The sequence below is a fragment of the Peromyscus maniculatus genome, chromosome 15 (assembly GCF_049852395.1).
Source record: "Peromyscus maniculatus bairdii isolate BWxNUB_F1_BW_parent chromosome 15, HU_Pman_BW_mat_3.1, whole genome shotgun sequence".
Lineage (NCBI taxonomy): Eukaryota > Metazoa > Chordata > Mammalia > Rodentia > Cricetidae > Peromyscus > Peromyscus maniculatus.
The window spans coordinates 40,513,163-40,751,037 of NC_134866.1; the positions used below are offsets into that span (position 1 = coordinate 40,513,163).

Consider the following 237,875-nt stretch of genomic DNA (forward strand, 5'->3'; position numbering starts at 1 on the left):
CCATGTGACTCGTGGGAAAGCAAGACAGCGTGAATTGGGAGAATTCAGTATCCGGATGCAGGAGACCTGGTGACCATGTCACCATCTGTCAGTCGCATGAACTTGGCTCCTCTCTTCAGGTCTCTTGTCTAACTCTTACGTGGAGATGTGTGTTCCTGGACATTCTCTCTCAGATTAGTTCTGTAATGTTTCTGGCATGGATTGCATTTCTAACATGTCTTAAAATCAAACAGAAACATATAAATTGGTGTCTTAAGCTGGTGGGGCTTTCCCAGGACATGCTTTGTACTTCTTCCCACGCCTTCCCCATGCCTCCTTACTGTAACAAAATGGGAAGGTCCTTGCTGGTTTCTGTTGCTTGGGTCTCAGAGTCTGATCTTATTGTGATATCAGTGCCTTCTAATTACAAAATATGTTACTCCTAAGTTTTTTTCATTCTTTGACATATCAGTTCAGATTATGATAATTCATCTAAATTCAGAGGGTAATTTAAAATACATTGAGTATTTTATAAGCTTTCTTGACAAATATTGTCAAATGTTAAATGTTGAATATTAGTTGTTTGATATTCAGCATATAAAAAGTCATAAAATATTTACAATGCACAAATCCTTCCCCACTGAGTAGAATGACTGATAGATTTCTTCTTTTAAAATAGCTATTTTAAAAGTAACATGAGGTCCCACATCCTAGAAAATTGAGAGACCTATGAATCACTCTGTGTTGGCCTTTTTGTCCTACCATCTAAGTCTTTTTTTCTTAAAAATACATGACAAATAAAGAGTTGTCTGATGTGGGTGTAGTGGGCCCATGTTTTGAATCCCAGCACTCCCGAAGCAGAGGCAGGAAGATCACTGAGTGCAAGGATAACCTGGTCTACTGAATGAGTTTCAGGACAGCCAAGACTACACAGAGAAACTCTGTCTTGACCAGGAACAAAAGGATGGATAGCCCAGAGACTTATGATAGAAAGACAAATCAATAAAATGACTTATAATAGTGTTCTGTTTTCTGACTATACGCCTAGATTGTTGCCTAGCCAAATCATCATCAGAGAAGCTTCCCCTGACAGCAGATACAGAGACCCATAGCCAAATAAATGTCAGGCTGAGAAAGTGCCCAAATTGGAAATCTCCACTGGGTCCCTCCCCTCACAGCTGGCAGAACCCCACAGAAGAGGGAGAGGAAGAACTAACTGTAGGGGCCAGAGGGCTGGAGGACACCAGGAGAACATGACCTATAGACACCAGCTAAATAGGGCTTATAGGGACTCACAGACTGAAGTAACAATCACGGGGCCAGCATGGATCTGATCTAGGGCATAGGCAAATATGTTATGGTTGCTAGCTTGGTATTTTTGTGGGACTCTTAAGAGTTACAGTGGGGGTGTCTGACTCTTTCATCTGACCTTAGGACTCTTTTCCTCCTACTGGGTTGCCTTGCCAAGTCCTGATATGAGGGTTTGTGCCCAGTCTTGTTGTAACATGTTATATTGTGTTTGGTTGATATCTCTATGAGGCCTGCTCTTTTCTGAAGAGAACTGGAGGAAGAGTGAATCTGTGAGAGAGGAGAGGTTGGGGGGGGCGGAGCTATGAGGTGTGGAGGGTGGGGAAACTGTGATTAGGATGTATTATATGACAGCAGAATAAAAGAAAGAAAGAAATGATATTTGAGGAACTATATACTCACACCCTAATTTAAACATTACATATTGTATATGTGTATTGAAATATTATACCCCATTGACATGAATTTTTATGTACTGATTAATATAAAGGCTGAAATTTTTCATACAAAAAAAAAGACAGTTACTAAGACTGACATATCATTTCCCCAAAGCATTTATTCTAGGATTTAAAAAGAGAAGGAAGTTATTTTGCTCCCATTAAATAAGATATATAAAATACTTCTCGACTTTCCTACACAATCCTCATCAACCTACTGCCAAAACCCATTTCCGTTCCCATTTTTCTACTGTGTGGGGAAATTTGAGGGGTCTAGAGCTAGGGACACTTGCGTGGGTCTCTGATACATGAGAAGACTTGCAAAACAGAGACTACACAAATCCAGGTCACTCAGGAACGTGGGTAAGCTGGCACTACCAGTTGGCCCCTGAGTGTGCATCTTTAAGTCTATGAAGCTCTTCCTACCATTAACTTCACCCTTCCGGCTTGATCACGCCGGTCTCACCCTTCGGCTCTTTTCCTGATATAATATGTCATAATGTAACACCAGTCTTTTACAGTCTTAACAAGATGCTGAGTGTTTCTTGTCTAGTATTTGTCATCTTTGCTAAGTCAATTATTATTTTATATAAAACGCTACCCACATTATCTCATGAACTATCAGCAATATGAACACTATTTTTTTAATGTATTTGAAAGACATGGCTAAACGTTTTCCAATTTAACAAAAAGTTTGTAAACCTTTTCTAATGGTAATGATAAAATAGAAAATTGTATATCTTTATACACACAATGTTGCATGTACAAAATTACTTTTTATGTTTTGTTTTTGTTTTTGTTTTTTTCTAGATAGGGTTTCTCTCTATAACAGCCTAAAAGTCCTGACTGTCCTGGAATTCACTTTGTAGACCAGGCTGGCCTCGAACTCACAGAGATCCACCTACCTCTGCCTATCCAGTGCTGGGAGCCACCATACCCAGCTAAAATAGTTTTTAGGAGAAACAAAAACAGTAAAGTTATTCTAAGATAAAATAGTTACCGAAAGATATGGGGTAAGGAGATAAATGCCTCTGGGAATTTACCTCACTGCCTTCTGCCATGTAGGAATTTTTTCTACAAATAGCATGCAAGCTTTCTTTATTTTTTTTTTGAATGTTCAAAAAATATTTATTCATAAAAAATACAATGGGATAAGTTTATGCTGAGAAATGCAGCAATAAATACAGTTGAAGGGAACAGAGAGACTGCAGTGATACATTGGCACAAATGAAGTCTGCAGGCATACCACCTGAACCTACATGTCTGTGGCCATGTTTGTATACACGCCTTCAGGAGGAGCGCCACTCGGAAAAGACCTTGTCAGCTTTAGGAAGAGAATAAGTACACATGTAATCACAGATGCACACTGATCATGACTTTATTTAAAACTTAGCAAGCAGTACTGCAGAAAAAAACATCGATGTGTCAGATTCTAAATGCCGCATCCTTGATTTAGTTGGCAAAGACCACATTTAGCAAATCAACATTTTAATCTTCCATGTACAAGCCAGATACACACTACACTGTAAAAAAAAGAAAAAGAAAAAACAGTTTCCTATTGTTTGAAAACACCAGTTTAAGTGTCAGACTGTTAAAAAATGCATAGATCTTCAATAAAAGAATTGGTTGCCCTCCCACGGCATTCCTTTTTACTTCATACACAAGTTATTGGTTATGCTGTAGGATTTAACTCTGACAGCACTAAAAGGTGACTATTTAGGGAGGCAGAAAAGGAAAAGGGAATGTATGTAAGGCATTTTTTAAGGTATAACAAATACTGCACTCCCATGTGTGACTCTAGTAATCAATGCCCTGGTCATCGCCATACTGGTATTCTCGGGGATAGTCATCAGTGTACTCGCCATGGTATTCATCGGGGTATTCTGCCTGGTAGTCGCTATCACTGATTTCTGACCCATTTGTTCCTGTGCCCTGGCTTCTGTTGTCAATAACAGGTTCTGTAGGGGGCAGCACAGTACTTGGGGTCATACACTTGCTGCCCAAGCCCATACATGCTCATTCATTTCTGGGAAGCGACTTAGTTGGTACCCATCTGAAAAGAGATAGTCGAGTTGTCCACTGGCTGTAATGTTAGCTTCTGGTCGTAGATGTCTCTTCTGGTACCCGGTGCTAACATCCCAGCCTGGCTGGCTCTGTTGTTGGTGCCCGTCTGCAGATGAATTGTGGTCTGGTCAAAAGGTTTGTCAGTCTGCATTTTGGGATCATAAAGATGCCTCCTGGTCCCATAGGCTGTCATACCTGCCTGACTGGCACATTTGTTGGTTCCCATCTGTAAGCCAATTACACTTTGACCAGCCTTTAACTTGCCTTCATCAAAACATCTTGTTTGTTTTTCTGCACTCTTAACCCCTGTTGCTAGAGTTTTCCTGCCTTGCCCACAGTCAGGACAAATCTCTGTCACCCGCCAGTCCCACAGCCTATCAGACCCAACCAAGTAAACACAGAGACTTATTTTGCTTACAAACTGCATGGCCGTGGCAGGCTTCCTGCTAACTGTCCTTATCTTGCTAACTGTGCTTTTATCTTAAATTGATCCATTTCCATACATCTATACCTTGCCATGTGGCTGGTGGCTTACTGGCATCTTCACATGCTGCTGGTCATGGCAGCGGCTGCAGCGTCTCCTTCTGCCTTTCTGTCCTTTTATTTCTCCTTTCTGTTAGTCCCGCCTATCTTTCCTGCCTAGCCACGGCCGATCAGGTTTTATTTATTAACCAATCAGAGCAACTTGACATACAGACCATCCCCCAGCACAGCCAAGTGCAGACCATCTCAAACACCTGCACTCAGGCCCATGGTCCTAATCATCCTCTATACGGACCTGCTGGGTAACGCCACAAAGAACCCAAGAAGGGCTCCCACAGGACATACAGAACATCCCACAGCAAACCCCAATGTCAATGGCTGTATGGGACCCTTTTGTTTTCGCCAGGCCTGCTAGAGCCACCAGCATAGTCTGAACCTGGGTCATGTTGCCATTCTCAAAAAGATCATTTGCTTCAAATATGTCATGGGGCTTCATGCCATAAGCCTGAGTGGCTTTAATAAAGTTGCCGATATTCTCCAACTGAGGACAGTTTAATGAAGATTCATTGACTTTCTTCACAGAGCCTGGCTGTAGCTTGTTTATGAGTTTGCAGAGGATGATGCCGTCCATCCTTCAGTTGGGCCATTGCCCATGCCCATCACCTCTTCTATCCAGTTGCGCAGATCTTCTGGTTATACTTGGATGGTCATACTTGAATGCAATCTTGTTCTTGACCTCGCCGGAGAGCCCGTAGGAAGGGCCTTTGTTGAAGTGGGTCATGGTGTTTTCCAGGATGGGAAAGGACTGCACTCGGGCTGGGGGGTGGAGGGTGGTCTGTGGCCCTTTTTGTCCCAACTCCTAGCCCCAGCACCGGCCACACGGGAGATGCTGGAGCTTGCTCCTCTGAGCATGTGCGAGAGAATCCGGAGCACGGCTGGGGGACGTGGATGATGCTTCGAGGGTCCAGTCGGACTCGGGTTCCGCCGAGACTCAGGGTCACTCTGGAGTGAGGCTGGCTGCCCGGCTGGCTGCCCGCTCCCACAAGCTTTCTTTAAATACATTCTGTTTACCCAATACCAGGGAGGTCTCACTCATCTTTCCTCTCTCAGTAAAGCTTGGGCCACCAAGTTCCCCTGGTCTGTTACTTTTCTCCAGAGTAGCTGGCGAGCACTAGGTAAGAACATGACGAGAGACTGAAAAACAGAGCTGAGTCGGACACCATTAGAAAGAGAGCTAGCCCGGAGGTCTTCCTGCTGATCACCCTTGCAAGCTGCCCCTTTATCCTACAGGAAAAAGAGGGTTGAGCCTTGTCAGGACCAGAGATCAGTCAGGACCCCATTTGACCACATACAAGAGTAATCTGCCAAAGACTCAGAATGCATTCCAAAGGGATAGATATGGCAAATCTCCAAGAAATCAATCCACGTGTTATTTTTTTACAGTGAAAATAAATTCTTAATTTTTTATTGAAAAGCTACTATATGTTGATTATTCAGAATAATCAGTTCAGAACAAACAATTATTCAGACCCCGCATTGGTATCCAGGCAGCCAGGCTTCAGAGTGCAAAATCTACACTCTGTAGAAAATCACACTACCCCTGGCATCTCCCCCAAATTTAATACTTCAAATAATCATTATTTGAATTACAATCCAGTTAAAGACAAGGTGAGTGTGGTGATTTGATTAGAAATGGCCCTCATTTGGCTCATAGATTTGATTGCTTGGTCACCAGGAAATGGCACTATTCAGAAGTGTGGCCTTGTTGGAGGAAGGGTGTCTCTGGGGGTGGGCTTTGAGGTTTCAAATGCACTAGCCAGGATCAGTGTCTCTCTCTTCCTGCTGCCTGCAGATCCAAACATAGAACTCTTAGCTCCTCTAGGACCATATCTGCCTGTACACTGCCATGCTTCCCACCATGATCATCATGGACTAAACCTCTGGACCTGTAAGCCAGCCCCAGTTAAATATTTTGCTTTATAATAGTTGCTGTGGTCATGGTGTCTCTTCAAAGAATTAGAAACCCTAAGATAGGAAATGATTGCTAGATCCTAGGGATCCGGCACCAAAGAAGAGACTTGGTGTATTATAAAATAAATATTAACAATAAGACTTAACATGCATATAGTAAAATACATTATACCAAATAATGTTTGTACACACTCATGAAAGTACTTAATTCTCAAAATATCCTCTCAGTTACACCTTATACTCATCATTTTATAAATGTAGTGACTGGAACTCAGAGGTTTGCACAATCTTCTAGAGTCACAAAACTAATGTGCTCTATTTACTATTGACATCTTTCTGACCAAATTCCCAACTCTCAGTATGAACCTTTTGAGTTTCATAGTAGGTGAAGTACTGTGAAAACCAGAATAAGTATAAAACAGGAAATAAGGGTCATAGAGCATGTTCTTCAATGCATTCAGTGGTTACTGGGCACCAAGTACATCTAAGTGCTGATACTGATTCAGCCAATTATGTGTTCCATAGTGTGAGATCAGTCTCTGTCTATACTTTGGTTTTTCCATCTGCCAAGTAATCAGGGTGTCTTAAGATGATGATTCTGAATCGTCTAGTGATGATAAACTACTCTCAAGTAAATGTGCATATGAAAATAAGATATAAACCAGTTCTCAGTTTCATAGTAGAATCATATTAGGACTTCCTATTGAAGAGACTTTTGTCTGCAGCCTTGGTTACTAGGACAGTAGTTGGTATGTCATCATGTCATGGGTTCCCAAAAGACATCCGTTGAAGTGTGACATTGATGAGACCTCCTTTTTCTCTTTGAAGTCACAACTCATTTACCCTGGCCTATGAGTATCCAGATCTATTTATTGCCACTGTCCTTTGTGGATCAGAGAGATCTAAAGTTGAGCTAAATGCAAAGGTCCAATGCTGCTGTTGTAGCAATAGCCTTGGAAATTCCATGTACCATGACACAGGGTGTTGATTTACAATTTACCAACTTATCTAACAGTAAGTATTCACATGTGTGCTATCACACGGGGTGCTAATCTTCTAGTATTAATGCTGCTTATCTTTGACAGCTGTTACTTACCTTGAGTTTACCACATGACAAAACCCAGGCAAGCAGATAAATGCACAGTATTTCCTGCATCTTGTAAATTGCCTACTAACACAAACAGAGCCCATTTCTGTTTAATGTACAGCTCAGTTGTATTTCTCCTCAAATTACAGGATTCAGAATTTATCAGGGCTTACATAATTCCAAATGCTTCTTTAATGATGTAGCAACAAAACAGGTTAAGGCTGAATTTAATATAAATGAGTCAGACTTCCCAAATAATTGCTAAAACAAGAAAGCAGTGTGCTCAACTAGAAGCAAAAGCCTTTTAAAAACGCATGCCAAGTTTAAACTTAGGGCTGGTCAAAGTATGGAACAGTTATTCCATTGTGGGGCTTCTGCATTTTATCACAAAACACCATGGTTCACTTTATTCTGCATTCTAGGTATCTTATGACATCCAGTATCCATTATTCAGGCACTGCATGATGAATGTCTAAAAGCCTCTAGAGAAAGCTACTGTACAAGACCCTAGGTATTAGAAAAATGTAAATCATAGAAACAAATAGAATTGTCTTTTGTGAATTGTTTTATTTCATGAAGTAAAACTACTGCATCATTAAAAAAAAAATACTCTATGGAACATATTTCCTAATCCTCATCTAGTGCTTACCCATGACAATGGCAGTTCATTGTGAGGGGTGGGGAAAACAATTAGCACTGGTGGTGGGTAGCAGTCTTGCATGCTAAGAATACTCGGATCCCTCCCTCACCACTCAGCGTAAAGGGGCTATTTAAGATCTCCACCAGAGTCTGACTTTTTATTCTCTAAAGGTAAGTTTCCAGCAAGATGAGTCTATGTAGCAAGTATCTTAATAGTTCCTATTAATAAAAAAACAAACCTGGTGCCAGTTATTGGGGTGAATGCTGGAAGATCAGAGAAGCAGAACCAGCCACACCCACCTCACCTTGCCAGTTCCTCAGCTGATCCTGTTTCCTCAGACTGGAAGCCTCAGAGTCTTTATCCAAATGAATCTCAGCTGAACTGCTGCTCAGAAGCCTAAAAGCTTAACCAGCTAGTACCTGGTCTTCACGCCTTACTTTTCTGCCATCACTTCCTGGGATTAAAGGCGTGAGTCACCAGGCCTGGCTGTTTCTAGGGTGGCCTTGAACTCTGCCTCTTGAATGCTAGGATTAAAGGTGTGTGTGCTACCATTTTCTGGCCTCTGTATCTAGTGGCTGTTCTGTTCTCTGACCCCAGATAACTTTATTAGCATGCACAATGTTTTGGGGAACACAATATCACCACAGGTCTAGGTAGAAGTATTTTGAAATAATAAAACCAAAGAAGCTCCCTACAGAATGAATGAAAGCTAGGAGAAGTATAGCACAGGCCACCTGCCAAACAGAGGAAAAGAATATTGTGGTGTTCTTATATAATGTTTAGCCCAGATTCTCTTAAAGCACTCAGCAGTACTGTCTGCTACATTCATTATGAAGTCAAGTTTTTTTTGGGGGGGGGCGGGGGAGTGAATGGTATTTTGTCTTGTTTTATGAAGTCCAAAATCAGGGATGGGGGGAAATAAAAAGGGTTTTGCCTTGCTTTATGGTGTAGATGTTTTAAATTGGCTTCTACAAAGGTGGGAAGTATGCAGAATATGAAACAAAATATAGACTAAATAAATCTTAATACTAAACCTATTCCAATTCCTAAGTGGTGTGTGTGTGTGTGTGTGTGTGTGTGTGTGTGTGTGTGTGTGTGTGTGTTTGTGTGTTATGTTTGCCTTCTCTTCCCATAAAAGGTGGTTGTGTGCCACAAATCATAGTGACTCAAATCTCACATGAAGAATTTAATTATATTTATCCTGAAGAAATGCCAGTACTAAGTAGAGTTGAGATTGTAAAATCAGTAATTACCTATGTAGAAAATATATTAACAAGTTAAGGTTTGGAAAGCCAGTGATTTAGGATCCTTCCCTGACAACATCTATGCCAACTTTCTCTATCCTCAAATTGTTGAACATTCCGGAAGAATATAGTATAATTGTTTTCTTCTTGAGGATATTAATATTAGAACCATGAAAGATTAAAAAGAGAAGAAAAAACAAAAGTAGGAAATCAGAAAAAGCAGACTCATGAAATTCTGCTTTTCAAAGGTCAGGTGGACAATGGGAGAGCCAGGAGGAGAAAGCACAATAATTGCAGAGTCAAAAGCCAGCACCACAGTCATCTAGGACAGTGACATCCTTCATGTCATCTTATCTCCTAGCATGAAAGGAAGCAGAAACAAAGGCCAGGGTCTCTCCTCAATTAGGAGCCAAAAAACCCAGTTAGGAAAGAGAAAAGATCCACTGCTTATAAGAACATGTTTAAAATGATGGCAATTCAGATAGGAAGGTCACTGATTAACAAACTTGTAACTTAAATTTAAAAAATAGAGGTTGGAGGGAGAAAGGGGAAAGTAATGTGGTCATATTCAATTTAAATATATAAAAATTAATAAAATCAGTAGAAAAATTTTAAAAATTACATAATTTTTTTCAATCTCCAAAGTATCAAAGAGAGAAAAAATGAACAAGTCTAAACACAGAAGGAACAGCAAACAGCAAAATTTATCCCTCAGCTGAACAGAGTTGAAATCATTGCTAACAAAAGGGAAGAGCAGAAATTAAAAAATTATATCTATCACAGTAAAGTGAAAAAAACTGTCAAAAGGAAAACCATGTCTCCAGGCAATGAGACACAAATAATCATCACTTGGAACCTCAGATTCCCAAAACGTGAGCAAAGAGGCAGCTTAACACAGAAGAACGCTGTCTTAGCATTACTATTGTTGTGAAGAAACACCAAAACCAAAAGCAACTTGAGGAAAGGGTTTGTATCACTCACAATTCCATGTAACAGCTCCTCTTCAAAAGCAGTGGGGACAGGAACCCAGTTAGGACAGGAACCTGAAGCCAGAGGTGATACAGAGGCCATGGAGAAGTACTGTTACTGGTTTGTTCCTCGTGGCTTGCTTAGTCTGCTTTTCTATAAAACCTAGCCCAGGAATGATACCAGTGGTCTGGGCCCTCCCACATCAATCACTAATTAAAAAAAAAAAAAAGGAGCTGGGGAGTCAAGGTCATCACAAGGGAACCCATTGAAGCAACTAACCTGGACTCATAAGAGCTCAGGGACTCTGGATCTACAGCTAGGGACCCTGCATGGGACTGACCTGGGCACTCTACATATGTGTGACAGTTGTATAGCTTGGTCTTTTGTGGGACTCCTAAACAGTGGGAGCAGGGCCTGTCCCTAATGCTTTGGCTGGCTTTTGGGAACCTATTCCTCATAATGTGTTGCCACACCCAGCCTTAATACAAGGGGAGGAGCTTAGTCCTGCCTCAATTTGATATGCCATGCTTTGTTGACACCCATGGAAGGCCTGCCCCTTTCTGAACAAAAACAGAAGAGGAGTGGATGGGAGGAGGAAAAGGGGAGGCAGAGGAAGGGAATGGGAGGAGAGGAGTGAGGGAAACTGTGGTCAGGATGTAAAATAAATGAATAAATTTAATTAATAAGAAAATACCCTACAAGCCCATTCAGTCTGGGGATTCATAGAGACAGGACACTCCCATTAGGTCTGAGATTTCATAGAGAAAACAAACAAGTGAGTTGCAGGTCAAAAGGCAAGACTCCTGTAGGCAGACCTGTCTACCACTACCATCCATCAGGCCCTGTAATCTACAAGCCCACTCTGTCCCCCAAACCCACCCATCCCCTGGGAACCACAGCTGCTCCCTAAGACACAGATTCAACCGGCTCTGATTTGGCCAGGAGCAGCTCTCTAAGACACAGACACCATTTGCACCAATTGGAGGATGAGATGAGTAGATGCCAGTGCAAGAACACATTCAACAACATAACAAGAACCTAACAGTTCTACTATAGCAAGACCTGAACATCCCAATGTAGAAGAAGCAGAAGAAAATGACCTTAAAAATGACTTTATGAAGATGATAGAGGCCTTTAAAAGGAAATGAAAAATTCCCTTAAATAAATCAAGGAAAAGACAAACAAAAAACTGGAAGAAATCTATAAATCCTTAAAGAAAATCAAGAAAAAGCAATCAAAAGCTGAAGGGTTCAAGACTTAAAAATTGAAATAGAGGCAATCAAGAAGACACAGACCAAGGGAAAACTGGTAATGGAAAATCCGAGTAAACAAACAGCAACTACACATGCAAGAATAACCAACAGGATGCAAGATTGGAAGAGAGAGTCTCTGGCATGGAGGATACAGTAGAGGAAATAGATTCACCACTCAAAGAAAACATTAAAGCCAACAAAGTCATTGACACAAAATGACTAGGAAATCTGGGACACCATGAAAAGACCAAACCTATGAATAGTAGGGATAGAAGAAAGAGAAGAATGCCAGCTCAAAGGCACAGAAAATATATTCAGAAAAAAATCATAGATGAAAACATTCCCAACCTAATGAAGGAAATTCCTATGAAGATACAAGAAGCTTACAGAACATCAAATATATTGGACCCAAAAAATGTCCCCTTACCACATGATAATCAAACCACTAAATATACACAATAAAGAAAGAATATTAAGATCTGCAAAGGAAAAAACCAAGTAACATATAAAGGCAGACCCATCAGAATAACATCCAACTTTTTGATGGAGACTTTGAAAGCCAGAAGGTCCTGGGCAGACATTATGCAGACACTAAGAGACCATGGTTGCCAGCCCAGATTATTATACCCAGCAAAATTCTCAGTCACCATAGACAGAGTAAACAAAATATTTCATGACAAAACCAGATTTAAAAAAAAATGCTTATGCACAAATCCAGCCCTACAGAAAGCACTAGAAGGAAAACTCCAACCGAAGGAAGTTAGATGCACCCATGAAAACACAGGCGATAGATAATCCCACACCAACAAATCCCAAAGGAAACACACACTACCACCAAAAAATAACAGGAATTAACAATCATGGGTCATTAATATCCCTTTATATCAATGGACTCAATTCACCTATAAAAAGACACAGGCTAACAGAATGGATTTAAAAACAGGATCCATCCTGCTGCATACATGAAACACACCTCAACTTCAAAGACAGACACTATATCAGAATAAAGGGTTGGGAAGGTTCAAATGAACCTAAGAAGCAAGCTGGTGTAGCTATCCTAATATCTAACAAAAAGACTACAAACTAAAATTAATCAAAAGAGGGCATTACATATTCATCACAGAAAAAGTTCATCAAGATGAAGTCTCAATTCTGAACATTAATGCCCCAAATACAAGAGCACACACATATGTAAAAGAAACATTACTAAAGCTTAAATTGCACATCAAACCCCACATACTAATAGTGGGAGACTTTATCACCCCACTCTCAACACTGAACATATCTGCCAGACAGAAACTTAACAGAGAAATAAAGTAGCAAATGTTATAACTCAAATGGACTTAATAGACATCTACAAGAACATTCGATACAAACTCAAAAGAATATACATTCTTCTCAGTATCCCATGGAACCTTCTCTAAAATTGACCATATACTTGGTCACAAAGCAAATCTCAACAGATACAAAAAAAATTGGAATAACCTCTTGTATTTTATCAGACCACCATAGCTTAAAGTTAGAAATCAACAACACAAATTACAGAAAGCCTACAAACCCATGGAAACTGAGTAATGTTCAACTGAATCACTACTGGGTCAAGGAAGAAATAAAGAAAGAAATTAAAGACTTCCTAGAATTCAGTAAAAATGAATGTACAAACATACCCAAACTTATGAGATACCATGAAAGCAGTACTAAGAGGAAAATTCATAGCTCTAAATGCCTACATAATGAAGTTGGAGAAATCTCACACTAGTGACTTAATAGCACACCTGAAAGCTCTAGAACAAAAAGAAGCAAACTTACTCAGGAAGAGTAGATGCCAGGAAATAATCAAATTGAGGGCTGAAATCAATAAAACAGAAACAAAGAGAACAAAGAATCAATGAAACAACGAATTGGTTCTTTGAGAAAATAAAAAAGATAGGTATACACTTATCCAAACTAAACAAAAGGCAGGGAGATAATATCCAAATTAATGAAATCAGAAACAAGAAGGGAGACATAATAACAAAGACAAAGACAAAGAGGAAAATTCAGAGAATCATCAGGTCATACTTCAAAAATCTATACTCCACAAAATTGGAAAATCTAGAAGACATGGTCAATTTTCTGGACAGGTACCACATATCAAAATTAAATCAAGAAAGACCAGATAAATAATTTAAATAGACGTATGGAAATATGTCTATGGAAATACAAGCAGTCATTAAAAGTCTCCCAAACAAAAACACTCCAGGGACAGTTTGGTTACTGTGCAGAATTCTACCAAAATTTCAAAGAAGAGCCAACACCAATACTCTTCAAATTATTTTACACAATAGAAACAGAAAGAACATTACCAAACTCTTTCTATGAGGCTACAGTTACCCTGATACCCAAATGACACAAAGATGCAACAAAGAAAGAGAATTACAGACCAATCTCCCTCATGAACATTGATTCAAAAATACTCAATAAAATACTGGCAAACCGAATGCAAGAACACATAAAAAAAATCATTCACCATGATCAAGTATAGGCTTCATCCCAGTGATGCAGAGATGGTTCAACATATGAAAATCTGTCAATGTAATCCATCATATAAAAAACCTGAAAGAAAAAAACCACATGATCATCTCATTAGACACTGAAAAAGACTTGGACAAAATCCAACACCCCTTCGTGATAAAGGTCTTAGAGAGATCAGGGATACAATGAACATACCTAAACATAGTAAAGACAATGTACAGCAAGCTAACATCCAACATCAAACTAAATAGAGAAATTCAAACTGATTCCACTAAAATCAGGAACAAGACAAGGCTGTCTACTCTCCCCATATCTATTCAATATAGTACTCAAAGTTCTAGCTAGAGCAGTAAGACAACAAAAAGGGATAAAAATTGGAAAGAAAGAAGTCAAACTACATATATGATCCCACAAATTCTACCAGAGAACTCCTACAGCTGATAAACACCTTCATTAATGTGGCAGGATACAAGATTAACTCAAAAACATCAGCAGTCCTCCTATATACAAATGATAAATGAGCCAAGAAAGAAATCAGAGAAACATCACCCTTTACAATAGCCACAAATACTATAAGATACCTTGGGGTAACTCTAACCAAACAAGTGAAGGATCTGGATGACAAGAACTTTAAGTCCTTGAAGAAAGAAATTGAAGAAGATATCAGAAAATGGAAAGATCCCCCATGCTCATGGACAGGCAGAACCAACATAATAAAAATGGCAGTCTTACCAAAGGCAATCTATAGATTTAAAGCAATGTCCATTATAATACAAACACAACTCTTCACAGACCTTGAAAGAACAATTTTCAACTTCATATGGAAAAGCAGAAAACCTAGGCTATCTAAAGCAATTATTTACAATAAAGAAACTTCTGGAGGTGTCACCATCCTTGACTTCAACCTTTGCTATAGAACTATACTAATAAAAACAACTTGGTATTGGCATAAAAACTGACGTGTGGACTGATGGAATCAAATTGAAGACCCTGACATTAATCCAAACATCTATTTTTGACATGTGATTTTTGACAAAGAAGTCAATGTACAACGGGAAAAACTGTACAATGGAAAAAAGAAAGCATCTTCAACAAATGGTGCTGGCATAACTGGATGTCAACATGTAGAAGATTGCAAATATATCCATATCTGTCACCATGCACAAAACTCAAATCCAAGTGGATCAAAGACTTCAACATAAACCTAGCTACACTGAACCTGATAGAAAAAAAAGTAGGAAATACCCTAGAATGCATCAGCACAGGAGACCACCTCCTAAATATAACACCAGTAGCACAAACATTGAGAACAACAATTAATAAATGGGACCTCCTAAAACTGAGAAGCTTCTGTAAGACAAAGAACACAGTAAATAAAACAAAATAACAGCCTACAGAATGGGAAAAGATCTTCACCAACTCTATATCTGACAGAGGGCTGATCTCCAAAATATATAAAGAACTCAAGAAACTAAACATCAAAATACCAAACAATCCAGTTTAAAAATGGGCTACAGATCTAAACAGAGAATTCTCAACAGAAGAATTTCAAATGGCCTAAAGACATTTAAGGAATTGCTCAGCATCCTTAGTCATCAGGAAAATGCAAATCAAAATGACTCTGAGGTATCATCTTACAGCTCTCAGAATGGCTAAGGTTAAAAACACTGATGACAGCTTACGTTGGAGAAGATGTGGAGCAAGGGGAACACTCCTCCACTGTTGGTGGGAGTGCAAACTTTTACAGCCACCTTGGAAATCAGTATGGCAAGTTCTCAGAAAATTGGGAATTAATCTATGTCAAGACCCAGCTATACCACTCTTGGACATGTACCCCAGGGATGCGCAATCATACCACAAGGACAGTTGCTCAACTATTTTCATAACAGCACTATTCATAATAGCCAGAACCTAAAAACAACCTAGATGCCCCTCAACCAAAGAATGGATAAAGAAAATGTGGTACATACACACAATGGAGTACTATTCAGTAGTATAAAACAATGACATCATGAAATTTGCAGGCAAATGGATAGAACTAGAAAATATCATCCTCAGTGAGGGAACCCAGACTCAGAAAGACAAACATGGTATGTACTCACTAATAAGTGGATACTAGATGTAAAGCAAAGGATGATCAGACTACAACCCACAGCTCCAGAGATGCTAGGAAACAAAGAGGACCCTAAAAGGGACACATGGATTGCCTTGGGAAGTGGAAATAGATGACATCTCTGTGAGTGAATTAGGGATGGGGGCACTATAGGGGAGGGGAGGGGGAATGAGAACATGAGGGAATGGGATGGTCAAGCTGGAGGAGGGACAGTGTGGGAGAGCAATGAAAGAATTGATAGAGGGAAACATTATGGGGTTAAGGAAAAAACCTGGTGCTAGTGAAATTCCCAGGAATCCATAAGGATGACCCCAGCTTAGACTACTAGCAATAGTATAGATGGTGCCTGAACTTGTCTACTCCAGTAATCAGAGTGGTGAATACCCTAACTGTCATCACAGAGGCTTCATCCAGCAATTGATGAAAGCAGATGCAGAGATTCACAACTAAGCCCAGGCTGAGCTCCGGGAGTCTAGTCAAAGAAAGGGAAGAGGGATTTTATGAGCAAGGGGGTCAAGATCACCATGGGGAAATAAATCTTCAAAGATAACTGAAGCAAGCATGTAGGAACTCATGAACTTTAGACCAATAGTTGTGGAACCTGCATGGGACCAGACTAGGCTCTCTGCTTATGGGAGACAGTTTTGTAGATTGGTCGGTTTGAGTAGCCTCTGGCAGTGGGATCAGGATCTATCTCTGGTGCACGAGCTGGCTTTCTAGAGCCCATTACCTATGGTGGGATGCCTTGTTCAGCCTTGATGAAGCGGGGAGGGGCTTGGTCTTGTCTCAATTGAATGTACCAGGCTTTGCTGACTCCCCATGGAAGGCCTTGCCCTTTTGGAGGAGGGGCTGGGGATGGATATGGGGAGGAGTTTGTGGTGGAGCAGGAGGAGGGATAAGAGGGGAATCTGTGGTTGGTGTGTAAAATGAATTTTAAAAATTTTAATAAAAGAAATGCTCTACAGGGTTTCCTGCAGCCAGATCTTCTGGAGACTTTTCGTCAGTTGAGGTTCCCTCCTCTCCAATGACCTTGCCTGTGTCAATCTGACCAAAAAACTAGCCAGCACAGATGCCTCCACAAGAAACCTGCATTGTCCCTGTTTGCAGTACCTTGAAGAGTGACAGAAGTTCTCCATCATCAGTCAAGGCCACACAGTTCCTCTGAGTAAAAAGAATGAGCCAGGAGTCCTAATCACTGCAGCCATCAAACTCAGAAAGTATTAAAAATCAGTGGAGGCAGTTGCTGGGTGTTATGATTTCAGGATCCCTCACAAGGAGAGCCATCTGAGAAGAGGCTCAGAAAAGCACATCCTTGATTCTAGAATATACAGCCTCTGTGACACCTCATGAATCATTTAAAGCTGCTCTCCCAACTCTAACGCCAGAGGTGTGGGTGAGCGAGCTGGCCTTGAGATCATAAGGGTAGAAGAGTTGCCCCTGTCTCCCCCAGCTGCAACACTCAGGAGAGGAGACCCTGTACCTCACCTGAGCAGCACAATAGAGCCAATCCTACTGGCAAGTGTATGGGTGAGCCAGCCCCAAATTTGTCACCATGGGAGAGCTGCCCCCATTACTCATTTGTCATAGGTGGAATGGGCTGGGGAGGGGAGGCGGCAGGGGGGTGGGATATGGCTTCCTTTCCCCAACTATTCCTGAGGCAGGTGAGAGAGCTAGCCCTGAGGTCATAAGAGCAGGAGAGGTAGCCCTGTCCCACATCTGCTGCAGCACTTGGGAAAGTGGACTCTATGCCATGCCTAAGCAACACAGTAGAGCTGGCCATGAAGGTGTGGGTGTGAGACATCCAACCCTGAGGACATGAGAGCAGGAGATCTGGTCCTGCCCCTTGCTCATAGCCCCAAGGGGTGAACTCACCAAGGCAATGCTGGAGAGCTCACCCTGGTGGTGAGGACAACGGGGACCTGGCAGGCTGACCAACCCTGCAACTACCCAGGCCCAGAACCAAGGTTATGTGTTGGCGGGCCCCAACATCCACCCCATCTGTGGTCTCCTGGAGCATGTGAAGGGACCCGTCCTGCAGATCCAAATCTTCAGAGTTTCTTCAACACAGGGCAACAGCAGGATAACCAAGAGGAGTTCTAGTGAGGACCCAGCATTTAGTGTAGCAGAAACCAGAGGCCTCAAACAGACCGATGACTCTTTGTAATGAACACCTGCAAGTAACGATGTATAGACAAAAGGGTTGACTCACTGTGTCACACTACAGCTTCCATAATGAGATTTGTTTTCTTCTTTTCCTTTTTTTTTCTTTTTTCTCTTCAATTTTATTTGGGGGAAGGAGTACAAGGGCAGAGGGAGGATACAAAGGAACAGGAAATGAATGGGATTGAGATGCATGATGTGAAAGACACCAAGAATAAATAGAAAGAAAGTTTAAAAAAAAAAAAGCTGCTCTTGCCACTGTAAGCAGGAGCTATTCTACCTTAGGTGGGTGCTAGCCCACCTTAGGCAGATGCTATTCTAGTTGATCATGGTGAATACCACACATTTTCCTCTGTTCCCTACAGATCAGGAGTGAGCACAAGCCAACCTGCTTGCATGTTTGGGTAAAGGAGACTGTTTAGAGGATTTTCCACCATGCTAAACCCACAAAGGTTCAGCGGTTCACCAGACTGCTAGACACCTGGGTATAAAGGAATATTTCTTTGAAACCCATTTTCTTTTATTTCTCTTTTATAGTCTATGAACACGGTATACACAAGTGTGTATTTATTCATAATGTTTTAACAGAAGAATACATGCTGCTTGTCTCAGTTACCAGAGGGATTTTTTAGATGCATTTACTGGCTTGATTTCAATGACTTCTCTTTTTAGAGACAGCATTTAAAAATTATCTCCAAACAATTAAGACCACAAATGGTAAAATTGGGCAGCCTTACATCTGCTTGGCATTTACATTCCTGATAACACCCCTCTGTAGCAGGAATCTTAACAGGTCTTATTAATAAAAACAAACCTGGAACCAGGTATTGGGGTGAACACTGGAAGATCAGAGAAACAAAACAAGCCACAGCTTCCTCACCTTGCCAGTTCCTCAGCTGATCCTGTTTCCTCAGACTGGAAGCTTCTCAGTCCTCATCCAGAATAAATCTCAGATGAACTGTCCTGCTCAAAGCCTAAAAGCTTAACCAGCCAAATGCTTCTAGTTTCTGGTCTTCATGCCTTATATATCTTTCTACCTTCTGCCATCACTCCCTGAGATTAAAGTCTCACTTCTTGGGATTAAAGGCTTGTGTCACCATGCCTGGCTGTTTCCAATGTGGCCTTGAACTCACAGAGATCCAGAGGGATTTTTGCCTCTGGAATGCTGGGATTAAAGGCGTGTGCTACCACTGCCTATCCTCTGTTTAATATTGTGGCTGTCCTGGTCTCTGACCCCAGAAAAGTTTATTAGCATGCACAATATTTTTGGGAACACGATACCACCACACCCCTCTTTCTACATTTCCATACTGCTCTACACCCTAGACTTTCTAATAAACTCTGCTAGAGCACAGTGAGTTTTTTTACAAGTATTCCCCTTTTTAGAAACCTCTTTACACTATTGGCTGCTGATCAAACTCCACCCTAAAGAAGCCTTGTTTTGTTGACTTATTGGAACTTGAAACTGAAAGGACTTTTTCAAAATACACCCATGGAAGTTACTTGGCACAATTCAATACTGATAAGCCATATTGTTTAGCCTCAGATTAAGCTACTTTTTTAGGGAACAAAAATCAGTGTGTGAGTGTCTGTGAAACAGCTTAATAGGTACACTGCTTCCCTACAGTTAAAAAAAAAAAAAGCCAGACATCAGACATGATAGCACGTAGTGCAATCCCAGCATAAGACAGGCAGAGATGAGTGGATTCCTAGGGTTCTCTGGCCAGGGAGTCAAACTTACTTAGTGATCTCTGGACAATGAAAGACCCTGCTGAAAAGGGGTAGGACAACACCTGAAGTTGTCCTATAGCCTCTCTTCATACCTTTGCACATGCACACACACACACACACACACACACACACACACACACACACATACACACACACATGCTCACACACATGAGCACATGCACCCATATATAAGTGACTTTGTTTTTACTCTATATCTTTTCAATCGTAGACTCTTAACACATTGTTTTAATACTCAATGTTCAAATGGAAGATCTGTTCTGTAAATAAAAAAGCTTTCTTAATTTAATAAGATTTTTTTGTTTTTATGGCCATGATGACATACCCAAGCAATTCTGTCCTAATTTGAGACTTACTTTTAAAAAAATTATTATGCTGTTGTTGAAGCCATGGATGACATTAATTACTTCTGGGGAAGTCTAGAGTTATTATTTGTAAGATAAGTATTCATGTTGTGTCAAAATAAATAAACAAACAAAAAAACACTGTTCACATTTGTGTGTCCAATTCATGGCAACCACAGCAATTCTTTAGCTTGGAATTCAATATTTCTCTCTTGTGATCAGACACCACGCCATAACTACAAGCTACCCCCCCCCAAAACCTTTTTCATTGGAAAATGGAATTATACACCTTGAAAATGACTGGCTAGACTTGAGTGTCTGAGAGGCATCCTCTTCCGGGTGTCCCACTGTCCTCTACAGGGACTGATTAGGGTGGTGACATTGATCTTCACTCTCCAGGCCTTGGGAAGCTCTTTTCTACAAAATACATCATCTGTTTCCTCTTTCAGCCAGAAATCTCATTTCCAGCTGAGTGAGCTGCTCCAGGGTTCATGGCTTTCTTATCTCTTCAACATGTGTCTGCAGCTGCACTCCTGCTAGTTCTGTAACTGTAACCTGATGTCAGCCTTTGCATTCTGCCAATTTTATTGTTTCCCTTGCTCAGCTATAACCTCCTGTTTTTTGTCATCTAGTTTTCTTGTATTCTTATTGTTTTGTCTCGGCTGGTCAGAGTGTTTAGCCTTAAATACCAGCTCCCCACTCCGTAGGTCAGCACAGCCGCCATCTCAGCTTCCAGATTCTCTCCACGTGAACTCTACCTTTTTTCTGTGTTCTCTTTCCAGCTAACATCTTCATCCTTCTTTCTACATCCCCCTCTAAACTTTGCCGTTCTCCCCCTTCCACTGTCCAAAAATTCCAAACGGATTTCTTATCACTTACTTATGCTACAGATAGCAAAAACCAGAATCCACAGTGAAATCAGTCTTTCAGGTGAAATACAGGTAAAGTTTGCGAAAATGTTAGCATTGAATTTGAGAATTAAACTAAAAAAAAAGAGGATTTCTACAAGTTAATACAATTGGCATCTAAGTGCTTGTCCTGTGAGCATGAGGACCCAAGAGTAGATTCCCGGCATGCATGTCTGTGGCTGAGTGTGGTGATGTGCACACGTAGTCCTAGCACTCAGGAGGTGGAAACAGGAAGATCACTGGGGTTTACTGACCAAACAATCCAGCCAAATGGTTTGCTATGGGTTCAGTGAGAGATCATGGCTTAAAAACTGAGATAGAGATACAATTGAGAAAGATATCTAAGGAAGACCTCTGGCCTCCCAATGCATACATGTATGAGCACACACGAACACATATCACACACACACACACACACACACATACACACAGAGAGAGAAGAAAATATCAGGCTAGGGATACAGGTCAGTGATAGAGTACATGCCTAGAACACATGGCTGGCCCTGGCCTTGAGCTCCAGCAATGAGAAATAATAGTGATAATAATGAGATAAATATCAAGTTAACAAAAAAAAACTAGTAAGTTCAATGCTTTTCCTAACTAACATTTTGCAGGCAGTTTGGTCAGATTAGTATACTTGCTTTTACATTCTTCCCAGTCTTAGAAATACATATGTATTATGATCAAGATCTGGTAGCAATGCTTTTAAGTTATTAAATATTACATAAAATTATTAGGCAGCAGTAGCAAGGCAGGTACTTTCCAGTTTCTCTCACTCTAATACATTCCTCTGTGTACACGATGCTTCTTTTATTGCTTTACATTCTCCAGTAATGTCTAGTCTAACCTGTACTTCACTCCCAAAATGCTGATGTCAAACCCTATTCCTTTACTTACCTCCATGATTTTCAATGAATCATCTGCCAAAACACAAGGTGATTGTGGAATGAAGACCTTACTTCCAGTGAGATAAATCACTCATAACAATTAGAAAGCACAATGCTTTCAAAGCTAATAAAGAAAAGAAATCCACCACCTTGCCTTGGTCTAGAGTACATTGGTTTCATTTGAATGTTGTTTTTACTAAAGATCTCTGTGAAGTACTGGGAGATATAAAAGCTAGACATTACTAATATGTAAGTCATAGCTGAAGCCATGTGCCACATAGTATTTACAAGAGATACTCACAGCCAGGCAGTGGTGGTACGTGCCTTTAATCCTAGCACTTAGGAGGCAGAGCCAGGCAGATCTCTATGAGGCCAGCCTGGTCTACAGAGCAAGATGCAGGACAGGCACAAAAACTACACAGAGAAACCTTGTCTCAAAAAAAAAAAAAGAAAGAAAAGAAAAGGAAAGGAAAGAGAGAGAGAGAGAGAGAGAGAGAGAGAGAGAGAGAGAGAGAGAGATATGCTCACTACACCTCATCAAAGGTAAAAGGTAAAGGCCAATATTGAGTTGGCAAGATAAGTGTGGCTTTTCATAGTCTTCTTAAAATCACTTTCTTCTAATCAAGGTGAATTGTTGAAGTCAATGGTCTTTTTGTAAAACAGAGGGGGCAGAGGGAGAGGAAGGGGGGTTATATGTACCCCAAATGTATGACAAATGTGTGCAAGACTATTGAGGACAGAAGCCAAGCCTCATAAATATGGACAGCATTAAGTGGAAGCTTTTGTTATCCTTCGACTGGTCATGATAGAATTTTTAAGTGTAAGAATAAAGACTAAATACACTTGGGCTTCACGCATCTTACCAAGCATTCTGTGCAACTCACATAACTATAACAGTGTTCTTAGCTGAACATGGATATTTAACGTCCTCAACTCTTACTAAAATTGGAATATGACTAAATGGTGCCCTGGCACTTTAAACATATGGCTGTGAAAGAACACAGAAGCCACACAATCTAAATACTAATTTTACAGATCGAAAAAACCTAAAAACCAGTAAAATGAAGCAATATCTCCGATCTTACACAGACCATTGCTTCTCAGCCCCTTTGACATTTTCTATTTCATAAGAGGAAGCAGCTATGTTTTGTGATTTGCCTCCACAGTGTGGAGGCCACATCTGAATGTGATTTGCATGTGTTCCTCTAGCCTGGAGAGTGGGCTGACTTTACATTGTTTCCAGAACGGCAAGATGCCAAGACTTTACATTTTCCTTATGAGTAGAACATCTGCCATTTATTCAGCCACCGAATGTGCCAGACCTTGTACTATACCCTTGATTCACAGCTTTGCACTTTGTTTTTGCAATGACCTTGTGTGGATCCTGTTATCCCCATTCTGCAAAGGAGAATAATAGCATTGTCAAAATATGTGTTATATCCTAGATAATATAAGAAATAGGTGATAAAATGCAGCATTTAAACCCAGGGCAGTCTGATGACTATGGCTTTTATGTGCTTCTTCCATCATTGAATGTATCCTAGTGTGTGGATGAAAGACAGAAGACAGTCAAAGACTAGCCAAAGTGTGGAAATAATCATGGAACAGTCAAAGTGGTACCTACACACTTGCTTGGAAGAACTAATGTAGAGTCAATCTGACATCCCTCCTGGATATGCTCAGAAGTATTGTTGCTGTATTAATAAACAAGTTTGTCTAGGGGAAAATATAAAAATATATTACCATAGGCTCTCATTGTATAATCTCCAAGATCAACTGTAGAAAGTTCTGGTGATCTTGAAATCAATCTGGGTGTCAATTTGCGATATTGCCTTATTGAAATGACATATCCTAGTTTGCATGTTAAATCTAGTCTACTAGCATAGTCTGCTTTAATTAAAAAATTAAAATTTTATGTGTATGGATATTTTGCTTCCTCACATGTCTGTGCACCATGTGCATGCAATGCCCAAGGAGGCCAGAAAAGGGATTCAGACTCTGTGGGACTGGGGTGACAAAAGGTTGTGAACTGCCCTGTAGGTGCTTGCGTTCGCTGGGATCTTCTGGAAGAGCAGCCAGCGCTCTTCCCCACTGAACCAACTCTCCAGCCCCTTGCCAGCATTGATTTTTTTTTTAATAGCAAATCCTAAAACACCATAAGGTTGGGCAATATTACCTGCAAATTATTGGGAACCCTGGAAAGCAATACTATTTTGAGCTTCAGAAACTCCTTTGATGTGCCCAGATATCCCGAAGCCTCAAAGAATGGTTTCCACTTTTATAATATTGGGTTTCTACTTTACACAGAATCTGGGATGTAGTAGAGACTGGGCAGGACAGGACCCAAGCAGTCATTTTGATTTGGGTAGTAGGAATGGATTTCAGTTTACTAATATTCAAGCTGTACCCAACAATACACCCAAGGAAGAAGACAGCATTTGTCCCTCAACCTTCGCACTTCGAGAGTCCAAGTCCCCATGAGAAGCCATGCTATCTGACAGGCTAGCTCCATCATTCCTTGCCCTGAGACTCTTCAGAAGTTCCCCCATAAAACTCCCCATTTTACAGTTTGATTGTTGTTGTTGTTCTAAAATTCATGGCAACTCTTGGCATAAAACTATTATGGGAATTCCACTGATCTTTTCCTGCCATGCATGTATATGAAGCAGGGAAATGTCTAAATAATGGAATTGTGTTCCCCTAGGAGGGGAAATCAGACTATTTAGAGGTCATCAATTAGAGGCAAACTTCTGCCTGGGCTAGATTAGTTAGTACCAATTGTCAAATGTTTTAGTGGGTCTTTTGATATTATATTCCAATTCCATCAGAGAGAGAGAGAGAGAGAGAGAGAGAGAGAGAGAGAGAGAGAGAGAGAGACCTTCACCTCCTGAAGTCAACATTTTTCAGAATATAAAACTGAACATAAATACCAACAGTCTTGTTTTGTTTTTTGTTTTGTTTCTTTGAGATAAAGTATCATTATGTGGCCCTGTCTAGCCTAGAACTTGATATGTAGACCAGGCTGAACTGGAACTCACAGAGCTTCCCCCTTCTCTATTTCACAAGTGCTAGAATTGATAGTTTGTACCATCATACTCAGTGCTAGAATTGATAGTATGTGCCATCATACTCAGTGCTAGAATTGGTAGTATGTGCCATCATACCCAGCTAACACTGGTGATCTTAATGATACTTCTTTTGATTTTTCAAGACAGGTTTCTTTACATAGCCTTGGCTGTCCTGGAACTCACACTATAGAGCAAGCTGGCCTCGAACTCAGAGATTTGCCTGCCTCTGCCTCCCAAGTGCAGGGATTAAAGGTGTGAACCACTACTGCCTGGCCCTTAATGGTACTCTTATTCTGTAAACAGTAGCACCTTTTGCCAGCAATGACTTGTCGCTAGAGTTCTTTCCTGTGTGCTAGCATAACTTCTGAGATGACAGATATGCCAAGCAAGAAATAAGAAATATGGTAGTCTATGGATGTCAACTGCAAGATGCTGCCATTGCTACCCCAACAGTTTAAATTGTGCTGAGTGGTCATTCTATAGACTCCATCTCTGACATAACAGCACCTTACTAAAGTAACCATATCATTTAATTAACTAGATATGTTAGCATGCAAATCCAGGCCATTGTTAACTATGAAGTGAGGATAAATGAATCCCTCAGAAGCCTGAAATGTGAGTGCCTCATCTCTTTCTGGAAAAATTCGTGCTACTTTCTCACTTCAGAATACTCCATTCTCCTGAAGGAACTGTGGTTAAAGGAAGTTACTGGCATCTGGGTGGACTTCTTCTCATGCAAAATAAGTGCATATATGTATATATGCAATGTATGTGCATATATTACAATATGTAAGAATTTTTACTCTGTGAGCATATTATATCATTTGATACCTTTCCCTCAACTTCAGGACCACTAGGAAAATAATTGGGAGAAAGGGAGACCCAGATCCTCCAGAAAAGCAGCAAGAACTCTTAATCACTGAGCTGTCTCTCCAACCCCATAAATAAGTTTTATAAGAAAAATATTTGGACTGCTGAACACATCTGTTAACTTTCTTTTTCCCAAGTGTCTTTAAAAATTATAGTATAGAAAGTAGATGGAGAAGTAGTCACCAATTGGATAGAGCAAAGGAAGTAACCACCTACCTCCCAGCAAAGGAAAAACACCAAAGAAAATGATTCATGGACTGTACATAGCCTATGAAGAGTGTGGGAATGCATCAAGAAAAGCAAGAATACACACAGACACATAAAAACTGTAATTGTCCAAAGCCTACACTCTTAATGGGGGCTGTTTTAAGAGGGTAGTTATTAACTATATGAAAGCTAAATGTTGTCTAAGAACTTAGGACAGAGGTGGTTATTATTTGTCAAAGAGTAGTCATGTTAACATGCCTGTGTGGTAGAAATACACAGGGAGGAAGAAGAGAAGGTATGTGGACATGGTGATGGTAGGGGAATCTGTAGAGCATAGAGTTTTAGCTACTACAATAAGATGCTAAAACTGCACAGTATTGGCCTGCTAGAAATATAAAAATTAATCAAATACATTAATGTAATACGTGAAAATATGACCCTGAAAGATGAATGCATGGGGGAAACACTTTAAGATAGGGTCCAAAACACAGGAAATAAAAGAAAAAAAAGTTACAGCGTCAAGAAAAAGCTTCTGCTAAACTAAGATGTGCTAATTATATTGTAGTGATGATTGGATTACATTAGTGATGCACAAAGATGTGCTAATTGATCGTGTAGAGATGATTGGATTATACTAGTGAGGCACATGTCTAGGTATGTCTGTGAGTGTTTCAAGAGATATTTTGATCACAAGGGCTCTGATCTAATCAATGGTTCAACACACTGATTGATTCAAACTTTGAATAGGCTCTTGGAAAGATAGAACTTGATTGGAAGAAGTTGATATCTGGCATGTGTCTTTGGTGGGTATTCCTTGGCCATTTTTCTCTTTGCCTTCTGGTTACCATGAAGTAAATGGCTCCCCACTCCCACCCCCACCCCCATATCCTTCTTCCATATTTTTTTCTATCTGCCACAAATATAATTGCAGTAGAGTCAACTGACCATGGAGTGAGACTAGGAACCAAAGTAACTCTTTTCTCCTTTAAATGTTCCCCTTGATGTTGGTCATAGCAACAAAAACACCAGCCTATAGACTAAGAAAATATATTTGCCAAAAACTCTTCTGATGACAGGCTAGTACCAAGAATATATACAGAACTAAGTAAGTTTAGAAATCAAACAATGATGGTGATCTGAATAGATAGTTCTCAAAAGAGGAAATACAAGTTGCCAGTAAATATATGATGAAAAAGCTAGATATTATTGGCAATAGGGGAAATGCAAAGCAGAACTATGCCATGCTTTGGTTTTTAGAATGACAACTGTAGAACAAAATTACTGTTGACAAAGTGAAGAAGGGGAACTCTAGATACTGTGAGCAGTAATGTGAATTAGCAGAACCATTAAGAACATAATTGTAGCAGGAATCTTAAAGGTACTTATTAATAAAATCAAACCTGAGGCCAGTTACTGGGGTGAATGCTGGAAGATCAGAGAAGTAGAACAAGCCACAGCTTTCTCACCTTGCCAGTTCCTCAGCTGATCCTGTTTCCTCAGACTGGAAGTCTCTGAGTCCTCATATCCGAATGGCTCTCAGCTGAACTGTTTTGTTCTAAAGCCTGAAAGCTTAACCAGCCAAATGTTTAACTGGACAAATACTTCTAGTTTCTGGTCTTCACAACTTATATATCTTTCCTTTCTACCATCACTCCCTAGGATTAAAGGCTCGCTTTCTGGAATTAAAGGCATGTGTCACCATGCTTGGCTGTACCCTTGAACAGGTGGATTTCTGCCTCTGGAATGCTAGGATTAAAGGCATGTGCTACTGCTGCCTATCCTCTATGTTTAATATTGTGGCTGTCCTGTTCTCTGACCCCAGATAAGTTTATTAGCGTGCACAATATTTTGGGGAACACAATACCACCACATTTCCCCTTTCTTGTCTAAAATTAAAAAAAGCTTATAACTAATACAAGAAAAATTATATCCAATAAGTATATAAAATATACACAGTCAAGATTACATTAACAATGTCTAGTCCATTAACATTTGACAGATTTAGACAAAAAACTCCATTAATATATAAAAAGTCCAGTCCAGTAACATTTGATAAACTCAAAAACAGTTTCATTACTTATCCTATTTAAAACAAGTAGTTACTTTTTAAAAGTATTTTTTTCATAATAGATTCAGTAATCTACCTTTTGTCATGGAGGGTCCTCAAAATACTACATGTAAACCTAGCATTATGGTCTTAGAGAACCTACTTCCAGGCATATCTCCAAAGGAAATTAAATAAACATACCAGTGAGCTATCTGTTTGTTCTAGAACTACTTAAATAGCTAATCAAGTCATAAAATCAGCTTAGGTGACCATCAACAGATGAACAAATAAAGATAATTTGATATCTGTTCATAAAGAAGAATGAAATCCAGCTGTGTGGCAGAAGAGGCGGGACTGTGAACACTACATTAGATGAAATAAGTTAGACACACAAGGTCAAGCACCACCTGTTTGCTCTAGTGAGTAGAAGCCTAAAAATAAATGTCAGACTGAAAGTTGGATAGTGATTAATAAAGGGTGAGAACAGGATGAGATTTGGCAATAACGATTTGGCTGGATTACATCGGTGCATATTGTACTACATGTTTGATAATATCACACTGAATTCCATAAATAGATACAATTTAAATATTAATAATAAATAGTTATGCAATCGAAATGCCATTTAGAAACTATTATTTAGAAATAGTAAGGGACTATTTGGGGGAAAACTGCAGAAGTTGAACATCATTCCCTCAGATATGAAACAGGAACTGGGCTACATAGGGAAGAAGAGACCAAGTCGTAACAGGAAGCTTCCAGCCCTTCTAACTTTTAAATGTCTCACTTGATTCAAAACAAGAGAAATTCTGGAGAGAGTTGGCTTTGTGGGTAAAACCACTTGCTACATGAGCCTGACATCCTGAGTCAGATATCCAGAATCTGTAGAAAAGCCCAGCATCTAAAGTCCCAGTGCCACTCTCTAAGAGGTGTCAGGCTGCCTTAGAAGACTCAATGGAAGCTCTTGGTCCAGCTAGCCTGACCTATGTGGCTGCGAAGAGACAGACCCTGTCTCAAGTAGAAAGTTGAAGACCAACAGGAGAAGTTTGTCCTCTGACCTTCACAAGCATACCCCCATACCAGCACACACACTCCTACATTCATACATCACATGTCACACACACACACACACACACACACACACACACACACACACACACATCAACAACAGCAAAAAATAAATATAAAAAGAAGAGAAGTGTACATCTTGGATTGTTGTAATAGTTGAGATATTATCGTGGAAGAAACTGATATATAAGTCTGCCACTAAAGGCTGAAGTTTGACCTTCTATAGACCTCCACAAATCACCAGAAGGTTCTTTAAAAAAATATTTCGATCTCCATTCACTTCTGTAATTTCTAGGGAAAAGCACGGTGCCTGACTAACATAGATGCCTTAAAAGTAGCTGTTAGACAACACATAGAGAGATTACAGACATATTATTTAGTAAAGTATTGCTGGATTAATTGGCATGGGTGGGGAGAGAGGAAGTTCTAAGGAACACTCAACTTGCAAAAGGCCAAATATAACTGGGAGCTATGCCAAATATTCACATGCTTAAGAAACCAAAACCAGAGCAAAGCCATATCAGACCACTAAAAAAGGGACACAGGATAAAATATAATCGAGGTGATGTATTTTTTTTCATACACTTAGTACACTTGGAGTGGAGCTTATGAACTCAGAATGTTGTAGTGGCTGATATTTTAATATTTTAACATATATGAAGGCCAGTGATTGATGCATGGATATGTCTGATTCTCATTATTAGGCTTGGTCCAGCCCAGAAAATGATATGACTCCTTGAGTGTGCATGTGTATAGGTGGGGGTAAAATATATGCGTGTGCACGTCTGTGTGTGTGAATATATGTGTACAAAGGTTCATGTGTTTATATAAGTATGTTTGTGTGGCCATCCAGCGTTGATGCCGGGTGTCTTCTCAGCTACTCTCTGCCTCATTTTTTTAAAACAATAGAGCTTTTCATAGAACATGGACCTCATTGACTCAGCTAACATGGCTAGCCAGTGACTTCTAAGGACCTACCTGTCTGTGTCTTCCCAGTGCTGGTTTACAGATGTGTACCACTGAACCTGGCATTTATGTGGGTGCAAATGAGCTGAATGTTATGAAAATATCCTAAGAGAAGCAATTATTTTAAACACTAAATAAAAGATAAATTTAGAAAGTCAAAAGAAGAAATAGTATATCCAGTGATTGCCATTTTAATGTGAAATATCTCCCATAAACTCATGTTCTGGACACTTGGTCCCAAGCTAGACATGGGCCTTGAAGTGAAGCTTTGTGAGAGGAGGGGGTCGTTGTGATGGAGGTTTCTTAGTGTGGCCCCACTTTCTTGTGCTTTCTTTGATTTCGTAACTGTGGGTTCAATGTCACCAGCCACCTCACATTCTGGTGGCCATGCCTCCCCTACCATGACAGATTCAATCCTTGCTTAAATTGTAAGACAAAACAAACCACCTCCCAACTTGTTGTTTCTTGTCAAGTATTTGATCACAGCAATTAGAAAAGTAATCATTATAGAAAACCAGTACCAAGGGGTGGGACTATTGCTATGATAAATCAGACTGTGTGGTTCACAAGCCTTTGGAACCATTTTGTGAAAGGACTGTGAAGGAGTTTGGAATCACAGACCAGAAGAGCCCCAGATGGCATAAGCAGAGTTTGATAGGCTGTTCTGGAGTTCTAGAAATCAGAATGCCAAGGAAAAAATATGAACAGTAAAGGCACTGTTTATGGCATTTCAGAGGGAACAAAGATTCAAATGGGAAGTAGTCTAGAGTTGGTCTGTATTATATTCTGGCAAAGGACACAGCTATATTCTGCCCATGGCTGAAGAACTTGAATGAAGATAAATTCAAATCAATGGACTAACTTCTTTGGCAGAGGAAATCACAAGACATCTGGGCTGTGTCACAGTTTTGTACACTGTTGTCACCTGAGTGTGCAGTGAGAAACAGAAACAAGCCAAGAAAAAAAAGAGACAAAAAGTGTGCATGATAGGGTCAGCTTTGCTGCCAAAACAGCTGCAATAGGCACAGAGCATCACTGTGAAAGCAGACCTGGGCTTCCTCACTGGAATCATAGCAAAGGTGCATGAAGGGCAAGACCTCTCAAAAGCTTCATCAAATGTGGCTGAAAGGACAGAGTCAAAAAATAGAGAATATTGTCACAGGAATTATCTGCTAAAATAAAAGTAAACAAGAAAAACGCAGGGAACTTAGACAGAAGTGGAGGCAACTGTAATCCAAGGGGGCTGGGCTCTATCTTCAGACAGCAATAGAATTTGGTAGCACCATAAATGTGGTATTGGTTTTACAGGTATGACAGTCCAGGAGAAATGGATCAGAGAACACAGAGTCTTGCACAGAGATTACTGGGAGCCTTGAAGCCACTTAATGTATTCTTGTATCAGATATCCTATAAAACCCTGAGATATCACTATGTGAAGCTGTGAAGGTGAAGCCTAATTATGATGGAGACCCCCCTATTATGCAGCCATTTTTATCTGCATTGAAAAATTCCATTCTAGGGAGAAGAGGGAGGCTCTTAAGACTCGGGAACTAAGTAAAATTCGTAAGGTTCGGGAAGTACACAAACCTCACAATTATCAGGAACCCCTTGAAACTTACAAGACCCACAATTTCTATGGTATAGACTCTCCAGCCACCCATCCTGCAACCTATGACTAGTACAGGGAGTTCCAAGAATGGAACTTTCCTAAGTTATCATCCATACTGGAGTGGGATTGTCAGTAGTCCAACTGACGTTGAGTCATCTGCAACGTTGTACAGCAATTTACTCTGGGTTGGTTGAACCACTTCCTCCTTGAGGAAGCTCATATAAGACTTATGACATAAATGAAACCTAGAAGGCTCAGGAAACAAACAAAACTGAAAAGTCTTAGGAAGCTCCTGAAGTTTACAAGACTTAGAAAGCCTCTCCCCCAAGGTTATATAAGCAGTAACAGTTGCAGAGGAGAGAAAACTTTCTGACTGGCTGAGCTTAAAGTCATGTCCGGAACTTCAGGAATGCAGTTTTGTGATCAGCTCCCATTCAAGAATAGGTTTTGTGGTGATACAGCTGTCACTGAGTCATCTGGGCTGAACTAAAGATTGTGTATGTCCCCCATGATAAAGTCCGCTAACACAATTGATACCTGACCAAGGACTGGTTGAACCAAAATAAGTTGGAGAGGAGTGGCTACCTGGTTCCTTCAAAGGGTGTTTAGATATACAACTGAGGCTAATCTTCATGAAGGTGGAATGTCCATGGATACAATCTCAATATGGCTACCATTCCCTATGGAATGGTTCCTACTGAATTAAATTATTTCTTAATGCTCCTGTGAGCACAGTTCTGGTTGGCCCAGTGAACTTAGTATCAAACATTGCTTCTTTCATACCCAATGCCCTCAGGAGTGCCTATCCTTTCTCTATTGCCTGCCAGTCACTGATTTTCGTGGGACCTCATCTGGTAATAACCATGTGTCCCTAATGATTTATATGGACAAGTCCCTCAGAGGCTGATTTCCATTTTAGTTTCCTCCTTTTCATCCAAGGATTTGTGTAGATGTTCTATTTTAAGGAGAATCTACCTCAACTTAAGCAAACAAAAATGATTCCATCTGTTAGCTTTCAATTTAAGGTAAGAACAGTACTACAAGTTTGTCTCTCTGCCAAGTATCAAAAAACATACACAGCAGAGCTGGATTGTTTGCCAACACAGTTATGGACAAATTTGGGCAGTGTTATGGAGGCTTTGGAAAACAAAAGCTTTGATGTCATGGTTTTCAAAGTGCTGACTCTCCCCATTCTTCTCCTTTATCTCTTTCTTTCCTGTTTGTTCATAAAATTTAAGAATCATTTAAGGGCATTTTAGGCATGATTCCCAGCCAACCTGTGAGATGAAAACTTGTAGGAAGTTTATTGATAAATGTCCCTCCCTCAACTGATCTCAATGGAGGAGAAGGGAGAGACCAAGAGATTAGCTAAAATGCTGCTTAACCTAGACTTCACAAAATCTCATGTCTGGATTGCCTAGAAGCAAGAATGTCTACATCAACCTGTCATTATTCATGAGTTGAGGGGTGGTTAGAGGACAACTCAACTAAGGCATAACTATTAAAATTAGCAGCATTGGGGTAATGGGCTCTGCTATCCTGGGGGAACCTGCATAATGATGCATAGCATTCTTATAAGGGTGCCTATCTACTGGGAATATGCTATCCCATTTTCAGGTTGAGTTTTGAAAAGTAATGCTGCAGAACACAGCATATACTTAATTATGTTTAGTGGAATGTGTGTATTGGAGTCCTTCCTATGTGTTCTTGACCAAATATTGACATTATGAAGAGACCTAGTTTCCCCAAGAACTGATAGGGTACTCTTAGTGGGAGGTCAAGAGATTAGGGTGTGTCCATCCTCTTTATAACCTTCAGAGCTGGCCTAGCTGAACGCCCAAAACACATCAAAGAAGTCAAGTGGCATAACCGGTACAGATCTCTAGAGGGCAAGGGCAGCATTTGGCAGAGCAAAATGAGAATAAAATGAAGGCTGCATGCACAGCCCCACATTTTCTCTGATCTTCCCCTGGCATCCCTCAAGATAGCACCATTTGCTCCCCGAGCTGTCCTTACCAGGCAAGGCCTGTGGTTCTTTATTATTATTATTATTATTATTATTATTACTAAGAAATTTTCTATTCATTTTACATACCAACCATGGATTCCCCTGTCCTCCCTCTTCCAACCCACCCCCCATTCCTACCTCCTCCAAGACAAGGTCTCCCATGGGGAGTCAGCAGAGCCTGGTACATTCATTTGAGGCAGGTCCAAGCCCCTCCACCTTGCACCAAGGCTGCACAAGGTGTCACACTTCAGGCACTGGGCTCCAAAAAGCCCGCTCATGCACCAGAGAGGGTGTCTGAACTGGTTGCACTCCAGTAACCAGATTAGTGAATACCCTCACTGTCTTCATAGAGCCTTCATCCAGTTACTGGTGGAAGCAGATGCAGAGATCCAGGAGTCCAATCAATGAGAGAGAGGAGGAATTCTATAAGCAAGGGACATCGAGATCATGATGGGAAAACATATACAGATGGTCAGCCACACTAGTGGAAACCCATGAATTGTGGACCAATAGCTGTGGAGCCCCCATGGTACTGGACTAGACCCTTTGGATATGTGAGACAGCTGTTTCGCTTGAACTGTTTTGGGGGTCCCTGGGCAGGGGGATCAGGATCCAGCCTGTGGTTCTTTATGCCAGATGGAAAAAAAATGCAACAAAGATGCAGACATTATTGAGGTAAACAATACAATTAATAATGGAATTTTACTGAATATTTACCCATGAGCAGCTAGTTTCAAGCATAATGGGTGAAAAGCTACTGGATTAGCTTGTTTCCATACCAGCATCAATTTGGCTTTCCCACTGCCAAGGATGAGGTATTTTCCCAGTAAGAACACAAGTGTTTCCCAATAAGAACACAACAATATGCGCCTATGTCCTACTATAGAGGGTGTGTGTGTGTGTGTGTGTGTGTGTGTGTGTGTATGTGTGTGTGTGTCAGAGTTTCTCTGTATAGCTTGGCTATCCTGGAACTCACTTTGTAAACCAGGCTGGCCTTGAATTCAGAGATCTGCCTACCTCTACCTCCCAAATGCTGGAATTAAAGGCAAGCCCCACTACCACCCAGCTAGAGTTCTATATCTAATGAATATGTGTTGTGTACCTGACCAGTTAAGTGCATTTTGTCAAACACAGTCCTTACATTTTTTTTTTCAGAAAGAGGCATGAAGACTTTACAAAACTTGCCATATGCCAACCTTGCAAGTGAGTGACAGTGCTATGCTTCAAACCTAAACTAATCTCAGTGTATTTCAACTATTTAACATATTCTTTGGGAGTTTATCTTATCCTTGCTGTGAAGTCTAGATAACTTAGAAATAATGGAATTTATTTATTTATCTCCACTCTGAAAATTGAAAAGTCCACAGTGAAAGTGCCAGCAGGTCTAATGTCTGATGAAGACGTCTCTCTCGACTTCCAAGATACCCCTGGCTGCGTTCTCATATAGAGCAAGACAGAAGGCAAACAGGGAGAGCTATTTCCATAAAAACACCTAATACAATTCATGAGGACAAAGCCCTTGAAACTCTGAGCTCCTCAAGCTACACCCATTCCTGGTGTTGCGTGGGAGATTAAGCTTTCTCATGAATTCAGGAAAAGGTACCACCATCCAAGCCACAGCACTAAAGTTCAAATGTGTTGAAGGAGTTCTCATCCATCTTTAGCTTATGGAGACCGCTTGGGATAGCCCCAAATCAGAAGTTCATGTCCAGACATAAAATGTAGGTCACATAGTCTGTTAGTTCTCTGTAGCTGCTGTGGGTCCCAGCTCTGTGCTATGCAAGGGTGTGAAGCTCCTGCCTGGAGAACCCTCCACAGATCTCAAGGAAGGAAGCGTGAATCCCAAGCCAGAGTGCTATTTCTATCGCTGACCTAGTTAGAAAAGGAAAAGGGTGGAGTGGAAATGGATGGAAATAATTTTGGTTCTGCCTAAGCTGTCTTTAATTTACCTAATTCCGTGTGAAGAAGTAACTAGCATCTAGCCAGGGCCCATTCTCTGATTTAACCGTTGGTATATTTAGAAGATATTATCAGAAATCACAAATTTATTGAACACCGCCTAATCATTCTCAAGTTTACTTTAGAAATGCTTGCTGTAGTTGCTTGGTTATTTTTGCCTTCCTCGTTACAATGTTGTGTTCATCCAACAGGCAATCACGGCTTTCCATTCTCTGAAGGGCTCTTGTCTAGTTTGTGCTCTTGTGCACTGACCTTTAAAATGATTCATAATTAAACTACTGAATGCTGCTCGCTTATTTTCCAACCTCTGAGTTAACAAGTAACTGCTCGAGTAGTCTGTGACCTATAAGAAAGAATGCTAGCAAGCTCATAATCATTAGAGAATAGCGTTCTTTTCTACAAAGGCACCAAACGTTGTGTCCTGTTCTAAGAGAAAGCAAATAACATGGATAAGACATGATTTTTCTATATATTTCTATATAGTCTGTCTTAAATTATATGATAAACTGAATGCCTTATTGATTATATTTAACCTGTGTCCACCAAGTACGAACATTCTTCTTGGCATAGAGATTCAGAATGGGATGAGAACCGCATAGCTAAGTGACAGAATCAGACATAAATAAATGAACTTAAATTAACTTTGGGAATTGTAACAACAAAACAGAAACACACAATCCTGGAGAAAGGGCTGTTTCCTTCTGTGGTAATGTCAAAGCAATGTCCAGAAGGCAAAATTTCCTTATTATAGGCTCAAATGATAGCATGATAGTATTGGGCACATAAACAACTCTCTATTTATCTGTTACTCACTTGATTGGTGTCTGTGTTCCCCAAAAGAATCATTCACATGAAGGCCTTATTCTGACTCAGAGCATTCCTGTTCATTTTAAAATTTTCCACGCTCAACATACTGTGTACAAAGGCTTTCAGTAACTTTTATTATTGAGTATTTATAGGCTCTCTCTGCTCCCATGAGGTCACCTCTGCACTTCCATTCTCTCTCATTTCCCATTTTTTTCTCTTCCTCTATTCTTCTTCCTCTTCTCTTCTCAGCTCCCTTCTCTCATTTCCCCTCAATAAAACTCTCCACATGAAAAAAATAATATTTATAGAAAAGTTATTCCTAAAATGGCACTTTGAGATACCTGCATTGTCACTGGAGGAAGATTAGAAAATTTCTAAAACAAGTCAATGGGAAGATATTTCAAGAAAAGGATGGAGGTGATGTGTGTGAAAGGATGGAAGCATTTGTGCTTGGTGCTGGGGTGTAAAAACAACAGAATAGCTTTGGGTAGACTGTAGCATGAATCTTAACAGGTCTTATTAATAAAAACAAACCTGAGTCCAGTTATTGGGGTAAATGCTAGAAGATCAGAGAAGCAGAACAAGCCACAGCTACCTCACCTCGACAGTTCTTCAGCTGATCCTGTTTTCTCAGACTGGAAGCTTTTGTGTCCTCATCCCAATGGCTTTCAGCTGAACAGCTGCTGGAAAGCCTGAATGCTTAACCAGTCAAAAGCTTCTAGTTTCTGGTCCTCACGCCTTATATATCTTTCTGCCTTCTACTCCCTGGGATTCAAGTCTCGCTTTCTGGGATTAAAGGCAAGTGTCACCATGCCTGGCTGTTTCCAATGTGGCCTTGAACTCATAGAGATCCAGAGGGATTTCTGCCTCTGGAATGCTAGAATTAAAGGCGTGTGCTACCACTGCCTATCATCTATGTTTAATATTGTGGCTGTCCTCTTCTCTGACCTCAGATGCGTTTATTAGGGTGCACAATATTTTGGGGAACACAATATCACCACAGTAGACTGTACTGAAAACAGAAGAGAAAAGAGTACAAGCCATGAGTGATGTCATTTTAATCAATTTCAGCTTTTGCCCCATAGTCATGTGATAGGAAGTCACAAAATTCAATTAGCCAAAATTAGCATAATACAATTAAAATTTTCTTTAAATCTTCAAAACCTCCCATTTTCACATTGGGATTTTTAGTTTGCAAGGAATGAAAGCTCATTCGAGTTGTTTAAGAGAGTTATATTCCAACAACAAACAGAAAAAGAAAGTAATATCAACAACCAATGAAATAACGTGGAGACTGGTTAGATGTCACTCATGACTTTGGCAAGTTTCGAGAATTCAATAACAGAAAACTTATGATTAATGGAAATGGAGTTATTTGCTGGCAAAGAGATAGAAGTACTGATAATGGGCTGCATTTTCCAAAAACTAGATAAGAAAAAGAAGCATCCATGCCAATGGGATGTTCAAGCTCTATGACTTCAAGAAATGAAGTAAATAACCCTCGTGGGCAGACTATTACACACATACATGCCACATCCGAGCTCAAACATAAAAATGGGTATCTGATACCCTTTTGGATGAGAAGCAAAACAGGAAGAGGGGGTGAATGAAAGCACAGTTTTCAGGGGTGTGCAGTTGCGGCAAAGCATTCAGTAATTGTGAATGAGAAGTCAGAAAAAGCAGTCCTACCACAGGGAGGCCCTAAGTTCACTTGCTGTATGTAGCTATGGGTGTGGTGATCCCCTTTCACATGTAAAAGGAACTGGGGGAACACACGGGCTATTGACTTGCTGCATAGTGCTGAGGGTCCCATAGCATTACATTCTACATTCAACCTGAATCTCACAAGTTCCCCAACATGCCACAGGTGCAGTAACTTCAAATTGTGATTAAAAAAAACCTAGTCCCGCCGGGCAGTGGTGGCACATGCCTTTAATCCCAGCACATGGGAGGCAGAGGCAGGTGGATCTCTGTGAGTTCGAGGTCAGCCTGGGCTACAGAGTGAGTTCCAGGAAAGGCCCAAAGCTACACAAGAGAAACCCTGTCTCGAAACAACAACAACAACAAAAAAAAAAAAAAAAAAAAAAAAAAAAAAAAAAAAAAAAAAAACCTAGTCCCATCTTGGGAACCAACTTGTGTGCAGAGGCAGCATTGAATTCTCTAGACATGGACAGGTAAGTTCTGTGTATGTGCATGAAGCAGGTTTCATTTGTCTGTGTCTATTTGTGTGCCAGTGTGAGAGAGACAGATGAACAGACGGAATAAGGTATGTATGATATGTGCTCAAGTGTGACAAAGCCTGAAGATGACTGATGTTACCAAGGAATTGGTGAAAGCATATTTTTACTGAAATATAATGGAAAATATATATGTTGAGTAAAACAAACACAAACATACCAACATCATATGTGATTACATAGGTAGACAGTCGAGAGATAGGTAGTAATAGATAGACAGGTCAATGACAAATATTTAGACATATAGGCACATAGAAATATAGAAATTTATAAAAACAATATCAAAAATTAGAAAAAAAAACAAAGAATGAAATGCTTTCTAGACTAAAACAGAGTGTGAGAATAAGTTACCTGAAGTATAGAGCTGGCAAATTCCAGCACGACTAAACTTTCTTTTAAATCTTCAAAACATCACATTTTCACAGCCTGGTGTTTACTGGGATTTCTAGTTTGCAAGGAACAGAAGCTCACAAGTTATTTTAGAGTTCTATGGAAAGACACAAAATGAAACTAAAAGGCTCCAACATTTCAATGTTCTTGAATGAAAAAGAGAAAGCATGTGGATCTAAAGTGTTAGATAAGGCACTGTTCTCATTTTATATTACCATGAGATGTCTATTATTTCTATAGGCATACCCAAGAATCTACTGATCATAAAACAATTTCTAGCCGGGCGGTGGTGGCGCAGGCCTTTAATCCCAGCACTCAGGAGGCAGAGGCAGGAGGATCTTTGTGAGTTCGAGGCCAGCCTGGTCTACAGAGCGAGATCCAGGAAAGGTGCAAAGCTACACAGAGAAACCCTGTCTCAAAAAACAAAAAACAAAAAACAAACAAAAAAATCTACCCTATCAATGTTCTTATTCAGTTGGTTTGCACCCCAAACAATTTACAGAAAGACCTAGTTAAAAAGGGAGGTTTGACAGGGCAGTATGTTTCTGCAAAGCTGCAGCATGCTACCAATGGCATCCTAAGTTCAAATGCCAATGGTTTTATCCTCAAATGAACTACAATAACTTTCCTGAACTCACTCCCTGAAATTTGCAATTGTTAGGAAATGGAATTTTAATTAAAGGAAGAATCTAGTCCTGAATGCTACACTAGAATGGAAATCTCAAAACTTCAACTTACTCTTAGGTTTAAATAAATACCAAAAAAAAAAAAAAAACAGTAAAGAAAACTACCATTTCTGAGAGCTTACTATATATCAGAGAGTGTAGCAGACAATTTTACTTTAGCATGAAGATTAAGACTCAGAATATTCCAATAATGAAGGGTTTTTAAATAGACAGATTTCATATTTAAAGGCTTTGAAGCAATGTTCCCAGTGAATGAGTTTCCCAAAAGGCTTGGTAGGGATACAGAACAGCACATACTTCTAACAGCCTGATGGCCCCACACAGTAAACAAGTGTGGTATCATTCCAAACATGGCTGCAAATGCACAGTCCTGTCTCAAGGTCCATTTTACCTTCCTCAGTAACCCAGATGCTTGCCCACTCTCTCTACATACAAAATAAGATTTATTCTCATCAACATAATATTGATGACTCAGGGAGACATTGTCTCTGTTTATGCATCTAACTTGCTACAATTCAAATAACATTTTTGACAGGTTTTAAGTTCAATTTAAAGGGAGAAAGTATGATTCCATGTAATTATTAAGAGACCTGGTCAGAAGATTATGTGTGATTCTGCATTTAGGCATCAATTACTTAACTACAAATGAGTATGCTGATCCATACAGACAAGAGTAATTACACACAAGCATAACATTTTAGGGTGCTTACAAATTAATTGGTGTAAGGTGAGTTCATAATGTATCCTATCAACTATTTTTATTGCAATTTTCATGTGTATGCTGTTATTGTTTGTGTAGGTGTGCATGTGTATATATGTGTGCAAGCATGTGTGTACACATGCATGTGGAGGACATAAGACAGTCTTGGAGTCTTTGCTTCCACAGCGCTGAGATTGCAAGTGTGTGTCACCATATCTGGATTTAAAAAAAAAAAAACATAGGTGATTAAACATAGGTCTTAATGGTTGCCAACCAAGCATGCTATCTTCTCCAGTCTTTTATTACAAATTTTGATCTGATATTCTTGGACAAACATCATTAGTATAGGTGGTGAGTGGTAGGATTTTGGATGCCACAGATTACTGAACAAACTTTGGGCCAACATAGGCCCATCAGTGATAACCAGACTATGGAGGTCATGGGATACACTAATATATATATATATATATATATATATATATATATATATATATATATATATATATATATATATATATTAATATATGTGTGTGTGTGTGTGTGTGTGTGTGTGTGTGTGTGTGTGTGTGTGTGTATTAGCAATGGCTATCAGTTGTGTTACCTAACAGTTCTAGGTGCCTTTTACTATTTATTTATTTGTGTATTATGTGTGTACTTATTTATTTTATGTACATGGGTGTTTTACTTGCATGTGTCTCTGTACACCAAAGGGCATGGGGGCTCCCACAGAGATTAGACAATCAGGAAACAAGAGCTACAAATGGTTGTAAACTGCCATGTGAGTGTTCAGAATTGAACCTGGATCCTCTGGAAAAGAATCCAGTCCTCTTAACTGGACAGAAGGCCATCTGTTCAGGCCTTCTAGGTAATTTTTTAGATGTTTCCTTAAAGTTGTCTGGTACCAACTATAAAACTGTACCACGAGTTCACTGCATCATTGTCAAAGGAACAATTTGTGGTATATTTGCCACGCTCCAGCTATACTTTTTTTTTTTAATTTTCATGAACATGACAATCTGTAATTAAACATTTTATTGCAAATCAGGCCATATTGTCTTTTGTCAAACAAAACAAAACTTCGTTTGTTGGGCCTCATGAATCAAAGACTATTTCTTGCCAAACTTGACACCCACTCTAAATAAATCCAAGCTTTGATGGCAAGATAAAAAACATTTGGAATTTTGTGATCACTTACCCATAAGCAAACTTATCTTCCTCTTCAGGAGGGTAAAACTAACATTAAACCTCATTTGAAAATCCCAGAAGCTTTTGTTCAGACACCACCCAGCTTCTTCAGATGCAAAGCTGGAAGAGTAAGAATAAATATATCAAAACATCTGGTTTTCATTTCCTTGAAAAATGTACATTAACTTTTTCTAAGTTCAGGCAAAGGTCTTTTTGAAAAGGGCTGAGAGTTATATGAAGCCAAAATGTGTCCCTTGTGGGATTGTGACAAGAGGTTCTGATTTCCCGTGTGCACATATGTACACAATATTGCGATTGTACCTCACTTCCTAGAAGTGATGTATTAAGAAAGAGAGGGACTTGGAAGTCTTGAGAGGGTTGGGGTATGGCCCTTAGCATTTTTCAAATCCTCCAATATCAATGAGTAATGTAGATGGGATAGTTCCCCTAAGGTGATAATCAGTGTGTGTGACAATGGCACAGTGAGGCCTTAACCTCAGCTCCTTCCTCTGCAGTCAATACCAGACCCCTCCAGCAGGACTGAGTACAATCTCAAAGGGTTCCCCTAATCTGCAGTGTCAAATCGGGTAGACCCTAGTCACATACAGCTACTGAGTAACTGAAATATGTCTACGACCAAGGCTATGAATTTTCATTTCATTTCATTTTAATTATCTTTAATGGAAACTAAATCACTTCATAGCTACTATAATAGACACCTCAGTGACACGGAGAATAATTAAACCCACGCATGAGTAGATGGTAAGTATTTCTTAAGTATGTCTCTATAGTAGTAACAATCATGGCTAATTCTTAACATTTGTTAATCACTGAGTACTCAATCTTCTTATTTCTCATATAACCAGTCTCTACCAACTTTCATGCCCCCAGTTTGAGGAAACCGTTCTAATGACCAGAAGGAAGGACTCATTGATGAGCACAAGGATGAACACTGGACACAGGACCAACAAGCACATGAGATGATGGAATTATGGATGAAAGAGCTTCATGTATCACATGAGCACCCACATGAAAGCATGAGGCAAAGCATCATATGGGTTCGGTGAGGACAGTAGGAGCCTAAGCATCAGAAGGCTCTTGGACAACACCAGGTTGTAGGTGACCTTGATGGACCCCTACATCTGACTCATGAACTTGGTGAGTCTTCTGAGGTAGAACAAAAAAGAGTATGAGTTTAGCAAGCTATTTGGGTTAGGACAGAAATATTTACAAGTTAGGAATAGTTTGCCTTTGAAACACACTTGACAATTCTAGTTCTCTTCTCTCACAACCTACATCTGACCTGTTCAACGACAGTGCTCAGCTCTACCCCTAAAGATACACCCAGCACCTAACTACCTTCCATCACCTTCCCATCAATCAAACTACTGTCATGCTGTACTGTGAGTCTAGCCATTGTTTTCTCTGCTTGTTTTGTTTCAGTTTTTGCCGTGTTGTCGTCTATTTGAAAGGCCACAGAATGATTCTGTAAAATTAAGTCAAATGATTCCATGCCTTTGCTAAAAATTCTCCACTGGCCTCCATCTCTGAATGAAATACAGGTCCTGTGCATGGACTGTCTACAAAATCTGGCCACATTTCCTACATGCTCTGCTACTGTCAACTTCACTTCACATGGGCTAGTTTCCTGCACACACCAGGGATGGTTTTTGCTCCAAAGTCCTTCTGCTATAACCAGTTTACTCTTGTTTCCTACAACACAGGATTGTCAAAGACTACACTGTTGTGGAATATTAGTTTAAGATGTGTTACATTCGTTTATGCTGTGGAATATTTGTTTAATGATGCAAAGATGTGTTGCATTCTTTTATGTTGCATTTGTTTAACTCTATACAGCTGTGTTACTTTGCCTGTCTAAAACACCTGATTTGGTGTAATAAAGAGCTGGACAGCCAATAGCCATGCAGGAGAGAGAAATAGGCCAGGTTGGAGGGCAGAAAGCATAAACAGGAGGAGAAATCTATGGAACAGAGTGAGAAGCAAGAAAAGGAGGAGAGGAAGAGGCTGGGGACCCAACCACACAACCAGCCACAGAATAAGAAAGCAATCAAGGAAAAAAGAAAGAAAGAAAGAAAGAAAGAAAGAAAGAAAGAAAGAAAGAAAGAAAGAAAGAAAGAAAGAAAGAAAGAAAGAAAGAAAGAAAGAAAGAAGGAAGGAAGGAAGGAAGGAAGGAAGGAAGGAAGGAAGGAAGGAAGGAAGGGAAGGAAGGAAGGAAGGAAGGAAGGAAGGAAGGAAGGAAGGAAGGAGGATTGATAGATGATAGATAGATAGATAGATAGATAGATAGATAGATAGATAGATAGATAGATAGATAGATAGATAGATAGAATAAAGAAAGGTAAAAAGCCCAGAGGCAAAATGTAGTTAAAGAGAAACAAGATAATTTAAATTAGAAAAACTGGCTAGAAACAAGCCGAACTGAGGCCATTCATGAGTAAAAATAAGATTCCATGTATTTATTTGGGAGCTGGGTGGCAGGCCCCCAAAGAGTTAAAAAAATACACTTACAAAGTAAGTTCTCACAAACCCTACCTGCTCACATCATCCCCATACTTCCAGGCCTAGTTCTAGTCATGCAGCTACTTCACTGGCCCAAGCTGAAGCAGGCTAGACTCTCACATCAGACATATAACAAATGAAGTAAGTCCTCACTCCAAGGTTCCATCACAAGAACACAAGCACAGGTAAAAGCCAAAACAGTATGGATGCCAAGAAACTCACTACACCTATAAAAAATGTTCTCTAATGAGAACCACCTACACAAACCTCAGGACACAGAATCTAAAAAGAACAACCATAAAAAAATTATCTGGGAATTCAAAGATTTTAAAGAAGATGTGAATAAAACCTCAATAAACTTAAAGAAGGTAGGAATAAACTCCCATGTGATGTCTAATAAAACATAAACATACAACTGAATTGAATGATGAACACAATACAGGATTTCAAAGCTGAAATTGGTAGAGGTAGAATTATTGACAAGAACTTAAGCTGAAATGAAGATGGAATTGAAAAACTCAATAACCCAATTAGGTAACTCAAGAGAAATCCTTATTAGGAGAATGGGTCAAATAGAATACAAATTATCAGGACCTGAAGATAACATATAGAAATTGTACCACTCAAGTAAAGAATATTTTTAAAAATAATCATTTTTACTTTTTCACTTTGTGTGTATGGTGCTTTACCTGCATGTGTGTCTGCATCATGTGCATGCCTGGAGATCACAGAAGCCAGAAGAGGGCATCAGATTCCCTGAAACTCCCTAGAGACTGTTGTGAGCTGCCATGTGGGTTCTGAGAATCAACCCTGGATCTTCTGGAGGAGTAACAAGCACTCTTAGCCACTGAGTCATCTCTCCAAGCATGAAAAAAAAAGTTGTTTTTTTGTTTGTTTGTTTGTTTTTTAACATACAAAAGGAATATGCAGGAACATTAGGGAAACCATTGAATTTTTCGAAAGGAATCTTTGAATCACAGGCATAGAAGGAGAAGAAGAATTTCAGGTCGGGGTATTGACCACACCTACAACAAGATCATGGGAGAAAATTGCTTCAAACTAAGGAAAGACACACCCACACAGATATGAGCAGTACACATAACACCAAACAGATAAGACCAGAAAAGAAGCTCTACACAGCGTACTATCGTCAAAACATTAATATGCACAATAAAGAGTACTGGAAGCTGAGGGGAGGGCATAAGTCACATAAAAGGGAAACCCATCAGAATAATAGCTGATTTCTCAATGAAAACTTTGAAAGCCAGAAGAGCCTGAGGCCACATACTCTAAATCCTAAAAGACTACAGATGCCATCTTATACTACTGTACTCAGCAAAACAATCTACCATACTTGAAAGAGAAAGAAAAACTTTCCATGATACAAACAGACTAAAGTAATTGATGTCCACCAAACCAGCCCTGCAGAGAATACTGGCAGCAATAGTCTAGACTGAAAATAGGAAATAAACAGAGCCAGGAGACTGCAGAAAGGAAATAAAACCACAGTTCTTGAATCACAAAACAGAACTGAGAGCCCAATCAGAATTAAAAAAAGACAGTGATCAACTATATATATCATTAATAACTTTAAATATCTATAACCTCAAATCCCAGTCGAAAGGTACAGGTTAGACAAATAGATTTTAAAAAAAAAGTCCCTGGCTGCTTTCTACAAGAAACCCATCCTGCTTTCAAGGATAGGTACCACTTTAGTGTGAAATGATGGGGAAAATGTATTCCAAGCAAATGGGACCAGAACTGAAGCAGGTGTCACTGTCTTAATATCTGATTTAAAAAAAAAAAAGTTTTTCGGGGCTGGAGAGATAGCTTAGTGGTTAAGAGCACTGGCTATTCTTCCTGAGAACCCAGGTTCAATTCCCAGCACCCACATGGCAGTTCAGAACTGTCTGTAACTCCTGTCTGAGGGGGTGCTCATGCAAACATACATGCAGGCAAAACACCAATGTATATAAAATATAAATAAATAAATTATTTTTTAAAAAATAGATTTTCATTTTTCTTAAAACGAGACAATGTTATGGAGTGCTAGGGAGATGGCTCAGTCATTAAAGGACTTGCCTTGCAAGGATGAAGACGTGGCTTTAGATTCTCAGTACCCAGGAAACACTGGTGGGGCTGTGTGCCTCGAATACCAGCACTGGAGAGGAGACAGGACAATCCCCGAGGCTTGCTGCCTAGCCCATCTAACCGTTGAGCTCCAGATACAGTGGCAGACTCTCATTACCAATTGGTTCAGAAACACTAAATGATGATCCCTGAACATGCAAACACACAAGTGACACTGTACAGACTGAGCAGGTGTAATATATATTTACACACACGCATGTGTGTGTGTGCATGTGCGTGTGCGTGTGTGTGTGTGTGTGTGTGTGTGTGTGTGTGTGTGTGTATGCAATAACAATTATGAGAAAAGAGCCCATGAATTTGAAAGAGAGCAAGAAGGGTTTTATGGGAGGGTTTGGAGGGAAGATATAAAAGTGAGAAATGTAATTATATTTTCAAAAATAAAAAAATTAAAATTAAAAAAACTGTAATATTTTGTAAATAGACACATCTGATCTTATGAAGGTGGCACTTGCGTGGCTTACAATAGTGCTGAGAAGCCCCACCTCAATAAAAGAAAGCTGGGAAGAAACTACATACATAAGTTAATACATTAATATTACCTGGGTGCATACTGTTGAACTATGGGGCTTTAAAGATTCCCTGGTAAACCTATAGAAAATAGAAGGTAGTCTTCTATGGTACATGGAGTAACCGCCATGCTTGGGCTTTGAGTGAGTGTTTGTAGCAGGTACATAGCAGCAAACAACAGCGAAACATCGTCAAATTGATGTTTATAACATCAAGGAAAATTCCAGAGGAATCCCCGTTAAAATGAACAAACAGTTTACCTCTTCCCTCTTGCAGTTTCTTACTCCAATATAGGACAGAAGAAGAGTCAACATCTTGATGAGTTTAAAGAAAAGAATGTTTAAACATTAGTCTTTTCCATCAGATACTATAAAACATTGTTATATGTCAAAGAAACTCAAATCTTTTTATCTCCCCCACCTTGCAAGACTTTTATGTAAATGGTTTAACTGCCCCCCCACCCACACACACGGCGGCGGGGGGGGGGGGGGAGACAGACAGACAGACAGAACAGACAGACAGACAAATATCTCAACCGCAGTTCAGTAATTTGATGGCATGGAGCAGTGGCCCTCTTCCCTTTGGAACAGTGGCCCCTTCGTCCTTCATTTCTTGTGCTTCAATTATTTAAGAGTGACCAGTTTCAACTACCTATGAGGTGGGACTCCAGCCAATGGGGAAAAGACATTATCAGCACCTGAGAATAAAATCCAATTAGATTTCATGTCTTTGTGTTCACTCTCCTGAGTATGTATATATATATATATATTGTCTTGGGGAAATCCCTCTGAACCCATTTTGGTTAGGAACTTAGAAATATAAATTAGATAGTTTCCAAACATTACAAAGTTGTGATTTATTTTTAAAACATTAGTGACCTTTATAACAGTAACCCCGCCGGGCGGTGGTGGCGCACGCCTTTAATCCCAGCACTCAGGAGGCAGAGCCAGGAGGATCTCTGTGAGTTCGAGGCCATCCTGGTCTACAGAGTGAGTTCCAGGAAAGGCGCAAAGCTACACAGAGAAACCTTTCTCGAAAAACCAAAAAAAATAAAAAATAAAAAAATAACAGTAACCCCATACCCTGAAAGGCCACCATCAGCTGGATTCACTATTGGCTACTTCCCTTACAGGAGGCCTAGTTTTCTGTTCACCAAGTTCTCTTCACCTTTTTTTTTTTCATGAGCAAATGTTACGTTTTAATTGGCATCCAATTGTATAAGCATTTTTACTTTACTACACTAAAAGGCTTTTCTGGCCCTGTGTTACAGTCAAAAGTGCTGGGGATGAGAAGGAGACGAAAGAAAAGATGCAACCGAATTGCAAGAAAATGAGAAAAATCATATTTTTTAATTGAAAAATAGCATGTTTGAACATGCACTATATATATATATGTATGTATGTATATGTATATGTGTGTGTATATATATATGGGTAGCAACAATTCAGATGGGTTTTCAGCCTTGAGTTTTGCTCTGTCCAGACATGATGAGTGGTTCACTTTACAGATAGCAACTGAAAGCCACTGGCTTCCTGTTTGCCTCGTCTATCATCCAGAGATATGTGTCACTAAGGCTCCTAACCCACAGCACGCACACATCTGAGCTTAATGTCTCCAAAGCGGGTGTAGTCCACACTTCCTCATCTCATAAATGCACAGAAACCCCATAAACCACATGTTTGGTGAAGCAGCATTGAGCTCTTCCTAGCAGATAACTTAACCCAGGGGAGCTGAAGCTCAGGGTGTAGCCTGACTTTCCTTTAAAAACAACCAGATTTTTTTCCTCATACAGTTTTCAGCAATAATTGTGCGACCAGATATCCACAAGTGTAGGCACTATGAATATTTCATTTATAACGTTCATAAAATCGAACCCAACAAAGGTGAAAAATATGTCAAAGTGAAGTGTTATTATTCAATTTCTTAAATATGAAAGTTTCTTAAATGGACTATTTTGATCAATAAGGAAACTTCAGTATTTTTAATAATAAATAAATAAATAAATAAATACTTGCAGACATTTTTCAAACTTTCATCCCAATTATAAATCTTAGTTAACAAGAACAAATGTAACGTTTGGTTTTATTATGTTAGCTTTTTCTAGGCCTTTCATGCAGGGTATTTCATTCATTTCAGAATGATACAGAGCTCCAAAATTCCAGTATAACTAGATTGCAGGTGTGCCACATTCTTCTATCTAGAAAGATCCTGAGGTTTATTTTCCAACGGTTTCTACAAAAACTTAAAATGGGTTTCACACGTCTTGCTGCTTGAGGATATCTTCGGAAACTGGACCTTACTCCAGGGCAATCTGGCCAGTGCACATACCTTCTGCAGTAGAAGTCACAAACAGGAACTGAATGTGCAGACTCCATGCACAGTCATATTGAAGTCTGAGTATTGAGTTCCTTAAAGAAAGGAGTTCTGTCTTTGTCTAGGTTTAGTTCCTGACATTTGAAGTTTAATCGATACCAGTATTTTCTTGTATTTTCCAACCTTCTTCTGGAAACTGTAATATCTCTCTACCCTTTTTAAACATTGTTAAAATCTTTTGACCCCCTTGCTCATATATTCCTCCTCCCTCTCTTCGACTTGACTCCTGGAGCTCGGCCTGGTGCTTGGCTGTGGATATCTCTACATCTGCTTCTGGGGCTACGGACAAACCTGGTGCTATGGAAATTCCCAGGAATCCACAAGGATGAGGCCAGCTAAGACAACTAGCAGTAGTGGAGAAGGTGCCTGAATTGGCTTTCCCCTATAATCAGATTGGTGAGTACCCTAACTGTCATCATAGAGCCTTCAGCCAGTGACCCATTGAAATCTACTTCTTTTGTGTCTGCAGCTTAACTTGTGTTATTTCATTCTGTTCTGTTCCACTGTATTTTTTTTTTACTTTTCTGCTCTTGTTTTTAAAGTTCTCTGGATTCTAAGTACAGGGCCATGTGCAAGGGCCACAGTTTACACTTCTTGTGCTTTGTGATCACTTCTTGAGTGGCTTTGGAGAGGACATTGGAACTTTGTTTTAATGGATAGTCATGATTTTAAGGAAGAACAATGAGTCAGTAGACTTTCATTCTTCACAACCTTCCAGACATGTAGGGAGGACTGCCAGAAAGTGGCATTATTTAACATCTTTCGATTCATTTTGTGAACACAGGACAAATATTTGACCACTTTCCTGGCAGGGTTTGTAGCCGTCACTCCTACACAAAGCTTGTTTGCTAATGGTAGATTAATTGGAGTTGATCAAATCAAACTGTTATCAAACATTTTATTATAATTTAGTTGCATAATCAGTGTACTGGTTAAGTCTGGAAACAAAGGAGGAATACATTTTTACTGTGATCATACAAATGACAGTTTTATCAGCAAGACAGAAAGAGGAAAAGAAAAGGGAAAGAGTCAAATAGTTATTTTTGAGTTTTGAGGGTCAGTGAGAGCAAGGGACCATTTTAAAACTGTTCTGTTCAATTAATGATCAAAGAGAGATTAAGAATAAAGATAGATGATGCTCAGCTTGGGTCTTCTCATCTTTCTTATCATTTGCAGATGGGTTTCTCAAACCTCATCTTCTAAGTCGCAAGTTTGAGGTTTCAGCTTCTGAGAAACCTGACTGAGAAACCCGAGAAACTTAGACTAGACTGGACTGAGTGTCTATATCATATGCTTTTATTACGCTCTTCTTAGCCCTGGTTAGGTACATAAATATGTCATTATTCATTATAACAAAAATTGGAAAGATCTGAACTGACCAGCAGAAGTCAGCATGAGAAATACATACAGTGAAATGTAGTAATGAAAAGTTACAGTGCTAATGTATACTAATATATAAATGACCATGTATTGTGATTCATATCTGTTCTCCCAGCACTTGGTAAGTGAAGGCAGTTGGATCAGAAGTCAAGGTCATCCTCGGCCCTGTGTAAAGACAGAAAAAGATTATAGTAATAAACTTCTATAATGAAAAAGGCAGATGCAAAGAGTTATAGTACACATAGTGTGACCACATGTTTATAATTATACATTTGTGCACTAAATAAGATTTAAGGATTATAATTGTTACTAATATGTGTTATCATTTGATGTTAAGACTACACATTTGATGTTAAGACTACACATAAGTTTCAGAAGATAATTTTTGTATTATATTGAACATAAATTTCTTTTCTCAGAGAGAAAAATGTCTTTCCTTAATCTGAACTGTTTTACAGAAGCCCCAGCTTACAGCACTTAAAAGACAATAGTCCACATAGTCACAAAGTTAAGTATCTCAATACTTAATACTTTTCTGCTTCTGGTAACAATGCCATTCTTTTCTTTTTTCTTCAAGGAAGGACTAGATTGGAAATAATTCTCATTAAAAAAAAATAAAAATGAAACCCAGTGGTCCTCAAAATTCTAATGAATTCTACATTCCATTTCTAAATGCCAAGTGTAAGCTCTCTGGATTCTTCTGGAACAGTGCCAATCTCTGAATGCACACCAGACTCACCTGTTGGCTTCTTTAGTTATGTCAGTTTGTACAGCACCAGGTAGAAACTGGAAAACAGTTGGCTCATACATTTTCTTGCTTGAGTTAATTAGGTCAAATTTGTTGCTGTTAAGTTTTTTCTCCAATTAGGAAGAGCTATTTACTAATGACTCTGAAATGGAGAATGTCTCCTAAGGGGCTCCACATTTAGATTTAGTCAAAAGATAGAGAAACCACAGCCTGAAAGAGGAATTAGCACTCTCATACCAGTCCACTAATTAAGAAATAAAGAAAGGAGGGAGAAGGAGGGAGAGGAAGAGGGAGTAAGAGAGGGAGGAAAGCCATGGTGGAAAGAGAGTCTAGAAACATGTAACTGGACTGTTACTAACCTGCTCTTGATAGTTGACAAATAATTAACCCTTAGAAACAAACACTTCATTTGCTATTTCACTGAAGCTAGAGTAAATCACAAATCCTACTTACCATGGATAAAATGACATGATGTCTTACCAATCCCCTTCATTTCCCACACCAATTGTTTACTGTTGTTTTGAGTCCTGCCTTTGATGATACTTTCCTTTCCCAGGTCCAGCTGAGAGAAAAAGAAGAACTGGGAAGGGATGACTGTTTCATCTTCATATTCTCCCTTCTCATAGAACTTCAACATATTCATGTCCAGATTGAGTTTTACTTTATATTTGCCTCCACAAATAGCTCCTCTTCAACAAGTTACTTCTTTTTTAAAAAATATATTTTTTATTTATGTTTATATGTGTCTGTTGGCCACATGTGTATAGATACCTGTGAAGACCAAGAAAAAGTATCAGATCCCCTAGAGTGAAGTTATAGGTGGATTCCACCTCCTCTATGTACATGCCAGGAATTGAACCTGGATCCCCTATAAGAAGAGCAGCTTGTGCTCCTAAATACTTGGTCATCTTTCCAACCCCAATGAGTGCTGTGGATATTGCTCTGTATAAATAAAATGCTGATTGGCCAGTAGCCAGACAAGAAGTATAGGTGGGACAAGCAGAGAAGAGAATTCTGGGAAGTGGAGGCTGAGGCATGGAGACACTGCCAGCCACCGTGAGGAAAAGCAACATGTTAAGATACCGGTAAGCCACAAGCCATGTGGCAACTTATAGATTAATAGAAATGGGTTAATTTAAGGTATAAGAACAGTTAGCAAGAAGCCTGTTATGGCCATACAGTTTGTAAGCAATATAAGCGTCTGTGTGTTTATTTTAAAAGTGGGCTGTCGGACTGCCGGGGCTTGGGGGGACCCGGAGAGAAAACTCTAGCTACAAATGAGTTATTTTTTTCCTTATGAAACTTTTACCTATTATCTGTAGATGTCCACCAGTCTTCTTGGGCAAGTCATCCAGAGTCTTACAGGATGAGTGATGGGCAATGTATGGCACAAAGAGACTGTCAGTGTGCTTTTGTTTATACTTTTCATATAAGCTTGGATGATGTTTATGATATTCACAGGGCCTATCATTCAAACAGTATATTATGTATATGTGTGTGTGTGTGTGTGTGTGTTTGTGTGTGTGTGTGTTTATATTTATTCCTGTGTAACCTGATTTTTTTTCTTCACTTATCATTTATTGTTTATTCTCTCCCACCCACCCCCAGCCCCAAAAATAGGTTCACGAGGACAGTGCCTTGCCTAATTCATTTAAGTTGCTGAAGACAACTTGGGCTACACAGCAAGTACTGAAGAGTGAATATGTACACCAACTTCCTATCTGAAAAGAAGAGACACTAGACCACCTGGATAGTCTTCAAACACCAGTGTGAATAATCGTTTTGTCTACTCAACCCTACTATTTCCTTGTTGACCAGTGGTTTTCAACCTTCCTAATGTTGAGACCCTTTTATACAGTTCCTCATGTTGTGGTGACCCCCAAGCATAAAATTATTACATTATTACTTCATAACTGTAATTTTGCTAATGTACATAATATCTGATATGCAAGACTCTGATACATGACCCCTGTGAAAAGATCCTTCAACCCCCAGAAGGGTTTCAACCCACAGATTGAGAACCATTGTTGTAGACATAGTCAATGTCAACAGGAAATTAGATATGATGGATAAGTTTTGTTAACCAACAGTATAAAGTCCATAACTTCATTACATGTGGACAACAGTAGACAAACTAATGAACAGCATGTTAAATATCGATCTTAAACAAATATCCCAAAAAGGACAATATGACTTCATAAATTTTTGAAGCATGATTACATGCTTATGAAGTTAGCAACATTTCTAAAATGTTACATTGCTCCTTGATGGTTCAAACCTAGCAGATGTTATGTTAGAAAACATGAAGTAAATGAAGAAAGCTCATGAATCTTGATTATTAAAAGTGCACCTAAATAAACTGTGAACATGAGTATTTAAAGAACAAAGCTTGTCTGGGCATGTATAAAACTCAGCCTCTGTGCCTGAAAAAATGTCACAACAAAGTCTTAAATTGTCTTTTTTATTTGGCATCAGTAATTCTGAAAGGTCATTTGATTTCCTGTAAACGAAGCTCTATGGAGTGATCCCGATAATAAGCAATGCATTCAGTGTTAGCCAGCTATTTAGTATCATGCTATTTCAACAAAAGCCACTGCATCCTGTGTGACAGGAAAATGGGTGGAGGACCTTGTGTATCGAACTTCCAGAAACCCTTGTTTGTAAGGCTGAGTTTTTGTGTCACCGTGTGGCCATCCAAAAGTTTTTGAACAGGTCATGACTTTTTTTTCTAGGAATGTTATCTTTATAGAACACATTAATATTTCTTTCCTTCCACAAATATATAATGAAGTAGTTGGTGGTAGTTACATCAGCATGAAAAAAAATTAAATAGAAGGAAATGTTTGATATTGAGTAATAAATATTTATGACATCTATATAGTAAGACTGTTTATAGTCATTACTCCATAAGTATGTATTGTTCCAGTGGATCAAGAAATTGAAGTACAAGTTTTCCTTGTGTCTCCAACACTCTTTTCTAAAGACTTCCGAAGTCCCTAAATAACAGAAATGGCAGACCCTAATGATGAGCAGATTTAAAGAGCTTATTGAATATTAATATCAACACATGCATGCTTGGTAGTTTTAAGTCAGAAACAACAATAAAGCCAGGACGTTCTGTGCCTCACATCGCTCTCTGTCATGACAAGGCCTGGCCATCTGCCCCGCTGTCAATTGTCCCTGTTCTTGTAGTCTAGTTTTTTATCAGCTCACTCCAAAGAAATGGAAATACTGATTGATAGTCCCCTTGACCTGAGATGTTTCAGAAACAAAACTGAAACAAAAACTGAAGAGTTCTAGATTCTACTAGTGTGGGTGAGCATCTCAGAACCCTTCTGGTTCAGCTACACTAAAAACTTGCCAACACCCTTTTCTTTTCTTTATCTTAACAGAATAGAATGCCTCCAAGTAGAACTAATCCCACCCACCTTAGTTGACTTGTCTCTCAAAGCAGTTAGAGCTCCCTTGATAGGCTAGTGCACTATTGGTCTTTATGCAACACCCTAGGCTTTCCCCAGCAATTGAGAAGGGGCTTCAGAGTAGGTGCTATTAAAAGGACTATTAGAACCTTACAGGCAAAGGTATTCCATCTGCAATTTTGTCTAGGAGTCCAACTCTTGCCTTTCAAAAGGTTCCTGGGGGGGGGAGGAGAAAGCAATGAGGAAGAATTGATAGAAATATAGGCAGAGACAACAGGAAAGACAGAGACACAGGATAGCTTGGGGAGGGCCCTGGGTCAATACTCAGTAGTCTCTAGGTTTATTCCAAAAGGCACTTTTTATACAATGCTAAGGGGCAAGGCAAAGGACCTCCCCCTTTCAAGGTTAAAGCACAACCGACAGCCATGTGTAGATCCTTCAAAACACCTGGTAAACACACCGGTGGGCCAAATCATCCCATTATGCAGCCCTGCTGGGTAAAGCAAGCTCAGATTCTCAGACCTTGAGTAAGGTCTTACTAGGGAGCCTCTGTGGGCCCCCACAATTTTGTGATCCTGAATAGTTTTTGGCAAACATAATAATGTTGGAGGTACTGTGCCATGATGGAGCCAAAGCCATGCCACTGCCCTTTCTAGAGCAGAGAGTTCCAGTGCCTTTATTTCCTCTGTAAGTTTCAAAACTTTTAAAGAATGGTTTTGTGATTTTTTTTTTTCTTCTTCAGTTTTACTGATATAGTTTTGCCAAGGGAGAAAAATGCCACAGAGTGCTGTGGGATGTTCTGCATGTCCTGTGGGAGCCCTTCTTGGGTTCTTTGTGGCGTTACCCAGCAGGTCCGCATAGAGGATGATTAGGACCATGGGCCTGAGTGCAGGTGTCTGAGATGGTCTGCACTTGGCTGTACTGGGGGATGGTCTGTATGTCAAGTTGTTCTGATTGATCAATAAATAAAACCTGATCGGCTGTGGCTAGGCAGGAAGGATAGGCGGGACTAACAGAGAGGAGAAATAAAAGGACAGGAAGGCAGAAGGACTGACTGCCAGCCGCCGCCATGACCAGCAGCATGTGAAGATGCCGGTAAGCCACCAGCCACGTGGCAAGATATAGATTTATGGAAATGGACTAATTTAAGCTATAAGCACAGTTAGCAAGAAGCCTGCCACGGCCATACAGTTTGTAAGCAATATAAGTCTCTGTGTTTACTTGGTTGGGTCTGAGCGGCTGTGGGACTGGCGGGTGACAAAGATTTGTCCTGACTGTGGGCAAGGCAGAAAACTCTAGCTACAACAGAGGGACATAGTCTAGTAATAATGGTTATTCACTGCGTCTGGATTTTGTCTATCATCTGAAAGCATTCTGAGAGCTGCTCAGGGGAGTAACATTGGATCAACAGCATTGTTCGGTGGAATATAGAGCTAATTCCCTCTGTGGGTCACAAGGTGTCCCTTGACTTTCAAGGAAGGTAAATTTAAACAACTCTAAACCGGGGAAAAACCAAATTTACAGGTGTTTAATAGTAGTGAACTATTTTCATGCTATCCCATCTTCGTATGATGCTAAACAAATGTGTTTTTAGAGATAATGTCAGTGCCCTTTTGAACAGATGTTCTTTCTTAACATGAGAACAAGAGCTTTACACAAATGTAACTAAGAAAAGCTCATTTTCAGGGCATCTTGGAGAGGATGGGGTAAATTCATCAGGTCTTAACCAAATTCCAAGACTGAATTTGATTCTAAAACATGTTCATTTTTCTAGAATCATTTTTATTGAAACATTCTCAGAGTTTTGAACCCGTGAGCTACTCGGTGAAGGGGATGTGCAGCCAACCCTCTGGTGCTCTCCATCTCAGGATGTGAGCCAACATGACAACCAAATCCTGACCTCCCTGAAGTTCACAGAGAGGGCTGTGGCTCACCGGAGTTAAGGGTCATGCTGGGGGACTACATGATTTTAGGGATGTGAATCATTGCTAGCCTTCAGGAAATCTACCTCTAAGATGACTTCAGTCCTGACTGACTCATGCTGCTCCATGAACTCTGGGTCATGAAGACCTGGAGTTCAGAGGGGACTATGAGGAAGACTCATCATTACAAGCACCATTGCCAATATCCTAAGGTGTAGACAAAGAACAGGGCCAATAGGAAGCCTTGCCCACTTTAATCGCATGGCCCCATGGGTAGTTATCTCAGTCTTGTAGGAAGGAATCCTTAAATATGTAAACAAATACCAGAACCAGAGCAGGAAAAGGAAGTCCCAATGAGGGAATTTCTTGTCCTCCACAGGCTGCCTCGTCTCTGCAGACCCATTCTCTGCCCTTTCCTATGCTGTTGTGTGTGATGGGGGAAAATAGGTCCTATGAATGGAATTATGGAGGGCCCTTCAACCTCTGCAAAGTTAAGACACTTAGGGCCACTGCTGGGGTAATGGAGACCGGGAAGGGGCAGAAGACAATGCGCCCTTGTTGAGTTGCTCTCACCGTAGGCTTTCTTCCCCTTCTCACACCATGGGCTGCTTGCTGCTACAAAACCAGCCTCAGCTGAACAGGAATCCTCTCCTGAGGCTTCAGCTTACACTGCTGTGACTAGGTAACTAGTTAGGCATTAGCAGACCTGAAGGACATTAGGGCTGGACCTCTCCCATGTAGCTTATAAAACCAGGGACTGAAACTCAAATAGACTAATTACTGGTTACAGGAATGGGATGTGAGTCCTATCTCTGAGCGTCCTGGTAGGAAATAAGGCACCCTAAACTTGGCAGAAGCTCGTTAATTGATAGACACCTAAATCTGGTTGCAGACACCCCAAACCTAATACCTATCTAGCTTTACATACCTCCTGTAGCAGTCATTCCACATGGGCCTGCCACTCACTTAGACAGGAAAATTCTACTTAGGAAAACTGTCTGTTCTAGAGAGTTTAGCAAAGGCCTGTGTGAAATGTAAACCAGCACACAAGTCTGTCTGGTCATTGTCTACTCTCACCCTTTGAGGGTGTCTTACTTTATTCTGCAATAAACTCTTCCTGTTTTCTACACTAGACTGTGTCTCGGCTGAATTCCTTCAGCAGAGATAACAAGGGATGCAAGGCGCCAAGGGAGATACCAGGAGGTCCCAATGACATCATTATAGAGGGAAATGTCCTTAGTTCTTCCAAGGGAAGCCACATGATCAAAGAGACTCTGATCCATCCCAGTGGATGACACTAGAAGGAAAAAATCTGAAGGAGCAACAGAGGTTCCTTGGTAAGAAGCCCCTGAAGTAACTCATAAGGAGTCTCAACTGACTTTAATATTTATAAAGGAAAGCTGGATTTGTAGCCATCTACTTGGTCACAAGAACTCAGCAGAAAAGTCTATGCAAACAGTTAAGTCATAGATAATAAGACAAAACAAAAAAGAGCTAGAATAAATTGTAAAAGGAATACTAAGCCGGCTATTGAACAATGTACTCAAATACTGAACACCAGTAGGTCAAATGTTGAAACTAAAAGATAATGAACACCAACAGTCTTAAACAACAACCACAAGAACTCCACACCACGAGTCCCACCAACTATTCCAAGTTATATCCAGAAGGAACTTCACTGATCTTGCTGAGTACTTCCCTGGTTGTCAAATGCTGGGAAATTACCAGCCGGCTTCACCTGTCCACATTAAGACTTTATTTTCCAGAACACTGAAGGTAAAGTATAAGGGGTTCCTCTGTGGAGCTATGAACTGATTGAGGGTTAATATCTCTCTTCAGTAGTGGCCCTAAAAGCCAAGTCTCAGAATCCAAACAATCTACCCTCCCGTGATTACACACCCAGAGTTCCAGTGCCTACCACCAGCACAATAGAAGCCAAGCCTTCTAGATCTAGACGTGACTGTTCTTCACTCCCCTGATCCAGTGCCCACTCTCCTCAGTTAACAAGGAATAATGGATCTGAGGCATCTGGACACAAAGTTGTTACCACTACTAGACAACAAATAAATACAGAAAAATAAAGTATTACTCCTCTCCCCTTATACGGTAATAAGGACCCATATTCCTTGGGGTGAGAAAATAGTAAGGGGTACTAGTCTGGGAAAAAGACTATCAGCAGCTACCTTTTTCCCAAGCACCATTGGAGGGGTGCTGTTCATTTATGTCAGCTTCCTCTAGCAAGAATAGCATGATTCATTTCTGGCCCTTTCAAAATGACGCAGACAGCAAACGTCACCCATGTGTGGAGACCTCTTTGAGACATTCAGGTACCACAAAGAGCATGATTAATGGCTTGGTTGGTGGTTGGTAAAACACTTGATTGTAGAGGAGAGTAGCTTCCTTTGCCTAAGCAAGGACCCAACCTCCCCTGTGATCAAGGGAAAGCTTCGTTTTACAACCTCAAGAGGACAGGCTGAAGCCAGAAGTGGAAAAGAAACACGATGACTCCCTGAGGAGATGATAAGATGAGAGGAATAACTATTCCTCAGAGCAGTTACATACAGACCCTTGCTGTGAAATCTGTTGTTCCCACTCTTTCCATGTGACCTTTCCAGACACAGAGCAAGCTCCTAAGCCTACTTGCCCTGACACCCTGGTCATTGTTACACTGTCTCTGAAGAAACTCTCCCTCCATCCCACCCCATGCTACTGTTCACAGACTTCCACTGCTAAGCCTTTTAGGGGTGCTTCTACCTTTCAACCTCCAACTCAGAGAGGATAATGGTCTCCCCTTCTACTTCCTTCACCTCCCCTCAGCAGCTGCCTAGAGCTTGTCTGTCTGTGGAGTTTTCTCCAGTTAGACTGTCCTTGAGTTTCCTTCTAAGCCCATTTCTTAAGTTAGTTTATCTATGAAACTAACGGCCTACAAAAGGGACACTGTGTCCTGAGGCTTAGGAGTGGAAAAAGGTTTTGGCCCAGCAGGCCTAGCCAATTGCTCCCCACTCCCACCTACCTCCATAAATGTCTGTTTGAAGAATGTGCAAAGTCACTATTGTCTGTAACTTCCCACATCCATCTGTAACTGCAATCCCAGGTGATCTGATGCTCTCTTCTGACCTCTCTGGGTTATGAGACACATGTGTGGTGCAAATACATACATGCAAGAAACACAGTCATACACAGTAAATAAAGAAGTAAATAAAAAAAAAATGTTTAAAAAAAAGATGGAATTCTAACCTAGAACAAGCTCAGCCTGAGATATGTAAAAGGACCCCATGTAAGAGAAAAGAAAACAAACAAGTAAAAACACAAAAAGAAGGGGAAAGTTTTATTTTGACTAATTTAGACCAAAAGACAAACTGTCACAAGCTTGCTTCTAGATCAAAAGTTAGTAACCTGCCTATGATATGCTACAATTTAAAAACTTGTCCACCTGTTCAGAGTCAATTGTGCTCCCTAAAAGGGAGAATAATATGTAGGACCACAACACAGCATCAATAATGAAAGCAGAATAATCAGAGTTCTTTCCTGAAGTTCCTACTTAGCGCTATTGGAAGGCATAGCATTTCAAAGTTTATTTTCTAAACAAATATATCCCAAAGCTGGCTTGATTTCTTAAGGGCTGTGAGATCATTAGTTCCCACATTACCAATGAACGATGCAAAACATCACCACGACTGCTATTGTCATTTCTTGAGGCTTTCAACTGCCACTTTTCATCCAAAAGCTTCTAACACGTTTGTACACAATGAACAGGAAACAGATGCGTCCTAGAGATTTATTTAAATATTTTGTGTGTATTTACTCCAAACAGAGAATTAAAATACCAGCTCCCTGCAATGCAAATTCTGTATAAAAATTCTCTTAAAAGTGTCCCCAGCTTGTGGGTTCATAGACTAAAAAGCAAACCATAAAATCTCCAAAGTCAAGTTGTAATCACATTTCCACTGATTGGTTATATATTGCTTTCTTAAAGCTAAAGTAAGTTAGAGACATTTATTGCCAATGAGGAACCTATGAAACAAAAATTTTAAAAATGATAGAATAAATTCGAAGTTAATCATGAAATATCACACAGTAGTACTGCAGGCTTTTTTTTTTCCCTCTGAGGCTTTATGAAATGTCATAATTGTTCTTTGATTTCAAAATAATCTTAAATCTTTGCAGAGTCGAAAAAGATAAAATCACTTCAAAGTCTATGAAGAGGAGACAGAAAGAAAGAAAAGGAGAGAGAGAGAGAGAGAGAGAGAGAGAGAGAGAGAGAGAGAGAGAGAGAGAGAGAGCAAAGGGAAGCTATATTCTCAGATGATCACATCATGTTCCTCCACAAACCTCCTGTGCTGAGGAAGATTGGAGTGTGTGTGTGTGTGTGTGTGTGTGTGTGTGTGTGTGTGTGTGTGTGTGTGTGTGTGTATGTACACGTGTGTGTGTACACGTGTGTGTGTACATATGTGTGTGTACGTGTGTGTGTGTACGTGTGTGTGTGTATATGTGTGTAAACGGGTATATAAATGGGCATGACAGGTGTAGGTCAGATATCAACACCCACTGCCTTCCTCACTTGCTCTCTCCCTCATCGGTTTTGCTGTTCTGTTGTTTACTGAGACAGGGTTTCCCACTGAACCTGTAGCTCACTGATTTGTCTAGACAAGGACCTTCCTGTTCTACCTCCCCAGTGCTGGGATTATAGGTATGTACCACTGTGTTTGGCTTTTACAGGGGGGCTTGGGATCCAACCTCATATCCTTATGCCTGAGCAGCAAGCGTTTCACCAACTGAGCTGTCTCCTGAATCTTCTTATATTACCTGTTCATGTACATGGAATGACGAAATACGTGGTCTGTTGTGTATGTGGGCCTTTTTTCCATAATGTTTTTAACAGTTCTCTCATGGTGAAGCATGTGTTAGAATATTATTTCTTTTCGTGGTTGATAACACTACATTATATAGATATACCGTATTTTACCCATTCATCTGCTGATGAACATTGGGATTGTTTGCAATGTTGAATGTTTGCTGATATTTGTATATGAGGCTTTGTATGGCAAAATATCCTTAGTTCTTCTGAGTGTATGCTAGGAGCAGAATTAGTTGGTCCTCTGAAAGCTCATTGAGAACTTTATGTAGAACTTTGAGAAACTAGGATTTTTCTAAACTGGTTGTACTATTTAGAGTCTATGGGGCTAGGGAGATAGCTCAGTGGTTAAAAGCACTCATTGCTCTTCCGAAGGTTGTGAGTTCAATTCCCAGCACTGACATGGCAGTTCACAACTGTCTGAGGCTGTGTTCTGGTGTGCAGATGTACATGTAGACAAAGTAACCATATACATAAAATACATAAATAAATAAACCCCCAAAATAAGAATCTATATGTGTGTCAATTTTTCTACATCCTTGCCAATTCTTCTCACAAGCATGTCTGATACATATAAAATGGTAGTTGTTCACAATAAATAATGATGTTGACATAGTTTCATATGCTTTTTGATAATTGTTATTGATTTCTCTTTGTAGAAATTCATATTTATAGCTTTGATAACATTTAAACTAGATTATTGTTTAAATTACTGAGCTATGAATTATATATTAGTACTAGACACCTTTAGATTAATGGATTGCAAATTATTTTCTAAACTAGTATAGAATACATTTGCTTGCTTGTTTTTCTTACATTTTGATTATGGGTGTTGAAGCATACTTTCAAATTGTATTAAAGTGCATTATATATTGTTCTTTTATCACTTGTGTTATTGGCCCTGTATCCAAGAAACCATTAACTAATCCAAAGCTGTGAAGATTAATTACTATGTTTCTGGTAAGTATCTTATAGTGTTGTTTTTATATTTATGCTTATGTTCATTTGAGTAAATATTTGTGGATGACTAAAGAAAATTTTCTCTGTTCCTACATTATTTCCTCATTCTGTTAAGTAGATAGTTTATAATATACTATAGCATTTCCTTTGTTGATCCTTTTATAGACTTTTAAATCTATTTTCTTCATATTTGTCCTGAAAATTATATTTAACATTTTAATTTAAGATGATGTAGTGGGGCTAATTTTAGTAATATATAACATCTTTGCTCACATAAAACTCATTTCTATCCCCTTTCACTGTTTCCCATTCCCTCTTTCATACCATTATTATCATATAAATTATACTAATTTATGCACATTGATAGCTTATCATTATTGTCCTATATAATTGCTTTTTATATTTTTGGTCTTTGTTTTGTTTGTTTTGAGACCTGGCATCAGTAAATAGCTCAGGACTTGCTAAGTAGAGCATTCTGGTCTCCATCATGCAATTATTTTTCTCAGTTTTCACAAGTGCTGGGATTACAGATATGTGCCTTCACGCCTGTGGTATCAGTTGTCTTTTGAATATGATAGACTTGTGTGGTGGTTTGTTGTTGGGGGGTTTTACTCTTTTATGGGGGGGGCACCCAGCTACCAAATAAATGACACAGAAAGGCTTATTCTTAATTATGAATGCCTGGCCTTAGCTTGGCTTCTTTCTTGCCAGCTTTCTTTAAGTTAACTTATCCCGGCTACCTTTTGCCTCTGGGCTTTTCTGTTCTCTTCCTTCTGTAATTCTTACTTTTCCTCCGTGGCTTGCTGGTTGTGTGGCTGGGTGACTGGACCCTGGAGTTCTCTTTCTCTGGTTGCTAGATCTCTCCTCACAGTTTTCTTCCTATCTAGCTAGCCCTGCCTATCCTTTCTCCTGCCTTGCTATTGGCCAGTTCTTTGTTAGACCATCAGGTGTTTTACACAGGCACAGTAACACAGCTTCACAGAGTTAAACAAGCGCAACATAAACAAAAGTAGCACACTTTAAAATATTCTACTACAGTGGTTTGAATGAAAATGGCCCCCATAGGCCCATAGGGAGTGAAACTATCAGGAGGTGTGATCTTGTTGGAGTAGGTGTGACTTTGTTGGAGGAAATGTGTCACCGGAGGTGGGCTTTGAGGTCTCAGGTGCTCAAGTCAGGCCCAGTGTCACTCTCTCTTCCTACTGCCTGCAGATCTGGATGTAGAACTCTCAGCTACTTGTCCAGCATCATGTCTGCCTGCTTGCCACCATACTTCCTACCATGATAATAATGGAAAAAAACCCTAAATTGTAAGACATCCCCAGTTAAATGTTTTCTTATAAGAGTTGCAGTGGTCATGGTGTCTCTTCACAGCAATAGAAATTCTAAGAAAACTTGTACATAAAAATAGGTTTTGTTATCTTTTACAGTTATGTATGTAAATATCTTTAGTGGTGTACTTTATTTCTTCATGTGAATTTGAGTTACTACCCATTGTCTTTCCAGAATGGAGGGTTTCTTTAGCATTCTTTATAGAACAAGGTCACTAGCAATAAATTCCCCCCAGAATTTACAGACCTAAGAACATCTGGATAATTTTGTTGCATTTGGTTAAAATTTGATTTCTTTTAGCTGTTTGGCTATTCTATTCTGACTGTAATGATGTCTCATGAGAAATGATTTGTCAGTCTTAGAAACTCTGCATATAGAAGGAGTATGTTTGCTATTTTATTATGCCTCTTTTCTTTGACTTTTGATAGTTGACTGTGAGTCAAGATGTGAATCTCTTTGGCTTTCACATAGTTGGAGTTCATTGTCCTTTTTAAATATGAATTTTTAAAACTTTTCATCTTATTTAGAAAGTTTTCAGATAGTATTTCAAGTCTGTTTTCCTTGTTCTGATTTCTTCTTTTCTGTGATTCTCATCATGAATATATGAATAGTGTCTCTTTTTCTTCTTTCCTTCCTTCTTTCTTTCATCCCTTTATTCATTCATTCATTTTCTTCTCTCTTTTTTCTTCTACCCACTGTATAATCTCAGTTGGTCTATTTGCAACTGACTAATTCTTCTTTCCGCCACTTCAAATCTGTTGTTCAGTTCCTCTTGTACTTTTTTTATTTTTACATATTGTACCTTTTACCTTCTATTTTTTGAAGATTATTTTTAATTATGTGTAGGTATGGGTGTCTGCACACACGTACAGTTGTTCTATGAGCCAAAGGTGGTGTCCAATCCTATAGAGCTGGAGTTACAGAAGACTGGGAGCTATCCAACACAGGGGCTGAGAACAGAATTATTAACCACTGAGCCATGTCTCTACCCCCAACCTTTCAAATCCTTAATTTCTATTGTAATATCTCATTTTTGATATATTCTATATTTAGTAATACGTCATTCACCTATGTTTATTTTATTCATTGCACCTTTGTTCCTATTTTAAAACTTAACATTTTTTTTCTTTGTTGTGTGTGGCATATACCTTTAACCCTAGCACTAGGGAGACAGAAGCAGATGAATCTCTGTGAGTTAGAGACCAGCTCAGTTTACATAGAGAGTTCCAGGCCAGCCAGGGCTACATTATGAGACTTATCTGTAAATAAGTAAATAAATAAATAATAAAATTTCTTTGTGAATAGTTTTATTTGTGAAACCTACTTTAAAGTTTTGCTTTGTTTCCTAACAAGCCCAAAGGTAGCAAGGGTTCCCAATTGTTGGTCCAGAGAATGGGAGCTGAGTTGTATCTCAAGCTTAGGGTGGAGACATAACTTTCTGAATGGCCAGGAAGATTGTAAGATTACTATCTAGCAGGAGCCTTTCTGATAATGAACAAGGACATACCATTGTCCCCTCCCTTAAGAGTTCATCCAAATGGGCCTGTCAATTGCCTGGGCAGGAAAGCAGGCTGCAGGAAGCTATCTCTCTGTTCCAGAGACTTTATAGAAAACAGTATAGGGCCTCTGGGTGTGGTGGTACATAACTGCAGTCCCAGCCCTCAGGGGGCAGACAGGAGTATCAGGAATCCAACGCCTACACTGAAAGTACGTTTGCTAATAATACAACTATGGAAACATGTAGATCAGCATTTTGGAGTGTTTCATGTTACCTTATAACAAATCTTACCTATCTTCTACACTACATGCTGTAGTTTTCACCTGATCTGCTTCAAAAATGATCACAAGGACCAGGGAGCCTGGCCAGGTGAGGCTGAAGAGAGATCCTGGTAACATCTCAATTTAGATGGAGGAGTGGATAATAAAAAAAAAAAAAATGCGTTAGAAGATTTTTAAGAAAAATTAACCTAACTATCTAGTTATTGAACAAGGGCTTAGACACTGATTCAGCTAACTCCATTGATTTTCCTTTACTTCCCCACCCTCTCCGAGTCAGCCCTTTTCTGTAATTCATTTGAATTCTAGGTGTCAGGATCTGGTGCCTGCTAGCACACCAAAGGGCATGCTGGCATCCAGGCTCCTTGGATACCTGTGGCTCTTCTCACCCCACCCCCAACTCTAAGTCTCTGCAGCTCCTGGGCTTCGTTCTTCTAGCTTTACTTTCTCATACAACCCTGCGGCCTGGGCCATGGGCTTTCTTTACACTCTCTCTCTCTCTCTCTCTCTCTCTCTCTCTCTCTCTCTCTCTCTCTCCCTTCTCTCTTCCTCTCTTTGTGTCCTCTCTTTTGTCTTCCTCTTCCGGCCACTTCTCTCTTGGTCATCCCTTTCTCTTCCTCTCTAGATTCTCCCATCCCCCTCATGGCCCAGTCCAGACTGATAGTCATGTTCAACTTGCTACTTTCTCTCCCTATTCTGGACTCTTCCAGATGCCTCTGGCTGTTCTCTCCCTCATGTCTTTAATAAAAACTTTCCCTTCAACTGTACCTTGGACTGGTCACATCCTCAATTTATACACTAGGAGTAGTAGGTTTGGTTAATAAGCATGTTTAGGACAAGAGACTGAACATACCCCTAGCAAAAAGAGCCCCATGATGAGATTGTCCAAAGCAGATCAGTTACCCTAGGAGGGGACTAAAGAGACCCTGACGCAGTGAGGAGCTCTCTTTCCTGGAATTTTGCAGAACCAGTCTTGAGATAATGATCAACCAGGTCAAGCTTGATCAAGATTGCCTTCAGTGGCAGCTGTACAAATCCTCCAGTTTATACAAATCTCCAAACTTTTATCTCTGCTCCCTTCTATGGAACCTCAACATCCTCAAATCAGGTCTGGATAACTGAATCTCTTCATCCCCATCATCATGCTGATTAAAACCTCATTCAGTATGTCACCACTGCTCATTTCTTTGATTGACAGGTTGGATAGGAGGCCACAGCTAGTCTGTTGGGATCTTTGGGCTTTCCCTCTGAGATTCCAGTAGCATTATGATGCAGCCAAGTGCCCAACATCACATCGCTTCTAGCTTTTCAGGCTTTGTTTCTCAACACTTAAACGTCCATGTTTGCAAAATACAAAAATAATCATTTCCAGTCTAGCTAATACAATTTGGCTCTTAGTAAATATATGGTGGCTACTTTTACTCAGTTGCAACTCAAGGTGGAGACCTCAATAAGGTTTGTTAGTCAGAGAAAAACATACAGAGGTGGAAGAAAATAATTGTTTTCCTCTTGACTCCACCAACACTCATTCACATATTCAAGTCTTTAGGCTGCTTCAGGCAGCAGCCTACAATATTAAACCCTGGGCTATTGTCATTGGTAGTCCTGTATATTACTGACGTCATAACTGGGTCGACATAAAAAGCTAGCTATATTGGATCCTGATACAAATGATGTTTTCTGTTTATTCACATAGCAAAGGGTGAATGACAGCTTGAAGAGGATTCTTTGATATTGCCATTGTCCTGATCTTGTTTATAGAGTATTTCTAGGAGAGACTGACAACAGACTTCCTGGTATTCTGGCTCTTACAAATTTTTCTCCCTCTCTTTCTGAGACGTTCCCTGAGCAATAAATGGAGGAGCTATGATGCAGATACAGCCTTTGTGGCTGGACTCCCAATGATCTCTTGATCTCAACAGATGTGCCTCTTGTGGTTCTCTGTAATGGTCTCCAGGTGCTCTAAAGAGAGGCTTCTTTGATCAGGGTGGGTAGCTACACATTTAGGTATACGGATAAAATTTAGAATGTAGCAAGACATTAGGATGTGGGAAACAGATTAGTGGGGAGGAGGGTTTAGTTGGGGAGGAGGAAAGGAAGTCAATACTGAAAGAGGAGGGAAAAGCCAATGTTGCTTAATTTTTTTTTCTTTTTTTTTTTTGATTGAAAGGGTTCAACTACTTTATGTATCTCTTTTTACAAGAACTTACTATTTTAGTCACAAACTCTCCCTTTATTGATTTATGGCTTCCTTTCGTATCTCAGTAGAACTTGAATAAAAGAAAAACTCAATTACAGGGATCAGGAGAGGACAACACTAAATTACACTTTAAGATTGGAGCCTGTGATGGTTTATATTGATTGGCAACATGTCAGCATCTTCTTGAAGTCAAACACACCTGTCTAGAGAGATTTCATGAACTAGATTGACTGTGAGTGGTACTGTTCCATGGGCAGAGGTCCCTGACTGCCTGAAAAGGAGAAAGTGAGCTGAGCAGTAACACTGATAGCTCTCTGCTCTTCCACTGTGGAGACAATGTGACAAATTGTCCTCCAACTCCTGCCACCCTGTTGTCCCTGCCACAATGGATCATGTCTCCTCCAACAGCAATCAAGCCTTTCCTCCTTCAGGTTGCTGCTTGTTAAGAATTTTGTCATAATGATGGAAAAAGTAAATACAGAAACTTGGTCCTAAGCAATGGAGCCATTAAGGTCATAAGGAAGATCACGTGGTTCTTAAGCCTTTGGAACTGGCTTGGGTGAAGATTGTGGAAGAGTTTGAAACTTTGGGCTTTCTGGAAAAGTCTAAGAATGCTGTAAAGAGAGCTTAAAGAGCCATGCTGGTGTGAGTTTAGATAATAAGAATGTTGAGAGAAATGTGGACAGGAGAAACCTGGTCCCTAAGGGAAGGAAGTGAGCACTCTACCAAGAACTGGGCTGGGGTCAATTCCAATGGTATTCTGACAAAGAATGCATCCACCTGTGTTCTGAAAACCTGAGTGAGAATGAAGTTTAAAATTATGGATGAATTAATTTTTCTGTGGGATGTCTTTCTGTATGCTGTGAATATTTGTGGCTCCCATTGGATAATAAATAAAGCTGTTTTGGTCTATGGCAAGAAAGCTTACAGCCAGGTGGGAAATCCAAGCAGAGATACAGAGAGAAGAAGGGTAGAGTTGTGAGAGATGCCAGCCTTCCATCAAAGGAGCAACAAGATGTCAGTAGACCACCGGTAATGCCATGACCACATGGCAACATATAGATTTATAGAAATGGGTTAATTTAAGTTGAAAGAGCTGGCTAATATAAGCTGGAGCCATAGGCCATACTGTTTGTAATTAATATAAGCCTCTGAGTGATCATTTTATAAGCGGCTGTGAGTGCTCAGGTGGAGAGATTCATCCAGACTGTGGGGCTAGGCGGGACCGAGAAACTTCTGACTGCGTAATTTGGCAGAGGAAATTTCAAGACAGGATGTCATTCAGGTTGTGTCATAGTTACTGCTCACTGCTATTCCCCCAGGTCTTTAGTGTGAGACAGCAAAGAGTAGAACAGAAGGATTAGAAAAGTTAGAAAAGTTTGGCAAGGAAAGACATATATTTTCAAGTTTGGGACAATGAAAATTTAAATGGCCAAGTATCTGTCATTGTAGATTAGTGCCATTACAGAAAAATGAGTCACTCTGCACTGAGACAAGAAGGGGGAAAGTGTCTTGAGGGCAAGACTTCACCAACTGAAGTCTCCATCCTGTGAAAATCCCATCATTCAAAAGGAGAGACCTCAGACTGAGGATGCTACTGCAGGGATTCCCTGCTCAAGAACAACTGTCCAGGAAGTGTTTTCCCAGGCTTGGCCTGGAAAGCACACAGAGACCAATGCTACTGTGTCCCAAGGGTGCCAGGATACATCTTGAGCTGGCAGCATCATTCACGTGGTGCTTGTTTGGCAGGCATGAAAGATGCAAGAGTAAGAGGGTCATGGGGTCCTTCTCTGAAGTGCCCAATGCTCTTTTTGTCTGAAAAATTCCCCACTCACTTCCCCCAATTCTAAACTTCTTTTTTTTAAATCTTCATTTATTATCTTTAAGGGATAGCATCTCATTTTTTCCTGTTGATTTTACTTATCCTCTATTCTTTATCCTTGGGTCTGATACAATTAGAAAGCCTATCCCATGCACGTATTTCTAGATAGCTTCTGAGTTTACGTGATAGGGCCTAACACTTCAATGTCGGTGAATCCTTCAGAGATGGAGTCAGAAGAGGCTCCGTAGTGTGTCAAAGTAACTTGATGTATGTTGGAATGAATTACACAAGGTCAAATGCTGGAGGAAAAAGGTCAGTGGTGGACGATCTTGATATATATTTTAGAATAGTACAGACTTGTAAAACAAGCTACTTAACTGTTATTTCAGGACCAAGCAATAAGCTTCTCTTCCCTTGGTATACTTTTTTTTTTTTAAGATCGAGACAAAGGATATTACCCTACAAATGTGTTTAATGACCCAATCCTGCTATAAGGAATACTGATGCTTTTATTTTCTTGTTATTATAGTATTCTAGCAAAACAAACAAACAAACAAACAAAAACTTGCTTTATTCAACTTTTTAGAAGTTGGTAAAGGGGAACCTGGTCAAACAACCCCAGAACTGCCTAAATGCATAATGTAATACAAGAGCACAGACTAGTCTTTCAAGTTAAGGGACCCAGCAGGGCAGCCCAACTCTTTCTGGCCATCATCACTTTTTCTTCTGAGTCAGAGAGTGCCACGAATGGAATATTCCTGCCAGGGTACCACCCTGGCCCAGCCTCTCTGCTGCAGCGTGGTGTGTCACTCACGTTGAAGCCTGCCAATAAGTCAGGGGAAGTTACATACATCGTTAAGAGCTCAACTAACCTCATCAGGATTCTAACGTCAAGGATTATTTTTCCCCCTTTTGTACCAGTTGCCCAAATGCCTTTGGACAAGGTTTCTGGCACAGACATGTTCAGGAAATAGGGCGGGAGGAACACCTATTTAAGTGAAAAAACACTCTGGCAAGAAAGTTACGCAATAACAGAAACCAAATGGTTGGCCAGTGGTGAAGTTTGAGCTCCACATCCCTTGCACTTGATTTGGTCGTAGAAGAACAACCATGAATTTTTCAAGGTGTAACAGCATTAATGAATCTAGGCTGCGTAACTCAATAGGCTTAAAACGAAGCAAGCTGATGGTAGACTTGAGGGCCGGCCACTTCTTTTCTGTTTCCAGTTACAAGTGAAAGAAGTTAATGGACAGCAGATTTGCAGCGGAACAACAACTGGGCTGCTCATTTTCACCTCAGAGGAAAACGGTGCTGGAGCTCAGTCCCCAGCAGAACTTTTTTAAAGACTGAGTTGGCTGCACACTTTACCTGTGTGGGTTCTCCGTATCAGCAAGCATCACTGCACTTGCCCTGGGGACTACTTCCCTGGTTGCTTACATATTGAAATGATAAAAATCTAAAGCTTTATGGAATCATTGTAAAAGGAAAAGCAGATCTGGACAATTCTGCCACTAAATCCTTCGAGTGAGCAATGAGTGAGATGAAGGTACATTTTGATGGTACCTTAAAATTTTGCAGTGAAGGGTACTGGGGGAAGTGGTATAGGTTTTGTTCAGTGGTATAGCCATTGATAAGTTGCCATTTTTCCAGTAATTACCCACCCCCACACACATACATTCATGCAGCTACCATAATTGAACTCCGTGTGTCGCATATACAAAAACATATGAAAGTGGGTGGGCAGGGAGGACTTGGTGGATTCAACGGTTTCAGCAGGAGTTGGAGGGAAATGAGAGGAAAAGTAGGGGGTAGAAAGTGATCAGAATTCATTATTTACATGTACAAAATTTTCAGAGAATTTTTTTAAAATAAAAAAAGCATAAAGCAAAAACAAAGTATTTGAAAGCTCAGCATGGATTTTTCTTTAAAGAACATCATTTTTTATTTTTCTTAGATTTTCTTTAATATGGAACAAACTTTAAATTATTTATTATTGAGTACAAGTTGCAACACCTTCTTGGTGGGATCACTTCCTTACCCTGTGGCATTAGGCTTTGCTGTTTGAACCCTCCTACTTCCCAAATCTTGGTGACACTTGCTATTTTTGTTTTCAAAAAATCCATTTGACAGCTAGCTGGTTTGAAAAGCAAATTCATGCCAATGTTATAATGGTTTTGGTATCTTAATCTACACTCATCTCGTAGGCAAATCTTCTGGATAATTCCATAATTTCCAGCAAATATGACCAAGTAATTTAAGAAATAGTAAGAGTAGATGGAGATTTTTTGAGGTTAAAGTACTAAAGTTCCGCTTCTGATGGCCATCACACTGCAATTTTTTCCTTCAGGGCCCATCACACACAGGGACTGCCTAACTTTCCACTGCTGAACTAGTGACAGTTCTTCTGCCATGGGGAAGAAGACTGTTTAGTAGCTCGTGAGCACTGAACGCAATCCAAGCCTTTCACTGACTGCTTGGACGTTGCCTCATTTAATCCCCAACCAGTCTTCAGGGAAAGGAATTATTCCCATCATTAGAAAACTGTGGTGGTGCACGCCTTTAGCCCCATTACTCAGGGGGCAGAGGCAGGCAGATCTTTGTGAGTTCAAGGCTAGCCTGGTGTACAGAATGAGTTCCAGGACAGGCAGGGCTGTTACACAGAGGAACACTATCTGGGAAAAAAAGAAGAAGAAGAAGAAGAAGAAGAAGAAGAAGAAGAAGAAGAAGAAGAAGAAGAAGAAGAAGAAGAAGAAAAGAAAAAAAAAGAAAAAGAAAAACTAGGCTATTCCTCAGTGTTATACAGCTATGGTACTCAATCTCAATTGCTCCAGAACTTTAGTAATTTCATACTAAATGTATCATACTAAATATTTATTTAATGGGAATTTATTTGTTTTAAAATTATATACTAGTTAGTTTATAAATAACTGAATATACATTTATACTATGAATATATGTATTTATACTAAATGGCACTAGTGGATTAGACTAAGTCCAATATAAACTTTAGGGTAAAATCTGTGTTTGCTTTTTAAGACTATGCACCAGTAGTAGCAACTGTCTTAGTTACTTAGTTACCAAAGCAACTTACAGGAGAAAGGGTTTGGGTGGGCGTTTGCAGTTTCAGAGGGTGAGCGCCCATGACAGTCCTTATGGGGAGTAGGGCAGTAGGCAGGCAGGCACGATGCTAGAGCAGTAGCTGAAAGTTTTCAACTTGATCCACAATCACAATGCAGAGAAAGCTAGCTGGGAAGGGCATGGGAGGGGCTTTTGAAACCTCAAAACCCACTACTAGTGACACACTTTATCCAACAAGGTGACACCTTCCAATCCTTCCCAAACAGTTCCACGGACTGGGGACCAAGTACTGAAACATATGAGTCTATGGAGGCCATTCTTGTTCAAACCACTAAACCAACTATCTGGCCTCACTCCAAAGACTCAGCTTTAAAAATTCTGCATCACTTTGGTCCTCAGATTTTTACTCATTCATTTCTAAACACCAGAAGGGATCTGATCAGACCAGGTCTTGTTTAAAATAGCTAAGTATAGAGCTGGACATTTCCTGCCCAGGCTTCTCATAGAATTACTTTCTCGTAAGACTTGGCATTTCTTTTTGCTAAACTCCAGTTCACTCAGTGGCCTGTCTTCTTCCTAGTCAGAATAAACAAAGGAAAGCAGTGGGTGTGTTTGACAGCAATTTGTCTTTAAGTTTATGGTAGTTCAGAGAATGAGAACGGATTCCAATGCAATTCTCCAGCAATAGCTACTTTCCAATCTCCACATTGATTTGATGAGAAGATCAATTAAAAATAAGAGTCATACCATACATAGCAATTCTACTGGTAGTGGTCTTATTACTATTAAGAGTTTTTAACTCCTGGAGGAGATACAAATATTTAAATTGAAAGGACAAGTCAGCACCCAGCAAAGAGAGGAAAAGCTCTCATGACTTACAACCTTGATCATATTACAAGAATATCTTAATATTATGTTATAATAAGATATGTATAATTTTTGTTGTGTCTAATAAAATGCATTGTCATACACATATGTCTGTATTTACATGCATGTGTATACATATAAACACATATATACATACACAGATTATATTTTGAAAACCAAATGTTTGGGGGAAATACTATCGGGAAATTATTTATTATGAGTTTTAAGTGCCCAAGCATTAATCAATACTTATTGATTACTTTGCGAAGTCCATTGGATCATACCAAGAGGGAGAAGACACAACAGACTGATCAGGAGATATGGAATGTACACCAGAAAGGCATTCTTTGGAAAGATTTTGAATGCAGGCAAGTAAGCCCAAGTAATGTCTAGTGGGAACGAATTCTGATCCCACAGAATACCATTTTTCTAGATATTTGGGTAATTCTGAAATTGGAACCGAGAGAAGACATGAAAGCCAAAACCAGTAAGAATGTGATATTTCATGTTTGCCACGTCATCACTTGAAATGTATGTGGAAAAGGGAATTCCTTGCCAATGGTCTAATGGGTCACGGTAATGACGTTAGATAGCCTTCAGCCTTTGAATTCTGCTGTTTTTGAGAGAGGGTCTCACTCTGGGGCCCAGGCTGCCTCTTGAATCTGGAGTCCTCCTGCCTCAGGTTTTTGAGAGGTGGGATAACAGGCATGTGCCGCCATACCTGACTAGCTCACCCTATTCTTTATCATTAAACTTCCTTGACGTTAGTCCTTCCCCCGTGGAGCTGCCTGCCATATTTCCCTATTTGGCATTTACCCGGTGATGTCTGTGGGCTTCTCCAGGCCCCTCCAGCCGTGTGCTACCCCCACCCCCTGTGCTAGCTGCCTGGTCGTCTAGACAGAGGGCCCTCCTTCGGGTGGCACGTCTGCCTGGTCCTCCCTCTTCTTGCTAGACAGAGATGTTCCAGTATTTGCTGACTTGGACTGATTTCTGCAAAGGGCTCCAACCACAAACCCACCCCATCCATTCTTTGAAAATTCTCGGAAGTGTGAAGGTACTTGAAAACGGCATGTATTTGTTGAAGCTAATACGAACTTTGAGTGACCAGCCAAGAGAAGCCGATGAACTCCGGGCCACCTCTCTTGGACAGGAGTAACATGAACGCATTTACTATGCATTCATATAAGAAGGAAACAAAACAAAAACAAAAACTAAAACAGTACCTTGAGTTCTCTATTAGAGTCAGTCCCCAGTGTTCAAACATCCTAATTTAGCTTAGACAAAATAGCCCACATTCCATTTCCTCCCCACCTCCGTTTCCCTAACCCTTCCTTGCCCACCCAGTCTAGTTTCTCCTTTTTCCTTTTGTCACAGTCCTATTCTTGCCCCTCCTCAACCCCCCCCCCCCAAAAAAAAGCCTTATTTACAGCTTCCTTTAATCAGGAGCCTTCTTAAAAGAGTCAAGCTCTCCCCAACTGAAAGCAAAGCCCTCTGCGAAGCTTGTCTGTGGTGAGGACGCCCCCGGGGGGCGGGGGGGAAGGGGAAGAGAAGGCTCCAAAGCCAAGTCCAGGCGTCCTCTGGCAAGAAAGGGGTTTAGCCGACACGCTGACTTCCTTGAGAGTCTGATCCCTTCTGCGCAGCTGGTCACAAGAAAGCAGCCTCCCTTGGTGGAGTAAAAGCCCGGGCACTTTCAAAGTGCCCTTCCTACCCAGATCCGGGAGAAGTCCGGGCACGAAGGCGGGGCCATTAGGCTGGCTGGCGACACCCTCCTGAAAGTCCAGCCCCGCCTTCCCACCACCTTAGGGATTTGGTACATGAAGCAAGATCGCCCTCTCAGTGAAAGGCAGATGTCCCTTTAAGGTTTGCTTTGCCGCCGTTGCCCGTGTGGACTTTAGCCTAAACACGGTCCCGCGAAGTTGGCTTTATTTGTCCATGTCTCGGATCGAGCCTGGGACGCTGCCAGGGAGATTTCAGAGACCCAGCGCTCGAAGGGGCGGGAGATGTGGCAATCGGTCTGGGATGTGAAAAGCGTGGAGCGAGCTTAGAGGCAAAACACAGGAAATCACTCCTCCGCGGCTCTTGGGCGCTGCAGCCGCTGGGGCCACTGCTGGACACCCGCGGAGACCGCCCGAGTGACCCAGAGCGCAAGGCACCGGCGCGCAGCTCCTGCCAGCTCCTGCCAGCTCCTGCCCAGGAACCCGCACGTCAAGGGAGCTTGCAGCCACTCCAGCCATGGTCCCCAGGCGCCCTGCCAGCCTAGAGGTCACTGTAGCCTGCTGCTGGCTCCTCACTGGTGAGCGACCCTGCTTTCCTGATCATCTCTGGTGGGGCTTGGTTGGGACTCCGGTGAGGGGTGGCACACCATAGCAGAGGGTCAGACCAGAGAGACCCTCAGGTAGACCAGCCAGGTTGGAGGACTGAAGGGAGCGCCTGTGACCAGCCCAGGAGTGAGGGAGGCAGTGCCTAGAACTTTCCAAGTACAAGAGGCTTTTCAAAATTAAAGCTGTTTTTACGTTGTAAGCTGTGTTTTAGGTATTTAAATTTTTTGGAAAGGAGAGTAACCGGGGACGCCTGGTTAGTGTGCAAAGTTCCTGCCTTAGGGTTGCTCAGAAGTGGACTTTATAGCATTTTCTTCCTGTTTAATATTCAGGACCTTTTCTGCTACAGAACAAGGAAAGGCAGGCATGCCAGGCAAAACTTGTCTCAATGTGACATTTCTACATTAGCTCGGAACGTTTAGTATACAAAGATCACAATGCAGTCTTTCAAATACAAAATGTAGTTTTAAGAAGACTTAGTGCCCGAGAAATGCAGTGTTATACCCAGCAGAGAGAAATTGGGAGCATTTTGGATTTTCCAAATGGTAGCGGTAGCTAGGGTCACAGCCTTTGTAGTAGTTACCAGTTGGGGAGGTGAAACTTAGCCGGTGGGGGAGTGAAATGGTAGAAGCATTAAGCAACAGTTTATCACCTCATCAGTCCTTTCATTAGTGGTTGTCTTTAACATGCCACGATATCCTATGTCTGATGTTTTCACTGTTGGCATGCTTAACTAGTTAATTTCACGGTTGACTATTAACAGTTAACCCAGCAGTGGATGGCTAAACACTGAGAACCCTTAAGTTTACTTAAGAATGGATTATCGGCAATCCTATCTCTTCTCCTATTGAAGTGGGTGTGGGGAGTTAATAATGAGCTAATCTTTTCTCCGACTGAAGTGGTGTGGGGAGTGAATAATGAGCTATGGGCTTTTTGTCCACACATTTCCCACTCCTCAGGAAATGTCCAATAATCCGAACAGTGGTAACTTCGGAACAGCAATCCAGGCCATGGAGTGGTTTAGCCTACTATTTATTGCCTTGATGGAACCCATGACCTGTGGTTCCTTTCCAACGGGAACTTTCAGAGATTGTATCTTGTTGTTTTGCCAAATTTGAATTATTTACTAATTACTCAAGCTATATCTTTTCTTTTCTTTGTCACATTTTACCAAACATTGAGTCAGTGCAGAAATGAAGGTTGTGTACTCTCTAAAAGAATGAGTTTTCCAAGAGGGGCGGGGATGATGGAGTAACAATGTCAAGAATACACTGGTGTAGCGTGCCTTGCCGAATCCAAGATGAGAATTAGAGGAGAAAAATCGGTAGATGTTTCTAAAGTAAGTTCATATTTTCTTTTCGTATAATATTCAGAGCATTATTGACCCAGGGAGAGCAGGTTTCTTATGCGTAGTGTATTTATGTCCATTTCACAAGATGGCATTAAGGATCTCGGGTCTGACTTTTAACAATTGCTCATACTTGGAAACCTCTCACCAATGGAACCTGCAGTTAATCTGGAGTCTTAGACAGACCCACTTGTGGATGATGTTAGAGCGCTTATGTTGTTTACCAACCTTTAACCCTTTGTATATATTTAAGTAGACCGTCTGTGGTAGTTCATGCTTGCCTCTCAGATAAAAATCCAAAATTCTCAACTAATTGCCCAAATCCAGGACCCTGTGTCCATTTCCTATTACTGCTGTAACAAGTTGCTATGGAGTTATTGGCTTAAAAGGAGATATTTACTATTTCACAGTTCTGTAGGTTTTAAGTCACACTGTGATAAAATCAAGGTCCCCCCAGAGCATTTCCTGTGGAGGCCCTAGAGGAAAATGGGCTTCCTTGCTACTTTCCACTTTATGTGGCTACCTGCACGTCTTCAGCACTAGGAGCACAGTTTTTCAGTCTTCCTCCCCGAATCTGTTTCATGGTGACATCTTCTTCAAGTCTACCTGCCCAGGGTCCCTGCATGTATTGGGTATGTCTCTCCAGACCCCTGTTCAATTACATCTGGCAAATCTGTTTTCTTATCTAAGGTAACATACTCCGCATTCATGGACTAGAGCAGGGGCACCTTTGATGGGTCTCTATTATTCTGCCTATCACAACCCTCAGACAGGGCACCCATCTCATCCAGGCACATTTCCTTACTTTGCTCACAATCCTCTTGCTCTTCTTGCCCCTGTGGATACAATCTTGTTGTTTGATGCATCTACAAAAGAACCCCACCCTTCCTTCCCACTACCCCCTGCCTTCTAAACAAACTCTCGCCGGCTTTCAAAGCTATGCATAGAGCATAACAAACGACTACCATTCCAACAAACTTCCCAAGGGTTTACAACTTCTTACGTTAGTTTCTTCCAACATACATTAAACAATTTGCCAAGAAAAAAAAGTTCTCATTTATATCCAATGATATAAATAAATATATATAAAGTCCTTTTCATTGTTTTATACATGTCAGAGTCCTAGTGTAATATATGGCAAACACAAAGGATTTAACTGAAGGAAGTCTCATAAGCCGACAGCCTGGAGGAGGCCTCAAGGGAGCCAATAAAGGTAGAGCACCTGGGATATGATGAGGTAGATAGACATCACAGGAAGCAGCAGAGGGGAAAGAAGCCTGGAAGAACCTGGATACCGGAAGGAGGCTGCTTTATCAGATCCAGTGACAGGTAGACTGCAACTGGACCAAAAATAAAGTTCAGCCTAGAAGGAATAGAGGAAATAGAGACATTCACCCTCTCCCTGTTATATCTTGCCCATTGCTATCATTGAAAATATTCAAATGGTTAGATCCAGCCTTCCAGACAGCTGATGATTACAGTAAGTAGCACAGACTAGCACTGGAGCTTACTACATGAAAGGCCCTGGGCCAAGAACTTTGTAATGTTTTATCCTCATCTAAAAAAGTTAAGGTTTACATGAACATCTTTCAGATTTTGAAGATGGAACCCAACAAAAAAAGTACTAAGATTAATTGCACTTGGCCAGAGTCTCACAGCTGATAAGTGACAAATTACTTCAATTTGCACCTCTGACCTCAAGTTTCCGGCTGTGAAAAGAGCCTAAATACAAGTTCATGTTCCTCTTGTTCTCAATTAAGTGAGTAAAACACAAACACAAATGGCTAAAATACTTTGGTAAGGAGCTATCCAGTTAGTGAAGAAAGTGTCATTTCCATGATGTTTAGATGTACAATGAAATTAGATGATAGCAAATTCTACCTTAAATGGAATCTAAACAAGATTACTTCTACCTAAACTGGGGGTAAATTGTCTTACTCATTATGATGTCTATAAATATAATAATGAATCCACTGGGACTTGTTCATTTGTTTAGTTACAAGGCAATGAGAATAACACACACACATACACACAAAATCAGTTTATTTTGTTTTAGGTGGTCTTGATGCTAATATTGATGGTTAATATTAAGTAAAACCTAACTCTCGACTGTCTCTGAGGGCTACATTTTCAAGAGATGATTAGATCATGTAGGTTCTCACTTAATGGTTTAATCAACTGACGGATGTAAAATCTGAACAAATTCCTGAGAGGGGGTGGGACTTGCTGTGTGGTGGCAGGAAGGAGGTCCCTGGAGAGGTGTCCTTGGGGACTGTAGCTTGTCCCCAGTGTCACTGCTTTATATTCACCACGATGGGAACTGCTGTTCTACCATGGCCTGCTGGCCGTGGCCTGATACCTTTGTGACCCTGGTCCAAGATAAATAATTCCTTCAGTTGTCTCTGTTAGGTGTTTAGTCACAGTAAACAGGAAAGTAACTAATGCAGTAAATCTAGCTGTGTAATGCCTGAGCTCTGGAGGCAGGTCTTGTCGCTGCTGATGTTTTATCTATGTAGATAGATGCTCCTCCGCCATCCTTCCTCTGTCCCCAACCCCTAAAACTGCCCATTGAGATTAATAACTGGCCGAATTGTCTTTTACCCCATAAAACATTTTAATAGAATAAATTGGTCTTTTGATACATTTTTCTCAGAGTTAGGATCCAAACACTAGTCTTCATAACTGCCCTTCTGACACAGGAAACACAAAATCGTGTATTTGAGTGCGTGTTAAGCAACTGGGATAAAAGATATTTTGGAATTGTTGCCACAGTGCTAAAGTCAGAATAGATTGCCTATTCAGGGCTGTCTGTGACTGGAGAATTGTATTCATTCCCCAAACGAGCACAGCGAAGTATCAAGAGATGCAAATGAGATGGATATATTCCTTTCCTCAACATTTCTGAACTTCTTTCAGACTTCTTTCCTGTGCCAACCCTTCTGAAGTTGCCTCTGGGCCTTTATGTAAGCAGTCACTCCCTCTGCTATGGACCATTAATTCCCACACAAATGTGATTCCCGAGCTTATCAGGGAGTTGGACTATCTCTCCTTCCTCAGAAACAAGTGTGTCCCAGCACCTTGTTTCTATAAAAACACCCCACCATACAACATAAGGAAATATGTAGCTGTCTGTCTTCCAGCTTGTTGTATGCTCTGTGAGTGCTGTGTATCTTTTCTATTAACCTTAGTGCCTAAGAATAATTGACACTTTTACTCAATAAATCATAAAATAACAGACTATAGACAAACTTATAAACTACTTAAAAGATGAGCCTGTCCCTTTAAGTATATTCTTGCCCATATTTAACCAGATTTCTATTTGACTAAGTGGATAATACCACTGTTAGGTCTCAAACTTGGGACAAATGGCTAACTGAGGTGCCTATTTAATATATCAGAGCTGACCTGGCCTCCAGATTCTCCCATCATCTCTCAATTCCTTACCTGTTATAGGGTATGTCTGGCATACCCCGAAGTCTACCCTCAACTTCTCCAGCCCAGGGGCTGGGCTGTCTTCTCCTAGCTCCCCTTCCCGATATAATCCAGCCATTCTGGTTACCTGGCCCTCTTGTCTACCCTTTACCCCCCTGGCCTCTTGGTCTCCTGGCTCTCCCTCCTCTTCTCCTCACACGGCCTTCCTTTCTCCTCCAACATACTTAGGAGAGGTCATGTCCTTCTTTGTTTTTAAATTTTATTTTTCATTTACCCACCAACTGAAAGATGCACCATTTTATGTAGCACTAGACAATATGAGCACCGAAGACAATCGGTTTGTAATTTGCTAAGTTGTAAGCGGCATCCTATTAGGAAAATGCTAAAGGGAAGAAAATCAGACACATCTGAAGATTACAGTCAACACATAGTTATTGCCAGGGCAATTTGTCACATTTCTTTGCAAACTGCATCTTGTCGGGACATGGTAGTTCATGCCTTTTATTCTATCACTCAGAAGGCAGTAGCAGGGCGATTTCTAGGATCCTAGGCCAGGCTAGTTTATATGGTACGTTCCAAGCCAGCTAGGGCTACATAGTGAGACCCTCTCTCAAAACAAAACAATCCCCCAAAACAAAAACATCAAAGAAAGACTAACCACGAAAAGGGCGTTTTAAGATTTCGAAGCGGCTAATACAGCATCCCTTCTAGACACAGATCTGGGCACCGCCCCTCTTCTTGGTTGTTTCCTCAGCCAAGGCTGTATCTGATGGAAGGCAGAACTGCCCCTCTGGCATTGGCAGCCTCACCATTCTCCCCAAACAGAACTTCCCGGGCACAGCTACTTTGGGAGGAAGGGGAGAAAGTGCCGGGGATCAGTGGCACCAGTGGTGGCAGACTATGATCGTTCTGGCATGCCCGTGAGTGATGGCACTGGGTGTGCATGAAGGGCCTATTTGTAATCCGATCTTTTCTGTGGCTTGAAAGGAAACTTTAAAAAGTCAGTTATGTGTTATTTAATTTTTTTTATGTCAGTATAGTTTTAAGAAAAACAGAAATGGGTACACTCGTATGTCCAAAACATGCTTTCTCCAAACACTTGGCATCTGTAAACAACTAAGATACTTGGGTAAATAGAAAATGATAATTTAAATATCAGGAATAAAACCACATATTCCTGTGTGGATTATTGGAGAGCTGATGAAATAAATGCCAACTCTTAATGTTTAATAAAGCATCTAAATTGCAGGTCAAATGACTAAGATGATTTTCATATTTTATTATAAATTACATTCTGTGTGTGCAAGCTCTCACGTAGATCAGATGGGTCTCAAACTTACTATGTAGCTGAGGATGACAGAGCTCCTGACCCTCTTGCCTCTCTGTCCCAAGTACTCACCTTGCCTTAATACTAAGTGTATTTTGAAAATTATTCCACTAACTAGACTTTTAGCCCCTAAAATATTCGTTAAACATTTTATTATACTATATTTTGACAAAATCTTCCCATACTATATAGGCACATGCAAACAGACAGATACACGTTCACATGGGTATGGCATGTACACACACTAACACACAGAGGTGGCTGGGGTTGGGGGGATGGTGGGTGGGTGGTGGGTAGTCATTAGACTGTTGACTTTGCCACATTAGCATTTGTAGTTAAAAGGAAATTTTAATAGTGAGTATAAGACGTCTCTTTAAAAAGTCTTCCTTCTTTCCCCTTTCCCCTACAATTAGCTGAATAGCCCTGCCTGTCACACACTGAACTTTGCTTGTAGAGGTCACCCAGGAGCCTTTGTACAGCCTAAAATTGGCATATGTTCTTTTTAAAAACAGCATTTGTCCCCAGATATTCATAACCAGAGCTCTCACTGCTTATATGTGCTGTAAAGATCACAATTCAAACCATGTATAATAAATTTAAGTTATTTATTATTTTAAAATATTATAATACTTTGTCTTAGGAAGATGTGTTTGAAATCACTTTTTTCCTATGTAAGTACTGATACCTTTAAAACTGAAAGAGGTTTATAGATGTTTGCCCTAAGTGTAATCTTATGTATGTTTTTAGTAACAGCATAAAATGCAAAGCACTTTCTTACGTTTAAGAGTTCAGTGTCAGTTAGGTTAAAAACTCTCAATTAGGGGAGAATCGCTGTTCAGTCTTTCATGTAGGCCATGTTAGTGTCCATGGATTGTGTTGGGGAATATAAAAGGTGGTCTGTGCCCTTCAGGGGCTTGTGGTCTGGAGGAGACAATAGACACAGAGAAGAAATGTTGGGATGGACTCCCAGGGGTGCTTTAGCGAAGTTAAGTCTTGCCAGAAAGGGAAACAAAACCACAAACAATGTCCCCCTCCCCCGCCAAACCTAAGAGAACAACAAGAAGAAGATGAAGTGTTCAGCAGCATGAAGTAGTCAAGTATGATATCCATCTTTCAAGAGCCCGGAATCCTTGTTGCCGTCATACAAATCATTCCTGACATATTATTTTAATAGGAACTATCCCAACTCGGTAAAACAATGAGGTACCAGGCACCATTTCATTCCCTAGTACAGCTAGGAAATGTGCTACAATAAAGAATCGCACGCACCCTACTTTCCTTCAGAGAACTCTCCCAGGACGGTTATTTCCAATGTGATCCTGTTCAGATTCATTCTTACACTTCCTTTTGTGGGATTCTGACGTCTAGCTTCAAGCTGGGCCTTCTTAGAGATTTGCCCGAGTGCCTCGTTCACACAACTCTACAAATCCACCAGCTAGTATATTCCTGCTAGAACTTCATGAAGACTGTCAGTGTGAGAAGAGGAACAATCTGTTTGTGATACAAAGGGAAAACAAAACAAAAAGAAATGTGTAGAGACTAACACGGACGGACTCCAGCTAAAAAAGGCCACCTAAGTCCTACCAGTTCCTGGTTTTATTGAAACCTTCTTTACATCTATTTATTCTGTGCGTACATGTGTAGGGGTTCGAGTGTGCCACACAGGAGGTGTGGAGGTGAGAGGACAGCTTGCCATAGTCATTTCTGTCCTTCTAGCTGGGCATCCAACTCAGGTTTGGTAGCGGGTACCTTCAGACCCCCTGTGTTGTCCTGTGGGCCCAATTTATACCATTTCCTGATGCACAGTCATTCAATCCCTGATCACTCGGAAAGAGTCGGACTTAGATGAGTGTACAAGACCGAACACACATATCACAGGGGATGGTTTCCTTGAGTCGGCCCGGCACCACTTTCCCAGCTGTAGTATAAGCGGCCGACTTCGGTTCCCTCGGTTGTCAAGTAGGAGAGATTGAGTTTCAAACAGACCGAGGGCGCCAAAAGTGAGAGTGAAACCGGACGGTGGGAGCCACTGTCCTCTTGTTTTCCAGCCCAGTTCTTCGCCAGCGGTGTCCAGAAAGAGCAGACTCGGGTTGTTGGACGGTAACAACCGTGGCTTTTTCCTTCTTCTGGAAAGATTGACAGGAACATGGGAGGAAAATGAGATACAATTAGAAATAGTCATGTGAAGGTTTCTATTGTCAAAAGCCAATAAGTACACATGACAATTTCAAGCAGCAAGACTAAATTGTGGGTGTTTTTCTTGAGATTTTTGATTATTTGGGGAAAAAAGAAAAAGAAAACCATCTGTAACTATAGTAGTTTTTAATGGTCATTTTTAAATGAAATGAACTACATGCGATAATGATATCAGAGTGTTACGAAGCATCTGTAAAGTTAATACCACTGTCACATTAATTAATTAAAGGTAACATAAAATATGGGAGGGGGGGTAAATCTGGTCATTCAACACTCTACCCCTGACTAGATTACAATTACATATGACACTCCAGGCAAAGGCCTTGGCGGGGACCGTGGAAGGATACAAGAAAGAAAACACCCAGAGTTCAGAGTTCAAAAAGGTCAGCCAGTGATTCAAATTGACATGGATGTGGTTTTAGGATGAGACATTTCAGCTGCCCCTTCCAGATAGGCATGAGGAACCAAATGGACTATGAAGGACTGAGGACAGGATGAGTAGGCACAGGATAAAGATTCCTCTATCAAACAACATTGGTGGTGTTGTCTCAAATTTATAATAATATATAGTGAGATCCAGGACAGGTACCAACACTACACAGAGAAACCCTGTCTTGAAAAAGAAAAAAGAAGAAGTTCAAGGTCATCCTTTATTATATATCCAGTTAGAGGCCATCTTGGGCTACTTGAGACCGTACCTCCAAAAATAATAAATAAATAAATAAATAAATAAATAAATAAATAAATAAATAAATAAATAAAATCAGTTCAAAGATGTTTGCCTTACAACTTAAAAGAATCATGAAATATAAAATAGAGTCATTGTGAACTTTCTACATATCAAATTAGAAATAAATGCATGCATATTTTTTAAAGTAAAGTCTTTCTCAAAAATAACAGTGACTACCTAGACTGGGTACAAACAGAACTGTGTGCAAAAAACAATATGTTTTCAAGATATAACAAATGCAGAGGAGGGGGCTCAATGCATTTCAAATTGTCTAGGCTGGTTCCCGGACCGTGGATAGTGAACTAAAGGTGTTGGCTAAAGGAGGTGGCAGAGGATAACAGCATAACTTACATTGCAGAGATGATTTCATACATAAGACAGATCGGTGGTTGGTGGAACAAGGTGTGTGTGTGTGTGTGTGTGTGTGTGTGTGTGTGTGTGTGTGTGTGTGTGTGTGTGTGTATACTCAATCAGGCCCGAATCTGAATGCCACTTACATGCTCAACTTCCTCAGAATTTCATTTTACCTCCCTACAAATTAGGGTAGCATTTTCCTTATAAGAAAGTGTAGGAAAGTGCTTGAGAATTTTTCAAAAGTTGATTGTACTCCAGTGAAAACCTTTCATTCATTAAGAGCCCATGAAGCCACCTTCTTGATTGGTGAGACCAGTGCCTTGTTTAGGGAAGGCTGCTGGCTTTGAAGGAGGAGGAAGGCAATGCAAGATGGGGACTCTGTGTGATAGGAAGGTGGGAAGGGGGAAATGGGAATGAGAGAGAGAGAGACAGAGACAGACAGAGAGACAGAGGATATAAAGCAAGTAAGGGTTCTAATTTATACTGAAGTCTTGGAAGGGCCACTCCACCCCCACCTTCCTGGCAACCCCTAAGAAAGATAGCTGACATCAATTAACATGATTCATCCTCCCTTTAACCTTGCCTCTTCAATTAAGGCTGGAGAGCTCTGCTTTAAGATCCTCACACAAAACGCAGTGCGAGTATGTGTTCAGGACTTCTCTGCTTCCCACTGTCTTCAGTCTCAAGAAAGAGGCATTCCCATCGCCACTGTGGGGGAAGAAAAAAGGAATGTAAGGGTTTTCTTTTTCTGTGGCTCTTCCTTAGGGGCGGTCATAATTAGTAGATCAGTTTATCTTTACTTCCCATATCCTCAGCTTTTGGCCCGCCATTGGCAGGGAAGATCCAGCACTAATCTATTGCAGCCCAGCTCCCACACTAAGCGCCTCAGAGACTCCTGCGCGGTGGAGAGCTGGCTGCCAATTTTGGATTCTGGGATTCCCAGGACATCAGGTCAAGCCACACAGAGGTCCACCAGGGGTACATTCCACGCATAGTTTCTGCTCTCTCTGGGCTCTGTCCTTTCACATCTGGGTTAACTGGATCGTGCAAACCGGGTAAACTAGGTGCAGAAAGCAGCTGGGCATGTTGCTGAGCTCAGGCCGAACGTGACTAGTTCTTAGAAACTGCTTCTGGATATCCCAGTGCCAAGAAGCGCGCGTCACGTCTGAGCGCGGGTAAGGAATGAGCTAGACCAGGCAGAGTTTGGACTTCGGAGGACTAAGTCTGCACTTTCCAGGGCGCTTTTCATTTTTACATAAGTTTGGAAGCTGGCTTCATACCAAGGAAGGAGGTGCAAAATGACAAGTTTAAATGCATATGTTAGCACTCACATACTCCGCAATACCTTGGGCACAGGGCTGTGTGGGAAAACTTAGCAAACCCGAGCTCAGCTCTAAGTTCAGCGCGGCGGCCGGCCGGGAGCCGCTTTTAGCGCCTCCCTTGACTTTTACCTAGGGCGCGCCTTTCCTTTGACTGCGCCTGCGTGCGCGCGCAAACGACAGGCCCCGCCTCTCCGGTAGGGACGACAGACGTGCGCCGGGAGGCGGGCTGCGCACGCGCGATCGCCCGCGTCAGCCACTTGCGCGGGGCCGGTGACTTGAAAGTACCGGGTCGTCCTGTGTTCGGCGCGGGGTCTGCCGCCGCGCAGCGTGGATCGGCGCGCGCGGAGACCGAGAAAAGCGTGGGGACGGGGAAGGCTCTGCCCCGGGGGCTGCAGGAGTCAGAGGTAGTGTTTCTTTCCTGTCCCCCTCCCCAGCCTAGAACTCGCTCCCCCCCCCCCCCCGCCTCCAACCCTGCCTCTCTCTCCTGGGGACCCCTTCCGCGCCTCCTGTTTCCGAAAGTGAGCCCCTGGCAAGGTCATGAAGCTTGTGAGGAAGGACATCGAGAAGGACAATGCGGGCCAGGTCACCCTCGTCCCCGAGGAGCCCGAGGACATGTGGCACACCTACAATCTAGTGCAGGTGGGCGACAGCCTGCGCGCCTCCACCATCCGCAAGGTCCAGACCGAGTCCTCCACGGGCAGCGTGGGGAGCAACCGTGTCCGCACCACCCTCACCCTCTGCGTGGAGGCCATCGACTTTGACTCTCAAGCCTGCCAGCTGCGGGTGAAGGGGACCAATATCCAAGAGAATGAGTACGTCAAGATGGGGGCTTACCACACCATCGAACTGGAGCCCAACCGCCAGTTCACCCTGGCCAAGAAACAGTGGGACAGTGTGGTTCTGGAACGCATCGAGCAGGCTTGTGACCCAGCTTGGAGCGCTGATGTGGCAGCCGTGGTCATGCAGGAGGGCCTCGCCCACGTCTGCTTAGTCACGCCCAGTATGACCCTCACCCGTGCCAAGGTGGAGGTGAACATCCCCAGGAAACGGAAAGGCAACTGCGCCCAGCATGACCGGGCCCTGGAGAGGTTCTATGAACAGGTGGTCCAGGCCATCCAGCGCCACATAAACTTTGATGTTGTCAAGTGCGTCCTCGTGGCCAGCCCAGGATTTGTGAGAGAGCAGTTCTGCGACTACATGTTTCAGCAAGCGGTCAAGACGGACAACAAAGTGCTCCTGGAAAACCGGTCCAAATTCCTGCAGGTAAAACTCTTACCCCAGAGGTAGTGAAGAGTGGGCAGAGGGATTGGTATGAACGGTTCCTAATGTTTTAGAACTGGGAGGAGCAGAGGGCTTAAAAACCCACCTTACCTGGGATTGTAAATGAATTAGTAAAGAGAACGGTGTAGTGTCTAGGCACATTCATAAGGTACCCTTTGCTGAAGTCCTTAAGTGGGTAAGGCCTTACTGATGCTTTTGTCTTCTGCCATTGTGGGCTGATTCATGGATATTTTCAAAGAGTCTTTTGTCTTTTATAATTGTGATTCTAGGTACACGCCTCCTCTGGACACAAGTACTCCCTGAAAGAGGCCCTTTGTGACCCTACTGTAGCTAGCCGCCTTTCAGACACGAAAGCTGCCGGGGAAGTGAAAGCCTTGGACGACTTCTATAAAATGTTACAGCATGAACCTGACCGAGCTTTCTACGGACTCAAGCAGGTGGAGAGGGCCAACGAAGCCTTGGCGATTGACACGTTGCTCATCAGTGATGAGCTCTTCCGGCATCAGGATGTGGCCACCCGGAGCCGGTATGTCAGGCTGGTGGACAGTGTGAAGGATAACGCAGGCACCGTCCGGATATTCTCTAGCCTCCACGTGTCTGGGGAACAGCTTGGCCAGTTGACTGGAGTAGCTGCCATTCTCCGCTTCCCAGTGCCGGAACTTTCTGACCAAGAGGATGATTCAAGTTCTGAAGAGGATTAAGACTGACCTTTAATAGTTGCTTCTTCTCTCTTACTTTTTTTCTTCTTCTCGGCATCCCTTGACAGGTGCAAGACAGGCACTTGTTGATCGTGCTGAGATTTCTTGTGTGTTGGTCACACTAGGTGTTTTCTGGTTGGCAGGACATGTATTTAAATGAAATAAACCAAAAGAAAAGAATGTCCAAGCATTATGTTTTCTGATTAGGGTTATTTTTTTTTTCTAAATACCTGATAACAGCAATTTGCATATCTAAGGGGGAAGAAGTCTATTATTTGGGTTTGATCATGAACCTCCACGTACCCATTTTAACTGGTTCTCCTTGGAAAAGGCTTTAATCTCTCAGGAAGTTTATTTTCATTCTGCATGGTGTTTTTGCATTTCATTTAATGATCCATTTTCTCACCTCTTTCTAGTTTTTTTCCAAGATTTGACTACATTTATTACTTAATGGTAATTAAGTAATTAATTACATGGTAGCCAAACGTAAATAAAGCCAAGCCTAAAATGTTATTTTCTCTTAGAGATTTGTTAAACTAGTCATTTTAAAAATACTCTTGTTGCTCTTGTTGTTCTAATCATATTTTCTGTAGACGAACAGTTATTTTCAGGCAACAGAGGTCTGATCTACTAGGGATTCTCAGCATAGTCTCAGGACCTTAAAAACGAGATGAAAGTGTGTGGTTTGCGTACTGTGTAGCTGAGGAGTGGCAGATCTGGGCATGTCTCCAATCTGGACTTCAGTTCTTTGCACTGAAACCCTGGCACATTCTTTGGTTTGCTGTGTTTTATTTACTGTGACTTGGCCAGTGTTACACTTTCACTCTGAGCCTGTGGTGGTAGTCTGTGCTCTCACGTTCTTACTGGAACATATTGTGTGTGGGAAAAAAGTGTGTTAGGGGAGTTGAATAACCCAGATGACTATGTGGAAGTTGGAGTCTAGTACTCCTAATTGTAGATAAGGAATTTGTACAAATTTCCACTTGGGATATTTTTACTGTATATTTTGGATGTGCATTTCTTAGATCAGGAACTTGGGAGACATGGAATTGCAACTTGATCTTTTACAAAGCTCAGTTTAGCACATGGTTAGGGATTCTGTCTGCAGGCTGGATCAGTGATGCCTACATCCTATAAACTAATCTACAGGCCTCTTTGTGGTATGACCCATTTGGGGTTATCACAAGTTCGATAAACTTGTTAAGTTGCTTAGATTTTTCTTATGATTCTAAAAACTGATACATTCATGATTTATCTTTATCTACTTTCTAAAAATAGCTCTGGTTGTCATTTCATATTAATAGTTAGCTTTAATATTAAAACTACTTTATTTGATAACTTTATAGGAATACAGAGAGGAGGTCCTTATAGCTCTTAAGTTTAGGGCCTGGTTGGTAATGAATCCTCATCTCAGGACATAGATTACTGCTATAATATCTCTAGCAGGAAAATGGAGTCTTAATAAACCAGTGAATACATTTTAGAGCAAAGGTTCCCTGTCGAACGGTCAGAGCTTTCGTTGGGAGCTCTAGGTGACTAAGCTGAAGCCCAGACTAATTAACAGTCTTTCACCCCTGGAAGTGCTAGTGGTTCATTTCTACCAATTACTGAGACAAGCTGGGCATGGCAGCCTATGCTTTTAATCTCAGCGCTGGGGTGGCAGAGGCAGGTAGATCTCTGAGTTCAAGGCGGGCTGGGGCTGCATAGGGAGATCTAGTCTTAAAGAAAAATTACTGAGACATTTGCAGTAGGCTTCAGGGCTGAGAATTTGATTCAGGACTTACTATTTGCATGTGAGCTGATGAGACCAGCAGCACCTGTGCAGACTTGCTAGAACCTTGAATCCAGTGCTCCGAGCCAGCGTCGGCTTGTTCCATCGACTTCAGGTGATTGCTGCGTGGAACAAAATCTGATACAAATGTTGGTGATGGTCTTTCCAAGCAGTTAGGGAATCAGGCTAGGTTTCAAGACTTAAGGTCAACAGGCTATTCTGATGTGGTTATAAGACCTCTAAGTAAATGCCAGTTTTTATATAAAGTATATAGGAAATCTTCCACTGTTCTTTTTTTAATTAATCTATTTATTTTGGGTTTTTTTGAGATGGTTTCTCTGTGTAGCCCTGGATGTCCTGGATCTTACTCTATAGACCAGGCCGGCCTTGAACTCAAGAGACCCCCCTGTCTCTGCCTTCTGAGTGCTAGAATCAAAGGTATATACCACCACCTCCTGCAAACGCTTTTTTTTTAGACTCACATTTTATATTGCTGTCCAAAGTATAACTCATACTATACCATAGGCACAGATACAAAAATACTGATAAAAGCAAATTAAATTTAAAACTCAATTATTGTTGGCTTTTCCAAATATCAGAGTGAACCTCAAGTCTTTGGGGATCATAAGTTCGTCTGCTCATCATTAGGAAGAACAGCATCGTCTTAACCTTAGGTGAGAGGGGACTGGAGATGTGGGTTAGCTGGGGGGCAGGTATACTCAGCACAGACGGGTCACTGGAAGGAGTCTGCACTCACCAGAAGGGGAAACAAGCGGATGGATGGACGTGGACTGTTTTTATAAACAATCACTGTTGAGCTGCATCTGGATGGACAGGAAGAGGCAAGAGTGTAAACAGGAAGACTGCTCAGAAGGGTGTCTAGTGAAGTGAGGGGAATGAAAAGCAGGAACACGGCAGATCTGCTTACAGTTGGAGTGAAAGGATGCCACGGGAAAACGTAAAGGGGGCAAAGTGACTTGGGCTGCAGATGTTTCAGTTCCAGAAGTGGAATCTAAAGATAAACTTCCGATGTTTTGAGTGTTAGGATGAAGCAACAATTGCAAATGGGAGATGAGAGAAGCTGACTTGGAAGTCGAAATAGTTTAGCTCAGTTTGAAATGTCCGGGACACCTGGAGTGTTCTCTTCTGTTTGAGGTGGGGGCCTCTCGGGGAGGTCTTCCCACATGAACCTTGAAGAGCTGTTACTGAAAAAAAAAAATATTGGGGTGTTCTGATTTAATTTACTGAAAGCTGTTTTCATTGTTCTTAGTGCAAGCAAGCATTAACAAGCCATAAGCCAGTGGCCCTCAACTTGTGGGTCACGACCCCTTTGTGTTGAGTGACCCTTTCACAGGGGTCACCTAAGACTTTCAGAAAACACAGGTATTTACGTTATGATTCATAACAGCAGCAAAATTACAGTTATGAAATAGTCATGAAAATGATTTTATGGTCGGGGGTCAACACATCTTGAGGAACTGTATTAAAGGGTCACAGCGTTAGGAAGGCTGAGAACCACTACTATAAGCTCGAATTCAGGCCAACAGATTGGTTGCTGCCCGTGGCTTCATGCTTTCTGACACCATAGGCATCTTGATTTCTCTCATAATTGTCACTTTTTTTGCACTTTAGACCTTTGGGAAAAATTTTGCCAAGTTTTATTTTTATCGCAAGAGTGAAAAGTGCTTGTTTTGACATTATATTTGAATTGGCCTGCAGTTTTATTGACATATTTGCCACTAAATGGGTTCTTCAGCAATGAAAAACACCTAAAGTGAAAAGCTAAAAAACATGACTGAAAAGAACCACTAAGCCAGGGTGGCACATTCCTTCCTATAACCTAGCATTCAGGAGGCCAAGGCAGGAGGGTGATGAGTTCTAGGCTAGCCTCAGCAACATAGCAAGATCTTCTCTCGAAAATAAGCTCCATTTCAAATTAGGTTAAAAAATCCTCAGCAAAAATAGTTTCCTCGGTATTGATTCAGCACTTTAATTAGTGTTTTGTGAACAAGATTCTTTACTTTAATTCTCTGTGCTCTGAAACATTCCCAGACTGCTTTCTAAGTGTGTTTTCTATACATATAGAAATTAGAATGTAAATCAGTTAGTGATAATTTTATTTTTAAACAATTTTTGGTATATATATAATTTATAGATGAAAGCAAGTTTACTGATAATGAAGTAGATGTGTTAAATTTTACATAAGGGATTAAATCTTTGTGGAAGAGCTGAACTACGAAGTGTTAATCTTCAACATTTTTAGAGTTGAACCATTTTTTTCTTATATGCTCCATGCTGAGACTGTCAGTTGTCATGAATGCATAGTAGGAAATGACAGAGGTGTGTTTAGGAACATTTCATAAGTTCTTGGAAATTCTGACCCTAATCTGTCAAAATCCATTTTACTTAACACCGAATATACTGCCTTGCCACCCCAGTTTGAGTGAGCCCTACCTGAGACACCTGAAATACCTGAGACACTTGTATGTTAGGAATCCCTGTTTTCTACCCTTAGAGAGACGGTGATTTCATTAGGAGGCAAAGACTATAATCATAGCCTCATTCTTATCAAATTAGCATATCTTTGCATTGTGTTAGAATGTTTAATTTAAAAATTCGTTGAGTTGTCTACTTGCTCTTCCATGACCCATTAATATTGACTACCCACATCAAAACCTTATTTTTAGGATGCTGATTTAATGAAAGTGCCTGTTTTCTATAATGTCAGAACTAGAGGACCTGTGGTCTATTTTGATTGGGGTGACATCCTTGGTTTTGGAACAGCCAGTATTGAGGCAGGTGCAACATCCAGCAGGCGGCAAATATAACAGGAATGTGAGTCAGAGGCCCCATGCCTGCTGGGCACAAATTGATATCACTGTCCCCATTCCAGGAATGGAGTAACTCTCTTCAAATGTCTGGTCCTGTGATGAGGGCTTTAAAGTGCCTTAGTTCGCCAAGAACCTTCTTAAACAGATGTTATCATTTTCATATGAGAAAAATTAAATTAAAAGAAGATAACTAACGACCTAACTCACAGCTAGTGAATGTAAAAAAGTGCCCTATATAGTTACTCCACTAAAGTGCATAAGAATGTTGATTCTTTTTCCTACTTGTCCTTTTGGTATTGGTAATATCTGTGTCTAGAACAAAACTAACTTGATAACTCTATGATGTAATGATGTTAAGTTTATTTAAGCATTTTATGTTTTTATTTTCCACTATGTAATCTACTGAAAAAAAAAAAAAAACCCAGCAGCTCAATCCTATGATTTTTCTGCCTAAAACACAACTGAGCATTAGAAAGTGTAAAGGAAACGTGCCAGGAAGTTAGCAAGCTTGTTTCAATTCCCCCCCCACTCCGCCCCTGAGACAGGGTTTCTCTGTGTAGCTTAGGGCCTTTCCTGGGACTCACTTGGTAGTCCAGGCTGGCCTCGAACTCACAGAGATCCACCTGGCTCTGCCTCCCGAATGCTGGGATTAAAGGCGTGCGCCACCACCGCCCAGCTTTTGTTTCAATTTGTAAACCTACCATCTCTGTATACCTGTGCGTACATACAGGTGCACATATGGGGCACCTGTGCCTGTGAGGGCCGGACAACCTTTGGTGGAGTTTCTTATGTACCAGTACTCTTTGGATTTTTGTTTGTTTGTGTGCTTTTAATTTTAGAAAAGATCTCTTTGGACCTGGAACTTGCCCAAGAGGCGAGGCTTGGTTGTTCAAGGAATCCCAGGACTCTCTCTGTCTCTACCTCTCCGGTGCTCAGATATAAGGTGTCACCACACTGGGCTTTTATGACTTGACATCTGGGGGATCAAAGTCAGGTCCTGCTGCTTGCCAAGCAATCACTCCACCTCCCGAACTAGCTTTCCAGCCCCTAAAGCCATCTCCCTAAAATGTGATTACTCCAACACCTATTCATTTACTAAGCATCTTCATAGCTGCAGTTGTGATACATGGATATGCAAATTAGTTACTGGACAACAATAACCACAGATGGCCAGTAGGCTTGCAGAGAAGTCCTAATAGCTGTTAGAAGTGACCACTACAGCCCAGAAATGCAAAAGGTTAATTAGTCTTTTTCTAGGGCCTGCAGACACTACTATGGAATAGCAGCTAGTGATCCCAGTAAGGAAAAGACTGACCTACATTAGCATATTCTGTTAAGGAAGTCAAGGAAAAACAATGCCTTTCTAAATGGTTTGTCTAGAAAATGATGATGATTGCAGTGCCAGGGAGCAAACCCAGGGCCTACTTGCTAAGCAAGTACTCTATCACTGAGCTACCCCACCCCCATTCCTCCGTCTGACACTTATTAAATGATATCAGTACATAAATCCTTCACTGCCAGCCATGGACAGGATGACAGTCTCAAATAGCTGGGGTGTTTCAATACCACAATAGTCTCAATTAGAAAACTCCACTGTATATTGGAAGCTGGATTGTCATTAAGGAAAAGGATTGCAGTAGAATCCTAGTTGTGAAATGTATCCAGAGGTGGAAGGTCCTTCTGAGTTCAAGTCTCAGTTGCAGAAGTTTTATGTCTGGAATTTTTCATCAGGCCCTCATGTAAACACTGACTAGAACTTTCTGCTTGACACCATTGTGAAAGATTGCTCTGTGGCTATAAAACATTTTAATCTTGCTTCAGCTCATTTGATCTTGCCACTGTAATTTGTAGCTTATTTTTCCTCTGCAAGTATGTGTAAGAGTGTTTTTAATGAGGTCAAAGGGAGAAAGACTAAAATATGCTTCAGGAGACTGCACCCAGCCTTTTAGTATCAAAACAGGTTAGATCTGAAAGGACTGCTCTACAGCAGGTATAATCTGAGGTCCAGCAGGCTAGTCACATGCTCAAAGTCACACAAACAGAAGCTTTTCAGTGTCTACAATCCTGTTTGATTTATCCCATTCCCATTTCAAAAGTATTTTTTTGTCACCAGCATGTATTGGGAGTTTACTGGATGGGATAAGGGAGCAAGACAGAATTCAGGATTTTATTGTGCCTTAAACTCTCCTGTATACCAATTATTCTTCATCTTATAGGAGGATAATGTCTCCCTGAGCGTCATCACTGACACTCAAAGGCATGCTTTCCATTCCATTTCCACACCCTTTTTCTAAGCTACTTACCAAGTGCCTACTGTGTGTTAGTACACTGTTTGCCCCCCAAGAATCCAAAGTGAAGAGAGACTTCCTTCCAGAGCAAAATGAAGACACATCAGCCAGGAATATGAGGGCCCAGAGGGGCTCCTAACCCTGTCTGACTTTGTGAGGACCTGCTGCCAGACATGCAACTACAAAGTTATGACAGCCCACAATCACCTCGAATTGCTCTCCAGGCAAAGAGGAGCTGAGAGTATTCTCCTTTTACATCCCCTTGGCATTTCTTTACAAATTTGTTTGAGTTGTGGTCCATTAGTCTTTAACTTCTCTGGATATAAAGTTTTTATAGTGTAATTAACTTAGAAGAGGAGACATGGGAAAAGGGAATATCTCAATTCTTACTCCCAAAGATAAAAGGAAATTGTTGAAGTCAGGTGAGAAGTATAGACTAGGGCTTATTACTGAGAGGACTTTGGGCAATGCTAGGACCTTTTGTGACATGAATGATATTACTGTCCTCTCCATTGCGCTTTTGTGAGTCACAGAAAACTGCTAAATTGGAGCAATGAGTTTGGCTCATTTGCAGCACAGCAAAGAAGGGATGGTGACTGCCAAGTCTACGATACTGTTCTTGACAGCTACTCTTGTTAGAAAAGAAAAAAGAGAAAACATACCAAGAATAAAGTGGGTGACAGCTGGGACCTTGGGCTACTCTGGAAACAGACTGAGGGGGGACAACCAGGAAGCAAGAAAAGACAGACAGCCATTGCAGACCTGGAGGAAGATCTCAGGGTGTACGAAAGGAAGATCCACTGGGGCCTTTCTTATCTCCTCATTTATCACTTGGTCCCTAGTTGTAAAAATTCAGTAAAACATCTTTAACAAACTAAGGTCTGCTTACATCACATATTTCATTAAATAGTCAACGTGGGATGAGTGTGGTAGACGAAAGTGATATTTTCTACAGAAGGTAGATTATCTCAGAAAAGATGAGCTGTAGGAATAGGTCTCTGGCACCTGTTTCTCAAAGGTATTCATTCCCTGCCTGAAGTGAAAAGGAAGAGATTCCTGGGAAGAAATGTGGAAGTATGAGGCATCAAGATAAAAAATAAATACCTGACCAGGGCCTTCGTGGTACATACCTTTAATCCCAGTGCTTGGGAGGTGGAGCCTAGGGGTCGTTTGAGTTTGAAGCCAAGCTGGTCTACACAATGAGTTCCAGAGCAGTCAGAAGTACAGAGTAATCCAATTTGAACAAGAGGAGGAGAGGGAGGAGGGGGGGGGAAGAGGAGGAAGACTAACTGTCTCATTGAAAGTAGACATATATTTTCACAAAAAGGAATAAAATATGCATGGTTTCCTCCCAGCCTAACTCCTTTCCTACAACTTAATAGGATTTAGTGGATGTAATATTTTCCCTATATTTCTGACAATTTTCAGCCTTATGTATGTCCCTATGTCACAGAAAATATAGTGGGTGAGCTGGAAAAGGACTTCTTATAATGCTTGTAAAGTTAAAGCGCTTGGATTTGCATTTCATGGTCAAGTTCACACATTTTTGTGGGTGAATCAGAAACTACAAAGTAATGAACCTCAGTTTTATGTTTGGGACTTTGGAAAAGATGTTGCTGACCAAAAGTTACAAAATAATACTATTTGCTACAGTTACCAAAGATGGGTATTAGCATTTGCAACAACATTGCATTTGTGATTAATCCAGTTGATACAAGGCTATCACCCATGCTGTTCTCAGAGGATGTTTGAGAACTAATCTGTGAGTGTAAGATCAGAAGGTGCCCAGGTCCAGCTTTTAGGTTCTGATTTCAGGAAATCATTTCTTTGTTTGTGGCTTATTTTTCTCTCTTCTGCTACAGAGTAAATAAGAGGGTGAGGGTTGGAGAGATGGTTCAGCCTTTAAGAGGCTTGATACTTTTTCAGAAGGCTAGAGTTATGTTCCCAGCACCCACATCAGGCAGCTCACAATCACTTGTAACTCCAGCTTCAGGGGAATTGACTCCTTCGTCTGGTGTCTGGAGACACTTGCATGCAAATACACACACACACACACACACACACACACACACACACACACACACACACACCTTTTTAAAAATGAATAGGGACTAGCCAAATGGCAGCTGTGGTGACCTCCTGCCAGTTGGTGACTTTCCCCTGGGTTGGGCATGGTTTCGGGGTACAAGTGTCACAGAACAGGGAGAAGGCCATAAAGAGGATGGTGCCTTAGGCTGCCTCAAGGTTGTATAGAAGCCTGGACAAAGAAACAAAAATAGGAACACTTGGTTACTGTGGCCTCAGTTCAGCACTATCACTGGTGTGGACTGAGCCCTGGTCCTCTGAATAGAATATCTCTACCTTAGGTGTGCTGCTGTGGGGTCACTGGTCCATGACTGGTGTCCATCATTATGAGTAAATGATGCTACCACCACGGGGGTAGGGGGTGGGGAGAGGGTGTGGGTGGGATGAATACAGAAAGGGGACTCTTAGTTTCATAGTCTTGCAGGCTTCACTGACTCTGCTTGGAGTAGTAACAATAATTATCGGTTATTTTTTTACAAGCTCTGTAAAATAAAATTTTACTGACTTAGGCTTAAAAAACAATCTGTTTTGTACCATATTTCAAAAGCTGCCAAAACTTTGGGTTTGGCTGGCTGCTCAAGAGCAGCCTGTTAGGAACAAATTCCAGGGCTGGGGGGGGGGGTGTCACTGACTTGGAATGTTTTGCCAAACACTCCCATATTTCCAAACTTGTTGGGGGGCATTTGAACTTGAATATTATGGGGAAAGTTGATTAAACCAGTTGTCAGCAGACACGCTAAAATCTTGAGGTTTGCAGCTATTTTTTAAATAGTTTGCCACATTCCAATGACTTGCCAAGTGACAGGGCCCTGCCACTGTTCTCCTTGTTATTTTCCTCCCTGTCATTTCTGCCTGCTCCCCCAAAGAAACGGGCAGTGGAGAAACACACGTCTTTGTTTTGATTGCAATGTTCTTTGCAGTGGGCCAGTGATTTCTCAAAGTGGACCGTACCAATTACCTACAGAATTTTCCCATCATGCTGATGCCTACTAAACCTTACCCTCAAACGAAGCAGAATATCTGGGCAAAGGAACCCAGGCATCTGCACAGTTTGAAGGCTCTGCAATTGCTTCCTATCTGCATCCAAATCGAACCTGTGAAGTGTCATCACCGAGTAGGTCATTTGCTTTTAATGTGTGCTGTATGGCCGCGGTGTGAATTAGCTTTCTGGCTAGGGAAGGAAATGGACATAAACACTGCAGAGAAAACAGCTTTAAACAGTCGGGGAGAGGAAAGTATTTTAATACCCTTTATAGGATTTGTCTGCTTCTATGTATTATTGAATTTGCTATAGAATCTGCATAAGAGTGATACTGAAAAGTTTGTAAATAATGATGACTTTTTACTGTATATGTGAGTTACAGTAAGGGGATTGCAAAAAAAATTAGAAAAACAAGCTTCTATTCCTCAGAAGAGAGAATTTACAATATATTGAGGATGCGATAAATCTGTCACATAGAACAAGAGTATGTATAACACTCTTTCACAGTATAGAATGGTTACCAGCATTGTTGAGAACAGGACGATATCAGAACTGGTTGGAATCATAGTAAAAGATGGTTATTGGCACTGATCCCGCTTTTGAATGTTTCTCTACTAATCTGGTGTGGTGAGAACATTGGCTGTGGGCTCTATAAATGTTTGGCGAGTCATGTGGCCATCACAATCCTCAAGTTCAGTGTCACGAGCTTTTATTTATAAAGAGAGAAACAATAGAAGTTTCCTCAGATTTGCAAGGAATGTGTAAACAATTTCATAAAAAAAATACCTGGAAACTTATATAAGAGCTCAATTAACTTAGTTTTTTTTTTTCTTCTATTGCATGTTTAAAATCACATAAATAATCTAGATATCACAGTAGCCATGGGAATGTGACCCAAGAAGTAAATCATGTCCCTTCTGTCATAGATCCTTACTAAAGTCCCCATCAAAGGTGGTGATCAGATGAGAGCCATAGGAGGCCTCCCTGAGAGTTCTACTGAGATGAAGATGGTCTGACTCCCTAGGTCTCAGTATTCATGTTTTTATACCTTTATAGTGGGTACCTAAGCATGTATCACCTCCTAGCACAAAGGATTGAAGCAAGAAATCTCAAGTTGGTGACTCTATTAGCTGATATGGAGGAACATGGCAGAACACCTCTGAGTTGTGATATTCTTGTTGGGAATAATAGCCCATCAGATGCCACTGAGAATAGAGATGTTGATCACCACCTCCTAAGAGTTGGTTGTGACCCTCAGGAACCACAGAAGGGAGCAGTAGAAACTTGAGTAGCACCATGGCATAGAGGTGAATTCTTTGTCAGCCTTGATCCACTGTTCAACTCTGTCAAGTAATACTGATGTTAATTCTTACATTCGATTAATTCTTACATTTCTCTTCATGCAAACAACTTCATTCCTATGGTATCTGTTTATTATCTGAGTATTGTTCTATTGCTCAGTGTCTTTCTTTGGATATTTCAGCCATGCATAAGTCAGAAACAAACCACAATTTCTCTCCCATTTTTTAGTTATGTGTAGAAATCTACTCTGGTAATGTAAATATTAAAGGAATATTTAGAGGAAGAGGAAGCCGCAGTGGGAAAAAAAAGAGAAGAAAACATGGAACTCTGCTGACATTGTCTGTGTGGGAATCACCACCTTCAGTCAGTCACCCATCACCTATCTTTCGGGCTTAGAACTAAACCAGAGCCACTGAGAGCAATCTTTCATGGCTGCAAACATCAGACTGGCCTCCCAGAGGCCACACACCCATGTTCTGTGGTCCAGGCGGGAGATTGAAAGCTGGCTCCATACTGCTGCTCTGGATCTCCTTCTGCTCCACAGCTTGACATTTTGTCTCTGACCCTCACCAGAAAGTGTGAGGATGCTGAGGCTACAAATCCAAATTAAACAGTCACTGACCAATTTAAAACAGTAAAACACAGAGAACAACCATTTACTAAGTGCCTTGCCAAGGTGTCTTATCTGCGTCCAAGGTGAACCTGTGAAGTGTCATCACCGAGTAGGTCATTTGCTTTAATATGTGCTGTATGGCCACGGTGTGAATTAGCTTTCTGGCTAGGGAAGGAAATGGACATAAACACTGCAGAGAAAGCAGCTTTAAACAGTTGGGGAAAGGGAAGTGTTCTAATACCCTTTATAGGATGTGGCTGCTTCTATGTATTATTGAATTTGCTATAGTATCTTCACAGAGTCCTGTGTTGGGGACATTCATCATACATTGTCCTGATGTCTGAACCCTGTAGACAGACCAGCATGTTCAGATCCAGCTCAGCCAGCTGCTAGAGAAAATGGTAATGCTGTTGAGTTAGGAGTTTAGGCCAGTCTGAACACAGGTTTCAGACCTGCTTAGAAAATAGAAATTATCCAACCGTGTAAATTAACCTCATGGTTAATATAAAGTTACTTTTCCTTTAATATGATTTTTTTCTGAATACTTGCATTAAATCTGACTCATCTTATCACAAGATGCTCATGTTGGAATGAGTGTCTGACCCACCAACAATAGCTGCTCCCACTGGTAGATTTTAAGTGGTGGCTCATTTAAATACTCAGAGTCAATTGCTCTCTTAGTTTTTCAGCATGGGGACATCTGGGCAAGGAATGTGACTTTAGTCTGAAGCATCAGGAAGGAAGTGCAGGAAGCTCAGGAAATGCCTTGCTCCATGGTCTCAGCTCTTCTTGGGGTCAGACAAGGCCACATGCATCTCTCAGCATTGCTTCTGTCCAGCTGACTTCTGAGCCCAAAGGACATGGAAGGCAGGGAAAGGGGAGGTAGTTTTGAGCCTCCTGCCTCCCAACACACACACACACACACACACACACACACACACACACACACACACACACACATGTTCTTCACCTGAATATTGTCTTCCAATCCAGCTGTCTAAATTTAATTACACTTTGGAGAGGAATCAGCCAGCACATGTGTCCACATTTCCTGTTGGATATCAAATGTTAATCACGGTAGCACACAAATATTTATCCTAAAAGAACAAGGCCTATTGAAATTTTTACTCTCCTAAAATAAACTATGAAATTAGAGAGCCAGCAGGATGATACTAAGACTAAGCTAAGGTGTTTGTCACCAAGTCTGACCACATGCTTGAAGGAAACACACACACACACACACACACACACACACACACACACACACACACACAAAACACATGCTTGAAGGAAAGAACTGATTCCCAAAAGCTGACCTCAGACCTCCATATTTTGCTGTGATGAGTACTCATGTACATGCGCGCACGTAAATAAATGTTAAATCATTAGAGATGAACCTAACTTAACAATACAAAACCTGTAGCAAATGTTTTTCTTCTACCTTCCTGTACTTGCTAGATTTAGGGCCAGCATTGGAGAAACAGTGAATAAGACATATAATTCTAAAAAAAAAAAAAATCATTTGTTTATCTGAAATTAAAATGTACCTGGATAGATTTTTTTACCCAGGTAGCACCCCCCACACCCACTTACCCATCTCCCGATTCAGTTAGCCACTATTGCCATGGGCAGGAGAGACTTCTGCCGAGGAGAATGTTAGAAGAAATTCTGGCGAGTGTATTCCTGAATTACACTTGGCTCTAGTTTCAGAGGCTTTGCTGAAAGAAAAGAGAAGAGATGCTCTCCCCCTCCCCATGGTTGGAAAACAAAGCTAAGCCTTCAAAAATAGCTTTGAATGTAAATGACTGCCTAGTTAACAATCACTGATTCTTTTTTTTTTTTTTTTTTTTTTTTGGTTTTTCGAGACAGGGTTTCTCTGTGTAGCTTTGTGCCTTTCCTGGAGCTCACTTGGTAGCCCAGGCTGGCCTCGAACTCACAGAGATCCGCCTGCCTCTGCCTCCCGAGTGCTGGGATTAAAGGCGTGCGCCACCAACGCCCGGCATGATTCTTAAAATAGTGTTACTCAAAGGACATCCCAGCCCTTAGGAGACAGAGTCAGGCAGATCTGTGTGAGTCTACATAGTAAGTTCCAGGCCAATCGGACAGACATACAGATACATAATAAGACCTTGTCTTAAAAATAAAATAAAAGATGCTCCAAGGAGATGCTTAACTGTAATACCTATCTGCTAGCATTAGTTGTGTTTATATGGAACTTAATAATATGGAACTTTCTTCCGTAATGAAGTTAGTAACTCCAAGTGGATCATGATCTTGACAAATTGAGGATGCTTAATTGAAACTATATCATGAACAAACACTAACCACCCCCCCAAACTTCTTAAGTTGGAGAACAACATCTAGGAAGATAAAGGCTAAGGAGGAAGGCTCTGGAGTAAGAGTATCTGGGTTTGATGCCTCTAATATTGTTTGGAGGCTAACCTCAGTTTCTTCATCTAGATTTTAACGCCATTGATTTCTGTGTTAATACTGCTCCTGCTGTTGTTAATTTCCAGGGTTAGTGAAACTAGTTAAGAGCTTGGTCCAGAATAAATGCTCAAAGTACTTTACCTGAAGGTCTAAAATCTCCCTAGATCTCAATACATCTCCTTGAAGGCTGAGCACATCTGTCAGCTCTCAAAGGAAACTATTGTGTCAGCAGAAATTAAGCTCATATCTGTGTTCAAATGAAAACAATTTTTTGAAAGGATGATAATTAAAAATATCTTACAGTCTATTGATTATGCCTAGCTTTGCTCCACCCATGAAGTTCATGTTTATTTTGTTAACCCAAAGGAATCATTCCAAGCCATGGCATGCAGTTTTCATGTCGCCTTCTTGTGACTAGGTAGATTCACCAGGAAATTTCATTCTTCTGGAGGGAGGAGGATGGTGTGGTAGTTTGAATGTAATTGGCCCCCATAATCTCATAGGGAGTGGCACTCTTAGGAGGTGTGGACTCTTTGGAGTAGGTGTGGCCTCGTTGGAGGAACTATGTCACTTTGGGGAGGGGCTTTGAGGTCTCTTATATGCCCAACCCATGCCCAGTGCCTCAGTCCACTTCCTGTTGCCTTCTGATCAAAATGTAGCCAGCACCGTGTCTGCTTGCACACCACATGCTCCCCACCATGATGATAAAGGACGGAACCTCTGAAACTGTAAGCTGCCACCTCAATGAAATGTTTTTCTTTTTAAGAGTTGCCATGGTCATGGAGTCTCTTCACAGCAACAGAAATCCAAACTAAGACAGGTGGTGACTGTTAAACTGACTGCTTGTTACTCAGTTAAGAGTTCACTCCTGGGAAGGAGTGTCAACAAGACTCATGAGCAGCCATCATGACCATTGCTCTGTTAGAGACTAACATCCTATACACCAACTAAGGACCAAATGGCTACATCCTGAGGGCAGAGCAACTCTCTAAGCTCATTTCTCTAAGCTCATTTCATTCATCTCTTTAAGCTCAGTTCAACCCTCTAAGCTCTTTCAAGTTTCCTCCCAGAGTTCCTTGGGTGTTTTTGCTCAGGGCATATAGCAAAGTTCTTTTCCATCCAGTTTCTGGAAAGCAGTGTACTCCTTCTCTCCAAGTTATTTCAGTTGTGCTCAGAATCAAGTAGGGGGAAAAAATCATGTAAACGTTTGCATTATGGCCAGTTATAGCAGGTGGAAGTTTTCTTTGCAGTGACATTTTCAAGTGGTATCATCCAACAGCTGGGTTCCTTCGCTTTGACGGAATTGGCGTCCTAATATAAAGAAAGATAGAAGTACCCGGGGGGCGATAAACTTGCATCAATGTGGGCTCAGTGTAGAGCTATATAAAACCTCTCATGGTTGATGGATTTGAAAGCTTCGATGCTCTGCACTAAGAAATCATATCTGAGGAATTTTATTCTGCTAAACATTTAGTCTAGTTTAAACCTACTAAGACCTTAATCTTTCCAGAGCTCATCCTAGTTTTGGCTTCCATAATTTTCATACAAGCCACTGGGAGTTTAGCACATCAGAATGGCTGAACACAAGGAAGCAGTGGGGGAGAAAGTACCCTAGGCTTGGTTTCAGGAAAGTCAGGTCCAAACATTGATTTTTGCTACTGCTTTGGCCCTCATTAAACCACTGTCAGCCTCTAAAGAGTAACATCACCTGGAAATGTAGGGAAGCTTTCATTTTAAAATTTCTTTATATAAGTATCTGGTGTGCATGATATATGCTCAATAAATCCTAAATCTGTTGCCATAGAGACAGATGGTCATAGTTTTGCAAGGACTCCCTGTCTAAGGAGAGGTAAAATGTGTATTACTGTTGGTGGCCCACAACTTTAATCCAAGCACTCATGAGGCAGAGGCAGGACCTCTGAGTTCAGGGCCAGCCTGCTCTACAGAGTGAGTTCCAGGGCAATAGAGAGAAAAAACCCGTCTTGAAAAAAAATAAGTATTATTTCTAAAAGTCTACATCTTGGCCAAAGAGAGATTGTTATCCTTCTCCCAGAGAAGCTAAATGGCTTTGGAATGACAAAGAATTGTATAAATTTGAAGATTTATATAACTGTGTTTTGCGAGCACTTAAGATGAACAATAACTTATGATAAGAAAAAAAGAACATTTATATAGTGGCTTACTGAGTTAAAAATAAAAAGCATAGTTCTCTAAATATACTCCACTGAGATGTGAATAGTATGGAACTGACATTGTGAAATGGATTGCACTTCACCAGGCCTTTTCTAACATAGATCCATGCTTATTTGCTCCAATAGGTTTTAATATTTGTTAATTGTGTGTGTGTGTGTGTGTGTGTGTGTGTGTGTGTGCTTGTGTGAGCACGGACATGCACGCATGCGTGCGTCATGCACATGATAAAACAATTTTGACATTGACTCACACTCATTACAAAAAGATCAAGAACAGGATTTCCTTCTGCTGTCCAGGAATATGTTACTGAATTTCTGGGACGCACACTTAGGCATAGCGTAACCGGAGCTCCTGAGCCACTGTGCCATAATATCCTGCAAGAACCAAACCAGGGAGGCCTGTGAGTAGCTCTGTTGCTCTTTTCATCATTCACTGTACACAATGCTCTTTGAGAACATTTTTCTTTGACTCTTTTCTATAGGGAGAGATAGAGAACAATGAAATGCTTAGATCCTGACAGAAGTGTGAGAACAAGAAGTTGGTGCCCACCCTCCCCATTTTGGTCATAATAGCCTCATAAACCAATTCAGTCTTTACCATCTTTACGAAGCATCCAGTACTAACACATACATTAGAGGGGGTTCCAATCTCTTAAGAATTTAAATATTTTGGTGCTGTAAATTTTTATAGTATTCTATTTTGTGAGTATCTAAGAACCAGACACCTATCTCAAGATCAACAACAGACTCAAGCTGTTAGTTACCTCCAAAGACCCTAGAATGTGGCTTCACACAGCAGGGGGCCATTTCACTGGTTTTTCTCATTCCTGTGTGGGTTGGATGACTTCACTCTCTGTTTGCTGTGCCATTGCAAACATACAACCCAAGGTCACAGGCAAGGGGAAGAGGAAGGTGAAAAGACTTCTCAGTGCTTCAGCCCAAGCTGGAGAATATGCAGTCTAAACTGTTCATCATCCACTGAGGCAAAGCAGCCTGCTTAGCCCCACCTAACTGCAAGGGAGGCTGGAAAAAATGGGGAAACACATAGTGTTAATGGATAGTTGCTGAGCACTGAGACACAGGAAAATATTGAAAGTGTTTATCTATCATATTAATGACGGGATCTAAATAACAATAAAATTACGAGTAAAACTATATAATCTTATCATTATCTGAGTTTTCATTGACTTGGTTTTGTTGGGACCATACAATGGTAGAATGTCTGATGCCTTCTTTTTTTCCAATTTTAATGTTGTCTATTGTGTTTAAAACTCTCTACTCCTTAGTGAGAAGATGGAACTGGTCTAACTATATAATCCTTAGCATTTATGTCAGTAATTTGACATGTTGTACATTCCTTTGCATTAATAATGCCACTGTGTACATAGTGTGTATATACTATTTGAACTAAACGGAAATAATTATGTATCCTGTCAGCAACTAGCCCTGCTTTATACATTTAACACATGTTGGCTGATAATGACAAGTTTATATACAATAGCAAATATTCAGGCTTAGAGTCAGTTAACTTGAGTAATTTGCAATAGCATGAAAAGAAAAAGTATGACTGCATGTAGTTTGCATTTCTAGACTGCCTAGGGATTTTAGTTTGGATCAGTGTTTTTCATAATATATCCAATGAACTAAACTTGAAACTCTGCTCTGATTTCACAAACTTGTATTCATCAAAGTGTTGTGATTTCAGACAGGTCCCCATGCATCATTTTACATAAAAATGGTCCTACTGAAATAGAATCGCTCCCTTCTAGTTCATGTATCTATTGGTGAATTGGGTCACTCCTAATTGATAAGTGGAAAATGATGTCACTGGAATACATTGTTACTAGTGTGAAGGACAATGATTGATGAGCACAAGCATAGACTAACCTAGTGTTGTGTACAATGCCCACTTCCCTTGTGTTATGCTTGACTTGTGTATGATTTATTGGAAGAGCTCATTACATGGTTGGCTCCATACTTAGTTTGTTTTGCTTCTGTCTCCATAACTCTGCAGCCTCAACATGTGCTTATCTCTCCCCTATGCTTAGTATAGAGTCTATTTGATCAAGACTTAACATGCCTTTAAAATAAGACTAGTCTTTTTATTTGAACTGTTATGTGTTTCTATTTGTACCCTGGCTGTGAAGTAATACAGTTGGGTTAGATGCCTTGGATCTACTTTTATCATAAACTCTATTATTTTTACACGTGATTTTTTAGAAAAGTAAGATTGCTGTTAGGGACAAGTTTGTCACACTGTAGTAGGAATGCCTGTGTTCTCATAACTTAAACTGCTTGAACTTTGTAGACTAGAAGACCAGCAACAATGAGGCTGACACAGGGCCTAACTTGAGCAGTTACCATGTGGATACAGTTCTCTTTTCATCCTCTATATGTTAGACAAAGCATCCTTCTTTGTCGGACTCCTCAAATGCTGTTCACACTTAGCATCTCATCAAAGATTCCTGCCAACAGTACAAGAATCATTATTAGTGTTTCTGTTTAAGAGGTTTGGAAATCAAGGCTCAGTGGATAAACATTTCCTAAGGTATATTGGTGACACATTCCTGGCTGTAACTACTTATTCTCTGTTCAAATGAACAATTTGAGAAGCTCCTTATTGAAGCTGCTTGAATACAGAGATAAATAAAATGAAACTGAGATCTCTTCTGGCCAGCTCCCTCTTTTCTCCCTCACATTGATGGAGAGCCCCCTTTCAGCCTGGAGATGAGCAGAGCTCATCTCAAACACAGAGCTCCAGTCTTGGTAACTTGCTAGAACAGGCAGCAGCAGAATGTCCTGACAGATCTCACTGGGCCAGGGGAAGGCTAAGTAACCTAGCCTGATGTTGGCTTAAGTTTGTCACTTGTCTCTGCTTCCTCTCGGCTCCTCATTTTGGTCTCTATCTTCTAACATGGTCTTGCCCAGCAGGAACACGGCTGAACAGTAGAAGGTCTAGCACTACCAATCTTTCTGTCTTGCATGAGCTGCATTTACATTCCAGGATGCAATGTGAAGAGGGCTCATTACCGTTCCCCAAGTTTCTTGGTGTAGGATAGTGGGCAAAGAATAAAGGCAAGGAAACACTGTTCTGTTCTTGGGTGATCAATAAACTAGCCATGTACATTACACACATTAGCACAATGGCTTAGACCCTTGTGTGTTTCCCACCACTTGAGGGGACTTACTAATTAGGTAGTTTAATAAGGATTTCTCAGAGCACCTTCATGGACACACTTGAGTTAGTTTAACAGGTGCTTATCAACAGATTCTGAAGAGCCAGGTTCACCATGCTCAGTGATAAATAAGGTCTCTCTCAACGAGGCCTGAATATCCTGAAATGTTTTCAAAGCTTAGACAAGTTTTGGAGGTAGATAAAGAAAGTCCAAGATGGGACACCAGGTCTGGTTGGATTACTTAGACATTCTACTAGAGGGTGATTAAAAAGGAAACCTATAGCTAAAACCACAGAGATATTTAAGACGTAGAGTCGGTCATAAAGAAGATAACTATATTTGAGACTAATTCAGTTTTTCCTTGATATTTAAGAAGACAAGAACCTTCAAATGTGTCGTGAAAGTTTGTGTAATACTCATCTCACAATGGTGCCATACCATGACCTGAGTATAGACACTTAAATTTCAGTTCTCTAACAGAACACACTTAGAATGTAGAGTACTGCTTTCTGACATGCGAGCCTTTTGCTGCCTTAGAATATAGAGGCTGTTGACCCTTGAGACCTCTGGTACTTTGAGTTTTGATCCCATGATCTTGATGGAGGCAAATCCCACAAACAATAAAATGTTTCTTCCCTTGGTCAGCATTTAGCCTGTGGTTGGGATTTCAGCTATCCCAGTGGAGACAGAAAGGATGGTGAAATAAAAGCTGATGGAGAGAGGTCATTGGAAACTAAAAAACACAAAAAGAAATGGAAAAGCACCTTAGATTTACCTCTTAATTTTTCCCTACCTGCCCACAAAGTAGACAAGTTTGTTTCTCAGTGTGTGGTAGTACAAAAGAGGAAATTACTCATATTATCACACTTGCTGACTTATTTCATGAGCGCAAAAAGTATCACTAGCATGTTCTGTCAGGAGATGGTTGGCATATTAGATATGTCTAGAACTGTAGCTTAAATAAAATGCACCTTGACTTAAGAGAGCTATGTGTCTTCTGTTCTCATACTTAATGATCTGTGAACTAACTGCTTTGAGCCCTGACTGGGCTTAGTTTCATGGGTTAAAAAGAAATAGTGAGTAAACATGTATATGGTAATCATTAAGCCACATGATTATTCAACATATAACAAATGAATTAAATGTGGAAAATGCATTTGAATACGTACACAAATCATTCAAATTTTAATTTCCATCTGTACCTCTGTTTGCTTTCTTTGTCTCCCATTAATAAAATAACTAGGAAGGTCACTCTCTCTTAAGGGGCTAATGAGTAACCAAGTACAACATACTGTGTTTTTTTTCTCATTGTGAGGGGCAGGAAGTCTAAGTTACAGAATACCCAATTACACAGTTTTGTATTAGCCACCAAAGAGGAAGAATTCTATGCTTGTATTACTTCAGGGGTAAAAAGTATAGAAGATTCTTGAAAAGAGAGCACAGAGGATACAAAGACCTGGATACTATTTGTCACAACTGCATGTGAATTTATATTACCTCAAATAAAAATAAATTAATTTTAAATGAAACATATTTTACATACTTTGGGGGGCAAACTGAGCATATCTTTTCTATGGCAGAATATTCATAAAATGTATCATTTAGACAATGACAACTCAGTAGCGTTGTTTAACATTGTGCCCTGCCATGGAACACTTCACCACCCTTACCAGAAACCTCATACCCCTTAAGCAATCACCCCCATTTCCCCTTCTTTTTATCACCTGGTACCCACAAATCTGCTTCCTGTTCCTAGGAACATACTAATATCTTGTCAAAGTAGAGTTGCATGTATTGTATTGACTTTTGCTTCTAGCTTCTGACCTTGGTATTGTCAAGGTTCATCCATTTTGTAGTATGTATCAGGACTTCACTCTTTTGTATACCTGAATAACATTCTGATATCTCTCTTTAAAAGGGAGCCATCACATTTTATTACCTATTCATCGGCAGATAGGCATTTATATTTCTCCACTTGTTGGCTATTGGGGAAAGTGCTGTTCTGAACAATCTTGAACCAGTTTTTCTGTGAGCATATTTTCAATTCTTTGGAGTAGTATTCCTAGAAGTAGAATGGTTTGTTTGTGGGTTATTTCTATGCTTAACTCTTTGAGGAATGAACAGACTGGTTTCCCTGGTAAGGGAGCCATTTTGTATTCCTACCAACCATAAATGAGGTTTCTTAATTACTTCCCATATTTTCAAAGCTTAGTTTCTGATACATTTCTTCTTACATTTTCATGTCCATCGGACTGGGGTTGAAGTGGCATCTCATTGTGGTTCTGATGTACTTTACTCTGGTGACTAGAAATGGGAGGCATTCTTCTCACATGCTTTTGTCTACTTGAGTTAATTTACTTGGAGAAATACCTCTTAAAATCCCTTGTCTATCTATTTTCAAATTAAGTTGTTCACCTCTCGGTTGTCCCGTCACTGCTCTAAAAGGAAATGAACCCAAGAGGCTTCCCTGCTGTGGATATCGTTCTATATAAATAAAACATTGATGGCCAGTGACAAGGCAGGAAGTAGGTGGCCAGGCAGGAAGTAGGTGGGACAAGGAGAGAGGAGAATTCTGGGAAGCGGAAGGCTGAGGTGGGAGACACTGCAGCCACTGCCAGGAGAAGCAGCATGTAAAGATGCCGGTAAGCCACCAGCCACGTAGCAAGGTATAGATTTATAGAAATGGGTTAATTTAAGATAAAAGAAAGTTAGCAAGAATCCTGCCATGGCCATACAGTTTATAAAAAAATAAGCGTCTGAGTGATTACTTTATACATGGATTGTGGGACTGTGTGGCTTGGTGGAGCTGGAGAGAAGCCCTCCAGCAATACTTCCCAGTGTTCTTTTTATAAGTCTCATGGCAAGGACATGTTCATTTCGTGATATTTGTGTCCTTATGTGTATTCCCTGAATGTGTTTATTGCCTGGGGTTACTGTATCAAATCATCAAGACCACAATGGCTTTTAAAAGCAGAAATGTATTCTGTCTTGATGCTGGGAACCAGAAGTCCAAAATCAAGCTGTGGTGAGAGCTCCTTGCTCTGAAAGCTCTACAGCATATGTCACTGCCTTTTGTATTTTGTGCTGGGCTCTGGGATTTCATGATGCTCTAAGGCTTGTACATACATCACACTAATCTTGATCTTCAGCTTCCATGACTTCCTCCACTGTGTTCCTGTGTCTAGATGCTTCAAATCTACCTATTCTTTCTCCTATGACAAGGCCAGTCACTGAATTTGGGGCTTAAGATAACCTTCCCTGAACGGTCAAGGCCTAACTTAGTTACACATGCCTATTCCTAAATTTACAAATACCAGGGGTGAGGAGTTGGAAATATTTGGGGGATAACAAAAAATCCAAGCCACAACACTATTTATGAGTTATGTCTTCTTAAAAATAAAAGATTTTAAGAAAGATAAAATGAAAAATAATTTTAGAAAAATGTGAAATATCTCCAAGTCAAAACATCAGTAAGTCAAAGAACCCTAAAAGATCAGAAATCTAAATGATTTTTGAAAAATGTTTTCATTAATTATGACCCTAAAAAATTTAAATAAGATTATCAATGAGTATTTCTGTGCTATTTTTTATTTTTGAGAAAAATGAAGGAGAATAATTTTATACTCATGTATATAGTAAGGAATGTGTTTTTGATAGTGCTAAATACAGGTGGCTCTATTCAAACATCTCAGGGTTATATGTTCGTGTAAAATTTCTTTTACACTATTATCATCTGTGCTCTGTGTTTTCTGTATTTGTCCTTAAATCATCAATAATATTGGGTTTTGAGCATTTTGACTATTGTAAGCCCAGATTTTGGTCTTATTTTCAACTGACTAGGGACTCATAAACAGAATATTGTACTTAACACTTTACCCAGCATGCTCATATTTTAATACAACTTGCAGTTTAAATCTAATCCTGTTACAGTCTCATTTCATATAATTAAGTACATATGTAAGTGAATCAGTCCTTTCTCTCTAAAGAGTAGAGTTCAATGTATTAAGTATTGAGTTTTTAAGATACAAAATACCTGGTGGAATGTGGAAACTGTGAAAATCAGTTCAATATGGAAACATAGAAATTCAAGAACATGTTCAAAGGTTTACTCAAAAAACTGAAATCATGGATGCCTACTTACTGGACCCTAGAGCTATTGTGGAACTTTTTTTTTTTTTTTTTTTTTTGGAAAGTGGTATTAAGATATAGATGACAGGATTTGCCTCATCACATTCTGAAACTGTGACTCCATAGTAGTGGATTTCAAAGATAAACTTTAGGAGCTTTCATTAATGTCAGCGTATGAAGGTTTTGAGAAAGTCTGAATTATTTCACCAAGGAGAATGACTCTTTTTTTTTTAAGCCCTTGCTTTACTTGACACATGGTTTTTAAAGCTAACATTTTTTTCTAAGTTAATTGGAATCCATCCAGAAAACCATTACTTATTGGTAAATGGTGAAAAGTTAAGGGAGTTCAAGTTTTTCAGTTCTTACAAAGCCCCCTTTATACCACCAAAGCAGTGGAGAGTCAAGTATTTACAAAGTGTCCATCAAAGTTGTGTTGCTGATCTTTGATCATGACAAGGAATAGTCATGACACTCAAGATAGGAGGGTCGTGTGCTACAGGGTTTGTGTATGAAATCACCAACGTAAAACTGGATCACTCACTCGGGTACCTTTCTTTCTAAACACCCAGCAGGGCTGTTAGTTTGCATGGCTGGATTAATGGGTGCCTCATTTAGCTGTGTGTTAATAAGAAAACTCATTCCAAGCCAAAATTATTCTTTGATAACATCACCTCTTGCTCCTTTACATCAATTTAAATAAATTATTCTTACGTGCACAATGGAAGAATTTGGTGTTACTCTAACCTAGTGATGAAAGCCAGCATAGTTCTCTCATTTTGTTCTGCTTTGATTATACTCTCTAGCGGGGTTTTTTTAATAACGACATAATCGTCTCAATTTGTAGACTGAAATGGTAAGCCCTCTGGGAAAATTTTTTCCCGGGTTTTTTTTTTTTTTTTTTTTTTTCATAACACAGAGAATAACCCCAAGTAAGTCTCCAGATCATATCTATTCCCAAATCTGCATTAGGTGGCACAGAATTTTTTAATGATTAAAAAGAAAAATCAGAAATGGCTAGACTCAAACTCCATTGGCAGTCGTCAAGGCTACAGCAGTCACGTGCAACCTCTGCATTTTATTCTTTTGTTCTCAGCTTTGCCTTGCATCTTGAAGTGACTCCGACTTCTCTGTGGGAAGGACTGGTGTTTGGGTCAACCTTTGGTTCTTTGCATCTCTTTCCATGGTGGAAGTTTTTAATGCTTGATGGATAAGTGTAATATTTTGTATTGTAGCCACAAATACATATTTATTTGCAAGTTTGTTATCTACCTAGACAGCAGATCCTGTCTCTATTTTTCCCTTTTAATTTTTTAAGTAGTTCCTAGGAAGAAAAGGATTTTGGTTGTTATTGTTTGCTTGTTTGTTTAGATTCTATTGAGGCAAGTTGAAGCTTTCCTTTTTCCTTAGCCTATTTACCCTATTCTGTTTCCACAACCTTCCCTCAGCCATGGTAGAAGGATAACCTATCTGGATCTCTAGCCTTGGGCTAAGCCAGTCCTCAGTTCCCATCTGTGTTAGATTAAAGAATGAGCACTGCCACTAACCCTGGACATAACTCAAATGCTGACAAATTCTCTAGCCTGAGAAGAGCCTTTATTCTGACAGAAACAGCTTGGTCCATGTTTATTTGTTTCTTATATTATTTCTTAAGAGTTTAATTTAGTTCTATTTTTTTTCTCATTTTAGCAAATGCATTGTTGGCTTATTTGGGTAAGCTATAATTACATATGTACAATATCAAAAGACAACCAAGATTATCTTTGCAAGCGTGGTAGATGGCTTTTACTAGAGTGAGCTACTATGTGGAATGTAGCTAGAGTTTTCCTGCCTTGCCCACAGTCAGGACAAATCTTTGTCGTCACCCGCCAATCCCACAGCCGCTCAGACCCAACCAAGTAAACACAGAGACTTATTTTGCTTACAAACTGTATGGCTGTGGCAGGCTTCTTGCTAAATGTTTTTATATCTTAAATTAATCCATTTCCACAAATCTATACCTTGCCACATGGCTCGTGGCTTACCCACATTCTTACATTCTGCTTGTCCTGGCAGCGTCTGGCAGTGACTCCTTCTGTCTTCCTGTTCTTTTATTTCTCCTCTCTGTTAGTCACACCTATACTTCCTAACTAGCCTCGGCCAATCAGGTTTTATTTATTAACCAATCAGAACAATTTGACATACAGACCATCCCCCAGCACAGCCAAGTGCAGACCATCTCAGACACCTGCACTCAGGCCCATGGTCCTAATCATCCTCTATGCAGACCTGCTGGGTAAAGCCACGAGGAACCCAAGAACGGGCTCCCACAGGACATACAGAACATCCCACAGCAGTGGAACCCTGAGGATCCTCACTATTGCTTTATAGAAGCCTACAGCCCAGTCTAATGCCACTTAATTATCTATACAGTTTTCAAGGCACACTCTCTACATTTCCACAGGTTTGGAAAAGGCTTCTCATAATATCATGCGATAAATTATGGGTTCCAGAAGGCATATGGCAGTATATTTTTTTCTGGATGACATTACTAGCAAATGTCCTCATTCTGTATGCCTTTCCTTTCTCTTAAATTACCCCACCTGATTTTACTACCCCGATTTTCCAAAGGGTTTTCTGAAAGTTTATTTGATATCATCTAATATCACTTTTCCTGGGCCAATTCATAGAGACTGAGAATTTTTTCCTTTGTGCTATCATAAAGCTATAGTTAGAGCAAGCCAGTTCATTGCAAGCCTATTTTGGGGTAAAAGGTGAAGCTGCCCCCCCCCCGAAAAGTATATCTAAACTAAAATATAACTTAAATCTCTGATTTGGCTGCCTGAAAGGAGGTATTTTAACTTAGTTTAGTTTAATTGTACCAAAGAATAAAAAAATGATGAGAGACAGGCAGAGAAAGAAAGAAAGAGAGAGAAAGAAAGAGAGAGAAAGAGAGAGAGAGAAAGATTACAGCCATAAATGTTGTATATAATTACAGACTTGCCTGAGATAGTAAACTGATAGAGCAAAACACTCTTGTCTTATTTTTATTCATTCAATAGGTTTCATTGGGCAGTTACTATGTACCAATAAGTCTATTAAGTTTCCCTAAAACTAACAAAACTATCATCTTTAATAAATTTTAAACAGCATAGCATAAAAGAAAGGCACAGGAAGGTCATGGTGACTTGTCATTGCCATTCCCTACTACTTCTGTCATTTTGTCTCCCCATCCAATGCATCACTTCCAGGGAAGTTCACCTCTAGTCCTATGTGGCAACTGTTGCTGCTGTTAGTCTTGCTCAGGCTGCCATAATGGACTATCTCAGACCAGACAGCTTACCCAGCAGAAAGGTATTACTGTTTGGGAAAGCAGCCAATCCAATATCAAAGGGTCCTTAGTGTCTTTGGAGACTTCTCTTTATAGATTTTAACTGTCTATCATCATTCTCTCTTCCTCTATGTGCACAGGGAAGAGGGAGAGAATGAAGAGAGAAACAATGAGCAAGAGCTCAGATTCCTCCACCCCCTTAGAGGGACACCATTGCTATTGGATTAGAGACTCACCTTATGACTTCCCTTGGCTTTAATTACCTCCATAACGGCTTGGTTTACCAATGCAGCCACACTGGAAATTAGCGCTTCCTCGTTATTCTGGTGGGACACACAGTAGAATCCAAACAACTCTGCTTACCACGGAGAAGCTCACACCCCAGGAAGGAGGAGGATAGGATAAAAGAAAAACTTGGAGGACAAAGAGATGCAAGTCTCACAGTAGAATCAGGTCTGGAAAGAGCTTCTAGGATGCCTCATACATCTCCACTTTTTATTGGGTCGAAGATAGTAGAGCTATACATACCTAGAGGTGCCATATAGCCTTGTGCCTTGCTGCTACATGAGAAGTAGTTATCACTAAGAAAAAGGAGAAATGGACATTAGAAATCAGCAAACTATATTTGCCCAGAATTTAGTGTTACTTTAAGCACTTTGTAGTAGAACGATTAAATTGTGCACACAAGTGAGTTATTTGCAATTTAAATGATACTTCTGCAATAAATATCTGAGAGCTTTGTGGGAACACAAAGAAAGAATATCAGTGGAGGGAGTGGAGAAGGGTGACTTTGAAATGACTTTTGAAAGATGGAGGAGGTTAATAAAGAAAGAAATTGAGGAAGAGGGAAGAACTTTTGGAAACAGGAACTCAGGATGTTTCCGGGAATTTCAGGAACTAAAGGATGGCAATAACTTGACATTCTCCATTGGGAGAGAATAGGCTTGGCAAGGTGGGATGAAGTGTCATTTAAATGGGTATGAAGTGCTGTTATGAGAGTAAGAAGGCATGTGGTAAAGTCTGAAAAAGTACTTACAGAATAAAGTAGTGTTATAGCCATATGGCATGTTTCTGAAAAATATCTCTCTGGTAACAGAAAGAAAATACAATGATAATCCGTAGATTGTGTGTGTGTGTGTGTGTGTGTGTGTGTGTGTGTGTGTGTGTGTGTGTGTGTCGTGTGTGTGTGTGTGTGTGTGTGTGTGTGTGTGTGTGTGTGTGTGTGTGTATACATGTTTGCATGTGTTTTAACAAGAACATCCTTTTAAGGAAGAGTATCAGTTTCCAGTGATGCCATAAGGGATAGTTGTTATTGTTGGTTGGCTGTGCCAGTTTCTCCCCCTTTAAAGATACAAATAATGAATTAACTTGAGAGTTGAAAAACTCTACAGAAATGGTTGAGGTCAGTCAAAAGCTTAGAAAAATTTACATTTTGAAGAAAATTACCCAACACATTCTAATTTTTCTCCATTAATCATGTTATAAGCTGGTGAATCTTGCTCATATTGTAGAAACTCCTTGGTATTTCTTCCCATACATCTTTTGACATAGATTTTAGAAATAATTGCTCAGGCCACTTCTAGCATAATGGGTAGTCCTAAGTTGAATGACAATATATTTCTTTTGCAAGGCTCCTGAGTGGTTAGCATTCATAAAATAGAGCTATCCAGAGAGGGTCAGGAAGTGTCAGCAAGAGTTGATTTACCTCCTGATAGGTTTTAAACTTTCAGAGTAAGAAGTTATAAATCCAAATTTCTTAATGCAGCCCACAGTTCCAGATCTGAGGAAATAGCATTCCATTGAGACTAAATAGCACAGAACTAAGGTATGAAATAAGAAACCAGACTATGTATGAGCGTTGATGGAAAATTTGAGCAGTCATTATCCTCTGGGGAAGGTGCATTTCTTTAAAGGCATAGTGCAAGTTAGCTAGCAGGAGTGGCAGGTTCGTTCCGCAAATCTTGCTTTGTTCCTCTTGTAGGTTGACTGTGAGTGATGCACACATGAACATGTGATACGACAGCCTTCATCAAACCCATTCTTGGCCAGATTTCTACCAGGCTGCTGTTCACTTCCCTTGCCTCTGAAAGAACCACACGATGATGCCCTTTTCCTGATCATGCTTCCTTATGTTTCTGTTGGCCCTTTGTCTTGCTCTTAATATAGCTAAAATTATTTAGATAATAGAGACTAGGTTACGTCTCTGTAATAGAAAGCACCCATTCAATTTATTTCATACTGTGTCCTCGTACAAAGAGCAGTGGATCTATGAACTGGCTTTGCAAACCATGAACATTTTTCTCATAATTTCTTTCAATAAAACTTCATTTGGATTTTTGAGAAGACAGATAATGAGAATATCCCTTCCTCATGCATGGTCAAAACCAACTGGGAAATGCATTCAAGTGGGTCTTAACTAATAAGTGAAATTTCTGCTGAACTGAAGACCAAGCTGTCCTGATCTTGTAGAACCAGCTAAGACGCTGACTCAGTAGAGCATAGAAAACCATGTTCTCTCTGCCGCCAGGCTCACTTCTGAAGGAAAAGAGAGAGAGAGAGAGAGAGAGAGAGAGAGAGAGAGAGAGAGAGAGAGAGAGAGAGAGAGCATGAGAAGACTAGACTAAACACACAGTTTCTCCTTCCAGACTTCCCAATCAAGTATGAAAGGAGAGTGGGTGTAGAAATAAACCAATGTGCAGCTAGTGAAACAGTCTCTACATGGGAAGACACGTCAGGAATAGGAACAAACATATTTCTCTAAAATTTGTGTGTGTGTGTGTGTGTGTGTGTGTGTGTGTGTGTGTGTGTGTGTGTGTGTGTGTGGTACTGGGGTTTAAATCTAGTGCCTCACACAGAGTAGGCAAAGACTATGAGGTATGTCCCTAGTCCTGAAATACAAATTTAAAGCCACATTTTTATTTTCTTTTCAATAATGTTCCCATCATCTTCTCCCAGTTCAGAGGTAACCTCTACCTTGAATTAAGCTTCTTGTAAATAACAAGTACTTAATAACAGCTGTGAAGATCCAAACACCAGAATACTTCCATTTAAGGGAAATGTCGGCTGAAGTTCTTGGGGATATTGGCTATAACATCTGCATTCACTTCCATTTCAAGATACTCAAGTGGGCTAATGGAAAGAATGTAAAAGATGTTGTGACCAGATAGGAATAGAGTTTGGATCCAAGGATTTTCCTGTTCAACTAATGTTTTAAATGTTAAGAGATCTTGGTAGTCTTAGCAACAATTAGAGCTAAGGAAAACAACCATTTAGAGCTATCTCAAAACAAAAAAGCAAGAATCAAAAAGTTATCTTTCCTCTGGAAAGAAAACAAGTTTTCTGCTGACCCCTGCCCACTGAAAATATTTCAGAATTCCATTCTACTGAGACTCATCTTCATTTCCCACAAACTGCTACATCTTTTAACAGTTTCTGATTTGTTTCCTAAATGGTCTTAGGTGGATAACAGATTGTACTCAGTTGGCTTACATTATTTCCTTTTGATAGTCTGGATTTGTTTGAAGTTGAGCAGAGACACTAAGAAGCTTTTGAATGAAGAGAATGTTTGGTAGTAACTGATGTCATGGAAATGTGCTATAACCAGTAGCTAAGAAGGAAGGGAAAGTATGCAGTCATGTTAGTTTAAAAGTCAGTGGATGATTAAGAGCAATAGTAATCATTCAGAAAAAGAAAGAAAAAAAAAAGCCTGTTGCGTGGTACAGGAAGATCCATAACGGCAGCTAGTACATGGAGAATATGAACTTCTTGGTTGCTACTACTAGCGAATCCTAGGATGAGCAGTCCTTCCCCTATTGGTTTTGGTGTGAGTGTGCTATCAGAGTTTGCACAATATTTCAATTTTTAGTTTTATGGAAGTACTTACAAAGGTTAATGAGTGCCCCTATGTGTTAAAGCAGAAAGTGTGTAAACTGTATTCCATCACAAGTGACATTATAAACCTGTATTCTTGGCCTCCTGCTTCTAATGTGGCAAATTAACAAAAAACTGAGAGGTAAGAGAGATCAGCATACCAGGGGTATACAAAATGTAACATCTCTTTGAGGCCCAAGGCATTACAGAATGAAGGTAGACCTTACCTTTTGTCTTGATTGTTTCCTTTAAACTTTGCATACAACTTATTTTTGTCCATTGGTTTATTTATTTTAGATACCATCTTCCTTTACAGCCCCAGCATGCCTGAAACTCAATCTACCCTAGACTGGCATTGAATTTGTGATCCTCCTGCCTCAGCCTCTCAAGTACTGGGATTACAGCTGTGGGTCACACTGAGCCCACCTCTAAATAAAACATTTTTTTTAAGTGTAGGCCTATTCCCGATTTGAAAGAATGTTGTAGCCAACTCAAGAGGCCTGTAGTTACTTTCTAATCTAAACAATCACAAACTACTTTGGAAGTGTTTTCATGTGTTGGAATTTTTCTAAGGAACAAACTTATTTAATTTAATAGTGATATGATATAGCAACAGGAGTGATCACACTGGAAAAAAGTTATCTTTAATTCCTCAAATTTTAACAGTCTAAATAAATGGTTTAAGAAATTATGTATTTTAAAATGCCATAATGGTTCTTTTTCATTCTTTTATACTTTTTTTTTTTGTTATGCCCAATCATGTTTTTGCTTAGTTAGCTCCAATCTTGAAATTGTATATTAGGGAAATAAAAGGCCACTTTTGAACCTTCTTGTACTATTTGTACATCAGGGGACAGAATAATCTCCCCAACCCACATTTTGTCATGTCTTTAGTTCTGTTTTGGAGTTAGATATTATCCACCTACTATGTGCATTCTGTCAATTGACAGACCCCAGGAGAAAGAGCTTAAACAAAATACTGTGGTCTCTTTCCAAAGGTTCTTTCAAATGGATTTTATTAGTTTACATAGGATTCCTTCTCAAAGAGATATATAAGTCAGAAACAGAATATCAATCTTAAGTTAGTTTTTATTATTGTACACAAGTAGTTTCATGGACCAGGAAGACATAGATCATACACAAATGGTTTTTCAGGTTTAAAAATGCTATTGGGTTTATTAAACATAGGAACAAAAAGAAATATCTCAAGCCCTACACCTCAGACCTCAAAAATACTAATTAATAGATTAGGGAAATCAGTAATGGGATCTCTTAATGTCTGGAATTTTAATTGTCAAGTAACACTATTAAGTAAGTTGGAGAAAGTGTTTGCCGTACATACAGCCTGTTGGCTTTTTTGATTCTCAGGGATACCTGTCCTGCACACAAACAACAATAACTGGGGAGTTATTGTTGGGGCTGGGGAGGTGGCTGAGTTAGGATCCCAACACCCAGGAAAAATGTTCAGTTATGTCTGCAAGGGCTTGTAACCTCAGCACAGAAGGGACAAGTGGTGGCAGAGACCGGATCAGGACACTTGTGGGCCACCAGCCTGACCAAAAAAACTTCATACACATGTACACACACATACATCTTCATACACATGTAAACACATGTAAACACATGCGTACACCATGAACACACAGAGGCGGGATGGGGCAGGCCAGGGCAGGGAGAGGGGAGGCTGGTATTAAGTTAATAAAGATCCATTGAAAAGATTCCACCAACGAAGATAGAGCTGTTTTTCAAGGTTTTTTTTATATTCAGACTATACATCTTCTATTTCTGCCTAACACTTGGCCACCCTGATTTGTTTTCAAGTGCAGTTTGTCTTTCCATATGCAGTGCTCAGCTGAGCCATCAAGGACATAATGAGTTCAGCTCTCAGGATGCCCAGGCAGCTGGAGAACAGCCCCATGCTCATGCTGCTTGCACAAACACACGAGTTGTGTTCCCACAGTGGGATCCAGCACTCCTAAGGTCCTGCAGCTTTTTTATCCTGTAAAACACATGACGCTGACAGGAGGTGGGGGGTGGGAGGGTGGTTCCAAGAGTAAGAATTTCCGAGACCAGAGTAGACACAGTCTGAAAGGAGCATGTGAAGCAAGCGATTCTTTGCGGTGGGAGGGTATGGGCAATGAGCAGATGTCTGTAGATACTACAAAGGAAAAATAAACACTACAGAAGAGCAGACTTACGTAGGAAAACTTTAAAGGGGGTTTTTTAAGAGTGATGTCTGGGAAACACCCTGGTGGAATTGAATACTCTGGGTAGCACTTCTGAAAGGGAACAAGTTCTTGTAGTCAGGGTGACTTCTCTGCTCAAAATCCTTATTTTTTCTATTTATCCTGTCCTTCTTAAAAACATGTAGAAAACACCTACTATGTATTAAATAATATACTTCCTTGAATCCTCCCAACCAGCCACACACACACAAATATACACAGCACTTTAGAGATCAAATGTCATTTGTTAACAACTAGAGGTCATGGACTTTCAAATCAAAGACAAAACAATTCACTTAGTGCAGCAAACTGAATTCACAAAGCAGCCTCCTAGGGTGAAGCTGGAAAACACATGCATATTAGGGTATTTGAGTTGGCTTTTCTGGCCTTGCTGATGGAGGGAAACATCTTGCTGACATATTCCATCATTTCCGATGAAAGGGGCTTGGAATGGTGTTGTGTGTTTTCTTTATGTCATTATATGGGGACATTTTTCTTGTTTTGAAGAACATAAATTAGACATATTTCTTTGTATGGCAAGTATGGTTTTTCTGTGTTTGATGTCATATCCAGCTACTTTCTTTCTGTACTCTCTGATCAGGCTCTATTATAGTCATGTTTTAACAATTGATTTCCCATATCTTTGCTAATGGAGGCTTTTGGATCATTTTCATGATCAAAAAGCTATAAAAATAATCTTTTCAACTTTCAGATCAAAGGGAACGATGTTATTCTATAGCTGCTTGGCCAGATCTTGTTACCATGTCAGTCAAGTTCTTATTCTTTTTTGGCAACCATGTACCTCAAAACTGACATCCAATAATGTAATCCATGAGGAGTGAATTTATTAAAATTTCAGAGACAAAGCACTGATATCGTCAAGTTTGTTATACGTAAGGAGACAGGAAGGAACTTATTCTGGGAGTCATCAATTTGCTAAATACTTGAACTATGATCTTTCATTTTATGTGTTATCATTTCAATCTTTAGACTGGAAATAATGTTAATTATGAGTTCTCCTGTTGCTAGGTTGGATAAACATACATGAGACTTTATTAATGGAAAGCAATGGAATTATAAAACATCTCCTTCGCCACCACTTACTTGATGCTCACTGGCCTTGGGCTCAGAATTTGCAAGGTAGAAATTTCCATTAGCTATTACATATTCCCGTCTGGATATGAGTAGAGCCGTGTTGCTAGGCCAGATGGTCAGGCCCAGAGTTGCTTATTTAAGCAGCAAACACACAGGCCAAAGTGACTCTTCTTGGAATCGGGAATGTGTGTGTGTGTGTGTGTGTGTGTGTGTGTGTGTGTGTGAGAGAGAGAGAGGAGAGAGAGAGAGAGAGAGAGAGAGAGAGAGAGAGAGAGAGAGAGAGCGCTTCACCTGATTTCACAGTCTCTAAAGAAGCTCATATTTTTCTACCTTCATTCAGCTTTTTTCCGCCCAGGTCACCCCTCAAATATTCCAAAACTGTACAGGGTTAAAAACTTGCATGGACTAGTTGAGTTTCGTTCTTAGGTGGGTTATATTTTCATCGTTATTAATCTGACCAATTCGTCTAACCATTCTGGAAATGAAGACAGTCTAGAGTTTGTTGCAGAAAGTCCATGATTGGACCTGAGGACCCGCTGTCTGCTGTTAATACATTCAGCCTAGACACATCTCTCAACCTCTCTGAGGTTTAGTTTCCAAATATACAAAAAGAAAGCAATAACTACTAACCTACCTAGCCAATGACTTAATATGTTATTTCTACAAAAAACAGTATTTTGGAGCAAATAAACCCAGACCTGGAAGCTATGTATCTCTTTCTCTCATTTATTGCCTGGCATATTAAATTTCACTCTGGAGGGGGAAAAGGAACAAGAATGATTTAATTTACAAAATACAACCTCCAGCATCAACCACCTCATCTTTCTCGTCTGCTTTTTACTACTGTGCACATAACATATGGCCATACTTGAAAAGGAGCAGACTCCTTCATTCCTTTTCTCTACAGACATAATGTTTTTATGAAGTCCTTCAAGAAGCTTGGTCTGAGTTCTGTTGCCATGACTACTTTCCCATACCAGCATCCCCAACATCCTTCTCAGCCAGTTGCCGCCAAGAACAGTTTCCTCCTCAAACTGCCATCCGAGGACACAGAACTATACAAACTCATCCTTGCTAACAAGGAGGCACTTTCTTCTAAAGCTGGACCCAAGTTATTTGTCACTAGGTTTTTGTTTTGGTTTGTGTGGTTTTTTGGGTTTTTTTTTCTGGTTTTAAGGAGAAAAACTGAATCCATGTGAACGGTGACTGATGTTTTATATTATGGAATCCCATGGAGACTTGAGGACTATTCCTGGCTCCCAAAGCTCTCACTCACTCACAGGATGCTGATGAGAATGATATCGGCGTGGCTGTTGATGAGTTTAGTGGGATAAAAACTGAGGGACAACACATGGCACATGGTGGAGAAAGACTTCTCAGGGGTACATGTCAGAGCAGTGTTTCCTTTAGACATCTGACTCTACACTGTATTCATTTCCAGTTACCTTCAATATCTTCCTTATCTGGACTCTCAAGCCTTTCAGACTGTTATATTTTGTTTTATGATTTTTGTTTGTCTGGGTCCCCGTCCCGTCCCCCCCCCCCCCCCCGCTTTCATTCAGATGAGTGCCATTTTTGTCTTACTTCTAGAACATAAAGTCCCAAGAAAATCTACTCTAATAAAATGAACATTGAACTAAAAGTTATGAGACACTGCCTTTACTGTTCACTGACTCCTTTAAATCAAGAGGACAAGTTGTAAACTACTTTTTTTAAAAAAAAATTGTCATCTCCTGTGCTACAGGCTCCTTAGTGCTTCAGAAAACATAAAAGGCACAGATTTACAATCGCTTTGAGCAAATTGCCTCTAGAATTCTAAGGACAGGAAATGAAAAAAAAATGCAGCACCCACCCTTGGACATTCCATACAAGATGTAGAATAGACAGACCCAAGAATACCAAACACTGAACTGGCCTTTAAGAGAATTAAAAAACAAACAACAAACAAAAAAGATAATATGCTGAATAAAGAAATCTTTCAAACAAGTGGAACTGACCCTGACAGAAAAAAAAATAATAATATATTTCCCATTTTGTCTAAAGGGGAGTCCTTTGAATGTAGATCAGTTCTGCTACCTGTGTAGACATAGTGAAAAAGAAGCGACATGTCACATAGCCATGCCTCTTAAACCTTAAGAGGATGCAATGCCATGGAGATTTGATTCTTGAAATCTGGCTGGAACCTGAGATTCACAGTCCCCTGGGTGAGGCTCACTTTCCTTGGGCGACATGTCCAGTGATCTGTGAGCCACAGCTGGTGTACAGTCGGTGGTAGTTCTCTGGTCCTTACATCTCTTGAACAGTTGTTTTCAGTCATGGATAATTTTGACTCCACAAGATTTTGGCCATGTCTAGAGATAATGCTGACGGTCAAAACTCACAGAATGCTACTAGTACCGTGTGTACTGGGGCCATGGATAGGGCTAAGAACCTTTCAGCGCAGCTCCTTATGACAAAACTGCCTGCAGTGCCGTGGTTGAGAAACCACACGGTGGAGGCAATATTCTGTGCATGTCTCCTATGAAAGAAATCTGTTGAAACCATTCAAAACATCAAAACTTTAGAAAAAAAAAAAAAGGTCAAGCGCATGTACTAGAAGCTGGGAGCAGGGGGTGAGCACTGTTTAAAATGACCCCCGGTATCTAGAAGAGGATGTTGGGGATGGTAGACAGCTGTGCTCCATCGCCCTTGGGGAATGAAGAGGAAATGTACATAAAAGGACCTGTCCTGGCTGCCTACTCTTTGTCTACTTTCTTCATGCCAGCCAAGAAGACTGCTTTGTGAGCTCACAACCATATTTGTCCTGTGTGTCTTCCTATGCTCAGAGACCCTCCCAAATCCTGGGTAGGAATTTTCTTCTCACTGCCAAGTCCCATCTCCCCCTTACCTTAGAGCATTAAAAAGTCTTCTTCCTTTGCTAGGATGAGATGGCTGCCCGTGCATCTCCAGCCACAGCTGGCATCCTTCCCTCTCCAGCATGTTATCTTTCAGACTATAAACATGTTACTGCCCATCTGTGTAAGAGGAATTGTGCCAGATTTTTACAAAGGATAAAAAGATGAGTAAGACTGTCTTCAGTTTTAAGACTTTCCTAGTCTGGGGGGTGGGGAAGACTCTAATAGATAATAATATAAATAGTATTTAATGGTTATCTTGGTAAGAATTTTTTAAAAAAAAATCAAAGAAGAGGTTAAGGAATTAGAAGATCAAGACAGACTATATAGATAGATCTATGAGTGGAAAGAAAGGTTGTGTTTTTTTTTCTGGAAATATTTTCTCTAAATTAAGTTCAAATCCAGTGCATCAAATAAATACTTGTTAATGTTGATGTAATTTGAAAGTTGTGAGTTAGAGTAATCTGGATTTAGAGCATATTTATGGAAAAAGTTTAGTGTGAATAAAAGCCAAGAGATTAGATGTGTTAAATGTCCTCAGTCTATAGGAATAGAACAGAGAAGTTTCCAGAATCTGTGTGGTTGAATCTAGTTTTGAGAACTGATGTTAATAACCTCTGAAGATGCCTTGGAATGTACTATTGTAAAAGGTGGTGATCTTTGAGAAGGGTTGTTGGTTACATTCAGGATGGGGATATTGAAACTTATAAGTCTATTTTTCCAAACTAGGACCAAATGAGGAATTTGGTACCCTCCTTCAGACCTTGTGATTTCAGAACCTCTGTACATGGTCACCCTTCATGTAAAACTTGTCTTTCACCTGAATCACAGGGAAATCAAAGAGATAAGCTCTCATTGTGTGTGTGATGTGTACCAGGCATGGACTAATGAGAATACTACCTAATTTAATCCAAAACGTTTGTGAGTTTATCACAGTCAACACTGGTGCAAAGAGGCTTTTTTTTTGTTTTGGTACAAAATTCCATCAACTGCTTGTTTCTCCAAGATAAGCAAAACTTATCTCAGGCCTGCCTAGGAAGCCATCCCTGAGTGGAAACAATCCTCTAAAGACCATGCAAAGGAAAGGAATCCTTTGAGTGCAAAGGAAAGACAATTTCCTTTCAGAAACAGAATGGAGAAAGCTCTTGCCAGGGAGGTTTAAATACAACCTGCCTGCATCTCCAGACCTTGCAGAGGGGAAAGGATGCTGTTTAAAATCACCGCTGGTCACATTATACTGTAGGGATCACTTCTGGGAATGTATCTGCAAACTCATTAGTCATTTTAAATTTCTGTGACTTCCACTCAATCCTGAAATTTTACTTCTGGGGATGGTACAGATACTAATTTCCAAACATTTAAAAAAAAAAGCCAGCCTGTAGATGCTCAACGAGTAACATCCTATCAGAACCTTGCTTGAGTTCTCATTCTCTTTTTTTAATTTTATTTTATAATTTAATTGTACATATCAGCCATGGATTCCCTTGTCCTCCCTCCCGCCCCCCCCACCTTCCCCCCAGCCCTCATCTCCTCCAGGGCAAAGACTCCCCTGGGGATTCAGCTCAACCTGGTAGATTCAGTTCAAGCAGGTCCAGTCCCCTCCTCCTAGGCTGGGCCAAGTGTCCTGTATAAGCCCCAGGTTCCAAACAGCCAGCTCATGCACTAAGGACAGGACCTGGTCCCACTGCCTGGATGCCTCCCAAACAGATCAAGCTAATCAACTGTCTCACTTATTCAGAGGGCCTGATCTAGTTGGGGGCTCCTCAGCTATTGGTTCATAGTTCATGTGTTTCCATTCGTTTGGCTATTTGTCCCTGTGCTTTTTTCATTCTCTTGAGTTTCAATTGTGCTTTTCCATAAGAGCACAGCTTTCATTGGTAACCCTAAGAATGCCATCCGTAATCCCAAACACGATGTGTTCTCCATTAACCTTGTGTAACTGGACTTTCTTTCCCCTCTCAAAGTTATTCTAGGCTTCTGCATATCCTTCAACGTTGATGTGAAAAATTCAATGAGTTTCAGTGGCCCAGTGGAGGACATGTTTGGATACACTGTTCAACAATACGAAAATGAAGAAGGAAAATGGTAAGCATACAGGCTCTATTGTTGTTTAGTTCTTTTCCACAAAAATGGAAAATATTTTCAGCTGGTTTTATGAATGAAACATTAACTGAATGACTCATTTGTGCTAGAAAACGTATTCTAGTAGGGCAGTGATGGAGGCTGACGTGAAGTTAAAGAAGCAACATTCCTTGGAGTTTTAGAGGAAGTGGTTACACATTTCTGCTGGTTTATTACTGGATTGACCTCAAGGAAGTTTCTTATTCTAGCATTCATTCACTGTGTTGCTTTGGCAAGTGTTCCTGGGTTGTTCCTATTCTAGAGTTACTTGAATAGTTGACTGAAATTCATTAAGAAGGAAGTGGTAGGAGATGAGATGCCCAGAGGGATGCAGGGGCTTAGTTTTTTTTTTTGTTGTTTGTTTGTTTGTTTTTTGTTTTTTGTTTTTTTTTTTTTGTGTGTGTGTGTGTGCACGCGCGCGCTTTGGTGATATACTAAGTGTTGTCTAAAGATGACAGTGAACCCCAAGGTGGGGAACCTCATGAGTAAAGGTAGACCTTCAAAGACAAATAACAGCTCTTAGAACCAAAAACAGAGCATGGAGAAACCACTGGAGGTTGTTTCATTAAATATAATTTAGGAAATTAATGTATATCTGACGGGATTGCCTACAAATTAGGAAATCTGCCTGCAAGCAAGACCCTAATTTAGTACTTAAAAGGTGAGATTTCCTAGGGTCTAGTTGGACAGCCTGGAATCCTAGTATGAGACATGGAGATGGGGAGATCAGGAGTCCAGGGTCATTCGCCATTATATAGGGAGTTCAAAGCCCACCTGAACTATTTGAAACTCAGTTTTGAAACAAAATGAAAACAAATGAATGAGTAAATAAATAAATACAAGCCAAAAAGAGAGAGGAGGCCCCAAGGCTACCCTAGGGGTGACTGGAATCAAATAAATGTGTATCCACATTAACTTATGAATCATTAAGTTTTGACAGAGCTTTACAAATAGAAAATGAAGGGAATAAAGGGATGAGAAGTATTCCAAAATTTCTGTATTTGGAATATTGGAAAATAGGGAGTCACTGACAGAGACATTTTTATATACAGACATATAAAGTCAATCTTAGGGGAAGTTGATGAGTTTATTTTAAAACAGTTTGAATTCAAGATGGTGTCTAGTTCGTTAGAAACTTCAAAAAGGAATGCTGATAGGTAGAGAAACTAACAGTAGAAAAGAAATGAGCAATGATTAGTTGAGTGCCCACCCTTTACCTTGTACTCTGCCCTGTTCTGACATGTAGCTGTAAACATAACATGCACTCAATGGTTATGTACTGACTAAGTAGCTAAATCTTGTATAACACGTTCTTACCATCCATGAAGCGTAACTACATGAAAATAAATGAAGAACAGTTCTCCAAGAGAAATGGAACTGTTTCAAACAGTGCTAGAAATGGCCCTCAAGGCTCTCTGTGCCAATTCCCTTTCTTAGAAATGCATTAAAAAGTCAATTTTGATCATCACTATTTTTGTGGTTAATACCAGATTTTACATATCAGTATGTATGTGAGAGCGTGTGAACATTTTGGATGTATATGGATATTTCCATATACATATTTCCATATTTCCAACGATATTTATGGGAAAATGAAAAAAAAAACAACCAAAAGGGTATGGATAACTGAATTTACAAATAAGAAAATTTCCATCCCAGAATTCCCGAGCAGTAATGGGTGGCAGGCAGCCAGCTGTGGCTCTAAAGAGACCCAGGCACTGGTGATGTAGAAAGATGTTTGGATATTCTACAAGTGTTTATAAAACTGGAGAGAATGCAGGCTTGCTCTGGAAAATACGCTATGGAATAACTGGCATCCTTTGGAGAACAAGGATTCTGTTGTTTTGATTTTCTTCAGGGGTGAACATCTTCATAAGTATTTGCTGCCCATATTTTAGAAACCTGTCCAATTTAGGTTAAAAAAAAAACCAACCCATTCTGACTCATCTTACCTCTTAGCTGCACCATGCCTAAAGAAGGAAGGAGTTCTTCTTGGGTCACTGTACGTGTGTCCCCTGTGTTTAAAAAACATTGCTTAAATTCTTTGGAACGAATCAAAACAATACCGAAGTAGCTTTATGTCCTCTTTACCTCTCAGGAGTTTACTGTCAAGTGTAAATTTACTTTATGACTTTTGCCCAGAACCCACATGTTTTCTCAGTAACAGAACACATCATACCACTGATTAAGATCAGTGTTGCTCATCGTGGCTAGCATGAGTTGCAGCGTTCAAATGATTGCAATGTGGTGCAGAAGAACACAGAAGAACATAATTGGCCTAATAGCTTCAATTTGAAGAAAAGTGATTAAACAACGCTTGGCCCAGCACAAGTTTTTGGGAAAATGCAAGACGTGGTTTGGGGCTTTCCACTGCTCTCTCTTGGCCCCTTATTTCTTCTGTGCTGGACTTTTTAATGACCATCCAGGCTACCGTGGAGGCTTCCATGACTTCACTGGACATGTTCTCCCCAGTAGATGTCAGGTTGTAGACAGATATATCCCTTCAAATCCAATCCTCAGCTCAATGTGTATATAAACTCCACTGTCCTTTGTGCAATCTAGAGAACACTTCTTAGAAGAAGAAAACTGACTGAACATCCCAGGGTGTTTCTTCACATCCTTGCCTTGTCATAGGCTAACTATGCAAACCCTGTGGCCATTCACTCTGTGTCTCAGTTTCCTGTCAATGACATGATGATCACAGCAGCATCTGGCCAAACTCCCAGGGTCAGGGTGAACACCTGAGTCACGGTGTCACAAGAGCTGTGCTCTTTACTACTGAAAATTTTGAGTCAAGATGACTTTTCACACTTTTATTTCTATGGATTTGTTTGTTGTGCTAGGAAAGGGTACCATGGCTTGTGTAACTGGTAGTCTGCATCTACTATGTATATCTTTTAGATAAAAGGTACTCAAGCTCAGAGGGAGAAGGCTTCCTAGAGTTCTTTTATAGAGTCAACATAGTTTTTACTTTACACTGTTTATGATGCCTTTCAAAACAGATATGTCCTCTCTGCCAAAACTGTCATTTTGGGGGGTTCATTTCATTTACAGCCTTCTGCCTTTTTTTCTCTTATCAAAACCAGAATAATTAATAGGATCACAGTACAAGTTTCATTTCTGAGATCACTAAACAGTTGCTCTATTCATAAAAGAAAAAACAAAACTGGCTGACAGGAGTTATGGCAGTCTGAGAGTGACTTTGGCTGGCTGGATTAGACATCAATAAAGAGGGAGGTTAAAAAGGGTGTTATGGATTAATGTATATATGAAAAAACCCTGTACATGAATTTTTCCCTTACATGACATCAGAGATCACCCACTCTTCAAAGAAATATAGCCATGGTCACAAATAACAAAAATGTCAGCTATGAACAGCACATTTTATCTCAGCTCACTAAGCTTCTTATTATGACTGGAACTTTTACATGGAGAAAAGATTTTTTTTCTCTCACTTTAATGATTCTTGAATTCACTGAGGGTTTCTCTAGAGATAAGTAATGATATCTAAAACATTTTTTCTCTTCACCTACAGACAAGATATTTCAAAATGTTGTATATAAAACCAAAATTTAGGCTGACCATGGTGGTGACTCCTTTAATTCTGGCATTCATGAGCCAAAGGGCTAATGATCTCTGTGAATTTGAAGCCAATCCGGTCTACACAGTGAGTTCCAGAATAGCCAGAGCTTCAGAATGAGAACATGTCTCAAATCAAAGACAAAAACAACAAACAAATCCACAGAAATAAAAGTGTGAAAAGTCATCTTGACTCAAAATTTTCAGTAGTAAAGAGCACAGTTCTTGTGACACAGTGACTCAGGTGTTCACCCTGACCCTGGAATTTGGCCAGATGCTGCTGTGATCATCATGTCATTGACAGGAAACTGAGACTCAGGGTGAATGGCCACAGGGTTTGCATAGTAAGCCTGTGACCAGTCAAGGATGTGAAAGCACCCTGGGATGTTCAACCAGTTTTCTCCTTCTAAGAAGTGTTCTCTAGAACCTTGAACTGGTGAAATGCCTTCTGTGATCCAAAGTCCTGTGTGAACATTCTAGAGGCAAAATACCCTCTAAAATGGAAAAAAAAAAAGACAAAAAAACAATTTCATAATCCAAGAATCTCAATTGTTCATAAAACACAAAATCAGATCTCACTTATTTTCATTTATTATTCTCACTTAAATTCCCCCTTTAATACTTTTTATTAGTTAATTTAAATTTCCCCCAGCCCAATCACAGTTTCCCCTCCCTACCTTCCTCTTCTCCTCCCAGTCCCTTCCCCATCTACTGCTTCTCCTGTCTCTTTAGAAAAGTGTAGGTCTTTCATATATATATCAGTCAGCCATGCATATCATGTTACAGTAAAACTAGGCAACCCCTCTCCTATTAACACTGGACGAGGCAACCCAGTAGGAGGATGGGGTCCCAGAAGCAGGTAGCAGAGTCTGGGATAGCCCTTGCTCCCTCTGTTAGGAGTCCCATAAGAAGAGCAATCTACACAACTAACATGTGTGCAGAGGACCTAGGTCAGTCCCATGCAAGTTCTCTGGTTACTGGTTCAATCTCTGTGAGCCACTATGAGCCCAGGTTAGTTGATTCTGTGGTTTTCTTGTGGTGTCCTTCGCCCCTCAAGCTCCTATAATCCTCCCCCCCTCCCAAGCCCATCACCTCTTGCACAGGATTCCCTGAGGTCTGCCTAAAATGTTTGGCTGTGGATCTCTGCATCTGTTTCTATCAGTTGCTGGATGGGGTGTCTGATGACAGTTGGGCCAGGCTATGATCATTGAGTGCAGCAATAAATGCCCTTCTTTTAATATATATCTAAAATTGTCACCTGCACTAAGGATATATAAGTGAACAAAAATTAGTGGATATTGGGGAGCTGAGGTTCTACCATAGAGGGAGGCACATTAAAAACAATTACAAGGTAAGTTATACTTTATGACAGAATGTGGTAACAACTGCCAGATTAAAAAGAATAACGAGATTGAGACATGGGATTGCTGGAATTCCACAAACCCTCTGCTGATACTTTTCTTAGATCTTATTATTTTTATATAGCCTGGGAAAAATGAGACTTACTTATCCTTAGAGTGGTAAGATATGTGTGATTCAAGAAAAGCATGCTGGCTGCAAGAGGAAACAGCCCCCAGGCAAGTAAATAACCATTTTACATGCTATATCCTGCTGGTTCATCCTCTCCCATTGGTCACAACCCCCAAACTTCCTGTCTCGATCTTCTGCTGCTGGGTTCCACCACTTCCTGTACTCACACAGCTTGATGTTCATTTTTCCCAGAATTTGTAGTATGCCTTGGCTATAATTGTTGTATCACTTCAGATTCCAGGTCTTTCTGTTTGCTATGGACTCTTTATTGTGTTAAAGGCCAAACATTGTCTTAGCCCACCTGCCCCAGTGTGCCCTGGAAGCTTTACCCTGCTGTGTTCTAGCCATTCTTACCTCCCATCATTTGTTTTTCTGGTGTTTATTCGCCTGCCTCTGCACATTCCCTGGCCTCTCCGAAATCTCCGTATCCCTTTCTCCTGCCATTCACAGCTTCATTAATAACGTGCTTCTCGGGATTCCATTTTCATTCATTATGCCAGATTTCCCAAGCTAATAATATATATATTTTCCAAATAGTCAGTTTTCTTATAAACACTCTATCTGTTCCACTGAAAAGATGAAATTGGGGGTTAGAAGGAGCTTTGGAAGTGTATTGCCCATCCATAATAGAAATGTACTTGAAAGTGTGCCTGGTCAGCTGGACTGTCACTTGAGGTCACTCTACAAGTTCATACTCTGCTGCCTCTCCCTTAATTATTGCTAAATGAATATGGCTAATTTGCAAAGGAGAGAGAGAAGATATGAAACCCAAACTTGTATTTCCTTCCTGTTTTTTTATTATACATTTTCTTTTTTGGGGGGATTATAATAATTATATTAGTTCTCCCCTCTTGTTCCTTCCTCCTATCCTTCCAACGTACCAACTGCACATTGCTTTCTTTCAAATCCGTCTCCTCTTCTTTTTGTCCTTTTGTGTTGTTGTTGTTGTTGTTGTTGTTGTTGTTGTTGTTATTTGAGACAGAGTCTCTCTATGTAGCTCTGGATGTCCTGGAACTCACTGTGTAGACCAGGCTTCCTCAGTCTCACAGTGAACTTCCTGCCTCTACTTCCTGAGTGCTGGCAAAGGCTTGCTCCATTATACCTGGCTCCTTTCTTTCTTTGATCATATGTAAATATGTAAAAACAACCTGTTCAGTCTAAATAATGTTACATACTATATTTTATATATATATATATATATATATATATATATATATATATATATATATATAATTTTTCCCTCCCCATTCTGATTATTTGGCATTAGATAACATTTGGAGTACTCTTCCTGGGGAAGACTATTTCTCCTGCTCTCAGCATTCTTTAATTGCCTATAGTTATTTTTGTGGGGTTGAGGCCTCATGAGCTTTCCCCTTCTACAAGAACTTGTCTATGTTGTTGTCCTTGTTCAGGTCATGTTTAGGCAGCCATGTTCGTAAGACTTCATAGATGAAGCCTCTCAGACATTTCCAGAAGACATAATCTCGCAGCAAATTTCCTGATCCTCTGGGCTCTTCACCATAGATGTCGTTCTCAGGTTCTGTCAAGGAAACTTCTCTTTACGAAAGAGACAATTATAGAAAACCACAACTGTTCAAAATGTCAAGTTCAGAAGCCCAGTCCCAATGGATCCATCAACAACACAGCTGCTGCACCCAAGGTCTAGGGAGCACTCTGGAAGAGGGGATACAAAGAAAGATACAAAGCCAGAGGAACAGGCCACTTCTTTCCTGTTTTCATTTATGGTTGCTGTATAACCAATCACCCCAACACTTACTGACTTAAAGCATCACTGATTTTCTAATTCATCAAGATTTTGAGGATCTTGATATTCTTCTGTCCCTTGGGTTCATTCATTTGACTTTAGTCTTTTAGCACCCCAACCAAATCCAGATGGTCCAAGATGGCTTAACTCCTATCACTCATGTCCTGTGAACGGTGTCAGTAAACCAGTGGTGTCACAGACGTCAGAGAAGGAAAAGGGTCCTGAAGATCAAGCGAGACTAGAAGCACTGAGTCCGCAGCCACTCTATTTCAAAGAGCTTGGTTAAAAATCAAGGAGATGAACTTATGCTAATAAATTTGGATTTGCCTTTTCACCAAAGCATTAAGTCTTTAAAGCAAATGAAATGTATTATGGAGTCAGTCTCCTTATGTTTAATGACTGTCAGGAAGAATGTAGGAAAGCTGATGTTACAGCAGAGGCGGTAGGGTCCCTGGCCATACAGGCAGTGCAGAAAGTAACAGGCTTGTCTGAAAAATGAGGAAGGTTACAATTTGGAGGTCTAGGCAGCCCAAGAAAAAGAGATCTAGACAGTTGGAATTATGCATTTCTTGGTGTTGGAGCTTTGACCTGTATTGCTCCAAGAAAATAATCTATTTGCGTCTATTAAATTTGGGGTTTGTTTTGTAAAATGAATGTAGTAGAAATGACACTGAGCTCTGAGGCTGTCTCACCTGTCACTCTGGACCTTTTCCCTTCTCTGGCTCTTGCGACACCACTGGTTCCACATCCTCTCTCTCTCTCTATCTCTGGTCACTCCTATCTAATTTTCTTCTTTCGCATACATGCCAGGTTTCAGCCCTCTCTTACTCTGCACTACTTCAAGGAGGTAATACTTACCTGTAGGCTGATGCCATCTCACAATATGCTATGTATGTTTCACATGGTTTCTGATCACAGCTACCTATGGAAGTAACCCATTCTTTATTTCTTTATTTCTATAGCCAGAATTACTTTCTTCATCCCCTCTATTTTTTTCTTCTTCTAACTCCATACTTGTGCATGCCTAGAAATGTCTTGAAAGAGTCTCTCTACACCATTGTTTTTTGTTTGTTTGTTTATTTGGGTTTTTTGTTGTTGTTGTTGTTTGTCTTAGCTCTCCTTTGGGAGGAACCCAGACTGAGCAGCTCATCACCTAAATATTGATTTATAGGATTGGTTCTCCTTTTCTCTCTATTTCCTTAGTTCATATCTCATCTGAATTTTTATATTGCTCCCCTAACTTTGCTTCCTTCCAATTTATCCCCAGCAATGCAGGCAAATATGTTTCATATGACACTCACCTGTAATGCAAGTCAAGTCACATATACGTTTAGGCCAGAACTTGGGAAGTGGAGGAAGAAGGATCACAAATTGGAGGCCAGCCTTGTCTACCTAGCAAGATCTTGCCTCAAAAATGAATGAATGGATGAATACATACATACATACATACATACATACATACATACATACAAGTACTTACATATATACAAGTTTGGTGGTTTTTTAACTTGCAAAGTTTTTATGGTGGACCATAATAATATTCATGATTTGAGCTTCATCTACTTAACTTCTATCCATCTACACTGAACTACAAGCACTTAACAGCACAGTGACACATTTCCTCCTAAGACTTTGCTAAATTTGCACTGTTTAGACTCATTCACTGCTGTGATACATACAGTTATCTTCATGCTTCAGTTTTAAGACACTTGAATTTTGAGTTTTATCCCTTTTCTATCCTCATCTCAAGGACTAGCTTAAATGTGAGATGCCTATTTTTTTTCCAGTTGTGTCTCATATAGCTCAAGGAGGCTTCAAACTCACTATATAGCTGGAAATGGCCTTGAACTTATGATCTCCCATTCTTCCTTTTGATACATCCCAAGCACCAGGACATACATCCCCATGCCTAGCTAGACTCCTCTTTTCTTTATGTGCATGAATATATGTCAGTGTGTGTGCATGTGAACATGCTTATGTGTGATTGTGTCTGCATAGAACAAAATAGAGAGTGAGATCTTCAAGACCTTGAGTTTCTGGCAGCAGAGAACCACCAGATGTGTGTTCTGGACACCCTACCCTTCTGGAAGACAGCAAGTGCTCTTAACCACAGAGCCATCTCTCCATCCCATTTTTAATAAGCATTAACTTATCTAGCCAAATGCTAAAAGTTTCAATACGAGTACACTAATTTCTCTAAACTGTTTTACTATAAATTTATGTAGCCATATTGCATAAAACAATACTGTAGAAGAAACTAATCTTAATCTCTTTGGTATAGCATGTTGTGATTTTACACACCCTCTTTTAAATAAATGTGTCACATAGACCTTAATTGCTATTAATGTGAAATAAAGATACATCAATAGAAACAACTGACATTTAGAGAACCCATAATATGAGCTTGAGGCTAGTCTAAGCCTTTTGCACATCTTAACTGTGTTAACCTTTGTGGTGATGATCGTGTGAGATAGGGATCTGCCTTCATTTTGACCATGAAGAAATTAAGACACACACAGGTCACTGACTTACCTTTAACCAGATAGCTATTAACACCAAAGCCACAGCTTGAACTCACAAAGCCTATCACCAAGGCTTGTGCTACCTTCTACAGAGAGAATTTAATTATTTAGAATATGGAAGGCACTTAGGACAGTGTCTGGCACATGGCATAAACTCAATAAATGCTAGGTGTTTATCAATGCAACTATAGTGAGTTTAATAATTTGGTTTCATCACCTTTAAATTAGACCAGTTTTTCACTTGAATTAGCTAGGGTTTCTCTTTGAATTGGGTCACAGATAAAGTTTCATCCTATTGCATACACTCATTAACTTCTGGTTTGTATGCAACACAAGGTTCTCCAGCATGTGCCTATAATAATCATTTACTTACGCTGCCGTCCTTGTTTCTTAATTATCCCTTAGCATTGCCTTAATGGACTAAGCCCCTTTCCTTATTTTAGACCATTTTAATGATGACTTTCTGGAAGTAAGAATTGTAGCCTAAAAGATTGAAATATTCTTACGGTTCTTTGTGTACATCAGAAAATGTTCGGCCAGTGCACCATACCATATGTTTAAGGAATTCTGCTTCATAGATCAATATTTATCATTTTTGTAAGTTTATTTACGTAAATTCAAGCTTTTACAAAGCATTTATAGAAAATAAACAACATCTTTTGCCAGCACGACAAACTTACAAGTATTTAAAATTGTTTAAGTGTCTGCTTGAGCCATATGTACCCCTCTATAACCTTTTAGTCCTTCTTCGGCATTTCCCTCCACTAAATGTCCCAGTTTTTCTGGAGCATTTCTTCCCTGACAAAACTGCCTGACTCTCAACCATCTGAGTCACAATCTCCTAAATGCATTCCATTGTGCCTATGTTCCACTTAATGTGAGGATTCCAGACATGACCAGGGCAGAGCACAGAGGGGCTATCGCTTTCCTTGACCAGAGCATCTATTTCTAGCAATCCAGCCTAAGGTCACATTAGCATATTTGGCACTAAAATACACTGTTGGCTCATGCTTTTGTGCTGTCAACCCAATCCTCCATGACTTTTTCACATGAACTCCCATTAAATAAGGCTTCCCACATCCTGTACTAAGATAGACAGTAATGTGCAGTTTGGTAAAGTTATTTACACAAGTTCCTATTAAATTTTAGTTCATCTAAATTTATTATTCTAGAATAGTGAGACATACTTATATTCCAAACTAGATATAGATGTGGTTTTAGAATACTTTAATGTGTTTTGTGTCTTCTCTGAGCTCATAAGAACATACCCTCAAACAATCTGAAGTTCAGAGTTTTATGGTATATGAAAGAATCCTAGAGACTGAATATAGCTGTTTAGCCATCATCAAAATCATCAGTTGGGGATCCACCCAAGGGCCTTAGCAATTGTGAATTCTGAAGTGTCTTTTCATGATGATATTCTGGGAGATTATGTAGGTTAATGGCACAGATCTGAACTCTGCCTGAAATGAGGAGGAGCTGAAACATAGCTCTATTTTCTTCATCAGTGATGGAGTATTTCATCATGTTGTCTAAAAAGACACAAGATTTTATCCAGGATCTCAGAACTATCCTGCTTTTCTAAGTACTTATAATCTAAGACCTTCTCATATTAAATCCCAGGATGATCTCATGTTTATGTTTCCTGCTTTCTCTGAAATTGGCAGTTTCTCATGGGAAAAAAACCTCATTTATACTTGTGTGTTTTCATAAAGCAACACAGTAGCAGGATTAGCTGGGATAAATATGGTAGTGATAGATAAAAACAATAAAGCAAAATCGATGATGCCTCTGATGCATCTTTTTAATTATTTAAATTATACCTTGTTAGTATAGAAAATAACTCACAGTGCCCTGTTTAAACATGTATGTCATCTGCTGTTACTCATACGTTTTTACACTTTTCCCTTTTCCCTCTCTTGCCCTACTGATTCCACTGCAGCTTTTATGTGTACATCCTTTAGCTCCAGATTCTTCACATTAGAGAGAATATGATATTTGTCTTTCTCCCCATTGCCCTCCCGCTTTTTAAAATTTTTCGTCTACCCCAATATGGTTCTCTCTCTACTTTCATGTCATATATTATATATGTATGTATGTATGTATGTGCATATATAGATGTATAGTTTCTCTATACAAGAGAAAATATAAAATACTTATCTTTCTGAATCTGACTTATTTTGATTCACACTATGATGTCCTCTTCCATTTTCCAGCAAATGACATAATTTCATTCTCCTTTAGAGTTGAAGAAAACTCCATTCTCTCTCTCTCTCTCTCTCTCTCTCTCTCTCTCTCTCTCTCTCTCTCTCTCTCTCTCTCTGTGTGTGTGTGTGTGTGTGTGTGTGTGTGTGTGTGTGTGTGTGTGTGTGTGCATGTGTTCATCTGATGATGAGATTCAAAGCCAGTGCCATATCTTGGCTATTGTAAATAGTGTAACAATAAACATGGATGTGTAAGTATCTCTGTACATGCTTGCTTAAACTTCAACTATATATCTATCCCAGAGTGGTACAGCTGGATCAGATGGTAATGCACTATTTAGTTATTTTTAATATATACTTCTTTTTATATTCAAAATATTTATTTATTTTTATTTTATGTGCATGGGTGTTTTATCTGTGTGTTTGTCTGTATACCGTGTACATGTAGTCCTCAAGAGACCAGAAGAGGGCATGGATCCTCTGGAACTGGAGTTACAAATATTTGAGAGCCACTGTGGGAGTGCTGGAACTCAAAGCTAGGTCTTCTGCAAGAGCAGCAAGTGCTATTAACCTCTAAGCCATCTCTCCATCCCCACCTGAAGTTTTATGAGGGAGCTTTACTGCTTTGTAATAGCTGTGCTTAATGCAATCTCTACCGATTTCATTTTCTCTACACCCTTTCTTCCTAGCATTTCTTGTTTGTTTTCTTAGAGATAACCAGACTGACTACTAAGATTTATAGCAACATTAAAAATCTGAAGCTTGATGGTGACACTGTGCTTGTTTTAGATGACATCAAACTACCAACGGGGTCACAATCTTGTAGTGTTTATGGGACCAACTGTCAACTGTCTTAGAATTTACCATAAGATAATTAAAGCAAATGCCTCATTATGTTTAAAATTTTTTAATTGCTTTATTCAACTTCCAGGGTTCTTATTGGTTCTCCTTTAGTTGGTCAACCCAAAGCAAGAACCGGAGATGTCTATAAGTGCCCAGTTGGGAGAGAAAGATCAATGCCTTGCGTGAAGTTGGATTTGCCAGGTGTGTAAAATCAAATAGTCCATCCTTATTCATGCCCATATTCTCACTGAAAAAAAAAACTTTCAAGTGACTTAGAATATTATTTTAATATTATAATGTAAAGTATTAGTGTGAAACAATATAAAGTATTAAAATAATGAATGACCATTCTACAGTTGCTATCTAGAATCCACATAGAGTAACATCATGGATCCTTCAGCCCTTTGTTCTGTAACTCATCAGAAAAGTCATAGAATCAGAAGAGCTACTCCTCTGGTATTTTGTTCCCTTACATTGTTCAGGATCCTTTGAAAACAGGCGGTTTGCCAAAATCTCTCACATTCCTCACACAAAATGCAACTCAGTACCCAAATCTTTAAAGGAAACTGAAGGAAAGAAATTGCATTCATTAAATTTACTGATAGACTTTTTAAAAAATATGAAATATAGTTATATCAAAATAGTTATGTTTTCATAGAAATATCACTTGGACTGTAGTATGACTAGAAAAGTTCTAAAGTTAGAGAGGATTTAGAATTCTTTCAGTATCTATACAATATTAAAAATGATTAAATTATCTATATCCCTACAAGTTCACTGTAGATAACGCATTTTTTTCAGATCTCTGGTTTTCAATTTCTAATTTCTTTCAGAAATGATTGTGAATATTTTTCTTTTACATTCATGAAAACAGCTACCATAGATATTTGAATGCCTTGCCTGAATTGCAGCATCAAGGATGTCTCCAACATCACTGTCCAGTTTGCTGCCTTTCCTTGACATTGGATTAAACTTTTTGGCTTCTCCTCAGTTATTCATATTTTTGGAACACAAACTAAACTATATTTTTAATTATAAATATAGTAGTTCTAGTCTTTTATGTTCCTTTGAGTGGTATTTTTTTTTGTATTAACAGGGAATATATTTGGCTGAACACATTCCCAGATTCTGATTTTTTTTTTCCAGCTATAAGTTCTTAGTATTCCATTTGGTTCTTTTTAATTTCCACTAGGCTGTATGGACTCTACTGTTCACATTGCCTATCCAGATACACAGATCGAATACATAAACATATAATTGTCCTTTTATGGCTCATTTTTCAAGATACTCCATGTTCCTTTTTGTACATGCTGATATTGACCCTAAATTTCTACCCTCCTTTTCTCCAAGCCTGGGACTTCTGTTTGAGTTTTATTTCCTGATCATGTGTCTCTTTAAGGAGAAAAAATGAAACACAAAACCAAGGAGCCCAGTGTCAGCCTCTTTACACTTTTGTAGTCTCCTGTACCACCTGGCTGCCTGAGGTCTCTTCCCAATGTCTTCATATGGTTGGTTCATGCATCTTTCGAGTTTCTCTGGGATTTATCCTCCATTCCTGAAAATTAGAATAGCTTTTAAACTGGCCTAAAAATTTTAGCAGTAAGAAACATTTCAATAGCCTCTAATTGTCCTATCAATGCATCATGATCCTAGACAATGTTCACTTAAAATCTCTAGTGCATGTCATTGAATACCAATGTACATAGTAGCCCAGTTCAAGATGTTTCATTTGGAGGTCCTTTGACTCATAATGCTTTGTCAAGGCTTTTTTTTTTTAAACATTTCAAGTCCTTTGTATATATATTGTGTTTTTCCAGTTTTGTATTTTAATGAGATTTTCATGTGTGTCTCTGTGTCTCTGTGTTTCTTTTGCTTTTTCTTTGGCTCTTTTCCCTCTGTTTGTTTTATCTTGTTTCATTTTGTTTGTTTTTGTTTTATCTCATTTTATTTTATTACCATTCTTCAAATGCCAGTTTGTTTTCTAATGAGAGAAGGAAAAGGTGTGGATGGGAGGGGAGGCAGCGAGAAGTTGGGTGAGGCAAAACCGCAATCAGAATATATTGTATGAAAAAATCTATTTTCAATAAAAGGAAAAATAGAAAAGAAAAAAAAGAATGCTTTCAAAGCAAGACAGACCAAATCCTTGAACAAAACTGGGTTCTCAGATTAGGAAATGAAATGCACCATCCAGGAACCTGTTTCCCTGTTGACTGAAAGCCTGTAGGTAAGAATATGTGCAGACATGAACAGTGTGAAGAATCTTCTTGAACTTGAGTTATGCCACTTTCAAATATTTATGCCCTCCACTCCAAACAGAGTTTAAGTGTTCACTTTTCTTGTCCAGTCTTTTTATTTTTAATGTGAATGTTTAAGTAATGCTTCTTGCCAGTTTTGTCAGGTTGGAATGCTGTGGGACCCAACATTCCTATCTGGAATGTCTAATGTAGTCCCATCACTGTATTCTCTTTATCCAAACTTCCTGGACACTTCTCTAATCTTGATCCAGCTTTCTTTGCAGCTCTCATAATGTTCCTATGATTTTGGAAATTCCGATAAAACCATCTTGTTTGACTTTTCTGTTCCATGCACATTCAGTTTTCCTCCCAGAAGTTGAATTTGGCCATTGATTGTTTATAACAAAGAACATAAATTATCTCCATGCTCTTAGGAAACTAAATATTGCATTTGTTTCAATTAGCAAAAACGTGTGAAAACCGATCCCACATTCTCATTGCCCTGCTAGTTCTGCGTTCTTTCTTTCGAAGTCCAGCCAAACTATTTGAAACAGTGATACAGACACAGTCTCTGGGAAATCCGCCAGCTCTTCAGCCTTAACTTGCTCATTATATTCCCCAGTACTGGGAAGGCTATTTAGTTGAACCAGAACAAGAATGTGCTATGAGATGAGCAAAGCAAATAGAATGTTTTAATGAGGAGGCACTTCATTTCATATTATGAAACATATTTTCATGCTCATGAAATTTTGCTCTATTTTGTAGTGAACACATCAATTCCCAATGTCACAGAAATCAAAGAAAACATGACATTTGGATCAACTTTAGTCACCAACCCAAACGGAGGATTTCTGGTGAGAAAGAAAAGAGTAATATATTTCATAAAAGTCAGATTGAAGCTAGTTAATGTCTGTGAAACCTGTTAAAGGATGTTCTGTCTTAAAGGTCTTCATTTTTTATGTTTTAAAGGCATGTGGGCCTTTGTATGCCTATAGATGTGGACATCTGCATTATACAACCGGGATTTGTTCTGATGTCAGCCCTACATTTCAAGTTGTAAACTCCTTTGCCCCTGTACAAGGTACACACCTTATGCCATGTTTGTATGCTTGAAAGCATAAACACTGAGTGAGATACATGTATACATAAGAGCATACCAAAAGGCTTCACTGATTTGTCATCTACTAGCATGACCAACTTGGGAAAATATTTGCTTTGCCAGTATATAACAAAACTTTGCTCCTGTTTTGGGGATTGATATTAGTATAAATAACCTTGAGAATCATGTTTAAACTTTGTGGCTAATGCTATCATGCTGATTGCATTTAAAGAGTGAATCTCTTTGAGGAGGAGAACGTTGTTTGAGTTGTACACAATAAAAATAGAATCAAACCTGTGATGAGAAAATTCTCAAATGTAGCATGTATATCATTAATAGAGTTAAATCAGAAGGCCGGGATGGTGGTGTACAGCTTTAAGCCTACCACTTCAGGAGCCAGAGGCAAGCAGATCTCTGAGTTTGAGGCCAGCCTGGTCTACAGAGTGAGTTCCAGGACAGCCAGGGCTATACTAGAAACCTGTTTCAGAAGGAGCAGGGGACATTCTGTGGCACAAAGTCCAAACTGATTATAACCAAATACAGTATTTAAACAATGGTTGCACTTTGACAAACATCAGTGTATCTTTTCAAATGAGTTTCTTTCAGCCAGGAAAATACTTGACTTACTCCTAAGAAGGTAGATTTCAGACTTGCACACCACTTCCTTCTGTTTCAGAATGCAGCACTCAGCTTGACATAGTCATTGTCCTGGATGGCTCCAACAGTATCTACCCCTGGGAAAGTGTCACCGCCTTTTTAAATGACCTTCTTCAGAGAATGGATATTGGCCCTAAACAGACACAGGTATGTGACTCTGCATTTTCACTTCTGTTTCCTAAAGACTCAAATGCATAGTTTGGGACTGGGCAAGTGTTTGGGAGGCTCCCTTAAACTACATGTATGCTGTGTTTATTTGTGAGTTAAATTGAACTAAAGTGATTTTTGACTGGGTGTGCTGGCATATGCCTTTAATCACAGCACTTAGGAGCTAGAGGCTGGTTTATCTCTGTGAGTCCAAGGCCACCCTGGTTTTCATCACCAGTTTCAGGCAAGCCAGAGCTACACAGAAGACCCAGTCTAAAAAATATATTTATCTTTTTAAAAAGACAAAAATGTTCAGATCTTTAATAAAACATGATAATTCTGAAAAAAAGTTCAGATTTTTAATAAAGTATGATAATTCTAAAAATTAACTAATAAAAAACAAAATGAAAGAAAGATTAATTTTAGACCATATTTGCCAAATGGAAAATATGAAAGCTCTACTTTCATGTACAACTTACCCCCGTAGATCTCTGTAAACTGACAATTTAATCCTGAGTTATCAAACAGTCACCTTTGGTGAGATCAGAGCAGAGGTTTCAGAGTTTGAAGAAACGAAATGAAATCTCAGAGGACTGTCACATTATAATCACCTTTCTTATAACTAATGAAGCAAGTTACTAATCAACCACTGGATACTCCTTAAGGTCTGTTTTCCATGTTTTAGTCATTTCTGTCCCTAAAGACAAGAAAATACACCTGGCTTTAGCCACAGGAAGGAAAATAGCTGCTGTTTTCTAGGGTATAGGTTCTAAACTCATTGCCTTTATAGCCTGTACAGGAGATAAACTACTCACATGACGCTTCCACTTCAGATACTGAGTTTGTATTGAATCGATTTAGTGTTTATTAAGTTTATCCATTCAAATATCTTAAAATACATAGGAGATGTGATGGATAACAGACAAACTGTCTGGGTGAGCTCAGGGCTTAGGAGGCTGAAATCAGTGCGGGGGTCAGAGGTTAAAGGTTGTGGCACAGTAGGGTGGAAACAGGAGAGCATAGGAAGCCTCAGGGCTTTGTACTCACGTCACCCAGTGTTCTTCCCCTGCTTTTCTGAGATGACTTTGGGAGAAATTTCTGAAGCATGGAAAGAGCTGTCTGAGGACATCAGTGTTTGTCACATCCACATTAAAATTGGGACAAAATTTACACATGTACACAAATGTGTCTCTGAACATGTTTGAAGACTTAATCTCTTTCATGTAAATATATACATATATGTTTATAACATATATTATATTGTATACATATACTTTACCAAAGAGATGGTAGTAGAATAATTTAAATTGAACTATTATTTTGAACTATTAAATTGAACTATTTAAAATGAACTATTATTTTGCCATGTTCCAAGACTGAAAATTCCCTATGGAGACATACTAGAGGGAAAATATTGTAAATATCCAACTGGAACATCTTGAAATCAGTTAAAAAAAATAGACTTTTATTTACCATAAAATGCAAATTTTCCTATATGTGGCTTTTAGCATGTCATTGATCTTCTCAAGTCTTGAGACTAGGAGAGGATGTTGTACCTGCTGAAGGGACACTGGAGACGATTGATTGGCTCTTTCTTCAGGTATATAGTCCATCTCAATGAAGCTCCCCATTTTCCTTTCTAAAGAACCCCTTCTTTTCCTTTCTCATTTCTCCCGCTCTTTCCTACCTGGGTGGGTTAAATTTCATACTTCGAGAAAATGAAACTGGTAGGAATCTTTAGTCACCGAGCCTCACATGTCAATGTATGAGAAGCTTAGTGATGGTCCCAGTTCACCTGGCGGGTTGTCGCAGGTTGGAAGAGGCAAGCTCTCAAAATGCAATCCCAAGATTTTGCTCTCTGAGGCCTTCAGTTCTAGAAAAGTCTCAGAATAGGTCCCATCAGAGTCCATGTAGCTTGTCACTCTGATTCTCCTGTCCTTTCTAGGTCCCCTTGGCCAGGGTCACTCTGTACTCTGTGCTCCATGGTGGTCTGTTCCCTCCACTATCATGGCTGATATAGAAATACTTGCTCACAATTCCTCCTTCCCTCCCCACTTTCCCTGTGATGTTTCACACACACACACACACACACACACACACACACACACACACACACTTATTTTGTCCACCCACTTTTACTGTCTTAACAGACCTTTTCTATCCGAGCCTTATAACAGTCTTTGAAAAAAAAATTAATTTCTAATATTGCCTAGGCATTTGAATATTTCATTTTATCTTTAAATCCAGTGGTTTGTTTCACTATAAAAATATGTGTAGCTGTTTGTGAAAGCCAATGCACCTGCTTTAGAATAATCATCACGGCCTCCATGAAAAGGGGTGCCAATGACTTGGGTTTGGAAATAGATAGCAATCATATGCTTACACATTCAGTGTAATCTGTTACCATTTTTTTTTGTGTGTGTGTGTTTTCACTGTTAGAACTACAATTAATTTGTCTTAACATTCCCAGAGAAACTATTCTGCTTGGACATCAGAGGAAATTCAGCTTGCCAGGGTGGGCTTCATGGAGCTCTGAGCCTTTCTGGGATGGAACAATGACGCTATTTAGAGGCATGGAGGCCAGCCCTTGAGGGCCAGGTGCTACAGGTTAACGGAGGGAAATGAACTCACTGGGTTAATAGAGGGAAATGAACTCACCGTGAAGTCAAGGATGGCATTAAATTCATTTAGTTCTATTTCACAGATAGTTCTTTCTGCAACATTATCCCCAGTGTCATTTGTAGCATCTTCTAGCTCTACCCAAGACAACCCATTTCCTAAAGAGAGACACTGAGCAGGGTATAGTAGTATGAGACAGAAGAATCATTGTGACCTGAGGCCACCCTGGGCTACACAGCAAATCTCAGACTGACTGTGCTACATAGTGAGACACTGTCTCAAAAAAAGTAATTTAATTTACAAAAATAAAGTAGAGGAACTGACTGTATTTCTGAACTTCCATATCACATTTTGTTGGGACCAGGCACAGTGAAGCTCAACCACACTCACTCATCTATTCAATCAGAATAACTGGTGAATGCAAGTTGTGTGGCAGCTCAGTGGGAGGACTTTGGTTATTGTGGGAAAGAAGAGATGTGACTGTTGCTTCGGTGGGACTTCTATTTGAGGCAGTATTCCTTCACACACACCGGCTGTAATTCCTGCTTCAAAATGCCCCAGGTGCTTGGACTATATCCAACACTTCCAGAATCAGAATTTGTGAAGATGTTATGGGAAAAATGAACTTGAACCTTATATGATTCTTAAATATATTAAAGTTTAGAAAGTCTAGTTTAGTGCTCAATGCTTATATTGATGTGCATGTGTCCGTATTTGCCACTCACTCTGGAGTACAGTCAACTCAAGAGCAAAGGGTGGTTTATCTTATCCACATTAGTTTACCACTTATCATTGAAATGATGAACTTTAGTGAACAGTAGACAAAAAGATGTGAACAGCATAATATTTGCTGTATTTTCCTCTGATGGTGGATATTTGATAAGTTTTTTTTTTGCAGGTGGCATTTTTAATTTTCTCCTAAGCATATTAATTTAGCCTTGGTTATTTATACTGTCTTTACATTCTGATTTAAGATATATCAATGACTAGTTTCATAAATACTTTTCTAATGTAAAAGGGTTGAGAAGGGATCATTAAGCTGATTACATTTTCTAAAGACTTGATAAGACATTAAGTATGACATGTTAAACTCTTAAAATATGACCTCCTTTCAATGGATTCAGAAAATAGTTCATGTATATAAAATGTGGAAAAGTATTTCCTCTCCGAAGATAGGAACTGAAATCTATGTTAATATCCCATGTGGTCTCAAGCAAATCTTTTCAAACATGGAAAATTTGTTTTGACAACCACTTTTGAAAAACATTTATTTTCTGACTGATTATGAATGTAATTTAAAGAAATTTGATTCATGGGTTGCTTTGCTTTTGTTGTGATTAAAGAATTCAATTCTTACTGACTTGCAGAATTAACTTCTAGAATTTTTCTTCCCTTTTCTTTTCATTTATACCTCCATTGATGAGAAGAAGAAAAATAAAATAGGTTGTGTGAGAGATTTTATAGAAGAAACTGGAAATCTATGCAACTAAGGGCAAGCAACTCTTAGGCATCTGATATTTATCAAAGGTATAACTGCATTAAAAATAGAATTAAGGGACTGGGACGATGGCCTAGCAGGTAAATTATGTGATGCTCAGACATGTTACCTAAATTCAGAGCCACATCACCTATGTAAACACTGTGTATCTTAGCACATGTCTGTAATCTGACCATTAAATTGGAGGGATGGAGACAAGTACATTCCCTAGAGCTTATTTGCCAGCTAAACAAATTGATGAGCTCCAAGCTGAATAAGAGATCTTGTCTCAAAAGACAAGACAGAGAGCAATCTAGGAAGACACTTGATGTCAACATCTGCCTTCCATGTGTGTGTGAATACACACATACATAAGCACCCTCTGTCACATATGCACACAACTGCATAAATGTGTACATGTACCACATACACATAACCCAAATAAAATAAAATAATATGAAAAGAATGGATCTGTGAAGATTTCTCTGCACAGATTAACCTGAGCCCTACAGTGATCTTGACATATGTTCCATTAAGCTCTATAGTAGTTGTGATGTGTTTATAGAATTGGAACACACGACCAACTAATCCCCAACATACCTGCAGCACCAATAATTATGCTTAGTTACTGCTGGTCAAGTTAAAACAGAGACATCTATCCTGGGATCTTCCTTTCTTCCATGAATTTGTTAGAGTCAAGAATGTGTGTGTTTCCCATGATCAATATGGGTCACTCACCAAGATCTAGCATGAGGTCTCAATAAAAAGAATTTTTCAAGAGACCCACAAAAAAAAGCTATAGTAGATAGCTTTGTAGTAGACAGCTATGAGACCCCAGCTCATCCTAGGACAGTACCAATCAAGTAGGAATTTATCTTTCCAACTCTGTGTCTAGAACAGTCAGAAATGATGGGTAACAACCTAAGTGAAACATGTGGAAAGGCCAGTAAAGGAAAAGCATGCCATGCCCCTTCCTCAACCACAGGCCTCTGACCTCCATTAGCAGAGGCAGGAGAAAGGTTGAACTAAGAGTAAACTTTGGTGTTTTGTCTGAACTTTGTTTTAATCAAGATAGAGCCACATAAAACAGTTGTTACTTAATTCATTTCCCCTTTGAACCTGATTTTCCCCTTTTTTCATGCAAAAATCCAAATTAAAATATAGTACCTTAAAAAGAAAAAAACAGACATCTTAAAACTAAGAGTTAGAAAAACCTTGGGATATCTCTTGGTTGATATCAGCAGAAACACTTCACCCCAAACATGTTTTAAATGGAATAAAAGGTTGCAGGCTGTGAGGTTTTGTTTTCTGTAGTGACAACAATACATTTAGTTCAATGAAGGGATTAGTGCTGCCCTGTTTCTGCAGTTACAGATTCATCATTTAGTAACTTCAAACAATGAAAGAGTCTCAAGCCATGAAACATTTCTCAAAATCACACTTATCCCAAAAAGACAAAGGGAGATGGAGGAAAGAAAGGAGGGAAGGAAAAAATGCTTATGTGTATATTGTCACAGGACAATGTGTATACATTAGGTCGATACATAAAAATGACGGAGATATCATTGTAATCAGGTACTCACGAATCCCTCCATGTTTCTGGTGTGGCCCCATTAAGACTTTGCAAACATAGTCAAGGGATTTTTGCCAACCAAATCTTTTACCTAAGGCAGAGTAAAGGCCATAAAATTGTCTTTTCAAAAACCACCCATAAAAACAAACCTGAAATACTTGGAGCTTGCCATAAAAGATATGATGGTATAAACATTATGGAGGTCTTATTGATCCTCAATACCTAAGCATAACATTGTTTTGAATAATAAATGAGAAGGATGTAAATATGTCAAATACAAGTGCATTACCCTAAATAAAACCAGTAAATTGTGAGGCTTGATATAAAAGTGAAATATACTAATGGAACAATGTCTAGATTGTTCCCATCAGGAGTGCAGCATGGCACTAAAGCAGGCAAAATGAAAGAGAGAGATTAATTAAATTTTAGGAATATTATTTATCTTTCTTTTTACTGCACATTTTATGGCCATTTTCCTAGAAGCCTTAAATGTGGCACCTGATTCATTGGTTTTATGTCCAAAATGAAGCCCAACTGGGTCCTGCAGCCACTGCCTTGTCAATCAGTGGAATTTCTGGATGTGGTACACAGCAGGAGATGAACCTTCACCCTGGCTTGTCTCCTGGTCTCCGTTCTTCCCCAGTTCTGTCCAACACGTACTCCAACAATCATTCCAAAGTAAATTTCAGGTAATCTCCTTACATAAAAGTCTACTTTATTTGCCCTTTAAATAATGTACAAGCTCTTCAGGGCACTTAAAGGCCCAAATGACAACCTGGCCACGGTCATTCCCAGTGCATCCCCTAGTGGTGCCCACCTCAATCTTCAGACTCTCCTTGGTCCTTCCTTGCCCTGCGTATAGTGTGTGAGACTCTTCACACTCCCTCTGGATGGAACACCCTCCGCCATCCCAGCCCTGTATGCTCTGTGGACTTCATTAGATATCTTCCAATGTCACTTTTGTTCAATTTACTGGGATGATCTCATGCACAGGATCCCCTTTCCTGTTTCCATGGCATTCTCATGCCCTCACCCATTGTTCTCATTCCTTCATAGCATTTCTATTTGTTTAATGGGCCTGTGTCTCCTGGCTGTCTGAGAATTCTTCGATGACAGGATTGTGCCTTTGTTCTTTCACTTCTGGGATGCAGGTTAGAGTTTATAGATAAGCAGGTCACTCATGTTTTTTTTTTTTTTTCTTTTTTTTAAAAAGAACCCTGGCAGTTTCTCTCATAGTAAGACAAACAAACAAAAAAGCATTGTAGTGACTTCTTTCCTTTACTCTGCTTCATGAAGTCAGATTGAACCCTGGGCTAAGCGGCACTTGTATGAGAAACTCCAGTGGACTTCCAGTGTTTCAATCTTACTTCACAGGTGTTCACTCATTTCCTCCCATTTGTCCCAGCTGTGATTTGTCCCATAGGATTTGCCCCTGGACCACAAATATAGTACTTGCTGTCATCACCCTGCTGTGTGGTTTTCTGCCTGGATTGACCTCATTGCAGCCTCTTTCGTCAAGCAACATGCCAGTTAAAGATGCCCCTTCGCTGGGATCTCTGTCTCTATCAGACAACTAAATGAGTCGAAGGACTCATTGCCTTAGAAATGAGCATATAGCTTTGAACCGGTCATATTTATGTCCCTGTTCATGTGACAAAAGCTTAAGCCTGGCTTTGGATAACAGTTCCAGAAAGGTCCGTGCTGACAGCTAGCTCCAACTGCAGCCCATATTATCATCACATTTGTAGCCTGATTTAATCATGCAAGAAACATATCGCAGGGCAGGGCATGGGTGGTATCATTTGACAAAAGAAAGCACATATTGGTCAGGCAACAAACCCTGAGCTCTTGTGATATTAAGCAGTTTGGCATCTCACTGATGCATGGAAAATGGGATAGCTTTTCCCTGTCATTCCCTCCCTAAAGAAGATGCTGATTTGATGTTAATTGCTGAATGACAGTTTGTAAACATAGTTCACACTATTAAAATTTAGGCACCAGTATTGCAAGTCACTCTACCACAGAAGGAAATAATATACTTCTGAGTGAGTGAATGATTCCTTTAATTTTTTTTGACTCTGGGCTAGAGAGATGATTTAGTAGTTAAGAGCATGTATTGCTCTTCTGGGGGATGTGGGTTTGATTCCCAGCATCCACAGTGGTTCACAACCACCTCTAACACTAGTTCCAGGGGATCTGATGACTCTGTCCTCCAGTGACACTGCACTCACATGCACACATCCACAAACAGACACATACATACACATGTTTTTTTTAAAGAAATCCTATTAAAAGTACACAGACTTGACATACTTAATAACCACTTTCAAACGTTTTTCTTTCTTTAATTTTCTTGTTATTTTGGAAAAACACTGGAATCTAGGATGAGACTTTGTTTCATGACAGAATAGTCAGGATCATCTATCTATTCTTTTAATATGCTTTACATTCACTTGTCTCTTTCCCTTTAGCTGCAAAAGAAATGAAACCATTTGGAAAATTCATTGATTCTAAGTCAGCAGGTATTTTTAAAGTATCTAGCTGACAAAATATTACATCAGATGCCATGATCACTAAAGAAAAGACTCCAAAATTGTGTTTCTGCTTTAAAACAAACAAGCAAAAACAACCATCATCTTAGCAATGAGGAAAAACATACATTGTATAACTACATGCTAAAGCTACTTCACAAATACAATGGGGGTGAGAATGTCGATCTTTAAAGGTAGATAATGGCTAGTGTTATACAGCAATTTTCCAAACTATGTTTTATAGTGTATTGAGTATGTCCCTCACAAAATCATTCCATTAAGTAAAATTAAAATGCATCATGTCTTTATTCCAATCTGTGATTGGAACATTTTCTTTTCAAACACAAAGAGAATAGTTTCCAGACAATCTGCTTATGAATTTGAGGAGCACAACTGAATTAAGACAGAATTAAGAGCAAAGTCTCCCCTTCTCTCCTCTCCTCTTCTCTCCTACTTATTTCTTGTAGCCAGGTGCGTGTTCAAACAAGCCTTCTCTTTTGTACAGTTTACATTTTTGTATGAAAAAGAGAGAAGTAGGAGTAGTGGGATCCTGCTGTAAAGACACATATTTAACGTTTTACTCTGTGTTTTCCAAGATTATTTTTGACCATGGATTTTTTTAAAAAATCTTACCTATTAACATAGACTAGGATGCTAGAACTTCCTGGGAGAAAATGTAAAAGGATAATTAATTTTGAAGGATCTACATGAGGAGGGGTTGGTTGTACCTCTTGTATTTAGTGGAAAATTACAGCAAATGTCACATGAAAGAAACATCCATGGCCGACAGTGGGTGTGTTTTGTGTAGTAGACTTAGCTTTCTCTTGGGTCCCTGGCTTTTGACTGTTCTGCTGTTGGTTTATTTGCTTGTTTTCAGGATTTTTTTTCTTGTTGTTGTGTGTTTATTTCTTTTTTGGGTACAGGGGCTAATGTAGGCCAGTCTGGCCTTGAACTCAATGTACAGCAGACTGAGTGACCTTGAACTCTTGATCTTTGCTTCCTCCACCTCTTGAGGGCTAAGATTACAGGTCTGCACTGCTATCAAGCTTTGGTCTCTGGCTGTCATTTCACTCCTATGCCTTTTGTTCTACTAATCAAGAGGGTCAAACACATCGCCCCAGTGTGAACCATGCCTTATATAAGGCTGTCCTTGTGACTGTTTATCAGCTCTCTGTAGAACCAGAGTCCAGTGTTGCTGCATCCATCCACTCTTGCTGATACTGTACTCTCTTGCCTTTCTTCATTAAAGAATGTCCAGATTGAACTCACTTGTCTCTTTCAGCTATCACCCTTGCTTACTCCCCTCAACTTAGCAAAACTACCTAGAACATCCCCCATGTGAATTATGTATCAAAAGTCCCTACTTAAATTCTACTCTCAAGTTTCTGTACATTCTGATACAGTTTGACACCTTCAGGTTAAGTGTAATCATTGGTTGTTTTTCCTTCCTTTAATTGCCTGAATGGCTTAGATTCCTTATCCCCCTGACTTGTGCTCCAGAATCAATGCCACGTTATTCTTCCCCATAGGATTTTCTAATCTGCTTTGTATCCTTTACCTGGATGTACCTTCGTCCATGAAGTTTTTCATTGTAAAGCGGTGAATATGAATGCTTCTTTCTCCTCTTGATCCCCAGGACCTGTTTTCAATGCTTGACTCATCTTTACATCTTTAATTTTCATATTTACTTACTTCGTATGCTTATTTATATATGTCATGCTTATATGGATTTGTTTCACCTGTCCTAAATTGGAAGCTAATCTTGAACTGAAATCATCTATATTGAATTGGTTCTTACCAGCACTCAGCATAATATTATGTATATGTATTATTATTTGACTCGTAAGACAAAAATTAATGAATGGTCCCCTTTCCAATGAAGCCCCACAGTAGGCTTTGTCCTGTCTAGTTTCTAAGAAAATATGCATCTAGCCTTGGCCATCAATCAACACTGAAGGTCGCCTCCCCCAATATCTGAGTTTGTCCCTTCTCGTTTCCCACACTCTGTGTATCACGCTTGGTCTGCCTCTCCCTGTTTCTTGGCTATCTCAGTTTTCCACTTGCTTCCCTGCACTGTCACAGTCATCTATTCGGAATGTACGAGGGTCAACTCCGAGCGAAACAAAGCAGCAGGAAGGGATAAAGGAACATGGAAAGCTGTGACACAGTCCGTGCTCTTTACCCTGCCAGACCCTGGGAACTTCAATCCACTTGTAAAGATAAGACATGCACACAGCCCAGCTGCGAGGAATGCAGTGTAGACAAGTGTGCCCCTGAGTTCTCAGACGGGAGAAGTCAATGGCAGGATGATAGGCTGTGTTGACAGCTGGGTGAGAAACGTTTTGCAAGGAAGGTGGAGTTGAATCTTCTAGAATGAATGGAGCGACAAAGCTGTGGGGAGAGATATGTGTATATGTGGTGTTCACTCTGATTTCAAGTTTTTTCTCTTTCTCTTCTTTTTTTTTTTTTAAATTTTTCAAGAGAGTGTTTCTTTGTGTAGCCTTACCTGTCCTGGAACTCACTCTGTAGACCAGACTATCCTTGAACTCACAGAGATCCGCCTGCCTCTGCCACCTGAGTGCTGGGATAAAGGTGTGCGCCACCACTGCCTGGCTTTAACGATTTTTTTAAAGGAACCTGGCACGTCAATGAGTGGCATTGCATTTTACCTTTTCTCTCTTTGAAATGAGTATGAAAATACTATATAAAACTATTTTGCCGAGTCCCTGGTGTCAGCAGTGGGGAACAATGGGAGGTTTTGAACGGGGAATCAATGTGATGGCTGCATTGTTTCAGTTAATAGCCCAATGTTACACAGCAGGACTTGAGAGTGGGCGCAGTGAGAACAACCCCTGCTGTGGTCGAGGTTCAAGACCTTGACATCCGGGTTTAGGTGGGAATAAAGGAGCACTGATAATGCATGAGGTCCAGTTTCCAAGGGCAGATTGTGGGAAGAGTCTCAGGGTATGGATTATTAAGGAAGCACTTCCTGTAGAAAAGAAACAAGGATCCAGGGAAGCAAAGCGGAGTAGTGACAGAGGATAAGCCATAGGTGTGGTTTCAGGTGGAGTCCAGGCCTCAGATAGATATAGGTAGATGAGAAAATATAAAGCACATGTCCACCTGAAAGGGACAAGGGACATGCAGCTTGAGTCCAGGCCCCAGGCTGCTGTTCCCTGCACTCAGGCCCTGCCTAGGAGAGGGTGATAGGTTGGGAGAAAGAAATGTTCCTGTTCTTTAAACTGTCAAAGCAAAACAGGTGAAAATCCTAAAGACAGTCAGTTGTAAATAGCCTCCAGTAGGGTAGTTAGAAGTCGGGCACTCAGAAAAGGTGAGGGAACTGACTGTTGTAAGCTCACTGTATTTTAACATTTACAAAGAATAAGCTTGCAGAAGTGAGAAATGTGTTAGAAGATAGACGACAAATGCTAGATAGGTAGATGATGATTGTATATAGATGGATAGATGATAGATGGATGATAGATATGTAGGTAGGTAGATAGATAGGTAGGTAGGTAGATAGAAACAGACAAGTAGATGGTAAACAGATGAGATAGATGATAGATAATAAATAGATAGCTGATAGATACATGGATAGATGATAGATAATGACAGTTGGATGGATAGATAGATAGATAGATAGATAGATAGATAGATAGATAGATAGATAATGGATAGATGGATAGACAGACAAATGGTAGACAGATTTATATATTTGATATATGACAGATAGATGATAGATAGATAGATAGATAGATAGATAGATAGATAGATAGATAGATAGATAGATGAGAAAATATAAAGCACATGTCTTACCAAGTGTATTACTTTTCTATTGTTGTGATAAAACACCACAACCAAGGCAACTTATAGAAGGAAGTGTTTACTTGGCTTAAGATTCCAGGGGAGTGAACCCAAGCATGGCAAGCAAGCCACAGGTGTGGCAAGTGGAGCAGAAGCTGAACCACAAGTGTGAAGCACAGAGAGTGAACTAGAAATGGTGTGAGTCTTCAACTGTCAAAGGCCACCCCAGTGACATTTCCTCTAGCAAGGCCACCACTCCTAAATCTCCCCAAGCAGTGCCTCCAACTGGGGACTCAGTCTTCAAACATCTTAGCCTATGGGAGACATTTTCATTCAAACCACCACACCAAGATCTTGAGTTTTCAGTGTTTATAGTGAAGATAATTTGTTTAGACAATCCATCATTCGGAGCAGACTCCTTGAGATATGTAAGGTATATTATAAAAATATACTTACCTGGTATCCAGCAGCCTTGAATGGTTGGTATGACTTCTGTCCCTTTCATGTGAGTTCTTTGTGAGCACAGTTAAGATAAATAGGTAAATTCTCCTGTGAGCCTTAACAGCCCTTGAGAAAAATCTGATTGAAATCAACAAATGGGAGCAAAGTACATTCATTAGTAGCAAGTTGTATGACTGTTGGGTGGGATTTAAATGCAAGACCCCATTTGAGATTCATCGATATAACTTTAGCAGGAGACTGATACACAAGCTAAGTGACTTTTGCACAGAAACATTCAGCACTGCAGAATCACACATGAAGACAGCTGGATTTACCTGGAGTTGGAAGTTAGCCAGGTGAGTTAGTGAAGGAGAAAAGAGGTTAAATGAGTTATATTTTTGCAAGTAGATGATTACAGTAATTGTACCATAGAATCCAGTCTTAGCTTGTAGGTTGCTAAAGATATTGGCAGTCATGAGGTCTTGATATGGTCAAGTGATTGACAGCTTAGATAGAACAGACAAATGAGCTGACGTTAATGGCCAGAGAAGAAAACACTTGGAACTAAGACCATTGCTCTTGCAGATGATAGAATCAAGGATAGGAAGCCCTTGAGGAGAGCTGTCATCCATGAGTCAGAGGGAAAGATTCTCAGAGCTCAGGAGGTCAAAGGCATGAGAGAAGAGGATACTTCGTACTGTTAAAATAAGGACAGGAGTGGTAGTGAAAATTTCAAATTTTTAGACTCCTGATTAGTTAACTAAAAATGTGAAAATAAAAAGGAAACAAGCTCAGTGAGATATCTTAAATTCATGAACAACTGGCTTCCATAGAAATCTTTATGAAGCTTGGTACTTAAGATTAGATATAATGAGTATCTTAGTAACAAAAGTATTTCATTGAAATCTATATTGCATGTTTATAATGGCAAAAATCAAAATATTTATGAGTTTCTCTTTCTGAGGTCAGCATCCCTCAGGATTGATAATTTAAATCTGTATTGTCATTAGAGACAATAATTTTAAATCTAAAAATGGGTAATAAAACCATTTAAATATAACTCAAAGAAATAACCTAAATTAGAGTCAGGGGTTTGTCCTCATTCATTTTTAATATTTTGTGTAACTAGTTGGCTACATCCTACCTTGTTGCATGAATCTAAATGGTCTTATAATAAAAACCTGGAGCCAGATATCAGGGTGAAAGCTGAAATATTAGAGAAGGAGACCAAGCCACAGCCACCACCTCTTACCTCACCAACTCCTCAGCCTGAAAGATCACGAGTTTCTGTCTCCTCCTGCCTTATATTCCTTTCTCTGCCTAGCCATATCCCTTCCTGTTTCAACCTTCCTGGTGCTGGGACTAAAGGTGTGTGACTCCAAGTACTGGAATTAAAAGTGTGTGCCACCACTGCCTGGCTCGTTCCTTTTTAGACTAGATTAATCTCATGTAGCCCAGTGTGGCCTTGAACTCACAGAAATCCAGACAGATCTCTGCCTCTGTCTCCCAAATGCTAGGATTAAAGATGTGTGCCACCACTGCCTGACCTCTATGACTAACTCTATGGCTAGCTCTGTTCTCTGATCTTCAAGCAACATGTGTTTCCTCGATTACAAACAATATATCACTACACTGCCGTTTATTCATATAGGGAATAAAATTCCAATTGAATAACCTACAGTCTTGGGATATATAGTAAAGAAACTGGGTGCAAAATGCATTTGTGGAGGAACAAGGTTATCCTAGACATAAAATAAGAAGAATTCATGTTCAATCATCTTACAATGTATGCCTCATCTCACAATTATATAAATTCTCCAGTTCCTTTATTTAACCTTATGACCAACTAAACAACTGCAAGGGAGAAATAACATATTCTATTTCTTTTTAAAAATATTATCACCTTATTCATTTGCCTATTTACTCTAGAGTAGCTCAAGTTTCCTTCTGATTACTAGAAGCTAGCAGCTCATGTTAACTAAAGAAGGGTGATACTAGGAGGGGCCCAGTCTTGACATTCCTGAGGCTAGACCCCTGTCTCCCTCTTCAGTGTGGAGCATGCATTTGGTTTGTTTGTTTGCTTGCTTGTTTCCCTGCTGAGAATTGAACCCAGGGCCTCATGCATGTGAAACCAGTCCTTTGCCATTGAGTTATATCCCCAGCCAGGTAATTAGTTCTTAAGACTCTGTTTCCTCATTTATTAAATGTGATTTGAATGAATCAGTCATATAAGAAACTAAAACAAAATATAGCAGAATATGCCCTGGGAGCCTGCTGGAATCATTCTCTAAAATTTTTTGATTGGATAGAGACGGCAATTTTATTGTTTTTCTTTGGATTGTTCATAGTCACAAAGTGGCCATTATTTATTGCTATTGAGGTAGAAGGCTTTATGTAGTGATCAATTATGACATTCATCTAAAAAGCTAAAAGGTATTCTACTGGCCCTATATGCTTAAACTCAAGAATAATGAGTGGGCAATTTTGCTAGATGCATGACTCAACGGTAGCTTGGTATTTCAGGTTGGAATTGTACAGTATGGAGAAAATGTAACCCATGAGTTCAACCTCAATAAGTATTCATCGACAGAAGAGGTACTTATTGCAGCAAACAAAATAAACCAGAGAGGTGGTGTCCAAACAATGACAGCCCTTGGAATAGACACAGCCAGGTATGTATTAAAAATCATGTTGGTGAGACGTTATGGGTGTGGCTTCTGACATTCCTAGGAGACAAAATCTCACAGCAAAGTTCCTGATTCTTTGGCTTGTCTTTCTGTCTCCTCTTCTGCAATGTTCCCTGAGCCTTAGGTACAGGAGTTATCTTGTATATGTATCCATTGGTCAGCCCTGAAAACATACATACAGGTAACATTATACATACTGAGTATAACACATGTGTGTGTGTGTGTGTGTGTGTGTGTGTGTGTGTGTGTGTGTACATGTTATGCCCAGATCACAGGGACCTCCAAAAGACCACCACAGAGACCAAATCCCGCACGAAAAAGCAAAGAGCCTTTATTTCAAGATCTGGAGATTGGTTCCTCTGTCTGTCTCACAAAGTAGTGAGAGCAGAGAGCCCTGAGCTTAGGTGGGGCAGAGTTTCTATCATAGCAGAGGCTGGGGTGAGGGGATTTCCAGAGTCCAGGACACTGATTGGCTGGCAATTGTCTAGGGGTATCTGTAAAACAAAAAAATAGGTGTGTGCTAGACTCAAGGACATCTGGCCACCTTATCTAATGGTTGGAATGTTTGGGATGTCAGATACTTCCTCACCCCTGGGTGTATCCTTGGGTGGTATCAGCTTAAGGCTTTTCCTGGATCTGGGTTTGCCTGCCAGTAAACCTGTCACAGAAGCTGTGTCTAGGCCCCTAAGCCTGTTATGGCTGCTGTGTGGTCAAGCTATTTTGTGACCCCTCACATACATACACACACACACACACACACACACACACACACACACAAACACACACACACACATATGCATGCATCATATACATGATAATGTAGAATACATATCATATATATGATAATGTATGTGTGTCTGTGCATGCAACAACAATTAATGAAAACAGAGGTCATGAATTTGAAAGAGAGCAAGGAGGGGTTATATAGGAGGGTTTGAAGGGAGGAAAAGGAATAGAGAAACGATGACATGATAACCTCAAAAGTAAAAATAAAAATAAAAATGTGCAAAAGACCATTCAGTACAACCACCATCTATGCTTGCCTTTGGAATTTGACTCGGTGTTTACCTTGACAATATTCAATGCCACATTTTTCATATTCCATTTAGAAGATTTACTATTAAACAATCAAGTTCTAGAGTAATATAGTCTCACTACCCTGCTTATCTTTTCCTTTCATTTCAAGGGTCTGATGGTGAATCAACTAAAAACTTAACAACAGTTGATATGTTGTTGTGAACTGATGCTTAGTATTAATTCTTGTGTGAGGGTTCCCTTTTGTCTTCGAGGTCAGTTGGCCATCAGCCAACAAGGACAAAGGGGCAAAGATCCTTGTATTGCATGTAAACATGACAGCTCTCTGGGAGAGACTTCAGTGAATCAGCTCAGCTTTCTTCCAGAGTATAGAAAATATATAGGATTGGGGAACCTAGGGACAAACACTAATTTGCATTAAGTGGCATGATCCTATCATAAGCCTTCCTATGTGGCAGCAAGGTCCTATAGCAGAGCTCCTAGTATTTAATTTTAATTTTAATTTTTTTCAGAGCTGAGGACCTAACCCAGGACCTTGCACTTGCTAGGCAAGCGTTCTACCACTGAGCTAAATCCCCAACCCCTAAAAAGGTTTTTGGTTTTATTGTTTTTGTTTTTGTTTGTTTGTTTGTTTGTTTGTTTGTTTGTTTGTTTGAGACAGGGTTTCTCTGTATAGTTTTGGCACCTGTCCTGGATCTCGCTCTGTAGACCAGGCTGGCCTTGAACTCACAGAGATCCACCTGGCTCTGCTTCCCAAGTGCTGGGATTAAAGCTGTGCACCACCGCTGTCCAGCTTCCAGAGCTCCTAGTATAAGTCTTAGTTACCATATGTGCAACAAGGGAGACATCTAGCAGTGATCTGTACCAAAGGGTCAACCTAAAGGTAAATCAAGCATCCAGGCTTAGAGACAGCTTTCAGATAAGGTCAGTCCTCTAGGCTGGGGAATATTTTCCAGATAAGGGCCGGTAGAAAGCAAGAAGTTTTGTTGCTGGGGAAGGAGTCCCATGTCATCAAGCTTTGGAAAAATCTTCTGGGCCATGCTATAGACTGCAAACTCTGACCAGCCAGCAATGCCTCCCAACATTCTTGTATCCATATGATTTTTATTTTTCACTTCTAGGCATATCGATGAATGCATCAAAATACGGTCTATGTCTACTCAACTTATATATTCTACCATGTTCTTGTATCACTAGCACTTGATATAAGATTTTTCTAATTTTCATATAGGTAGTATGTGCGTGCGTGAGTGCGTACGCCCACGCCCTGCCATTGGAAATAAGGTGATTACAAATTCAGGAGACTAGTAAAAATGAAGCAGTTTTTAATGTACTATTCTTCGGAAAGGAATGCTGGCACACAGGCAAAGCAAACATGGCCAGCATGCTGATTTGGAACAAGTTATTCATTTTTAAAAAACTTCTACAACCCCCCTAAATTCCTATTCTCTTTTCCTTTAGACTAGAACTGCACCCCTCTCAAACTCCATATCCAATTGGCCCAGGGCACAAAGCCTTGTACAATAAATGATTTGGGGTGTGAGGCTACCCCCACCCCCCTTTTCTGATCCTGAAGTCAGTCATATATCAGACCACCTGTAACTTAACTTCTAACTCTCAGAGTTGTGAGACAAGCAGATGCCACATGCCAATGAGGGAGAGACAGACCTAGCACTTGCTGCAACTCTGATGAACTCAGCTCAATAACGAGAGTGCACCACGTATTTTGAAAATAGACCATGAGAATCTACGTGTTACATGGGTGCATGTCTGTGTGTGTGTGGGGGGGGGGTGTGCACAGGCACATTTGTACCTATTTACTTGAGGTCAGAGAACAACCTCAGGTGTCATAGTTTACAGGCTATTGAACTTTTTGGAGACAGAGTCTTTTCCCGGGTGTACAACTCACTGAGCAGGACACGTTGACTGGCCGGGGAGCCACAGGGATCTTGCCTCTACTCTTTAGTATAGGGAATACAAGTGCATGCCACTACACAGCCTAGCTTTCTTCTTTCTTTTTTCTTTCTTTCTTTCTTTTTTTTTTTTTCTTCGAGACAGGGTTTCTCTGTGTAGTTTGGTACCTGTCCTGGATCTTGCTCTGTAGACCAGCTGGCCTCAAACTTACAGAGATCTAACTGCCTGTGCCTCCTGAGTGCTGGGATTAAAGGTGTGTGCCACCACCGCCTAGCCTAGCTTCCTTTTTAAGATGGGTACTGAAGACCAGACTTGGTCCTCATGTTTATAAAGATCAGAGCTTTAGTGACTGGGCTACTCCTCCAGTCCTAATACAAGAATTTTTAAGAAGCCAAATTAAATGTTGCCTTATTAAAAAAAAAAAAAAACTTCATCACAACATTACTCTTTGGGTAAATTTTGCTTCATAAGAACCTTCGAAGTGTTTTCTTTTACAGATGCAGAGCACTGTACTTCCTGTATTTTCTCCAGTCTTTCAGTTCTTATCTCTGGCTCTTCCTTCTGTCATTATTTTCAAACCTAGCAAACGTCTAAGCAAAACCTAAAATTCACAAGATGCTTCATAAGTATTTTGATTCACATTAAGAATATTTCTGGCCAGGTGGCAGTGGCACGTGCCTTTAATCCCAGCACTCTGGAGGCAGAGGCAGGTGGATCTCTGTGAGTTCGAGGCCAGCCTGGTCTACAGAGGAAGATCGAGGACAGGCACCAAAACTACGCAGAGAAATCCTGTCTCGGAAAAAAAAAAAAAAAAAAAAAAAGAAAAAAGTATACTTCTGTTAAGTTGTTTCAACCTCTGGACTCTTGGCTGATTTTGAAAAGTTAATTTACTATGGTCACATTCCACCTGTCTGTGAGAATGGATACCATAGGAAGCTAATTCAGTCATAAATGCTACGAAAAGCACATGGTTCAGATTTTAGAGGAACACACCACACACACACACACACACACACACACACACACACACACACATACACATAGGAACATAAATAGCTGTGGTAACTGTGCATTTATCTGCTTATAGGATGGCATATTGCATGCATAAGGAGTGCATATGTGTAGCTATTCTGAGAGTGCCTTCAATAGCTGATTGAATGTAGACACACATTCGCAGAAAGTCAGAGCTTGCTTTGAAAGCTCTGAGCCTGTAAAGAATTGTGCGTTTTCCAGAGGCAAAAGCTTAAGAATGAATATTTATCTTTGTAACTAATGGAAGAACCATTGTAGCTGCTTCCACTCCTGGATAAATGCTACTTGAAATACCATGGCCTTATATGGGCTTTGCCCACATTTCTCACATGACCTATCTGTAGACAGAATTTATTAAGTTTGGGGGTTACACAAAGAGTCTTTAATGATACTGCAGCACTATTTTTCTCACACATTAATTTATCATGTGTAAGCACAGTTTTGATTGTGTTTTATTCCTTTTAAGGGGAGCCCGTTACAAAAAAAATATTTTGAATGCTTTGGAATCTGTTATCTTCACTTTCAGTGAATTCATTCACTTCAGTTCATAATAGCTTTGGATGTTCCCTTCTTTTTCATTCCTGTAACCAGGCTTAAATTATTTAATTACTCATAAATCATGACTTCTCCTATCCCAAAGTAAGTAGCTTTCCTGAAATACTTAAAATTTTAAAGGCCCATGGGGGGTGAGGAATGCTGCTTCATTCTAAGAAAAGACATTAGGTGTTGGTGTTTCAGACATGCTAACTCCTTAGGGAATGCACTTGAGATGGGAAGGGTGGACTCTGCAGTTCTGTAGCTGCCCTCTCTTCTGTTATATGAAGTCGGCTCAAGTTTCAGAGCAACCAGAATTTCTCTAAGAAAGGACTGCTAATCATCTTCTTCAGATGATACTCATTAAGTTCAGCTATGACCTTAATCTTCAGAGAATTAGAAGCTCTGGATGATCCACTAAGGAATTAGAATTGCAAAATAGACTAAATGTCATACAATATTCATGTCCAAACTTCCTTTAAAACTTAGCTTTTGACATCTGTCTTCACCTTTGTCTAAGCATTTAAAGAAATCGGAAAATCTGCATTACAGGCTCATGCTGAAGAAAAAAATATTCATAAGGTTCTTAAAGATGGGAACCATTGCAATGGGGTGTTGCAGTTGAGTGACATTCGGCTCACCCTGTAATACAAGGACAAGTAGAGATTTAATGTGGGACAGAGTTGGGGAGGGGAGTCATTTCATGAAAACTTGCTAAGAGAAATCATGTAAGTTGGGTGATTGTGCTTAACTGACTTGGCCTGGTTCTTGCTGAAGGTAAGTGAATAATAGGAAAACTTCCTCTGTCTGTGGTATCCATAGTCCAAGCTTCACTTCTGACAGTAGACGTGAGTATTCTTTCCCACACTGACACCAGTCATAACACTCCATTAAAGCTTCCAAGGAAAGCAATGTACCTGTGCTTTGTATGGGCATCTGTGGAAAGTGGTAATAGGGTGAGTCCCTGTCATGTGCAATACCTGTGGAACTATTGCAGATGGGAATCATGGTGCCTCTCATCTCTGACCCTGAAGTCCCTGATCATTCATCTTGGAGGGAAGTATTAGGCTATGCAGAGTTGTTGTATTTTTGCAGGGCTTTTTATTTTGTCTGACTTTGGGCTGTGTTTGACCAGCCTCCCTTTTGGTCTGTGTTCCCTTCAGGAAAGAGGCATTCACTGAAGCTCGGGGTGCCAGGAGGGGAGTTAAAAAGGTCATGGTCATAGTGACTGATGGAGAATCACATGACAACTATCGACTGAAACAGGTCATCGAAGACTGCGAGGATGAAAACATTCAGCGATTTTCCATAGCTGTAAGTACCTTGCTAGCAACGGGTTTGCAAACTCTCAGTGTCTGGAATGAGCCAGACATCATGTACTAGGCAATAAAGATTGCTTCTTAGTTAACAATTGTTCCAGAAATTTGAGAAGCCAGAATCAGAAGATGTCTTTTATAACCATCCACCAACAAGTCAATCACGATATTTCTGCAGCCCCGTTTCCCTGCCTGCTTAAGCTGGCCAGGTTCTCACATTTCCCAGGTGCAGGAAATAGAAAGAATTGGAAGGCTAGGTGTGGGAAAGGATGGAGAACACCGTGTTTCAGGGCCTGAAACACCTTTGGACAGACTTTCATGCTGCATACCATCTCTGGGACAAACGAACAAGTTCCTAACAGTCCGAGCTTCAGTATCTTCCTCTGTCAAAGGATTATGTTATTCCTGTCAGTCTGTCTGTCTCTTTCACCACATGAAGAATCGGTGACAACGGTGGCCAGTGAGGCACACAATAAACATGGTCTTTCTCTCTGATCCTTTCAAGGAACTCACAACCATGAGCTAAGAAGTGCCTGGTGTTCAAGAGATAAAAAGGGATGAGGGTTTCCTCCTTGCTCAGAAACCGTCAGGGAATTCCCCAGAGATGACTACATCTGGCCCTTCCTTTCCGCTTCCACTTTGTAGCCCTTCATGCGTCTTTGGTCTAGGGGCAAGCTTCTCTTTTATCTGAAATCAATTGTCCTTTTGTTCACTAAAATTGATTTAATTAATAGACTTTTTTTTTAAGCCAAGAGAAAAGGATTCCAAACCCCAAGAGCACAGCCTGAACTCTTTACAAACAATAATCAAATATTAGTTGCATTAGTTTTCAACATCCAGTCAATGAATTTATCTTTCTTTCAAAAGCATGAATGATATGAGAAGTGTGTGTGTGTGTGTGGGGGGGGGGGTTACACACAGAAAAAAGTTTCAGGACATGATTCACAGCTTCCCAGGGCCAAAGCACTCATTTTATAAACAAGATGATTTGGTTATAAAGTGATAATATCTGACTGAAACATTTTCTTATTTTATTTGGGGTATAAGATATATAAAAAAAATTCACTAAACATCTAATTGTTTCTCTCATTATCCCTATTGCTTACTTTTATAAATTTTCACTTGCCAGTTATTATCAAATTCTTTATTGCCGCTTATGCTGTGAAAATGGAACTATTTTGATTTCATAGTTGAGAATAGCTTCAAATGGTCTTGCCTTCACTCAGGACAATGTCTAAACAACGAGTGACATTAAGTCTGTGGCTGATGCCTTTCTTCAGTGTGTAAAGCCAGAGCTTGCTCACTTGGTCCAGACATTACATAAGTATCAGAGATTGTCTCATTTTTCTGCTTCCCCCTGAGGGCTAGTTGGCATTCCAAGTACCATGGATGCAGGCCACAAACAGCATTAGCCATCATCAGAATTAACAGTATTGGTGCTGAGGATGTAGTTCAGCCAGAGATTGCTTGCCTCCCTCATGGGATCACTTAATACTCAGTACACACACACACACACACACACACACACACACACACACACACACACACACAACCAGCATTAGGGACACTTCACTGGAAAGACAAAGACAGTGCACAACTTTTTAAAAGTGAATTCTGTGTTTTGCATTATGTCTGGTGACATAGTCAGTTTTTCCTTGTCTTAAACTCTGCCTATTTGGAGTCCTATTTGATTATTATACATTGCTTCTCATCTAGTAAAAAATAGATTTCAAAATCCCATTCATCTTCATGGAGAACCACATATTCATGTGTTTTCCATTTTAATCAGTGTGTTATTATCAAACTGCTCTTGAAATCTGTATAAATAAAAAATAAGAAAATGTCACTTAATAATTAGTTACCTTTCCTACTTTGTGTCTCTTTTCCCTGCTGTACCATATTTATTTTAAAAAATATTATTTGAGACTAAAATAGAAAACAAGACACTTGTTTTACTTTTTCTCATTTGTGCACAACACAGAAAGACTTCGGAAATCTCTATTCATGCCGCATATATTCACACCAATATAAGCTCTATCTTAATTATTGCCTGGAATATTCTTTTATCTCAGTTATTGTCTGGACTATTCCGTCTACTGCATCTTTTCCCCACTGTTTGGTCCTGATCAACACAGAAACGTGTTTTGACAGGAAACAGCTCCCCAAGAGAATTAAATATTAGTGATGTAAGTTCCCTGTTTTAAAACTTCAAACATTCCCTGTTAAAATTCCATATTTTGAGAGGCCACGAGTTGGCTTTTAGTCCTCTGTTTCTGTCAGTGGAGAATATTAGACTGGTCCATGAGGCCTTATTAGATATTCAGATTCTACTCCTGGGTCGTAATGGCTGAGAGGTGTGAATCACTTATTGCACTCAAATGTAAATGAGATATCAGTGAAGATCACAGCATTCCATTTATATTCAAATAAAAGGCATGATGCTGCACATAAATGCATTGCACATTTACTCTGACATACCTGCTTCGGGGAGATTTCAGTTCTGACTACATTTTTCAGGTAAATATTAGCAGAATTCAAATGCTTCGGTTCAACAGATTTGAGATGTACTTAAAAAATTAGGTGTATTATTTGACTTTTTGTTTGTTTTCATAGAAAACATTTTTACAAGTTAACAAACCCTGGGGTGAAAGATTCAATAGGCTTCTGTCACTGTTTTCATCTGTGACATAAGGTGGTTCAAGCCTCTGTAGAAGCCCAGAAATCCTGCATCTCTGAGTATATTCTCCAACATTGTAGTTACCCACTTTATTCTTACTCGTTACATATGTCCTGTGGGCACTTTTCCTACTTAGTTAAATCTACTTATCTTCCTCCTTTCACATTTACCGCTAGATGTCTGGTAACATTTGCTTCACAATTAACAACTTCAACTACACATGCCCTAAAACTCAGTTATTTGGTTTGTTTTGTGTATATTTTGAATTTCAGCAATTTTAAATTAAATGGGAGTTAATATGTCAATCCAATAGTTAATCTAGAACATGCTGGGTAAGAATAAAAGAGGAGCAATGATGATTTATCATCCCAGGATATCACAAAGTTCTGTAGAGTAAGTTAAGTAAATCGGTGGGGAACTCAGAGGAATCCGCATCATCCAGGATTTGAATGAATCTAAACATATAGGTTACCAAACTGATAAAAAAAAAAAGAAAAAAGTAGTCTAACCATGTTTAGCAGGAAATGCATGGGTATGGTTCCTATAGAACTTGTAGACTGTCTCCTGCAACCAGATGCAGTGGGACATCCAACTATAAGAAAGGCATCTTGATAGCTCTTCTTAAATGAGGTAGGGTATTTGTCCAATGGTGTGAGAGCATGGCCTTTCAGCTTTGCCTCCCTACCTAACATCTCTGCCGCCTCCTTCTCCACTAATTCTCCTCCATCACATAGCTGACAAGCAAGACAGTGCCAGGGGAGGGGTCTCTGTTCAGAGGCTAGCTACATATAGTGTTTGCCCTGGCTTTTCATCACAATAGCCAGGAATTTAATTTTTGTTTTCTGCAATAATTTGTGAAGTTCCTGCCTAGACCATTCTATGCAAAGTCCGGGTATCATAGTAGGAAGAGTGAGTTTAAAAATGAAAATCGAACAGAACCTAAGTCATGCACAGGCTACCTTGTCACCAGCTCCAGGTTTCCTTAGACACATGCTTCCCCCAAAGAACGGCCGGTCCTTCCCAGATACTCATGTGTCATTCATTTCAAGCACATTAATGAATGAAAGAACTAGGGTGGCCTGGATGGATGAGGTCTTAAGAGTGAAGAGTGAGGAGTTGGCTTGATGTCCTACAGTGTGGAACATTTCCTCTGTGCTGGTCACTGGTGTTCCCCAGGGAAAGGGGCAAGCACATCACGCAAAGCCTCTGTGAGCCTGCTGACTGGAGCAGATACGACTCATATTCTCATATGAACAGTTCGTGTGCATCAGAGTTACTCAGTTGTACAGTGTTGCTCATACACTATTCATGTGAAACAAATAAATCTGCCAGAGGTCATAAGAAGAACTATGTAAACAGTAACTTGAGTTTTTTCTCATTTTTGTAAGTACATATCTATATATCTTAATCAAAATATCATTTTGTAGCCTACCATCTTAAACCTCATTTTATGCATCATTATTTACAGATATCTAAGTTGTTCTCAGTGGGATAGAATAATAAAGGAGACAGGAATATTTAAAAGAACTGGTCATCTTCAAGTGTAACTTGTAACAAAATAAAAATTAAATGTGCTTTATTACAAGAGTGACATTTTCATTATAAAAGAAAATGGCCTTTAAATAAATGTGGGCAAATCAATGATAGAAATATAAAATATTATAAACAGAAATAAAAAGTAATATATTATTTGAATCTTCTTCCTATTACTCACATAGCTATGCAATTTTAAAATATAAAATTAGATCATATCTTTGTATTGGGGATTTTTAGTTTAAAATTTACATATTTATCACAAACGTATATTTTCACACTAAAACTAAACAGGCAAGATTGTGCATACCTTAAAGACGAAGCATGATTAGTATGACTTCATGAAAATTTAAAACTTCTCATACAAAAATGAAACAAATATAAAAGTCTTCACTCCAGAATATATGCAGAGCTTTCACAAGTCTCTAAGAAAAAAAATGCACATATGCACACATGTGTGCATGCACACATGTATAATATATATTCACATAGGTGCACAAACATACCAAACATTTCCCTAACTCCCTCACTGGTTGCACTGCCAGAAGATGGCCATGTCAGTAGCTACAACCATACCACAGTCATATAGAAATTATAACATTTCTTTTGAACTGTCAGATTTCAAAGCTATAGCTGTTACACAGCATCACAAGAGTGTAGCAGAAGAAAGATTTTTGTTTTCCCAGTTTTAAGAAACAGTATACAGGGATGGAGAGATGCTCAGTGGTTAATATCTTGTACTGCTTTTGTAGGGAACCCAAGGCTGCTTCTCAGAACCCATGTCAGACAGCTCACCTCTGCGAGTAACTCCAGCCCCAGGAAGACTTCATCCCTCAGCCTCAAGGGAGCCTGCACTCAGGTGCACACACTCACACACAGACACACACAGACATAATGAAAAATAAGATAAATAGTCATATGAGTCAATATTAGGAAAACCATGTACTCAGACAGCTTCTTTTCCATAAGTATTCCCATAAGTACAAAACATTATCACATGATAAGATATCCTGAATGTTCCTGTTCACTGAATATATGTTTGAGGTATTTATTTGACATTTAAAAGTTAAAATATGTTCTTGCCATTTTTGTCATGCCCTAGATCCTTGGCCACTACAACCGAGGGAACTTAAGCACTGAAAAATTTGTGGAGGAAATAAAATCGATCGCCAGCGAGCCCACTGAAAAGCACTTCTTCAATGTCTCAGATGAGTTGGCCCTGGTCACTATCGTTAAAGCTCTAGGAGAAAGGATATTTGCCTTGGAAGGTATGACTATCTTTCCTAATGCTGCCTGTCGCTTCTAAAATTCAAATTTAATATGATGGGTTTGAGGTGTTCTCGGCACACTCCTAGCTCATTTTTACTGTGTGCAGTAGCCATCAGGGAAGAAGTCTCTGTCATGTGTATCTGTCATGAAGCTACTGTACAGAGAGCTGTGTCTGCTAGAAGCTGTCTTTGTCAGGCTGTGATGATGCCCAGGAGAGCTAGTGGACATGGCGGTCAGCATTGACATATGCAAGAAACCAAATGCCCCAGCATGCCTTGTTCCTTTTCGGTGACACAAGTTTAGAACGAAGAGCCACTGGCTCAAATTTTGTTTTCTGACGTGTGTGTCTCTGTTTCCTTAGGGCGGCTAGGACAGTGTTCTGATGCCAATCATTTCTGTGTTCATTCCCTCTGTAATTGGCTCTATGCACATTTGTAAAGATCTTCATGGAGTTTTGCCTCGAGTCCTTGGGTTGCAAAACTTCATCTACTGTGGTTGTCTAATGATGTCACCACCTCTTTGAAGATTTTCCTTTGACTTTTTCAGCGGTAACAGTCTGTTGAAGCTACTGAACAATGCTAGTCCCCTACGTGGGAGGTGTCCAGTAACAAACTACTTTGGAACTCACGTTCTCTGAATCATAAAGTCTTCTTTGAATTTTTGAAGGTCTGGAGACTCAGGACTCAGACCCCAGATCCCCGCAGAAACCACAGAGAATTCTTCTGTCCTTCTGGGCCATCCCAGTTCTATTGACTGTCTTCAAGGGGGCCCGATGAATATAGGTCGCTTGTGTAGTTGTGAAAAGTTCTATCTTGCTATCCCCGACAGAACCTGTTAATTACAAGTGAAAGAGAATGTGAGGATGAGACATGACTTTAAAAAGGGTAGACAATTTTGAGCGAGTATCCAGTAAACAAGAAAAAAAAATGTGTGTGCGCGCATGTGTGCTGAGGACTGAACCCAGGGCCTTATATAGGCTGGACAACTGCTCTACAGCTTCACTATACCTCTAGTTCAAGAAAGTGATGTGAAGCAATGGTTTTTAAAATTTCTTGAGTAGCCCCTGAAAACAAACATTTTGCTTTGCAAGCCAGCACACACATATTCATGCATATCAAAATACAGCTGATCTCAGTGTGTCTCGCGATAGTCTGTTACTTACGGTGCACGGCGTCACTCGCACCTCTTCCTGCTCGTACAGGTACCCTCTTTCAGAGACAATGCAATGGCACTGCTCACCCCGTTGCTTTGGATCTGAGTCCCACTCAGTGCTCAGGAGCTTGGATTCCCTCTGAGGGTGACGAGGACTGGCTTTCCAGGCAGAAGGAGTTTCTCTGACTCCCTTTTTGTCTTCTGCCTCCAGAGACAGAACACTTGAATCATAGCCATTTCTGAATGGCTCCGCTGTCCTGTGTTCTGAGTCCAAGTCACTGTTCCATGGCTTTGGTCTCTCAATAGCCATGGAGATGTTATTTAGCAATAGGCCAGGCCATGCTTGCCTAGATTTAATATGAATGGTCTTCTAAATTACCGTGCACTTTTAACTTTTAACATCACAGGCCAAGAAAGAGTCTGTAAAGGGTTGAGTTTTTTGCTTGTTTTTGTTTTGTTTTGTTGTTTTAGACTATAATGTAACCACAGCATTCCTCTGTTTCCTTTTCTCCCTCAAAACCCCTCTCATATAACCCTCCCACTCTCTTTCGAATTCATGGCTTCCTTTTTCATTAATTTTATTGCATGCATATATGTATATCTGTACACATATAAATTTCTAAATATAACCTGTTTGGTCTGTCTAATGTTACTTATATGAGTCGTTGGTTTTTTTTTAAAAATTACTATTAGACTAGTCAGTTAAACATAGTAAGTGCCATTTCTAAATACTCTCTAAGTCAGCAGGCAAATATAACCTAGAACTGGCCAAATGTGACCCGCATTGTAAGGGATGTGGTCCATTTTGCCTGAAATGACATTTTAAGATTCTTTATAACCTTACCAAATCACAGTTAAAGTTCCTCACTAGAATGTCCGAATGCTTCAAGAAATCTCTATATTGAAATATGAAATCATTTTATGAAACTCTCCAAAGATTAAAATTTCTTCCTACTTCTCTATTAAGACTGAAGTCATAGGGGTTGTCTGTTTGGTTTCTGGTTCTGTTTTTGTTTTTGTTTTCAAGGCAAAGTTTCTCTGGCCTTGATCCTCTTGCCTCGACTTCCCTGGTACTGCCATTATACAATGGCACTTCCAGTATCCTAGGTCTCATTCTTTTCATAATGAGATCACAAAAGGCTTTTCCCCCTGTCATTTGGGAAATCTCCATTTCCTGTCAGTATTTGTTTTAGATGGTAAATAGCTACAATTATGACAGTCTGGTTGGCCAAGGACAGTACCACCTAGTGAGTCAGGCATGCTCAGGAGTTGACTAAACAGATCAGGAAAAGATATGAATCTCCTTTTCTTATCAGCTTCCGGGGGCGGGGTGGGGGTGGGGGGTGGGAGGTGGGGAATGCTTACATTCCCAACCGGCGGATACAGTGCAAGAGTCAGAGTGGTGGGTTTACTTCACATCAGCCTATCAGGGACAGGTTGAAAGGGAGAGATTTGGCATATGGCCAGGCTATTGCTATGATCCTAATGTAGCATGCAGAATGCCATGGAGCTCCTTCTTCTGTTCTCATTTGAAAACACAACATCAGAAGAGGGTGAGCGATGCTGGCGTCTACTACGATGTTCTTGCTATCCGTCTTGCAAAAATAAGCGTGGAAGTAGCTTAAATCATTATGTATCAAAAACACATTTTAATTTGAGGTTAAAATGCATCTTAGTCATTTAAAGGGTAATTTGAATAAGGGATTAAAATGATAGATTCAGATTCTTTTTTTTTTTTTTTTTTTTTTTTTTGGTTTTTCGAGACAGGGTTTCTCTGTGTAGCTTTGCGCCTTTCCTGGAACTCACTTGGTAGCCCAGGCTGGCCTCGAACTCACAGAGATCCTCCTGGCTCTGCCTCCCGAGTGCTGGGACTAAAGGCGTGCGCCACCATCGCCCGGCTAGATTCAGATTCTTAATCATTGCCACATTTAATCTAGCCCTATAAAAATTCAATTGCAGATGCATTTTTTTATAGTTTTATGCCACTAAATAAATAGTAAACATGTTTAATTTCACAAGTTTAATGATTCACATGAATCAATTGACAGACAGGCTGACTTGGCCAAAATTATATGTTATTTTTAACTTATTTTTAAGACCAAGTAAACCAGTGACTCCCTGGAAGCAAGTAGATCAACATTCCCTCAGTTCCCCCAGGAAACTGTGGCTTCTGGTCTGTAAATATTTTGAGAAGAGTGTAACTCCATACAATGCTCTAACTTGTCTGGACTTTACCAATGAGCTTTAAAATTGGTGTTTTAAAAATATAAAGTTTCTTTAAAAATAAAGACTTAAATGGGACACAAATGGGAGCTATGTGAAAAAGGCACCTCCTGAGATGAATGATCCCCACATCCAGTATTAAGACCAACATGCACTGGGATCCTTAATTCTATCAAACAGTGGCTGCTAGAGAGGATATAGAGCCTGAAGTGTAGGTGGGATGATGAGCTGAGAATCTCTTTAAATACACGAGTAAAGTTTTGTTTAACCCTTAAACAAATTTGTTTAAATTTGTAGGGTATCAAATTTAGCTCTGATAGGGTTCCCAGACCAAGTAGACAAGACAGTTGACTCCTACTGTAGTAATTCAGCTCTCCAAAGCACCAAGGAATCACAGTCAGCTACAGTATAGAACAGACAGGCTGACTTGGCTAAAATTATGTTAATTTTAATTCATTTTTAAGACCAAATAAACTTTCTGCAAGCAAGTAGATCATCGTTCCCTCAGCAAGGATGGGAAGCCAATGTTTAAGAACGGGAGAAGAGTCCTTTCACCAACCTCTGTCTTGTATTTAACCTTGTCTAGTTTTGGTTGAGAAGTACATGGCTGATAGTGCCCTAATGCGTTCCATAGTTCTGCTTGGAAGGTCCCCAGATTCTGGCACTTCTGTGTCCAGCCGATCACTGGCAGCCTAAAAGACATTGGCAGTCACTCACTGTGTTATCTTTCCCACATTGTAGCTACAGCTGACCAGTCCGCAGCATCGTTTGAGATGGAAATGTCTCAGACCGGTTTCAGTGCTCATTATTCACAGGTATGTTGATCATGTCCAGGAAAGCAATATCTTTCCTGCAAAATTTCCCCACAAGCAATGCCCAGCCATTGATTGATTAAGAATTCTTTGAAGTTTATGTGAGGGGCAGCTCTGCAGGCTGTGGTTGTGATGTCTAATCCAAATGGAGAAAATGGCATCTCACAAGCTTCTTATTAGGAGAATATGTCACACAGCTTCTATATTTTACCAGTTAATAGTTGTGAACCAGACAGACTGAGCTCTGCTGAATGGAATTGTGCACCTAATGAAATGAAAGACTTAAGACATTTGCTTAAAATGTGGAATCTTTTTCTCAGTGTTAAGGTATTCATTGGTCATGCTAATATTCATTAGAAGACTAAGATGTGTGTGTGTGTGTGTGTGTGTGTGTGTGTGTGTGTCCAGAACAATATAGAAAGGCAAGAAGAGAACATATCATGGCCCTTATACAGGGTTATTAACATTTCAATGTGGAAGTTACATAGTGTAACCCAGCTTCCTTTTTAATTAAAATTGGGATTTTGCTTTCTTGTTAGTTGTTTGTTTGCTTGCTTGCTTTTTGTTTGTTTTCAAGACAGGGTTTCTCTATATAGCCCTGGCTGTCCTGGAACTCGGTCTGTACACCATGCTAGTCTAGAACTCAAGGATCCGCCCACCTTTGCCTCCTCCTAGGTACTGAGATAAAAGGTGTGGACCACCAGCATCTGGCTTAAAATAGAGATTGTAATATTGTGTTCTTGCAAAGAAAGTTGTTTTTAGGACTATATGAATTAATTTTTATAAAGCACTTTGGACCATTCCTATCATATGGTTAGTGCTACCAAAGTGTTTGCCAATACCATTTTATTGCTCTCTGTCTCTTACATTAGGACTGGGTCATGCTTGGAGCAGTGGGGGCCTATGACTGGAACGGAACTGTCGTCATGCAGAAGGCTAACCAGATTGTCATCCCTCAGAACACCACCTTTCAACCTGAGCCCGCCAAAATGAACGAACCTCTTGCTTCTTATTTAGGTAAGGCTTAGATGTGACTGCTAGAAGCTTCTTCAAAAGAAATGTTCACATAATTTTTTTTTATCCATAACATTGTTTTCTCTGGTGTTTTAAAAGTTTTGGGAAAGGTTTCAGACTTCTGAGCAGCCTTAGCGAGTCAAAGTCATAGAAGTTGGAGGTCATTAGCTCAGTGCCTGCTGAGGTGTTGGACAAGTGTAAGGAACAGTGTTAGCTGGCACTGAGTGCTCAGAGTGCCCGCTGTGTCCGATATTTCCTATAAAACCAGAAGAACTTTGGACCTGGTAGACAGAAAAATGAGGTTAGAAAAACCTTGACACGGCCTGCAAAATATGTATCCTTAATTTCTTTCTACAAGTTCTCATTGTGAAAGAAAATTTTCAACTGCTTTATCATATAGCTTCTTCTTTGATTCTATTCTTGTTTATATCTATAGCTTCTTCTAGTCACATTCAGTAAAACTCCGGGAATAAGGGGATGGGGCACATGTTTGTCGCTGCCTTATTCAGGATCTATACTAGGCTCAGAACCAACTGAGTGGAGTAGGGGGTGGCGGTGAGGGCCTTTCATCAATGTGAAGGCACAGGAAACAGGTGAGAAGCCTAAACAAAAATGGAAAGGACACCACCAGTGGTGGTGCACGCCTTTAATCCCAGTACTCGGGAGGCAGAGGCAGGCGGATCTCTGTGAGTTCGAGGACAGCCTGGTCTACAGAGGGAGTTCCAGGAAAGGCTGCAAAACCACATAGAGAAACCCTGTCTCAAGAAAAAAAAAAGAAAGGAAGGAAGGAAGGAAGGAAGGAAGGAAGGAAGGAAGGAAGGAAGAAAGAAAGAAAGAAAGAAAGAAAGAAAGAAAGAAAGAAAGAAAGAAAGAAAGAAAGAAAGAAAGAAAGAAAGAAAATGGAAAGGACGCCCCTGATGCTGTTCCCCTGTTCCCACTTAGCACACTTGTCCTTATGTCCTTTCTTGTCCTGTCAATATTCTCAGCATTGGGGTACAGTGATAAAGCAAAGACCTTGGTCTTGAAAAATACTCATTTTACTATCGCAGCATTCTTTCAAGGAGTTTTTGATCCTGGAGGCAAGGTTTTTTCTGTCTAAATCCTAGTTTCTTTATATTTTATGAGGAAGATACCAAGTTCTAGGGTACCTCCACATCTCTTCTTACTCAGAGCACTTGTAACAGCTGCAGAGGAGACAGGACTTCAGAGTTTGGGTCTCTGTTATCTAAACACATAACAGTAAGCAACAAAAACATCCCACTCTCCTCCTACCAGAGAACAAACAGACTTGAACAACTCAAAGCCCAAATGACAAAGACAACAACTCAAAGCCCAAATGACAAAGAGTAAAAGATGATTTAGAGCAGATAGACGTGGAAATGATTTCCCTGACACAAGCCCACCTTCCTCCAAATCTCGAAGAAATTGGAAGCTGGAAAAGGAAGTGTACTGTGTGTCTTTGAAACAGTTGAGAATGTGTGATGATGCCAGGGTTGAGCTCATGCTTCATACTGTGTCTGTCATGGTGAGAGACATGCTTAATCTGCTTTCAAAATTAACCATCAGAGGACAGAACAATTGCGCTCCAGTTACCACTAGCAGCTCTGACACACCAGTCAGGTCACCTGATTCTTACACGAGTATTCCCTGTATCAAAATACCTGACTCTGGGCTAATTGGGAAAGCACTCAAAAATACAGAGTGCCTGTGTTGTGCCAAACATATTAAACAAATTTAAAATGACAAAATAGATGAGGCAGACCATTGTTCTGGATGAGAAACAATGTAGAAACAGGCAACCTCACTGGGTATGCTATGGGCTAAGACATAGAGAATTGACGGAAGTCGGGGGCGGGGGAGCGCTTAGCTCAGATAGCTTCCGAAGTTCTTCATAACCTAAGATTCTGTGAGATTGTTATATGCAGAAAACCTTGGACTCAAAAGCCAGTTTAACCTAAAGCTTCTTTCTGCCCTAGATAAAACAATTATAGGTCATAATGGATGGATTTGTAAATGTAAATTATTATCATTCCTATGAAAGGCAGTTGATTGTGTGTTTGCAGAGCCACAGAAAGGGTCACTCTTCATTGCCAGAAATTCACTTTAAGACCCTAGCCCAAAACAAACAAACAAACAAACAAAAAACAAATTCAATGTCCAGACCCTAATCCATGGACCTATTAATGTGTTACTTTATGAGGCATAAAGGACTTTCCAATGCTAACTTTGTGAGGGATCCCGAGATAGATTATCCTTGGATATATTTTGTCTTAGGGTTTCTATTGCTGTGACAAAACACCATGACCAAAAAGCAAGTTGTGGAGGAAAGGGTTTGTTCAGCTTACACTTTGCTGTTCATCACCAAAGGAAGTCAGGACTGCAACTCCAATAGGGCAGGATCCTGGAGGCAGGAGTGGATGCAGAGGCCATGGAAGAGTGCTGCTTATTGGCTTGCTTCCCCTGGCTTGCTCAGACTGCTTTTTTTTTATAGACCCCAGGACCACCAGCCCAGAGTGGCACCAACCATCATGGGCTGCCCCCCCCTCCATTGACCACTAATTGTGAAAATGCCTTACAGTTGGATCTCATGGAGACATATTCTCAACTGAGGCTCCTTCCTCTTTGATAAGTCTAGTTTGTGTCAGGTTGACACACAAAACCAGCCAGTACATATTGCCATAGTCCAATATAATCAAGTGATGAAATCAGAAAAATATTTCCTAGATGTGTTTAGAGGGAGATAGAATTGTAAGAAATGGCCAGAGAGATGCAGTGTTGCTGGTAATGGAGGAGGAGGAGGGAACATAAGTGATCTCTAGATCACAAAGGACAAAGAAGTGTGTTCTCTCCATAGTCTCCAGGAAGGAGCCTAGCTCCCACCTGCTTCTCACTATAGTGCAGGGAAAGCTATGTAGGACTTGTAGCTTACAGAATTGCACAAATAAGACATTTGAAATGTACATGGTAAGCCATCAAGTTTATAGTAATTTGTTATAGCATCAGCAGAAAATTAATACAGGTTTGTTAAATAATACAGTTTCTAGCACTGATCCTATTACAACTAAGTATTTAGACAAAAAGACTGAATGAAGAAAACAAATGTGTTTGACATGGTCACTACTCCCTATATTCACTTATTCTAATTATTAATTTAACAGTGCTGTATTTTCGGTAGTCTAGGTTAGAATTCTATCATCAAATGCTTTAAGTCAAGCAAAGTTCTAAGTCTGTTATTCCCCTAAAGTTTGAGTCAATGGTTGGTTAAAGCATGCTTAAATTATTTAAATTTTAAAGATTATACTGCATATAAGAAAACATCAAAATAGCCTTACTTGTTTCTATGGCCCCTTTTATCATTTACAATTTAATGAAACTGGAAAAAGTACTTGTTGACAACATATATATGCAAATATGTGTAAATAAATGTGCATATTTATGGCTCCTGTATGCATAAGAAAAGATAAATTTGCATATGCTGTCTATAGTATATTAATGTATTTTCTGTTCATTTTATTACCTTAATCAAAAGTTAAGATATAAGACATTTACCAACAGGTGTCTAATAGATATAAGATGTCTTTCATATGCTTCCCCTAACCCACTCCCAAATATTTTTTTTTCAAATCTGAAATAAGGCTTTCAAATATTTTGTTGTGGGTATTGTAAAATTATGGAGAGACTGAGTTCACTGCCCTGAAATCTGGGTGAAAAGCAACCAGTGAGGCCATGTGAAATCTTACAAAGAGGGCAAAATGAGAGGCCAGCTCTCTATGGAAATATGTGTCCATCAATGAAAAGGAGGCAGTGGGAAATGTAGCATGAACACCCCTCTCAGGACAGAGTCATCCACCCAAATTCTTCTCACCCCATAACCTGCCTCAGTATGTGCTTAGCCATATTGCGTTTGAGTGTGGCGGTGAGAATGTAGGGGAGCCCGAACTCTGTCCCCTTCATCCGTACATTGTTCTCATACATCCATGCTATGTTCTGATCATGCCTGACACACTCTAAAGGAACAAGAAGTGAGCTAAAGGCACAAAATGAAGGTAAGCCATTCATTTCCTACTCCATCACCAAGGTTCTTGCTTCTTCCCAGAAGGTATGAAACTAGACAATACTCATCCTTCATAAAGGAAGATGAAGGTATGAAAACAGATGAAAAAATTCACAAAGGATAATATGTCTGACCGATTTTGTTCCCTTAGCACTTATATAAACATATTATTTGCACACACAAAAAAACAATTCTTTAACTTATAGTAAAGTATTTACTACTTAAATTAAAAATATGATCTCTTTCACAGTTGAAAGTGGTTCTCTGTGACTTTTTGAACTATGCTTGTCTTCTACTCCAGGAATAAGCCACTTCTAACTATGAGAGCATTGCTTCCCTTCTGCAGAACTCAAGCCTATGGGTAGCAAGAGTTATCTATTGATTTAGCTCCATTCTCTACAGATACAAAAAGCAAAACTATTTTTCCTTCAGAAAATAATAGTAATCTGACCTAAAGCCACAATTTAAGCTCTTTTGCTAACTGGCCAAGAGTGACCTCTTAGGATGGTTTGCTATGCATTTGATCCAGAACTCCCCTCAAAATCATGTATATCAAGACACTCAAAAGATCATGTTCATTTTAATAACATCTGAGAAACTTCCCAGGCCATCAAGGCTATGAATATCTGAAAAGCCACTAACGTATCTCAATAGTGACTTTACCATTATTTTGTGGCTCTTTCCATCTTTGCAGAGATGGACTCATAGCTAAAAAGGTGGACTTATAGCCTCAAAAAAAAAAGGAGTGAATGCCCAACAATGGTATGGAAAATTTGCTGTACATGTATACCAATAAATAAGGTAATGCCAAACTTGGGAGTTGTCCATGTATCTCTGGTGAGTGAGCTAAATCAACAGAGACACCTGTGATGAGTGCTTGGCCATGCGCAAGACCCATGAAGACACAGAGCCCATGATCAGATTGACCCATGTTATGATGAGCTAGCTCTGTCATAAGAAGATGACTCTGACTGAACTAGAACAAGGTGTTCTTAAACCTTAAGTGGATATGGCGTGGAAGGAAAAGGAAAATAGGAAAAAAAAATCGCAGGGCTCATGAGAAATGTCCACATAACATAGTATATGTAGTTGAAGGCAGAAGCAGGTAAAAGAAAATTTTACAGAGCATGAAAAATGAGATGGGTAGATGTGTGAAAAAAAACCTCAGTTTTAATTAAAAAAGAAAGAGTTAAAAAATCACAGCAAAGGACTGTTGTTAGATAATTTAGCACCCATCAAAACACCCACAACTATAAATCATGGTACTCACACACAATGCTTGAGAAGGTTTAGTGAAACTGAATGACTCTCCTGCAGCAGTTCATGGAATAACCCTACTAGTGATGTCCTGGAAGTGGCTCACCTCACATTGTAAGAATGAGCAACACTGATCCTGTAATCTATTATTTGAAATTTATTGTCAAAAATATTCAAAAGAAGGAAAAAAAAGTCCTCAAACTTGCTCTTTATTATCTCAAGTATAGTACAAAAAATTCTCAAACAAACAAAAAATAAAACAACAACAACAACAACAACAAAACACCTAAATTCCATTAGTCCATCAGCAAATGGCCAGGAAGTAAGGCAATACCTCTATGATACAACTCAGACAAACAATCTTTAACCATATAAAATTGCAGTTTAAAAACATGGTTAGCAATGCAGGAAGAGATTATATTTTCTGTCATATGAGTACATAATATGATTAGTGTTGATAGTATAGACACTATACTATCTAGATCAGTGGTTCTCAACCTTCCTAATGCTGTGACCCTTTAATACAGTTCCTCATTTTGTGGCGACCCCCAACTGTAAAATTATTTCATTGCTATTTCATAATTGTAACTTTGCTAGTGTTATGGATCATAATGTAAATATGTGTGTTTTCTGCTGATCTTACATGAGCCCTGTGAAAGAGTTATGCAACCCCCAAAAGTATCATGACCCACATGTTGAGAAACACTGATCTAAATAAAATGTAATTAATTTGCTCCACAATGGTGATTGGAGGGTTTCAAGGTGTGTGTGAGTGTGCATGACTGTGCACACTTGCATGTAGGTAACTTCTCCCCCTTTTCTGTGGTGATATTGTGTTCTCCAATATATTGTGCACCCTAATAAACTTATCTGGGGTCAGAGAATAGAACAGCCACTAGATATAGAGGCCAGAAAATGGTGACACACACACACCTTTAATCCTAGCATTCTGGAGGCAGAGATCCGTCTGGATCTCTGTGAGTTCAAAACCACATTGGAAACAATCAGGCATGGTGACACATGCCTTTAATCCCAGGAAGTGAAAATTATATAAGGCGTGAGGACCAGGAACTAGAGCCTGGTTAAGCTTTTAGGCTTTTAGCAGCAGTTCAGCTGAGTTTCATTCTGGATGAGGACTCAGAGGCTTCCAGTTTGAGAAAACAGAATTGGCTGAGAAGTTGGTGAGGTGAGATGGCTGTGGCCTGTTCTGTCTCTCTGACCTTTCAGCTTTAACCCCGATACCTGGCTCCAGGTTTGTTTTTATTAATAAGGCCTTTTAAGATTTATGTTACACTTTTCTGTCGTCACTGCTGTATCATTTGTATCAGTAAACAATGAAAAACTTGGTTTGGGGGAAATTATCATTGAAGAGACATTTAAGTGTTGTAGGAACAAGGAGCTTCTCACCAGCACAAAATGCAAGAAAATATAAAAATGATTAGCCTAACCATCTAAAGTAATTCATAATATATTACAAAGGACTTTAGGTGTCTGGGTACACATCTGGGATCTCTCTTTGGTTAGGTTACACAGTGAACTCTGCCACTGTCCCTGGAGATGTGCTCTATGTCGCTGGACAGCCTCGATACAATCATACAGGCCAGGTCGTCATCTACAAGATGGAGGATGGGAACATCAAAATTCTCCAGACACTCAGAGGAGAGCAGGTAAACTCGAAATAAATTGTTTTCTGTAATCTGTATGAATTCTGTGACTTTTGACCTAAAGTTTTAAAAACCCAATTATTCAAAGTCCATTGTGAAGAAGGCTTTCTATTGATTCTTTGGAGGGATGTGAAGTAGCTATAACTTTGATGTCGTAAGCACATCAGTTGGAATGAGGTAGAGGTAGATATGTATAGATGATAGAGGTTGCATGCAGTTTTATTCAATATACACAAAAAATACTAAGATCTACTGCTGTGGATATCGCTCTGTATAAATAAAATGCTGATTGGCCAGTAACCAGGCAGGAAGTATAGGTGGGACAAGCAGAAAAGAGAATTCTGGGAAGTGGAGGCTGAGTCAGAGAGACACTGCCAGTCGCCACCATGACAAATGTGAAGATGCCAGTAAGCCACGAGCTACATGGCAAGGTATAAATTAATAGAAATGGGTTAATTTAAGATGTAAGAACAGTTAGCAAGAAGCCTGCCATGGCCATACAGTTCCTAAGTAAAGTCTCTGTGTGTTTACTTGGTTGGGTCTGAACAGCTGCGGGACTGGCGGGTGAGAGAGATTTGTCCTGACTGTAGGCCAGGCAGGACCAAGAAAACTCTAGCTACAATCTACAACATCAAGAAGCATAGAAGGGCAGTTGCACTGATGCACTCATAAGAGAGGTGGCTTTAAGTTATGCTTGGTACAGGAAACTCATAGGAGCTAAACTTTGTGCTGGCTCTAAATGGAAAGATGGGATATAGATAAGAAGAAAGATGAAAGACTTAAAATTCAACACATTGGATCATGCTGTAGGTGATGGAAAATTGTATGCAACATTTAAAATTAGAAAACTCTTTAAAATATCCTTAAATATTAAAAGTCATTTAGGAAACTATACATACAGTAGGCAAATATCAATACATTCAGTGTTTTAGACTGAAAAATAGATCTAACTGTGGTATTTAATGGTTAGTTTTGAAGAGTAATTTGAGTAACTTTTGTGTGTTTCTTTTTTTTTTCCTCGTGGTTTTATGGGTTTTCCAAACATTCCACAGTGAGAGTTCATTAATTTCATTCTGCCATTTGCAAGGATGTTTGTAGTTGAACTTTTCCTGTGTCCTGGCTAGCTGGCAGTCAGAACAAATCTCTCCCAATTTCTTCCCCCAAGTAAATACACAGAGGTTAATATTACATGTAACTACTTGGCCATTAGCTCAGGCTTATTACTGACTAGCTCTTACACTTAAATTAACCCATAATTCTTCTCTATGTTTAGCCACATGGCTTGGTACCTTTTCTCAGTTCTGCCTCATCATCTTGCTTCCTCTGTGTCTGGCTGGTGACTCCTGACTCAGCTCTTCCTCTTCCCAGAATTCTCTTCTTCTCCTCAGCCCACTTATACTTCCTGCCTGGCTACTGGCCAATCAGCATTTTATTTATCAACTAATCATGGCAATACATATTCACAGAATATTGAATGACATCGCACAGCAGATGTTCTGTTTAGTCTTTGGTAGGCAGGGCTGAAATCGACCTTCCTCTTCTGTGGCAGTCCTGGCTGCAGCCATCATAACCTGCAGCCAGGTATCAGGAGTCACACTGAGTTGGTCTAGAAGTGGCCCTAGTGTTAAAGCCTTGAGCCCCAGAGGAACCATGTGCTTTATGATAGTATAATCATAGCTCACAGGGGCTCTGCAAAAGGCCACCACAGTCTGAGAAGCCACATAATATACAAAGAGTTCTCTTCCACTTCCACCTACCCTAACTGCAGCATCCTAACCAAAGTTATTTTCACCCACATCAGCATGGTTCAACAGTACAGAGTATGTCAGAGGTAGTCCTTCACATTCAGGTGAAAGGATTTTTTCTTAATTTAGCCATATTTGCATTCAGAAACTCATCAACAATAAAACAGATTATTCCTGCTCAAAGGTAACATATAAATAACCTAAAATGGCTTTTCAACTTTATGAAGTTGAAAGGAAAGAGGTAAAGTAGATGGAAGTAAGTGACAAGTAGAGCTGAAGAATGGGAAAATGCTATTTGTTGTAGTTGTTGACAGCTTAAGTCTCTTACCATTCAGAAGTTGCCTGCAAGTATAGGGGAATATAAAAAATATAAAATAAACATTCTTATGTAAGTAAAGGGGAATGCCATGGATGATTTTTAAATAGTAATAATTTCTGTTTTAAGCCTGAGATCCTTTTTAATTTGTTGCTCCATGATTATGTGGTCAACCATTCTTGAAGTTGGGGTAATTCAAGAACATCATTACACTTAGATGTGTTTCCCGTGGCAACACAAATTCTAATAACCAAAGCTGCTTGGAACAAGACAGAGGAAGTCAGGAAACTGTGGACATGGGCAGCTCGTGAGTTCACTCTCAGCTGCAGTGGACCACTGACACTAGGGATGAATGTCCAGCAGAGCAAGGACTTACAGGCTTTTTTTTTTTTTTGAGGTGAGGAGAGGGTTAAAATTTATATTTAGTTCAAATGTTTAAAAATGATAAGCCTTTTAAATGTCTGTGAAGTTGTACTTTAAGGATCACTAAAAGAACATTCAAAAATGCATCCTCACATTCATATCCAGCAGTTTCTAGAAACAGCCTGGTGCCCAGTGCGCAGTAGCAAAGTAGTGAAAGCATTGGGGAACCATCTTCACCTAGCTTTAGAGAATCCAAAGAAAACTACAGGCCTGACCTTTAGGGCAGGACAAGGTTTAGGAGATGAGAAGAAAGAAAGGCTCCTGAAAGGATGAGAAGCAAGCATTGTTTATAGTGAACGTGGTAGGTTATATCTATGATCCTACTACTCTAGTGGCTTAGACAGGAGAATTGCCACAAGTTCGAGAACAGCCTGGCCTAAATAGTGAATTCCAATCCAGCCTGGTCTTCAGAAAAAGACTATATCTCAATCCCTTACATCCCACCAAAAAAAAAAATGTTATATATGCTATAGAAGCAGAATTATAAGAACAGAGATAAAAATAAGCCTACAATGGAAATACCTCTAAGAGGAACGTTAAGAATGTAAAGTATTAAATACAGGTGTATCTGTGAAAAGTGAGTAAGTTTTTAGATAGTGTAAAACCAGTTCCCTACTAAAATGGGTCCTTTTCTTTAAAATGTTGTTCAAGAGAAGAGCCCTGAAATCTTTTCCTATTTTCCTATTCATTGTAACTGCTGGACCCCATCTTAGCCACTATTGAGTAAGCACTAATCATAGACTAAGACGATTGCAGATACACTCGGCCACTTTTATGAATTTGTTGCATATTCCCATGGTACCTTATTTATACAATGATGAAACCAGAAAACCCTCTCCAATCTCATTTATTTTCTTTTTCCTTGAGAAACTCACCGTGGTAGTGTTGATCTGATATGTGGACAAGCAAGGATAGTCACAATAGAAATAAACGTAGTCATGTCTCTAACTCCTAGACAGAAATTTATCACCACTGGTCATCCTCAAAGTCATCATGCTTCAGTCTACAGAAGATTTGGCTAGCAAGATTTTCTGTATTTTGGTGCCCTTGACACCAACTCTCACTTCCGCTTCTAGACCAGGACAATTAATAGAATGGCAGACTTCTACTTCCTGGAGCACTTCTGAGATTTCATCCCCGCTGTTTTGTCTTGGGTCCTAGATCGGTTCCTACTTTGGTAGCGTCTTGACAACAATTGACATTGACAAAGATTCTTATACCGACCTGCTTCTCGTCGGGGCCCCCATGTACATGGGGACAGAGAAAGAGGAACAGGGCAAAGTCTACGTGTATGCTGTGAACCAGGTAAGGGCATCTGAGTTTGGTGAATCCAGAAAAATCCATTCCCTTCAGATCCCACTAATACAGCTAGAATATTTTTTCACTTGCTTGGGGGAAAAATGATCTAAGAAGTTTGCAAGGCCCATTCAATTTCACAGTTTCAAAAGGAACATTTAGAATCCAAGTAAACTACTTTCAGACCTTAAATATGTTTTTCTTGAAAATATGAAATGTGTTTTTTGCTTGTTTTTGTTGTTACTATTAGGTTTTTGTTTCATTCATTTTTTTTTTCTAAACCGGAGTATACAGTATTTTCTAAAAGGCAAATACAAATGCCACTCACCTGGTAAATAATCTTGCTCATAACCTATTCAAGAGCTCTAGTCTGTCCAAGTTGGGGGCATCCACAGTTACCATGGTGATAGACAGATGCAACTGAATAGCAATGGTGTGTCAAGCCCTTCCTGGGAGACAGTATGGGTTTTAGAAACACTTTACCAAGTGAAGGGAGATTCTGATTTCAATTGTAGTTTTAGACATCATTTGTTGGGAGAAGTAATTTTTCCCTTCTCTATTAAAAGGATGTTTGCCATTTACAGACAGGTTAGTGGCTTGTTTTGCTGTTATTGTTTTTTTAATTCTTATTTTTTCCCTGATACTAATTATTTTAAATACCAAATTGCTTTCCTTTCCTTCTATCTTTTTCTTGGCTTTCTCCTGTGTGTTTGGCGGAAAGAACCTATGTGTTCTCCCCTCCTCTTTCTGTCACTCCCTCTTTTCCAAAAAAGTGTGTTCTTCCTTAGCATTGTCTGTGGTCCCCTCCACTCCAGGCAGCTGTCAAAGGTTTGCTTCTGAGCAGAGTATATTGTGTAATGGGTCTTCAGTGGAGAATAGACAGAGTCTTGGCCAAGAAGCACACTGTCAGAAATGCAGGCCTGGGAGGACCACAATGGAGGATTTCATTTACAGTTCTTTAATAAGTCAAAAACATGCGACTAATTATATCCTTAGCTTCATTAAGAAGAGCCTGTTGGAATTCTCAGCAAGCTTGCCCCCTGAGGCTCCCTTGGCTTCCCTACTTCTTCATATATCTTACAGGCTTGCTGTTGGTATGCTAATGGTTATTTCATAAGGCTGGTTTAGCATGCTCTTAAAAACAAACCTGCTCCTCTGGAGCAGTGTTGGGACCTCTTAAGTATTCTGTTTGTCTTCCCTCCAGACAAGGTTTGAATATCAAATGAGCTTGGAACCAATTAAGCAAACGTGCTGTTCATCTCTGAAGGATAATTCATGCACAAAAGAAAACAAGAATGAGCCCTGTGGGGCCCGATTTGGAACAGCAATTGCTGCTGTAAAAGACCTCAACGTGGATGGATTTAATGACATCGTGATCGGAGCTCCGCTGGAGGATGACCATGCGGGAGCTGTCTACATTTATCATGGCAGTGATAAGACCATAAGGAAGGAGTATGCACAAGTAAGACACAGTTTCCCACAGGCTCTCACCCTTCCATGCTCAGTGGTCTCACCTGCCTTTCTCTACCACTCATAACTTACTTTGTTTCTTTTCTTTATTCTGACTCTCCCGGGAAACTACATAAGAGTGTCTCCTGTGTTCTTTCTTAAGAATTAGCTAGTGTTTTATACCATTATCTAGTTGTTTTTCTGTGATTATTATTGTCTGCCTTCATGGACCTGATCATTTGAAATGATAAAAAAAAATAGAAAACCAGGCCACCTGGTAATAATGTTCCTTGACATCTACAACATGTTTAACCCCAAAGCGTAAGAGGGTAATAATAATTTGATATAGTCAATATGGGAGATGAGATTGTGTTTTTTTATTCAGTGCCCATAATGTTGGTTTCTGAGATTTACAATTTTTTTCTCAAGTAATTCTGAGAAAAAAATGTGAGTGATTAATCTTGACTTTCAGGGGATTTCTGTTGTTCTTGTTTAAATTTATTGATAATTAAGCAGTTTTACATTCATTGACCTAATCTATAAATTTAATTCCTTATTACATGAGAAAAATATTCACTCACATAAATGTTCAATGCATCATAAACACAAGAGAGTTTAGAGAAGTTGTAACGTAATGGGAAGTTTCTATATAATTGTAGTCAACAATGAACTATTATGGATAAATGGCTTATAATTCAACACTTACATCGACACTCTCTAGCATCTAAGCCATGAAGAGAATCCAGACATTAGCCATTTTTTCTTTTTACATTTCAGTGGTCTCTTTTATTTCAGTAGTTAACAGAAATCTCAAAACCTACTCATGTAATATTTTGTTAACTTTTTATAAAGTTATAATGACATTACTGGTGACCAAAATAAAAGGCTCATATAAGTAACAACGCTCCTGTCCATTTGACAAATGATTTGTTTCTCTTAAAAATCTTTGTGGGAGTATATACTCAACTAGTGGCAGGCATTGGGGCATTAACCAGTGGGGCATTGGGGAACCAGGAAATACACACAAAGAGGTTTCTTGTATTTTGTGGCTTTGTTCTTTCAGGATGAATCTTGAATAGCATTTGGAGCAAAGAAAGATTTTTAATTGTTTAATGGAATAAATTGTCATATGTAATGCCTTTTTTAAAGTAGTGGTAAATCAACATGCAGCTTTAAACAAAATTAACAAAACAGTATTTGAGTTCAATTGTTTTTTTTAGTGGAAAGTGCTTTCCCAGGGAACAGATGATGATGTACTTACCCATTTCCAGGAACACAGCATGACCCAGAGTCAAGCAGTATCAGCTCCTTCAGAGCTAATGAGGCACATATCTCCTGATTGGTGTGCCTAAAAATTATGGGAATATTTGTCAAGGGGACATATGGTATTTCCACATCACCTTTTCCAGTTTGACTTCTTCCTTTTTGTTACTTAAAAGGAATCAAGAAGGAAAAGAATATCCAAAGTTTAGGAAGGGTCTGTTAGTCCTGTCTCCTTGCTAACAGGTTCTATTAAAATAGTATCTGCTTGGACAAACACTAAGCTATGGAGCACAGGAAGATCACTTTCTGTGTAAGGTGAGGTGCATAGGTACATGGATGAGGCTTCAAGAACCCCATATTTGCAGTGCCCTCCTCACATTAGGGGTGGAGGTGAGTGGAGATGGGTGTTTTAGGACATTTTTTTAATTGTCCTGTGCAGTCATCTGTTTTTCCTCTTGCCTATGTGATGTGTCCTCAAAGTTTCTAGTACCTTTGAATATATCTGTTTATTAGAATTGAAAAAGAAGTCAAATAAAGCCTATTGCTCAGATACCTCTTGAGCATTAGACAAAAATGACATTATATATCAATTTCCCCTCTCTCTAAGTCACTAACCCTGACCTGACAGTCTGTACCATAGGAAGAATGATTTCCTTTGGGATACCTCAGGATTTCCTCTTGCTTCTACTCAGAGCCCTCTCAGTCCCCAAAAGATCATTACTTTTAGCTTTATTCACTAATCCAAACTCACAGATTTATTCAAAACTATTTTAAATGGACTCTTCTGACATCAACCTGTCTGTTGGGATTTTCACAGCGTATTCCATCAGGTGGGGATGGCAAGACATTGAAATTTTTTGGCCAGTCTATCCATGGAGAGATGGATTTAAATGGTGATGGTCTGACTGATGTGACCATTGGAGGTCTTGGTGGAGCTGCCCTCTTCTGGTATGTATGTTATAACATTTGGATATACATTTGGCAGAACTTCCCATATGATTCCAGACCACATAGTATGATTAGAACTCTGGCCATATCAAGTGTCTATTTCCTGTCATGCTGTGCTGGCAAGATGCAAGTTATTCAATGGATTAATGCATCCGAGAATCTTAAGAACAAGGAAGCTGAATAGGAGTAGGTAGAATGAACTCTTAATTTGGTTCTCAATTATGCACTTGACACTAAAACAAATGTTCTCTTCTGGGGAAAGTTGTGTGGGTAGTGTCTTTAGAAGATATGTGTAAATAAGAAAAATTCCTCACTCTGAATTGTTCAAGGTTTTAGAGATAACTGATTTTGTTAGTTTACCTGAATCACAGAAATGGATGAAGACCCTTTCCTGGCCAGGCTTCATTGCCAGCAGAACAAAATAGACTCAGATAGTGCATCATAAGGACCAAGATTTTGCCATGCAGGGGGCGGGGCTGCGACAGGATACAGAAGGCAGGTGACTGAGCAGATGCTGTCAATGAGCAGATAGCAAGAGCCCAGTTATGTGGACCACACACCCATGCTTCCATGAAGATACAGTTGGGAAAGAAAGGGTGAGTTGGGTAGACATTAGTCAAGCCTGTCTGGAGAATCCATATCACCCAAAAAGAAACCAGACATGCCCATTCATTGCTGGCGAGGAGTAAACTAATTAAAACTCACCAAGTGTTTGTCAATAAGCATTTCAAAACTCTTAAGATAGCCTTGCTTATTAAAGCAATTTGTTTCCTAAAACAATTTTAAGATATGGTGTAGAAATAAATACTCCTTAAAATGTGTGATCTTTAGAACCAGCAGCGAACTATATGCAATAACCACTTCCTAATATGACAAGATGGGCTAGGGAGATGGCTCCACCAGGAAAGCCTCCCACACAAGATGAGGGCCTGAGTTTAGATTCCTACCACTGTCGCTGAAAGAAGCAACTCTTATCTTACAGGAATGAATGGCATGATTTATTCTTAAGCAAATATGAACGACCGTATCGGTGTCTTGGGAACATATATTCAAGTCATTTAAGTCTCCCCTGATATAATGTTCCTGTGTGGAAACAGTTTTGTGGCATTTTACAGTAACAGAATAAAGAAATTCATAAATGGGGGCCATTTTCAAATGTTTGGTAGATACATCGGAGTGACCGGAACAGAAAACTGGGGAAATCTTATCCATATTTCCCAGATGTTATCTGACGACATTCCTAGCCTTTGTGTTAGTTTGAAGCTAGTGATCTGCTAAGCTGATAGATCCCAAAGGGGTTTTGTCTGCTAGTTACAGGGTGTGAGTTCTGACACAGAGTTGGACGAGGAATCGAGGGGGTTAAAACTAGGCCAAGATAAGATAATTTGGCTTCTGACCTGTACCATGGCAGCTTTTCCAAACCACCACAGTTCTCATCAGACAGTTGCAGGCACAGCTTCTTTCCAGGAATTCTCGTTCACACCACCCACATAAAAAGGCATGACAACACATGGAACCCTGGTACAGGAGGGGTGGGCAAACAAGAATCTCCCAGGGCTGCGGGCCAAGACACTTAGCTGCATCAGTGAGCTCTCTGTTCAGAGAAAGACTGTTTTCAAACAAAGAAAGATTGTGGTTGGTAGAGGAAGAAACCTAACATGAACCTCTGTTCTCCACATGTACATATAGGCACACAAGGAAAGAAAAAAAAAAGAAAACACAGAAAAGAAAGCTAAAAATCTAATGAAAGACAGATAAATACAACATGATATATGTCTTTGCTGGTATAGGTCACTTAATTAAAATGCAATTAAAATGTAAAGGTGGATACTCTCGACTGGGGATGGAGATGGTTCACAGCCTAGGCATACAATGAAAAAATACAGATTTTTATCATGCTTCTTGGAACAGTGCCTAATTTAAAACATGATTATTTTCTTCCTGGAGTTTTCTGTTTAATATTTTTGCACCCAGGCTACCTATCCATGGATAACTGAAACTGTGGGAAGCAAAGCCATGGTTAAGGACTGGGCACTGCAGCATTTCTGATGATTAAAGCTAACTTGGGAGTTACATGAAACAGCATACACTCACAGTGTCCCAAACATACTTCTTCTTCCAAGAAACAACAACAAGGCTACCTGTTCAAGAACAGAGAAGTGTTATAGTTTTGATGAAAGCCAGCGGAAGGCAGCTAGTTTTCTATGTGCCTTTGAATCATTTCTAAATTGGAAACAAACTCAGAGAGATCCCCAAATACCATTTTGATTCTGAGCTTGCATCTGGCTAGTTGGTTCCATTTTGTCTTCTGTCTTTGAACAAAATGTCTAAGAAGGTTATAAACAACGAAGGTCTCCTAGGACACGAGATACAATCTTTTATGTATCAAATAACCATTAAAGAGCAATAGTCCTAAAAGCACATACAGTCCACAGAGGAGAGTGTCCTTTGAAGCACCCACATTACCCTTCCCAGTTAAATGCAACAATGTGTGCATAATCCCATTGTTCATGTGTTTGCAGGGCCAGAGATGTGGCCGTAGTTAAAGTGACCATGAATTTTGAACCCAATAAAGTGAATATTCAAAAGAAAAACTGCCGTGTGGAGGGAAAAGAAACAGTATGCATAAATGCTACAATATGTTTTCATGTGAAATTAAAGTCTAAAGAAGACTCCGTTTACGAAGCTGGTAAGCATCATGATGGTAGCAAGTACTTTCGGGCAGAGGAAAGTGTATGGGCTCCAGGATGATGACCTCTCCCAAGCATAATTAACTGCTCGAAACATTTGCCCACTGGGAGCCTGTTGACCCCTGAAACCACTCCTGCTGTAGGAGAAACAATTATGGAACCTAGTAAATTCTACAGCAGAAATTACATGTTTGAATGCAATGACCTCAAAATTCCATATTTACCTATGCCTCCCCATATAATTATATTATATACACTCTCACCGGGAGCATTTAAAAAGATCTATGAGAGATTTTTCGAAAAAGAATCCTCTCCCTTCTCCTGCCCCCTCCTGGGGGAGACTGGTATTGCAGATGATCTGACTACTTCACACCCAGCCCAAGGCTGTTTTCCCACTGAGATGAGGCTCATGTGTTCAGCCAGCTGACCCTCGGGTGTGTAGAGTCAATCTGTGTGTCTCCTCAGCTTTATGCTCTGAACATTCTAAGGCAGTCTTCAATGATATTGAAATATGTTGGGATCAAATCAATGAGGGCTTATTTTGTGGAATTTTATGTTTTGAATATCATCTAAGTTGGCACATTTCTACAAAAAGGTAAAAATGGTCTTTGTTTATTTTTGTCTTTGCCAATATTCCTAAGCTCTAAAAAATTATTTTGAACAAAAATTTAGTAAATTCAGACTTGGTTGATAAATCATAGTTCACATATATGTTTATATGAGGGGGTGTGTGCATACATGCATTACACATAATTATAATTTAAATGTTAAGCACATGGTCAAGTCACAGAGCCAGTTTGTAGACTTTCAAGGTTATGTCCATGACTGCTCCTGTCTTTGTGTTGTAGCAATGCAGATATTCTCAGTGTAGGACCATTTATTGATTCATTTGCTCAAAAGATTTTTTCTATAATGCTAATTGGAGTGGGGTCATGTGAGAGTCATCCCCAGATAAACGTGCCTGTCAAATGTTCCTTCATGTGTTTGTAGATTTGCAGTATCGTGTCACCCTCGATTCACTGAGACAGATATCACGGAGTTTTTTCTCTGGAACTCAGGAAAGAAAGGTTCAAAGAAACATCACAGTTCGAGAATCAGAATGCACTAGGCACTCCTTCTACATGTTGGCAAGTAAAGCGTGCATTACAGCTGCCTTCTTCCAGATTGAGAGGGTCGTGTGTGTGTGTGTGTGTGTGTGTGTGTGTGTGTGTAGTTGTCCCTCCTCTTTAGTTATTCAGAACTGAGAACCGACAAGTTAGAACTTGTATGAAATTAGATCAGCAATTGCCATCTGACAGTGACTGCAGCCATAGGTACAAGGTCAGAGGATGAGCTCTGTTCAAGGACCCATACTAAAAGCAATGAACTAACTTCAAGCATTATAAAATCCCTTTGAATTGTGTCAGCTATTTTAATATTTGCTCTGGAGCTGAACGGGATATGGTTTCTATCCCAGCCGTTTATGTTCTGAATGACTGTGGGCAAGTTATTTAGTCTCAGAGGCTCTGCATAAAATAAAAATCATCAGGCTGGGTGGTGGTGGCATACACCTTTAATCCCAGCACTCAGGAGGCAGAGCAGGTGAATCTCCGTGAGTTCAAGGCTAGCCTGGTCTACACAATGAGTTCCAGAACAGCTAGGACTGTTACACCTTGTCTTGAAAAATCCAAAAAAATAAGTAAAAATCATTATGGCTACCCACCTCAGAGGTCTACTGAGACAGTTCACAACGATGTGTATAAAGATCATTGGTTTTGACACCAAAAATAATGATTCTTACTGAAATGGAAAACATTAATCCCATTTACATCATTTTCATATCAGTATACAGTGCAAAATTCCATAGGTTTAGATGTCTATAGGTGCACTACAGCTGCATTGGAGGAGTCTGCCTTCTTAAAGTGAGGGAGACACTTTCCCAGAAGCAGCTACTGGCATGGATCTCAAGAGAAACCATGTTTTTACTGTGCAGCTCAGTGTGGTATATCCAGGACTCCGGCAAGTCCCTCTGTGGAGCTCTGAGGGCGTTACCTGTCATTCTGGAGCTACCACTTTCCAGCCACGACCCTTGTCAAAACAGAAAAGCTACCCTACTTCAGCGAAGCCAAGGCCTCCTGAGGTGTGATATGTCAGAGTAGGTGAGCAGGAATGTTCCAGTAAACCACAGGGCAGAAGGATGCTGCAACAGAGTCCTAACATCCAGCAACTATGGCACCAGTGACAAATACTTATGTTTCAACTTGTAGGACAAGCATGACTTCCAGGACTCCGTGAGAGTGACTTTGGATTTTAATCTTACGGATCCGGAAAATGGGCCTGTGCTTGATGACGCCCTGCCAAACTCGGTCCACGAACATGTAAGATTAATTTATGATGTCTCTTTGTGAATGTACTAGAAAAGCTAAAAACGCATCGACACATAATTTAAATCAATTGTGTGAGGGAGAAGGAGAGAGACAGAGAGAGAATTGGGCAATTCTGGACTTCTCCTATTCCCTAGAATTTCCTCTTGCTGGGCTTTAAGAGAACTATAAATAAACAATTGAAAATGGCATTTGTCTTAATAAGCACTAGGTGATGAGACACAGTTTCGGGATAATGATACACTCAAACTGGCCCTCATACTCGGACCACAGCCAACCACTAGTCAGCAGTGTAGATTCATCTCTGGCCTTCCTGGTGGAGGCCTGTGGTGTAAAAGCTTGAGACTTAGTCACTGTTCTATTGCTCTGAAGTGACGTCATGACCAAGACAACTCTTAGAAAAGAAAACATTCAACCGGGGGCTTGCTTACAGTGTTAGAGGATTAGTCCATGATCATCATGGCGAGAAACAGACAGGCATGGCACCGGAGCATTTTCAATCCGGATCTGCAGGAAGCAGGCAGAGAGAGACTGAGACAGAGCCAGACACAGACATAGAGACTGGGCTTGGCTTGGGCTTTTGAAACCTCAAAGCCCACTTCCAATGACAAACCTCTTCCACCAAGGCCACACCCACTCCACCAAGGCCACACCTCCTGATCTAGCTCAAACAGTCCCACCAACTGAGGAGCAAATATTCAAATATGGGAGCCCACGGAAGCCACTTTCACGCGAACCACCACAGCTGCGGCATAGGAGCAGAGCAGCACATGGGCCTCCTGTGGGCACCACGCTGCCCCAAGAACAGAAGAGATGGGGAGGGGCTAAGCTGTGCCACCTCCGTTCCATTCCCAAAGTTCACTGACACACATCCAAGAGTGACTGAGGGAGGGGACAGAGAGGGAACGAGTATCACAGGAACGGCCGCAAGGGAGAAAAGCTCTAGAGAGAGGAAATTCATTTTTCTCATTCATCCACCTTCCAATCTCCCCCGCCAACCTCCCAGATGTGTCCATCATCCTACATGCCCCAAACATGGAGCTCAGTCTCACCTACGAATTGGGCTGTCGGCAGTAATTAAATGCCGTGCTGTGAAGAATTTCAGATTTTGCAACAATTCCTACCTCGTCTGGGGGAGTCAGAGAAGGCCCCCCCGTAGTTGTGGCTTGTAAGTCGAGCCCTGAAAGAGTGGGTGATTTTCCACCCTGTTTGCAATGCGGATGGATGATAATATGAGTAAAGATGCTGAGCCATGCAGGAGCTTAAGATACTCACTATTGTAGCCGAAACCAAAGCACCCAGGTGAAGGTGATAACAGCATATGCCTGGACTCACACAGGCCAGCGTGAGATCTTCTGGGGTTTGGTGTGACTACCCAGATTATAGACATTTTAAAGGACAGTGCAGTGCCGTTGACTGTTTTAATTTAGCTCCGTGGGTACCAGATGAGTGCTGTTTAAAACTGCAACTGCCACAACATGTTAAGTGACTGAAGGGAAACAAATGGGTACTGAGTAGCCGTGGAAGGGCTGCTTTATCAGGAGGAGAAGATGGAGAGGTGACAGGGGACTTGGAAGTTACGGAGAGGAGGCTGGGAAGGACATGTGTGATGATAGACTGGATAAGAGGACAGCGGACTTTAAAAAGAAGAATCAAGTTTCCAGCTACATGGCTGGACCATTTTGCTGCCTCTTGACAGGGTTCCTCAATATCTCATTCCTTTTGTAGGAAAACATATAAATGAGGCTGTGTTGATTTAGACCTTAGAGTTCTTGACTTAAGGTTTGGGAACTGTCTTTCATTGGGAGACAGATACTAGTAAGATACCAATGAAATCTACCTCCTTTAAAGGACTGAGAAATTAAGACTAGAAGTCGACATTGATTCTTTCTCCCATAAAGTCAGCAGTAAATGTAAAATCTCTTAAGATCTCAGCAGAGCAGTCAATTTCTTTGTTCAGCTCTCTCTTACTTGGGTCCCATGCCATTTCTGTTGCACAAACTAATAGGCGGCTTTCAGTGATGTTTAAACTACACCATGAAAACTATGTTCCTGTGGCCGTTTCAGATTCCCTTTGCCAAAGACTGTGGAAACAAGGAAAAATGCATCTCCGACCTCACCCTGGACGTGTCCACCACAGAAAGGAGCCTGCTGATTGTCAGGTCCCAGAATGACAAGTTCAATCTCAGCCTCACAGTGAGAAACAAGAGAGACAGCGCCTACAATACCAGGACAATAGTGCAGTATTCCCCAAATCTGATTTTTTCAGGAATTGAGGTAAACTCACTGTTTTCCATTAATCCTCTAAATGATTATTATTATTGAACCGACTTTTCATGCTACTGAGCTAATTAATTTCATAACATTGATTTGAGGAGAGGAGAAGACATTTTTGTTAAGTATTAGAATACACTAATGGCCATAGGTGCAAGCTTTTAAGGTATTTAAAACCTTTTGTTACTTTATTTTATGTATATGGGTATTTTGCCTATACGAATGTCTGCCTGGTGCCTGCCACCACAGAGGCCAAAAGAGGACATTGGATCCATGAACTGTAGTAACAGACTATTGTGAGCTGCCCTTGGGTGCTTGGAATCAAACTTGAGTCTTCTGGAAGAGCAACCTAGAGCAAGTAGTGCTCTTAACCACTGGGCCATCTCTCTGTCTTTCATCCCAACCAAGCTTTTGTATATTTATTTGGAGAGACATATCTCTTCTTATTTCATATTTTAAGTATTTAAGAAAGGCAGCTCACGATTAAAAATTTCTATGTTTCATAGAGTCATCAAGCCACTGAAATTGAAATTCAGCCAAGTAAAATAAATAATAATCAAAGATACAGGGAGAAGTTTAGGTGCTGAAAGAAGTTTCCATTGAAAAAAAATCAAGATACTGTTTCTTCCTGTGAAAAAAACTGAGCCAAAGATTTCTTACTTTAGCCAAAGATTTCTGTTAGACGACAAGTCTTACTAATTTATAATTTTATAATGAAAGGGTTCATCTTGGCAATAGCCTATCTGTGTATCAGACATTTTATTAACTTGACAATAATCCCCTGCACAGGATACTGGGTCATTTGTCAGTATTTACAAATTTGAACTTAGCTTTTGATTCGGATTCCCAAGTGAATCCCCCAAGTTAAAAAATCTGTATGTATTTGCATGAATAAATTTAAGGTATTTTGATTCACATTAAAATGAATAATGCTAATGTGAATATTTCATTTATATTAAAAACCAATACCTTTAGGTCTAGGAATGTAGTTAGATAATGGAGAACTTGCTTAGCATACATGAAACCCTGGGTTAAATCCCCAGCACTATGATATGCACACATATTAATGCATAGTATTAAAAACTGTTGTCTAGTTCCCACAAATTTAAATTGCTATTGTCATTTCACTCTGTTTGTTCTGATATCATGTGGGGATATGGTAACTAAGACAGGCTCATATATGGATCATTTGTTATTATAACATTTTGTTTTCAGAATTTTAATTATGAATATGAAATAATTGTAGAAATGCAGCACATAAGTGTAGCGTGGAGAAACATTTGTTGCCACTGGGCTGTGTCTGGAAAGAGAACTATGTTAAAAGGCATTGCCTGTATCCACTCCAGCTGGCCACAGCAGACAGGCAGAAATACCCATACTGCACAGCTCTGGACATGACAGAGAGCAGCAAGAATACCCATAGTGCACGGCTGTTAATTTAAGGAGGTCCTTGACCTTGTATTACAGCTACTCTTTCTTTAGTTGTGTTATATGCTGGGTGGAGTAAGGAGTTGAGTCCTGGTGGTTGCAAGTTGGAGCCTTGTTCTTGCTCAGGACTCCAAACTCCTGCACCTGTGGGATGCTCTAACGGTGCACATGTGTGACCTAGGCACCTGCCACTGCAGTTTACTGTCCATTGGTGCTGTTGGTGCTCCGCTACCCCTGACCACTCCTGCCAGAGAAAGGTGTGCTTTGTCCCTCAGGAGCCCTCAAGTGATGGTTTCAGATCTCCGTGAGCTATGGAACTGGCAGTCCTCTCGTGCCGTGACTCTCCCAGCTAAACCGAGAGACAAATCTCTGCAAGGCAGCTGCTAATGCATAGCTGGGAAAATTCTCAAATGATTAATTAATATATTTCACTTGTGTTTCTTCTCTAATTCCATTTCTTTTCCATTTTAGGGGATCCAAAAAGATAGTTGTGAATCCAATCGAAATATCACATGTAGAGTTGGATATCCTTTCCTGAGGACAGGAGAAATGGTAAGGAGGCTGGGTAAAATTTAAGTAGCCATTGCCGGGGGAAGTAATATGCTCAATGACAAATGTGTAAATCCTTCTAATGAGTAATTTGTGGCAATATAGGCTAGGAGCATTGAGTGCAAAATGCTTGCAGCCTAATATCTGCTAGGGTATGATTTTCACGTCTCTGTAAAATTGGTACACTGCAATTTGATCCCCAATGTGACAGCATTAGGGTGTGGTGCCCTTGGGACTTGTGGCTTCACAAAAGAGGCTCAAGAGACTTGTTTGTCCCATCTGCCACACGAGGCACAGTGTCTCCACAACAGGCCACCATTGCACTCCAGTCTTGCTGCTTTCGTCCTGGAGTTCCTAGACTCTAGAGCTCTGAGTAGGAAACCTCCAGTGTTTATGAATTATATAAGTTTACAGTCTAAGTTATATCGCTATAGAAGCTCAGGAAGACTAAGACATAATCAAAAGTGTTTCACAAGTCACATTCAAACACAAAGGCCGAATCTATAGTAGATAAACAGATGTACCACTTTACATTCCTGCCAGCGGTGAATGAGAGCTCTAATTTCTCCACATTATATCATTATTATTATTATCGTCCTGGTGGATGTGAAGCAATGTTTTACTGGAACTTGGATTTGCATTTCCCTAGCAACAAATGGTGACATTTTTAGTAACTTTTCACACACACCCACATACCACACACGCACACACACACACACACACACACATACACACACACACACACACGTACACATGCACACACCCACTGTCTTTGGAGAACTATCTCCTACAATACATTTTTAATGAAACAGGGTCTCACTTTGAAGCCCAGGCTAGCCCTAAACTTATGTTGTAGCCCAGGATGTCATGAACTCTCAGCAATCCTCCTGCCTCTGCCTCCTAAGCCACCATGTCCCATTTTGTACCTGTTTTTAAATTAGGCTGTCTTTTGTACTATTAAATTGTAAGAGTTCTTTAAATAGTCTACACTCAAGCCACCTACAAGATACACGATTTGAAATTTTTAGGTTTTTTCCCAAGAATTTTATGATTTTTTGCTTACACTTAGGTCAGTGATCCATGTGAAAGAACTCCTAGGTTATGTGTATTGAAAGAGCCCAACTTACACATTTTGCGTGTGAATACCCAGTTACCCTGCACCATTTAAGGAAGACATTGAACTCAAATATTTCTTTCTTTATCCAGCAGTCCCTTGTGCTTGTGCTAAAAGCTTATACCAAAATATCTCTTAGGTTATACAAAGGGTGATGGGAGAAATTTGCAAGCAATTCCAACTTGGGTTTCACACTTAAAATATTCTTGGGCTCAAGATATAGACTTTCAGCCGGGCGTTGGTGGCGCACGCCTTTAATCCCAGCACTCGGGAGGCAGAGCCAGGCGGATCTCTGTGAGTTCGAGGCCAGCCTGGGCTACCAAGTGAGCTCCAGGAAAGGCGCAAAGCTACACAGAGAAACCCTGTCTCGAAAAAACAAAAAAAAAAAAAAAAAAAAAAAAAAAAGATATAGACTTTCAGTTCAAGTATTTCAGGTTCATGTGAATATACAGTAAACATCTTCCTCAGACCTGCTCCTCTGCCAGCACCTTCCTGTAGATAAAAAGGCCATGGAGAACACCAAGACTCAAGTGGCCAGGCTAGTTGTGGAGATTAAGGAGAGACAGGGAAGATCCATCCAATAAATGTCCCTTTACTAGAATGGAGATCAGTACCCCAAGGCAAGAGAAAAACCATCTTTCTTAAAAGAACTTGTTTTCTTCTTTTTAAATGTAAATTAAGATTATATATGGGAGGGAAGAAAATTCCATACATACATTGATACAGCCATGCTAATCTCATGGCACCACTCCTTCTGTGAATGGTGCCAATTGTTCACAAGCTGTAAATGTCACAACTTTTCCATGTAATATTTATCATAAAGATAGAATTATAAGTGGTTTCAATCAGTTAGGTATTTTGGAATGTTTTTCTGGCCCAAATTTTAAATACTTCAATTAGCACCAAATGAGATTAGTTCTGAGATTGAGATATATAATTCATAAGGATTATGATGAGATCATTGGGCAAGGCCATGCAGGTGATCTTTGTTTTAAATAACTTACATTTTAGTGTGACTGTTGGTGTTCACACACAGCCCTGTGTACAGGCAGAGCTTCTCAAAAGAGAGCTGTCTGTATATGATATTTGTACAGCAGAACACTCTCTGTGTTTTCTTCAGTAGTGTTTTAAGTATGTAAACTCTTACAAAACAATGTTTTTTTCACAATACTTTATTCTAAGAGCTAAGCCATTTTGGATGATCTTCTTGAATTACTCAACAGTGATCAAAAAAATTACACTACCAAATTAACAAATCAAATATGTTTTCCCTGTTTTATAATGGTGGCTAGCATGTGTATTAAAGAGACTTTAATTATTAACATGCCACAATTATGTTCATTACTGTTATCTGGCAAATTATGGTAATAAATAAGTAGAATGATTCTTCTTGATTTGTGGTTTGCATAAATGCTTTTTGTTACTATGTCTTGAATATGGTATTAAATTCAGTGTTATCATGTGCATTCAGACTGCTATAAAAAATAGCAGGAATCGAGTAGTACATGAATGAGAAATCTATTTCTCATAAATATGGAAACTGAAAAGTCCAAGATCAAGACAATGTTAAGCCCATTGTCCAAAGAGGATATTTTGATTCAAAGATGTCTTCTCCCTGTGTCCTCAGGGAGTGAAAAGGAAAGGCATCTTCTGGTACCTCGATCATAAGGGCATTAATTCCACTCATGTGGATGCTCATGAACTGTTACATGCCAAAAGGACCCACCCCTTAGTATCATAACAATGATAACTAAGCTTGAACATATAAACTTTAAATGGAATAAAGCATTCAGATTATAGCAACATGCAAAGCATATTACATATTCACATTTAGAAGTGCATGAATGAGTGTATTGCATCTTTTTGTATGTATTTATGATGGGATTGTATTTTGTAAGACAATATTTCTTAAGTAATTTTATAATTTCTGTTTAGGTAATGAATTCATATAAACTATATTTTTTCAAAGTTGATGTTTTCCTCATCTGTTATTTAAGATGTCTATTTTAATTTCATAGGTAACCTTCAAAATAATATTCCAGTTTAATACATCACATCTCACAGAAAATGCAATCATTCATTTAAGTGCAACAAGGTTGGTTTATGTGTGTGTGGATATACATGTATGTGTGCATATCATTACTTTCATGTAATTTGATTATTTTACTTTGTAGAATCATTGGCAGCTTCTTGAAGCTTGCCTAAGATCAGCAGATGTAACAGTCCATGAACCACTTTGCCTCACAAAAATACCTTGGGAGTAATTAGCGAGAGTAGAGGAATTCATACTTGAAGCAAATAATTTAATCTATTGGATTAAATCATTGTTAATATTAACTGTAGACCATCTTGTAATTACACATCACTTATATCTGCCAAATTCCATTTAGGATCGACAGGATCTACTAATTTTAAAACATTTACTAGCTGTCTATCAAGGTCAATTGAGTCATCACATGGACTTAAGACTTAATGATACCCTTCCATACTTCAATAAGCTGTATGCAAAACATTCAAAACTTCTCAACATTATCATAAAACACATGCAAAAACCTAGAGCTTTCTAAATCAACATGAGCAAAGCTCCTATGAACTCCTAGAGAGTGAGGCAGCCTGCACAGGGGCTGCAGGGTTCTGTACCATGCCCTCGGTGCATACATTATGGCTTCCAGTTTAGTGTTTTTATGGGATTCCTAAGGGTGCAAATGAGTGGGTCTCTGATTCTTGTGCCTTCTCTTGGGTTTTTCCTTCTGTTTATTTCTTTTGTCCAACTGCAATGCGCTAATTTTTATTTTACCTTTTATTTTATTTTATTATTATCCCTTAGAAAGCTTTGTTTTATGAGAGACAGATAGGGATCCAGACATGAAGGGAGATGAGGAAGAACTAGGACTCAGGGAGAAGAAGCCATAACCAGGATATATTATGTGAGGGAAAAATCTGTTTAAAAATAGGAAATGAGGGAAAAATAAATTAAAAATAAAGAAAAGTAGGTATCACCTTGAATGAAGAATTTATAGGGTTATTTTTTTTTTGGTAAGTTTAATTCATCATGGTTAAAAATCGAATATACTATTTGTATTTTCTTTAAAGAAAAAAATGACAAAAGATTAATACAGAACTTGAAGTAAGTTTTTAACTTTCTGCTGAGTGTGTTTTTCTACCAGAACATGTCCTGTGAGTTCAAGTGACATGGCTTGTAGTAACCAGCATGGCCCCTGCATATACTCATTATTATAGAGGTGGAAAATGAATTAACAAGTAATAAAACAAATTAATGGATAAATTAATTCAGTCTATTCAATTCAGTTTAGCTCAGCATCTATTTATTTGACATCTATTGTAGAAAATTTAGTGATAAATTATTCATTTTGTAGATGTAAAACCAAGACAGAAAGAGATTAAATAACGATATTAAGGTACTAGTGTTCAAGAACAACCTCATTCCCTTTATCTGGTCATAAAGTTGTGTCTCTCCTCCATGCTTTGTTCCTGAGTATGAGGTATATTTGTATATACTGTATATGTGTGTAAAAATATAATTAAATTTTTAAATATTATGAAAATTATATCCCAAATCAAGGAAACACATAAAAATTTAAATAACATGCATACTGAGTACTCTGTTTGGAAACACTATGAAATGCAAAATCATATTTTAGATTCATAATTAGCTGTATGAGACTAGTTGAGTCTCTGTACATGGTCCTTGTGTGTGATAAATATAAACTGAGGTGATTTGTATACATATCTTTATGCATAGAAGTCCAGCAATCTCAACATTTTAATGATTGAGGAAGCAGATTCTAATTATTTCACATGGTTTAGATAAACAAGGACCTGAATCAGTGTGGTTTTCAATTCTAACTCTACAGTGTAATCTATTTGGGAGCACTAATAATACCTATCTCTACACTTCCTTCTCCTCTCAATAAAGACAAACAGAGAATTCTATGATTTTTGTGTTTTATTAATTTTTCTATATAATCTTCTCTTTCAAATATTTAGAGATGGTCTGTGGATAAGCAAATTTAATGCCTAGTGTGAATGTGCTGTGTTTTCCAGTGACAGTGAAGAACCACCCGAATCTCTTTATGATAATGAAGTAAATATTTCCATCCCAGTAAAATATGAAGTTGGACTACAGTTTCACAGGTAGGATGAAGCCACCTTTCTTCATTGACAGCTTTCTGATCACCAAATGGTTTTCCTAGTGTGGCCCTTGACTGAGAGAATCACCATTTAAGAAATTAAAGTAGTAGGTACTCCAGTGCCAGGCCAGACCTACTGAGTACAAAAATTCTGGTATGATGCCCGGCATCCATATTAAATGTCTTCCATATAATCCATATGCACCTGAAAATTTGAGAATCTGTATGCACTAAATACCAACATAAAATGAGCTAATGACATGTCTTTGCTCCTAAATGTAAGCCAAAGTCCTTGAGGAAATGCAGTGTTTTCTGACAGGTTGGCAGGATATTCCTGGGTCACTGTTTTCATCCTGTAACATGGGATCCACTGCCCATTCTGTCATGCATTTCTCATTGATCAGCCATTTATTTCTTCCACTATTTGGAAACCTTTCTATTCAGACCTTATTTTCTCTTCAGGTGCCAATCATGTTAGTAGACTTTCATTCTACAGAGTCCCTTGCTTATGAATTCCATTACTGAAGCAGAATTCCAAGCTTTTTAAAATAAATATGTGCAATGCCTATAAAAATACGAGAGCCAGTTTCAAGGCCAGCTAAGTCTAACACCCTTCTGTTTTGTTTGTTTCTTGTGGCACTTTCTCTTTGCTAAAGAGAGATCAGAAAGCAAGGGTTATGAGGTAGGCATAGACATGCTTATCTTCCTTAGCCGTTGAAGTTGTTGCCTTTTGTCTGATTTGCTGTGTCCACTTCTTTCAGCACAAAGATCCCCCCAACAACTTTCCACTTAATTCAAATAGATTTTTGGCACACATTTATACATCCCTTTTATTTGTCTTTTCTTGGCTGAAATGCTGCTTCGAGGGGAGATCTTATGTTCTATGAGGGTCATCCAAAGACCAGGACCTTCGTAGGGAGATTGAGCTTTACCATCTAGCAGTAATGGGACTTTTAAATTGTATAAATGTAAATGTAAATGTTTTTTAAAAACTAACTTTTTTCACTTTCAGCATGACTAAATATATCAAATTTTAGTCTGGTTTTTCTCTAAGTGTAAATGCTAGTAGATTCATGGAAATTCTTCTCCTGTTAACAATGGAATTCTGTTTTGAAGGTTACATATAATTTAACTTATTGGGGTCAAGTAGCAACAATGCCTATTGAGTAAAGTAATTCCTAGCATCTGCAAATATTTAATTGAGGTTTGGGGATAAAATGATTTCTCTATTTTGAACTCTGCAAATATTTTCATGGAATCATGTGACATAGAGAAAGAAAAGAATAAAGTCTAATAAACTTAAACTTTATTGCATTTTATTTTCATTTTTCCAATTAATTCTTTTAAGTTCTGCAAGTGAACATCACATCTCAGTTGCAGCCAATGAGACTATCCCTGAACTTATCAATTCTACTGGTGATATTGGAAATGAAATTAATGTCTTCTACATGGTAAGAAACTATCTCTAAGTCAATATTCTAAATAAGTTATTTGTATAAAAAACAAGGAAGTGTTTCAACATTTAATCTCCACATCCTAGAATAGTTTTCTTTGTAATTTAACTGTGTTAGAATATATTGTCCAAATTGATAATTAAATCACTTCTTGGCCTTTTGGCTAAGATGAAGTGCAAACTGGTAATAATACCTTGAGTCAGTTTTAAAAGCCAAACTCTCTAATTTCCTTATAGTAAGACATAGTAACTTAAAATAACTTCTTAGAAGAAAAAATCACTCTGGTGTCAAGTAGCTACTACAAATGCAAGGTGTACATACTTTATATTAGTTTTAGTATGGCTAAGAAAATCATGTTTCACAGAATCATGACAATTTCAGAAATGAATTATTTCAAAATTCTTTGGGGAATATTCCCCTTTATTCAATGTGTCATGGTCTCTGTTCTATCTATTGCTCTCTTTCATGTAAATTATACTGTAAATTACCAATGTTCACACTGCAAACTTCTTAAATGATATGTTCTACTACATTATTTTTTTTTATTTTAAATTCTTTGTTGCAAACTTTGCATGAGCTCTGCAGAAGACTGTCATGGAGCTCTAGCCTGGGTGACACTCACAGATTCAGTGTTACTCAAGGAGAAAAAAGCATTCAATTCAAATGAATGATATATGTACATATGCTGTCAAGTGATACAACGCCATTATAAATGAAGCTAGTCTGAATCTTTTGGGGAACTGTCAGCAATGAAGAATGAAGTTCTCTGACAAAATGGAAATAATTTTCCCATATTCTCAAGAGGAATAAGTTCCTCTTGAGAGGAATTTGTGTTCTCTGACAAAATTACAATGATAAACTGCATTTTGGAAATTGGTATGAATGCAATCTTCTGCTCAGTTCTCGGATATGATTTTGTAATTCAGACTATTAGGCTTCTGCAGCATAACAAAAAATAGAAAAGGAAAAAAACTTGAATGTTGTAGATCTTCATGCATTGTAACTTATTAAACTCCAGGTTTGAGATAGGAGCTCTCTGTTAAGTAATGTTAACATAAATAATAACATTATATATCTCTGATTATTTTGCTGTTTTACATTCTAAAATTAAATCAATGGGATAAAAATAAAACAGCATATTTAGGTGACATCTAGTGACTTACTACTGGTAATTTTACCTTAAAAATTATTAATGATTAAAATTTTCAGCAGCACTCTTATAAAAGGCTTAAAATTTTAACTCTTAACACTGTGAAATTGCCTAATGAACTGTCATTCATTTGGTCAAGAGAATGTTATATATTCCGTGAAAAGACAATACCTTATAATATTTTAGCTACAATTGCGACTTACCAGTTTTACATGCTTGTAACATTTTTTTTTCATTGATTTTACATTGCTGCTCATGGCTAACACAGAGATAAGGAGATCCAAGTCTAGAGTTAAGAGTTAAGGCAGCACTATAAACCAGATGATTAGCACAGTGAGTTTCACACAGGTAACAAATGTTGTAGATAGCACTGTGCTTGCTGTTTAGCTATTAGAAGCCATATTCTCAAGTAACCATTATGTTTTTTGGGAAACGTAGCATAATAAATTTAATAAACACAGTTTTGTTTTTTGTGTATGTGAGATATAAATTTTATGATATAATACATGCAAACGATGAAGACAAATAATTTTATCCAGAAAAGTGCTACTAAGATGGTTGGATTGTAGGAGACCTTTGTTTTATGTTTATTTCCAGTATTTTCCAGTGTTTTTAGAAAGAGTGCTTCATAGTAAGAAAAAACAATACTATCAGAATATGATTCCTGACTGAACATCAGAAGCAGATTAACAGTCAACTGAAAATGCTGTGCCAGGCAAGCCCCAGGCATATAACCCGAAGATGGTTGCAGGCCACGTTCATGTATGAGGCCAGGCATGGCCTCAGGAATCTCCACAGTTCCATGGCTGATGAATTACTTAACATTCAGCAGCCATGGAGAATCATTGCAAATCTGAGAAGCTCTCCATATAGGCTGCTTTTCTAGCTAGGCAGTCCTGGCATCTGTTGGTGCAAATTAAAGAGTTCCTGTGCACCAGAGAAGCCATTAAGAATGTGTAAGACCAGCCGGGTGGTGGTGGCGCACGCCTTTAATCCCAGCACTCGGGAGGCTGAGGCAGGCGGATCTCTGTAAGTTCGAGGCCAGCCTGGTCTCCAAAGTGAGTTCCAGGAAAGGCGCAAAGCTACACAGAGAAACCCTGTCTCGAAAAACCAAAAAAAAAAAAAAAAAAAAAAAAAAAAAGAATGTGTAAGACCTGGGAATCATACCCATATGGTAGCCAGGGGGCATATTGCACCTGGTAGTCCCAATTCAGGGACATTAAATGGGGATTCTGAGTTATTGGATCAAAACACATAGAAACAACGATGGAAGTCAGCCTGCTTGTCAGACTGGATTATCGATGATCAGTGAGATATATTCCTAGCTTGCTCTACAGTTCTGGGAGGAAGCCAGTGGATATCTATCTGGCTTACCTGAGTGGTGATGGTAGATACCATCTAGCTGAGGATAGAGATGACTTATGTCTTCAGGGCATTGCAATTAACTAGGTTAAAGCAATCAAAAACATGCTACGTTTTTCTTGTGTGGATCAAGGAAATGATCTCCACCTCCAAAAATCTTGGATAGAGGCTTAGGAGATTCTTCCATGGGCATGAACACTTGCTCTGCAGGCATGAGAGCCTGGTTTCAGATTCCAGCACTTAAGTAAAAAAAAAATCTAGGCATGGCTGTGTGTCCCTGTTACCCTAGCATCAGGAGCAGAGACATACGGATACTGAGAGCTTGCTGGCTAGCCAGCCTAGCCTAAATGGTGAACTTCAGGATCACTGAGAGACCATGTCTCAAAGAAATAAGGCAGAGAGTGATATAGGATGACACCTGACCTCCCCTAACCTGCGCATGCATGCACATGGTCAAGGAGATGCACACATTTGTGTGTATGCAACACACACACACACACACACACACAAAAGGTTAGTGGACACTGCCACAGAACAATAATAAAGACAATTTTCAATACTCTTTTTCCACTAATACTTTCACTGGGCAGTTCAGCCTGAGTTCATAATGTACTTTGAAGTCACTTAACACTTAAGACTGCTGTCCTACTGTGTACTCAGCCTGTTTGTTTAACCTGCCTGTAAGAGAACAATGTAAGAACAAACATTCCATGCCTTGGATTTCCCATGTAAACAACAACTAATGTATTACAGTGTTAAGTTAGATGTTCTTTCCTGCTCCTGACTCAGCATAATGTAGGTTTGTGTATATGTTGTGATAGTCATTGGCTAGAAACTGTAAGTAGACCGAAAGTGTCTTATAACATGACTATCCACTCTGAAAGCAACACACAGATATTGCGTGGTAGTGTTTGTTGTTCGTTTGTTAACGAGGTCACTTGGGGTCGTTTGGAGACAGTGGCTCGTAAAACTCTGTTGAAGTTGTAAAGTATTCTAAAGTGTCCATCATTTCTTCCCCATGGGATGCTCTCTGCGATGATGTTCAATAAAAGAGAGAACAAAGCCTTTCTTGGGGACAGATATACAGGGACACTGACATGAAGCAGGCAGGACAGCATTCCAACAGTGTAGATCCAGACTTACCCAGCAGGCACGTGGGGATGATGGAAGACACGGGGAGAGCAAAGTAGAGATTTCAAATCTGGCTCATCTTAGTTAAACGACACACAGGGAGGTGCCTTGATTTCTTTTCTTAGTCCAACACCAACACATTGTTGGTGCCTGGGTTTATTATTGATGTGTCCAAACTGACGGCAACTAAGTTTTATCTATATGCCTAATATTATTAATCCAATTATTATCCTGGAGTGAAGGATGAATAAACAATATAACAATAACACTAACCCTAGTATTATCCATATGCATAGTACTATTAATCCTATTATCCTGGAGTGAAGGATGAATAAACAATATAATAATAGCAAGTGCATATGACCATTGATGGGCATTCATATTTTCTTGCTGGATTAATTAAGCCAATTCTCACATAACATCATGAACCACCTTCATGTGGATGCTCAAAATTTTATAACTTAGCATCAATTAAGAGCCAAAGTCACTGGGTAGTGGTGACACACGCCATTAATCCCAGAACTCAGGAGGCAAAGGTAAGTGGATTTCTGAGTTTGAGGCCAGCCTGGTCTACAGAGTGAGTTCCAAGATAGTCAGGGCTACATGGAGAAACCCTCTCTCAAAAACAAACAACCAAACCAAACAAAACAAGAATCAGAATTACCTTTTATCCCAGATCCCAGAAGTGTAAGCCCTGGTCCAAAAAAGGAAAGACACAGTCAGTCAGTCCTGGGGTAATGGTGGTTGGGGAGATGGTCAGTTCTTAATGTAATTCTCAAGCAAGCAAGACAACTGGAGTTCAGATTCCCAGATCCCACATAAATTCTGGATGGGTACGACAACTTGACTGTATTTGTAGCAGGTTGTCTGAGATAGCCAGAGGCAGGAGGGCACCAGAGCAAGCAAGCTAGGAATAATACTAGGTGTATTGGGCAGTTCTGGGTTTGAATGAGAAACCCTACCTCAAAGAAATAGGTAGAATAGCTCTGGAGGAAATTTCCTGATACCAACCTCAGGCCTCCACATATACACCCACACAAACATGCATGTATACTTATGTATGCATCTGGACATACATATACCACATGCACACACATATACCACATGCACACATGCATGAAAGAGGAAAAAAGAACCAGAGTCCTATGTAACATGGAAAGGATGCTTTTGAAAGAGCCAAAAATGATTATATGCCTATTTTTCCCCTACAGATCAGAAAAAGGAGCCATTTCCCGATGCCAGAACTTCAGCTGTCAATCTCGTACCCCAACTTGACCTCAGATGGTTATCCTGTACTATACCTGACTGGATGGTCGTCTTCTGACGTAAGTCACATATGCTTTTCAATCAGGCCAGGTCACGACCATCATCTTCTTTTTCAAAAGTCCCATCTACTTATGTGTTTTGTATGGGGTGGTGGTGGCATGTGTGTGCCACCGTGCACAGGGGAGGTCAGAGGACCTTGCAGTAGTTAGTTCTTTCCTTCTATGATGTGGGTCCTGCAGTTTGATGACTCAGGGGCATCCGGCTTGGCAGCAAGTGCCTTTCACCAGAGGCCGTGGGACAGAACTCAAGTCACAGGGCTAGCAGTGAGTACTTTTCACCTGCCAAGACATCTCTCCAGCCCACGGTGACCTTCCTCGCCTAACATGTAAGCCTCATGCTTTGTAGGACCCTTGTGATAAGAAAGGCTAGTTTAAAAACAAATGGAGAAGCATTTAAAAACTAATAACTCCCATCAACTACTTAGAAGGTGCCAGTTCAATATCTAGGGTTCCTGAAACAAGCTGCAGACAATGAGTAATTAAACACGATAGTTGGTTATTTAATAATGTTGGGGGCCAGCAGTCCAGTGTCAAGGTTCTGATAACGGAGATTCCCTCCGGACCATGCTTTCCCTCTCAGTGTTTGCTGGTAACTCTACGCATTCCTTGACTCCATTCCTCCTGTGATTCTGTGTTCATTTCTGCCTGATGTTTTTCTGTACACCCACCATTGGATTTGGGGCTTTCCTGAAGTACAAGATGTTCTTACCCGAAGAACCTCAATTTAATGACATTTGTGAAGACTCAGTTTGCAAATAAGGTCATGTTTACAGGTTTCAGGATGTTAGGACTCAGCAGTGACCTTTCTGGAATCATGGTATAATCCAGTAGATCTTACGTAATTAATTGTTGATGGACACATGAAATTTTTGTTGCACTTTAATTTCTTTGAGGGAGTCAGTTCAATAAAGAAGCCTTATTTTACTTCTAAACATACATAGCTGTCCACAAAAGAGTAGATGACTGTGTACTCACCCCAGACAACCCCAACATTGTAGCCCCATTGTGCTTGTAGCACTGAATAGACTAAGTGCTGGGTTTATTATTATTATTATTATTATTATTATTATTATTAATTATGTGGCATTCATTATTAATATTATTCTATATGTAGTGTCTAAAACACAGAAAGTCACAGTAACTGTTAATTTAGTATATGCATGAACTGAACATTTAACATTATGCCTTCTTTTCACAAAGTTTTTAAAAACTAAAGCCCTCTCGGAATTAAAAATAAAACATGGCAACTGTAGTATTTGCCTTGCAATCATTTAAATATTTTGCTAAGGGCAAGGAAAAAAAAATCTCTAGAATTTCCCTTTAGTCCAACAAAACAAGCATCAAATTGAGCCTATAGCAACATGCTAGCACTTTCTTTGTTCTCAGTAGAATATGTATTGCAATTTAATATATATTATGAGAATATATATACATATATATGTAAATGGGAATTTATCAGCTGTTCTTTGAGAAACAATAAATCAATAACTATGTTACTCATGGAATAGTGAACTCTGCTAGCATCCTTCCTCCTCTGTTGCAATTAGAAGGGTCACGGAAACAGTGATTGTTATCCGAGTAGGAACACATCGTGGATGCCTCACAGCTTCTCTACCCTGCACACTCACAAACGGACCTTCAATAGATATCAACAGCTGCCATGTGCAGATTCTTCATGCTATTGCACCAATTGGCCTTTTCCCTCGGGCTTTGCCACTTTCTAATGAGGAAACATTTTCCTTCCTTAGAATGTAAACTGCAAACCCCGGAGCCTTGAGGATCCTTTCGGTATCAATTCTGGGAAGAAAATGACAATATCCAAGTCTGAGGACCTCAAAAGAGGCACAATCCAGGTACACTAAATTCCATTTTTACTTGATGTTTTCCAAGTGCAGAGCACCCAGTATCAACTTAGAAATAAATAACTGTCTGAAGAATTTACATATAGAGCCTGTGACCAGATTGCAAGCACCCTAACGTGTCTCTGTCTATCCTACAGGATTGCAGTACCTGTAAACTTGCCACCATCACGTGCAATCTCATGCCTTCCGATGTGAGTCAAGTGAATGTTTCACTCATCTTGTGGAAACCAACCTTCATAAAAGTGAGTGGTTGAATTGCTCTAAGCGGTTATCGAATCCAATCAGTAAGTGTTAGTTCACTCTTAGTGTGTTGGTGCAAATCACAGCATTGCTGTGGGAAGAACCTGAGGCTGGGAGTCTCGGAGAATGTGACTGAGGACCAGCTCTCCTTCACCAGCTGTGTGGGGTCATCTTCCCCATCTGTCAATGACAGAATTATCAACAATGTTCCCTGCCAGATGCAGGGTTCTGGGGCTCTTTCTTCCTCAATGTTTGCACTACAAGAGAGAACTACTTCTCTGGTACTGAAGTTTAGGTTTATATCCTAATAGTTTGGGACCTCGTTAAGGTTCAAAAAATAATGGAGAGACATTCTTTGATACCATTAACAAAGTAGAGGACTTTAATACATTATAGAACAGTGATTTATTTTTGAAATTTCTATGCAAGTATATTCTGTTTTAAAACAGTTTATTGTATTTTGTATTTTTTTTGTTTTCCTTTAAAGAAATATTTAGTTGATCGTATGAAACTGAGCATTTTAGGTTTGGTGCTATTAAAATGATATTTTGCTAAGTCGTGGTGTTTTGATGTTGTTAATTTCATGCACAATCCTTAATAAGTGCCTGTGCATAGTCCTCATTATCAGATCATAGCTATCCCACGCCTAGATGCGTGAGAAGCAAGAGAAGTTTGAAGTTTGTTTTTCTAGAGAAAAATCAGATGAGAAATTACTTTGAAGTTTCTAATCCTCATTCTATGAGAAGGATCTTAAGGACAGTTTGGTGGGGGGAGCGGGGGAGGAAGGAGGAGGAGCCCCCAGTCACCACTGCATTAATCTCACAGAACAATCTCAGGGTTTTTTTTTTCTATTTTCTTTTTCAAAAGTACACAATGTATTTTGATCATATCTACTCCTCTCTCCCCTTTCCAGCTCCTCCTAGAACAACTCCCAGCATCATATCTTTCTTCTATAACTTTTTATTTATTTTTTAACCCACCCAATCTAATTGGAGCTGCCCATACGCATGGGTGTGAGGTCCTCCACCAGTGGCCACACTCGTAGCAGCCCTAAGTAGATTCAGCAGACTGTGTTTTGTATGTACTCATATGTAACAATAATAATTAAAAAAATAAGAGATAATGATTTGAAAGGGAGTAGGGGTTTATGGGAGGGAGGGAGAGGGGAGTGTGCGACTATATTTTTATTTAAAATATATTTAAAAAAAAGAAAAGAAAAGAAAAGTGACTTTCCACCTCCCCAGCAGCTATCAACAGTTCCTCAGCTAGAGATGGGACCTCGGGAGCACCTTCCTGAATCCATATCAGATCTTTAGCTGGCTTGGTCTTGCCTGGTCTCGCCTGGGTGACTGCAGCTGGTGTGATAATTATGCTGGTCACACACGACCATCACTCACCCTGATTAGCACGGTACAGTAATAACGAGTCCTACCTGCCTTGCAGACACATTTTTCCAGCTTCAATCTCACGATAAGGGGAGAACTTCAGAGTGAAAACACAACGCTGACTTTAAGTAGCAGCAACCGGAAACGAGAGGTAAGCGAGGCTGCATGACTGGAGATATTTTCTGCCTTCCACTCCAAACGGTCCGTCTGAAGATAATAAGCGTCTCACTCCCAACTTGCTGGTGGCATTTTCTGTTTAGTGCACAGGGGCTGCCGCAGTGACTGATTTGACGCTCTTGTCAGAGACTCTTTGATTTCCTTTTCATTGGGCTTCTAACGGGATTTCAGGCTTGTTCTTACTCCCCAGAAGCTAGGAAAACCGTGATGTTTACAACTCACTGACTGTGCTTTACTTTATCGCTTTTAACTCTGACAGTGACTGGATGTTTCCACTTTCGCTTTAGTGACAAAGGGAATGCTTTGTGAGCTTCCTCCTTAGGATCTAACATTATATAATGCAGGTGGCCTTAAATCTATTTACAGAATGCCTGTCTATTGTGTATATGTGTATGTGTATAAATAAATGTGTGTATGTATGTATGTATATATATATGTGTGTGTGTGTGTGTGTGTGTGTGTGTGTGTGTGTGTGTGTGTGTGTTATGTGTATAAGGTTTTAAAACTCCTTCACTTAGTTACTGCGAAATCCCAAACAAAAGTGAGGCCTGTCAAGCTGAGTCCTTGGTAAAAATACAAGTATTTTACTCCTGACTTTTTAAACTCAAAGGACTTGTTTTAGACAAAAGCATGATTTTCTCATCTTGTCCTGGGAAACTTTAGATATCCCACCTGGATGAGCAGGACTGTGTAAGCTGCAAAATTCTGCTTTGAAGGGCTCCACTTTTGATCGATAATAAATTTGATGTTATTGGACATGTTGAGGAAATGAAAGGCATTTTCAAATGTAAACCCGACGGGGTTTGTTTTTGTCTGCAGTCATGAGATGAATTACAACGTTTGGTAGAAAAACTGCAGTCTGTAAGAACTCCGTGTTCCGGGAGTTCTAACGGGTGTTTATCAGTGTTAACAACCTGGTGTCATCGTTTTCAGCTGGCTATTCAAATATCCAAAGACGGGCTCCCAGGCAGAGTACCACTGTGGGTCATCCTCCTGAGTGCCTTCGCTGGGCTACTGCTCTTGATGCTGCTGATTTTAGCTCTGTGGAAGGTGAGTACCACTGTCGCTGTCACCCTTTGTTCCGGCTACCAACAGAAGACTGGCAAAACAAATGATGAGTTATCGATGCTTTGGAATATAATAGTATGTAAACATTTATGATAAGCGATAATTTTTAAAAATGCAACATTCTATACACTGGGTAGTACACATCTTGTTTTTGCAAAGGAAAAAAGTACGCCTCCATTGGGGATACATAGATCCAAAACTCCTAGGGGACCTCTTTACAGGTAGGGATTACTGAAGACTGTTTAACAATAAACTAAAATTTTATTAAGGATAATTATTATCTTTAAAAGTGGTGGTGGCACACACCCTTGATCCCATCACTTGGGAGGCAGCAGCAGGGGGATCTCTGTGAGTTTGAGGCCAGCCTGGTCTTCAGAGCTAGTTCTAGGATAGCCAAGGCTGTTACATAGAGAAACTCTATATCAAAATACAAAAAAAAAAAAAAAAAAAAAAAAAGATTGAATGTCTGTGTTGATGTAGGGCATACAAGGACTATTCATGGTTGAGATGAACCTTGTTTAAGCCATATACCATTCTATGTGTCTTAAAGATAAAATGTTTCTTTGGTATATAAACAAAGAACCCATGTTTTCTGCAATAATTGTGTGGCTGTCTAAGGAACAAGTAATGTAATAGTTAGCTGCCATAATAAAGAATGTAAAGTTCAGAGACCACCATATCAAATCCTTTTGGAACACCAAATGGCAATCTGTTTTCTCTCAAGTTAATCTTGACATTCACTGAGATGGTATAAGGTGAGAAATATAAGAACATATCATTTTCAAACAAGCTATGATGATCACTTTTAGAATGAATTACTAGAAAGCAACATTCCATAGAAAAGTTGAATTCAATGTTTTTTTTTCAATTAAATATGGAATCCAAACTGCCTGGCATTAACATGTTCCTATATTTCACCTACTGCTTTCTTAAATAAAATTATACAAAATGGAAATGTAACTGCATATTCATTTTTCTAACAGTAAATGACAGAATTATTTAATCAAATAGTTTATATAGCAAGTTTCTCTCCGACTGAACTACAGCTGTCACCATTTTTTCTGGCTTTTCTGTGGTGACAAACTTCCCTTTGGGGGATTTCCTCCAAGGAGAACATCCACAAGTAGCATTGAATTCCACAAATAGAATCCATGATCCAGCAAAGTCCCAAGACACAAGTTACATTCAGTATTCTTCCTCTCAAGTTCCAAGATGTTAGTGCTCACTGTAATACCTAGATTTGCCACACTGCGGTGCCCAAGGCCGGGTTTACAGCTTGTGTTGACACAGAGGCTGTGGTTTCCCCACTTGGAAACACCTCTTGGCTCCTCTATCTTTCCAGCCTCTCCAACACCTCTTCATTCATCCTGGTGGCACTGGGAGCTGCAGTGTGTCACACTGTGTACCCTCTTCTTAAATACTCACCTTCCACTCTGGTAAAATCCTCCCTGATTTGCTGTCCTGGAGCACATGGGCGCAGGTGAAGGACTGAGTGAAATCCAAGTCCGGACTTTCCTTAGTCGCCACAGAGGAAATGACTGGTGTTCAGGAAAATATAACCTCAAGGCAGTTTCCAAGTTCATTTGTCCTGTGACCACCCTTTCCTCATCTTCTAGCAACTAAATTCTGGCAGAGAGAAGCCCCTGACTAAAACTTCCTTGCTTGGAAAGACTTACTCTTTATCATCTGTCCCTCTGAGCTCTCAAGGGCTCAACCATCATTTATGAAGTATGTCGTCCCAGGCTGGGGAGACAGTTTAGTTAGCAAAGTGCTTGTCTTCCAAGGATGAAGACCTGAGTTCCAGCCCAGAACACACATTAAGAAAAAAATCGCGATGGTTAAGCAGTAGTGGCTGGAGAGATGGCTTAGCAATTAAGGGCATGTACTGCTCCCACAGGAGACCAGAGTCCAGTTTCCAGTACCCACATCAAATGGCTCACATTTACCTGTAACTCCAGATCCAGGGGATCTGACGCTTCTGGCCTCTGAGGGCACCAGCTCTCACATGCACATTCCTACACATAGAGACACAGAATTACACATAGTAAAAATAAATCTTTTTTTTTTAAAGTTGTGCATGTTGGCATGCAGTTGTAATGTGATTATAATCCCAGCACTGGCAGTGGAAATAGGACACACACACCCCGGCGCGCGGGGGCTAGTATAATAGGCCAATGAAAGATGCTGTCTCCAAAAGAAAGTCCACAGCTCCTAAGGGACCATGCCCAAGTTGGTCTTCTAGCCTCTGCGTGCACATTGCACCACCACCATCCACACAGGTACCCCACAGCAACACGCACCTGTTATCCATAGCTAGCCATAGATTCACATGATATGGATATGATTGCATTTGCAAATAATTAACTCACTTAAATTTTTTAAAAAATTTAGACACACAAAGTTTAAGAGCTACTTGCCTAGTACCCTTAGGTATGTTTTTTTTTTAAAAGTTAAGTGTTAGGCTTAAGAAAGATTAAATTATTTAAATGAGATTTAATTTATTCAATACATTTTAAAATAAGGTTAGGTCACTTCCAAAGTTTCATTGTGTGTCAAATGCTTTTGCTTTCTGTATAATAGGAAGTAAAAATAAAGGCTGATAACTTTGCTAATGGTTCAATGACAAAGAGTGGTGTAATGTGACTTACATTAACCACTATGTGATTTTTTTTCTTACCATCAGTGACTCTGTTTTCATAGGTAAATGACATGGGGTCTTTCGAGAAACTTCTCTTGGAAAGCTTATGTGCAACATCCTGACCCACTTAGAGTCATCTAGATAGTTCTGACATTCCCCTGGCACCTTACCCATGGCCTTCCACCAAGCTCGCCAGGAACTCTAAGAATTTCAATGTGTGACCGTGGGTTACTTGAGGGAAATGTTTCTGCCACTTGAAAACAATGATGGTGACACAGGAGAAACTGTCGTTCACCTGCCTCACATTTCCCAGAATGCTGCTTGTTTCACACATGCATGATTTTTACTAGGCCTAACTATTGTGGTGTACTAGCCAAAGATAAAGCAGCAGTTTGACAGATGTTATCTAATTTACATTCAGTACTAACTGATCAGCTAAACTATGCATCAGGTATTGGAATAGTTGTATGCCCAGATTTTCTAATGCACGGTTAAATCTAAATAGATTGGCATCTATTACCTCAATTAAAATAATTAATGGTGTTATCTTTTGCATTTTCTCAACAGATTGGATTCTTCAAAAGGCCACTAAAGACGAAAATGGAGAAGTGAAATATTTCACAGGAGGAAAAAGAACTGTAACAGTTATTCAATGATCTATCCTCAGGTTTGCCTCAATCATGTGAGAAGAAATTCAGAAATATAACCAAAGACATGGTCACATAACTCTATGTAATCCATCATCCAGCTGGGATTACTCACTTGGAAAGTGACAGATCAAGTATGATCCAAAAAGGGTACCCAAAGATATGGTTTAGAAAGTGATGAGAAATACTTGTAATAATTACTCATTTTTGTTGAGTAAGTGAAATGACAAAATGTTTTATAGAAGAATCCCCAATATAAGTATGTTTGTGTGTTTAAATGCCATGCAGAATATTTAAGGGATGCACAAAAAGAGCTTTGTGTTCATTGAGACAGTTACTCTCAGCCCAATGTAAATTAAGCTTTTCCCCTTGATTATACCTTCAGAGTGACACTCAGCATCTGTAATTGCCAACAAAGGAATGGAGTGGAAAAGATCTCCTAATTCTGATGAGAAAAGCTTTGCCTAGCAGAGTCCATGTAAAATATAGACTGAAAATAGAGTTAAATCATAAAACGAACACTCATTGACTTCTTGGTTTCTGTAGTTGGAAAAAACAATGGTTTTTCCAATGTGAAAAAAAAACAGTGTTTTCCAATGTGATTGGAAAATAGTGCCATTGAGCTTAAATTCTATATAGAATAGACAGTCAAGATAGAGTTGTTATTTAAAAACAAGGCCACTGCATCTATTCATTTAAACTTCTACAGAAAGTAAAAGTGCTTAATTTATATTGAGCTCTAAAACACAAAACTCTTTTATAAAGGAAAAAACACTTAAAGCCATTTGTGTAGCATTCATGAAAAGTCACAATGTGTGTGTGTGTGACACCCAGAGGGTTTAATGAAGCATGAGAGCATAGATAGATAACCCAAAATAACTAAAATCATCCTTGCTGAGCAGTTGTTTAAAACTAGGGCTTCCAGATGTTACATTAAAGTAGGAGACTTCTCGACACTTTGGTATAGAGTTCAGTTAAAACCCCAAGATATGAAAGTTTATTTTCAAAATATTTAATTTTCTAAATACATTTTATGTTACTATTGAAAAAACAGTCTCCTGAAGTAGTTTTATATTTTACCAAGAATTCATTGCTTTTAAACATGGCATATCAGTATTTAAACAGAAACCAAGAAATGTAGTTTAAAGAATTTATAGCTTAAAAACTTAAACCAGCAGAAAGATACAACTCATTTGCATGTACTTCTGTGTTCCTGAAGTTCCTAGGGACCTTGGACTCCGCTGTAATGTAAGCTCCCAGATTGCTCCATTTCTAAGATAAATAACAATGAATGAATGTACAGTATCTTCATGTGTGAACTACTGCTGTAAAATTTGCTGATCCTCCTGCCCCAAAACCACTTCTCCGCCTGATGGACCACCGTCAAGAACGGAACCTGTCAATATCCCAAAAGAGCTGGACTCTGCTCTCCTCAAAACACAGCAAGCCAACAGAGAAATTAAGTGCTATGGGTTTGATTATTTAAAATGTATCTCTGAGGAATTATCTTAGGGCTCAGATTCAGCCTACCTCTTGGCTTTCCAGCCCTATGTGTAAGATCCTAAGGCCTACGGGATGGACATGAGGATGCCATAGTCATCCCTGGCTGGAAGAAAGGTAGACAGGCAACAAGAAGAAAGGTGTGTTCTCCACTCACTGTCTCTCACCGGCTTCGGAATCATGCCTTCCTCCTGTTCTTCTTTCCCCATCAGAACTCAGGTGTTTCTTGCTCAGTTACCATGGTGCCCAACTCCAGCACTCACACTCAGCAGCCCTACTTCTAACTCCAGGCCTTTGGGAATGAAATTCAACCCGTACATTTAGACTCATCTTCGACATCAGGGACTGCCAGGCGCTAGACTCTATACACTGAGCTACAAGTGTGCATCTTTAAACTGAAAATGTCTTTTAAATCAAAAGGGCTTGGCAGAAATAAGGACATTTTGAACTTTTAAAGAGAGGAAGAGCAGTTAGGCCAGATAAAAAGGTGCCAAAGCCACTTATCTACCAGTTTGTAACATATGTTATTCCTGGTTAGCAGTAAATATTCAAGGAATCAGACATCTCATTTCTCCACTATGATAACTGAATCTGTGTGTGTGTAATTGTTTGTACACACATACACATACCATTTTAACACAGAACAACTGTGCTTAATGACAGAGCTTACAATTAGGGCAAAAACTAAGCACACAAAAGCAGCAGCACCAGTGATGAGAGTCTGTTTCCTTTGCTTCTCAGACAGTATTCACTTCCATTAATATTTAAGTTTAGTCATTATTTTGTAAGCTAAAAAAATACAAATGCAGAGGCTTTGATTTAAAAAAATGATCACAGATGCCCAAAATTAGCTTTCTAGAAATATTCTAGAGCATATAAATAATTAAGAAATAACTAAGTTCTAAACATTATTTTAAAACAATAGGAAAAATCGGGTGATACTTAAGACTATTTATGAACTTACGAATTAAAATAAATCACCAAGTATCTTGTAGCTTTGATTTTTTTAAAGCACTATTTCTTCCATTTTCCACTGTGAACTGAACTATGTGTGCATTCTCTGTCCTGAGTTACACACACAATGGAACACGAATAAATTACTCAACATATTGTTCTTCAAGAGGAAAAAATACCCCAATATTTTGACTTTTGTGGCTTGATTGCTCTCTCCATAGCCACTTCCAGATACCTAACATAATCCTGTTCAGCTTGCAGAATTCCTACCAATGTGTGTCAGAGCTTACCAACTAGTACGAGATACTGCAGCATATCACTGAAATAAACTATGTAGTTTAATTCTACGTAGTAGAAAAACTGATGTATAGAGATGCAGATCAGTGTTCACAATCTACACACACACACCTAAGCACGCACTCTAATCAAGCTTCCAGTTATGCTGAAAATACTGGTAGTATCAATTCCAGAAGTTAGAATGCTACAGATCATTCATCCTTTAGTTTTGAATTTCTAAGACTAATCATTCTTTACTATGAATACGAACTTGCAAGGAGGAAGGACTTGAAAGGAAGAAAATACAAAACATGGCCTGCACTCCACTAAGAACCAGAGCCACTTGGGAGTCACAAAGAAACTGTTCTGCTTTCTCAAGAAGCTCACAGGCCTGAGGGGACATGAGGAAAGGTCTTCTCTGGCAAAAATTGGGATCTGATTTAAACATCAGTGGTGTGATTTGTTAAACTATTTTTCTGTGAGTACTAGGATCATTGGCGACTTTGACCCCAAATATTTTCTGTGTCATATGTATACTTGAATAAAAGCTTATTTTTATTATTTAAAATAAAAATAAACACACAAAGGAAGAGAGATTTGTATAAAATTTGATGCTTAGGCAGCCAGAATAATTTTTATCTATATAGATGTAGCTATAATGTGAATATATTTTTCATAGAAAATCATCTACTTTTCCTTTTATAAACCAAAATCTAAGCTCAATTGGAAAGCAGAAATATTTGTATAAGAAATTTGTGATAGAGTGGCACTGTATTACAGCAGTGGCTATGGAAAGCTCTGGTTTTACTCTTAGTAAAACCACAGCTAACACACTGAATGGCAGCCATTGGCTACCACAGAGTGTGCTTTCCGTAGCAACTTCTTCATTGAACATACCATCAATTTTTTTTATTAACTCCTATCCTGCTCTGCACGATGCTGAGCAAACTAGAGAAGACCCAGGTCCAGAATCTGCCTCATGTGCCAGGTGTACTTTATCATCCAAATAAAATGCTTTCTGGTGAATAAGTTGTTCAAAATCACATTTTATGCACTCTTCATTGGTTCTTAAAACCACCCAAGCATCCTTCTCCCCATCACTCTTCTCCTCAAATGTTTTTCAGAAAGACTGCCTTAGTAGCCTGTTAATAAGACGTGTACTCCTGTTACTGTGAATGCCAACTTCAGTGAACAGACCATTCAAGTTTTCCAACCTAGCTTTTTTAATGACACTCCAAAGGGTTGGCATGGCATCATACAGTATAATGTACTTCAGAGATGCAACATCCTTCCTTGAGAGGTGAACAACCTTATGGGCCACTGTTCTCCATGGCTCTATGGGGGAAAAAAGGGGAGGGATTTAAGCCTTCAGCAACTGTCCCTGCGTATTTTTACAATCCCCAGCCTCACCCAAGGGACAGTTCTAAAAAACTGAAAGAAGGGCTTTGTCCTCAGGCTGGTGCTGTTTCAAAATTACAATATGCAAATTAATTGCACCGAAGAGATGTTAAATGCAGCTACAACTTCAAAATGAATAGCCTGGGCTCTTGCTTCTAATTGGACAGTGGCCCCCAAGCTCTAGCTACCTAGAATCCAGAATCCCCCACTGCCCATTAAGTCTGTTTTGAAAGGTAAGCCAAAGCACATTGGAAAAGGCCACGTGCAAGGCTGGGTGCAGCCCAGTGGTGGAGTCCTTAGAGGGCTCATGCAAGGCCCTGGGTTTGAACTCTAGCACCACATAAGGGCAATGGGTACTATCATGCCGCCATTTCTCAAATGGAAGTACTGTTGTACACTACTAAAAAAAAAATACATAAAATATTTTAAAATAACTAAAAAAATGGCATTAAACTATGACATTGTGATCCTGTGAACTAATCAGTGCCTTCTATTAAAAGGTTACCTCAAATTCAGAAATTCAGAGTAAGAGTTTTAGCCATCAGCCATGAGGAGAAGACAGAGCAGCATGTGGAGGCAGCAAGTCCCAGCCCAAGGGTCCCTAAAACATCTGGCCCAGGGGGATGTACAGCTCTGACCTATGGAAATAAATAAATAAATGACAAAGGGCCTGAGCCCTCGCTGTTCCCACAGCCAAGGCTCTGCTCTCCATTTCAGAAACACTTCTTGGTGAACTGTTACTACACCGCAGATGCGCAAGGCTGAGTCTCACTTATCACTGTTGGTTCTGAGAGCAGCTCTTTGTTTACGTTGTTGACTGCATACTGCAAAACTTTCCTCTCGCATGTGATAAGTCGAAGATTTGCTCCAAGACTTCCGTGCTTTTCCTCCTGACACAGCCTGTAGGGTTGGTGATGCAGAAGATAGACATCAGGAGCTAGAGTCTGCTTGCAGCCCTCTTCAGCATGCCAATTAGGTTTCTCTTCCTCAGCCTGCATGTGCTTTTGGTGTGGGGCTTCCTCAGCAAGGTTGTCCCATGCCATATGCCCCTCGTGGGGACTAGGCTAGTGTCAAGTTATAGTTTATGAACAAAGACTCAGAGACCCCTTATTTATCACATCATGGGAATCATGGCTATAAAGCAGGGGCCAATGACATTGAGTGCTGTGGCGATGTTTGGCATTTGTGTGTTTCGAGGTACATACTTAGAGAAAGGAGTGTGGAGTTTAGAGGCTCTTATGCAAGAGTTTGAGGCTGAATATCTGATCTCTCATTCGTTGGATTTATGCTTATGAACTGAGAACAAAAATCTTAAAAGAAGTCTTCCAAATGCCATCAGAAATGGAAACCCACTCTGTTCATGATCAATCCCTATTAGTATTGTTTGTCCCCACACCTGTATTTTAGGAGCTGGAGAGAGATGGAGGGAGGAAAGGGAAGTGAATATTGTTTGTGTTTTCTTCCATAGAGTAGCCATAGTGAAGGAAGTCACCACATGTAGATCTGATGTGACGTGACAACTTACACTTTGATAAATACAAAAGAAATGTGGGCAGACAAGGCCATGAAACTACCTGTCTTTGATTTCTACCACCCAATCCATAAAAATGGCCAAAGTTTCCTAAGACTCCATGTGTCCCACCCCACAGCACAGCACTCACAAACATACTTGTCACTATAAGAGCGAAAGTATACTCTTACTTATAGATTAACCCCGGGCTAAGCTTCTGGGGTTAACACATCTCAGCGTCATGTGAAGACCATTGTCTGAAATGACAGTATGCAGGTTCTTCCTTCTGGAGTCATTCCACGCAGGTGATCCTAGTGGTTAGCATTTGGATCTGTGCTGCCTGCTGCCCTCACCTGGGGAAGCAGCAGGTCCCGGCTGCAGGATTAGGAAACACTGGCCTGTAGGGATGATACGCTGTGTGTTACTACTGTGAAGCTGTAAGATTGTTAATAGGCCATGTGCACTATGTATCTATCTTATAAAAAAGAAGAATATTGCATTTAATAACTACTGCCCTGGAGCATCCATCATACTCCCTGCACACATTTCTCCATTGCCTAGTTTAAAGCATTAGATTGCTCATTTTCCTAACTTACCTCAAACTGAACTCATCAAAGGGACAATTTAAAGTTATTTGCATAGAATTATTAAAAAATGATTAGGTGAAAACGCTTTGTTGACATTCAAGAACAAAGAACCTTTGCATAGAAATTTGTGGAATTTGCTGCGAGGTGACAGTCATTGGCGAGGTATAATTAGAATTAGCTGAGTGTGTGAAGGAGCGTTTTGAATGCTCTGTGTATGGCGTATCCTGTACACTGTTCTGAGGTCAAAGGTTTGATATTTTTGTATAATTCTATCTTATCTTGCACATCAGCTGTGTAATTTACGTCAAGGTAAATGAGCATCCTGTTTTATGTCTTAAATAAAAAATGACTCAAGGAAGAATGTGATTACTGTGATTTTTCAATATGTATTTTCTCCAAAATGAATGGGATTCCTTCCAAAGTATCAACTATTTTTTAAGCTCCATTGCAGCCTTTACTTTGGTACTCTACAAGGAAGGAAGAAAAAGCAAATTAAGTATGTCTGTGGTGTTTCCTGTACAAGATGCAATGTGATTGTCTTGCAAACTTGAGGCAAAAACCACAGAATCTATACAACTGCCTACCTTCTCCTAATGAGATGATCTAATAATAAATCTTTTGTTGTATAATAGGTTAGGCCAACTGAGGAAGTAAAATGAATCTCAACTTTTCCCACACAATCTAAACACAGATCATTTTCATGACCTTGAAAAGTGGGGATTTGTCTCATCAGCAAAGCAAGCAGTTCTGGAGTGGAAACCAACCAGTTGGGCATCTTGTAATTCAATCCAGGACGTTCATGATCTACCCTGAGGGAATACCAGGGATTACCAACAAGCTGGGCATCTTCTAATTTAATCCAGGATGACAATGTTCTACCTGGAGGAAATATCAGGAATTACCAACCAGTTGAACATCTTCTAATTCAATCCAGGGTGTTAATGATCTACCTGGAGGAAATACCAGGGATTACCAACAAGCTGGGCGTCTTCTACACTTGATCTTAGCCAAAAGGCTGAGAAGCGATAAGCTGGGCATCTTCTAATTTAATCCAGGATAGCCATGTTCTACCTGGAGGGAATATCAGGAATTACCAACAAGTTGAACATCTTCTAATTCAATCCAGGATGTTCATGATCTACCTGGAGGGAATGTCATGGATTACCAGCCAGCTGAGCATCTTCTAATTTGATGCAGGACCTCCATGATCTACCAGGAGGGATGTCAAGTCAATTCCCCAAGACAGTCCCTGCATTAGATGCTAGTCACTACCCCAGAGTTTGTAGCCTGAGGTTCCAACCAGCCAGCTTTAAGTCAGGATTCCCACAGTCCCCTCCCTGAATTCAAGATGTTCACATAACATGGAGAAGCGTTTAGATTTGCTGGCTTGTTGTAAATTGAATTAGAAAAGACATAGATGAAGAAATGCACAGGGCACGGTATGGGAGGAGATATACACTACTTCCAAGCCTCTCTGGGTGCCATACCCTCCAGGATCCTCCATTTGTCCGGCTGTTTGGAAGCTCTCTGGTTTCCCTTTGGGAAATTACAGAGACTTCTCCGAGGAGTATGATTTCTAAAAGGGTAGATTGGGAAAGTTACAAGGCCTGTCCAAATTTTTTTCAGCTTTTTTTTTTTATCTTCATTATGAAGCATGCACTCTCTCTCTCTCTCTCTCTCTCTCTCTCTCTCTCTCTCTCTCTCTCTCTCTCTCTCTCTCTCCCTCTCTCTCTCTCTCTCTCTCTCTCTCTCTCTCTCTCGGAAGCACGGAAATGATTCTTACAGATATATTTGAATAGTTTAAGAATACATATATGTTTTTAACTTTGAATTTTGTTCTCTTTCTCGTGTGTGTGTGTGTGTGTGTGTGTGTGTGTCTGTCTGTCTGTCTGTCTGTCTGTCTGTCTATCTGTGTCTGTGTGTCGCATATTTCTGAGTGTCTGTGTATGTGGTGTATTTTGGTGTGCCTGCACGTGTGGGTATAGGTATGTACATGCACACACATACATGTGTGAGAGACCAGATGTCAACATCATGTGTCTTCTTCTATCACTCTCCACTATATTTTTGAGTCTGAGTCTTTTTGTGAACCTAGAGCTCACCAGTTTGTCAAGACTAGCTGGCCAGGGAGCTCCAAGAATCTTCTTGTCTCTGCTCCACAGGCTAATGAGTCCAAGGCCACCATTACCAGCTCTATGTGTGGGTACTGGGGATACCAACTCAGCTTCTTGTGGGCAGTTTACTGACTGGGTACTCTCCCCAGCAAAGAAGAAGAATCATTCAGGGTAGAACATTTTACAACACAATTATAAACAACCATTGTGGAGGTATCCAGTTAAAATGCTTCAAGTGTTTATTTAAAAGTTTAAATATTACATTTAAAGCTTCTTTAGTATAAATATATAATAATCAGATACTTTCTCTGGATGTGGAGATGACAATAGTGTAATTAGTCCCTCATCTTTATTCTCTCTGTGTGTGTGTGTCAATAACTACACATATAAATGCTATTCTAGACTTCTCCATAATCCTCATATTTAATAATTATTTATTCATCTACTTCTTCAAGAAGTGGAGTAAGGAAGAAAGCGTACAGTGGAAGACAAAAGACAATCTCACTTAGAGTCTAGCAAACACAGTCCCATTTATGCAAAATCAACTGTTGTCTTATTGGCAATCATATGAAAGAGTTTTTTTGCTGTGAAAAGGGGTTGGAATCTTGGTACTACAAACAACAAAAAGAAGACAGTTACAGAAACAAAGAAAAATGAGACAGGAGACACATAGAAAACAACCAGTAACATGAAAAATGTACCTTTGTTTACATTAATAATATGTTTAATTATACAATATTAATATATTAATGTTAATATATCAATAATTTATGTTGTATAAATATATTAATATTAATAATTAATATATTATATATAATTATATAAAATGATGAGTGGTCTAAACACCTAATACAAAATGACAGACTTTTTCATAGATTTTTTAAGTAGATTTCAGCAATATACTTTCTAAAGGAGCTGGGTTCAGATTCAAAGGCCCAAGTAACTAGAATGGAGATGGCAGGTGAATCATCAGGTGTGCAAATTCTGAGAGAACTAGAAGAGATCTGTTGTTATCAAATAAGGTAAACTGTTTTTGTTCTTGTTTTTCTTTGTTTTTGTTTATTGAGACAGGGTTTCTCTGTGTAACCCTGGCTGTCCTGGATCTCACTCTGTAGACCAGGCTGGCCTCGAACTCAGAGATCTACCTACGTCTGCCTCCCAAGTGCTGTGATTAAAGGTGTGCACCACCACCTCCTGGCTAAGACAAACTTTAAATGTGTTCAGCACCACAGAGACTGCTGGATAACTCCTAATCTTATAAAAATCTTAGATACTTGCTTGTGTTGACATTGATGTCTTACTGACCCCATTAATACTTCAAAATGAAACTCGGGTTATGGTTATCTATGGGACTAAACAATTCTGAACTGTGACTGTTACACTGATGTGTGGAAGGACCTGGAATGTTCACAGGTTCCAGTTAGAATGGTCCAATTCTTTTTCTAAATAATGCAATATATTGTTGCTAGAGTTTTCCTGCTTTGCCCACAGTCAGGACAAATCTTTGTTACCCGCCAGTCCCACAGCCGCTCAGACCCAACCAAGTAAACACAGAGACTTATATTGCATACAAACTGTATGGCCGTGGCAGGCTTCTTGCTAACTGTTCTTATATCTTAAATTAACCCATTTCCATAAATCTATACCTTGCCACGTGGCTGGTGGCTTACCGGCGTCTTCACATGCTGCTGGTCATGGCGGCGGCTGCAGTGTCTCTACGCCTCAGCCTTCTGCTTCCCAGAATTCTCCTCTCTCCTTGTCCCACCTACTTCCTGCCTGGCCACTGGCCAACCAGTGTTTTATTTATTGACCAATCAGAGCAATTTGACATATAGACCATCCCACAATACTTCCCCTTTCTTTTTTTTTTAAAAGGAAAGTTTTAACTTTTACACATCTCCAAAGTCAGCTTGGTATATTTGGGAATTTGGGCGTAGCTTCTCTTACTACTTCCTGCTGGAGGGGGGCGCTGTATCTTATGGGGAAACAAAGAAAATTTTAGGATCATGGAGTAGTCCGTGAGACCGTATCGTCTGAGCCAGTTGCCTTGAAACAATTCTGGATGTTGGATCATCTGGGCCATGGTGTCATCGGAGACCTTTCAGGTGGTCTTGGCTGGTCAAACCTGATGTATCTTAATCTGGAACAAATCCATAGCCTCTGGCTTTCTGTGGAAACAAAAGCAGAGCCTCCTTTCCAAAGCAACATATCCTTACATCCAAATTTTGAAGTTAAGGTACCTTTAAAACACACATTTTGGCATAACTCAACAGCTTTTGCAATCAAATGTTTCTCTTCAGTTACGAATATCAAAGAGAACATAATCCAGATTCTCTGTGTGGTAGCCATCTTTATGTGGCTTATGTTTTATATTACCTTGAGCCTATTGCTTTAAACTGCAGCCTTCTAAGCCTGAAACGGCGCTGTGGCTGCTGGCTCCGCCCACTTCAGCTTCCCAACATGGCGGTGGTACGTTTTCCACCAGCTCTGGGAGCCATCGTGGGTCTGTGCTTTTATCCAAACAGCGTGTAGCCCAGAAACCTCTTTTTTTGTACTAGCAAAGGCTAAATCCACCATGCAGCTTAATGTGCCACTTGCAGAGGCCTCATTCCCGCCATACTGCAGATCAAGCTTGCATGCTAGGAACCCGCCAGTAGCTCAAACTGGCAGGCTGCCGCTCATTTGAGAGAGACAATTAGGAAGCTGTTTTTAGTTCCGTTTTAGAATCTTTTCTCAGGTTTTAGGTGGAAACTCTTGCCAACTCGTTGGGCGCCATTTGTTGCTAGAGTTTTCCTGCTTTGCCCACAGTCAGGACAAATCTTTGTTACCCGCCAGTCCCACAGCCGCTCAGACCCAACCAAGTAAACACAGAGACTTATATTGCATACAAACTGTATGGCCGTGGCAGGCTTCTTGCTAACTGTTCTTATATCTTAAATTAACCCATTTCCATAAATCTATACCTTGCCACGTGGCTGGTGGCTTACCGGCGTCTTCACATGCTGCTGGTCATGGCGGCGGCTGCAGTGTCTCTACGCCTCAGCCTTCTGCTTCCCAGAATTCTCCTCTCTCCTTGTCCCACCTACTTCCTGCCTGGCCACTGGCCAACCAGTGTTTTATTTATTGACCAATCAGAGCAATTTGACATATAGACCATCCCACAATAATATATAGGACAGGAAAGCACTGGCTTCAGTTAATAAGGCAGTAGTCATACAGCTAAAGGTTTGATCTTATATTTGCTCAGTAGTCATGCAGCTAAAGGCTTGATCTTATATTTGCTCAGTAGTCATGCAGCTAAAGGTTTGATCTTATATTTGCTCAGTAGTCATGCAGCTAAAGGTTTCATCTTATGTTTGCTTTTTGAACTGCTACTTTTTCTTCTTTGTGGTATCTTTCAACTGAATATTCTAAAATAAATTCATATACATGCTATAGCCTAGAATCACAGTCTGAAGAGGAGAAATGCCTCAACCTCATAGATAAGGAATAACAGCTGAATTTTCCATTTACTGTTAAAAGTAGAGCCAAAGTTGCCACGCCAGGGACTTCAGCCAACCTTGGCAAGACTCACGGGGCTTCTCAGTTGTACTTGCTGAGTCTCTCTTGCCCTGTGAGTGTGTCTCACCTTGAAGCTGATGGCAGGATACAATGCCACTCTGCCCCCATCCTCACTCTCCCTTTTGTGAAGTAGCTACAGCAGGAGTCCATAGGTAGGTTATAGGTTGGATGTAGTGGGAAGTGGGAAGAAGGAGCTATATCTCACTGCGGAGAGTTCTCCTGCCTCTGAAGTACCTGTCACTCTGGTGCTCTCTCTTTCCTGAGAGAGAATTTGTCAAAAATGAGAGGAAATGCCAGATCTCCCCAGGAAATATTGATTGACTTGCCTTTGATGGTACTGTCGGGCAGGCATCCTTGAATAGAAATAATACAGGATGGGGCTGGCTTTAGACCAGAGGTTACTTAGCTTTCCAGTCAGGACTTTGTTTTATGTTTCACTATTATTTCCACTGATTATAAAAAAGAACCTTCATTCTCTTTTATCAGTTTCTACTCAAGGCAGGAACATATGCTTCGGTAGATTGAAAATGCCTTTTAAGTACATGATTAAATATGAAGAATGAGTCTCTCTTCTTTCCCTTCCTAGACACTGTGGCATTAAAATATTGGCTTTTTGTTTCCTTAAATTGCCTCCTCAGGTCCACCACAGCTCCTTACCCAGACGGCTTTGCTGGAGTCAAGCCCAGACTCGACTCCATTTATCTTCTTTTCTGTAGATTTATATTTTCCTTTTGAATTGAATTTTTCGAACTTGGGAGCTGTGATTACATGCCAAAGTTTATTCTTTTCAATTCCAAAGTTCTTGGGGTTTAGAAAACATGCATAGCTGTAATATATTCTATCACCCTTGACAGTTTTCAGTATCTTCCCTTGTCTCCAGCCTGCTCGGTTGATAGGAATTCTGTGTCTTCAGTTTTGCCTCTTAAGATATGCGAGGCCAATGAGTTCATGAAGTTTAAAGCCTTGGGTGCCTGCCATTTTCATTTAGCATAACGTGTTTACAATTCAACCTGTGCCTATATTTAACAATTGCTCATTTATTTTTGTTGCTAAGTAGTATTTCATTTTATAGATATATTGTATTTTCTTCTATTTGATACTCGTGTGTTTAATGGATGAGAAGAGACTCATTATAGATTTGAAAATTTGTGGTCTTTTTCATCTTGTATTTCCTGTGAAACAATATCATCCTAGAGAGGGTTGAGCCTAGGACTGAACACATGTACAGGCCTTTAGTTGCCCCAGCAGAAACTCCCTCAGATGTTATATGATACATAATAGATCACAGCATTTACATTGTTCTTTTCCATGTAAAGTAGTTTTGAAAAGTATAATCATGGATTTTGTGTCTCAAAGTATAATTTGGCTCAGTATAATTTGTAATGGAAAGTGAATGGGACTTGGAGACATAGCCCTAAGTTCTGCCATTTACTGGTGGCTCATGCTAGGACATGTTGCTGGAGTCCATCTCTCCTAAACTAAGCTTCCTCATTCATACTATTCAAATCATAATGCCTGGATCATGAAGTCATCATGGGAAGCTAGAATAAATTGAGCTTAAAATAGTAACAGACAGCTGTGTCACTCTCTAAGTCAAGTAGGTCTCTCACGGCCCCGTCCTCAATTCCTACAGATTATGTTCTTCAGTAGGTATAGATTTTTTATGTTTTATTTATTTTTGTACATGGGGGTGTGCATATTTCATATGCGAACATCGCAGAACAACTAGTTGAAATTGCTTCTCTCCATTATTGTGAGTCCTGCGGATAAAACTCAGATCATCAGCCTTGGGAACAGGCATCTTTACCCCATGAGCCATCTGGCTAGCCCAGGATGTGTATTTTCCTCTAATCAATTTCAGACAACCCAAAAGTTATTCTTTTTCTTTGGATTCTAGTAAATTCCATCGGCGAAACTAAACTTAACCAGTTGTTATAGTGATCACTGTAATAAAAAACTAATAAGCATTAGTATTTTAGTCAAAATAGGTACATTTTAAGTCACAATTTATAGTATATACATCTATATTTATAACCAATAGAAACAACAAGTTACTCTTCAGGTTCAAACTAAACCGTGCATTAGCACATAGATGAAATTAGTTGACCTGAGTTTTCTGACTGCCATTCTTTACCTCCATTATCATGTTCATGTCTGCAACTCACGACCCACATATGCCATATCACAGAAGTTCTGTTGCTTTTGCTGAAAATGATGAGTTGTATAGCAGGAGACCCTAATTTGGAAAGCAGTTATGAAAACAGACTCTGAGAAAAAGTAATCAGCAGCCAATATGCAGCCATATGTAAGAGAGCCAGTAGAACTGTGTAAGCCTTGAAGTCTCTGCTGGAGGCATGCTGTAGATGCAGGGAAGCTTTAGAACAAGGTTTCTGTGGCTGAGCTACTACCTAAGAGCTGGACAGATCCTTCCTTCTGAGCCTCTGCTGCCTAATAGGATGTGTGCCTCACGCCCATCAACTGGTTGCGATGATGTCCTCTTTTTTTGTTTCCCACTACCGTGATGGTCCAATTCGTCAAAGCCAGATTGTGTGGCATGGTACTCATATTTCCATTTTCCTCTCCTGCTCGTGTAACTGATCGCTTGAACATGCTTGTGAATTCTAACTTGTAGTCAGTCCCTTCTCTGATTCATGACCTAGTAATGTATGTGATTAAGTGAGGAAAACACCTACCACCTTACATATGTTACATCCTGGCCAAGATAGAGCACGCTATTGTTACTGTCACTGGATGTTTCTACCATGATGAGCAATTTCCTCTTTTTGCAATATTTACTCTGTAATCACTTTGATGAGCCTCTTGTCATCATTTGATAATAATTTTGAAATGTTATCCTGGATGTATGCATATGTATTAGCCTGGGATAGGAAATGGAAAGAAGTGAGTCTCTCTGGGCTGGGTGTACACCTCCATGTATAAGCAAGCCTTCCATGAACCTCTTTAAGATGTCAGTCTGAAAGGAAGCTTCATTGTAAGGCAGACTTTCAAGCAGACCTAGCATTATGAAGGCTGGTGCCATCACAGACCATGGATATGGATAAGAGCTGCACACTTTGGTCGTGGAGAGCTTCGGGGTCCTCAAGCCACAGAGCCCAATAGCAGAAGCATGAGGGCCCGAGTTCAGAGCTCCAAAACCCACATAAAAAGCCAAGTGCAGGCTGGAGCAATAGCTCAGAGGTTAAGAGCACTGGCTGCTCTTCCAGAGGTTCTGAGTTCAATTCCCAGCAACCACATGGTGTCTCACAACCATCTATAATGAGATCTGATGTCCCCTTCTGGCATATGGCAAACTTTGCAGAAAGAACATTGTTTATATAATAAATAAAATTTATAAAAAAAATAAATAAAATAAAATTTTAAAAAAGCCAAGTGCAATGGTGCGTGCCTGTAATCCCAGTGATGGGGAGATGAAAGGTGGGAGGCAAAGACAGGTGGATCCCAGGAAACTCATGGGGCAGCTGTCTGGGTCTACATGGCAAAGTTCTAGGTCAATGAGAGACCCTGTCTCAAATAAAAGTTGGAAGGTGCCTGAGAACCACACCCCAGGTTTTCCTCTGACCTCCCCCCACACAGAGAACACATGCATACGTGCACCCTCACATTCAAATTCACACATGCATACACACAAAAGGGTAAAGGAGAAAAAGACTAAAGATAGAAACAGTTCTAAATACAGGAGCCTTATACACAGAAGTGGAAACATCCAAAAGAAGACATTTGGGCATTTTATGAATGGGGCTTTGTTTAATACTCAGAGACAGGTTTATCAATTGTGAAAGTTACTACCCCCGCCCCATGTATACTTCATAAACCATAAGAAGAAATGCACAGCATTATCGCACCATGTCATCTGAAAACTTATACTTTTAAGAGCCTTAAAACTACCAGTTTTTCTGCAATGTAAACTTTTAATAAAAGCGACCCAACTTTTTAACTTCGTGGTTTCACATAGTCCTCTACAAAATTCATCCTTGATAACCATGTAATCAGGTTATCATAAAGAAGGGAGGCAGAATCTCATAAAAATAAGTTTATAATTTCTTGTTGGGCCACATTTGTAGCTGTCTTAAAGCAAATGCCTTCTTTGTCTACAGATCTGAAATATTAAAGCAGTATAAGTCAGGATAAGGAATTGATTCAGTGGGTGAATCACTTGCCACAAAAGCATGGGGAACTGAATTTGAGTTCCCAGAGCCCATCTAAAGCCAGACGCAGAAGTCCAGACACAGAAGTGTACATCTGTAAGTCCAGAGCTTCTAAGGCAAGGTGGAAGGCAAAGAGAGGAGAGTCCAGGGAAGTTTTCAGGCTATTGAACCCGGCATATAAAGCAGAGGAGCAATAACAAAGACCCCCTACCTCAAGCTTTTCTGAGCCCCATAAGTGAGCACAACATGCACACACACACACACACACACACACACACACACACACACACACACACACACACACACTACCCGAAAATTTGGGTATCCGTTTGTGATTTTCAGGTGATACTGATGAAAATTGGATTCTCCTCTCAGAGTTATTAGTCCCAAAGAATTGAAGACAATTTTAGTGGAGTTTGAGAGAAAATCCCCAGAGCAGGCAAACTGGAAATCACAGTTGCCTGGAGAAGAGAATGAAGAAGAGAAGGGGAAAAGCCATGCTACTTGAGTTAAGTAGACATGGAAGTCAAGTTGCCAATAGCAGGTAAGGAGGCTTTAGACAAAGAATAAGGAACCCCAAAATATGAGTGTGGAAAAAAATGCCATACATAGGTTCTAAGAAAGACTTAGAAAAACACAAAGGGAAAATTCGGACCTTTCTGCACCAGGTGGGGAGACCCAAGGAGCCTCATGGCAACTTGTAGGGACTTGGTTAGAGTGGTCAGGAATTCTGGAAAGAAGTAGTATGATATCTCATTTAAAAAAATTATGATTCTCCCTATCTCTTTAGCATGACTTAAGGTAAATTTGCCTTACGAGGGTCCTTCTCTTGGCCAGGTGATTGACATGGCCCAATTATAGTGGGGCCACCCAAGCCAACCCACCCAGGTCAGTGATTCTATTCTCTTGACCAGGAGATTTCCCTTAAAGGACCTTTATTGCTACTTTAACATGTGCACACACGTCATACACACTCACAAAATAGTACCAGCCACCCCTCGTGAAATTTATTTTTAAAAAGGTTCATAGCAAGTCTAAAGAAACTGTATCTAGATATTCTTCATTTTCCTATCACAAAGAGATTGAGCTTCCATTTTCTTTCTCATATGCAGTATAATTTCAGCTACAACAGTTCCTGGGAGGTAGGATTTGGTAATGAGATTCCAAGGGCCCTGACAACAGCTATTGAAGGTAATTGATATTGGTTCTGGTCACATTAATCTGCACATGGTAGATGTGAAGTAAATACATACATAAACAATTAATTACAGCATTACTTCCTGCATGAATCCAAATGAAGAATCGTTGTAGAAACAAGAGTTTGTGGAAGAGATGACAGTCTAGAAGAAAATTAGGGAGGAAACCTGGAGAACAGTGTGAGCTCGCAAAAGAGCTGCTGTCTTTCATATAGCATAGTGGGGGCCCAGAAGCAGAAAAGATTTAGAAGGTGATTAAGTCTGACATTCTGATGCCCAGAAGTTCAAAATCTTTGGAGGTTCTCCCGGCATCACAGAGTTCTTTTGATGTGTAAACAAATCTCACTGGCCTGTCAATCAAATAAATGCTAATAGGATGATTGGCTCTGTTTGATTTTGATGTTGTTGTTAAACATTTGAGATGTGTTTCCATCAGAAAGGACAGACCCCAAACTAAAAGGTAGAATCACAATTACTTTAAACAAAATAGAAGTCAATGTCACTCATGAAATGTACTTAAGGCTAAATGGTAAAATGGCTGAGGAAGAGTTCTTGGCCTCAGAGGGTGGGAATTAAAACTACCTAGTAGATAAAGGATTGTTTATTCTCCACACAAACCTTAAAAAATCATTTTGAGTGTTTTTAGGAGGATGCTAAACCAAGGAAGACACTTTACTGAATTAGAATATCACTTAATTCAGAGCAGAGAAAGGCCATAAAAACCAAAGGCTTTTAGAAGTCAAAGCTGGAAGACAGAGAGAATGATTGAATCAGGAAGAAGTCATCCTACAGAGAAGGGAATGAGTACACAGTGAGACAGAGCT

At 39.8% G+C, this 237,875-nt stretch overlaps 2 protein-coding genes, 1 long non-coding RNA gene, 1 other non-coding gene and 1 pseudogene across 4 annotated transcripts; 2 read left to right on the forward strand and 3 right to left on the reverse strand.

Annotated features, from left to right (window-relative positions):
• Positions 1-3,301: 3,301 nt before the first annotated feature.
• On the reverse strand, positions 3,302-5,052 carry LOC102912982 (calponin-3-like; annotated as a pseudogene).
• Positions 5,053-75,846: 70,794 nt separating this feature from the next.
• Itga1 (integrin subunit alpha 1) lies at positions 75,847-221,277 on the forward strand. The gene is made up of 29 exons (XM_006979431.4): positions 75,847-76,120; positions 127,987-128,107; positions 140,675-140,787; positions 143,586-143,674; positions 143,790-143,901; positions 144,596-144,723; positions 159,692-159,840; positions 165,534-165,684; positions 170,999-171,164; positions 175,282-175,355; positions 176,225-176,369; positions 183,202-183,344; positions 186,987-187,130; positions 188,326-188,583; positions 190,651-190,781; positions 193,304-193,470; positions 194,462-194,598; positions 195,718-195,828; positions 197,902-198,111; positions 200,008-200,088; positions 203,218-203,294; positions 205,265-205,354; positions 206,699-206,801; positions 211,659-211,772; positions 213,521-213,625; positions 213,772-213,876; positions 215,318-215,410; positions 216,370-216,486; positions 219,710-221,277. The coding sequence occupies exons 1-29, from the start codon at positions 76,060-76,062 to the stop codon at positions 219,752-219,754; spliced, it is 3,540 nt and encodes a 1,179-aa protein (XP_006979493.1). The 5' UTR covers positions 75,847-76,059; the 3' UTR covers positions 219,755-221,277.
• LOC107401487 (uncharacterized) lies at positions 84,242-87,823 on the reverse strand. The gene is made up of 3 exons (XR_013044743.1): positions 87,689-87,823; positions 86,116-86,240; positions 84,242-84,378 (listed from the first exon to the last, which is right to left on the reverse strand). It is a non-coding gene; the product is annotated as an uncharacterized LOC107401487 (long non-coding RNA).
• Pelo (pelota mRNA surveillance and ribosome rescue factor) lies at positions 87,110-89,023 on the forward strand. Its single transcript, XM_042261534.2, has 2 exons — positions 87,110-88,117; positions 88,405-89,023. Exons 1-2 carry the CDS (start codon positions 87,392-87,394, stop codon positions 88,834-88,836), a joined length of 1,158 nt encoding a protein of 385 aa, XP_042117468.2. The 5' UTR covers positions 87,110-87,391; the 3' UTR covers positions 88,837-89,023.
• Positions 221,278-226,858: 5,581 nt separating the features above from the next.
• Positions 226,859-227,041, reverse strand: LOC121822992 (U2 spliceosomal RNA). The gene has a single exon (XR_006064292.1). It is a non-coding gene; the product is annotated as a U2 spliceosomal RNA (small nuclear RNA).
• Between the last annotated feature and the right edge of the window lie 10,834 nt (positions 227,042-237,875).

What these genes read in the sequence shown, in the direction of transcription:
- Itga1 (XM_006979431.4), top strand. Translation starts at nt 76,060, where the DNA reads ATGGTCCCCAGGCGCCCTGCCAGCCTAGAGGTCACTGTAGCCTGCTGC. An exon ending in TAAGGAAGGAGTATGCACAA is followed by an intron (nt 188,584 to 190,650) that starts GTAAGACACAGT and finishes GGATTTTCACAG; the next exon opens with CGTATTCCATCAGGTGGGGA. An exon ending in GGCACTCCTTCTACATGTTG is followed by an intron (nt 194,599 to 195,717) that starts GCAAGTAAAGCG and finishes TTCAACTTGTAG; the next exon opens with GACAAGCATGACTTCCAGGA.
- Pelo (XM_042261534.2), top strand. Translation starts at nt 87,392, where the DNA reads ATGAAGCTTGTGAGGAAGGACATCGAGAAGGACAATGCGGGCCAGGTC. An exon ending in ACCGGTCCAAATTCCTGCAG is followed by an intron (nt 88,118 to 88,404) that starts GTAAAACTCTTA and finishes TTGTGATTCTAG; the next exon opens with GTACACGCCTCCTCTGGACA.